General features: G+C 44.7%; 1 protein-coding gene across 1 annotated transcript; it reads right to left on the minus strand.

Annotated features, from left to right (window-relative positions):
* Nucleotides 1-4075: 4075 nt before the first annotated feature.
* On the minus strand, nt 4076-202939 carry EGFR (epidermal growth factor receptor). The gene is made up of 28 exons (XM_039462033.2): nt 202583-202939; nt 72567-72718; nt 71504-71687; nt 68079-68213; nt 63351-63419; nt 62379-62497; nt 60918-61059; nt 58573-58689; nt 57173-57299; nt 57000-57073; nt 56108-56198; nt 53934-54133; nt 52618-52750; nt 50425-50515; nt 48514-48671; nt 40911-40949; nt 38772-38913; nt 37807-37929; nt 37041-37139; nt 30034-30219; nt 18806-18961; nt 17841-17916; nt 11983-12129; nt 10497-10594; nt 9650-9817; nt 8929-8976; nt 8173-8281; nt 4076-6855 (listed from the first exon to the last, which is right to left on the minus strand). Exons 1-28 carry the CDS (start codon nt 202668-202670, stop codon nt 6494-6496), a joined length of 3633 nt encoding a protein of 1210 aa, XP_039317967.1. The 5' UTR covers nt 202671-202939; the 3' UTR covers nt 4076-6493.
* Nucleotides 202940-288358: the final 85419 nt, after the last annotated feature.

Genomic DNA, 288358 nt, shown 5'->3' on the forward strand with positions numbered 1-288358 from the left:
CCATTAAAAAGTTCTCTGCCTCCCAGTGAGTTATGCTGATGGTGGGGGAGGCTGATAGGGGCAGGGGCCTCTCTGTACTTTCTGCTCAGTTTTGCTGTGAACCTAAAACTGCTCTAAAAATAATTCATTAATTTTTAAAAAATTGATCAGGAAAGAACATCTACAATTGGTTAGATATGATTAATAACTAGTACCAACACGGCATTCTTAACAAAGAATACGTTATTATTATTATAAGGTACTCATGAGTAAAGAACAACAAATAATATACATCTAATTTTTAATACTCAATGCACAATCAACATTTCTGATCAACAGTATAAACCATATAAAAGAGAATTCTGCTTTTCCTTTGTACAAATACTGCCTTCACCATTGCAAAACTTTTAAGGTTAAAACGTACCATAGGTTGAAACTCTAAAGCTTATTATGCTTGAACATTTCTAAAACAAAGTTATTGCTGTCTGTCTGTTGTTAATTGGTTACATTGTTACCTCTAATATCAGTCATCAAATCCATAGGATCTCTTAATTTCCAAGAGATTGTATTGTACAGCAAGATTATTTTTGTGGCCAAATCAGGTCATAGGCTTCCTTTTTTTTTTTATTTTTTAAAAAATTTTTTATTTAAATGGAGTCTCGCTGTCGCCCAGGCTGGAGTGCCGTGGTGCTATCTCAGCTCGCTGCAACCTCTGCCTCCTGGGTTCAAGCGATTCTCCTCCCTCAGCTTCCTGAGTAGCTGGGATTACAGGCGCGTGCTACCACGCCTAGCTAATTTTTGTAGTTTTAGTAGAGACGGGGTTTCACCCTGTCGGTCAGGCTGGTCTCAAACTCCTGACCTTGTGATCGCCCCTCCTTGGCCTCCCAAAGTGCTGGGATTGCAGGTGTGAGCCACCGTGCCCAGCCTAGCCTTCCTTCTTTTAAAGATAAGTAAATCCATCCAGAAATGTAGTCACGGATTTAAGTGTTCCCCGTAGTTTTATCTGCTAGGCGATAGCACGGAGCTTCTTGGTGCTTCTGCCGGGAATTCAGACGGGACACACGTGCAGCCTCAGAGGACACGCGGCGGTCGTGCAGACAAGGAAGGAAAATACACGGCCTGCTACAATTTTTATCCCGGGTCTAATTTGTGAAGAATGTATAGCAACTGTTTTTTAAAGCACGAATCCTCTACTTGAATTCTTGTTTTTATGAAAGCCATCCAACCATTTACTGGATCCTCTTGAAATCTGCCTTTTGTGATGTAACTGATAGGTCAATGTTTCCTTTCACTCTGGGAAATAAAGGCTACTTGGTTGCTGTAGGGAGGGCAGCAGTGTCAGCTGCATCAGCAGCAAGAATATTCTATTACTAGTTTGTCCTTAACAGAGCAAGCCTAGGAAATGGGAAAGAGGCGTCTCTTGTATATTTCCTCTCCTTTCCGATCATTGTTTAGATACTCTCCATTCTAGGCCTTGGAGAACCTTCATGGAAACTCTGTTGACGTTCTTGACTCTCAGTGACAGAAGCGGAGGTCTTTGTGTCTTGGTTCTCAAGGCCTGAGAATCACATACACTGGCAGAATTTGCCTCCAAGTCCAAGTTCTTGTAACTAATTCCTAGGCTGGTAGTTCTCAACTTCGGCTGCACATTGGAATGACCTCAGGAGCTTTATAAACTACAAACGCTTGAATTTCAGCCCCAGAGATGTGTGTTGAATTGGTCTGAGGTGCAGCTGGGCTTCAAGCTTTTTAAAAGCTCCCCAGCTGATGTCACTGCTGCCAGGGCTGAATCCCTTCCGTAGGGTGGCTGGGCCCAGGCTCGGTAAGACTGTTGGTGAACTTCATCAATATAGCCAATAATGAAAGAGTGCCGAACATTATTTGGCCTCTCCAGTTACGTCTAGTTTATATTGGTAAAGGCATATCAATTGCAAATATAAAAATAATTTGCACTGAAGTCACATTTATATGTAAACCAACAAAATGCTGTTATTGCTTTTCTTACATGTACAGGGTTACACTGGCAGATGCCAATCCAATGGCACGCAGCTGGATTTTTCTAGTAGTGACAAAAGACAGGGAGCCCTTTCATTAACATTGCCCCAACAGCCTCAACAGAACCTGCCCCAGACCAAGCTAAATGTGCTTTCCATCATCTTTTTAAACCTCCTAAATATAAAAATGATTCTTCTCGTCTTCACCATGGCAATGACCTAGCTTAGCCCTGTAATGAGTTCATGCCTTTCTGCAAGAGACAGCAAGGGCTTCCTTTTGCCTCAACTTAACCCTTTTCAACAAAAGATTTCGGTTTCCAATTTTGATTCTATTGCAGTCTCTCTAAAGTAAACTATGCTTCCTTTAGTAGAAAAATGAGTTTCTAAAAATAGAGTGTACAAAGTTCAGTGCTACATAAAGAGAACAATATCCGCCAAAAGTTACAAAAATAGATTTACATTTATAAAATCCTGTCTGTGTCTTGAATAGTACAAAGCTGTACCCATGATACGGCAGGTGTGGCTGGTAAGAGGCAAGGATTTCTGTTTTGTAAGGTTTTACAGCCCCCAGGCAAGGAAATGCAAACGGATAATTATGTTGCAATAAAAGTGTGTGCTTAGCACAAGAAAGAAATGCAGAGTAGATGTTGAGGGCAATTTCAACACCTGCTGCCTACATGGAACAGTAGCTGGTTCACAAAGGAGGGAAGAGACTGGTTTCTGTGACTTACTTAGAGAATGCAGAGGGTCCCAGGGCTTTTTCAAGGCTCAGGTGGTGGGTATTTGCCCCTTTCCAGCTGATCTGCTGATGACGATGAATTGGAGGGGTTTGGAATGGCCACTAGCAGCCAAGTCTCAGGCTTATCAGTAACTGCAAATGGTTCTCTCCCCTGCACATGGGAACCTCTACCCTACCCAGCTTTTGATTCTACTGACCAGAGGCCCTGGTACAGACCCACAGTCTTGAACTGAAGACTTTCGGGATAAGGGCTTCAACCCTGGTTACCCATCAGAATGATGAGAGTGCCCCTGAGATTTGGGTTGAGTTGGTCTGCAGAGACTCCAGGCCCCTCTTCTGAAGCTCCACTGGTGATTCTCTTGTGCCTGAGGGGAGGTGACGTGTCCCCATCACCCACCAGCCTCAAGCTACACAGGTACAATCAGAGGCCTAGTGAGAGTGGTACTGGGTGGGAGGGAGGACCCCCAGCGAGCGGCTAGCAGACCCCCACCAGCCCCTTCCCTTAGGCCAGTGGTTCTGGAAACTTTGATGAAGGTTGCCATAATCAGGGGGTGCTCTGACAAGGCCCCAGGGCTGGGCTGCACCTGAGAAAATCAAGCCACCATCTTTCTGGTTGGGACCAGGAGATTCCCAAGGGCAGCCGCCCTGGAGAACCAGTGCCTTTTGCGCTAAGCAATCCACAGCTCCCCATGTCTGCAGCTGTGTGGCAGGGGTGGTAAATCACAAAATCAAGAACTTTCAGCAAACAACTAAGCCTGGTTGTCGTCAGCTGGAGTGTAACAGGATGCGTCCACAGCGCTCCTTCTTACAGCCTAGACTCACAGTGAATAGAGTTTAGAAGACTCCTTCCTTCTTTGACCCCTCATGTGGTGACGGGCAGGGTGTCATTACAGCAGCTCCTTGGAGATGATGCAAGTAGACACACAAAGTGAATGGGAGCTCCCAGCTCCTTGCTTTTCCGTGACCTCTGTTTCCAAAGGTCGCATCTGAAGCTGAGGTCGTGGCAAAGGTCTTCCAGGCACAGACTGAGGAAGGAACAGCTGACAGGTTCTCTGCAGTGTACTAAGGCCAGGCTGGCAATCAGGAAGACCTTCCGGGATGGAGTCCCAGCTTTGAGAACTGACCGACCAGGGCTGTTAGGTGAAAATCATGGGACTCTGGGCAGCTCCTTTCCTGACCTGCCCACTGCGGTGGCCAGATCGTTGGAGAGGCTAGTGGCTTTGTGGCTTCTGCCAAGCAGACCGCTGTGCCTCCCTGGACAGATGAAGTGAGAACGATTTTGGGAAGCACAATCTTAAACTTAATAGAATTTAGCCACTAAACTTTACGCTAGAAAATTAAAATATGAAGAAGAAAGCTAGAATAGCTTTTGTTCTTTTATTATGTTAGTGTTTCAAACTACAAAAATACTAGGATTTAATAAAACAATGGGACTCACAACTGACCTGCCTCTCTGATCTTCCGCTCCTTGACACACAAGTGACAGCAGAATGTGGGTCCTTCTGTTTCTCAGTTCTGACTGAAATATTTCTGTATGTCCTGAGGTGAATGAATAATGAAAGTGGTTTACTGACAATGATCTAAAATCTCAGATTCTTAGAAATGTTGCTTAGTCTTCTCACTAAGCACGTGCAGAGATGATAGCTCAAAATTCCCCCACGGGATACAACATTTAAGAAACGTGTGGGATGCTCCAAGTTCATCCCCTAGCTTAGAGCGAGCAGGCTGTTAGGACAACTGACCTCAGCCTTACATGGACTCCAGCAGTGGAGGCCTCTGACAGCCATTTCCTTGGTCGGGGTACCCCCTGCTGTAACTGAACTTCCCACCTCTCCTGTGGCTGAGACCTGGTCATCCTCCTGTGAGGCCTTCCTGATGAACCTTCCAGATCTCTCCTCCTCCAGCGTCCCTGCTCTGTGCTCTCAGTGTCTGGCTGACGGGTCCTGTCTGGCATTTGTCATGTTGTTTTAAGCTTAGCATCTATGAGTCCATTTCCTTTGCCAAATTGTGAATTTCTCAGAATCAGGGACTATGTTTTATTTATGTTTGTATCTTTCGTGCCCATACCAGGCTGGTATAGGCACTTAGGGGTATTTGACAGCATAATGGAGTGGAAATGAGTATAATTTTATTTTCATCGAGACAAAAATCAAATACTCTCTTAACAAAAGCGTAGGGGCCCTGACTGATCTGGGAGTCAAAAAATACTTTAAAAGCAAAAGGAACATTTTGTACGTGTGTGTGACTGAACATAAGTGTAGGCTGAAAATATTTTCTGAACGACTGCTTCCTTGGTAAATTGGATGGGGTGGATATTGCCTAGAGGAGTTTAAAACGCTGCTTGCAAAGGACTTCCGTTAACCAGTCAGGTTACAAGGCACACACAGATTAGGAAAGCTGGGATCCTAACTAGCCGAATCTTCCAACTGTAGAGAAATTATTTTAGAAAGGAAGGTTTTTTTCTTGTAAAACATCTACAAATGTTGTGAAAGCATTATCAGTTTCAAACCCTGGTTTCCTATTTACCACCTGGATTCCACACTACTCATAATGCTACTCCTTTGCACCTGTAAAACACCCTGTTGCGGCCAGAGCAGTAAGTGCTTGAATAGCTGCCTCAGGGCGGGGACACTTTTTGTTTGAACCGGCAAGGATGAGGTCTGGGGAGGGGAAGGAACATCTTTGAGTGAAAAGCTTTTAAAGTGAAGTAAAGGGAGAAAATGATCTTCCATGAGTAACCTAAACTAATTTTGGGGGTTGAGGGTGATGGCTAAAGGAGATTTCAGAGCAGCTTCATTTTTGTAGTCTCCTGATCCATGCCCCAAAGGACCCGATGCATTTCATCTGAGCCTCAAATTAGGAGACGTATTTTTGCGAGAACAGAAGCGGCGCCTTCCTTAGGTATTCTGCGTTCTCAGATGTGGGCTACTGGTCTGAACCCGGATGAATCCAACGTGGGCTGGAATCCGAGTTATTATGGGACGTGCCATCCTCTCTTGCTGACTTCGTGACAGCAAGACAGGGGCAGCATACTGAGTTTCAAAATGATGGAATGGAAGACAGAGAAGTCAGTGTAACGCTCACGACTGGAAAACGCCGGCCAACTAGTGGGGAGTGAGTACCGTGGAGACACATTTATAAAAGTAAGTCTAATGAAGAATTCTATTCCCTCGGTTTCTTCTTTGCCCAGGAAGGGACAGAGTGGCTTATCCTATTGTACCTGCCATGACTCGATACAGTACCGATGCGGCCTGCTGGGGCCATGAAGGGATTCTTGGACCTTTAGTGTTGTGGGGTGGAAGCCGTGAGCGGAACCGCTGGAATCAAGTCGCTGCTGGAGACTTGAGGCCGGTGCGGCTTGCTCACAGCTGGGCCTGGATGAACTGAGTGCAGCAAGTGCTACTGGAAGAGCTTACTGCAGTAACAATCAATAGTGACAATTAAAAACTCCAAGATCCCCAATCAAGAAACATCCTGACACATACTTATTTTTTTTTTTTTTCAAATATACCTCCTTGAAAGATAAACTTCTGCTCCGAACTTCTTGCTGGATGCCTTTCTGTCAAAGCTTCACAGTTTGAAAACAAAGGAACACACCTGCCGCTTGCCAAGTGCGCCCCAAGGGGAAGCACTTCCTGACTGATCAGTGTCAACGCTGGGGAAGCCGGTCTGGTCTGCGGGTCTGACAGCTAACGCGGGCATAGCGGTTGGGATGGAGGTGCTGCGCTTGGTCCTGGGTGCTGAAAGTCTGGATGTTTAGGGCTGGTGCTATTCTCTGTGGTCACGCTCCAATAAATTCACTGCTTTGTGGCGCGACCCTTAGGTATTCTGCATTTTCAGCTGTGGGGCCCTTAAACATGCCGTTGGGTTTGGCTTCCTTGGGAAGGAAGTCCTGCTGGTAGTCAGGGTTGTCCAGGCTGATTTGGTGGATGGCTTTCTGGATCCAGCGGTCAGGGCTGTCCACTGCGCTGCTGACCCAGGTGGGCTGCACAGTGTTGAGATACTCGGGGTTGCCCACTGCGGTGCTGTGGGGGTCCTGGTAGTGTGGGTCCCTGCTGGGCGCGAGGTTCAGGGGCTGATTGTGATAGACAGGATTCTGCACAGAGCCAGCAGGCCTTTTGGGAACACACTGGTTTATGTATTCTGAAAGTGAAAAGAAATCAGAGGTGAAGTAATCAGCAAAGCACCATCCCATGCAGGAGCCCCGGGTTCCCAACCCTGTGAACGTCTTCAACAAGGCGACTTACTACAGGGAGCAGGAGCCTTGGGAGGACCCTCTTGCTGCTGCTAGAAAGGAATGTGGGTTCTTTCCTGTACTTCTCAAGGTAATGGACACGTGTTTTTTGTAAATTTAAGGTTATCAGAGAATAGCCTGCTTGAGAAGTGTGTGTATGTGTGTATGTATATGTCTATACATGTATGTGTGGTGTGTATGTGTGTGGTGTGTGTGTATGGTATGTGTGTCTGGTGTGTGGTATGTGTATGTGCAGTGTGTGTGTATGTGTGTCTGTGTATGTGTGTGGTGTGTGTGTACGTGTGTGGTGTATGTGTATGTGTGTGTGGTGTGTGTGTATATGTGTAGTGTACGTGTCTGTGTGTACGTGTGTGTGTGGTGTGGTTGTATAAGTGTACATATGTATAAGTGGTGTGTGTACATGTGTGTATGTGGTGTATGTGTATGTATGTGTGGTATATGGTGTGTGTGTGTATATATGTGGTGTGTGTATGTGTATGTGTGTGGTGTGTGTGTATGTGGTATGTGTCTGGTGTGCACATGTGTGTGGTATATGTGTGTGGTGTGTGTGGTGTGTCGTATGTATGTGTGTGTGGGGTGTGGGTGTGTATGTGTGCGTACATGTGTATGTGGTGTGTGTGTGGTGCAATGTGTGTATGTGTCATGTGTGTACATGTATGTGTGGTGTGTGTGTTTGTGGGTGTAGGGTGTGAGGTCTGTGTGGGGTGTGTGTATGTGTATATGTGTGTGTATATGTGTTAGCAGGTTGTATCTAGATAAAGCTTAATATTTATTAATATTAACAAATATTTAATTAGTTAAATATATGTTTCACAGGTCAATAATGGAGCCGGCAGAGTGAATAGGGGTCAGATCTGTCTCACACACACACACACACACACACACACACACACACAGATACACACATCATGCACACACTCACAAACACACACGTCTGTGGTTTGCTTCATAATCTAGAAAATTTGCCGATTCATTCTTAGAACAGACCTACAGCAAACAACCCAGACAGGACCAAGAGCTGGTGCGGCTCGGCCACGTGGCTCTCTGCTCCTTATGCCCTTCACTGTGTCTGCAAATCGGCCCTGTTTCTCCCTCCGGAGGTGGTGAGGAAGCACCTGACTTGGGCACTGGGTGGTGGAGGCTGGCTGCTGCTGAGTGGGTTGAGGAGGCTGAGGAGCAGGACTGTTTCTAGACAAGCCACTCACCAGGCACTGGGAGGAAGGAGTCGTCTATGCTGTCCTCAGTCAAGGCTCCGGTGGGGTCTGAGCTGTATCGCTGTAAGAAGCTGTCTTCCTTGATGGGACAGGTCTGCAGCTGCAGGAGGAAACGAGGGAAGGTTACTCCAGTCAGGACGGCTCCGGCTGCAGCGTGTGCAAAAGTCAGCTGAGATCTCTTTGAGATGCAGGTTCTGATCAGTAGGTGGGGCAGGCCTGAGGGTCTGCACCCTAGGGGGTGCCCGTGCCGCTGGGCCTCGGGCTGGGCTGCGGGCGCGGGCCCCAGGGCTGTGCTGGGTGCTGTCCAGCAGAACTTTCCACAGTGAGGGTGGTGTGCTTCAATACGGTCACCACTAGCCACCTGTGGCTACTGGACACTTCACATGTGTGAGAAACTGAATTTTATATTTTATTCAGCTTATTCACATTTCAGTCGAAGTAGCATCCATGTCACCTGGAAGGTGGCTCAAACACAGACGATGGGCGCAACCCCTAGAAGTCCTGATTTGGTCAATCTGGGGCAGTGACCTGAAAACTGTCATTTCTAACAAGCTGCCAGGCGATGCTACTGCTGGTCCAGGAGCCACGCTCCGAATCGCACTGTGCGGCACCACAGCTGCGCAGGGAAAACCCCACCCAAGAAGAAAACTCAAGATTATCTGGGTCAAGATGATTTAGGTTAAGGTGTTTTGTATAACAGAGCCGTAGAGCAGAGCCGTGAATTCTGGCTTGCGTGTTCATACATACCCCGTTTCTATCAATGCAAGCCACAGTGGAATTGTTGCTGTTTGCGCTCTGAAAAACACAACATAAAACAGAGAAGTTGCCCACGGAATGCTTGTACCGTATCTCATCCACTTTTCCTGAATGCAGGAGGTGCGCCTCACGGACGTCGTATCGCGAAATTGTTTAATTTTTGTCTTAATCATTAGTTTTAGAACAACTAGGTTTACTTTTTAATTCTGTTCCAGAGTGGACCTAAAAGGCCCACAATGCAAAAATAATTAATGCCCTTAATTCATTTTCATTTTGATTTTACCATTTGGTTAAAATTGACTTCATCTCCATGCAAGTTTCATTAGATGGTTGTTATTTTCCCTAAAATTTAATTTGTTCAGGCTGGGTGCGGTGGCTCATGCCTGTAATCCCAGCACTTTGGGAGGCCGAGGCAGGTGGATCAAGAGGTCAAGAGATTGAGACCATCCTGGAGAACATGGTAAAGCACGTCTCTACTAAAAATACAAAAATTAGCTGGGCGTGGTGGTGCACGCCTGTGGTCCCAGCTACTCGGGAGGCTGAGGCAGGAGAATCGCTTAAACTCGGGAGGTGGAGGTTGCAGTGAGCTGAGATCGCGCCACTGCACTCTAGCCTGGCGACAGAGCGAGACTCTGTTTCAAACAACAACAACAAACATGTCAATTTGTTCAAATGAGTAGACAAAGCGAGAGGGGGAGGGCGGGTTTCATACCAGAGAGCTGAGGAGGGGAGTCCGCGACGTGGAGGGGCTGCTGAAGAAACCCTGCTGTGGGATGAGGTACTCGTCCGCATCCACCACGTCGTCCATGTCTTCTTCATCCATCAGGGCGCGGTAGAAGTTGGAGTCTGTAGGGCTTGGCAAATGCATTCGTTCATCCCCCTGGTACAGAGATTTTGAGGCTATTAGAATGGCCCATAGAGATGCTATTCCACTTCTTGGCTATAGGAGCAGGGGTCTATTGCCAGCCAGTGGCTGTGTGTTTGCCTATTTTGTTATAATGAAATCCCCCTTCGTTCTCTGAATTACAGTTCCCTTCCCTCATGGGATGTGGGTGTCTTAAAATAAAGCATCAGCCATCATTCGATGCTTGTAAGACCCCACATGAGATGCAAACAGCTTCTGAGGGAAGGGAAACGGGAGAAGCGACAGCATTCGAGTGGGTACCTTGCAGTGAGGTGCTAGGCAGTATATTTTGCAATGTTTTATATTGAATCTTGGAGGCAATCCTGGGAGCTTGCTTTTGGCGTTCCTGTGTTATGGAAGGAGATAGGTGGATTGGCTGCCGAGGTGATGGGGTGAAGTGGAGAGTCCGGCAGGTCCTCTTGGCACCAAAGCGCAATAGACCATGGGAGATGGAGTTGGGTGGGCACCACCCACGGACCCTGCTTAGTTCACAATGCGGCCTGCGTCTTAACTAAGGGTTGCTTTAATGCACTGGAGGGTTTATTGACACAACTGGGGACACAGGGAGGCCAGTTGGCACATGACAGAACACAGTGACATTGGATGCTCATTTCAGGGACTCTTCCCAATGAAAGGACAGACCGAGGTTTTGTACCTGAATGACCAGGTAGCGCTGGGGGTCTCGGGCCATTTTGGAGAATTCAATGATCAACTCACGGAACTTTGGGCGACTATCTGCGTCTATCATCCAGCCTGGGGAAGGAATGAGAAGAAACAGTGCAATGAGAACCCTGGAAGCAATGATAAATATGGCATGGCTTACAGAAGGCATGGGTGATGCAAAACTTCCATCAGATGAGTGATGAAACGCCCAGGCCTTTGCGGTAGACTTCTCTGTCTTGGCCAACTAGTACTGGTTGCTGTTTAAAGAGCATGCTGCCATCGAAGATTTGAGTTAGACTAACAATAATGGCCTGGAGCTTTTCTCTGCCCACTCTTCCTGGGGTCAGCTTCCTGTGCTGTAGCCTGATGGGATACAGCAGTGTGGGTCTGTGCAATTTGCTGACTGCAGGGTGCCCTCACTCACACCCACCCTCAGCATTTCTTCCGGCAGGAAACCAGACGCAATGTAGAAAAACAGGCTTTAAAGAATTTGGGGTTGGGATGGGCCTGTGCCCCAGCGCCTCCAGTACAGCACATACCCAGTGGGCACGCGTGCAAGTGAGAGGGCTGGTTGTGCCAGGAACTTCCACCGGAGGACACACTGTGAAGCGTGCTACTGCATGTGACTACGCAGCAAGCTAAATCCAGATTAAACAAGCTGGAGGTACAGCTACTGCCTGGAAATCCTCATGCCTCTTGAGGGTTCACATTTATTTTCCATCCGCAGGATGTCAAGCTATTTTAGGCCAGACTGCTATGTGACCTTAGACAAATCACGTGACGTCTCTGGATCACGGCTTCCTCAGCCCAAAGCAAGAAAGTTAAAAAAGATTAACTCTGTGGTCCAGAGTTCAGAAAGGCATTAATATTTACATTCCCTTGGCTCTGTCATATACCTTATATAACTTTCTTTTGCAAATGCTTATCACATGTAACGCTACCTTCGGAGCCTACTGCACTTGTGAATCTGGTAGAATAATAGCATCAGTCAAATTACACACTCTTATCTGGATGAAATGTTTAAATGCCGCGCTGCAGAGGATTTCACACAAATCTACTGGTTTGAAAGGTTTAAGTCAAAGCAGAAATGTGGATTCTATTAGTCTCACGTTGTTACTCACTGTCAAGCATTTAAAAACAGTCTCTCTGGTAACAGGCTTCAAAATACAGGGCAACTCGGTATTTCATTGAGTAACTCAGAGAACAGTGTTTTGGTGTAATGGCTTGCGGAAGGCTTTAGTTTTATTTGTTTGCTTGCAAACATGGGCAGATGTCAGGTCACGCTGCCCAATGAGTCAGGAAGTGCCTTTTAGAAGAATGCTTGAAGGGGTATTTACAGATGTTTCTGGAGTTGTGTGCCTGCCTTAAGTAATGTGATGACGTTTCTCCAGGGATGCAAATGCCTCAGCTGTTTGGCTAAGAGCAGTCATCAAGGCCCAGCGAGGCAGTGTGGACAGCCCCACCCACAGGTCACTCACATTTGACCATGATCATGTACACATCAATGGTGCATATGGGTGGCTGGGGGAGGCGCTCTCCTTTCTCCAGGATGGAGGAGATCTCGCTGGCAGGGATTCCATCATATGGCTTGGATCCAAAGGTCATCAACTCCCAAACAGTCACCCCTGAGAAGATGAAGCCAGAAAAGAAGGCAGTGGCATCATGAATGAATGATCACAATGCCTTGCTTAAGTCATCAGTACTGGTTACTGTTTTTTGTTGTTTAGAAACTTCCATTTCTGTAGTCTTGGACAATTTGCTTCAGTGCTGGAAGCCTCAGTTTACCTCTCTATAAAGTGGGATAATAACAGTCTCTGCTTCACAGGATGGCTGTGAAGACCCAAGAAGATAATACAACTGAAATGCTTAGCACAATGACCAACAAATAGTAAGTGACTGATAAATGGTAAACGTATGTAATAAAAATAAAGACAATGGTAACTCTACTAGCATTAAGTGCTATCATGCTCCAGATACAGGTCCCTCAGGGAAGGTGACCGAGGATATACACTCAGTCACCCGCCCTGTATCTGCAGAAGGAGGAAGGTGCAGATTCTGAACAAAGTTTTAAACTTTGCACATTTTCAGATCATAAAAAAAAAACAACTAGAAATAAAAAAAGCTTACGTTCCTTTTGATAAAAATAAAAACCCCAGGAAGAAACTGAATCCCTGAACAGACCAATAATGAGCTCTGAAATTGAATCAGTAGGAGTCCACCAACCAAAACAAAGCCCAAGACTGGATGGATTCACAGCCGAATTCTACAAGATGTACATAAAAGAGTGGTACCATTCCTACTGAAACTATTCCAAAAAAAAATTGAGGAGGAGGAACTTCTCCCTAACTCATCCCATGAGGCCAACATTATCCTGATACCAAACTTGTCAGAGATACAACAAGAAAAACAAAACCTTCAGGTCAGTGTCTCTGATGAACAGAGATGTAAAAATCCTCAGCAAAATACTGGCAAATAGAATCCAGCAGCACATCAAAAGCTTATCCACCAAGATTAAGTCAGCTTTATCCCCGGGATGCAAGGGTGTCTCAACATATGCAAATTAATAAATGTGATTCACCACACAAACAGAACTAAAGACAAAAGCCACATGATCACCTCAATAGATGCAGGAAAGGCTCTCAGTAAAATTCAGCACCCTTTCATGTTAAAAACTCTCAATAAACTAGGTACTGAAGAAACATACCTCAACATAACAGCCATCTATGACAAACCCACAGCCAGCATCATACTGAATGGGCAAAACCTGAAAGCATTCCCTTTGAAAACTGACACAAGAATGCCCTCTCTCAGCACTCCTATTTAACAAAGTATTGGAAGTCCTGGCCAGATAAATCAGGTAAAAGAAAGAAATAATAGACATCCAAATAGAGAGGAAAACAAGCTATTCCTGTTTGCAGATGACATGATCCTATATCTAGAAAACCCCAGAGTCTTGGCCCCAAAACCTCTTGAGCTGATAAACAACTTCAGCAAAGTTTCAGTTGTACAAAATCGATGTACAGAAATCATTAGCGTTCCAATACACCAACAACAGTCAAGCTGAGAGCCAAATCAGGAATCCAATTCAATTCACAATTGCCACAAAAAGAATAAAATACCTAGGAATACAGTCAACCAGGGAGGTAAAGATCTCTACAATGAGAAGTACAAAACATTGCTCAAGGAACTCAGAGATGACACAAAAAACGGAAAAACAGTCGATGCTTACGGATAGAAATAATCAAGATTGTTAAAATGGTTATACTGCCCAAAGTAATTTATAGATTCAGTGCCATTCCTATAAAACTACCAATGAGATTCTTCACAGGACTAGAAAATAAAATTTAAACATTTGTGTGGAACCTAAAAAAAGCCTGAATTGCCAACGCAATCCTAGGCAAAAAGAACAAAGCTGGAGGCATTACGCTACCTGACTTTAAACTACAAGGATACAGTAACCAAAGCAGCATGGTACTGGTACAAAAACAGACATACAGACGAATGAAGCAGAATACTGAGCCCAGAAATAAGACAGCATGCCTACAACCCTGTGATCATTGACAAAGCTGACAGAAACAAGCATGGGGAAAGGGTCCCCTACTCAATAAATGACGACTAGCTAGCCATGCAGAAGACTGAAATTGGATCGTGGTTTTACACCATATACGAAAATCAACTCAACATGGATTAAAGACTTAAATGTAAAACCCTACACTATAAAAACCCCGGAAGACAACCTAGGCGATATCATTCTGGATATAGTAATGGGCTAAGATTTTGTGATCAAGATACCACAAGCAATTGCAACAAAAGAAAAAATTGACAAATGGGATCCAACTGAAGTGAAGATATTCTGCACAGCAAAAGAAACCCTCATTGGAATGAATGACTACCAACAGAATGGGAGAACATTTTTGCAGGCTATGCATTTGACAAGGGTCTAATAACCAGCTTCTATAAGGAACTTAAGCAAATTTACAAGAAAAAAATCCAACAATCCCATTAAAAGTGGGCAAAGGACATGAGCAGACACTTTTCAGAAGACATACATGCAGCCAACAAGCATATACAAACAAGCTCAACATCACTGATCAATAAAGAAATACAAATCAAAACCACAATGAGATACCATCTCACACCAGTCAGATGGCTACTATTGCAGAGTACAAAAAACCCAACAGATGCTAGTAAGGTTGTGGAGAAAAAGGAACGCTTTCTACACTGTTAGTGGGAATGTAAATTGGTTTAACTGTTGTGGAAAAGAGTGTGGCAGTTCCTCAATGAGCTAAAAACGGAACTACCATCTGACCCAGGAATCCGATTACTCAAAGGAATATAAATCATCCTACCATAAAGACATATGCATGTGTATTTTCACTGCAGCACTATCTACAACAGCAAAGACATGAAATTAACCTAAATGCCCATCAGTGACAGACTGGACAAAGGAAATGTGGTACATATACACCATGGAACACTATGCAGCCACAAAAGAGAATGAGATCATGTCCTTTGCAAGAACATGGATGGATCTAGAGGCCATCATCCTTAGCAAACTAATGCAGGAGCAGAAAATCAAATACCGCGTGTTCTAACTTATAAGTGGGAGCTGAGTGACAAGAACACGTGGACACACAGAGGTGAACAACACACACTGGGGCCTATGGGAAGGTGGAGGGTGAGAGGAAGGAGAGGATCAGGAAAAATAACTAATGAGTACTAGGCTTAACCCCGGGGTGGTGAAATCATCTGTACAAAAAACCCCTACGACACAGATTTACCTATGTAACAAACCTGTACATGCACCCCTGCACCTAAAACAAAAGTTAAAAAAATGACAGGTACTCAAATCTCCAAAATACAAAACCACACTAAAAGAACAAGCATAGAATAAGAACCCGATTTTTCCTGCAAAATCGAACGACCATGAATGAGGGTTAAAAGCAAGTGAGAGCAGTGATTATTTTAGAATCAGTGTTTTCTCAGACAACCCCAAGTTCTCATGGGCCTCCCATCTCTGGGTAACGGAGGCCATTCCCAAACAGAACTACCTGAATGGATACACAGAATGCAAGCTTGACAATGGAAGGAAAGCAATGGCTTGGGGGCAAGAAAATAGATTCTTGTGTCGTCCCCTGCCCCCGTCACATAGTCAATATGGACTTGTAAAAGAAAGACGGTCTCATTTCCAGATCTCTGCAGTCAGTGTCACTGCTATTTAACTAGGGTTTTAAACACCCATGATGAATTCTATCAGGTTTTGGAACAAATGACGAGGGGGAGGAGCGTCCGTGCAGCGGGTGTTGGTTGGACAGCGGACTGAAAGGTGTTGTAAATTTTCTCTTTTTAGCTCTTTGGTGCAACACACTAGGTCCCCAATTTATTAAATTGAATAATTTGCCTTGACTAAAGACTAGGGAAAACAGGATATGATTTTCAGACTTAAAATTCAGGCTCATGTCTGGTAGCGGCAGTGGGCTGCCCAGGCCCGTGATGAGACTCCGCCGTGGCAGCTTCAATGATACTGAAAACACACAAGGTTCTCTGTGGGATTCTGCTTTCTGAGAATGGGTGTGACCACCTCAAGGCACCAAGCCACTGGATTTGAGAGGGCTTCCATTTGTGCGTGGAACGTGGGCCGTGCGCTGGCACGTGAGGGGAGGGGGACCGCACAGACGGGAGAGATGCTAGGGCCAGACTCCCGGCGTCCTATCAGTCATGGCCGGGCACTCAGGTTTTATCTGAACATACCTGGAGGACCAAAGAAAGATGTTGAGCAGAGAAGGAAAAGTCTGGGGCCGGGCGCAGTGGCTCACGCTTGTAATCCAAGCACTTTGGAGGCCAAGGCGGGTGGATCACCTGATGTCGGGAGTTCAAGACCAGCCTGACCAACATGGTGAAACCCCGTCTTTTTTTTTTTTTTTTTTTTTTTTAAAAAAAAGAAAAGTCTGATAACGTTAAAAAAAAAAAAAAAAAAAAAAAAACCAAACAAACAGATGTGGCCTCTGTCTGGAGCATAGATGAGGGGGAGGGAGTTGGATGAGGGGACACCAGCAGGAGTGCCTGGGGAGTGAGGGGCCAGCTGCGTGGAGACAAGAGAAATGGCTGGGGCGGGACCCCAGGGTTCCCTCCTGGAGAGGAGATACATGCTGAAAATGGCTGAAAATAACAATTCATCAGCAGACCTTTATTTCCTTATCTGTTCCATTAATCGAGGCAGCTCAGCTCACAGGCGCCTACCAAACTTCTGATTCATGGACACAGATCTCGGCCTTTGTATCATAAGTCTTACATTTTAACAGAAGAGATAAAGACTCCGGAAATTTAAAAATATGTGTGTATTTGGCAAATCAGAAAGTTAATAATGCTATAGGAAAAGGAAAAAATACTAAATAAAAAAGGATGATACCTTGAATAATTTTGCTTTTGTGGTACTGACTAAATTATTCTTGGAAGTTCCCTTCAATAGTGTTCTCCTCGATATACTTTTCTAGAGAGGTGAGGCAACTCCCCCTCACTCCTGTCGCTGTAGATGGCTCAGGGTAACTGACTTGCCTCAATAAAGGGGTAGGTTCGTGGGTTTCAGCCTTTCAGTAAGCTGCTGGCTGAAATTCAGGGTAAGTGCGGAACATGCCTGGCACAGCGGTCAGAGAGCAATGTGCCAGCAACACGTTCTCAACAGGGGAGGTCCCTGCAGGCTCAGGACAGGGCAGGGACCCAGGGCCGGGTGAAAAGAGGGGCCCTGGTGAAGACAGGTGTACAGGCGTGTGCTGGGATTCGGAAGAGGAACAGACCCCCCGGGTCCGGACCAAGTGGTCCTCCCGCGGGAGAGAAGCAAGGGCCAGCTCCCTTCCGTCTTTCTCCCCAATGTGTGTACTCAGCGTGCTTGTCAAGACGGCCTCTCTGACACACAAGGGCCACAGTCCACATGATGTCACAACGGCCACAGGCAGTTTGCCGTAAGCCCCATTCTCTACCAGAGCTATTCCCCACCAAGCTTCTTCCGTCACCTCCCTCTAGTTCACTTCACATTCATGGCAACGGGTCAAGTTTGGGTGGGCGTTGCGGGGAGAGGCGTTCCCTAAGCTCTCTGCCTCCCCTGTCCCCTCCCTGCCAGACCGGCTCATCCCCGTCTCCAGTGACTTTCAGATGGCAGCTGGACTCTTCCTCTGCCGTGCTTTCTCAGTGCAACAGATAGACAGCCACGAGGGCATGACCGTTAGTCATTATCTCAAAAGAAAATACTTGCCTGTCAGAGCATATAATGTAAATTAGCTAATAATAAAAGCCAGCTCGGCCTCAGTGCAGATTCATTAGCACCAGGATGACGACTCACCGTAACTCCAGACATCACTCTGGTGGGTATAAATTCGGTGTAAAATTGATTCCAACGCCATCCACTTGATAGGCACCTTGGGATGGTGAGAGATAAAGCAATAAGAAACGAATAGTTTCCCTCTGTTGGAAAAAGGTAATTCACTCTGGACCCAATTACAAGTGACACACACAGGGGACCCAGGTCACCCTGTGGCCCATCCCCCAGGCCTGGCGCCTCCTCCCTGCAAGAAGGATTTCAGTCTGACGAAGTTCAGGGCTGCTGTGGTAGGTTTCTCAGCACTCTCTGGGACCTGGGGGCTGCTCTGGTGAGCTGGGCACCATGGTTGGGACCAGTGGCCTTGCTCACCCAGGCCCGTGTGTGTTTTCAGGGTCCAGCATCGCAGGCTTGGTGGCTGCTAGGAGATAAGCAGGCCAGAGTGAAACCTCAGAGGGGCATGGCTGTGGGAGGGCATTCCCCAGCCTGATAGGGGACGTGCATCCCTCAGTGATGTGATGGTCCCTGGGAGAAACCCAAGCCAGAGAAGGGAGAGGACTCCATCGCTGCCTGTCCCAGCCAGGAGCCACAGAGAGTGCTGGGAGCTCGGGCCACGTGGGGGCCTTTCCTGCTTCTGAGGTGTCCTCGACAGCAGTGGGCCACCAAGGCAGCTGTGACCTTTCCCAGTTGTGCTTTTGAAGGGGGTTTATGTCCCCCCGGGAGAGGCTGAAACCTAACCTTTGCTAATGATCACCTGAGGAATAATATCCTCACTCACTGTCCCAGCAAGCCCCGTTCCCAAAGCAGCTCGGTCTCACACTGCCAGGACACCCTGGCTGGCCCAAGTTGCCGGCAGCAGCTGCTGTGAGCTCACCCAGAATGTTTGGAGAGCGTCCTCCCCTGCAGGAGTTAGAAATACAGCTAGTGGGTAGGCAGCCTGGTCCCTGATGTCAGGAAAATGCCGGCTGATCTACAAGCCAGCTCCTTACTTTGCCTCCTTCCGCATGATACTCCTTCTCTTCTGCCCCCAGCAGTTTGGCCAGCCCAAAATCTGTGATCTTGACATGCTGCGGCGTCTTCACCAGCACGTTCCTGGCTGCCAGGTCGCGGTGCACCAAGCGACGGTCCTCCAGGTAGTTCATGCCCTGCAACAGGAGACCCTGCTGTGAGAGGCAGGTCATCATGGTAGACGCTCCGCATCTGGGTTCAGGGTCATGGGCACCCCAGGCTCCGAGCCTTTCCATGTTGAGGACTCACGGCTGGTGAATGCTAGTAACTACCGATGGACAGAACAGAAAGGCAGATGAAAGGTGGGGTAACCTGCTGCTGACCATTAACTTCTCTCCATCCAGTTCCTTGAGTTTTAAGCCCAGAGGAGCTCGTAGAAGAGGGCAGAGCAGAGCAGGAGCTCCGCTGCGCAGCTGACACCTGGGCTTGAGCTTGCCCTCAACTTGCCAGGTTGACGTTCCTGCACATGGTTTATCTGCAAAGCGGGAGTCGGGGGCGGGGGGCGGGCGGGTGGTGGCAGGGACCATGCCCTCCTCACCAAGCTGGGGCAAAGCAATGTCTATCAGGGTTTTTAAGCTACACTCTCATTGCGCTTTCTTGGACTCTCTGACATGGTTCCCTGCCTATGAAGATTTTTGGCCTCTTGTACTTTTCACTGGTTTATTATGATTATTACTGAAACCACATGGATACAGAGTATGCTTTTAGAAGACACCACTCCCCCTACCTCCCTGGCTGCTTCCACAATCCCGTTGCAATTGGAATCTCTGTGCTGAGAGTAAGAAACAAAGAACATGTGAGAAGCAGTCAGCACAGCGTCCGACAGAGTGAACTCCTAGGAATGCTACCCTGACCCTCGCTGACCCTGACCCACGGCCCCTGGTGTCCTTGTCACAGGCACCCGGCTCCCTGCCGGCCGCTGGGGTCACTGCTGATCCCTGCTCCTCCTTGCCCGATGGATGCCTGCCTCGCTGAGCCCAGCTGCCCCAGGCTTTGGCATGAGCGTGGCAGCCCGCATTTCTCTGCAAGGGCCAGGCTGGCAGGTGGGAGAGGCTGGGAGGGGTGAAGTTCTGCAGACCTCTTGCACTGTTTCCCCCATACTGTCTCCCCTCTCCAGCCAGAGGGTGGGCCATTTTTCCAGTTCCCTTACGGCTGACACACACTTCTAGCAGAATGGGCACCCCAGAAACGCTCCCTACAGTGCAGCAAACAGAAACCAACACGCGTCCACATCCTGCTCCGCTCCCGTATGGAGGGATCCCACTGTATTGCGGCTGCCGGGAAAAGCTGTAGATGTGGATGGATTCTTAAATTTTCCGGCAAATTGTTTGCCTTTTTTTTTTTTTTGACTGAATATTATGTGAAAATGATTCGTTGATTTGGCATGTCAGAGTAAAATTAAATTTTTTTCTTTCTCAGGCAAAATCAGTCATCCTAAGAACATAGGGTCTCACAAAGATGCTATGCAGAATGAGTCTGGGCACCATTTGTGAGGCCTTTGATGTTTTTCTCTCTTGGAAAAGAGATGCTTGCTTGCCACCCACGGCTCGTGATGGCACAGACTGTCCCCTCTCCCCGCACTGCCGAGAGGGCTCCTACGGGTTCCGATGCTGCTGGACGCTAGTGCTCCCCTGCCTACTTAAGAGGAAAGGAGCAGGCTCTTCTCCGGAACAACGCTTCCAAATCAGGAAGTATTACGTCAGCATGGTGGGTGGAAGGGAGAGGGACGGGCAGAAGCTGACGCAGCACTTCCCAACGGGGGGCTGGCCCGGACTCTCTGCCACTCTGGCAGCCTGGGTCTCCTTCAGAGGCCAGGTCCCTGCCACCATGCCTGCCTCCTCTGGGTCCTGGGATGCTGGCTTGGGTCTGCCTGGTTCTCTGTCTCTTACAGAGCAAGGCCTCCGCTTACTAAATGTCATGAAGTCCTGCCCATTCGAAAGGGAGGCTTAGCTCAGACTCTTGCCAGGCTCCACCCAGTGCCTTCCTTCCGGGCTGTGTGGGCTCTCCCGCTGTCTCCTCTTCTCTCTTCTCTGTCCCGCGATTTCTCACTCACCCTTCCTTTCTCCTTTCCTTCTACACTGTATCTTGTGCTCGTTCTTCACATTTGCTGGAGGCTTCCTCTGCGGTAGCTGTGAGCAGGAGTGGCACAGGCCTACAGTAAAGAGCCCTACGCAGGGGACCGGGAGCCTCTCCCTTTCTCCCTCCCTATTTAAAATGTGTGGTTTCCACACGTTCTTTAAGCCCACAGGAGGCCTTCAGGGTACACTCCCAGCTTCGTTGCACCACCATCACTAACTTCCATTCTGCCTCGTTAAATGCTTCGCGGAGATTCTGGTACACTGGGCACATTTTTAAAATGGCCTGTTGAACAGTGAACAACTGAATGAATGAATGAATGAATGGTGATAGCAGCTGAAGGTGCTGAGCACTGGCGATGTGCCAGCCATTTCAAACACATCCGTGCAGATGCCTGTTCATCCCAGTCCCCACATGAACACCTTATCAGATGACCCAGGGTCCAGAGGCTGAAGCATGAGGCTGCACAGACCAAATCCCTTGAGCCCTAAGACCACTACTGGGACAGTGGCCTTAATTCACCTGCTGGGAAGCATGCCTGTCAAGCCAGAGGCTGCTTGGGGTTCTATCTATCTATCTATCTATCTATCTATCTATCTATCTATATCAATATCTATATCTATATCATCTATCTATCTCTATTCTAGGTATCATCTATCTCCATTCATCTATGCATATTCTATGTATCATCTATCTATGTATCTGTATCTATCATCTATCTCTATGTATCATCTATGTATATCTATTCTTTGTATGTATTATCTATCTGTATCTATCATCTATCTGTATTATCTATCTAATCTATCATTTATTTATCTAATCTATCATGTATCTAATGTATCATCTATCTATCTAATGTATCACCTATCTAATCTGTCTATCTATCTAATCTATCATCTATCTATCTATCTTTATCATCTATCTATCCCCATTTGTCTATGTATATTCTATGTATCATCTATGTATCTATATTATCTTCTACGTATCTGTATCTATCATCTATCTATCTCTATGTATCACCTATCTATATCTATTCTTTGTGTGTATTATCTATCTGTATCTATCATCTATCTGTATTATCTGTCTAATCTATCATTTATCTATCTAATGTATCATCTATCTATCTATCTATCTATCTGATGTATCATCTATCTATCTATCTAATCTATCTAGCTATCTAATCTATCATCTATCTATCTTTATCATCTCTATCTGTCCGTCGGCCGTCCGTCCATCCGTCCGTCCATCCGTCTGTAATATGAGAGAAAGTAGGAGCCAGCGTGAGCACGGACCCTGGCCGGTGCCTCTGAGGAAGTCCACGCCACTCTGGCAATCTAACAAATCCACCTGCGCTCCAGCCCAGCCCTCCCCTGCTCCTCCGGCCGGGGCTTTAAAGACCTGAGCCATTTCCACACAGTGTCTGTTTCCTCAGAACGCCGGTCTTCAACAAAGGCATGGGAAAGGGCAGAGAGAGCACGGGACAGTTCTGGAACTCAGGTAATCCGCGGGAGGGTCTTAGATCGGAGATAATGTTGGGACAGAGAGATGAGCCCATGTGAACTTAGATGAGACTTGACGCCTGCGTCTCTGTCCCACTGCCGGGACCTGTAAAGGGCCAACTCTGTGCCTTTCAAAAGGAGTCATGCTTTAACCAGTCCTCAAAGATAAGAGCTGCCACACGGCCTGTGAGCTCCCAGGGTCCCGGCAGAGATGTCACAGGAAGCAAACTCAGCAAAGCCTCAGTGGGGCCTCTCAGGAAACTCAGTTACTGCTTCTCTGAGACCTTCACTTTAACTGAATTTAACATATTTGGTTTTTGTTAATTACTATAGGAAAGCTGCGATGAATTTTGAAATGCAGCACTGGGGGTAAAAGGGGATTTCAAAAGCCAGAAGGGAACTTCCACTTACAAAAAAGAAGGATTTTTCTGGCAGGTACCCACAGAGTGAGGGGTAGGGGCTATGCCTGACCTTGAAGGGCTGGGTGTTAAAGTCTTGGGAGGAGTTCAGAGTGAGAGGCGGGAGCTGGATCGCCTATGTTCTGTTTTGTAAACCTCCTGTGGAAGACCTTGTGGGGTAGTGACCCAGCGAGGAAGAAGCGGCACAGGGGAGGCCGGGAGGCCGGTGGTTCGGGTGGAACGGAGGTGGTAGCGCGGCTTTCCCATCACCCTGTTTTGTCGTTGCTGCTGTTCAGAGGTATTTACTTAAAGCAAGATTAGAAAGATGCTTAAGGTCCATCATCTTCAAGTTAATCCACCTCTACCAGAACTATGCTGAGACCTAGACTACCATCACGCTTCCCCTGGGGACTAAGGCTCATCCCTCACCCCCACTTGCGGCTGGTCCTGACGCAGGCAAGGCCAGACACTCCCAGCCACAGCTGGGGAGAAGGTGAGAGGCTGTGCATGGCTTTCTCAGGCCTCAGCCCCCAGGATCCCTCTGTATAAATGATGGTGGTCTCCTCTTAACCCTTCAGCCCTAGGGGTGCAGGTGGGGAGAACAGCCCCACCCCAGGGACCCACCCACAGCTGGTGGAGGTAAGGGATGGGGTCCAGGGGGCTCTGAAGCTACAGATCTGATGAAGTTTTTAAGCACAGTGGTCACCAGGAGAAGCTACCACTGCTGTCCTTGGACTTCAGCTCTCAGAGCATCTGAGGTTTTGAGCTCCCCCAAAATGGAAGAGTTTGTTGCTCAGGCCACCTTTCTCCCTTCCCAGGGGGGTATAGCGTAAGCGCTGGACCTCGGAAGAGGCAGAAAAGTGTCAGAATGTCCTATTCCCAGACAGAAGCGGTGCAGCGCGGGCGCCCTGCTGTGCAGGGAGGGAGGGCTGCTGGGACCCCTGTCCTGGGAGTCGTGCTCTAAGCCGGGGCATCTGTGCAGGCTGAGAGGCTGCACCATGGAACCAGGTCACCTGGATCAAATCCTGAGACTTTGCAAGTGACGTAAATGCTGCATGCCTCCGTTTCCCCATATGCGGAATGAGTTAATAGGAGGGTGGAATGAGTTCATGCAGAGACAGCACTTACTTAGATACCACCCATGGAGAGTCCCGTGTAGGTGCTCGTGATTGTCACCATTTTCTCCAAATACCAAATCTATTCTCTCTTCTCCAACCCTTTTGCAACGACCTTGAATTTGGCCACTGTCTTGCCTTTGTGATGAGGCTCCATGTGCCTTGTCCCCTATAAGAGATACTGGGGGCTAGGCGTGGTGGCGCACACCTGTAATCCTGGCACTTTGGGAGGCCGAGGTGGGTGGATCACCTGAGGTCAGGAGTTCAAGATCCGCCTGGCCATCATGGTGAAACCCCATCTTTAAAAAATATATAAATAAAATAAAAAGAGATCCTAGGGAGGGCCCAACACTCCGTCCCCACTGTCCCTTGTCCGGTGGCTTCCCTCCTGTCCTCAGCATCTCCTGCTCAGAGAGCTGGCTCCACTTCCCCACCTGGAGAGCCTTTACTCTCTGTTTGCAGCCAACTCGCACCTGCAGAGGCCTCCAGGACAGCGAAAGGACCCGTCACCCTGTTTGGTCTGCAGGACTCAGGGTTCTGGAAGGTGAGGGTCCATTTGGCTTGTTCACCACTATCTTGCTAGAGCCAGGGTGCTCAGCTGACAGACCCAGTGCATTTGGCCTCAGAGCTCACCCTCCCTGTGCCTTGCACGGCGGCCTCAGGACAGCTGCGCCTCCCGCTGTGACCTGCTTCCCTTTCTGCTCCGTATTCATTGGCAAACTTGGGGAGATAAGAAATCGTGTGCTACTTCTATGCATATTTCATGTGATACTTAACACTAGCAGGTCAAGAAAGAACCAGTCAAAATGTCTAAAGATGACGCACGCCCCTCAACAGCACTATGAGCTTTGGCTTCTTAGTGATATACTAAAGCGATCGTTCAGGTTAAGTTTAGCCGCAACCCTTTGTAGAATATGCAAGAACAAATAAAAAAAAAATAATTCACGTAACTGAAATCGCTGGTCCTTGGACCTAGGGACTCACAGAGCTGTGTGATGTGAACGTGCTGGGTAAGTCATCCTCTCTGGCCCACTGCGGATGGGAGCAGGAGGTGTGGGGCTGAGTCACCACCCTGGGGCCACAGTTAGTCAGCACAGGGGCAGGTGGTGACTGTGTCTGGAGCCCTGACCCCTCGGATCCTCATCTGAGTCTGGGAAAGCCATGAGGGGAGTGTGATGAAGGCCGGAGACCCCTGGGACCTGCCTAAAGGCTGCAATGGGAGCTACATGGAACAAGCCAGGGTCTCTTCTCCATGCCGGCCTGTCTCCACCAACCCACCGTGGCTCCTCCTCAGCGCTCCACCCAGCGTCAATTTCACTGTCTCACAGTCCCGCGCGTGCGCTATGACACACACACAGCATGAGCTGTCAGCGTGGTTTTCGTGACCTGGCGCCCAGGGATAGGCCTGGAGTGTGCAGTCTCCTTCCCTGTCTCCCGGGGTGGATGGGACAGCCAGGCCCACTCAGCCCATCTTCCTGGCAGCTCACAGCCACTGGGGCCTCCTGTCAGGGCGTGAGCCGTGAAAGCACTCAGGGCTTTTTGAAATAAACTTGGACTAGACTAAGTGGCCCATATACTTGACAAAAGGAGCCACTGAAGGTTTTTTTTTTTTTTTTTTTTTTTTTTTTTACATTTATCTGTATTAAATTTATCTCATAGGTGCAACTATGTAGAGTTTGGTGCTGGCAGAGTTGTAGTCAGAGAGTGCCACCCGTAAGCCAGCTTCTTTCTGGGAGCCCTGCCCCAGTGCGGCTCTGCATAGTTCGCCGGGCCTGGGCTCAGGGCTGTAAACTGATACTGTTTGCTGTATTACAGAGCCATACCAGTGTCTGCCTGAACACTCAGTTCTGTGAGACTGTAATCTGCATTAGGTGATGAGAGGCTGTTGTCAAACAGTCTGGAAGAATGTGAGATGAGTCGCAGTCTGAAAGGCCTGACCCTGTAGTCCTGGGCATGGGAGGCTCCCTGGGGAGAGGGTAGCGCAGGGGCACAGCTTTCCAAATGGCAAGGATGACCGGCTCTTTCGATGACTGTGCCTTGTGATTTGTTCTGGGATCTGCTAGCTGGCCTGTGTACCCAGGAAGGGTAGAGGGGCTTTCTTAAGTCTAACGTACTCCTAGGGTGTGAAAGCCACTGTGAGCTCCTGAATCATGAATTTAGGAGACACCTGCTCTTTCTGGCTGGTAAGTAAGCAGGTGATATCTCCGCAAGCTCCTGAGATGATTTTGCACATGGAGAAGAAAAGCCATTTTCCCTGTAGATAGCAAGGAATGTCTCTTACGGTCTACAGGTCTCATCTGGATGCCTCCCAGGACACCTCTGTTTTTTTTTTTCTTTTTCTTTTTCTTTTTCCTTTTGTCTAGTTGATATAACGTTATCTAATCTGTTTAGCAGTTTAGTCCAGACAACGAAACTTCCGTAACAGCAGCCCCCTCTCCTATCAATATTTAGAAGAGAACGTCCCAAGAGAGTTTGTGCCTTTGTGAATCAACACAGGACATTTATAAGCCAATAAATCCCACTTTGAGAATGTCAGGAGTCTAGTTTCTGGTCAGCCACTAAGTATTTCTGGGTAGTTTTACTTCAAACTTTAAAAAAAATTGTTTAACACTCAGATACATTGTAAGTAACCCAAGAGCAAATTTCTAACTTGACGATTTGGGAAACCGTTGTTTTCCTGTCCCTCTGGGACAGCTGCTCCATCATTGCAGCTATTCAAATACAGAGGAATGGGGTTTCTCTTGTGAATTAAAAAGCAAATCTAACGGAGACAAAGCGTTAACTGTCCGTAATGTAAAAGGACGTCAAATCAAAATAAAGCTAATCAGAGTACAACAAACACAAGAATGGGTTTAAATAACAGGTTGAAATTGTAGGTAATATTATACAGAAAACTATCGTGGAAAACTTTCAGGCCCTGGAAACTTAAACTCAGGCCGTCAGTAATTCCTGCTTAACTGAGACCTGCACTAAATGAGTTCTCTGTAACGGACACTGTTATGTTCGGCTTTTTGTTTTTTTCATTGCATGGCAGAAGGCTAATTTTCGGGGTCAAATAAACCTCCACTTATCTAGGCCAGGTGGACTGGAATGTGAGCATGGGAAGGAGAGCCGGAGAGCAGCTCACAAGCAGCTCAGGAGCAGCGGAGGGCGCAGGACGGCGATGCTGCCCCAGGGAATGAGGGTTGGCGCAGACCAGGATTAGGACGATGTTTCCAGATGTATTTTAGTGACTACTCCAACCTAGGTCAGCCAAAGGGGGTCAAAGGAGGAAAGGAACACTCAGTGGGCGTCGGCCGTGTGCTAGGCCCATGGTGAGCGATGCGAAGGGGCTCTCTGCCCTCCCTACCCCCCCAGAGAGACAACTGGCAGAACACTACACAGACGCAGAGAGGCCAGCAACGTGCCCACGCTCACACAGCGAATGCACCAGAATCCAGACCTGAATCCACAGTCCACTGAGGTCCTGAGCCTGTGCTGTATTGGGCAAAACCAGCCAAGACTACGTACCCCTTAAGGAAAAAACAGTCACATCTGCATTCCTCACGGATGGCCAGCCACCTCTCCACCACGTGAGGAGTCACCTTGGTGGAGACGATGGACAGCTGTGGACTGCTGGCCCCCTCTGATGAATGGGGGCAGGGCAGCTCCCATGTGCAGGGCTCGGTTCTGGGGACAGCCAGGGCTCACCTCCCGGTTGGGACAGGTAGACACAAACTCAAGTAAGCCATAAATCAACCAGATCTTCCCGGGGCAACATGTGCTAAGGGGAAAGTGAAACCAGTAATAGCGACTGTCTGGGTAGGGAGGGTAGTGCTCTCCGTTCCCTGCTTCAGACAACCAGGAGGTGAGCCGGGGAAGCAGGTCTCGGTTCCGGGTCAGGGCATGAGTGGACCTTCTGACGTAGCTCCACACCCAGCCACATCCACCCCGGGCTGACCAGCCCCTCCTCAAGACCAGTGCTGCAGTGGCTTGAACAGTGTCCCCATATGGTACGTCTACCCAGAACTGCAGAACGTGCTTATTTGGAAATGGGGTTTTGCAAATCTATTTAGTTAAAAATCTTGAAATAAAATCATCTTGGATTTAGGGTGGGTCCTAAATGCAATGGCCGGGATCTTTTTTTTTTTAATTTTTGAGACAGAGTCTCTTTCTGTTGCCAGGCACCAGGCTGGAGTGCAGTGGTGCAACCTCGGCTCACTGCAATCTCCGCCTCCTGGGTTCAAGCAATTCTCCTGCCTCAGCCTACTGAGTAGCTGGGATTACAGGCACATGCCACCACGCCCAACTAATATTTGTATTTTTAAGTAGAGACCGGGTTTCGTCATGTTGGCTAGGATGGTCTCGATCTCTTGCCCTTGTGATTCTGCCTGCCTCGGTCTCCCAAAGTGCTGGGATTACAGGCATGAGCCACTGTGCCCGGTGAACTGGTATCTTTCCTAATAAATAAATTTATGGAGTTCAATGTTTGTTTTGACATCTATACACGTAGCAGAGTGATCAAATCAAACTAATTAATATATCCATCACTTCACACAGCTATCATTTTTTTTGTGTGTGTGTGCTAAGCACCTTTACAATAGACTCTTTGAGCAATTTTCAAGCCCAATGACTGGTATCTTTATAAGAGAAAGGATAGGGGCCTGTGGTCACAGAGACACAGGAAGAGGCCGTGTCAAACGCAGCCACACACAGAAATAACAAGCACCTCCCAATAAAAACAGGCCCCAGCTGGGCGCAGTGGCTCATGCCTGTAATACAAGCCCTTTGGAGGCCAAGGCGGGCAGAATACCTGAGGTCGGGAGTTCAAGACCAGCCTGACCAACGTGGTGAAACCCCATCTTAAAAAAAAACAAAAACAAACAAAAAAACAGGCCCCAGCATCCGAGGCACACAAGACCCTCTCCCAGGACCATTGACTAGCAATGGTATGGGACTGCTCTACTGTGTGACTGGGTTATGACCGTGAGAATCACAAAAACATTCAGCAATTTTTGTACTCAGAGAAGCATGAGTGTTCCCCACTTCCTGGGCTGCCAGGGGCCATCTGTGGCTGTGGCTGAGAAATCAGTGCCTGAAGGTGCTGGAGTAAAAGGGGCTGTGCAGGGTGTGCTGCCGCCTGGTTATTCTGGGAGGTGGTCCCTTCTTCTGCAATGCGGACCCAGAGCTCCGCGATGGGAGGGAGCGGTCCCAAGCATCGCAGCTCCCAGCAAGAGCCTCTCTGGTGGTGTCAAGGGCACCTGCTGGCAAGAGCACTCCAGATGTGTCTGTTTGTCATCTTGTAGGTCACCGTTTACATCTGCCTGGAGCTGGACGAGCTCCTCAAGAGTGACTCAGCAGGACCAATTGTCACCGCTGACCAAGGGGACGCAAGCAACAAGGACCTGCCCAGGCTGGGTGGGCATCTGTTCCCTCCCCCTGGTCCCTGGCACATCCCTGGACTCCCTGACCTGGGGTTGGAGGGAGATAAGGGGCAACATGGTATTCTTGGAAACAGGGCCTGCCTGCAAATTGTTTAAATTCAACAGAGTGAAATGTACACCCACTGTCAGAAAAAAGTAGGATTTAGCAAGTTGAGTGCAAATCACTGAGGCAAGACTCGGATGGAGATGGGAGAGGCTCGGGCTAAAGCAGAAGTCTTTCTGGGTCCGCGTGAGTTGTGAAATACCTGGCTTGTTGCTCTGTGCCTGTCCCCAGCACCCATGCGGGGCTACCTGGCTCTCTCAGCCCCGCCCTGGCTCTGGAGCCAGCCTGTAGCCAGGGGAACACGAAGCCAAGGCCCCAGCCACGCAGCAGCAGCAGCTGTGCCCTCTGTCAGCTCCTCGCACCTGCTCACCGGGCCTCCGTTGACGCACTCCGCTCCACCACCACCTGGGTCCTCCTGGCCTTGGCCTGGCCTGCTTACCTTACCAAGTCCTGGCTGGGGCAAGTCACACTCTTCCTTCACTACAAACACCACAGTATTCACAAAGAATTCCAGAGAAATAAGAACACAGACATCGGACCATACCGAGCACTCCATAAAGCATGCACACACACAGCCTCGTGGCAAACTCTTGCTACCCCAGGAGTGCGGACCTCATGTGAGCATCCCGGCTCCCTATGTCCCCTCCCCGCATACCTTTGCGATCTGCACACACCAGTTGAGCAGGTACTGGGAGCCGATGTTGTCCTTGTGCTCCCGGACATAGTCCAAGAGGCAGCCGAAGGGCATGAGCTGCGTGATGAGTTGCACAGTGGAGGTGAGGCAGATGCCCAGCAGGCGGCACACATGGGGGTTGTCCACGCTGGCCATCACGTAGGCCTCCTGTAGGGAGGGAGGGAGAGACGCGTCAGTGCGGCTTCGGGGCAGCCAGAGGGAGGGTGCATGGGCCCCTTCCAGGTGAAACCTCATGAAGGCGATTTTGAGTTTCAAGGTATGTACTCATGGAGGAAAAGCCGTGCCTGCAAAGGACAGCACACGGATGCTGATGCAGGGCTGTGAAGTGACAGATGCGGTGGGGGTGGCCCCTCCAGGGTGCATCTGGGGATGCCTCACGACAGGGAGGCCCAGGCAACAGTGGCCGTCAGCAGCACGTTGGATAAAGAAGGAATGGTAGTCATCGGATCTCTGAGTTTGGGAACTGCCAGTGTCTTTGTCATGAAGACCTCTGCCTCAAGGTTAAGGATGCTGTGGTTTAAAATATCACAAGGGCCTGTAGGAATCTGTCTGTGGGGTCCGGAACATCCTGGGTAATGGCTGGCCCGCGCATCAGGAACCGTGGCTGTGGGTGCTGCAGTGGACAGCGGATGGGGAAGGCTTCTGGGCAGCACCGAGCCAGCAGGGAGGAAGGCTTCCCTTCCCCATGAGCCAAGCTTAGCCCTGACTGTGCTCTGGGAAATGGGTGGGCATTTGGGCGGGGGACCCTGCCCACAGCACCTCTGCAAAGAGCAGCGGGATAAGCTCTTTCAATGGACCAGTCTCAGACTTTGAAATGGACACAGCATTCAATCTATAGTGACGAGAGGCTGCCTCGCTGCTGGGGACCTGTTTCTAAAAAGTGGTCTCTCTGTGTGTGCTCCCAGGCTCCCTAAGCTAAAGGCTGCCGGGTTGCTGGGGACGTTTCTAAAGAGAAGTGGTCTCTCTGTGTGCGCCTCCAGGCTCCCCATGGGAAATCCATGCTGCTCTGAGTCAGGCGTCTTTTGCCCTGCTAATTCCGGCTGGCTGCCAAGGCAGAGGCCTTCCTTTGACAGAGCCATAAATACAGAGTTGATTTTAACCCTTCTGCTATTCTTGGGCTGAGGAAGCTAAATTTATTTGCAATCATGCACACAATGGGGTCCTCTTTTCTGTCTGACTGGGAATGAGGGAATCCCCAGTTTCCACCCATAAATTCTCTTTCCCTTTAAAATACAAATGGTCATGACCTTTTATTCAGACATGGAAAAGAATGCTTGGACTGCAGCAGAATGCGCCCAGAAGCTGCTCTTCCCATCTCAGCAATGCCTGTGTTTTGAGTGTGGACTTGGGTGAGTTAGTTTCTCTGCAGAAGTGAACACACTGGGCCAGATGAAGGCTCAGAGATAGGGTGCTGTCGGAGGGTGCTTGGGCAGGTGGGGACGGGAGGGAGACAGAGGCGGGGTGGGGCAGAGAGGGTACAGACAGTCCACCCTTAGCATCTGGGAATCGGTTCCAGGACCTCCCGCAGATACGGAAACGCGAGGATGCTCAAGCCCCTGATATAAAATGGCACAGTATTTGCATGTCACTGACAGGCATGCTCCTGCGTACTTTACAGCATCTCCTGATTACCTATCATGCCTAATACAGTGCAAATGCTATGCAAAGAATTGTTATGCTGTGTTGTTTAGGGAATAATGACAAGAATAAAAAGTCCGCAGGTGGTCAGGACCGATGCAATTCCCCCCACAGTGTTTTCAATCCTGGCTGATTGAATCCATGGATGTGGAACTGCAGACGCAGAGGGCAAACTGTAAATATTTACAAAAGCACAAATATGCTCACACACTTTCCTTGCCTGAAACGCTGCCCCGGCCTGCCCTGCTCTTGGGAAGCCCCAAGGCTACCTGCCTACCTTTCTCCAGCCTCTGGTGCTCCTGCCACCTTCTCCCCAAGGGGACCTTCCCTGGCCCTTGACCACCCGAGGGCCTATGTCCCCAGAAGCCTTCCGCCTCCTCCTTCCTTGGTGGACCCTTTCTCAGAGGAGCCTTCCTTGACTCCTCAATCTAAATGAAACTCTCCTGATATCTTGCAGTTTTTCCGTGAGAAGGCAGCCTTGGCATTGCCTGGAAACCCGTTGGAGGCACACCTTCTTGGGCCCCGCCCCAGGCCAGAAGGGTGACATGCAGGAGATGGGCCCGGCCCTCCGACGAACAAACCCTCTGGATTCTGAAGCTTGATGAAGCTGAAGACACTGTTTTGGGGCATTCATCATCATCTGTAATTAAATATTTGTGTGATCTAAAAAGTGCCCTTCCCACCAAGCCCTTTGGGGAAGGGATGGCATGGCCAGCTCCTAGCACACACCTGGGGTCTGGCTGGCACTCTGCAATGTCGTGTCGCCCAGGACACACTTGCTCCCATGCTGCCTCCAGTCCCCGCTCCTTATCTGTTGGCAAATGCGTGGCCAGTGCTCTGAGGGCCTGGGCCTTCACTTCATCATTCCAGCAGGGTCTAGTGCAGATCTAGGCACGCACCTGCTTCAAAACTGTCAGGGCTGAACTGCACTGAAGCCATGCAAGGTCAAAGACTCAAAGCAGGCCAAAGCCTAGGCCACTTTCATTAAAGACAAACAAGCAAAAAACGGTAGCTTTAAATATTTTCTGCAGAGTGTTTAGGCTCTATCTTCAAGGAGAGTGTGTTTTATTCTCCTTTTATATACGAAACCTAATATCACAATTTTAAAGAACGGAGGAGGTTTTTATTATCTGTAGACTCAGTAGCTATTGAAAACATTCCTTCAACTTGGAAAAGTGCTTGTTTATAAAAAGTCAGAACTGAACAGGGCCAGGAAGCCTATTTTGCCTGAGGTCATTTTAGTCACAAGGTAAGCTGAGGCTGGCGAGGTGAGTGGTCCACCTGAGGCCACCCTGCACAAGGTCAGGTCGGGGCCCACAGCCAGGTTTCCTGACCCCTGGCCTGGCTCCCTCCACGGCCTGCCGCTCGCCCCAGTGGGTCTAAGGCATCCTGGGTCCTCTGTGTGAAGGAAGCATGTGGGGCCTGTTGGGTGCTCCGGTTAACAGGCTTTAGATGTGAGAGACACACACACAGAGCACACGTAGAAATCTGTTTTGTGTTCTCTTTCCATTACCTACCCTAAGTTTAAACTGGAAAGCCTATGGAAAAATTAATAGGCCATGGGATTGCCAGAAAGCACAAATCACATCTCTCCCCCAAGTCTGGGAAGCTGTACAACCATAACACCAAAGAAATCCTCTGGCTGTTCCCATTTTCTCAGGATCTGGTTGAGATTTGGAAACATATTGTATTCATTTGAGAGGGAAGAAAAATCTGCAAACCGGGGCAGTTTGAGCGGCCCATCTGCTTCAGGGCCTTGCGGGGCTGACCTGCGGCTGGGAATGGGGAGCAGAGAGGGAGCGTGGGTGTCGGCCACACAGAGCCTGGAGCCCTGCCAGGCCCCATCCTACTAACATCTGATAAACCCACCGGGCCATCACTTCCTCCCCACCCAGCCGGCACAATGGGAACGCTGTTTAGTCGTGTGTCCCCGTGCGGTGTGCGCAGAAGCTAAAGCGAGCTTTGTTCTCCGCTGTTTGTCTTGGAAGCGGTAAAGGTGCACCGTGACCTACAGCAAGCACGCTTGGTATTCCACAACAATCTCCGCAGAGCCCCAGCGTCCGCACGCAGCCAGGCAGAGCCCCCATGGCTCTGGTCCCAGTCCTACTGCAGGAGTGTCCCTGAGGCTTTGTGACCCTGAAAGCCTGCTACTTTGTTCTAACTGCTGACATGACTTTTGGTTCCTTCCTTCTGGCTCGCCTGCCTCATCTGAACGACCCTACTCTATAAAGTTGGGGCTCCACAAGCATTTGAACTCCTTAAGAAGAGGTGTATGTCTAGCCTTATGAATGAAGGGCAGGTATCCCCTGCATTTTCAGAACTTTACCCATTCACTAAGCCACTGCTGATCGCAAGGAACTGGGGCTGCAGTATGTGTGCTGGTCGCGGGGTCTGGGGTTGGCAGGGGAAACGTGAGCATGGAGTCACTGCCGCCGTGCGGGCATGCATGTGAGTCCTTCTGAGAGCACACACGGCCTGTGAGCTGTCCTGACGCAGGATTAAAGGGCTGTTAAACTCCCTGTTGAAATTGGCTTGGGCATTGCTAGCTTTTGCTTCCTTTACCAGAAAAGACCTCCTCCAGCTTCCCCCCTTTCCATCCCAGCGAGGAGCCCTGCCTGCCAGGATTGCTGGTGAGGCCCGGGCAGCCTGAGCTGCGAGACAAGCCACAGGCTTCAGGCTTCTTGTCTGCTGACCCCAGCAGCGATGACACCCACCACTGGAGAGGAGGGGGCCGTGGCCACAGTGAAGAAACCTGGGGCAAGGAAATACAACGATGGAAGGGGAAGAGGGGACGAGAAACCAGGACGAGCAGGAGGCCAAACCGAGCCCTTCTTTTATTTATTTAATATATTTAGAGAGAGCGAGAGAAATACAAATATTATATATATAACATATATGATATATATCATGATATATATATGATATATAACATGATATAAATATTCCATATATCTACGTATCTATAGAAAGAGTACATAGAGATATCTATATTCAGATATATAGGTATCTATATATAGGTATCTATATAGGTATCTATATATAGATATCTATATTCAGATATATATATATATCTATTAATACCTATATTTATTTATTTATTTTTTTTGAGATAGGGCCTTGCCCTTTGTCACCCAGGCTGGGGTACAGTGGTGAGATTTTAGCTCACTGCAGCTCAGATCTCCTGGGCTCAAGCTATCTTCCTATCTCAGCCTCCTGAGTAGCTGGGACTACAGGCATGTGCCACACCCAGCTAATTTTTTATTTTTTGTAGAGACTGGGTCTCAGTATGTTGCCCAGGCTGGTCTCAAACTCCTAAGCTCAAGGGATCCTCCTGCTTTGGCCTCCCAAAGTGCTGGGATTACAGGCGAGAGCCACCAAGCCAGACCCAAGGGCACTTCAGAAGTTGGGTGCACTTAACTTTTAAGCCCTAACGTTATCTGTCTTCTACCCCGTTTCCACCTCCACAGAAGCAGACTTCCTCCAATTAAAAGGTCCTGGGGGCACTTTTCAGTGAACAACGCTTCCTTCCCAAGGCACGGCTATTGTCTTAAAATACTTCCAAACCCTCCTCACCCTGCATTATAATTACCACTGAAATTCACATTTCAACATCTATTTGTGTAATTTATTAGAACGTCTTGAATGAATAAACAATGGATTAAGGAAGCTAATTCTGCACAAAGATTTTCCTACACAGTGCAGGTGAGGGGCTAGCGATTGTAAGTGAAAGGCTCCACAGATTGCCCATCTTCTTGTATTTCTCAGGGTTATGTTAAAAAGACTTAACATTTATTACTAGGATTTGACTCAATTTGTAAATCGTTAACGTGAAAGCTAATTTTTCTTGATAGGTATATCATCAATTTTACAGATTTTCTATTGTACTGTATCAATACATCATCTTTCATTTAGGAGTGTATCAACATGGGATTTCCTCTACCATAATAAAAGGAAGGAAAGCTGCCCAGAGAAAATTAAACTGTAGAGTTAAATTAAACTGTAGATTTCCTCCAATTAAAAAATCATGTCTTCAGACGCTTTTAAAAAGGCCCATGTTCTCTTCACTTGCTGTGTATTCTGTGCGTTAGACATGAGGTGCGGGATATTACTCTCTGGCTTTGGCTCTTCTTGGCCGTAAAATCAAGTAAACTGAGGTAATAAAGACAGACATTTTTCCCTTTCCTTGATTCTGTTTCCCTAGTCCACTGCCTCAGCCCCTTGACCCCCTCTGTCACTTGCTCTGTGTTAGGACAAGATCAAGGGTGTCTGTGAACTCACAGCCAGCCTGGGCCGGCGTCAAAGAGGGTCTGTCAGACCCCAGCCAGTGTCTTCCCACCACTGGCTGGGGAAGGTCCAGAGAAGGTTGAGAAAGTGCAACAGGGCTGGGTGTGGTGGCTCATACCTGTAATCCCAGCATTTTGGGAGGCCAAGGTGAGCCGATTACCTGAGGTCAGGAGTTCGAGACCAACCTGACCAACATGGTAAAACCCTGTCTCTACTAAAAAGACAAAATCAGCCAGGCATGGTGGTACATGCCTGTAATCCCACCTACTGAGGAGGCTGAGGCAGGAGAATCGCTTGAACCCGAGAGGCAGAGGTTGCGGTGAGCCGAGATTGCACCATTGCACTCCAGCCTGGGCAAGAAGAGTGAAACTCTGTCTCAAAAAAAAAAAAAAAAAAAAAAGAAAAAAAAGTTCAACAGAATTGGAAGTAAGACGGTAAGAGCAATCTTGTGGAATTTTCCAAGAACTTATTCCATAAAGTAACAATCAACAGACACTAGAGAAAAACGTGAATTATTTTGAGAGAAAGTACAGAAGGCGGGCAGCTTGTAGACTGGACACCATCATACTTTAGACACCTTTAAAATAAGCTATTTTAAAGCTGAGATAACTTGGTGGAGTGAACTGAAAGCAGGTTTCAAGAGTCAGAAATAACAAGAGGCTTAAACCCTACCCCAGCCACGGAAGGGTCAGCCCATTTCTTTATGCCTCCATTTCTTCAACCCAAAATGACCAAACACAATAGCCATGCTCCAGGCTCACCAAGAGCACTCGCTCACCACGTGTACCAAGAGACCAGAACTGGGCAGATGCCAGCGACTGCCTGTTTCTAGTCTTTTGGGGTGGATGCCAGCATGGGAAGGCCAGTCTTGTCTCTAAGGGGATGGAATTGTACCGGCTATAGCTAGAAAGGGAACGATATGGAAAGCAAACGTTTAGAATGTGGAGATGGGCAGGGTCTACAGCAGAGCACCTGCCAGACACGAGAAAAGTCGGGCCCTGAGGTTTAGAGCCCACAGCCCCCCACACGGCAAAGCAGAAACTCACATCCAGGATTTCCTTGTTGGCTTTTGGAGACGTTGCTTCTCTTAACTCCTTGATAGCTACGGGAATTTTAACTTTCTCACCTTCTGGGATCCAGAGTCCCTATGACAGAGAGAGAGAGCAGACGTTAACTGGCAATTGTGAGACGGTGCCACACATTGCCTAGCGAGGGGGGTGGATCTTATCAGTGACGCACCCTGACGGTGAGGGAGACTGGGGCTTTGGAGCTGCACCCAAGCCTGACATTGCTGGGGACTGTGAGGTCCCTGCAGCCCTGTGGCTGTCGGGTTCCATGAATCACAGTGATTATTCAGATAAAAGAACCTCAAGCTTGTATAGCCCGTTATAAAATCCATGTGGATAATATCATCCAGCATTTAAAGATGCTGCGTCTAGGCCTAACTGAAATCAGATTTCACGCAAAGAGGATTTAGAAGCAGCAAACGAAGATGAGCCCATTTAGGCTGGGCTGCATTCTGATGCCCTGGAGAGGGGCGGCCTTCCTCCCGCCCCGTGCTGCGCCCCACTGCGAGGTCAATGGCATCCTTCATAAAATTGCCTTTGCTCTGTGTATGGGTCTCACAGGACCACTGCTCACTGTGGTTATAAAGGATATCCTCTCAATAACTTGGAAAAAAACCTGGAGTCTCCCAAACACTCAGTGAAACAGACAGTAAAGTAAATGATAGAAATATACAGCTTTTGAGGACTCCAGGCTTCCCTTAGACCATGAGGGACCCCGCAGCCCCGCCTGTCCCAGGGACCTTACCTTATACACCGTGCCGAATGCGCCAGAGCCCAGCACTTTGATCTTTTTGAATTCAGTTTCCTTCAAGATCCTCAGGAGGGCTTGGTTAGGAGCTTCTCCGCTGGGCGTAAGAGGCTCCACGAGCTGGGGGGGACAAGAACACAGAGACCAGGGGTCCCTCAGCGCTCACCACGCTGGGAAGCAGTGCCAGACGTGGTCCAGCATGGGCGCCGGCAGCCACGGCATGGGCTTGCATAAAAGAACATCAAGCTTGTAAAACTTGCTATAAACTTCCAGGCCCCTCTGGACATGGTACCACATGACACTCGCCAGCTCACTCAAAGGACAAACGCATGCCTTCTCCGCAGAGCTTCACAGAAGTCGGTAGAAACCGGGCTCTGATGCAGGTGTTCTTTCAATGAACAGAAACCTCTCAACAAACACAATTTCTGGTTCCATTTCCACGCCTACCAGCTGGATTGAAAAACTCCGGTAGGGAAGATGTGTATGGCGGTCACTTTGGTGTCTGTCGTGGCATGTCACATCCCCTTATGCCGATGAGCCACTGGGTCTCCCTTTCCAGAGACAGTGGCTTCCAGCACAGGACTGGGCTGAGGCAGAGTCCGTCACGGACAAAGCCACTGTGTGAACAATGGCGTTTTCCAAAGCAGGATCCTCTAGCCTCAGCCACAGAGCCTGCACGGGATCCTGACCTCACTCCTACATATACAGAGGCACCGGGTCCTGAGCAGATGCCATGCAGCTCTGTGGGCGTCGAAAGGCTCAGCCCAGAAACATTTCCATGTCCTCGCATGGATGTACCAACATGTCACTAGCTGGGTATAATTGCACTTTCGAGATTCTTTCTGCATCATAATGTGATTCTGTATCTAACATACACAACTACTAATGGCCCATTCTCGGGGCTGGCCCTGGCTCCCTTCAGGGCGCCAGGGCTCTGGAGCACACCCAGGCCTGGCACTCACCTCCCGCTCCTGCAGCAGCCTCCGCAGCGTGCGCTTTCGGACAATGCGGCGCCTCCGCATGAAGAGGCCGATCCCCAGGGCCACCACCAGCACCAACAGGAGGGCAGCCACAATCCCAGTGGCGATGGACGGGATCTTGGGCCTGGAACGAGGTGGAGGAACAAGGGTGAGGCTGCTGGCAGACTTCCTGGCATTGGCATGCAACATGCCCCTACCCGTTCTGGCGCACTGACATCCTGTAAAATGATCTCGGAAAGTGAGATACCGTGTAGCTTCTAAAGGGAGAACAAACAGTTCCTAGGGCAACGTTTCTAACTTTCTCCAGCTCCCCCCAGTCCCCTACCAGGCCCGCTTTTCCTCATTTTTTAAAACTGAGGTATCATCTGGACCTCTCCATATAATGAGTACTTTTCAACTTATTAACGAAATACAATTAAAAAAATAAGTCAGACTTCCATAATGCTTTTTCATGAATTGGTATTTTGTTCATTCCAAGAGTATTGCCATGCGACTGAAGTGCCACAGTCCATACACACGGGCCAGGCTGGGTGAAGGGACTTTTTGACAACTCAGAGACTCCTCTGGGTCCTCAGCTTTAGACATGAGCACAGGAACTGTGTGAAATACTCTCCGAACAAGCTCGAAGGGGGTTGTACAGGGAGAGGATTCAGATGAGGAACACGTTGTGATGAGTGACATCATCATGGTGCCTCAGCCTGCAGGTGCATTTAATCCTCTCCCCACGGACGTTGTGTCTAGTTCCAGAGAGAGCAAACCAGAAGCCACGTGTGCCAGTTCACAGGGGAAAGGACCATCTGATTGTAATTCTGAATTTGGAGTCGTTAGAAAGTTAATTGTTCTTAAGTATCTATCCCATTTGAGCTGCTGGAAAATGGATTACTATTTTCGGGTAGAAACGTTAATAAATATCAAACGTGAATTAGCAGTGCGATTTGCACATTAGAAACGTGTCAAAGTCTTTACAGATTTCTCTTAAGTGGGCCAAATGTACTTCATGAGAATGACAGGATACAATACTTTCTTTTCAGAGACTGCTGGCATCATCTGTGTTACGACAAACCCCTAGTTAGCACAGCCTGGATTAATGAGTTTTGCTATTTTGAGGGAATCCCGGAAGATATAAGGAATCATTTGCTATGGAGCGCATGTCCATAGGGTAACATACGAGTACGAGTGGGTGAACAGGAGGAGATGAAAAAGACGGAAAAGAGCAGATGTAAGAAGGAATGGCTGTGACTGGCTTTGAGGTGGGAACGTGGCGGAAAGGCCATGATTAACGTCACTGAGACCGCAGCGGGGAGTGGGGAAGTTCTGCTGGGTGTCCTAGCAGCTCACTGAAGAAGACCCTGTCTCTGAGAAGTTGTCTTCGTCCTTGATCATGTTCACCGGTGCTGCAGGGAGAGCTACGGCTGTCAGCTCAGGGGTGGAGGAGCACGCTGGAATGCAGGAAGGGACTTTGTAGGTGTTACCAGAGATGGCAGAGGGGCCTGGAAGCTTGGCTCGTGTTTGGAAATGTCCAAAATGGCAAACAGGTGCTCAGTGTGTAATTCCCTGCTTCCTGGCCAGATGCTGTCGGGCGTAATGCCACTCTGTCCTGGTGAGTTTGAACAAGATTTTTCAACTTTGGTTTTCTCAGGGTTTTGCTCTGGCAAACTGGCCGGAGCTGATGTTGAAGGAAGCCCTTTTGTCTTTGCTAGGCAATGTGTCTAGTAAAGGAATCAAGGAGAGAGACTGCCCCATGCCCGAAGGTGTCATTGAACGGAATGGCCACTCACACACAGGCTTGTGACGGAGCCACTCGGGTGAGGGGGCAGAAAAGAAGAGAAGCTAGAAGCAGAGAAGGACCCCACAAAACCAGTGGAACCAAGAAAGTCAGAGGCAGGCCATGCATCGAGCCACGGCAGGGCGCGCTCTGCCTTCTCTCCACTGATGACCAAGTTGGCACGCGGAGCCACGTGGAACCGCTGGGCAGTCTCTGCAGAAACCCTGGCTGAGGGTAGCCATAGAAATCTGACCAGGACAGAGGACAGTCAGAAGCGCAGGACAGCATTATCTTCACCGACAGCAGTGTGGTCATTCTTGACGAGGTCCATCTGACACACAGCTGAGCACACTTACCCAGGTATTGCACAGCCTTCAAGACCTGGCCCACCGCATCTGCAGAAAGTGAAAGAGAAATACACATTTTTCTCATTCTACTTCTTTGGCATATATCTTGGAGATTTTTTAAGTAAATCATAAGGCGATATATGCTAAACTACTCTTAAACAATTAAAATCACAATGTGTCTGAATCTTGGATCGGTTAATTATTTATTATGCATTTATTCATTGGTTCATTCACTCAGCAAATATTTTTGAGTGTCTACTCTGTGATAGGCATTGTTCTAGCATGGAACAAAGCAGCCAGTTTGTTACTGAAATGTTTTCACATCTGGCTTTTAACACAGATAATTGTCCCACAGCTGGCTCTAGAGTTTCAAATAGACAGAGGGGCAGAAGGAGCCAAGGCTAGAGGCATGGACCGGGGCCACGCTGATTACGGAGAAGACTGGCAGCGTGGAGTCCCTGCAGGTTTCCGACAGTCTGTGTGCGCTCTGAACAACCATCTGGCAGCGAGGAAGAGGTCAGTCCTGGGGGTGACGGTTAGGCTACTAGATGGCATGAGCTGCACTGGCAAAGGGAGTGGAAGGAAGGAAACGGGTAGGAGACTCTTGAGAATCTGGTGGCCCACGTGCAAGGGTGGCAGAAAGTAAATGTGGGAGGAACGGATGGGTGAAGGCACGAGACTCAGGACGGGAGGAACGGATGGGTGAAGGCACGAGGCTTGGGACGGGGGAACAGTCGGGTGAAGGCATGAGACTCAGGACGGGGGAACAGTCGGGTGAAGGCATGAGACTCAGGACGGGAGGAACGGATGGGTGAAGGCACGAGGCTCGGGACGGGGGAACAGTCGGGTGAAGGCATGAGACTCAGGACGGGAGGAATGGATGGGTGAAGGCACGAGGCTCGGGACGGGGGAACAGTCGGATGAAGGCATGAGACTCAGGACGGGGGAACAGATGGGTGAAGGCATGAGACTCAGGACGGGGGAACAGTCGGGTGAAGGCATGAGACTCAGGACGGGAGGAACGGATGGGTGAAGACACGAGACTCAGGACGGGGGAACAGTCGGGTGAAGGCACGAGACTCAGGACGGGGGAACAGTCGGGTGAAGGCATGAGACTCAGGACGGGAGGAACGGATGGGTGAAGGCACGAGGCTCGGGACGGGGGAACAGTCGGGTGAAGGCATGAGACTCAATGGCAGGAGGAGGCCGGGAGGATCACAGATGCAAAAGGCCAGGCATGGGAGTGGCTGCATCCACTCTGACCCAGCTGAAACTCTAACGTGCAGAAGAGATGGGATCCATCCTCAGCATGACTCCTGAGCAACGGGGCTCCCAGTCTGGTGGGACACGCTGCCATTGTTACTTTGACTACAGGATAATGGTTTAAAAAGGCAGAATAATGTGGCTTTGAGACTCCTATTTCCTGGCCTGGGGAAAGATGGACAAGTACATTTCAGTATGTGAGAGGCTTGGGGAGCCCTGGGTTGACACAATCATCTGGTCCTAACAGTTTCTATCTCTGCTTTCCAGGTCTCTGATCTCTTCGCTGCTCTTCTTAATTTGGGGGTCTGGGCGCTCCCTGTTTTCCATGGTGCCGTGTAGTGCCGTCTGACCCCTGCGGTGCCTTTGAGCTTAGCTCATAAACCAAGCACAGAGGCTTCTCAGGCAGTGGAACACACAGGAGGCCTCCTTACTGCCCACCCCACTGCCTCCTACAGACACACAACAGCCTGAGAGAGAAAGCAGTGACTCGTGAACGGACCTTCTGTCTGCAGTCTCTCCCTGCCGGCTGAACGCAACGCAATGGGAACACTCCGCAGAGGGAGCACAGAATGAAATTGCAAATTTTCTACAAGATCCAGAGTCGTATGCAGCCTCTGAAAATGCTTCTGGGCAACCATAGGGATTGCTAACAGGACACTGTGAGAAACAAGCTTGTAAGGGGACATAGACCGGTTGACCCTTGGAGAGAAGCTGGACAAGGACAGTGGTAGGATGGGGCTGCCGGAGAGAAGGGTGCGCGTGTCGGAAGGTGCGGGACTCCTGCTGATACTGATGAGGCCTCCATGACTCTGCAGAGATGACGGTATGAAGTCAAACAGACCGTAGCATGTTATTTCATTCTGTTGGAAAATCATTCTGTGTCCCCCACTTGATTCATTTTTGGGGGGTAAGGAATTTATACATATTTGCAATGATAGCGGTAATTAAACTTCATTACATATATTAATATAGGCAAATTTTCATATTATTTGATTTATCAGGATAAAGATTTCAAAGCAACTTTCCCCTCACTGTGCACTATGAAAACGCGGTTCCATTTAAAAATAGATATTCTGGGCGGTGGCTCACATCTGTAATCCCAGCACTTTAGGAGGCTGAGGTGGGCGGATCATGAGGTCAGGTGTTTGAGACTAGCCTGGCCAATATGGTAAAACAACAATATGGTCTGTACCAAAAATACAGAAATTAGCCAGGCATGGTGTTGCATGCCTGTAGTCCCAGCTACTCGGGAGACTGAGGCAGAAGAATTGCTTGAACCTAGAAGGCAGAGGGTGTAGTGAGCTGAGATCACGTCACTGCACTCCAGCCTAGGCAACGGAGTGAGACTCCATATGAATAAAATAAAATAAAATAAAATAAAATAAAATAAAATAAAATAAAATAATAAAAATAGATATTCCAGCCAGGCTTGGTGGCTCACATCTGTAATCTCAGCACTTTGGGAGGCCGAGGCATGTGGATCACCTGTCAGGAGATCAAAACCAGCCTGGCCAACAAGGCAAAACCCTGTCTCTGCTAAAAATACAAAAATTAGCCAGGCATGGTGGCAGGCACCTGTAATCCCAGCTACTCGGGAGGTTGAGGCAGGGGAATTGCTTGAACCTGGGAGGCGGAGGTTGCAGTGAGCTGAGATCGCACACTGCACTCCAGCCTGGGTGACAGAGTGAGACACTGTCTCCAGAAAAAAAAAAAAAAAAAAAAAAAAGAAAGAAATAGCTGCTCTTCCAGGGTCCCTCCCCGTTCCCCTGGGTGGCTGCGCCTGCTGGTTGGAATGTGCGGCTTTTGGAATCAGCAGCTGCTGATGCTGTAGTCTGGGCTGTGATGCTGCTGTTCGCAACCTGTTAAAGAAACTCCCGTAAGTGTTTCTTTAACAGTAGAAATGGAGAAGGCAGTTCATCCCATCTGAGGAATGAGAGAGACAGTATATTCAGGAATGTTGTGCACATCATAAATACTCAGCGAAACAAATTTTTAAAAATTTCCCTCACTCTTATCAACATCTCACCACATTAAAAAAAATTAAATCCATCTCTACCACGCAATTCCTATATGATTAATGGCTTTGGAAGAAGATACAGGTGGCACTAACAAGACTATATCAAACTATATACGCTTCGAAAAAGGCTCAGATTCAGGAAGGTAATCATATATACTAAAGAAAATATTGACAAAATTCTATATGTCAAATGAACAGCATTAGGACTTTATTTGAAGCAAAGGGAAAAATTGAAATTGTAGAAACGAAATGCAGTTTTAGTGGGAGACTGAAGTCGCACAGTGAAGATTTATTATGACCCAGGAAAAAATAGAAAGACATTGGAACAAATGACCACTAACATTTTTAATTTAAATCTCGAGTAAATCCCCTCTTTCTATATTTGTCAAACGATTTCTCACACAAAGTAAATGTATTGAAAGCGCCAACACCCAATCATTTTCTGGATATCCCCTAAGTCCAGTGACATAGGCTAACTGACGGAGGGACACTGACGCAGAGACACTGACGGAGAGACACTGACGGAGAGACACTGACGCAGAGACACTGACGCAGAGACACTGACGGACAGACACTGAGGCAGAGACACTGAGGCAGAGACACTGACGCGGAGACACTGACGGAGAGACACTGACGGAGAGACACTGACGCGGAGACACGCAGAGACACTGACAGAGAGACACTGACGGAGAGACACTGACGGAGAGACACTGACGGAGAGACACTGACGCGGAGACACTGACGCGGAGACACTGACGGAGAGACACTGACGCGGAGACACTGACGCAGAGACACTGACGCGGAGACACTGACGGAGAGACACTGACGCGGAGACACTGACGGAGAGACACTGACGCGGAGACACTGACGGAGAGACACTGACGCAGAGACACTGAGGCAGAGACACTGACGCGGAGACACTGACGGAGAGACACTGACGCAGAGACACTGAGGCAGAGACACTGACGGAGAGACACTGACAGAGAGACACTGACGGAGAGACACTGACGCAGAGACACTGACGCAGAGACACTGACGGAGAGACACTGACGCGGAGACACTGACGTGGAGACACTGATGCGGAGACACTGACGGAGAGACACTGACGGAGAGACACTGACGCGGAGACACTGACGGAGAGACACTGACGCGGAGACACTGACGCAGAGACACTGACGCGGAGACACTGACGCAGAGACACTGACGGAGAGACACTGACAGAGAGACACTGACGCAGAGACACTGACGGAGAGACACTGACGCAGAGACACTGACGCAGAGACACTGACGGAGAGACACTGACGCAGAGACACTGAGGCAGAGACACTGACGCGGAGACACTGATGGAGAGACACTGACGGAGAGACACTGACGCAGAGACACTGACGGAGAGACACTGATGCAGAGACACTGAGGCAGAGACACTGACGCGGAGACACTGACGGAGAGACACTGACGGAGAGACACTGATGCAGAGACACTGACGCAGAGACACTGACAGAGAGACACTGACGGAGAGACACTGACGGAGAGACACTGACGCAGAGACACTGACGCAGAGACACTGACGGAGAGACACTGACGGAGAGACGCTGACGCAGAGACACTGACGCAGAGACACTGATGGAGAGATACTGACACACATCTATTCCAAATGAGAGACAAAGGGGGAGATAGAACATTTATTCTATACAGATAGTATAATCCTGTTTCAGAAGCTTAGCTCCAAATTTTCTCATAGAAATTAAGTGAAAAGCTAGCAAAGCATCTTTTCTTAATAGCATGCTTCATGAAGCTCACAAAGAGGCCAACAGAGCCGGCATGTTGGTTATACCCAAAGGCAAAAATACGAAGAATCTTACATTGCTCCCAGGGAGATATTTGCTAAAATTCAAAATCAATTTCAGATTTTAAAAAACAGTTTAAAACTAGGTATTAGGTGAGTATTTCCTTAACTAAATAATTAGTATCTCAGACTAATAGCAAATGTTGCTTTTCACGCTGAGACATTAGAACTACTCCCGTCACCTTTAGATGCCAAGTTGCGAAGTCAACTGTCATCATGTCTGCTATTATTCCAGAAACTTGGCCCTTATAGTATGATCTGATACTTTTGGAAAAGAAATTAAGATATCACTGTTAGAGATTACATTATTGTTTTCCTGGAAAGTTCACAAATCATTATCATGTCTCAATCACTGTCATTGCTAGTATTGTTACTCCCACCTCCTCACCACAATCATCACCACCACTGTGACTCCCACCTCCTCACCGTCACCACCATCATCACCATCACCACCACCACTGTGACTCCCACCACATCACCACCACCACCACCACCACCACCACTGTGACTCCCACCTCCTCACCACCACCACCATCACCACCACCACTGTGACTCCCACCACATCACCACCACCACCACTATCACCACCACTGTGACTCCCACCTCCTCACCACCACCACCATCACCACCACCACCACCATCATCACCACCACTTTGACTCCCAACTCCTCACCATCACCACTGTGACTCCCACCTCCTCACCACCACCACCATCACCACGACCACCAGCACGATCAACACCACCACCATGACTCCCACCTCCTCCTCACCACCACCACCATCACCACCGCCACTGTGACTCCCACCTCCTCACCACCACCATCACCACGACCACCAGCACCATCAACACCACCACCGTGACTCCCACCTCCTCACCACCACCACCACCACTGTGACTCCCACCTCCTCAGCACCACCACCATCATCACCTCTGACACCATTGTGACTCCCGTCTCCTCCTCACCATTACCACTATCATCGACAATACTGTCATTGACTCAGTATTCACCATATTTCAGGTACCATTTTAAGTACATGGCATATCTTAACTCATGGTCATAAAAATCCTGTGAGCTCGTATGTTCTCACTCATAGGTGGGTGTTGAACAACGAGAACACATGGACTCAGGAAGACGAACATCACACACTGGGGGCAGTTGGGGAGGTAGGCAGGGGATGAGTGGGGAGGGATAACATGGGGAGAAACGCCAGATATAGTATGCACCTAAAGTAAAATAAACAAATTAAAAAGAAAAGGAATCACTGAGAACTCCACCATATCCCCTGCCTGTAGCTCAATGCCATCCTGAACTCCTTTCACATGGAAAAAGAGCTTCTTGCTATTTCCAACTTCATAGTGAATGAAGCCAAACTGATCCTTCACACATTTCACCATGGTCCTACACAGGGGTGTGATGTTGTAAGGCATAGTTTGTGCATTTTGGCCCAGGACACACACTGGAACTTGATGCTGTCCCCTTTCTGCATGCCATCCAAATCCTGTGAGCTAGGCAGCTTTACAGAAAAGAAAGGGACGCACAGAGAAGGTAAGACCCTTGCCCAAGGCCACACAACTCATACAGACGGATTCAGAGAAAGAATTAGTAACAGTTACAAATAAGGCTGGATTCTGAGAAACAGAAAGAAGTGTGAACTGCGGTATGACAGCTCAGCTTCTCTTTGATTGCTGGGTACGGTCCCGATGGATTGACATCCTTATTATTCCAGTAAATTAGACACACATAGTCATAGCGCTTCTGCTAATTCTAGTCGAAGTAGTTTTTTTGTTTTTGTTTTTGAGATAGTTTCAGTCTTGTCACCCAAGCTGGAGTGCAGTGGCGCAATCTTGGCTCACTGCAACCTCTGCCTCCTGGGTTCAAGCGCTTCTCCTGCCTCAGCCTCCTGAGTAGCTGGCTAATTTTTGTATTTTTAGTAGAGATGGAGTTTCACCATGTTGGCCAGGCTGGTCTCGAACTCCTGACCTCAAGTGATCTGCCTGCTTCAGCCTCCCAGAGTGCTGGGATTACAGGCATGAAGTAGTTTAAACTGAAGCAGCAACAGCTTAACAGCCAACTAGCTTTAAAAAAGTGTCTTAAAGCAACATTCCAGGCAATGTTACCTTTTATTCACGGCAAGACAGTTAATCCTAAACTGACCATGGAAATTTGGAGAGTTATGCAAAAACCTTGGAGAGATGCCGAGGCTGCAGTTGCCGGGACCTGTGCTCTTTCTGCCCCCCGCCCACCTGTTTGGATGTGCAGCATTGCCCAACATGGCCGGCAAGAGACACAGTGCGCGGCAGTCACTCCCATGGCATCGAGGCTGCCCGCGAGCACGCTGCTACCGCCAGGGCCGCGGGGCCAAAACGCCTTCAGTAACTGACTCAAATGCACACCTCTGCAATGTGTTGCCTGGAAGCTTTGGAGACATTTGCAATCTCTGACTCTGCGAGAGAGGAAACGTCCTGTTCTGCCCTTTCCACTCACCCGTAGGTGCAGTTTGAATGGCACAGGTGGCACACGTGGCCGGCGTCCGCGTACTTCCAGACCAGGGTGTTGTTTTCTCCCATGACCCCTGCCGGGCAGGTCTTGACGCAGTGGGGGCCGTCGATGTAGTGGGCACACTGGATGCAGCTGTCCGGCCCCTGCACCGAGGTGGAGAAAAACGTCCATGCATGTCTCTTTCTCTTTCAAAACGGAAGTAACTTTTTACTTAAAATATTGAGTGTGTGTGAGTGGGGAAAGCCAAATAATAGAAAAATTTTTATTTTCTAAATTATTATTATTATTTTTTTGAGACAGAGTCTCGATTGTCGCCAGGCACCAGGCTGGCGTGCAGTAGCGCAATCTTGGCTCACTGCAACCTCCGCCTCCTGGGTTCAAGCAATTCTCCTAGCCTCAGCCTCCCTAGTAACTGGGACTACAGGCACGCGCCATCATGCCCAGCTAATTTTTGTTTTTAGTAGAGATGGGGTTTCACCATGTTGGCCACGATGGTTTCCATCTCTTGACCTTGTGATCCACCCCTCGGCCTCCCAAAGTGCTGGGATTACAGGCGTGAGCCACCGTGCCCGGCCTAGAAAAATTCTTAAGGAGAAAACTAGTTCTTCTGGGATTGCACTTTCTTGATATGGTCACTTTCAATTGCTTAGCAGAAGTTCTCCGTGATTTTCAATGCATGTAATATATACCAGTATAAAAGAAATGATAATCTATATATTACCGCATTCGGCTTAATACATTGTGGGCGTCTTACCAGGGTGAAACAATCTTGATTGGCCCATAGGTGTATTTATGGTCAGATAGTCTTTCTTGCATATTATATTTGAAGTTAAAGGGAAGCTCAGAGGGAGGCAAATTTATGAAAACCTACGTGGTGTCTCTCCAGGGACAGGAAGGTGGCAAGTCTCCGCGCAGTGGCGGCGTATCGAGGGCTGAGTCACAGGCTGCCTTCGATTCTGTTTGCAAAACTTGGAATAACCTCGCAAAACTCAAATAAAAGCATCTGGACTCAAATAAAAGCATGGCTTGGGTTGTGTGCCCCACACTTCAGAGGTAGCTGAAACGAAATCAGCAGGGAAAGGGATTTCCCCTTGGCTAAGTTCTTTAATGTTGGTTTTGTCCACTCAAAGGCTGCGTGTGCCCACAGCCAGCACACCTGGATGACTATGTCAATATCTCCAATTATTTTAATGACAGAAATTTAATCCAACACCGCTTTAACCTACAAATCAAGGCTATACTTTGTAACCAGCCACACTGGCAGCCTACCCCTCAAAACACGGTCCTGTCATCTTCTGCCCAATTTAGAGAATGTCTAAAAAAATGTTTTCAGTTAGTAGATTTAGAATTGGCTGTTGAAGCTCACATAAAAATAGAGCTCCCTATATAATATACTGAGAATTAACAGATCCAGGACATTTGGTGTGAGAGGAGCCTGAATTCTCACTCACATTCTTTACAAGATTGTTTCTGAACATATGGATATGAAACTGTGCAGTTTAAAACATTTTGCTAGGAATTTCTTTAAAAATTCTTCAATTAATTATAAACTGATGTTAAGAATTTCAGGATGTTTAGTGAAAGTGAGAACGCAACACTGACTAGGTCAGGGATGGGGAAACCAGGTGAAAACAGCCACCATTAAATGTGAGGGTTTGATAAGCTTAGATAAGGTTGCGGGTGTCAGCAGAAAGCGTCAATGCTCGTTGCTGGCGGATGTGTGCTAATGTCACCGACACCCCGCCTGGACAGCATGTCAGAGCCTGCCGCCTCCTCTGGGAAGGGGCTCTGATGGCTGTCCTGCCCATACAGGATGCCCTGGGCCATCGTCACAGTTTGGCGTCTGTGAAAGCCCTTCCTGCGAAGTGGGCATGGACAGCAGCGAGGGGCTCTTACCCGTCCCGTGCAGGTGATGTTCATGGCCTGGGGCAGGCATTCCGGGTGGCACTGGATGCACTCAGAGTTCTCCACAAACTCTCTTGGCTCGCTGAGAGGAGGAGAGGAAACCCGTCAGCCCTCCCCTGAGACACTCTGTCGCAGGAACACAAATCACCGCTCCGAAATTCCAAATAACTTGAGGTCAAGGTCAAGGAGTTGGGACTCCAGGACTATACTGTCATATAATCAGCTGACTATGTAAACTGAATCCTGGGTCATCTTCTCTGTGAGTAAACACAGGAGCTTCATTCGTAATCAAGATATCTTTCCTGCATTTTCTATAGGCATAATTTTTGCATATTGGGTGAGCAAGCCAAAGGATGAAAGAAAAGATGGTCCTGAGGAGGCGTTCCCCACCTCTAATACCAGATTCATGGGTTACTGAAAGTAAGCTGGAAAAATGATCATTTTGGATTAAGTGCTAGAAAAAGGAAGGACGGAGAATGAACTTGCTCAATGGTTATGACTAAAAATGATGAGTGTGGAACACAGGTGCGAAAAACCTAGCTTGTAATCCTTCGGACATCCCTCAAGATGTACAGATCGATGGTAAGCAAGAAGCTGATGTTTGACTGAGAAGACAGAGCAGACGTGCCCGCTGTTTGACAGGAAGACTGGACTCTGCCTGGTAGTCAAGCACAGTTCTCCTCTCCAGCAGCAAACAAGGAGTGTTTATTCTCAGAAGTGTGTGCCTTGGTCAGGTACAGTGGCTCATGCCTGTAATCCCGACACTTTGGGAGGCCGAGGTGGGCAGATCACTGGAGGTTAGACGTTCGAGACCAGCCTGGCCAACATGGTCAAACCCTGTCTCTACTAAAAATACAATTAGCTGGGTGTGGTGGTGCAAAGCCTGTAATTCCAGCTACTTGGGAGGCTGAGGCATGAGAATCGCCTGAACCCTAGGGCAGAGGTTGCAGTGAGTTGAGATCACACCATTGCACTCCAGCCTGGGTGACAGAGTGAGACCCTGTCTCCAAAAACAAAAAAGGGTGTGCCTTTCATCCTCTCCTTTGGGCAAATTTGGCACCAATGAAACCAAATATGATATAGGGTTGTGTCTTCCGTGCCTCTTCTCTGGGTCACTGCCCTTGCTGAAGGGGGCTGGGCTTGCAGAGGGAGCAGGTGCCGCTGGACACCAGGTTTCTCTACACTAATGGAAGGACGGGGGGCGCCCCACGTGGGTATTTTCAATACCCTGCCTCTTAAGAAACACTTGAAAACTCAAAACATGAGCGAGTGTCCATTTGTGGCCATAAGGATTGCACCAATATTCCCTACTTGAAGTGGAAGCAGCACTATCGATGATGCGGTCTCTTCTGAGCCTATCAGCTAAAGGATACCTACAAAACTGAACTTTGTCCTCTCATCCTGCTCCTAAATATTTCTGGATCCAAGCTGTGGTCTAAGCACAGAGAGTAAAACAGGAAGACTTCCTACAGCCATCTGTAATTCCTGTGGCTCTCATCAATTTCCCTTTTACTTTACATTTTCTAACACATGACCTCGGCCTCTATTCTTCAGTTTTACTTTCGTATTTATTTTTTGTCCTCAGTTGTCATTCAAAGCTGTCAATATCAACATCCTCGGCGGATCTACAAACTGCACTTTTTATTGATTGCAACTAAATTCAGCAAGCATCGTTAAGAATTATTTCTCTGTCAATGGGTATATTTAAAGTTCTTGGTACTGTTTGATGTTCAATGCATGCCGGAGGTATATAAAACAAATATTAACTGGGCAATATAACTTGTGTTAATTTATTTTCACACACCAGGAATCGGGCCCTGCAAAGAAAAGCCCAAATGGCCACAAAGTTGGCCGGATGAACCATTGATGACTGTCTCATTTGTTTTAGAAACTTTTTGTAGCTTAGAAAAATTTAAGATACTTCCAGGAAAAGAGGTTCTATAAATTATTGGATTGAATTAGGTAATAACACTTGATTATTGCCTATTGTGATTAAATTTGTCAAAATATAAAGTAATCAAACAACTTCCCTTCCCTGCACAGAAAACCCCCAGACCTCCAAAAACCAAAGGCAAAGAATAAAAGGAAAAGAAAACTTAACAGAGTACTCGTAAAGCTATAACAACAACAACCTGGTGTCTTCTTTTAGAGCAAAGCAAGGGAATTAAAGAAATCGTCTCTTACCCCTCCAGAATGTTGCACTTCTCCACGCACTCTCTGCCCCGGCTGACGTTCCGACAGGAGACGCAGTCCCTGGGGTCCGGGCCCCAGCAGCCCTCGGAGGAGCACAAAGAATGGCAGACATGGCCTGTGGCCTCTGCAGAGACAGAGTGGTTAACAGCAGTCAGGGATGGAGCAGGGACCCCATGGGCCAGAGGGGACGGCACCTTCCCGGGAGGGGCCCTGTGTTCCGTGACCTTGGGTGGCACAGACATGCTGGGCATGCCTGAAAGAGGAAGACACAGACGGGGCTTCCCAGAGGCCGCCTGCAGGCCCTGCTGCCGTGACGGGAAGGACGAAGTTGTGCTGGCTGCTGGGAACGCTGGAACACGCCTGACAGTGGAGTACAGGTCTACCTCCTAGTGGTGAACCAGGCATGCGGGCACATGAGAGGGGGTGCTGTGACTCGTCCCCTTTGAAAATGGCATCAATTAAACCAGATGGGACTCAGTGTTTTCTGTGCCTCCCCGGCCACTGCCCCTGTTGAAGGGGCCAGCCGTGCAGAGGGGCCAGGTGCTGCTGGGCAATGGGTGCCTGCTGATGGTACCCAGGGCAGTCTGGAGCAGAGCCGGTGGTGTTCTGATGACAAATCCCACAGCTGACGGGAGCCATCGGGCAGGCTGTGACTGTGTGCCATGTGCAGGCTCCACGGAAGGGTTTTACACAGAATTTCACTGAACTCTCTCAAAGCATGACAGCGTGGGAATCATTCCTATCTCCATTTTATGGATGAGGAAGTCTAAGCCGAAGGAGATTAAGGGAATTGATAAGGGCTTCAAAGCTAGGGAGGCCAGACCAGCATTTGACTCACAGCTGACGCTGCCATGACAAAAGCCCAGCACAGGCCAGGCCCTCGGCAGCTTCAAAAGCTGAGTCAGAACAGGAAGTGTTCATGTAAAGCGCTCATTCCATTTGTGTGTGCGTGTGTGTGTGTGTGTGTGTGTGCGTGTGTGTGTGTGTCTGTAGCTATAATCTTTACAGGCTGAAACGAGCAGAGGGAGGGTGACCTGCAGCTAAAAGGTAATGTAACTAATACTAAATTTACTTACTTAAATTACAAACAACTGGTAGCTTAAACCTCAGGGCAAATTCATCCTATTAAGTAAGAATGATCTGAAAACAGTTTGAATGGAATTCACATGGTAATTTCACAATTAGGACTCTAAAGATTTTAATTTGCTTCTTAAGGAACCGAAAAAAGTAATTTAAATGGGAATAGCCCTTCAAAATTCTAAATAAAAATAAAGGACCCAACTCCATAAACAAAAACGGTGACTTACTGCAGCTGTTTTCACCTCTGTTGTTTATAATTTTGGTTTTCTGGCTGGAGGTCCCAAACAGTTTTTTCCAGTTTATTGTATTTGCATAGCACAAATTTTTGTTTCCTGAAATGATCACATCTCCATCGCTTATCTCCTTGAGGGAGCGTAATCCCAAGGATGTTATGTTCAGGCTGACAACAGCAAGAGAAAACTGACCACTACATTGGAGAGAAGAAAAATCACAGGGTAAAAAATTATGAAAACGATGTATCCCTGAAAACTTTATTTTGTTTTTCCAGACCGCCTTCAATGGACTATGAACTGCTTTCCGAGGATGGTAAATCATGCTGTGAGAGGCACACCCTGCACCTTTTGAAAACTGCAGGTCTTTAAGTTTCTCCAGGAAAAAAGCTAGCTCCTTGTTTATTTAGTATCTTGAACCTCAGTGGCAGACAGGGAGGGAGAATGAATAAAATGCCTTCATGTCATTATATTTTCTCCATTTTCATGTTGCCTGGAAATTGAGACCATATTCTAACCTCTCAAACAGCCCAATAAACTTCAAAGGTTGTGGGTTTGTCCATCTATCCACCACCCAGCCTGTCTGCCTGTCCTTTCACATATTTATTGGACAAGCACTAGAGGTTCTCTGTGTAAAATTCTATGTAGGTTAAATATGTCTCCTCCTCTCAAGGACCTTCCATCTGGTGGTGACACAATCCTTTAAGCAGATCATTTTGAGCCCCTGCGAAGACCACGGTGAGTGCGGGCGGCGTGGAAGCAAAGAGCAGGGTCTTCCAAAGAGATCTGGGAAGGATGCCTGGGAAGGGGAGCTTCCTCCAAAAGGGATGCCTAAGGCTGTGAGGTCCTGCCAGCGGGAACTGTGCTATTTTCTTTGCCATCCAACGTGATGCTGGGACGCTATAGGGTGGTCCAATATGCCTATCAGACGACTGGATGGAAGTCATTCAGACTGAAGGGGGATGTACTGAGCCACCTGGAGGAGCAGGAAGGCCCACGGTGGACGTGAGAATCATAAGCCTCTGCCGGACCGTGATGGGGGTGAGACGCTCTAGCCCCAGCTGGACCATGATGGGTGTGAGACCCTCTAGCCCCAGGTCTGGGGCTTCAGTGAGTCACCCCCTGGAACCTGTGGCCACCCCGCTTCAGTATGAGCTGGAATCACCAGACTTCTCATTAAATGCGAAGAGTAAGTAACCCTTATCTTACGTAAATCCCTACCACTAAGCCAAGTGGCTTATACCAGTCATCCAAGAAAATTGCCTTCAATCTCCTATTTTTGCAAGAATCTTGGGCAAAGGAAGTATTCCAGAGAATTCAGAGTGAAAAGGCCTTTCTGGGAAGCAATGGTAGCCACGTGTTTAGGATCACAGGTGCAGAGCCAAGGGAGTTTATGAAAGGGTGAGATGCGGGTAAGAACCTCTAGCCTCTGCTGGATCGTGATGCGGGTGAGAACCTCCAGCCTCTGCCGGACCATGATGGGGTGAGATGCATATTTCATGCACTCTGATTCTCTTTAATATTGCACAGTTTTACATAGTGCTTTAGGAGTCAAGTAGGGGCAGCAGTTCTCATAACGAGGCTGCTTCCAAGGCAGGTTTCACCAAGAGATTCCCGTCTCCTCCTCCACACCACTAAACTGATGGTTACCACATTAAAAATGCTTGTGTGTGAGCACCTGCATGTCTGTTCCACTGTCGGAGGTGAAAAGGTGGAAATCCTTAAAAAAAACATGGTGCTAAAAAGTCTCTCTGGTCCCTATGTAAGCTGTACATAGCCTCAACTGTGTCCTGAAGAAACACCAGCTGAGCAGAAACGGTTAGACAGTCCGCAAAGTACCTTACCCACACTTTTTATAAGTGTCAAGGCCATCAAAGAGAAGGATAGACACAGGAACTGATTTAGGTTAGGAAGGACTGCAAAGCTTTGACGAGTAAGTGCCATGCGGGATTCGAACCCCTGGCGAACGCGGAGAAGTCTGTGGTTTAGCGGGCAGCGGTGCCAATGGCCGTTCAGTCTTGATCCTTGTACCTGCTCATGTGTGATACCATTCAGGAATGCCGGCGAGAGATACAGGAGCTCTGGGCCCTATCTTAGCAATGCTCCTGTAAGCCTAATTTCCAACTTAAAGGCAACTGTCATCTCCCAGGCTCTGGCTGTGGTCAACTCACTGTTGCTTGGTCCTGCCGCGTATGATTTCCAGGTTCTCAAAAGCATGGAGGTCCGTCCTGTTTTCAGGCCAAGCCTGAATCAGCAAAAACCCTGTGAGGCAGAAGAAAGGCTCAGACACACACCACATAGGAGTGTATTTTTCGTATGAGACATGACTCTAGGACTCTCAGGGACTCTGAATAATATGAACAGTGAGTGGGAAAATCTGATTTGTTTTGATTGTTTTTTATCATCATCTTCTCTGGGTGAACATGCGCATGGGTGGATGCAGGCTGAGCCAGAGTTCACAGCGGCCTCCCGCCTCCCCCAGTGAGTCTGCAGGGCTCCTGCCGCCCCTCCTGCTGTGGCCCTGGGACCTCTCCTGGGCTGCATATCTGATTACTCCAAAGAGGCTCCTGCTGTGATTGATTATCTGACCTTTATGGATTGGTATCAAGTACAAGGAGCTTTACGGATTTTCCTTATTTGATTCCAATCCTAAAACAGCCTTGTTCCATAGGTCTAATCTTCCCATTTGAGAGAGGAAGGAAGTGGAGCTCAGGTGGCAGTCATGGACCCGAGGCCTGCCCGTGGCCCCGCAGGGCTTCGGCGCCCAGTTTCAAAGGGCTGAGGCCCAGGCTGCCCCTGGGGTTGCCTGGTGGCTGGCTGGGGCCGGGCAGGAGGGAGGAAGCATGTTCACTTGTGCAGTGAATGACCCGAGCCTGGGCTCAATGTGTCCCCCCTTTGCTCGCAGGGGAAACTGCACTTTTGAACAGTATCAAAACATCAGCCATCAGTGGTAAAATTTCAGAAGAAAGGTTTTTATGCCAAGGGAGAAGGAACTATGTCAAAAAGTTCTCTCTCTAAAACACTGAATTCCCATTTATATTGATGTGATAATTCAGCTCAAACCTGTGATTTCCTTAACGGTTTTCAGAATATCCAGTTCCTTTGGATCCAGAGGTGGAGTGTGTGTGAAGGAGTCACTGAAACAAAGAGCAGGGCGATTATTGACCACCAACCTCTACCAGTTAAGAAGGCTGATTCTGTTTTTCTCTGTACAAGTAATTGAACGTGTGACTTACCCCCTAAATGCCACCGGCAGGATGTGGAGATCACCGCTGATGGAGGTGCAGTTTTTGAAGTGTTTAATATTTGTAGCATTTATGGAGAGCGTGTCTTTAAATTTACCAATACCTATTCCGTTACACACTGCCGAGACAAGAGAGAGACGTATTCTGTTCACATTTGCTGAATCACAAATCGCTAAGTATCCGCAGGCAGAGGGCAGCAGGAAGGATCTCCAGCCGCAGGAAACTGCTTCATTCACTCAACAAACATTGACAGGGTTGGGGAGGGCGCAGGGTGGTGGGGGTGCACCAGGACCTATGGCACGCTTTGGGGCTACGGTGGTGTAGGAGACGCGATCGCTGTCACCCCACGCCGACCTGGTATTCACCTCATTATTTCCCATGGGCTGTGTCAAGCTGGGCTGCATCTAGCTCTGTCTCTCCTGGCCAGGCCTGGGCACCTGGCGGCCTCATCGGGGTCCCCCACCCTATCACAACTTTCAGTGCCTTCCCCATTGCCTAACCTGGCTTTGCAGTTTATAATCTGTCTTTTTGTTTGTTTGTTTGTTTTTGTTTGTTTGTTTGTTTTTGTTTTTTTTTTTGCTCTTTTTCTTTTTTTTTTTTTTCAAACCCTTGTGTCGAGGGCTGACTTTCAATAGACCGCAGCGAGGGAGCTGCTCTGCTACGTACGAAACCCCGACCCAGAAGCAGGTCGTCTACGAATGGTTTAGCGCCAGGTTCCCCACGAACGTGCGTTGCGTGACGGGCGAGGGGGCGGCCGCCTTTCCGGCCGCACCCCGTTTCCCAGGACGAGGGGCACTCCGCACCGGACCCGGTCCCGGCGCGCGGCGGGACACGCCCCGCGCCGGGCGGAGCGGCCCGCCGGCGGGGACGGCGGGGGACCGGCTATCCGAGGCCAACCGAGGCTCCGCGGCGCTGCCGTATCATTCCGCCTGGGCGGGATTCTGACTATAATCTGTCTTAAAGAAACGATATGCATAGTTGTGTTGTTTTTTTTTTTTTTGAGGAGTCTTGCTGTGTTGCCAGCCTTGAGTACAGTGGTGCGATCTCAGCTCACTGCAACGTTGGCCTCCCAGATTCAAGCAATACTCCTGCCTCAGCCTCCCTAGTAGCTGGGACTATAGGCGCATGCCACCACGCCCAGCTGATTTTTGTATTTTTAGTAGAGATGGGGTTTCACCATGTTGGCCAGGATGGTCTCGATCTCTTGACCTCGTGATCCGCCCGCCTCGGCCCCGCAAAGTGCTGGGATTACAGGCGTGAGCCACCGCGCCCGGCCGATATGCATAGTTGTTTTTTAACGAGAAGAGGAAGATGTGTTCATTCGGAGATGGCTGAGAGCCAGCCTCAGCCGCAGAGAGCAAGCCTGGTCCGCACCCCGGCGGGCCTCCTACCTTTGCGGCAAGGCCCTTCACACTTCTTACACTTGCGCACGCCGTCTTCCTCCACCTCGTAGCTGTCGGCCCCGCAGGCTCGGACGCACGAGCCGTGATCTGTCACCACATAGTTACCTAAGGAAGAGAGCATGAAAGGAAGGTGACGATGGTGGCGCCAGGTGCTCGGGCCTCACACAGACTGCCCGGGTCCGCGAGAGGGTGGGTGGAAAGGCTTCATCCTCCTTTGGCTTTATTTACTTTAAGGACAAAGAATGACAGGTCACAAATGGAAAAGGAATCCCATTCAAGAGTTTAATAACACTCTAGGCCGCAGTGTGGACCATACGGTGTTTCAACACCGCAGGAAACAGGTGTCAGGGAAAAAGCATCACAGGGCTCGCTAAAAGGGTGAGCTCACCTAAAAGGGTGAGCTCATGCTCTTCCTTTTAGGATCTGTCCTCAGGGCTTATGGTTAGAGCTTGAGGGTTCACTAAAAATGTGTAGATCTCTGTAATCCCAGCACTTTGGGAGGCTGAGGTAGGCAGATCACGAGGTCAAGAGCTCGAGACCATCCTGGCCAACATGGTGAAATTCCATCTCTACTAAAAATACAAAAAAAAAAAAAAAAAAAAAAAAAAAAAAAAAAAAATTAGCCTGTCGTGGTGGCACACACCTGTGGTCCGAGCCACTGGGGAGGCTGGAAGAATCGCTTGAACCCAGGAGGCGGAGATTGCAGTGAACAGAGCTTGCGCCACTGCACTCCAGCCTGGTGACAGAGCAAGACTCCATCTCAAAAACAAAAACAAAAACAAAAAATACATAGACCTAAAATGAGCACTCTTCCCTTGAAGCGGCTATAGGTGAGGCTGCATTTTATTCTGGTGGCTGACACCAGCTTTGCTGTCCGTGGCCCTTCCTGACATGGCCCTGGGTCCCTTGTGGGGCCAGCTGTTTTCCACCCCAGCAGCACCTCAGCCCTCTTTTCCACCTGCTCCCACCTTTGAAGTAATTCATTTGTGTTAATAGTGACTTCTATGTTATTTTTAGGAGCTCTGTGTGTCACTTTTTTTCTTTGCTTATTTGTTTCTTTGAGATGGAGTCTTGCTCTGTCACCCAGGCTGGAGTGCAGTGGCGCGATCTTGGCTCACTGCAACCTCCACCTCCTGGTTTCAAGCGATTCTCCTGCCTCAGCCTCCTGAGCAGCTGCGATTACAGGTGCCTGCCACTACGCCTGGCTAATTTTTGTATTTTTAGTAGAGATGGAGTTTCACCCTACTGGCCAAGCTGTTCCTGAACTCCTGATCTCTCAGGCAATCCAACCCCTTCGGTCTTCCAAAGTGCCGGGATTAGAGGTGGGAGCCACCGTGCCTGGCCTGTTCCTGTTTTAAGTTCCCCAAGAAGATCGTCAAAAATATTTATAGGACCTTGGTGATTCTTCTGTGAACCATCTGCTCTTGGTATCTTAGGCTCGAAGTGTTTTCCTATGGATTTTAAAGCTCTGTTAAGCCCTCTCTCAAAGACTGTATCTGTGTTAACACTGCGGCACATTTTTCTTTAGCTTCATTTGTCATTTGCCTTATAATGGCTTCTTATTTTGTGTATTTTTTCCCAGAGTGTAAAATTTTTCATGTACACAAATCTGGCAGGGTAAAATCTCCCCCTCATAAACGTTCTTTCAAATTTTTTTTTCTAGTTAATCTTTCCTTTTAGAGATATAGATTGGCTTCTAAAACTCTTTCATTAGACAAAGTTTTGCTTTCCCTGTTAGAAAGCATTTTATGTCACCACTTCCCTAAACCCTGGAGCCACCAGTACAAATGTAAATACAAACAAGCAAAAGTCAAACCCAAACCATTAAAACAAAACAAAATAAAAATGAAAACAAATCCTGTGCGTTACTTCTCAGAGGCTTCACTTTCACTAGAATTTCGACCACTCAAAAAGACAGGTCTTCTGATAGAGTCTCTGATTTAGGTCAATTACATACCTGTTTGGCACAAGCGCTAAACAGTGACATGCCTCTGCTTTGTGCCCAGCAGACAACTGAATACCGTAGGCTGTGGCTGCTGGGCCAGCGGTGAGGGCGGAACAGCAGGTGTTTCTCCTGTGAGACGACCTTGCCACCAAGATCTGCCCTGTGCACAGAGCAGCCCCCATGGGTGGGCATGGCCACTGCCTGCCCGCTCCGTGGTGCAAGCCAGCTCCTCACCTCTGCACCTGGACGGGCACAGGGTTGCCTCCCCACAGCGAGGCAGACACATCCACCCAAAGACTCTCTAAGACTGAGTACTCCAGGGCTCAGCAGAAGACAGAGAGGGACAAGGATGCCTGACCAGTCAGAGGGCTCACAGGGAAGGACTCACGGGGACACTTCTTCACGCAGGTGGCACCAAAGCTGTATTTGCCCTCAGGGTTCACGTCCATCTGATATGTGGTGGGGTTGTAGAGCATGAGTGGGGGGCAGGTGTCCTTGCATGTGGCTTCGTCTCGGAATTTGCGGCAGACCTGGAGAAGAGAAAGGACACACCGGGCAAGTAAGAAAAGACACGTGGCGGGCGCCACACACAGAGGAAGCACAGCCTGGTGTTGATGCCCATCAAAAAGCTCAAGTTATGGCCCTCATAGCCCAGTGTTCAGCTAGTGTGGGAAAAGCTGGTGGCACCCTCTGCAGAGTCAGAGATCCTTCTTCCAAAAAGCCTGTTTTTTATTAGATGAACTGTCCCACCCATCGTAATTTATGGGTAATGATAAAAATACATCTCTTTACTAACGTACAGATGATGGAGTCTGCACATTCTATAGGTGACTATGGAGTGAAATTAATGTTTAAACTCAGATTACATTGGGCTTCCTTAAAAAGTACAACTGAGTGTACGTTTTCTAATGTATCGCTGCATGGCGGAAAACCTTGCCTAGGTCAATGCCCTGGAAAGGGGCCAGGCCCAATACAGTATGGGCTCTTTCCAGGATCAACCCCACGCCCAGTATTCTCCCTGGGGCTCACATTACAAACAGCCCAGGGGGTCTGGGTCCTGCCTCTGTAATTTAGGAATCTTCCCTGAAACCACAGAGTGCTCTGGATTTAGTCTTAGGGAGGACTTCGTCACACCCAGCGCCCACTGCAGGAATCACATCCACCAGCCTTGGCGTCTCTAGGACTTCCAAGACGCTCCTGACCTACACCCTCTGGGGCTGCCGAGAGCCCGCTGGGGCAGCAAGTCTTCTGCTGGCACTTTCTGCAGTAACAGGGCGAGAGTGAGTGCTTCAGGAGCCCTTGAGGGCAGGGTGCAGCTCAGGAGGTGCCTGAGCAGCGGTGGAGGAGCTGAGGGATCTGTCACGAGGCTAATGCAGCCCCAGCCAGCAAGACCTGTGTGGCTCTCCACGCGTCTCTTAGGGACTTCACGGTGTCAAGTGTCTAGAGGTATAGCGGAAGTCAAACAATAAAGAGAGTGCACTGCTGGCAGAACAAGGCACATTCGTGACAATAATCGCATATAGTAGTTAGTGCTTGTTCTGTGCCCAGGTCGTGGTGACGGCCATCATAGGCATTATGTCCTTTAAGCATTCAGCTGAGAGAGACTTTGTTACACATCATTGTCAGGTGGGGAAACGGAGGCATGGAGGTCCCACGATTTTCCCAAGGTCTCAGTGAGTGGTGGAGGCAGGATACTAAAGATACTTTGTCACCAGGCAGAGGGCAATATCCTGTCTGTTACTACAAATGCTAATTGACAGCTCCTCCACAGGAGGCCTTCTGTCCTGGCATGGGTAGGGAGGGTGCAGCCACAGCCAGCTCCAAGGAAGCTGCTGCAGGGGCGTCTTACCAGGCAGTCACTCTCTCGGGGGCCCGTGCAGCCTGCGGCACACTGGTTGTGGCAGCAGTCGCTGGGGGACTTGCCGCGGCAACGCCCGGAGCACTGCTGGGCACAGATGATTTTGGTCACTGAAAAAGAGCAAAGGTCCCCCATGAGCTGAAGAGTGAGCATAGGGTCATTTCCCAGGGAGGTTGCAGATGTAGACAAAAAAGTGAAGACATGCTGGCTTCCAACGAAACCTCATTCAAGCGGAGTCAAACCATGCCCTTTTCTGATTGGGTCTTTTTTCTCCTGATTCATTTTTCATCACTTAAGAGAACCATCCAATCAAAGTCTAGACTTTGAGACCTGCTAAATAATTAGATACATCTTGGGCAATGCAGGCAGCACAGACAAAGACCAAAAATATCAGCTGGGAAGTAGCGTTTAGAAGGGCCTGACAGCCACCGCACAATTTGTCTTCACGACAGAGGGTCTTTTTTTGACTCTGTCGTTGAGCTCATGGCCCCAGATTTCTTGGCCATGGAGAGGCTGAGCCAGCCAGCCATGCCTGGGTGAGTGGCCCTCTCCATCCTAAGGCAGGGTCCACACGGAAAAGTCCCTATGAGGAACCGTGCTCAGGCTTCTGTGTAGGTGGGTACCAAAGAAAGCCAGGGAGGGAGAGGCATCGAGAAGCCTGGTGACTGCTGTCGACAGGGACAAGACTTCCATTCCGGGGAAATGTGCTGTGTCCAGAAGACAGGGCTGGGCGTACCCTGCTGACGTTCACTTATTTATGACAGGCTGAAGCGCCCAAAATAACCCACCCTGGATTAACCACATGCGGTGAGATTTGCAAGACTGTCATTCACCTATCGGTTCACACCTGGCCATGCGATAAAGTAGCTGGAGTCTTCAAAGGAGAAAACAAATCCAACCACCTAAGTAAGTGAAGGCAGAGGGGGCGGTCACACGTGGGTCTGAGGCTGTTCACTGACTTACGTTTCTGGCAGTTCTCCTCCCCTGCACCCCAGCAGCTCCCATTGGGACAGCTTGGATCACACTTTTGGCCTGAAATGTAAAAGTAATAGATGCATAGCTCAGTGAAAGGGAAGGAATAATGAGAAACGGCTGACACCCTTTCCCAGGCCTGAGTTCAGCACGTTCAACAAATGAAGACAATCTTGGCAACGTATATGGCTGGCTGGTTTGTAGAACCACTTAAGAGACGCTTGATAAGAAAAGAAGATGAACCATGCACTGCTTTTATTTACATGTCAGCTGTGGGAGCTGAGGCGGAGAGTCATTACAAACACCGGCCACATACACGAGAATTTTTCAGGAATTTGAGGTTCCCTGTTTGCAATCTGCTTAGGCTTGGAGCATCCGCCAGCATCTCGCGCCGCAGCTAGAGTGTCCAGTCTGGCCGGAACTTTGGCATGGACTCACTGCTTCCTTGCCACGTCTAGTCTTGAGTGACTGCATGTGTCAGTCGTTCTGGGATTGTTAAGCCATGGCCTGTAAATAAAACCTTCTAGACTCCAAATCAGAGCGAAGCGCGAAAGGCTGCACAGACGGTGAAATGTTAACAGTGCAGACCGCCTTGTTGACTGTGTGAGACCTTCGTTATCTGGTCAATTTTTGCAGTTTTTATAATTGGCCAGTTACAAACTATAGCTGCAAAGGTCGTGTTTTCTTTTTATCAGGATTGAGAAGTCTGAAGGTCGAAGTGCTATATCTATCTACAGACAGTAGGTTAACCACCAAATTTATTAAGGAGTCCAGTCACTAGGATATCTTCTACTGTGAAGACACAGTAAACTAAAGAAGTTCATGGGTCCCGAGGTCTCCTGCAGTCAGGGAGAATTTAGATTTCAAACAGAAGAGCTGACGATCGATCTCTCATGTGATTGTGAAGCCCGGACATCAGCAGGGAGAAGGGCGCTAATGCTGCGTGGGTGCTCCTTAGAGTCATGAAGGCCAGGAAGGCTGGCATCAGGACTGACTGGGGATGAACGTTGTGAGAAAAGGAGGTAGAGAGATGCTGGCAGAGGCCGAGAGAAGGCAAGGCAGGCATGCTAAAAGGATATAGGTCTATAGAGTGCCATCCCATTCTTTCTGTACTTCCATATCATTTTCATGTAAAATTATGTAATTATGTAATTTCATGTAAAATTGTTATTTCATGTAAAATTGTCATGTAAAATAAAGTCTTCAGTTTCATGTGAAATCATTTACATGAAAATTATATGTAAAATTATTTACATGAAAATGATATGTGAGTACAGAAAGAATTTACCATGTACTTATATATAATTTTCAAATTTCTATTATAAGCTTGTAATCATTGTATAAAAAATGTTTAAGACAAAAATACGTCTTCCTCTAACAGGTTAAACATTTGCCAACAAACTAAAGTCTCTTTATGACTCTAGTGTTGACCAACTGTGACAAAAAAGAAATGCAGGCACATCATATAAAATATGGATAATAGAAGGAAGCCAAAAGAAGATATGGGACTCATCCAGAGTTAATCAAGATAGACATATAAGTCTATGTATATACAGGAATTGGAATCCCGCTATACATTGTGTTATAATCTTAAAAACCCTGATAAAACATGATCATTTTTCCATGCTTTTACTGTGAAGACACAGTAAACTAAAGGAGTTCATGGCTTTAAACATGTTTCTGTCTAACATGATTAGCAATAGCATGGCTGCAGCATAATTAATTTAACCAATCTCTTATCTTTAGATACATAATTTGTTCACAAAATTTACCATAAATAAGGCTGCAAGGAATTCTTGTATAAGAATACGTTTCTACATCTCTTATGATTTTCACTTTTATTTCTTTTTCTCTTATTCCTAAATGTGACATTCATGGGTCAGAACTATACATACTAGTTTTAGATACATTTTGCAGGCATATTGCCAAGCTGGGTTTTATTAACTTATATGTCCAAAGGCAGAAACATGAGAGTTTCTGTTTCTCCACACTCCAGCTGACCCAGATGTTTAAAAGCAAAAGGAACCCAGATACTTAACAAAGAAAGATGTGATGCTTTCTTAATTTACTCTGATCTTTATTACCTTAGAAATTACAGTTTACTTTATTTCTTGGTGATCTCTGTGTGTGTGTGTGTGTGTGTGTGTGTGTGTGTGTACCCACGTAAGCGCACATGTGTGTCACAGAAAGAGAGACAGAGAGAGAGAGAGGGGCTGCTCATGTTCTGGGCCAGGTTTTTATTAAGAGATTAATCTTTTTCATAGTTTTTCAAAGACGACTTCAGATAGTGATATATCAAGGATACTAACCCTCTTCATGGCAATCAGACACTGCACAATGTTTTCCTGGTAGCCATTAATATTTTTCATATGAAAGTTTTCTTTTATGGTGCCAAATTTTGGCTTTTCTTCAACTTGATATTACAAAATATTCATCTATATATTTCTTTCTGGCACTTATATATACATTAAATATTTTAAGTATGTAATATGTATTTGGAATTTATATTACATGGAGTGGGTGATGGATTTATTTTAATTTTCTCTCAAGTAAACCCATTCATTCTAACTTCTAATGCCCAACTTCAACAAAAACATAATGCTGGGCACACTGTGAAATTGTTCTGAATCTCAGGCATCTTGTCCGTAAAACACTTAAATCATCTCATGAGATTTGTTTTGGTGAAGACTAAATGAGACCCGTTCTGAGCTGGAACGTGTAGCGATAAAGCACCAGTCAAGAGAGGGGCTTTCTTTCCCACAGGAGCCTGGCAGCGTTCTCAGCTTGCCTCTAGACAGTAAGAAGGAAAATTCAGGTATCAGGTCGATGGTGAATTTGCACTCTGCAATACGACGAACCCAACATACCTAGTTCCTTTATAAAAACCCTTTATATTTCTCTCACTTTGGTATTTTCGCCCCTAATTGTTAAGTCATTCTACACAGTTTATTGAATAATGAATCAGTCCCTTACTGGCCTGAAATGTCCATTCTTTATGGACTTTTGATTTAGCTAGGCTTATTCTTATTGTCTTTCTTTATGTCTATTCTTAAAGCAATACCACATTGGCCTACAATTCAAAGCCCTGTATTTAAATCTTTTTACTGCATGAACCCACTGTTCATTCCCCTTTCCAGCACTTTCTTTGTGGGTCTTTCTGACAGTTGTGGTGCAGAACACGGAGGCTGCCATTGTGGGCTGCCTGACCTGATCCGTGGCAAACACTGGCCCCATCACTGTTCCAGGTTCATCAAAAAAATAAAATGTGCACAATTAGGCTCCCCGGTGTCTACCAGACAGGTGAGGAAATGCCAACCTTGATCTCATAATAGGAAAATCTGCAGTGTAAAATAAAGCTTTCAGTTTCTTGCAAACATAGTAGGTGTCAGGATGGGTATCTGGCGGAATAATTTGTTTATAAAACAAAGAGGCTCAATACCCATGTACACGGCAGCATTATTCAAAGTCAAAAGGTGGAGGCAATCCAAGTGTCCGCCAATGGGTGAACAGACCAGTGAAACGGAGCGTACATGTGCCTTGGGATATTCAACACGTGCCACGTGAATGAACCTTTGGGACACTTTGCTAGGTGAAATAAGCCAGACACAAAAGGACTGATACTGCAGGATTCCACCTATATGACAGCCCCAGAGCAGTCACATTCATAGCGACATCAAGTGGACTGGTGCCTGCCAGGGCCAAAGGCTGGGAAGAAAAGAGAGAGCAGAAGTCACTGTCTAATGGGTAGAGTTTCAGCTCTGCAAGACAAAAGAGTTGTGTGTGTGGATGGCGGTAATGGCCGTATACCAATATGAGTGTATAATGTCATGACATTATAACTTTCAACAGTTAAGACGGAAAAATCTTACGGGCATTTCATCATAATCTATCCATAAAATAAAAATAAAATAAATATATAAAAACCCAAAGCCCTCTAGTTGATGATTCTGAAGATTCATGTCAGCTCCTTTTTTTTTTTTTTTTTTTTTTTGAGGGCAGAAAACAAATAGAGACTGCACAGTCGTGGAGAAACAGAGAGGTGGGAAGTGGTAACCACAGAAAGGCCGGGCCATCAGGAAGGGGCATGGCCCAGGGGAGCTGGGTGGGTGTGAGCTTGCATCTCAGAGTCCCCCATCAGTGCTAGCCTTGGCTGGGGCGCCACCCTGACCTGCGCCTGGTTCCCTGCCAGGCTTCCCTACAGGCAGCCTCGCTGGTGAACAGGACAGGGACCAGGCCACCAACATTCTAGGAAACATGGACAGACTTCCTTCCCATAAGCAGTGCCCAGCTTTGGGTGTGGCTCCATGTGGCAGTGTTCACGCCCTCAGCTGGGGGTAGATTCAGCCCCAGTGTTTCAGGAGGGCCGGGATGCCCCAGCGTGCAGGAGTCTGGCCAGTCTCAGCCGGGCAGGCTGGGAGAGGCCCCGGTGCTGGCCGCCCGTGAACAGCCGCTCTTCTTAGGGCACGAGGGCTCTGGTGTCCCTGCAGGGGACCTGCCTCGGGGGGCCTGCCCTGCCAGCCAGCCAGGCTGCCACCCACCACGAAAAGCCGGTGTCTACATCTGTGGTAAATACATGCTCTTCCAGTGATGAGATATTTTGCTTACTACTTTTTGTTTCTGATTAATGTGACTTAGTAAACACGGCTTCTCTCCCCGCCCCAGCGCTGCAGAGCTCCCCACGTAGGAGCTGGAGGCAGAGCTTGTGTGTGTGACACTTACAGCCAGCCACGTGGTTCTGGAAGTCCATCGACATGTTGCTGAGAAAGTCGTTGCTGACGATGTCCCGCCACTGGATGCTGTCCACGTTGCACAGGGCAGGGTTGTTGCTGAACCGCACAGCGCCATGCAGGATTTCTGCGCGAGAATGGAACCGCAGTGAGCACCCTTTCCGGCTCCTTTAAATTCCCATGAAGGATGTATGCGCTCTTCACATTTACATGCTGCTAGCATTAGTCCTGTGAACTTCCCCGGGGGCGGTCAGATAAAATAATTAATGATAGTGCCATGAAGGAGTCAGGGATTTCTCTGAATTGGGCTTTGAGCAATGATTAGAAATTTAGAAATACGGGGAGGAAGGAAGAGAATGGTTTAAGTCAGTAGTCACAGCACAAATGATGTCCTTGTGGTAAGCTGGGGGTCCCTAGTGGCTGATCAGCTGGACTGGAATGTCCGCATGATGTGGGGGGTAGGCAGCACAGGGAGGCAGGTCTGGAGGGAGCGCTGCAGCCCTAGGTGCTGGGTGAGGGGTCAGCCTCCCCCTCGCATGCCCAGGCGAAGCTTTCCATTAGAGAAAAGGGTATGAGAGTGACATGAGGCAAGAAGATTCTGAATGTGTGATGGAGACACTGGACTCCAGGGATGCACAGGATGGTCAGACTGTACACCTGTTTCCAAGGAAGAGCTAAGAGAATACGGGGTAGTCAGGGATGGAAACACTCAAGCCCGTACAAAGGGTGAGTGTTCCATCGATGACATTAAACATGAACGTTGACAGAATGACTTACATGTACAAAACCCCATGCAAGTGCTGGGGGCTCTGCAAGGATGAATTAGACCTGCAGGCTTCTACCTGGAGCTGACAGGCTTGGGGACAGACATGTCGCACACTCTAACCACCTCATGCCCAGGGAGACCCTGCCACACAGGGAGGCTGGGTACCTCACTAGCTGACTTATAAGCACTGCCTTCATTCATTCTCACGATGGTGCAATGACCGTCTGTGACTCTACTAGAGAGAAAATCGAACTTCAATACATAAAGCAGTGCCCAGTGCCCCAGGCGGGAAATAGGCATGTTGTGTGCACAGAGTACCAACACGGGAAGGTGACCCCCGAAGATCCCAGAGGCTGCTGGGAAAATGAGCTTCCCACAAGGGGACAGGCACACATCTCTTAGAGGAGCATGGAGGTGAGGGCCAAAGGCTTCCTGCAGACAGGACACCCAGTGCAGGGAAACCGCGGAACAGGTGGGACGGCTTCTTTAGTGGCTGTGCAGAAGCAGGGAACTGAGGGAGGACGCCTGCGGTCATGAGGGCTGAATCGTGGTGCTTTCTTTATGAGGTTGGAGATAACAACAGAGCCATCTGTGGAAATGCTCAAAAGGAAGCCAGGCACAGGTGGATGGAACTCAGGAAAGGTCAGGGCTGGAAGCACCAACAGGGCCGTGCAGGCTGCTGGGGCAGCTCGGACAACCCACCCAGGAGCTGAGTGAGAGCAGCGGGCGGACAGAACACAGAGGGAGAGTCAGAGCCAGGCCTTCAGCACACGTGTAGAGTGTGTGACATGTCTGTCCCCAAGCTGTCAGCTCCCAGATAGAAGCCTGCAGGTCTAATTCATCCTTGCAGAGCCCCCGGCACTTGAACAGGGTTTTCATACATGTAAGTCACTCTGTCAACGTTGATGTTTAAGGTCATCGATGGAACACTAACCCTTTGTACAGGCTTGAATGTGTTCAACCCTGGCCACTGCCAGAGGAGGGCCAGCACAGGTGAGGGAGGCTGCAGGGGCCACTTCCCGGTGGCTTAGTGGAGGAGGCGGGCACCCAGGAGTAGCGGAGGCTCACCCCGAGGCAGGTACTAGGTTAGCTATTAACAGGACCACATTAACTCATCTGCAGCTATACAAACCCAGTCTTGGTTCAAAAACCAATCACACCAAGGAAGTGGAAAGAGCTGTGGAGGCCTATTCCTATGGTCCTCGACTTTTCTCCGCCACCTAGGAAGGATGTCACCTTTTTCTAGCAGCTATGCCATCCGCATTTTTGAAGAGGAGGAAACAGAGACACAGAGGGGTTGGAGAACATGCTCCAGAGCCATCTGGCTGCTGAGGGACCGGACCAGGCTGAAACCCAGAGGGTCTGGCTCCAAGGTCCAGGCACCCACATGGGCTGCCTCCCTCCCACACAGTGTGTGGGGCTCAGGGAAGGAACTGGTGTCCCTGGCCATCTCACAGGAGGTGCGCACAGTACCAGCGAGTGTCAAGCACGTGTGTGACTGCTCTGAGCAGCAGGGGGTAGGGGGGTCCACACAGTTGTATAGGTGGTGACCCGAGGAGCCATGCGGCGAGGGGCTGGCCTGGGTCCCAGAGCTGCACCCCTGTTGGGCTCCTGTCACTCCCGCTATGGCTCCCTCTGCTTGGCATGCCTTTCATCACACCACTTTTCTGCCAGCACCACCTCCCTGTCAGAACTGCATGGCACAGGAGGGGCGTTGCGAGCCCTGGGGCAGAGACAGTGGCCATAGCGGGCTTCTCTCTCCATTCACTTGTTGGGGGCCTCGGGGGAGGGACTTGACTGCCATTTATTTTTCTGTAAAACGGCAGAGCACAGCCAGTCCCCAGCTTACCATGGTTTAACATAGGTTTTTGACTTTGCTATGGTGTGAAGGCAATTCACATTCAATCAGCCCTGAAATCCGACCTAATGATGCCTTCACCCTCGGAGGGGTCCAGCCAGATAGTATCCCATCATAAGTCAAGAGGCATCTGCGCGATGCCTACTTTGAAGAAGGGCTGTGGGCGTTAAATGAACTTACCAGTTCACATTCTTGGCCCTAATCCTACTGCACAGTGAGGCACAATTACTGCTGCCTCCAGTTTTTAAAAATCAATTTCCCCTCTGTTTCCTCTTACAGGAGCCTCACACGTCTGGCTCACAAAAATTCAAAGTTCTAGGACACCTCATTCCCTATCCTTAACTTACACACGGCTTTCTGTGTAACAGCGCTACTCTCAAAACTGTCCTCCATGCAGGCTGATTTTTACCGCATGTCTTTTATCCTTGAGGTTCAGGTAATAAGACTGGCAGTTTATTCACTGCCTACACACACAGACTCCTGATTCCTGCCCAGCTTGTCTGGTTACACTCTCCTTTACTCAGAATCTTTACGATTTCTTACTAAATCTCCATGTTTTCTTGTGTCCATGGAAATACTGGTATCCCGCTTAAATCTTGCCATCCCAGTATCTGCCATCTTCTCAGTAACTTCCTCCAGCAGTATCTTACACACACAGCTGGCACTCAGTGCACATGTACGGGATAAAAATAAAAGTCTTCTCCGAGGCATAACGGAGTGACAGGCTCGCTGGTGCCATCGGAACTGCTCTCTGCATTTACAGCCTCCCAGCCTCGGCATCCCAGCCTCTCACCTTGTAAGTTTCTCATGGGCAGCTCCTTCAGTCCCATTTTATTTGCATCATAGTTGGATAAGACTGCTAAGGCATAGGAATTTTCGTAGAACATATTTCCTCTGATGATCTGCAGGTTTTCCAAAGGAATCCGCTCCACTGTGTTGAGGGCGATGAGTACATAACCAGCCACCTCCTGGATGGTCTAAGTGGAGAAAACATAAGTACGTGATTTCACTTTTGGAGAACTCAAGAACTCAAGGTCTAAAATAAGTCCCGGGAGCCCTAGGACACCCAGCTGAAAGCTAATGCACACGAGTGCTCAACGAATGTAAAACAGGTAGATGACTGCAGCCGTGGACACGGGAGGTGGCATGTCCACACGATCTGCCATGATCCCTGCACACTAGCCTTTGATGCCTGTGATAACGAGCAATGACCAGTGTTTTGGAATGCTGTGTTCTCATGCCGCATGGGGTCCAACACTTTCCAGTGAAAGTGGAAACTAAAAAGAATTACTTTATATCTCTCTCGTATTATTTCTTATTTAAAAAGGAAAGGAAAAAGAAAAACAGAAGAAGGCTAAGTAAATCCCATCCAATGTTCAGTGACCACCAAACTCTGATGCCTTCAGAGCTGGCTCGTATGGGCTCATTAGCGTCTACTGTGAAATAAGAATTCTGTGATCAGCTGTGTCAAATTCTTCGTAGCTTGAAATCAGCTATGGTAGTAGTATTCACACTAAGGAAATACGCAAATGGTGCAAAGCAGGGCTTTTAAAAAAAGTTTTTAAGAGCCGGTATGGCAGCACACCATGACCAAGGCAGTAGTCAGGGATAAAGGTCAATGGCTATATTGACAGCAGAACGTCAGACTAGCCTGTGTCTCTTTCATATTCTTTTTCTAGCTATTACTTGACACTAGCTGGTAAAGTGGCTTTCTCATAAAACTCTCACTGGCAGCTCTCTAAGACTTGTCATTGCCATTGCAAAAATAAACACACTTCAAGTGAATTTCTGCCCAGGCCTTTCTCCACTGAGCTTTTCTCCAGTTTTATTTGTGTAGGAAAATCAAAGTCACCAACCTTTAAGAAGGAAAGATCATAATTCCTCTGCACGTAGGTAATTTCCAAATTCCCAAGGACCACCTCACAGTTATTGAACATCCTCTGGAGGCTGAGAAAATGATCTTCAAAAGTGCCCAGCTGTGTGAGCTTGTTGCTCGTGCCTTGGCACACTGAAAGAAAAAGAAAGATATCACATGAAATACTGAGACATGTAGCAAAACTAAAATAAAAGAATCCCTCGAGGTCCAGGTAGTAAGGCTAGCAGTTTATTCTCTCCCTGCACACAGAGACTTCTCCATTCCGGCCAAGCGCATCTGGACACAAAGCTTACTAACTTCGTGAGCTTTAGGGACTGATAATACAAATTCCTACTAAAGGCCACATCAAAGCAAATGTAATAAAAGTTTATACAAGGTGCAATTCATAATAAGAGATATCTTGTCCTTATAATGCATGGCATTGCATAAAAATGCCAAAAGAAAAAAATGAACGGGTGGCTGGTAGATGAACATTCTGTGAAAGTCTCTAAGACAGGATTAATCTGTAAGAGTTCCAGGAGGCGAATAAGTTTCACAAGGCATTTCACTAATGTAACTGCAGGGTGGAGTTAATAACTATATAATGAACTTTTTACGAGGCAAAAATATGTCACATTGTCATGTGTGCAAAGAATGTTTACAAACATAACATACACTGGGTGGTAGTATACACAAAACTGTACACCTAAAATCAGTGACAACAGTGTAAATTAAAAACCTAACTGGCTGGAGATTAAAAATATCATTCAAATGAATGCAGCAAAGAATAAATCAAAGGTCTAACTGTAGAATATTCAGAAAATAACAAACATCAAAATACAATTTTTAAAAGCACCCTCACCTAGTGAGAAACCCACACATCCCTCCGTGGGTCCACACTCCGTGTTGATCTGCCCAGCACAGGGGGAGGCACAGTGACTTCCCTCACCACACGCAAACAACCTTATACGCCCGAGTCCTTAATGTTTCAAGGCATCAAACTTAATCCAAGAAAAAAGTTTAAGGGACAAAGTTAGACCATAGAAAGAGATGTGGTCATCCATTTTTAAAAGCAAAGGAGAGGATTATAATGAAGTTGTATTTACAGATCTAGCTCTTTGAAAGACATGTTTAGGCAGGCAGAACAAAACAGAGTCTTGGGGCTTTTGAGGCAGAGAGCGTGTAAAGGAACTATAATTTGAACCCAAATTATCCAGAGAGTGAGGAAATATGGCCTCTGGCTTTGGATGCTGGATTCTTCCTCGTCGGCAAACGGGCTGGGCTCCTGCAATCACAGTAACCAGGTGGCAGAGCACAAACCATGGCCAAAATCAATACACTGGCACTTTCTCCACGGCTTTTTACATGTGCATTTCCATTTTATAGGCTTCTTTGTTCCTTCCCCATGGGAATGATTCTAAAGAGCATCATCTGACTGTCTGCCCTCGCAGTGAGCCATGGAAGTAAGCACATGTTCAGGCAGCGCATAAGCAACCCAAAGCACTTACATAAACATTAAATATGAAGCAATCCTCACATCCTCTTTAACCCTGCGGGGATTTCCCTGTTCTTCCCTTCTGTGTTCTCATTCAATTTCAGCGGTAGCGAGAACTTACAGCTGGGAACCATGAGAGTTTACAAGATGGGGTCCCTCTCTTGTATCTCCAGGGGCAGAATTATTCCATCATTTTTCCAACCATAACTCTGGATTGACCCAGCGTCTCTGGTCTGCTGTCCCCCAGGAGTATGGGGTAAATGAGGTTGCCCTGAATGCAGCCACAAGTCGGAACAGTTGTATGGTTGTCTGCTACTCTGAGTCCCTAGTTCTAAAGTCCTTAAAGATGTCAGCACTGACGGAGGTACAGGGTCGTGACAGTAACATGTGGCCTTCCGGTTGGTACACCTTGGAATAAAAGCTGTTTTCCCAGCTGACAGACTATGTCTTCTAACTCTCATTCCATCTCATCAGCTGTGGTCCAGGTAGCTGCAAGTGTTGGTTGGGCCCCTATGCCAAACAGGTGAACAGGGTCAACTAGAACCTAGGGCTGAAGCACATCGAAGAAGAGCTGCTTCAGGGTGCAGAAGGATGAAAACAGGCAGCTGCTTTCATTTTTTTTTTTTTTTTTTTTTGAGACGGAGTTTCCCTCTTGTTACCCAGGCTGGAGTGCAATGGCACGATCTCGGCTCACCGCAACCTCCGCCTCCTGGGTCCAGGCAATTCTCCTGCCTCAGCCTCCTGAGTAGCTGGGACCACAGGCACGCGCCACCATGCCCAGCTAATTTTTTTGTATTTTTAGTAGAGACGGGGTTTCGCCATGTTGGCTAGGATGGTCTCGATCTCTTGACCTCGTGATCTACTCGCCTCGGCCTCCCAAAGTGCTGGGATTACAGGCCCCAGCTGCTTTCATTTTAAGTAATCAAGGACATCAGCTAGCAAGTTTCTCTCAGTTGAACCAAATTATTTTTATTACTAAATCAAAGAGTAAGTGACTTTCGTTCATAAAAATAAAGGAAAATATGCCATTTAAGATCAATCTATTATAGAAAACAATATTTTAAAAATACTGTACCTGTGCTTTTATTCATTTATTCAGAAAGTGCTAAAGTAGCCCCAAGTGACACCCTGAAAGCCCCTTCAGGGCTTATTTAGCACTTTTTGAATAAATGAATAAAAGCACAAGCCTGAAAGCACTTCGTTATCAATGAAGATAATAACCCTTGTTGTTTACAATTAGCACGAGTAACTTTTATATTCAGAAAAAGATCCTGTATTCGGGAGACAGTAGCAACATTACCTATTCTTGATGTAAATCTTAATTCACAAAACATTTTAGGAAGCAACTGGACAATCTGTGTAAAGAAATAAATATGCTTCAATTCTACATCATGGATGATTCCACTTTGGAGAACTTCCTTTGAGGAAACAGACCTTATGTAGAATGTTGTTCATTAATTTTGTTAATAATGGCAAAAAATTGCAAAGAAACTTAAATACCCAATTACCCAACATGTCTATTCTTGAGAACGAGAAGGCAGTTGACATACTATTTGATTCAACGTAAGGCAAGTTAATCTTGAATACTATCCTGAGTTAATTACTAAAGTATCGAAAGAGAACATGTAAGATGGTTTCTTCTGCAGTTTTCACCTGTCACATACCCAAAAGGAGACAGTAGCTTTTAAGTGAAATCTACAATGAGGGTCAGAAGGACTTGGTCTAGGTTTTCTGATTAAAACAAGGAATGATCTTGGTTCCATCCTTCTACCGATTATCTCATGTTAGAAATATAAAGCAATGAGAAAATTTAATGTGAGATCACTTATATGAACAAATTATTTAAAAATTACAGTCACAAATTAGGTAGATTTAAGAAAAAATTGCAAAGAGCAAGAGGTTTTTAATTAATCCAGGATAAGGTTTTTGTTTAGCTACTTCCTCATAGTGTGACTTTGAAATACGCCCCCAAGCTCTCTGTGCCATGCTTTGCTCAAATATAAAAATGGTGATAATAACATCGACCTCTGTTGTGGTTTGAATGTGTTTTCCAAGGTGCATTTATTGGAAACGTAATCACCAATGCAACAGTGTTGAGAGGTGGAACGTTTGAGAGGTATTATAATTAGGTCATGAGAGCTGGGTCCTCAGGAACGGATTAATGCCATTATTGTAAGGGTGGATTAGCTGTCCTGGGAGTGGGTCCTTGATAAAAGGATTAGTTGAACCCCCTTTTTCTCTTCCCCACCGCCTCACATGCATGCTCTCTTGACCTTCCACCATAGACTGACGCAGCATGAAGGCCCTCAGCAGCTGCCATGCAGATGCCAATGCAGTACCCTTGGACTTCCCAGTCACCAGAACCATGAGCCAAACACATTTATTTTCTTTATAAATTAACTAGTCTGGGGCTGGGCGAGGTGGCTCATGCCTGTAATCCCAACACATTGGGAGGCCGAGTTGGGCAGATCACTTTAGGTCAGGAGTTCAAGACCAGTCTGGCCAACATGGTGAAATCTATCTCCACTAAAAATACAAAAAAAAAAAAAAAATTAGCTAGGTATGGTGGCACATGCCTGTAATCCCAGCTATTCAGGAGGCTGAGGCAGGAGAATCACTTGAACCCGGGAGATGAAGGTTGCAGTGAGCCAAGGTCGCACCACTGCACACAAGCCTGGGTGACACAGACAGACTCTGTCTCAAAAAAAAAAAAAAAAATTACCCAGTCTGTGATATTGTTATAGTAACATAAAACTAACTAAGACAACCTCCCAGAAATGCTTTGAAGACTGAGTGAATATTAAAATTAACTCCCGAAAATGCGACAGGAACATAACGTGCATGTGGACCCGTGTTAGGGGATGTCAGTCACTCTATATTGTCTAAACTGAGAAGTTTGCATTCTGCATATGGACTTACTCAAATGCTGGCCTTTAAACACAGTTACTTTACAGAATATCAAATCAGAAAAGAAAGAAGAATAAAAGGAAGACATTGTACTTTAAGAATTACATAAAATATGTATTTAAGACTAGGTATCTTCGAAGTTTATTCGAAGAAAGAGTTAATATTAATTTAGTGCTATACATTTGAAAATCAGATAATCAAAGTGTTCGCATCAAGCTCCATAAAAAATGCCACCAGTTTGCTCTATTTCCTGCAAATCTGAAGACAAATTCTACTGCATCAGGAGCGGCAGCCCTATGACCTGGGTCTTCAAAGCACTAACTTTTTGTCCTAAAATTTTATTATGAAGATTTATAAATGTATAGAAAAGCTGAAAGAATTGTACGGCAAACATCTTTATGTTAGCATTTTCCTACGTTCACCTTATCACAAGTCTATCCATCTGTCTGTCAGATGTGGTCTGCTCTGCTTTTGGATGCATTTAAAAGAAAAGTTGAGATATCACGCTACTTCACATTGGCATATCACTAAACAAAGTTCAGTATTAATTTGCAGTCATCATTGTTTTTAAGGTAACATTCACAAACTGTGAAAGGCTTAACCTTAAGTGTAGCATGTGATGAGTTTTAACAAATGCACAACGCTGTGTGATCTGAACTCCGGTCATGATCTAAACTGTAACTTCATCCTTCATGCCCCTCCCAGTCCGTCTCTGCCCTCATACAGCAGAAGCAACCGCTGTCCCCATCCATTTTCAGTAGAGAATAGCTTTGCCTGCTTTAGAACATACCTGGACTCACACAGCACTGCTGTCCTGAGCAAGGGTTATGCCACAGCACAGTAGTTTTGGGGTTCATCTCTGCTGTGCTGCATTTGGCTGTCAGGGGCAGGTTAGGGAAAGTGGATGTAAGAAGTTATCTGTGCATTCTCGTTGGACATCTGGCGTGGGCCCGTGGTCTTGTTATTCTTTTTCTTAAGAAAATCCCCACTTTAACTGAAAATGAAAGCAATTGCCTCCTTTAAGTCTTTAAATGCTCCTGGGTTTGTGGGGTAGGCTCTGTGACCTTCCTCTGCCATTGTTGGGGTGTACACCTCTCTGCCCACAAGCCTGGGCAAATCCATATTACTGATTAAGACACAGCATTAGAACAAGTTCCTCCAGATTTGCCCAGATCCACTTAGACACTTAGAATTGCCTAAGTAAAGCTGTAATTGTTTTAACGTGTTTTCCCAGCTGTGCATTAACAGTTGCTGAGGGAGAAGCTGAGCTCTTGTCAGTGTCTCCCTCTAACCCGCAAGTCTTCTCTGCTTCCATCCCCAGCCCAGACCCTCGCTTCTGCGCTCCCTTTGCATCTCTGAGATACACTCAAAGACCTACCCCCTAAAAAAGATGCTGGACAGGAGGTGGAGAAATAGGAACACTTTTACACTGTTGGTGGGAGTGTAAATTAGTTTAACCATTGTGGAAGACAGTGTGGCGATTCCTCAAGGACCTAGAAATAGAAATCCCATTTGACCCAGCAATCCCATTCCTGGGTATATATCCAAAGGATTGTAAATCATTCTACTATAAGGACACATGCACACGAATGTTCATAGCAGCACTGCTTACAATAGCAAAGACCTGGAAGCAACCCAAATGCCCATCGATGATAGACTGGACAGGGAAAATGTGGCACATATACACCATGGAATACTATGCAGCCATCAAAAACGATGAGTTCGTGTCCCTTGTAGGGGCATGGATGAAGCTGGAAACCATCATTCTCAGCAAACTGACATAGGAACAGAGAATCAAACACCACAGGTTCACATTCAAAGGGGAGTGTTGAACAATGAGAACACATGGACACGGGGAGGGGAGCACTGCACACTGGGGTCTGTGGGGAGGGACTAGGGGAGGGACAGTAGGGGGTAGGCAGTCGGGGAGGGATAACATGGGGAGAAATGCCAGATATAGGTGACGGAGATGGAGGGAGCAAACCATGTTGCCATGCATGTACATGTGTAACAAACCTGCATGATCTTTACATGTACCCCAGAACCTAAAATGCAATAAAAAAATATAATATATATAATATTTATATATATCATATATTTATATATAAATATTTATATAAAAATATATATTATATATTATATAAATATAAATATGTATATTTATATAGAAATATTTATATAAATATATATATTTATATAGAAATATTTATAGAAATATATATAGAAATATTTATAGAAATATATAGAGAGAAATATTTCTATAAATATAACTATATATATTTATATAGACATACTTATATGAATATAATACATATATTTATATAGAAATATGTCTACATAAATATTTCTGTATAAATATATATACAGCTAGTGCTCGACTTATGACCACGGTTGGGACCGCGGAACGGTCGTAACACGATGTGGTCGTAAGTTGAGTAGGCCATATGCACAGTTGAAATGGTGCACACGGAGATGGTAGAGCTGCCGGAAGCTGGTCCTGTCGCACGCCCAGCTGGGCGACGTTTGCGCTGCCAGACACGGAGCAGCTGTGGCTAGTGACTGTGGACGTAAAGTCGAATGGTCGTAAATTGCATAGGTCGTAAGTCGATCAACACCTAAATATATAATAATATATAATATATATAAATATTTATATATATTTTTATATATAAATATATATAATATATAATATATAGATATTTATATTTATATAAATATTTATAATATATAGTATATAGATATTTATATTTATATAAATATTTATATATAATATATTATAATATATATTTTATATAATAATATATTATATATATATAATATATATGTATATTTTTAAAAGCCTGTTCAGCAACTACATTAGCTTAAGTAGCCACCATTAAATTCGGTCACATTGTCCTGCATTCTCTGCTTCCTAGCAGTGATCACTACTCATTATTAAGTAAAATTAACTTAACAATAATCTTGAAATTATTATTTGCCTATGAATTTGTTATCCATCTTGCCCTACCAGAAATACAGATGGTCCTCAACTCACCATGGGGTTATGTCCTGAATAATTTTGTGGACATGACAGTATTTCAAAATACAAAGCATAATATCCCCAAAATGCCGGAGACACAGTGCGCTGTGGCGTGGCGGCTGTTTTGTCTGCTGATTGCACGGCCGATTGGGAGCTGTGGTTCCCAGCCACTCCCCAGCATCGCCAGAAAGTATCGTACCAGACATCAACTAACCCGAGAAAAGATTACAATGCAACAGCAGAAGTATGGTTTCCATTGAATGTGCGTTGCTTTTACACCACTGTAAAGTCAAAAAATCATAATTCAAACCGTGGTTAGCCGAGGCGTGTCTGTACAGATGCGTGTGTGCATACACGTATGTGTATATATAGATAGCTTGTTGGACCTATTGGTATGAAATGGACACACACGTTGCATTTATATTTTTGTTGTGAAAGCAATGGATGGCCATGTGACCAAAGTCTTGGATGACTTATCCTGGGTTTCTCTGCCTTTGTCATTTCCATGGGCCTGAGGGAGACAGAGGAGGAGGCGAGTGTATTGGAAGAGTGGCAGCCCTCGCCACTTTCTGGTTGGTCATTATAAAATATTTCTAACTTAGTCACATATTTAATTAGGCCTTAAAGGCCAGAGGAGGATTTTTCCTGCTTTCTTGCTGAAAGATTTAAGAAAATCTCAAATAAGATGGATGGATAGTTCATTTACAGAATGAACTTAAAAATATATAAGGAAAAGATAGCGAGTTTACCAGAGGTTCCATTGAATCAGGATTGGTGATTTCTTCTGCTTTACTAAAATCTCAAAATAAGCATGTATACACATCTCAATGTGCTAAAATATGTGCAGAAGCCTGACAGGAGGAAGATACGCCATGTGGTTAACAATGACCATTTCTAAATAGTAAATTTCTGGGTGTTTTTCTTATTTACTTTTCATAGTTTTGTGTTTTTTAAATTTTCCATCGTGACCATGTATTACTTTATGCTAAAAACTTACCAAAGAGAAAATTAACAAAAATCTATAAAAAATTTACAACAAACAATGTTAAAGAAGGCTAAAGGCTATCTTAAAAATATATTCCTTAAAAAGAGATATAATCGTGTACATCTATGAAGACACTCAATTCACCCCATAAAAACAACTGTATAAATTGTGACTCTAGTACCAGACTAGTCTACGAAATGTATTTAACCCATACAATAGTTTGTAATAATGGAAACTAGAAAACCTATAGCTGTGAGCCATAATACAATAATTAGATAAACAAAAGTAAATACACCGTTTTATTTAAATTTTCCTTGTGGGTTTAATCAAAACTTCTGTGGAATTACAATTTATTATAATTTTGAAGACAATTTTTATTCATTTAACACATTGCATGTTTTTCTCTCAGCGTTTCCTTATTTTATCCTAGTTTATTTCACAACTAATAAACAGTTGTTAGCTGATATGCGTCTGAACATACCTGTCAAACTGAATTTGATTCTATATTGGAACTTGAAAATGCACACATGATACTCAAAAAGTCCTTTTGAATTTCTGATAACCTGCCACGTACATTATAATATACCTTCCGGACTAAACGTGCCAAGCTGTGGCAGGCCCGACACAGCTGCAAACTAACATAACTCTAATTAATTTAATAAGCAGAAGACCTGAAGATAACATTTTGTTATTTTGAGTTAGGGAACATAATATCAAAACTGGTAGACTTCCAACCCATGATTCTCCTTCTAGCCATTAAAATAATCCCAAGCCGAGCTTTTGTGATGTGTAAAATATACACTAAGTAGAGTGAGAATACCTTTGTAGATTGTCCCACTCTCTTGGGAGTTCACTGATGCTTCTGACCACGGGAAGGCCAGCTCACAAGGGACGGGGGAATAGGCTTCCAGTGACATCAGCAGACTTCTACGGTGTGGAGATTGTCATGGTGCTATTATGGGATGATCTCCAGCAGTTATCTCAACACGCTGGGGCTCAGGGCTCAGAGTGTTCTGGTTAACATGGGATTAGCTCTGTGAATTTCGCAGGGCAGTTGTGAGCAGTCCTGAGATCACGGACGTGAAAGGGCTTCGGAAATCATAGATCTCTCTAAATATGAAGCATGACACTGAAGATTCGCATGGCAGCAACTCGTGCAACCTGTTTCTGCCTATGTGTCTTCAGCGATACCTGTTTTACCTCCACTGATTTTTAAACTAATCATCTTAAACCACATTCCATTTTTTATGGGCAACTGAATGGTGGCTAGTAAATAATAAACGAAATTGACCTGTTATTGCACTATAAGAAACAAAATGGAACTAAAAAAGATTTCAGAAAGCAATACCCATTGATCTGTTATGTATTCAATACAATTAATTCATTTTGAGTCCCTACTATGTGTCCCTTCGCCCTGGCAGGCAGCTTCTCAGAATGTTTCCATTTTAAACAATGACGCACAGAGATCAAGCCTCCTGGACAGAGGAAAGCAGATCTGAAACTGGACCTGCATTGGCTGCGGTGGGCATCGCTGAATCCGAAGAATTGGATGTGGCTGGGGTGGGCCTCACTGAATCCTAAGACCTGGATGTCACCGGGGTGGGCCTTGCTGAGCCCTGACTCCTGAGCGGGGGATACTGGAGAAAGGACAGGATGCTGGCTTGGAGTCAGAATCCCTCTGTGTGAGTGGACAGAGCCGTGAGTGTGCTGGGCCTGGCTTTCCTTCCTAGACGGAGCGTGAGTAAGCGCCTCCTGTCAGACCGGCATTCTCCTTCACTTATCTCTCCTCTGGGACTTTTGCTTACTCATGTTCAGGGGCTCTCTCTTTACACATGGGCATACTTTTGAAGTGAATAATACTACTTCCCCTCCAGAAGTCTGCGGGCCAGGCTGGTGCTTGCACTCTGCGCTTCCCTTGAGTCCGGGGCATCTGCCCTGCTGCCTCAGGGCTGTGTGGCTCCTCCAGCGGTGCCTCATGCCTGCCAGGGAAGGGCAGTGCAGAGTCAGGGCAGCAGGAGCCCCAGCAGGTGTGCAGGCCCCACAGCATGGGCACGAGGCCCTGCAGAGCTGGCCTCCCCTTCCCAGCTCGCTGGGGAGCCAGTGGCACCACGGAACCCAGGGTGAGACAGAACGGGGCAGTGTGGGCATTACTATCACTGAAGGTGAGGTCAGAGTTGTCTGGTAGAAGGAAGGGGAAGATACAGAATTCCTCAACAGGGTTGGCATCAAAGACCACTGCTGGAAAATCGGCTTCCAAACCTGGCCAGCTGACTTCAGGAAGCCAGCACTCAAGACTGCCCTGTGCTACTTCTGTCCCCCTCTGACTTCACTTTCCTCTTTGTTACCGGAGAGCTGGTGAGCACCGGGCAGTAGAAAGGTGCCAAGGGCGGCTGAGGGCCGAAGACACACAGCCCAGCCTCTGACACCCCAGCAGGCTTGCTGGGCAACTGGCTCTTTCTTCCTCAGCTTTGCATGAGACAGCTCAGTGCTGCACGCCAGGGTGTAGCTCTTCTCTTCCTAGACAGACCCTCAGGACGGAAGGCATCCCAGCAAGGCCATGTGCAGGTAAAGAGAGCAGGGCTGCCGGGAGTTCACCTTGCTGGGCGCAGTCCCACCCAGCCCACACACCTTCTCTCCTCTCTCTTCTATCTGGCTCAGACCCGTGACTCACTCCCTGATGACAAAGGCTGAGTAATATTTCCCATATGGAGCTGTTTACTTGCTGGTTGAGCTGTCGCCCCAGAAGTCATGTGAATACCAAGCATGGCTGAGAAGCTCTGTGACCAGGTGGAGTCAGCTGCAGAGGTGGCACGATGACCCTTCCGCCATGCTCACTCCACCCTGCTCTGAGATCCACGCCAGGCACCAGAGGTCGCTCGTTCTTTTGTTCATTCATTCAACTACAAGATATCGAGCAAAGCAGTGCAAAGCCTGTAGCTAAGAGTGAATCAGAAGTACTCACTGCCCTGAAGGAATATCTGAGTCCTTTGGGGAGGCAACTTTACACATGAAACAGTCACAGGACACCTCAGAGCCATGCAGTGTAGAGGTGTCCTAAAGAAACACATGTCAGAAAGAGAAGTCATTGGGCTCAAGAGACCTGGGACAGAAGCACCTATATCCCTCATTATCAAGCAAATGAAAACAATACTTCGCATTCAGACTAGAAGAATACATTGCCTAACAGTGCCAAGTGCCGGGCTTGGTGACTTCACCGTACGTAAAATACACAGTCTCACCATTTACCATTAAAAATAAAGTGTCTTCTATTTCTTCGTTTTGTGCGTTTCTTCCCCATCTCTGGATTGTTGCCCACATTCTAATTGGGGAGCATGAGTGATTCTCCTTCCTGGTTTGTTGATACTTATCTATAAGAATCACATCTTCATTCATTCTTCTTATGGACAAAAATCCTGAAACAGATGTGTAATTTGCAAGGAAATGAAAGGTCTCTGACTCAAAAATTGGGATTGGAAAATTTTTTTTGCAAATGTTTCTCTGTGGAGAGATTTTGTTTGAGTTCCACGGGAGGTGCATATCCACCCCAGCCCAAGATGGCTTAAATGCGCTTCAAAAAGTTTTCTTCGTTTTTCATTCATGTTTTTTAAAAAAATCAATCTGTACTGCAGAATTGTGATTTAAGGCCATCTCTATAAACATACACACATTTACATTGGTTTACTCACGAACATTGGAAAAAAAACCAAAACCAAAAACAAGCACAAAAGTCCCTCTTTCAAAAAAAAAAAAAAAAAAAACCGACAACCAAAAATCTAAAGAAAAGAACAATCACTAAGACACCCCGAGAAGGCCGGTACACCAGTGTGACGTTTTCCGAAAGCAAAGATGCTCCCCGCGCTTGCCCCCTTGACCTCCGCAGCACTGGGCCACAGAATGGCCACGTCTGGCTGCGCCACTGCCACTGTTCCATGACAGCCGTTAGCCCGGGGGGCTGCTGGAAAACTAAGGGGTCAGCAGCAGGGACCTCAGAGCATACTGGGACACCCAAGGGCCATCTGGACTCTTCCGCTGAGGGTCAAACATGCAACTCTCACTCTCAGTACTGACAGAAGCGGGACGGCAGCTACACTGAACTGCTGGGAGGCTGAAGGCGCTGCGTGGCTCTGGGCTCGCTGGGGGAGAAGCGCGTCGGGAGGCTGGAAGGGGGTGTCTGAGGAGCCCAGGCTGCCCGCCTGAGGTTTCCAAGCCGCTCCAAAGGTCTGAGCTGGCAAGCTGCTGCTTCAGGCTGGAGGTGTTCCCTGAGTGGCTGTCATCTTTTCCTCTTTACTGTGGGAAACAGATGAGAAACAGTAAAAGGAAGCAAAATAATCTTCCTAAAAAATGACTGGCTCGGTTTCACCAACGAGCCGTCTACCGTTTGCTTTTTCAAGTCATAGAAACATGTCGTGTCGTCAGCAGAACGATGGAGCCGGTATTTCATGTTCATGTCATCAAGTGTTTGAAGAGTGAAAAAAAAAAGAAGGTGGAAAGCCAGCCTCTCCCCCGGGCAGTTTAGTCCACGGAACCACAAGCAGCTGCCTGTTACTGGCACATGTCCGTGGGCACCGGCCTCAGTGGAGTCCGCGGTTTGGAATCCTGATGCCACCCTTATGAAGCCAACATCTTAACCACGTGGGCCTGTTTTCTTCATTTGTAAATCAAGGATGGACTCCCGTGACTCCTAGGAGGGGAGCGAGAGGGGAGAGTCCCTGGTCAAAGCGCCTGGCCCTTAGTCAGATGTGAGTTTCAGTGAGAACTGGAGGGGTCACACAGGGGGGACTCCTGTCTCCAAGCACTCAGAGGCCGCCGGCCCACCCTCCTGCTCACACGTCGGGACCTCACCACAGATCGGGGCACCTGGTGCTGACCACAGCTGACCGGCCCGCCTGGACACAGGGACGCGCCCATGGCTTGAAAGGAAGGCAGCTGGCCTTGTGTCTAGCAGGGATCCGTGCCGGGCAGTGCAGCTGTGAAAGTCCCTTCAGGGAACCCTGCTCTCAGAACGGTCTCCACCCCTCTTCTTTTTCATGTAGAAAAGGCCCTCACCTGACCCTCTCTGGTGGTTTTATAAGCACGGTTGGATTTGTGTGCTGTGTGTGTTTTCATTTACGCTTGTTTTAAAATGAACTATCTCCTCACTTCCTACTTAACTGAAATCCCCCTTTTAAGTTTTGTTTTAAAGTGGGTGAGGGGATGTAGCAGCGTGAAGACAGACCATGTCCCTGGGGCGGGCGTGACAACTAACCACCCTGTTACCCCAAACTCATTCCTGGGGTCCTTGACGCAACCTGACTCAAAAATCACTAACAACTACCATGTGAACACGGGAGAAGCCGCAGCCCAGTTTCTGCCACAGAAGAATCTTAATTTTGGCTCAAGACGTTCTCGAAATAGGGCCGTACTCCTGTTTCTAGAATATATTAGTCCTTCCACGAGGAGAGCCACCAATGAACAGACCAGTCCCTGCATGTAGGCACTTGATATTAGATGGCTCCTCCACCTGAAAGCATTTGGTCGGGAGTGCCATCCTGAGCTGGCTCTTTACTGCCCCAGGCCTGAGTCTAGAGAAGAGTCAGCCTGAAGCTCTTGCTGTGTCTCAGAGCAGGGCTCAGCAAACCTCTTCTGAACACAGCCAGAGAGTACATGTTGGCAGTGTTACCCATCACACAGTCTCCGTCTCAATTATTAAACTCTGCTGGGATCATGCGCACACAGCTGCAGACCCCAAGCAAATACACGTAGTTCTCGCTTCAATAAAACTTTATTTGCAAAAACAGAAGGCAGGCTGGGCGTGACCCCTGGGTCGTGCTTTGCCAGCCCCTGTTTTAGAGAAAGGCCTAGCAGGAGATCAGGGAGTACGAGATGAGTAGCCCCTTCATCCTGTACTTTCTAGAAGACTGACCTGGTTGGAATGATTCATTTTTCCCCAAGGCCAAAGTCCACAAGGATTTTCTTAGTGCTAAGCTCCTCCTGTTTCATCATTGCCTAAATAAAGGAATTGAAGTAACATAAGAGGTCATGAAACCTGGGAGGGAAATGCAGGATTGGGATTTGATATTTGTGTGTGTCTGTGTGCAGGGAGGTGTTGCAGCTCTGTGCTGGGCATGATTTCTTCTAGATGGGGATGCTCCCCTCTTACCCCTGCCACTCCCACCCAGGACCCCTGCCTTCCCATACTCTACCAGATGGTTGCCCATTCCACTTGGACCATTCTGAGCGACTAGGAGCTTGTGAAGTCTACTCTTGCCATTGACAACTCTTACCACATAATTGCTCCTTATGTTGAGCTGAAACCAGTCCCTTGATAATTGCCTTTAGCTTAAGACAGATGCAACGTATTGCTTCTCTACCTTACAGCTCCGCAGATATTTTAAGACAATAACGGTTTCTCATCACGTTTCTCACCCTACTTTCCTGCAGATCCCTCGCCCCCGCAGCCCTACTGGGAATTCCACGTGTGTGGCCTCCTCGCACAAGCACATCCTCTGCAAAGGCCTCCCTGGCCAGATCTGCTCCTTGGCTTCCATAGTCCCTACCGCTGTCTCTCGTGTATGAGCACTCGCTCACCCTGGAGTGCTGAAAGCATTCTATTATTTCACAGCACATTTTGTCCTTTAAAGAGATAATATGTCATCTGAGAATAGCACAGACATTTTATTTTCTTTAGCTTATTGTTTTGAGAAAGTAGCAAGCAATAAAAAATTTTGTTGAATTACTGCAATGCATGCATGAACATCATATATAGGTTTTCAGCAGTGATTCTCTTCTGTACAGTGTAATAATGAATAAGGTAGTTGAGTAATGAAAACGGAATCTGCATTCCATCTATTAATAGTAGGGCTGACAGTAAATTGCTCTCAGGTTTGGATGAGGAAGTATTTTTCCTCCATTTGGTCTCCCCTAGGCTTCGGTTTCCTATTACATCCGACTAGCTTAATAGAATTATATCTGCTATTGACTACAGATACAGAATCTTGTTATAGAAAACCCTTTTCCGATTAAATATATTTGAGATTTAACCAGACTATTATTTTCCAAAAACACGGAGACTGTTGGAATACTAGACAAGAAAAGAAATCATTGCCTCGCTTTGGTTCATTATTAATTACTATGCAAGAGAATACACACAAATAACTTACATGGGTGAGTCACAGAGCATGCTTCATATATTCTGTAAAAAAGTCCTACTTTCAACTTTTCTTTTAGGTTGTCTTTTGCTTATGGAAAACGTTTTGTGATTCTCTTCTGTCATTAAACAGCTTTCATATTTAAGGGCAAGGACTCAGGTGAAGCTGTTCCTCTGTGACAGTAACTTTAGACCAAAGAATATTTCAATGGATTTCCTTATCTCTCAGTAATAAACCATTTGAATTACTTCTTCTTGCGGACAATTAGAAATGAACTGCAAGGGATACATCAGCGGCATTGATCAACAGAAGTGTCTTTTGATTTTTTTTTTTTTTTTTCTTTTGAGACGGAGTTTCGCTCTTGTTACCCAGGCTGGAGTGCAATGGCGCAATCTCGGCTCACCGCAACCTCCGCCTCCCTGGTTCAGGCAATTCTCCTGCCTCAGCCTCCTGAGTAGCTGGGATTACAGACACGCGCCACCATGCCCAGCTGATTTTTTGTATTTTTAGTAGAGACGGGATTTCACCATGTTGACCAGGATGGTCTCGATCTCTTGACCTCATGATCCACCCGCCTCGGCAGGCATGGCTGGGTGGAATGACCAGGCATTCACCAAGAAGCCCTACAGTGAAGGAGTCCTCACGAGGCTGCTTTTGCCTCGAGGACTCGTGGTCATGAAGCAGAGGAGGAGGGGAGCAGCAGGGCTGGGGCCAAGACCCTGGGTCTGGAAAACCACCTTGAATGAACGCTCTTTGCCCACGTGATAGGTGTAAGCACCATATCCGGGCTCAACCACCCACTCCGAGGATGAGATGCCTTCTTTTTGCTTCCTCTGCCAACTCTGGCTTCCCTGGCCGCCCCAGTCCGTCTGACAGAACACGTTGGTGGAGATAAGGTCATTGCTGGCTCCTGCAAGGCCCCTACTGTGTGAGGTGGTTTCCACTGGCCTTTCCAGGGGCTGTGAGTGGGGCTTGGTGAAATGGACAGCTGAGAAGTCTGTCATCTGTCATCTGAAGCAAGCTTTTGTTTTTAGGTTGACTGCCTGGTTATTGAGGCCGGTAACAGGAGAAGGGAAAAACTGGAAGTGTGTACTTTGTGTCTCAACCGAATTCATCCTGAAGTTGTTTATTCTGGCCCACTGTCAAGTCTTTATTGGGTGGGGGGTGTTGGTGACAAAAGCGTCGGTCCTAAGGGCGATATGAGTGCCTTCCACCCAGCTAACTTCTGTGCTGTTGAACAGCCATTCGCAGCTTATTATTTCTCTTGAAGCCGAGAAAGTTTCTATATACACATTCCTTTGAAGGTGCAATTAACTTTTATAACCATTTGTGCTATCGCTTAAGAACTGCAGATGTTGCGTGGGGTGGTGGCGGGTGAGGGGGCGGGAAGGAGGGGATGAAGGAGTGAGGGTATAGATGCCTCCCCCTTGGAAACTGTGGTAACATTTCCTTTCGTGGAAAAAGCACATCAAGTTTTAGAATTACTAAAACATTTAGATGGTTGGGAAACAACCAAGGAGGCCGCGGTGTTTGCTTTGGGGGAGGCTGCACTGGACCATCTCCCGGCTTCCTCTCTTTCCTAATGAGACCCAGATCTTTGTGACTGGGTTATCTGGAATTGTAATTTTATGCCTGGAGACAGTCCAAAAGTTGGGTAGCGGAGCCCGGCCACTCATCAAATGCTAGCTCAGTTTGCAAAAGAAATACAAAACCCCAAATTTCATGTCACCATTGGGATGTAGGTATTGATGTCCCGGGGTCAGAGGGGTTCTTCTTAACTAGATGGTACATTCGTTTTCACTGGGGAACCTTTTCACCGTTAAAAATACCCTTGCACTGTTCCCCCAAATCTCTTCCTTATTATTTGGTGTTAGTTTGAGGTTAAGTGGGGGCCTTTGGGTTTCGCTGAATGTCCATGGCTGTTTCATAGTATGGTATGATCGTTACTAAACCTTCCACCTCAAATTCCACAACACTCTTTGTATAATGAATATCTCACTCGTCCCCTGACAGACAAAATAACACTTATAAAATGCTTTATCGTTATTGCTAATAATCTGGATTTTCTAATTCGTGACTGCCTGATACACGATGACAGAAACCAACCTAATAAGGAAACTCTTGAGATTCAATCCCACTGGAATTAAGTCCCTTTGTAAATGTGTGACTTCTATGAAAGTCACTCAGAGGCAGTGCAGGAACATTTCTCTCCCGCTCACTGGTGTGTGGGGTGAGGTTTGCAGTGGGGGCGCCTGCATGGTCTTGGAATGAATGGTCCTGGCTTCACACAGCTGCATCTGCACCCAGCTCCGCTGGCACTACTGGGGTCCCCTTGGGCAAATGACTTATTCTTACTAGCTTCCTTGTCCTTGTCTGTTAAACGGGAGTGGAAGAATGCCTCCATCGCGGAGTTGTTGCAGGGATTAAATTGTTAATACCCGCATAACACTCAGAAGTGCGTCCAGCTCATGTCAATGGTTGCTGTTGCCACTGTCCTTTTAGGATTAGCGTGTGTCAACATGAACAGTCCCGGGATATGGCACTGACTGGAAGCAATGCTGTTCCTGCCCTCAGGAAGCCTACCATCCAGTGGGGAGACAGACATTCACGGAATCATCACGGCGTTGCAGATGTGTCATGCTGTGGGGATGTTCTCAGAGTGCAGACACCTGACATGGTCTGAGAGGTTCCTGAGGGGTTCCTTGAGGAAGCTGCTCTTCAGCTGGGCTTATAAAGACAAGCGGAGCGCCACCACATGTGGGGAAGAGTTGGGGGTAGGGGACTTCCCCGGCAGGAGGAGAGGGACTGTAAAAGGCTGCCAGGCTGGACAGAGCCTAGCAGAGATGAAGCCGAGAGTGTGAGGGGAAGTGGGAGGCAGAGAGAGTTTCCTGTTGCAAGGCTTGTAAGGACTTCTGATTTCACTTGAAAGGCACTGAGAAGCCACTGACGGATTGCAAACGAGGAGGGACATGTGCAGATGTGTGTTTTAAAGAATGCCTTCTGCTTTTTGGAGGGGGACCTAGATGGCATCTGGAAGCAGGCGTGTCTGTGACAGCACAGTGCGAGGGGCCCCGTGGCAGCGGACGTGTCTGGACTTCGCCTGGCCAGTGTCTCATCCTGGCCGTGAAGCTGCCTGATGTCCCGTGGGGAAAGCTGGGTTTCTCCGCATCATTTCTTTTTGTTTGTTTGTTTTTGTTTTTTTCTGTTTTGCTTTGAGACGGAGTTTCGCTCTTGTGACCCAGGCTGGAGTGCAATGGCGCGATCTCGGCTCACCGCAGCCTCCGCCTCCTGGATTCAGGCAATTCTCCTGCCTCAGCCTCCTGAGCAGCTGGATTACAGGCACGCGCCACCACAAGAGATCAAGACCACCCTGGTCAACATGGTGAAACCCCACATCATTTCTTATAGCTAGTATGTGTGAATCTATGATTTTCTCAAAACAGTTAGTTTAATTACATCACTTTTTGAGAAGTCCTAATTGTACGACAGAGCCCTTGTAAAGAAATGTCATCTCTAGGTCTGTGTTAGGTGTGTGGGAGGAGCTGGCACCCCAAAGCTGGAGCCCCTGGTGCTGCTGGTAATGAGCCTCACTTCTGGCAATGCCCTGGTGACAGGTGACTCTTCTTCTCTAACTGAGATAAACACAGTTAGCCACAATAGCTTGTAATTTTCAAATACTGTGATTTTCTTCTTATAACAATAGAAGCCATTATTTTTCAAAGCATGTGGTTTCAATGGTGCATACCTGACTTATGACTAAGAATCAGTTTTCTCAATCCCCTGTTGCACCCTCGAAGTATTAAATAATCTCCTTCTCCCAACTTAAAAAACAAAAACAGATGTGACTTCCATGTGGAGAAGGGCCCATTAGTTCTCAAGGGAGCACGGAGAGACCCCTAGGAGGCGACAGCAGAGTTGGGGTCCCACCACTCGGAGTGTCATCTGCAGCACAGCAGCGGGGGCATCCCTGGGAGCCTGCTGGAAAGGCATCCCAGATTTGCTGAATCAACATCTGCACTTTATCAAGGTTTCCAGGGGATGCTCATGTATGCTGAGCTTTGCAAAACACTGCACAGGGAGACGGCAGGGTGAAGGGGCCCAGGGGTTAAAGGGGTGAATTGGCAGCCTTGGCGATGGCTTAGTTATACAAAGATAGAAGAGGGTGGCATCAAGCTGCTGACATCTCCAGGTGATAATTGGGAATGTTCACGTGAGTATGGTAGTAGGAGCATTGGAGGCTCAGGTTTATAAACTGTGAGTTTGGTCTGGAGTGAGGCATGTGGAACAGCCAGATTGAGATAGTGTCTGGTCTTTTAGCTGGGGCTGTAAAGGAAATCAAGGCCCCAATGGACGATCAGAGGGGAACGGATCCTGACTGTTGTCATCTGGGCTGGAATCAGCCAATTGCATGGCCCCCAAGGGATCCATCCTTTGGGTCAGTTATAACCCATCTAACCTTGCAGATGATAATAACGCAGATTTCATAAAAATCCCAAGATCCACGACTATTAGCATAAAGCCCTCTATCATTTATCAGCCATAAGTGGCAATCAAAGAATATCGTACACACCACCATGATTTTAGAGTTTAAATTTGTAATTCTGAAAATCTGAAAAAATTTAAGAACTGCATTAAGCAAGTCTCCAAGCCTTAGCTCATGCTTATTCATTTTCCATGTTGAACAACTTAGTCCATTTCATGGCCAAAATACCTCTACAAAAACCTGGTAGAAATCTGAAATATACTGATATCAACAAAACCTGTTGAAACAAAGGTTTTAGATTTGATTGAAGTATTACAAAATGTCATAGGGACATTTTATGCCAATAGCACTGGGAAATATATCAAGTCTGAACGTTTTAAAACCATGACCGATACGGAGCAAAGTTTTTTCCTATAATTTAAGCTATAGCTTTCTTGTTCATATCCCTATTTCTACATGCACTTTCTCTAACTAGACTCCAGAACTACACATACATTAATACACACACATTCATACACACACCAAGCACACGTGTACGTTCTCACTTCTGTGTGCACACACATGCACCTATGTATACACACATACTTGCAAATATATGCACAAAACACACAGACACGTACATAATACATGTACACAATACATGCCCACACATGTACACACACTTCCTTGCACACACATGCACGCACACAAACATCCATGTACACATATAGGCACACACACAGGCACACACACACACAGAGCTTTATTTCCAGTTTGAGTTCAGAAAAACCTGTGGCTCTGGTGTTTTATTTCTTTCCCCTCCCGTTCGTTCCCTCTAGGTTTCTGCTCCTCCAGGCTTTCCCCGTTTATAAACTGCCTCTGGGATTTAAATTGACATTCATATCCGTGAGATACTGTCGCTCTAAACCTCCTCTTGCAAGGCCTCGTGCAATAGCACGTATAATAAACATGAGATGGAGACCCTCAAGCTGCTGCCCGCAATTACTTATGTGCGCCAAGAGACTCTGAAACCATTTCACAAGGAGGTGCACTGCAGCTAGGAAGAGCTGCATTTCTTACAGATGTTACGCCACAAAGGAAGACCAAAAACAAGAAGAATATATCCTTTCTGGGATATATAATCTGAAGGAGACATATGAAGTATTTTTAGTTTTCTTTATATTTGCTTGCAAAAGGAATGATATATCCATTACTATAAGCCAGTAAAATTGGCAAATTAATTTCTTAATTGATTGCAAAGATATTTGTTTCAAAGAACGACTCTTTTATCACCTGGCTTTGACCATAGCGTCACCACAATTCCTTGAGTTAATCTGTACCTTACTGGTTTGCACCAGGAAAGGTCTATCATCATATATCATAGGACTTTTCCTTTCCCCCGGCCTGACATTTCAGACACTACCTGATAGTAAAGGTAATTAGGTAGATGATTTTCAATATCTTCTAGAGCAAGCCCACAGACAAAAACGGAATCCCCGACCTTGTCTCGTTGATTTTTTTTCTGACTACAGAGTAGACTGGTCATCCTTCTAAAATAACCCACCATGTGAATTATTTTGATGAAATCTTTGCATCGAAGGTTGCACTGTGCTAGTCTAAACCGTTAATTAATTATTCAGTTCATCTATTAATCAGCTATATACTGAATACAAGACATTGCACACTGGCCCCAGCACTGAAAGAACTCATTTGAATGGCAAAAAAGCAAGTCAGCCATTACTCCACATCGTGACAGGTGCTGTGGCGGCAATACTCATGAGACATGCTGGAAAAGAAGTTGAGGCTGCTGCTAATTTTGAGCTAGGAGAAGATGAGGGGCATCTCATCAGACCGGACAACTAAGAAAAGCGTCCCCGAGGATCAGGATCGGATGCTTGAGCCGTCCTGTGAAGGGTGGCTTGGAGGTGGGCAGAGGAGAAGAGGGAACAGAGCATGAGAAGGCACAGAGAGGGGAGGCAGCAGGAGGAGTTAGCATGTCTGTGATGGAGTGAGGATCCCGTGCAGGTGGGAATGGCTCCTGCCAGAAGCGAGCAGAGTTCAAGAAGGGCAGGAATGCGCAGCCACGGCTGCCTCAGGAGGCAGCCCAGCTGGGGCAGCAGGCTGTGCGTGTCTTCGGCAGCACACGGCACGGCTGTGTGGTCCCCCCAGCTGCCCCCAGCCGCCCCCAGCCGCCCAGTGGGGACGCACACTGCGCTGTCGCAGGCATGGACTTTGCAGGTTGGGCAGTAAGAGGGGAGCGAGGGAACACAGATGACGTGAGGCTGCGTCACGCAGGAAGGACAGAAAGAGGGAGTGAAACCAGGCGAGAGCAGCCAGGTGAAAAATCACGTTACTGAAGGCCAAGGATGAGGGAGGACCAGACTGCTCCCTAAGTAAGGCTGAGAGTGCTGGAGAGACAGGAGGCCAAAGAGAAACACAGCCCTGAAGATGAGAGAAATGCAGCCTTCCCGGGTATGGTGGGGGCGCAGGGGCTCCCAGAGAACAGATTTCTTTTTTCTTTCTTTCTTTTTTTTTTTTTTTTTTTGAGATGGAGTTTCGCTCTTGTTACCCAGGCTGGAGTGCAATGGCGCGATCTCGGCTCACCGCAACCTCCATCTCCCGGGTTCAGGCAATTCTCCTGCCTCAGCCTCCTGAGTAGCTGGGATTACAGGCACGTGCCACCATGCCCAGCTAATTTTTTGTATTTTTAGCAGAGACAGGGTTTCACCGTGTTGACCGGGATGGTCTCGATCTCTTGACCTCGTGATCCACCCGCCTCAGCCTCCCAAAGTGCTGGGATTACAGGCGTGAGCCCAGAGAGCAGATTTCTTCAGGGAATTGCCTTGTTGCACAAAGATTACCTAAATAAATTGTTACCACTTCCTTCCAGAAAGTGGGCTCAGGTCTCCCCTTCAAGTCCTTTCTGAATAGTGAAGAATCAGCAAAGAGCCCCTAACGCGGATTAAAGAGAGACATCTGGATACGCTGGACTGAACTGGGCAGGAGGGGGCTGCCTTTGAAGAAGATCAGGCCCCACCTGGGACATCTCCATCCCCAGTCAAGCTCGCCGTTGCACTGAGGCCATATATATCTGTTTAAGTGACTGAATTACTTGTGGCACAAACTTGACTACATCACTTAAATGCTTTTCTATTCTGGTAAGAGGGGAAGAGGAAGTTCTTCTAATGTTAACTTCAACTGAGTGGAAGTTACCCAGGAAAGCTCAGTAATCCAACAAAGAAGACAAAGCCACCATTACCTGGCAGGGTGTCATATGTCTGGTCTGTTTCTTACGGTCGTTCTCTGAATCAGGAGTTCCAGTGCAGAGAAAGCAACCGTGGCGGTGGTGGCTGGACAGAAGGCCGAGAGCGAGACAGAGCTGCTGGCCGCCGGGATAAAGACAGGGAAGGGCAGCACCTCACATTCCTCCCATCACAGAACACGGGAAGGTGCATAGGACCTTCTTCGTCGTCTTTTTTTTGAGACAGAGTCTCACTCTGGTGCCAGGCTCCAGATTGAGTGCAGTGGCACAATCTCAGCTCACTGCAACCTCTACCTCCCGGGTTCAGACAATTCTCCTGCCTCAGCCTCCCGAGTAGCTGGGACTACAAGCGCACACCACCATGCCCCGCTAATTTTTGTATTTTTAGTAGAAACGAGGTTTCACCATGTTGGTCAGGCTGGTCTCAATCTCTTGACCTCATGATCTGCCCTCCTCGGCCTCCCAAAGTGCTGGGATTACAGGCTTGAGGCACCGCGCCCGGCCTAGGACATTCTCCTAACAGTCGAGCTGGTACCTAAGAAGGGCAACACACAATGTCACTGAAATGCCACATGGTACCTGCCGAAGGCGTGGGTTCCCACTGGCTCCTCCTCTGTTGAAATGGATTCTGAAAGAGCAGCGACAATGAGAGAAGAGAGCTGCCTTTTCCTGGCAGTGTCTGCCAAAAACGTTTACCTTCTCTTCCATATTGAAGTCTTATCCCCAAATGTATTTATGGCTGTAAGTAGCGAAGCATTCAGAAGTTTGGATCGTACGGGCTTCCGGAGAGGATGGTGTGAGGATCTGTTTTCATGTTAAACTGGAGACTTCATCCATGCACAGTCTGACACACTGCCCTGTGTCGTAACACTTGGATTTAGTCCCTGGAATCTTCCAGGCTTTCAAAACACATGACCTTTCACTAGAAGACCCACTTATCTCTTTCCCTTGGCCCTATAAACCAGCCCAGCAAAGTCCCAACGTGCACAAACAGGCGATTGACTCTACCAGAACACAGTTATCTAATCTCTCAAAAATGATACCTGACCAGTTTCTAACCATAATGCCTTTGGACTCATTTCTACCAACATGTCTTCCTATGAGTATGAGCAATACTAACAATGCTTTCAAGTCTGTAGGCACTATAGTCAGTGGAGAATATGATAAAATAATAGGAATATGCAGCCCGATGAACGCCCTCCACTCCAAACGAGTGTTGTGAGATGTGTCAACAACATTCCCAGGATAACTAATCTGTTCACCATGCAGCAGGCATTCACTGAGCCCTGGATGTGTGCCAGGCCCTGTGTGTGATGTGGAGATACCAACAGTCTCTGCCCGGATGGAGCTGAGAGTCTAGGAAGGAGGACAGATATTAAATACGCAGGTGAATATTTCTCTCACCACCACCCTTTGGCTGATTTAAAAGGCAAATGCGATTGGCTTTGCAGATGGTTCATTTCCATCTAATCGTCCTCAGGGTTGTAATACACTGCTTTCTCTACTAACATGAGTAACTTTCAAATGAAAAAACAGAGTGATTATTTGGCAAACCAAAGTGATTCCTTATTAATAAAATTGCTCAACATCCCTGCAGTAAGTGAGTTATTCACACAGGGTATTAGGAAGTGGAGATAGTCACACATCAGCCCTCTTGGGCCCTGCATGTGTAGATGGATGGACCGGAACCGTGAGGGTGGGTGGCATCCCTGAGCCTTGGAGAGCAGGCTGGCTAGGGTTCTCTTGGTCATCCTGTCTGCAGGCCTCCTGCCAGGGAGGGCGGTACCGGATCTCAGAGACACGGCAATGCCACAGAAACACTGAAAATGAGTAGCCTGTCATGGTCCACATCGGTGGCCTCAGGTTCATCCAGGTTTGCAAGAAACAGGAAGGTTCTCATGTGTGTCTGGCTACAAAGTCAGCATACTGACCTCGGCAATATTGATATGCCAGGAACTCATGAGATCAGTGCTTCTCAAACTCTCATGGACATAGGAACTACCCAGGACTTTGCTAAAATGCAGATTCTGAGATTCGGGAGGACCTGACCACCTGCATCTAACACACTCCAGGGATGGTTGTGCCTGCGGCCCTGGGGAGGTGACACAGATTCAGAGCGATGATCCCCTACTGCAACAGACTGTGTCCTCTAATAGATCAAGACACTGTTAAGGAGGGGTCAAGGAGAGAGAAGAGCCAGGGCGGAGTGGGGTCACGCAGCCCAGGGAGACAAAAGCAGACGACACTGTTGTTGAATGCTGCAGAGGGGCCAGGCCACACAGGAGCGAGGGGAATCCCATAGCGTAGCTGCAGATGGATCCTTGTGATATCTTTTTTGAAACATTTCCTAGATCAGTTTCAGTGGAGGGGCTGAAACAGAGATACTACATTCTGAACAAATTCAGGCTTTCAATAGGAGAGGATACACAGCGAGATTCTCTTCCCAAAGCATTTGCTAGGGTAACACCTGCTTCAATAGCACTGAACTTGTAGTTTCCGACTAGTTGGTGGTGGTTGGGGAGGTACAGCGTCAGAGGCAACGTGTTTCCCTATGTGTTTCTGAAACCACCGCGAAGGTCGCGTTCGTCTCGGGCACTACGTCACGGCTTCTTGTTTTAAACCAGGAGAGTCTGACATCCGGTTCCAAGGCTGTAATCTCTCTCTGTCCCACCTCTTGGGAAAAGGGTTTGTAGGTCACGAGAGACACTGTGTATGGAGAAAAAGGGACTCCATACCTTAGGAGGGGACTCTCTCAAAAGGCCTGTAGTTATTATTCAAAGATTAATTTTATAGCGTTCACATTCTTATCAGATCGGACATATTAGAAAATTCAGGTCTTACTGATGATGCCTTCTTCTTGCCAGGATAAATCGCATGGCACTTGAACTGTAAAATGAGCAGGGAGGGAGCAGAGTTTTACACATACTTGGTCCACTGTTCACCCCTGTTCTGTTCTCTTTGACTTTGGAGGAAAGGTAAGATTTGTTAATAAAAATGCTTTTAAAATGTATTTTTAAACTCTGGCTTTCTAGTATGAGTTTTTAAAGTAAAGCAATCAATTTTTCCACTAGTTTGCTACTGAGAAATCACTGATGGGGAAGATTTAGGGGAGCATTTCAGGCTGATGAGCCAACTTCTCATCTGCCGCTTCACCCCTCCCTATGCAGCCCTGGGCCCTGCCCGCCCTGGGAGACGCCTCCGTGGACCAGCGAGATCACATCTCCTTTGTCGGTTCCTGGAGCTCTCACCCATGGCTCTGAACAACTGAGTGACTTGTCACGTGCCTGGGGACATGATGTTTCTGGAGGACAGGAATGGTGTCTCTCCAGCTAGCCACAGCCAGTGCCCTTGGTGGCCTGCCACCTGCCACATGGTGGAGAGTTGACCTGTGTTTGTTGAATGACTACTCCAAAGGCGGCAAGCTTACACAGAGCTGGGGGGTGGGGGGAAAACGTGTTCAGAGGCTAGTTCACCTGCTCCTCTTACTCTGGTCTTTGGGATGGTGCCGTCACGTACCAACTGAGCCTATCTTATTCCAGTAATCTCTTCTAAAGCGTTTGAGATTGCCAGTGCTTCTCAAACTCCAATGGACATACGAATAACCCAGGACTTTGCTAAAATGCAGATTCTGAGATTCTAGGAGGGTCTCACCATCGGCATCTGCAACATGCTTCAGGTGAGGGTTGTGCCCATGGCCCAGGGGAGGTGACACAGATTCAGATTGGTGTCACCTATTGCAACAGACTGTGTCCTCCAAAAGGAGTTTCCATTGCACTCACTGGCAAAAGCTCAAAAGGGTCATTCACGAAAAATCAACTCGTGCTAGGTGCTTTAAAAATCACCAAAACGCAAAAGTGCAATTGAAACGCAATTCTAATGTATCGATACACCGAGTCTGAGTGGCGTCAGGCCATACTTTGCTCCGGATTCCCTTCCTTCCCCTTTTCCTGGGGCTCAGTTCTGCACCGGTGCCTGTCTCAAACGAACCCCAGTATTCCCGGCATCAGCACTGAAGTGCTAATCGCAAATTCTCAGCTTTTTTGGCATACGAAATCTAGTCTTTGGACACTTCTGAAGCCTCAAATATACACTTCACCGATGCTTTTGCGCAGCCCTGTCATTCACCATGACCGCAGAAACACATACATGTGCAAAGCCTCGGGAGACTTCGGTCTTCTTTGCTGCTTCGTTGGGGGCACTCGGCCCGGGGCCTGCGGTGCTGAAGGGAATACTGCCGAGAGCTTGCTGGCAGCAGGATGGCCTGGTGGCTGCTTCGGGATGACTTTACATATCAGGCTCTAAGACAGGGCCATGTTCCCGGGAGGTACTCTCCCATCATTTCAGGCGATTTCCTCCAGGGTTGCCCTGGCTTGCTAGTGCCAAATGTCCTCCTACGGCAGGACCCTCGGCCAAGAGCCATTCCTCTTTGACAAGCTGCCTGGTTTTCTGCAGCTTAACTATAACATGCTTAGTGAATGTGCGAGTCACAGAGTGTGGGCTGCCCGCCCCCAACCAGGCCGGGAAATGCCCCTCCTTCTAGACTGCTACATCTTTCATTGGGTGCTATTATTTCTCATCTTTTCTCACATTCATTCAACAAACACTTACTGATCTAAAAAGGTAGCAAGACAACTTTTAGCAACATCCCTATTCCACTTTATAAACTATTTGAATAAAAAGAATAAATAGACTTCCCTCCAAATTTGCTGAGTAGTTAAGTAATTGATGCAGAAGATGTACGTTGCCATCTTTGGGGGTTTATTGTGAGCCATTTGGAAATGTTTTCTATTACTGGTGGAGTACAGTTTGCTAAAACCACTTTGGAAAGTGTTTCAGCAACATCTACCAAAGCTACTACGATGACCAGCACCCTCTGACCCAGCAACACCACTCTGAGATATCCAACGGAAGTGCATGCTAAAGTGCACCAGGGAAAACCGGGACAATATTCGTAAAGTCGTAACTGCAAGAAAAGGAAGGAACCCACATGTTCATGGGCGGTAGAATGGACGGACGCGGTGTGACATTCTCCTGTGATGGAACTGTCCAGCTATGGGATGCAAGAAATACAACTCTGAAACACAGCATGGAAAAATGTCAACACGTCGTGTTGTGTGAAAGAACCCGGCTCAAAGGAGTACCTGCTGGGTGAGTCCACGTAACCAAAATTCAACAGCAGGCAAAGGTGGCCCAGGGTGGTGGCCTCAGGATGGTGGTGGTTCCATCCCAGGAGGCAGCACGGGGCAGTCCTAGGATGCTGGTGGGGTCGGCCGTCCTGATCTGGCTGCCACTTACAAAGGGCTAATTGGTTTGTGACCGAGCGGCCAAACTGCAAACCTTTGACTTGTGTATTCTTTTGAATTTAGTTATACTTGAAAGTGAAAGCTGCTCCCTCTGAGCAAAGCTGCCAGGGCAGCATCGAATTCCTGGTCAGGACCTAATGTTTTCAGAAGGGAGTTGTGTGTGAGGCCCCGAGGAGTACCTAAATGGGACGTATTTTCAAAAAGTGGGGTGCTTGGTGCAACCGCATTTCTTGCAGAGAGCGGCCAGGAGGGGAATGTGCGCATTGTGTGGGGCCAGAGGGATCTCAATATCCAGCCCATGAGCAGAAGCAGAGAAGGCTCAGACTCTTCTGAGCTCGAGGTCAGGGGACCTACCTGCGGAATTAGTTATTTAAACGTGGAAAATGCACGCCCTTCTTGAATCCGTATTGCCAAGTCTTTCTTTGCCTAGGAGAATCTCTCAATTCCCAGCATGGGTAAAGCATGTTTTCAGGTATTGAAACGACTAAGGTTGTAGCAGTAACTATGAACCCACATGTTGTGCCCCACTCTACATCGAGTATTACGGTAACGAACGCGGTGACCCGTGCCTAGGAACACTTGTTTCAAATGTCAGACCCCTCTCAAGTTACACGGGAAGGATGGCTGTGGGTACGCATCTCCCTCTGCATGAATCTGCGGTCACTTAAAGTTAAGGTAATTCACGTTGTCCTGATGATTAGTTTCCTGATGTCATTCCCCATTCCAGTTCTGCAAGCCCAAGGCCAAGCAGTCCAACTACCCAGCAGAAACGCCTGCCTGCTGCTGTAGGATGGCACCCGGCTGAGTGCAAGGAGGGCACATAGGAAGCTCTAGGTGACAGCCACAGCCTCTGTGTGGGTAAATCACTGGGGCCTGAGAGCAGACTGGGATATCCACAGGGAGCTTATGGATGGAAATGTGAAGCCGCATGTTTCACTATACCTTCGGGAAGGCTTCCAGGAAACCCGTGAGATTCAGAGACCTGAGTCACTCTACCATAGTGGCATTGATTACAGAATCTGTTTTGAAGGGATAGAATAGCTAAACTCTTAGATGATGGTAGATATAACTCCTTAAATGCAGTAGAGGACAATAAATATATGTTAAAAGGAACTCATAAAAATAGCAGCCATTGACTGAATATTTGCTTTGTACCAGCGATGTGCTTGGCGTTTTTACAATAATAATCCTGGCAGGTAAAAAAAAAATTAAATAATCCTTACTCATGAGACTATAGTGAGGCTAAGAGATCATGCCTGTAAGGTGCCCAGCATACTTTTCTGATACTATTGTCTGATCAGAGTCTTGATGACACTTGCGGTATTTTTTGAAGTCATACTAAATTCTCATGTGAACTTAAAGAACAATAATAATACAAAAAAATGTTGCAGTGTTTCATTATTTCTACACTTCATCCTTCTCTCAAAAGTTGATATTTATACAGGTGGTAACAATATATTTAGAATTTTTTTGTAATGCCAGAAAAGTAACAAAACATAAACACATTGTTTAGTATTTTAAGTCTATTGGACATGGATGCTATAGAAGAGAAGGAATCCTCCAACCATCTCAAAGCGCACGGTTCCTTGTAATAAAAAGTTAGAAATACAGATTTTTTTTAAAATAGCATTTTTAAAAAAACTGCTAAATGTCTAATATTAAGAAACTGCTAAAAATTATTGCATATAGATATAAAATTACATACTCTAATAATTAAACATCTTGTATTTTTAAATGTTTTCATTTATTATTTATTTTAGAAACGGAGTCTCACCGTGTCACCTAGGCTGGAGTGCAATGGCACAATCAAATTCACTGCAGCCTTGAACTCCTAGGCTCAAGTGATCCTCCAGCCTCAGCCTTCTGAGTAGCTGGGACTACAGGCACGTGGTGCCACACCTGGCTATTTTTAAGCCTCAAGTGATCTTCCTGCCTTGGCCTCCAAAGTGTTGAGATTCTAGGTATGAGGTACTGTGGCCAGTGTGAACATCTTTTAAAATAGTGAATGGCTTAGGAAAGATCTCAGGATATACTAGTAATGAGTAAAAACATATACTAATATATTCAGAATCATTGTTTCTAGATGACATCGTTTTGTGAGCCTTTTGTCTACCATGCTATTCTTTTCCATATTTTTACAGTATTCCAGAATGCCCATGTCTTGCTTTTTACACCGAGGCTGTGAAATTGGAGAATGCAGGGAAGCGCCTGGTTTTGGCATCTCTGTGGAGCAGAGCTTCCCACCCTGGCCACACCTCAGCGTACCTGGCGGCGTCCAAGCTCCCGCCACCGTGGCAGTGCCCATCAGAGTGTCGGGTGGGACCTGGCCTGGCGGCAGTTGCTCAAAACCCCCCGTGGACTCTAGCGCCACTGCAGGAAGGCAGGTCCCTGATTTCTAGAGGTCCTTGGGTTTGGGATAGGACTTGAAACCCAGAGCCCAAACACAGCACCGCCTCTGATCAAATCACCTTGGGGTCTTTGTCAAAGCTAAACATCCGGGGATGTTTAAATCAGAATTAAAGTTCTGTGTACTCATAGAGTCAGAGTGTTGAACAAAAGCTAGACCTCCATGCTTTTGGATCAAATAGTGAATCTGATTGATACTTAATGGTTTTTCCCTTATCAATCCTCTATCGAAGGAGGTACACTGAGCAAACACTGGGAAGGTGAAGAGAACGTGGCTTACGTGGCTGTGGGGGAAGGCATCACACTTGTACACATCAAAGATGGAAAACTGAAACCAAAACCGTGGGAGAAGTTTTGCAATACATGGGAGAGGGGAAGGGCTGTCAGGTATTTTCAACTGTCTATTTCACCTGGGATAAAAAAGAAGGAAATGGCCTGGGAATTTGACTAGGACATTTTTGTGGGATTACCGAGGCAGTAGCATGCTGACTGAACGCAGCTCACACAGTCTCACGCAGTCAGCACGCCCATGAGGCAGAGCTGGCGGGCTTGGCCGCCCTGGGTCATTATGAGAATGTTTAGGGAAGGGAGTTGTTTTCATTCACGGAACTGCCTATTTAACAGAAGGTTAAGGAACAAAAGCTCTATCCAAGGTGACTTCTGACAAACTTTCTGCAGTGAACGGGAGTCACTGCTCCCCCCTGGCAGACAGCCTGTCCGTGCCTGCCGACCAGCGTCTGGTACAGACGTCTCTTCGTTTTCTTTCTCAAAAGTGTCCTTGTGTGGAGGGAAAATGATATGGTCACTCTGAGTCTAAGGGCATAATTTAATCTTCCTTGATGACTATCTCTGGATCGTCAAGATGAGATTGATCGCCGTTATAAAAGACAAGGGCTGGAATCTGGGAATTGGGGGTTGCACCGACACTTGACTGTAAAACTGCATGGGATAAAGAAAGGTCCACAGGCCTGGAAGTCAGGGGTCTGGGATTCCACTCCCTGCTCCACCTGCGTGACCCAGGCCAGTTACAGCAATTCCATAGTCTACAAACGCACGGCCTTGACATCACAGGGCAGTAGGGTTCCCATCCAGCATGTCCTACCTGTGCATTCCATTACTGATCTCCAGAGGCCGACAGGAAGACCCTTCCTCGCTTCATGGAAGGCTGCTGAGGCTTGGCCAGCCACTCCACAGGGCCTTCAAATGTGGCAGCCCCGGCCCTCGGGCCATGCTTCCCGTCTACTGTGAGATCGGCTCCCACACCCCACAACCAGGCCTGATTCTGAGGCCATGTCTAGGCGATGTGGAAACTCCTGATTGAAAGCGACCACTCCAGCTAATCATCTGTTTGTTTTGACCCCAAATTATGTGTTTGAGCAATGTGCCCATCCTGGCAGCTGCCTCGGTCGCCTGGCTGCTGTGTGCTCAAGGTTGGCCTGAGACTTGTCACCCACCATGCAGGGCAGGAACTTTTGGAATTCAAAAGGCCTTGGCAAAGGAATGACCCTGAGATGCAGCATTCATCAAATGATGACGGAACCACCCTTACATCGTGTGGCTATTTTGAGTCACTGTGAGACCTGAAGGGGTGAGACGCTGGCTGCAGAGCCTTCTGCCTAAGCTGGGAATCGGTTTGCACTGGGGGCTTCTCTAGGGGTGTCTTGCTGCCCTGCTGCCGGCAAGCCCCGTGTGTCGCTCAGAGAGGGCGTCGTGGGTGAGGCTGGGTAGCCCAGGTGTCTGCCTCAGTCACGCTAGGAGTTCCACCCCCAGCCCTGGCACCCAACAACCAGAGATCTCAAGTCTGTCAGGCAATTTCATCCTGGGGCCCCACCCCACATCAGCCATCTGTCGAGTGACACCTGGTTAAATGAGATGATACGAACAGTACCCAGCACTCCGTGACGCAGAGCAAGGGGATATGTTTCACCTCCTTCCTGTTTCGGAAAGGTCTCCTTTAATTGGCATCATCATAAGCCCTTCTAAATGTGGGATTTACACATCATTTACCTGGTGAGCTGCTGGCATAGAAGGATGGGTCTTTACAGATGAACTGGCTATCATGGCATAGAAGGATGGGTCTTTACAGACGAGCTGGCTAGCATAATGTCCAAACACTCCTCAGGTGGGTGCTCACCTGTGTGCCATCTCATCTTCACTCACGTAACTGAGCCCACTCACCCCCGAGGCAAAGCCGGCTCGCTACATGTCAAGTCCAGGAATTCATTTCTATAGGATTTTATTCAGTCTAGAGAGTAGCAAGATTTTTAGTGTTTTTTAGACAGTATTTTGGGCAATTTAAAATCTTCTAATATAGTCTCTGCTGCGTTTTATTCAGGAAGCCTGGTGGGTCCCGCTCCAAGCCTGTCTCATCAGTGGCAACAACAGGCTCAGGAAACTGGAATCCAAGCCTAATAAATAAAAGGTGTGAGGCTTAGGAAAATTAAAAAAAAAATAATAATGTCTAGCAAGCGAGATGAAACCTGCCTCGCCAGGCAGCTGCTCTGAAACCGGTTACTGTGGATTGCAAATCATACCCTGGTTGATTGAGCCCGAAACCACAAAATGTCTAAAGAATGAAGCAAAACACTTTAGTTCTAGTGCACTTTGGTGTAAGACGGAGTCCATTAGAGTCAGAGGACTCGGCGGGCCAGGCCGAGGGCACACACACCGCGAGGTACCCGAACCCAGCTGGCAGGGTTTCTTGGGAAGAGTGCAGTCAGCTGTCTGCTAGCATTCAACGATTCCAAATCCAATTTCTATGGTTTCTGAATCAGTTCCTGGGATATAAATGGAAGAGGGAAAAAGCAACAATGATGCTTCCAAGAATAAAAGCAGTTGCAAGTCTGGAAACCCCCCAAAACTCCATTCGCTGGAAGGAAGCTTTTCTGAAGGCACTTGAATCCCCTTCATTTCTGCATAGTGTCAATGGAAAATGAAATCACTCCCATCTTGGCTCTGAAATGCTTCTCCAGCGACTTCACACCTGGGCCCAAGATTTGCCAGGGGCCAGCTGGTCATTGTGCAGAGGCTGGTGGCTAACGGCCAGCGAAAGGCAAGAGAAAGGAGAGCGGGGCTAAAATCGGTCCCAAAGAAAGCATGAAAAGCAATATTTGAAATTCTACTTCCGGATCTGAACAGGAAACAGAACGGAAACCCAGTAAATCACAGACTAGAGAGTTCCTTTGCTCCCTGATTCCCAGTCACACAGTCTCCTATGAACTTCTTGGTTTTGGACACAGGCTAATTGAGCTATAAATAATTTAATGACTGTAAGACATTTAACATGGGAAACAAAGGCCTGTAAATCATCGAGGCTGGTGCCAGTGAAAATCGGGGGCTTTGCCCAGCCTCTGTCTGCCTTTCCCAGTGTGTGGGGTGGGAGGGCTGCCCCTTGTACGAGGACGGCCCGCTGACCAGGCAGGCTTGGCCCACGCGAGCCGGATGCACATTTCTGCTTTACTGTCTCCGCGGGTTAGCAGTGATCAAGTCACAGAGACATCCACGTCTGCAGAAGCCCCCTTTTCTCTCTTTTTGGCTACATTTTTACTGGCACAGAATAAATACATAGGAAAAGAAAATAGATATTTATATTTTCCATTAGGCTGCTTTTCAATCTACTATGTCTAGAATTTTAGAGCATGGGATGCATTACATACACTTTTAAAAATAAGGTAAATTTTCTAAATTTAAAAAAAAGGTCAAAACTTGTTCTCTCTGGAAATTCTCATAAGATTCCTAGGAATCTCCCCACTTCCTCCCTCTCAGCAGAATCTCATCACGTGATGCTCATAACACCATACACTGTGTGTTGATGCTATTATGTCTCACACTTTTCTTTCTGTGCCTTCTCCTGTACTTTCTTACTTGGCTATCTGGATAACCTTCTCAGTGTGGAAAGGTCGCCTGCCGGAGGGAATGCACAGCAAATGCTCCACCAACCAGCAGCGCAGAGCTTCGCCTTCTTCTGAACTCTAGTGGAGAACTGCACTGGACCTCATTCAAAAGCAGACGGGCCTTACAGTTCTGTTTTCATTTGCTGAAATACCAAACAGGCCCTTTCGCCATGGAAATAAATGCAATCCTAGGCCCAAAGGGATGATAGAATTTGTCCTGTGAGTCAGAAGTTGATACCTAAACCAGGAGAGGCTATCCCTTTAAGAGCAAATCGGAATGATGACTTTCTGCAAAGGTAATATTCTGACTAGCAGTGACTCACATGGGAAAGCGGGGAAGGCTTTGAATGACTGCTTCAGAACCTGTCTTGTCTTGCCTTCTGCTTGGTTACTGGCAAAGAGGAGCTGGCCCAGCCAGTAAGCAGCAAGCATTGCAGTCGGCTCTGTGCTTTGTAGCCGGACCTTGATTTCTTTTGGAGGGGACAATGAGGCCACACCTGAAGGGCAAAAATCAGCCTGCAGTCATTATTATCTGGGGACACCCAATTCTTCCATTGCTATCGATATTCCTTAAACGTTTCCAAGAATAGAAGCATCTCAGTTTAACTATAGAAAGACTTGATGCTTGGGAAGAAGATGAGGGTATCCAGACCCCTTTTGTTTCGATTGTATCAATGTATGTGGAAAGAGATTTTAAATGACTTTGCAGAGCACATAATTTAATCCTCCATGCACATTAATCTATTTCCTTTCTAATGTTCAAGGCTTTGGAATTTATTGCCTAAAGAGGCTGCCTCTTCTTCCTAGGGGCCCCGCTCGTTCTATTAAATGCCGTCTCTCCCACCTTCTCCCCTGCAGACCTCTCTAGCATATTACTCTATTGTAGTCTCGCTGAGCAATGACTGTCCTCACAATGTATCCTGCTGATTGATATGTTGACGCACACATTTCCTTTTCCCCACTAAGATGTAAGCTCCAAGAGAAGAGCACCTTGTCCAGCCTGTCGAGGTGCTCAGTTCACGTTTGCGGAGTTCAAATCACTCGAAGCTTAAGGAAGTTGCCCAGGAGGTCAAACTTCGGTCCTGTTTCACTTCCACCCATTCACTGCCTCTTATTTTGCCACCTGGAGTCCCACAGATGAAATCGCGTCCTGGTTTGGTGTGACTGTGCTTTGAGAATTTGCAGATGACCATCCTACCTGCAACTCTCCTCCCCATCTCTCCCGTCATAACTAAATTACGCCAGTTCTTCCAACCAGTGTTCATGAACCCCAGGCATGGCGACTTGCCTTCAGCCTGCCACCGTTTCTCAACTTCTGAAAATGTAGCATGTAAAACGCACAGACCTCTGACCAGAGATATCACTTCCCAAAATCATCCCACGGAGCTTCGCTCAAGTACCTGAACATGTGTGAACAAGGACACTCCTGGCAGCCGTTTATGGAGATAACCCACATATCCGACAACAAGGAAGAGACAGCTGCCCTTGGACTCCTCCGCACACGGGCACCCAGGGCAGCTCTGGCAGAGTGGGGCCGGCCCTGTGCGCGGACATAGACAGTTCTGATGAGTTATAAGCTCTCAGTCATGACCCAGAACATGAGCATCATTCGATTTTTGTTCTAAATTCTGTGGGAATGGTCTATGGCCATTTCTTATCACTCAGGGCTTTTCTAGGCTCTGGCATGACAAATAGACTAACTGGGGATCAAAGATTTCTGCATTTGGAATGAGTCACAGTGCAGCTAAAAATCACCTTTCAGAAGTTCTGGCAACTTAAAACTAGGAGAGTTTTTCTCTCAATTGCGTCTTTCAAACAAAATAACTAAAGAGGAAATATGGATTTTTCTAAGGCATCCAATAAGAGCCAGAAGAAAGATGCTTCTTTCATAAAGCAGTGAAAGTGTTCGTGAGTTTTTCTGTGTTTCTTGACATTTTTATACATAGTATAGTATCATTTACATGGGGTTTAAATATTTTCCTTAGTTTGCAAACCATTTACTTTACAAGTAGGCCTGTCTTTTGAACAGCTTGTGCCAGATAACAGGAAGAAGATAACGCAGAGTGGGCAAACTCTATATAGCACATAGGCACTTGTGGAAAAAATAACCTTCCAATTTCAAATGCAAATACTGTTCCGTCCTCAAATCTGTGGTCTTGAGAATTTGGAAGTCAAATACGCTCTGAACAAGTGGAATTCACTGCCGTGATCTGCAGTGTGCTCTGTCTGGCACGGCGGTGCCTGGGGCATGTAAGATACTGGCAGAAATGAACTCTGTGCAGATGTCTCACGTCCTGCAGCACCCACTCTTCACAAATTTCCTCTCTTTTGAGTTATACTGCCAGGGTTTCACATGAAATTCATTAAACATGAACATCTGAAATAATAAATTTTTTATATTACTTAATTCCACAGGTGTTATGGAAAATAAAAAGCAAAAAAATGGAGAAACAATAGGTCTCTGTCAGCAAATAACAAAACCCAGTGGACATTTTTCTTGATTGAGGGAACAATAGTCTTCTGGTGATCATTTTGCTTATCATGTGGTTTGCCAATGGAAATAGGATAAAAGGATACACCTACTGTCAGAAAGAAAAAAATGAGGAGGAAAAGAAGACAAGGGATAGGAAACAAATACATTAGGGTTATGAGACACACTAGTCTGTATGCACAATAGAATGTTTGAGTTCCAATAAACCAGATCAGATACTGCCAAACTATGATGCTGCTTCTGTTTTATCTGAATGTGTACGTGTATTCACACACACACCACACACACACATACACACATATGCACACACACATAGATTTATTTATGGGCAAAACAGACTGACTTTTATTGCATTTTAATTTTGCTTGGGAAGGCACAAAGCTGGCAATATATAGGTTTCTACTTACATATTTAGCATGTTTATTATGAAAGCCAATTCAGGGATATCTGAATATTTGAACTATAAGAGTTGAAGACAGTTCCACGGGTAATAGGGCAATATCTTGAGAGATTTTTACCAAGATCTCTAAATATCCTTTTAAAAAACTGACTTTAAAATGTACCATTTCTAATGCAGCTTTGGGAATAAACGATAAACCACATTATGGATATATGTTGATAACAGGATACGTCACACTTCCAGAATCAGAGTCAGGACGAGCCTCTCGCATGAAAGAATTAATCTGAAGAGTTTTACTTTAAGTCTCTACGTCAAAGCTAACATCTCCTTCAGGCCTGTGGATCGCGGAGTGCTCAGGCAGTGCAGGCCTGATTTTTGGAGGAATGCGTAAAGGAAATAGAACCGAAGACTGATAAACAACCCCTGGACGTACTGGTGCCCGAGGAAAGCAGTTCCATTTTGCATTGAAGGAGCAGGGCAAAGCTGATGAGGAAATGAAGGCACACTGCCACAGGAGGAAGGGAATAGATGGGCTTGGCCCACTGCAGAGACTCACTAGGCTTCTCAGAAAAGGGACGAAGGTGACAATATTGGTGGCTTCTGACCAGAATGGTTTTTCTGTTTGGGCGAGGGGCCCCACAGACACCTGACACATACCATTCCACATAATGCTGGGGGAGCAGTGAGCACGTATGTACCTGTCACAGCCAACTCCGTTCCAGGGTTGCGGGCACTGGACCATCAGCATTGCCCTGCACTGAGCTGCTGCAGGCTATTTGGAATAGCAGTGGTTGTGAGCTTCCCCCCGGGTCATCCCACATCCAGTCCTTGTCGCTCGGCTCCCAGACCTGGGTCTCTAGGTCTCCTGCGGACTCCGCACTACCTGATACACTTCCTTTACCAATTCTTACATTTTGTTGTTTTCAAATACAAACCCGGAAATCTACATGTGTCAGCCCTTCTCACTTATGCTTAAAACTTTCATTGCATTCTCTACATCTGCATGAGCTCACGTTGTTACGAAAAGCTTATGAAATAGAACATTTTTCTTAAACTATGTCTTATCTACCAAACTGAGATTTAAAAAAAAAATCAAAACAGCTAAATTAAAATAGTAGATGCATTTGAAACAATGGTTAATATGAATAATAATTAGGATAAAATCGGGGTTCTTTTACTCTTTCTGCATAAACTCTAATTAGAATGATATTTTGCGATTCATCCTGGCTATTGTCAAATCCTGTAGTCAGATGTATAGGTGGTCTCAATTTTCACTAAAACTCCCTAAATGCTTCTCCAGTGGTGCCATGGCTAGTTCACAAGGCTATCGTTCGTGTCGGAGCTGCTTTCACGAAGGATAGGAGGGAAACAATTAGTGTCCATGTCAGGATACCGGAGCTGCTACAGCCTGGTTCTCTTTGATCATGAAAGACTCTGTTTCATCAGCAAGTAAAAGAGTAACTCCCTCTCTCTTAACAAAAAAAAACCATTTTAAAATCTTTTTTTTTTATTGCATTTTAGGTTTGGGGGTACATGTGAAGAACATGCAAGATTGTTGCATAGGTACACACAGGGCAGTGTGGTTTGCTGCCTTCCTCCCCTTCACCTGTATCTGGCATTTCTCCCCATGCTATCTCTCCCCAACTCCCCACCCACACCGTCCCTCCCCCGTTTCCCCCCCAACAGACCTCAGTGTGTAGTGCTCCCCTCCCTGTGTCCATGTGTTCTCATTGCTCAACACCCACCTATGAGTGAGAACATGCGGTGTTTGATTTTCTGTTCTTGTGTCAGTTTGCTGAGAATGAGGGTTTCCAGGTTCATCCATGTCCCTACAAAGGACACGAACTCATTTTTTGGATGGCTGCATAGTATTCCATAAAATCTTAGTGCTGACTTTGAGAAGCACTTAGAGCGAGAATAAAAAGTAACAGCAAATAATTTCGTTTCATCTGAAATACTGGAAGTGATGCAGGCATAATCTTTCTGCCATTTCCCACGTGTGCATTCCCCCCTCTTCTCAGCCACAAATCACACCAAAAAGTAGGTGGTATATTTCTGAAGGAGCCACGTGATAATTGAATGTATCATTCTTGCCTGAGCATTTGACATCTGGGGAGATGGCTTAAAAATAAGCAATAAAGGCAGAGTTGTAACAACCGCAAGCTTCTCTAATCATAAATTAGAACATTCATTATATTCCAAATCTAAAATCAAAGCAAACATCCATTGTACAATTACTTTATAAAGGGGCATCACTGCAGTATACAGTGACTATATCAGGCCAAAAGCTTGCTATTTATATTTCTAACCCTGGAATTCTTACCCGGATTTCCCCCTTCAGTTCCTTTTTCTCTTTCACTTGAGTAGTTTTCTGAGTGCAGATGATCTGCATTAGATCGAGCAAAGCCAAGCACAAGCAATACATGATTATCAATCACGGTTCCTGACAGTCTGCCCACTTCTTACTGCACTGTAAACCAACAGAAAAAATGCAGGATCCGTAACATAAATTTTTGGATGGAACGAGTCAATGCCCCTCAGAATAACTGAGGCAGCCCAGTCTCCTATGGTGGGTTGGGAGAGAGGGGACATGGGGCAGTTCCTAAGCACTGGATCAAGTTGGGAAGGGTAGAGCTTTATGACTTCACACGCCGACACATTTCCACTAACAGCACAAATCACTGCTCATCATTTGTCAAACAGTTACTCCATGTGGTAGACAGTGCCATATCCATCCCTGGAACCCTTCAAAAAACCCCCAAAGATAGGCCTTAATTGAGTGATGAGACACACGAGGCTCAAGACAGTCAGCTTGCTAAGGTCATCCAGCCAATAGGCAGCTGGGGCGGGACTGAAGCCTGGCCTGTCTCGGGATCCGTGGAGCTCCACGTCTGCATCCACCAGGCATCACCCAGCACAGTGTGGGAGGCAGAGGCGGAGGCATCGGAGGTTGGAGCCTATGGAGGAGGCTTTCAACCCAGGTTACCAACCTCCTCGCTGCTTGGCCTTAGGGAATTCCATGGCACTTGCTCTCTGTGCTCGGGTCTCCCACTGAATTGCCTGCCATGCCTCTTCCCACACAGACTGTGGATGAGGGGCAAAGCACCAGGCATAGCGCCTTCCAGACAAGATCATTCGAGAAGCCACTGGTATGTCGGCAGCCGCAGACGGTCTGTCCTAGTCAGTGCTGGCCAGGGCTACTGCTAGACAGAACACACACACACCCTTTATAACTCCTGTAAATTGGGCTTTGAGTGGGGCCTCGATTTACATCACTGTTTCTTAATATGAGCACAGGAACGTCTACCCTTCTGGCATGGAAAAATAAAAATTGATATAATGCAAGTAACGTATTCTTAGAAACAACGTCTTTTCAAAACCATTTCACTCTTGTGAATTAAAAGATGTGAGCCTTCTATGCAGCATCCTTTATTCTTAAAACCAGAGATGATGAAATCTGTATGAATGTCATGTCTGGTAGACTTAGGTTCAAGTATACATACGGATGTGAAAAGGAAGAGACAGTTTCCAGAATATTTAAGAGTCTTTGACGGAACATATTTCTACAGACTCCTGTGTTTGAAAGAATGTGGCCCAACATGGACCATCCAATATCTAACCCCCTGCGACATCATTCTTTGGTGAGATTTTTTTTTTTTTTTTTTTTTTTTTTTTTTTTTTTGAGACGGAGTTTTGCTCTTGTTACCCAGGCTGGAGTGCATTGGCGCGATCTCGGCTCACCGCAACCTCTGCCTCCTGGGTTCAAGCAATTCTCCTGCCTCAGCCTCCCGAGTAGTTGGGGCTACAGGCACGCACCACCATGCCCAGCTATTTTTTCTGTATTTTTAGTAGAGACGGGGTTTCACCGTGTTGACCAGGATGGTCTCGATCTCTTGGCCTTGTGATCCGCCCACCTCGGCCTCCCAAAGTGCTGGGATTACAAGTGTGAGCCACCACGCCCGGCCCTCTTTGGTCAGATTTAAACACCACCACCTTCAGGCACACCTTTCCCGCCCTAAGCATTACCCTTCTGCAGCTCTGTCTAGACCAGCTTTCTTCTGTAGCTTGTGCTTTAAATGAAAAACTGTCAGCTTTTCAATCAGTCTCTGAATGTGACGCTGCAGGTTCATAAGTGGCAGATCACGTTCTGCAAGGGTATCTTTACAAAAGCACATTACAGGATGTTAGGAAGGGAGACATATTTGAAGATGTATTACGGTTATGAAGTTCTACAGTGAGGCCATCTGGTTAACGAAACCATCATATCAATTAAGAAATCAGTTTAAAAAGCACCCTCTTCCCCAAATCCCTTTCCAGGTATTGAGCACACAATTCAGATTTGCTCAGAGAGGACGCACGCTGAAGAACTTGCAGAGACTGGCAAGGATCATCAGCTTCATAAATGGGTCATCAGCAGAGGATGCCTCAGAGAAGGGGAGGATGCTGAGAAGCCGCTAACCCTCCTGAGGGATAAAACACTGAAACAGACTAAGAGTTCCGATGCAAAAAGAGCTTCATGACCTAAGAAGTATGTATTTCATGGGTCATGAAGTATCTATTCTTACATCTTTTTCCAGCTTCCCAAACTTCCTGATTGCTTCAAAGGAAGAGAAACTATACAGAAGTATTTTTAAAATCTGCAGAAGTCAAAGCATGTGGCCTTTTTATTATGCTGTCTGAAATGTTCCTCTTTCAAAGACGTTAGGGACTGCAAAATCTGCAGCATTCAATTTTTCCCTCTTCCTCCATGCTTTAAACGAAACCGAATTTTACAGTCTAGCTATGGATATCGACCAATGGCTACATGGTGTGCCCCCTGAGAATGTTTGTCAGGAGTTGTTAAAATAATTTTTAAAATTTCAATTTAAGATATATAAATGAACAGATACTTAGAGAGATAGACATACACATTATATATGTGATATATAAATTTCAGTGCTTAATTCTGACCCTAAAGGGTTGAAAAATGTTTTTTCCAAAAAAAAATTTTAATAGAAACATCAGGGGAAAACCCAATATTTTTCATATATTGTTAATCTTGCTTTGGGTAAACAAAAAGTGCTCAGTTGTTTCGTTGGAATATTATTCTTTTGATGAGCGGAGCCACCAAGCAGCCACACACGCTGCAGTTCAGTGTTCACATCCAAGGCCCGTTCAACCGGGTGGGTGAACAGTATGCACGGAGCAGTGTGTTAGCTGCTTTCAAAGCCAGGCTTGAGCCAGACAGAGCCCTTGACCTGGAGAGTGTGGTTCAGGTAAGATAAGCCAGGCAGCCCAGGTGGCGCGGAGTGGCCTGCTGGAGCGCGAAGGTGGCTCGGGTTGCGGGAGGGAGCAAAGCCATCTGACCGAGAGGCAGGGAGAGGCATTTGGAAATTAATCTTGAGGGGCAGGTGGGAATCCTTCCAGGAGAGCTCTCACAGGTGGGAGCAGGGAGCTGAGGCTGTGGGTGAGGGAACATGGTGATGAGTGGGGGTGGGTCACAGAATTGGACATCTGTGGATCGCAGTGGTCCTGCAGGGCAGAGGCAGGGCAAGCATTCAGAGAGGTTTCTGGGGCCACACAGTGACAGGTTTTAATGACAGCGTGACGAGTTTGTTGGAAACTGAGGGATTTTAATCAAGAGAATGTCATGATCTGAGCTGAGCTTTGGTACCGAGTTTCCTTACATAGCACAGCCTCTCCCCATCATCAGTGACCCCAAGGTTTCCGGCCTGCTTGGCAATGGGATGGGAAGAAAATGAGTCAAAATTGCTGAGCCTCCATTGCTCAACCTTAGAAAATCCTAGAAAACACAGCATGCTGCGGACTGGTGACAGGCAAACTCGTTCTAAGTTTCAAAATGGGAAAGAAGATGGAGACGCTACAAATACCTATCTCAGGAAAAAATATAGACAGTTTACAAAAGTTTCCGTATGTGCATGTAAATGCAGGTCACGTGTGGCTAACACGTTTCATCACTGGGCAGTACCACAAAGCGGACAGGTCAGGGCAGCAGCCTCAGCTGACGCTGTGCCCGGTGCCTGTGGCAAGCTTCTCCTGATTCAACTGCACCTTAAAAGGAAGGGTGCAGGCCAGCGGATAGGATGTCATGCGTTTGTGACACGTTAAACAAAGCACCGTGGTAAGGGGTGGATTTGGTGGATTTCTCAGCAGGTGAGAATTCAAACGGTGCTAAAACACAGAACTCAGCCTCATTCCACATCCTCTTGCTGGTTCAGTAAACAAAACAAAAGAAAGCCCACGGGGAAAGGCTGGCGCAGAACTGTGTCTGTGCCGACGACATGTCCCATATGAGTGGACCTGAGTAAGCTGGAAGTGCTGAGAACAGTATGAACTGCAAAAGGAAGAAAGGACAGGACTTCAAAGCCCAGTGATGCAAGCGCAGAGTCTGGTGGACAGGAGAGGGCAGGCTTCCCCGAGTTTCCAGTCTTCCTGGCCCCTAGTTCATGTCTGGCTGCCCTTGCAATGGTTCTCAGAGGGAGCAGAGTGGTCAGACGGTCCTGGGAGGAGGAGAATCGACTGTCTGCAAGCCCAGGGCCAGCACGCAGAGGAGACTCTTGTATGTTGGAAAAGCACCAGGTAAAGGTGAGGGAGGGGTGCCGACACTGGTATTCACAGCCGCGATTTTTTTATGACGGTTTACAGAAAAATTGTTAAAACTGTCAAACAACGACAAAAAAAAAAAAATGGGGCACATTGCCTCTGGCGGTGGCAAGTTCCCTGTCATCTAAGTGTTCAGCTGACTTCAGGTCCCCGCCAGCCCTCCAAGACTAACAGTGACGTGTGACGTGAGGCTTGGCAGTTCACTCTAGATAGAGCCTCTGGGTGGCTCAGGTGGCCGGCTTCCTGTCCTCATGTCCCAGGAGTGGCCGACCTCAAGGACAGTGTGCAGAGATGACAATGAGCCTTGGCAGGCGTGGGTCTCCAGCACGGTGCTCCACCCAGAGCGGAAGCAGAGGTCCCCTTTGAAAGCCTCGGGACACCACAGCTCGGAGCGAGGTCACTCGGCAGTAAACAGCTGCAGTAGCTCTTAGATAACTTAGAAAACAGACCGCTCTCGGAGGGGAAGAATTTCCTGCAGACGTCTCTCCCTTGAGGGCTTCCCACCCACCTCAGAAGCTGCACCCAAATCCTGAGGATCTGACGAGAACCATGTTTTTGAGATGTAATTAATACAACTGTTTACACACAGCATCTGCTGGGGCAGAGATGGTGGTTGTGTGCAAGCCACAGCTGTGACTGGAGCAATCTGATGACATGAGCTCATGGTGTCCCCAAGGAGGCCTGCGTGAAGTACTTGACATAATTAAAATTGGGAGGCAAACTAGGTCAGACGAGCCGGGGTGGCTTAGGTGAAAGGCCTTCAGAGCTCCCAGCTGTGCAAGTTCCCTGGGCACCGTCAGGCACTGTCCTAGGAAGGGCACTGACATGCAAAGCCACGCAGTCTCCACTGAGGAGCAGCGCCTCCGACATGCTGAGAGATGCTGCTTTTCATTCAGAGTGGCCACCGCTGATGTCTCTGACAAAACTGGCAGTCTGCTGGCTGGGTCTCTTAGAAAGAAAAAAATTGTTAAAGGATTGAAACCGTAAGACGTAGGTCTCCCCTTGTATTATCTGTAAACTCCAGCACATTTGATGCATTTCAACTGGTCTCCAAGGTTTTAAACACAATTCATTAGCCTATCCTTTTCCACTAAAAAGTTTCCACTTACAATGTTGAGAATTGGACTCCTTTGTCTTTGTTTTTAATTGCACATCTGTTCATAGACGTTGGCAAAAGACACTGGAAGTGATTGTGAAATTCACATCGTGATTCCTCAGAAATCAGATCCTGGGAGGGAGTGCCCAGAGCTGTGGTCAGAAGGACACCCTCCCCTACCGTCTCAGGAGTCTGCCCGTGCAGCTCCCAGCCAGGCAAGATGCCCTCAAGGCAGAGTCCCAGGTGGACACAGCTGGGTGCCACTCTGATGATGGCTGCTCTGGTGGTGGACCCCGTCCTGTCTCCACTATGGCTCTCAAGGCTGCAAAATGCCATATACTCTTTCCCGGCCAGCTGAAGAAATCGCCCCTCCATCTGGGACTGCATGTCCTGCTTAGTGATTTCAAGCAAGTATTTTACCTTTTCATAGGCAGGGACATTGTCCTCATCAGGGCTTGCACCGTCACTCTGATTTCCAATGCAGACAGCCAAATGGCGGCTTTTAATTCTTAAAAGAAAGTGGCATTGAAAAGAAAAACTCACCCATCTCATGGTCTAAACAAAGCAAAACAAGTCAGATGGCTCTGCCTAACCCCACACAGCATCTGTTACCTAATCTGAAATTTCTGTGTAATTGAGTGAGATGTGGTTTCTTTGTAGCATTCTGGGCATGGAATCCTGATCCGCTAATTCCAGAGACTGAATCAACAGAGGAACACAGAGAAAGCCACCCTGATGTGTGAGAAGGACAGGTAAGAATGAGCACACAGAGGGGTGTTTTGGAAATTGATTTTCATCTCCTGAGACCCTGGGCAAGGAATGAGAAAGCAGAGGGAAAACACGGACATTTACGAACAGCTGGCAGAAACCACGTTCTCATCACTTTCCAGGGCCCCTCGGGAGAGGCCACCTGAGGCTACCGTCTGACTCCCCACCCTTGGAAACCAGAAGACTCTGGGAGTCAGAATCAAATCACTTAATTATCTCACAGACAACACTGGACACCTTTTATGGTTTAACAGGTTCACATACTATTTCAACTACTTTGTGGAATCTTTTCAAAAAGCAAGTAGAGGAAACTGACATCCTGGATCACAAAAGGCTGGCAGTGTGCAGGGCCCGGTTTGCCTTTTCTTACTATTTGTTTGCTGACAAGACAATTTAATTATTTTGCTTTTATATTGCTAGAGGAAGATAATCTTTGATGCAAAATTAGGATTATAGGTAAGCAAACAGAAAAACACTTAACAATATGCATACAGTACTTGTATTTTTCAGGATTCTTTTTATATATACATAGTAATATAAATAGCTATATTTATTTACGAAAGTGAGATTTTACTGCACATCATTTTTAACGCCTGAGATTTTTTGCTTTCATTTAACAACGTAAAGTTTTGTAAAGCAAATATTTATCCAAAGATGCTTTTTACTGACTGAAGACTATTCCACCCTATGGAGTTGCCGTCCAGTCCCATATCTGAGCAGTCCCTGACTTCGGGAAGGCCACCCCCAGGAGAGAACAGCTCTGCCCAGCTCCCCAAACCCTCCCCTACCACCATCCCCCATGCCCCCTCCCACCTCACCAGTCCCATTCCTGCCAGTCCTGGCTGCCTGAAGGTTGCAAATTAGTTATTCAGAGAAACACAGGCTATTTCAGTTTAAAAAAAATCAATGAGCTTTCAGTTTCTGATGAAGCTACCAACACCCTAATTTTTTCCCTGTCTTCATGGTCTGCAACCAGTGGAGGCTAAGGATAAAGATTCCTTTCTCCAGCAACTATACTGTCAGGCAGAGCAACTCTGGGGTCTGCATTAGAAGAAATACGGATTTTATTTGTGTTAGCAGTAGTTACTGCTGAGAGGCACTTTTTGAGAATTATTTTTTCAAATCTCCTATGATAAAATCATCTACACTTTTCTACGGAAAAATGATGGAATGAGTGTCATGTTTTTAAAAGTTTGGGGAGAGATCAAGATGACAGAAGGCATGGAGCAAAAAAAAAAAAAAAAAAAAAAAAGTTGCCGGGCGCGGTGGCTCAAGCCTGTAATCCCAGCACTTTGGGAGGCCGAGGCGGGTGGATCACGAGGTCGAGAGATCGAGACCATCCTGGTCAACAAGGTGAAACCCCGTCTCTACTAAAAATGCAAAAAATTAGCTGGGCATGGTGGTGTGTGCCTGTAATCCCAGCTACTCAGGAGGCTGAGACAGGAGAATTGCTTGAACCCAGGAGGCGGAGGTTGCGGTGAGCCGAGATCGCGCCATTGCACTCCAGCCTGGGTAACAAGAATGAAACTCCGTCTCCAAAAAAAAAAAAAAAAAAAAAAAAAAAGTTTAGATGCATTTAGGTGATGTCAATAAAGCCCACTTCTTTTTTTGACAAACGGGATCATCCTATAGACATTGTTGGGTGAATTACAGAACCCATCTGGGCTGTCCCTGGCTGGGCACATCACACTTCATCGTTGCTGCTGTGCGGTTCTTCCCTGGGGGGCTGGCTGCAGGGTCAGACACAGGGTCTGTGGGTCCTGGATCTCATACAAATCAGATACAAAGTGACATGTGTATTTAGAAGGAGAAATCATACAAATGAGACAAAATGTTTTCCTTATGCAAATTTCATAATATAACTGATAGACACAGCCAGTACACTGTTAGGACCCCCAGAGCCTTGGAAGGGGCTTCATTAATATTATTAGCTTTACAATAGATCCAGTGCAGATGAATGCACAATGATTTACTTCTCCATTTTCTCTTTGATGGATATTTTGGCTGGTTACAGTTTTATTTTGCAGTTTTATTGTTTCCTATTAAAAAAAAAAAACACAGGGAAATAAGTTTTATCGGGGAGGCTTTGTCAGCTGAGGTTACTATTGGCGATGGCTGTGTGACTTTCCCTTCCCTTCCCCTGTAGATCTGAGAGCATCCAGGCCATCAGGCAAGGAGGGTGGAGGAGCCTGGGATTCTGCATTCCACGCAGTACCGCCTCGAAGCAGTGCGTATCAAAGACACCACGAGAGTCATCTGGGGATGCTTCTGAAAACTGCAGATTCCTGGGCTGTGGAACTGGGGCAGGGCACAGAAACAACGCATTTTGACAAACATCCTCCGTAGCTTCTGCACAAGTTCGAATTCTAGAGTCAGAGACTTGGGCTTCAGAAGGCGCACAGGTATGCGGCCTCGGGCAAGCTGCGATTTCAGTTCAGTCTGCTTACGAGGGAAAGGGAGCCAGGGATACGTATGTGGAGGACGGGTGAGGAGCTGGGGCAAACAACAGACAGCAGGTTCATTCCATGCCAGAGCTGCATTCCCTGAGCACGTGCAGAAGCCTCTGGATTTTAATATAGAACCTAGGCAGCCCTCCCATGACTCCAGGAGGGACCCTGTGCGCTGCCTGGCTCCAGCAAGGACACAGACCACTGTGTGGCCACGTCCCTGCAAGCCGGCCGGAGCTGACGGTACAGTGTGAGGGAACCGGGGGTGGGTGCTTTCTTTTCCATGGGACTAACACGTGTCCACTTCACAAAAGTGGCGTGCGGCGGTTCCCACAGGGGAGCATGGCCGGGAACTCCTGAGCAGTCCCTTTATTTCAGAGTGGAAAGACATTTTGGCTGCTCTGATCCCTGAGTTCCTGATGCTTCCTGTCTTCCTAGAAGTAAAATGGCCATAAACTGAAATTGTCACAGGTGACCTCCGGCATCGTGTTCCCATTGCTGATGTTATTTTTACAAGGGAGCCGAAAAGACGAGCAGGATTTCAAATCTGGCCCTGACCTTGCCCACTGCATGTGGATTAGAAGTCCAGTCCACAGGCTGGCCCGGCGTTAACTCGACAGCAAATCTAAATGCACGGGGCACACATCACAGGATTCTTAATCATGACCAGGCACCTGGTGAATGCAACTGGAGAATTAAAAATCTGAGGCATGTGTATCAGTGTGACGGAGAAGATTGCCCAAAGAAAAGGCTTAGGCAGGGTCTGGGAACAAGGTAGAGAGGGATGGAGTTACAGCCAGAGGGTCAAGGAGCACTTATTTGCTAAACGCACCTCGAACCGCATCTTCACTTTCTCTTCTGGAAAAAGTGAACAGAAACAAAGCTTCTCTTACTCCTCCTGAACTAGCTAATATTACTTTATCTTCATCTCTTTTTCCTCCTGAACTAGCTAATATTACTTTATCTGCATGTGTGTGCCTGTGTGTGTCTGTGTGTCTCTGTGTATGTCTGTGTCTGTGTGAGTCTGTATCTGTGCCTGTGTGTGCCTGTGTGTATCTCTGTGTCTCTGCGTGCTGTGTGTATGTCTATCTCTGTGTGTTGTATGTCTCTGTGTATCTCTGTGTTGTGTATCTGTCTCTGTGTGTATCTCTGTGTGCTGTGTATCTGTCTCTGTGTGTATCTCTGTGTGCTGTGTATCTATCTCTGTATCTCTGTGTGTTGTGTATGTCTCTGTGTGTATCTCTGTGTGTTCTGTATATGTCTCTGTGTGTATGTGTCTGCATGCAATCCTTTGAGTCAATAATTTATTCTCTCATTGCACATATGAGAGAATTGTGTCTCTAGAGGGAAAACTGGCCCACACTCCCAAGCTTCCCTGTGCAAGGAGCTGTCTGTCGAACCAGGACTGTCTTTCCCAAAGGACAGGGCCCATTTCAGGACCCACTGAAGCAGCTTCAATAAAATGACTGTGGCATGCCTGCCTGTGAGAAGGTGAGTAACGACAATGACAGTAAGAGCTGTCAACCTCACTGGGCCACCCTCCTCACTTAATCCTCACAACAGTCCAGTGTTCTCCCCACTGTACAGAAAAGGACCCTGAGTTTTGAGAGGTTAAGTGACTTGAGCTTTTGAACGTCGCATGGTGGAGGGCCAGTGGGACAGCGGAGAAGAGGGCAGGTGACCCGGCCGGCAGGGGCCTGTAGCTTTTCCAGCTTCGCCTGCAGGAGAGGCCTGGGCGTGAGCTGTGCTAGCGTCAGGGAGAATCCACCTCTGTGTCCTTGCTTGCTTTAAAAGACGAACCTTTTTTTTCTCTTTTATTAGGAGAAATAAAAACCAGCGATAACAGAGCTCTGAGATGAGGCTGCAGGCGCCAGGGAGCAACGGGGTTTAGCACCTACCGAGAGCTTATGGTCGCCGCTGCTGCCCTGGGCCCTAACTGCTGCGGTCCAAAATGGTCCAGACTGATTCTGCTAAATTGTTTTGGGTCTAGATTCTAGATTTTAAAAAATATTTGCTTTACCTACCGAAGAGCAGAATGTCTGTACGATAAACACAAGGGAAAACGTAACCTCACATCAATTAAGATGTACAGAAATACACCCAAAGCACTATGGACTTGTTTCCTTTTACCCTGCTTCTCTCAAAACGGATCTGTGATGACCATGTAAAGGCAAAGTCTTGGAGTATCCGTGAAAGGCGACATTAGGAAGCTGTTAGACTGCTCCGTTGTGACTTCCGTTTTCACTGTGGACTCCTAGTAGAAACCCATGACCCAGATGTTCTCAGGCCTTCCTCCGAGGTCACTTGTCGTCTCCAACTCAAGGACTCTCCAGAGACACACGGATCAGCTGCCTACATCTTAGGCCCTTGAAAACATCTGGGCAGCTGGGTCTCCTGACAGGCCAGGCCAGTCTCCCCAGATGACCAGTGAGTGGCAGGAGGCAGCACAATAAGCAACCCCCCAGCCACCAACCCCCCCGTCACCACCACCGGCCTGGCAGCCCACGGCTCAGGAGGAGTTCTCTGCAGACTGCACGAACTTGGCTCCTGCAGCAGGCAGCTGCATGGATGACAGACCAAGAGCTAGCTCTCCCGGGATCAGAAGCTGGACGCTGGGCGATGCCAATTCATTTTCCCCCTCATCAGTCGGTGGAAACTCACGTCCACAGATTGATTTCCAAAGGAATAAATGTTATCACCAGATGTCATCCTGTGTAGCAGCCCCCTTCAGGAAAACTTTTCCTTGGTAATGGGGGAAATTTGACTTCAAGGAGTCAGTACGCAGCTGTGTACGATGGGTTTCATCATTTTACATTAGACACGCTCTGTCGTGAGCTCTCAGTGACTTCACCTCCTGTCTTGTGTGCAGCTTTGCCACCATCGCAACATAACTGATGCTTTATGAGGCCAGTTTCACGGTCGGCTGGCACCTTTACACTCTCTGAGGTACCAGCGACAGTTACAAGAGGACTGGCTGGCCAGGCACCTGTGGCATTCAGGCATCATACAGGCAGCCACACCGCCCGAGAGAAACGTATGGAAGTGAGACCTCGGATCACAGACTAGCTTCATCTCCCTGAATTTATTCCACGCAAAACCAAACCAAAACAAAATGCCATCCACCAGCTAGAAGTTTCCATCAAAATCGGAATGAGTCTAAGTGAGTGTTCACCTCAAAAATGACTTCTTTATGATTGACAGTCCACTGATAGGAACAGAAATGACCATTTTTATGAAAGAAGGTTTTACGATAGGAAAAGACAAGCGAAGTGGAGCGGAGGCGCACCACGGTCGGGAGAAGGTCCTCATTCTGTTCACTGTCACCAAGGACTAAGGTGGGGCGGGCAGTGGGGAGGGAGGGTGTGAATTCGCTCACACGGTTAACGCGAGATTCATTATTCGCTGTATGATACTGAGTTTTGGTTATAAATTGGCCAGGTTAGTGATTCCAAAACAAGGTAACATAAAAATGACCAGCACAATTCCCAAAACGAGAGCAATTCCGTTTTACAAAAGCACAGAAAAACAACTTTCATCATTTCAAACATGGAAAGCGGAACCCAAACAAACCACAGTAACAACCAAAAACCGTGGGAGTCAGTATCTATTCTCACAGGACGTGGCTGACAAGTGCATGAGAAGCTGGGTCCCAGCAGGAGACTTTACAGGCTTATGTGCTGGAAGGAACCCAGTGGACCTCTGAGCTCATATCTTCTTCTGGATGTCAGTTAAGGAAATCAAGACGTACATATGCTGAGTTTTCAAAGCCTCATTTCACTCTGGATTCTTTTGATGAAAATAGAAATGCTCTTGCTTTGAGAATGCGGGCTCTCTAGGAAGAGGCACATAAAGTAGTCAATTACATGAACTCTGTCCATGTGGGTTTCCGACTTTAGAATTAATACTCTAATGGATTATTCTTAGAAATGCTAGCAATAAAAAGCCCTCCAAATTCCTAATGTCTAATCCAATCTTGAAATTGGCAGATCTTAAGTAACGTCATCAGAACCCCGTTTGTTATCTGCAAATTGCTGGAGATACAGTGTCGGTGCGACACTGCCCGCTGGCCCTCCCCGGAGCGGCTGATGGCAGGGCAGGCTGAGCTATCATTAGCTGGGCACAGGGATGATCTGCATCTGCCTGTCATGGTGCTCGGTGACATCTGATACTATGAGCTTGTTTGGATCTGGGGGAGAAGGTATATGAACTTGATTCCATAAGGCTAGTTTGCTAAATCAAACAGCTTTCTTCAAAAACGGTCTTAACAACAATGTAATAAATACAGAAAACTGTTCTAGGGAGTGAAAATCAAAGTCATTTTATTTGCTGCATTTGAGGGGTGGGTAAAATGTAAGAGGGTTGGGCTCTGAGCCTACTTTTGATTTGCAAGAGCCCTACATTATGAAATCACCAGGAAATTAGAGCCTGAAATGTGGCCACTTAACTGCAGGCCTCCAAGTGAGGCAGGGGCTAACACCACTGATGCAAATCTTGCCACAGTAATTAAGGCACGTGTTCAGCCTGATGGGGAGCCACCCAATCGCATCCTCTAGGGCACTCGTGGGGTCCTCAAAGACATTGTAGGATTCAGCATCTAATGGAACTTTCAGACCAAATGGAAAAGGAAGGGACAGGTGGTTTACAAAATGTCACCTGCCAATACTGTGCTATGGGCTCCGTTTTCCCTCCCATTCTGTTCTTAGCAGAGCAGGAGCTACAGGTAGCATGGAAGAACAGAGGCAGCCTGCGTTACACGGTTCTCTGAAAATTACAGACTGCTATCCATTAAGGAGCCGTAAAGTCAAGTTGGTGTGTTGCAATCAGAATTTTTTTTTTTTTTTTTTTTTGGAGATAGAGTAGTCTAGGAAATGCTAGCAGTAGGTTAATCATTAATAAACCTTTAACATTAGAGTATGTCTTGTTTTGCCAGACTTTAGTTCTCTGTCTCTCTCTCTCTCTCTCTCTCTCTCTCTCTCTCTCGTGTGTGTGTGTGTGTTTGTACAGGTTCAGGGTTTGGATAAGTTGCTCTACGAGATCCCCTCTGATTTGAAATCCTCTGAGTGAGAGTCTTCTCAGCTGCACGCAGCTCCTCAGAGGCTGAAGAAGCCTGCCAGCGACACAAGCCTGCCATTGTTTAAGCGCAACTCCTGGGCCCCACTCGCCACCAATCAGGACCAGATTTTAGAACATAGTAGGGACTTGCATTGCCAAGGAATGGAACTCTTTCCACCAACAGCTTCGGCATTTCTCAACTTGTTCAACTCTTCCTGGCTCTACTCTCTGGAAGGAAGCCTTACTGCCTCAGGGAGGCGGGAGGGGTGCGGACGACCACAGGACCCTCCCCCAACTGTGGCCTCGCCTCCCATTCCCTGGCTGATTACACATCTTTGGCTCACACATCTTTCAGTGCATTAGGAACCACTGCCACCAGAACCTTTCAAGATGGTAGTTTTCACCACTTTTTCCCCCATAGTAGATAATTACAAATGAAAGACTTATTTATCATATTCCATCATCAGAGCGCTTTTCCTGACATGACTGATCCTTTTCATTCAGAAGGTCCATTTTGCAGAGTTGAGGGCATCCTCCTTCAGAACATGAAATTGTGCAAAGCCAATACAAAAAAAAAAATTAGAAATCGAGGTCTTTGAATTAGAAATTGGGGTCAAAATACTGCCTCTATCACTTGCCAACTCGGCGATCCTGTACACCGGTACCTCTCAGGGACAGCTGAGAAGTCAGATGAGGTCAGGACAAAGGGCTAAACACAATTCCTGATCCCCTGAGGAGCATCGTATGTCTTGAAAAAGCAAAGTCACACTTTAAAACAGTCTCATATACAAAAGTATATTGCATACATCCTAAAACACCCAAATACAGGTTGGGCCAATCAACAGAGTGCATTTTTCAGTTCTTCAGGGTTGACATGAAGATTTCTTCCACAAATAGGAGCATTTCACCCTCTACTAGCTACACTTCTTAAGCCAAGATGGCTGTCTTTGGAAGAAAGATGTTTTTAAAATGATAAGATATATTTTGAATTTTCAAACAGTTAGTTACATATGGCTTTCTCAACAGACAAGGCCAGTCATTTCTTGGCATTTCGGGCCACATGTCTGCGTTCTGATTTTCAGTCAGGGTTTAGCACGGTGTTTTTTAAGAAATTAGGTGAACCTTTTAGGTTATAAGATTTACGGTTTTAGTAAATCATGTGCTTTCCATCTTTTTAAATGCCTTCACGTTATACTTTATCATCTGTTTTGCTTATATCTGAATCCTAAATAATATGGCCACGTCCAGACAATCTGCATATAGGACCTTGAAGAAAATGTGGGCAGCAAAGGACCCAGGGTCTGGGAAGAGGCCCAAGGTCAGGGGCTTCCTGGCTGTGTGACCTTGACTGGCGTCCCTTTGCACTGCCAACTTTTTTCATCAGCAAACAAGAGCTGTGTATTCTGGAGATCATTTGGAGTTCTTTTAAAAACAGAAAAAAGACATGCTCATCAAAACTAAACATGCATGTACAGCTCCTGAAAATATCCATCACCTAGGTTCACAAAGGTGCATTTGAACTGAATGAATCCTTTGAGCAGCTTGTATTGACAGGAAAGAGGGCATCTTGCATAGCAGGTCAGAGGGAGACCCCGTGAAGCAAACCTTGCATGGGGGCCTCCCAGACTGGCCGTGAAGAAACGTGGGCTCTGGCAGGTCGGGGAAGGGTGAGAGGTGGGCTGACTTTTGGATCAAGTTTCAGACAACCCACAACGGAAGATGCATTTTTGAGCCAACTGGAGATGTGTCAGTAGACTGGCTGTTGGGTGACATATGGCTAATTTTTAAGTCTGATGACAGTTTTGTGATTATGTTTTAAAAAATCATGTTTTCAGAGACGCGTGACGGGAAATGGAGATAGTGTTGTATGAAAGAATGGGGTTTCTTGGATGAGACGTGACTGACCTTAAAATAGTTCAGGCATGGAAGGACAGATGTGGGAGAAAACAATCTTAATGATTTGGGGTTCTGCATGTGCATTCAAACTTATACCTGAAAACTTAAAAATTCTTCTGTTGAAAATCCTATTTGAATGGCACCCACTGCCAGGCCTCCCTAGCAAGCCCTCCTGTGTGTGCACAGAGGAGCACATGTGAACAGTGCCTAATGTGCTGGCTGCAGAGCCCAGAACAAGCTCAGTCCCCTTTTCAGTGACAGTCGTGGAAGATGAGGGAGCCATTACACGCATGGGACCAACTTACACATACTTCAGTTCAGAAAGCTCTCAAAGTGAAATTAAGTTAAAAAAAAAAAAAAAAAGAGCAGGCGGCAAAACAATATGCATGAATGACATAAACTCATTTGTACAAAAATGTAAACAAAACCTCAATGATTGACTTTTATTTGTACAGATATGTACAAATTTGTATGTTAAATACACAGAAAAAATGCTGGATTCTTCCCTAACTCCTCACAGCGGAGTGAAAGCATGGTTCTTCCTCTTTACCCTCTAATTTTCTGAAATCATTGTTCTTTTCACAAAGAGGAGTATTTTTTTCATTATGTAATTAAAATACAGCCAAAGAAATAAGCAAGTAGAGGCAAAAAATGATGGAGGGCGTGGGAGAGGAGGCAGGGAGGCTGGCTGGCCAGTCTCCGGAGCTTGATGTTTTCATCGTCAAAGGGACAGGACTGAGAGAGATAACATTTTAGTTTCATCTGCAAAGGCCTTTCATTCCAGAAAGAAAACAGTGCCAGTATTATAGCCATGAGTTGACACATGGTAAGGTCCCATTAGCAGCACGAAGGAGGCTCCCCTGCTAATCACAGGGAAAGTCCAATGACGGGAAGGGTTGCATGCCCAGAGAAACTCCCCTGTAATTTTTATTGTAATGAATTATTACCTTTAACACAAGCATGTGCCGGCATCTAATTTGCAAGTGCAGATGCCTGGCAGTTGACTTTAAAATCACTCTGGAATTATCCCTGTCTAATCTGAACAACCAGAAGCGTGACCAGGGCTTTACCAAGCGGGAGTTACACAAAAGGGTAAACTGCGGACTGGGAAGTTCGGTGACCATGGAGGCGGCGGAGTCACGTGCACAGTGGCGCTGGATGCTCGCGCGCTCTGCTTCAGGAGGAAGTCCTGCGCACGGTTTCTGCAACCCTTGGACAGACTGGACCGCGCGCTCTTCCTGCGAAGGCGGCCTCCCTGATCTGCTCCTGCCTTCGGCGCAGGGCCAAGTCCAAGTGGAATGCAGCCTCTGAAAACATGGCTGCTCCTAGGCTCCTTGGAGGCAGACCTCCACTCCTTTCTACGGATCTCAGGATTTGCGGGGGCTTTTTATGCAGGTGGGAGAGGAATGGGCATCGGGGCAGGTGTGGTAGACGGCAACAAAGTGGGAGTGTGTGTGTGTGTGTGTGTGTGTGTTTTTGTGTGTGTTTGTTTTTGTGTTTGTGTGTGTGTGTTTGTGTGTTTGTGTGTGTGTTTGTGTGTGTTTGTGTGTTTGTGTGTGTGTTTGTGTGTGTGTTTGTGTGTGTGTTTGTGTGTTTGTGTGTGTGGGTGTGTTTGTGTGTATGTGTGTGTTTGTTTTTGTGTGTGTTTTTGTGTGTGTTTGTATGTGTGTGTGTGGGTGTGTTTGTGTGTATGTGTTTGTGTGTATGTGTGTGTATGTTTTTGTGTTTTTGTGTGTGTGTTTGTGTGTATGTGTGTGTGTTTGTGTGTATGTGTGTGTATGTTTGTTTTTGTGTGTTTTTGTGTGTGTGTTTGTGTGTGTGTGTTTGTGTGTGTGGGTGTGTTTGTGTATATGTTTGTGTGTATGTTTGTTTTTGTGTGTTTTTGTGTGTGTGTTTGTGTTCGTGTTTGTGTTTGTGTGTTTTTGTGTGTGTTTGTGTTTGTGTGTATGTGTGTATGTGTGTGTTTGTGTGTTTGTGTGTTTGTGTGTTTTTGTGTGTTTGTGTGTTTGTGTGTGTGGGTGTTTGTGTGTGTATGTGTTTGTGTGTTTTTGTGTGTTTGTGTGTTTTTTTGTGTGTGTGTATGTGTTTGTGTGTGTGTTTGTGTGTGTGTGTGTGTGTGTGTGTGTTTGTGTGTTGATGCCCTGCATTGTAACAGAATGGGAGAAAGGAAATAGCATGTCCATCTATTACCTCCTCTCTGGGCCCACCTCAATCGGCCACCAACACACATACACACCTTGTGTCCCCTTTGATGGAAGAAATAATTAAGGCGGCCCAAAGTGAGTCATGTCACTTCCTTTCTGTGGCCGGCAACTCCCAAAGGAGAAGCGGAGAGGACCAAGCAGGGCAGGAAGGCTCTTGCTCGCGGTTCGGGGGCCCCCGCCTCGCCTGCTCAGGTGCCTGTAAGCTTTGGCTCTTGGTCAGGCCTTTCCTCATCTTCGAGGAGACTGTGCCTGACAGGGCTGGCTGGAAGCGGGGTGCCTGGGTGTTCATGCTCTAATAAACCCAATCAGGAAGTTTCCAACCTGTCACAACACCACAAAGTGTACAAGAAAATGCCGGCTCTCTTATTTCTCCTTCGAACTTTGATTAATGCGTTTAGGAGGAACCAGAAATCCCTGGTGCCAATAAAACACATTTTGCCATACCTTTTAAACATTTTACACACATCCCATGTTTTACGAAAGCATGGCTCCTAGCCCTTCAGATGCATAGAATAAGACAGCAGGACCAAATGTTTCTGAGACCCGCTCTCTAATATTCTAACTCAACAGGCCTCGTGCGGGGCCAGAGAAAGTGCTTTTTCAGTAAGGGCCACTGCTGATGTTCATCAGTTCTCTAAGAAACTCTGGGTTAGCTGTGGGATTGGAAGCATAGGCTTAGAGTACAGGTTTTTTTTTTTTTCTTTAAATAATTAAGAACCTTCTTTTTTTTTGAGACAGAGTTTCATTCTTGTTGCCCAGGAGTGCGACGGCGCTCTGCCGCTATTCCCTGCCATTGCAACCTCTCGGCTCACTGCAACCTCTGCCTCCTGAGTTCAAGTGATTTTCCTGTCTCAGCCTCCCGAGTAGCTGGGATTACAGGCACATGCCACCATGCCCTGCTAATTTTTGTGTTTTTGGTAGAGATGGCGTTTCATCGTATTGGTCAGACTGGTCTCGAAGAGGGACTTCTTGATGTGAACCTAAAATGTGTGAGCCTGAAGTGCTTGGTGGGCAGCAGACAAGCTCTGCCAGCTTCGGGTTCTCAGGGGAAATGCAGTATCCCAGCCACCCTCTCTTCTCCCCGCTTGTGGTCGGCTCTAAATATCGCACTCACAGTGCTGGGGGAAAATATTTTTCCCTGTTTCAAGTGGGCAGTGGAAGTAGTGAAAGGCTAAGTAAACTCTGACCACTAGATAATGGGCCATTATGACTCTGGATGACTTCCTGAGTGGCCCTAAAAAATGACTTCTCATTTCCTGCCTGTAGAAAAGAGAAATATTAGGATTGGATTGTGAGCGAAGAGATGCAAGCTTGCAACGAGAGATGCAGAGAGTGAACGAGAGAGGGACGGAGGGGGTGGAGAAGGAGGGCAGAGAAACTGAGGTTGACTCACAGCTTTGAAGGGAAAACGAAAGGAGGAAGACCCATGGGTGGTCAGACCCCACGCTTCACACATCTTTCCCACGGGGCTGCCAGCTGCGGCCACATCACAGATGTGCTGCCAACGGAGTGTGTGTCCTCCGCAGTGGGAGCGACTCCGCGTGGCCACCTCTGCCTCTGGAGGGCCTGTGTGCTGGCCAGCAGCGGCCACCCCAGACCGGGGTGACTGGGCAGCACAGTAGCCCGCCTAGGCAAGGCATGAAATTAACGAGGCAAAAAAGCCGCAGAGGGATGAAAGCACAGAAGAAAAAAGTCACCCTGCAGCTCATATTAAAACAGAAAACTCTGCTGCTGTACTTGGTCTTATTCCAAGATGCTGCCAGGAAAGAACTGGCTCGCAGAGAAGCCACAGCTTCGTTTTTTCCCATACTCAAGTGATACGTCTTTCCAGGGCTTTTTTCCTCAAAGGCAGCAAAATAATCTCACTTTTCTGCGTTAGCATAGACTGTCCTTAAAATTTTTTTTACAGCCCGTACTGGCTGGTTGAGATACCAGCGGACAGTGTAGTATGTGAAGACTATGGGGTGCGAGCCCCTGGCTGTCCTGGCCAGCTCTTCAACTCAGGCATGTGATTCAGTCTCTCTGAGCTTCCCTCTCCTCAGCAGTAACATGGAGGTACTCAGTAGAGAAACTGAGGCACTGTAGACACAAGATAATTCACAAAAATTGCACGGCATGCGGGACCTGGCACATAGCATTTGACAAACAGTGGCTCTCATAAAACAGTTCATACTGGTTTCAAATTAGATATCAGGTCTAAGGGAGGAAGAAGGGCTTCTAGGGGGTGGGGACTGCAGGGAATGGTCCAGTACAAATTGTAGCCTTGTCAAAGTTGGAGCCAAATACCCGCACAAGCTTAAATTCTTCTGCCACTGCGTCATTTGGGCCATTTGTGGCTCCTTATTTCCTTATTTTTAGAGAAGCTGATGTGAGAATGAGCTGACTTAATGAGTAAAATACCTGCTGTCGGCAGACAGAAGGCGCCCACTACACGTCAGCTCTGTACTCTGCCCTGATTCTTTGCAAACGCCATTAGCAGAATTCCATCACACACTTCTGACTTTATGGTATGGCTGAAACTAGAATTCTAAATGTTCAAGGAATCTTGTGCAATTACCCTTCAGCAGGAGTTTTCAGAAAGTGCGAGAAATATTATTTATGAAGTAGAACCCATGTGCTTTATTCTTTCTATATTATTAGGTTTTCATGATAATGCTTCAGAGATAAGATGGAAGGGGATCTGCGAGAGAGCGCACGTGGCGGAACGGGGGTCTGAGGCCCTCCCTGCTCTCTGTGCCTGGAGCCCACCAGCATCTTGCTCACCATACTACCTCCCCTGGGAAAAGAGACGTATGCAAATGATGAAGCATACAAGAGCCACGCGGAGGTTTTGTAAAATTAAAAGGATTTGCTGGGCGCGGTGGCTCATGCCTGTGAATCCCAGCACTTTGGGAGGCCGAGGCGGGTGGATCATGAGGTCAAGAGATCGAGACCATCCCGGTCAACATGGTGAAACCTTGTCTCTACTAAAAATACAAAAAATTAGCTGGGCATGGTGGCACGTGCCTGTAATCCCAGCTACTCAGGAGGCTGAGGCAGGAGAATTGCCTGAACCCAGGAGGCAGAGGTTGTGGTGAGCCGAGATCGCGCCATTGCACTCCAGCCTGGGTAACAAGAGCGAAACTCTGTCTCAAAAAAAAAAAAAAAAAAAAAAAAAATTAAAAGGATTTACATGAATGCCTTGGAAAACGGAAAAGTCAGTGTCAACTCTGACACCCCAGGTATGACACCACTGCCGATGTGTCTGCTGGCATTGTTCCCCAACTTGGCAAATAGCCTTCATGTGATTAAACACAACATGCCTGTGACAGTGGGATTTTTTTTTCTCGCCAGGCTGACCGTTGTCCTCAGAGGTACTGTAGGCTTCCAAAGGCTGCGGGGGCCCAGATCTTTAGCTCCTAAATGAGCATCTGAAGCACAAGGACTGGGGAAGGGAAGGAGTCGCTCCCGCATTTGAGTGTGCCCTTCCATAGGCCATTCCAGTGAAACTGTGCCTTCATCCCGGATGACTCTCCACTCAGTGGGTGTGACAACGCGCCTGACCGTGGAAGATCATGGGTGGGGCTGCACTCCTCTGCTACCGAGAAGCTGGACCGAGAGAGCAGGTGTGCCCTGGAGGCTGGAATGAATGCTTAAGGGCATCTCAGGACTCCACTCCTCTGAGGGAAAAATCCAGTGTGCCAAATTCCTCTTCCTGATAAAAACCCTTTAAATATGTGAAGACAGCTATTATAACTCCTCTTAGTTTTCTCCCAGATAAATATTCACATTCATCTTCATCCATCACTTGACTTTCCATCCTCTGACAATTCCAGTTTGTAAACATTCCTCCCACGTGTAGGCTTATAACTCAACACTTCTGATCAACAGAAGCTTGTCCAGCTTTACAATCTTTCTTCATGCAACCTGACCCAAACACATGATAAATATCACTGCTATGGTTAGGTTATATGGCGAACTTAAAGTTTTGCAGATGTCATGAAGATCCCAAGTCAGCTGGTTTTGATTTAATAAAAAGTGAAGTTACCCGGAACGGGACTGACTCAATCAGGTGAAAGCCATGAAGCATGGACGGAGCCCTGCTGGAGGCAAATGCTTTTCCCCGGGCCCTGGAGAAGCAGGTGGCCATGCTGAGAAAGGCTTATGGAGAGGGCGGCTTCTAGGAGCCGGGACTTCAGTCCTACAGCCTCGAGAAATGGAATTCTCCCAAGAATCCATATGAGCTTGGAAGCAGACCTGGAGCTCTGGATGAAAACATACTTTGTGAGTCCCTAAGAACCCTGAGAACCCAAACCCTGACCCCCAGAAACGGAGATAAGAAGTGTGTGTTGTTTTAAGCTATGGCATTTGTGGTTACGTGTGACAACCTCATAGTTTGGGCTTGTATCTTATCATGGTCAGCCAAGCTCTATCTTTCAAAGGGTCATTTGTTAGACCACCTTTCTTCCACCCAGTATCTTTGTTATTGATTTGGCTTTGACCTCGTTATTAATAAATTCCATGAGTTTGTTCCATTTTTGGGGCTCTGTATTTTGGGACCCCCGATCTTGCTAACCTGTACATTCTAATCCCTTCCTCCTGGTTTCTTGTATTCCAAAAACCTGGGGCATTCATTTAAAGTGGCCAATCATTCCTAGGATGTTACTTTTTAACTCATCTAAGTAATTAACAACGACATTGCGTTTCATTTCACCAAAAACTTCTCAGTATTCTTAAATATTGATGAATATCTGCATTACGTCAGTTCACATTTTTTAAAACACAAATTTGACTAATAAGTAGCCATGTTTTTCAGGAAGAAAAAGATTCGCTTTCATCAGTAGATGCACCAATGATCTCCAAGTGGCCTGAAAGTAACTTAAAACCATGACATTAACTGTACACGCATGGACACCTCGTGCCTCACCACGTGCCTGTTTTGGATATACTGCAGACAGAATTTCCTGCTCTTCTAAGAGCGATCTACCATGTGCTTTTCTCATAAGACATTCAGCAAAGATGACATTCGGCAGAGGGGTCTAGACCACTGACGCCAGGCGTCTGTGACAGTCCTGGATAGGGGAAGCCACAGTGGAGTGAGTCAAGAAGAAAATCCCAGGGAAACCCTTTACAGGAGTTCAAGGCTGAGTTATTGTTTAAAGAATACCAAGGAAGTGAACACGATTGTTGAAATACATTCTAGAGCTCATATGCTTCAGGCTGTCAGCAATGCTGGCGTTACTGCCACAGTTAACCCTACTAGGAGGAGTCAGTGTGTACATTACGACGCGTCATCAGTTGATCAATAAGATATGTTCAAGCCCTAGCCTCCAGCACCTGTGAAGTGATCTTATTTGAGAATGGGGTTTTTGAAGATGTAATGGAGTTGAAACGAGGTCGTACTGGTGTAGAGTGGGCACTGATGACGGGTGTCCTCGTAAGAAGATGGAAACACACACACAGAGAGAAATGCAAACGCACAGAGACAGGCGTGCAGGAGAATGCACTTTGAGGATGGAGGTGGCAATGGGAGTTTTGCATCTACAAGGCAAGGAATGCCAAGGGCTCCTGGGAACACCAGAGGCTGGGGAGAGGCCAGGGGTATCCTCCTCGGCTGGTTTCAGAGAGACAGCGGCCCTGCCCACGCCTCGATTTTGGACTTCTGGCCTCCAAAACTGTGAGCAAATAAATCTGCGGCTTCTTAAGCCACGGTGAGGATGGTGATCTGTTAGACAGCCCTGCGGAAGCCACGCGCTACAGCTGCTCTGCACGAGATGCCTAAGGGGGGAGTCTCAGATGAGGTTGCTGCCCGGAGCCGCAGGGACGAGTGGTCTATCGTATGTCTACACTGGAGCTAAAATGAAACCTGAAGTGAGAAAATAAAAACCCTGGATAATAATCCTCGTGAAACAGGAAGAAAAAAGACCTAAGCAGAGTAGGATGCTGTCCTGCTTTCTTCCATGGGTGGTTTTGTGTCTAGGCTGTCTCCTTTTTGACTTGGATGCCACCCGTTGCGTTTAAATACAGCTATTGCTGTGATTCTCCAAAAGGCTACGAAGCCACAGGTAGAAGATGAGGGAAAGAAACAACCAAAACAACAAAGGAACTGTGGACAGGGGTGGGGTGTGGAAGGGAGGAAAGCCAAAGGCGGGCATGTAGGATCCCGCATCCTTTACAGGCACGCGGCGTTCAACGACCACCTTCTTTACGAGGTTATCAGGAATGACCCAAGTTCCTTCACATAGCCGACACTCTAACAGCTTTCTAATCCTGATGCCACTTGGTAAGATCAAATAACATTGGTTTAAGCACTGATCCACCCATGTCCTCAGTTACCTACTTTGTACAGTGAGGAAGGCTGCGGATCGGGATTTCAAAATGTGGGCCACCCCCCAGTCTATACTGTGAAATCACTGGAGTGGGTCATGACCAGCTTACTAAGGAAGAGAAAGAAAAATAAACAGAAAAGAACAGAGAGCATCAGAGTGATATCGTACAGGCAGGATTGGGAAAGTTTAGATATAGCTACATGTGTGCCATGATATTAAAATGCATTTCTTACTTTGGTAAGGTCAAAAATGTTGGAAAGTCACTGAAACAGATGTTATCTGGGCAACTTTCCTGTGCAGGCTTTTTTTTTTTTTTTTTTTTTTTTTTTTGAGCCTATGATTGGCTCTAGAATTCCTTGCAGAATGTTCTAGAACACACTGACAGCATGTTGTGGAGAGAGAGAAAAGCTTGCAAATCAAAAAAAAAAAAAAAAAAAAAAAAGAATGCCACTCTAAAACAATCTCTTCCTGCCACAGGCACTGAGGAACCACAGCGATGGCCCCTCCTCCTCCAGGGTGAGTGGCTGATTGGTAATAGCCTGCTTGTCCTGGGAACACGGAAGGGTGGTTTTGTTTTGCTATGGAGAGACCGAGAGGCAGAATTCAGGGGCTGCTGCCACCTCAGCACAATGGCAGGTGGCTGAGGACAAGTCAGCTCAGGCAGCTTAGGCTCTCCCTCACCCACGCCACACTTTACCACCTGGCCTGTGTCGGGAGTCTGCAACACTCATTGTGAAGAAAGCCAGGTGCAGTCTAAACAAGACAACTTCATGGCAATGGAGTGAACGACCAAGGAGAAGGTGCAGCACCACCCTGCAATAGCACAACCCCCTCCAACCATCCACAGAATCGAGTATCTCAGTTAGGGTGCATGGCCCTGGCCCAGACTGTATACCAAACAATAGCTTGCTTTCTGCTGCCAAAAGTCCACGATTGATAGTTGCCCTGTTAATCATTTCCACTCTGATCTGCAAGGAACCCCGCCAAAAGTAGGTTTCAAAATATGTTCTGTCTAGTTCTATTGCTGCTGTTTTACGTGAGGCCAAATTCTACCTGGGAACATGTTTGACAAAAGTGTGGCAATTAGGTGCGCTTTTGAAGAGCTTGAACTCCAGGATCGAGCTTTCAACCTTGGATGCGCCCCTTCTGCAGGGCATTTCGGAGTATCGTAGTGGCCAAGAGGAAGCTTTATCATCCTGACCGGCACCCAAACCTCCTGATAAACGGCCAGCGTTACTAGATCACCCCTGGGTCCCAGTTCTACAGGGAAGGCTGTCCCACACTTGTCCCCACCTGGCCTTTGTCGAGAGTCACAGGATGTCATTCACCTCTATGATGCAGGGAATGACATTTATTTTATCTTATTTTTAAGTTTGCATAAAGAGACAGTATAGTCTTTAACTTGTGCCTCCCATGTCACTGAGATTCTGTGTCCTTTCACCAACATCTCTCCGAACTCACACCTCCCCAGCTCCTGGTCACCACCATTCCACTCTCTCCGTCTCAGAATACAGTTTTTTAGATTCCACGAAGGAGTGAGATCACGCAGTGTTTGTCTTCTGGTGCCTGGCTTATTTCAGAAGGCCCTCCAGGTTTGCAAACGACAGGATTTCCTTCTTTTTTTAAGGCTGAATAGTATTCCATTGTGTATGTATACCACAAGCAATGACTGGCAGTTACTAAAAACAAAAAGAAACAAAAGCTGCTGATTATTACACTAATAAGTCCCGACATTGGCTATCATGTTTTCGACAAATGGTGCCAGAGCCACTCAACATCATAGGCCAATAAAAGAGCCTTGTCCTCACACCTTGTGCAAACACTAACTCAAAACGGATCACAGCTTTACATCGAAACACAAAACTATGAAACTTATGGCAGATGACCTGAAAGCAAACCACAGGACAGACTTACGTGCAGACTTCTCAAACCTGACACAAAAAGTATGTTCCATAAAAGGAAAAAAAAATTTTAATATATTAGTCTTCCAAATTTAAAACTTATGTTCAGCAAAAGAGCCTGGTAAGAGGTTGGCAAGATAAGCTGTGGACTGGGAATACATGTTTGCAAACTGCAGATCTGACAAAGGCGTCATACCGAGAATACAGAGAATGCTCAGAACGTACAAATGCCCCTCCTGGCAACCGCCTACATGTGTTCGGCTGTGCTGGGGACACCTGGGGTGGGGGGGACCCTGGATTTTCACAGACGACTGGGCATGTTTCCTTCCTTTCTGTCCTCAGGTCTTGAGGTTCCATGGGAATGATGAGAGCTGTGAAGCCAGCAGGGCCGGGCCTAGGGCGGGGCACGTTCTTGGGCACAAAACTTAGGGGGGCAGCAAAGGCCTCTGTCATCACGATAAACAGTGCGGCATAAAAGCAAAACGGAAGCCATAAAATCCATGCTGAACAAAATATCAAAATGTAAATGCGGGCAAGTGAGTGCCTGTCTCAGCCACCACTCCAGTCGTGGCCCTGGAAGGAAAAAAATTCAAAAACACCGATTTGGGAGAAACAAAGTACCATGCGCAATCCTAACAGCGTCCATTTCTTTCGGTAAGTGCTTCTCACCACCCCTTCAGCGCGCACGGAGCACGCCCAGCACCCGCATCTTTAGCAGCAGCCGCAGCTGGGGCCCACCCGCCCCACTCCCCATCTCCAGTGCGCATCCCTGGCTCTGGGCAAGCAGCCGGTCCAGCTCTGCAGGTTCCCACACCCCGTGCCCGGCCGCTCCTCTCCTGACCTCTCCTCCTCCATCTCGAGCCCCCTGGTGGGAAGATTGTCCACCCTCCCCGCGCCCAGCCTTAGCCGGGCCTTTCCACCAGCCTCAGCCTGTGCTTGCCTCCCAGGGCCTCGGAGCACGTGGAGGCTGACCCTACTGCGGGCCCGGCCCAGGAGACAGGAACGCAGGAGAACGCCCTGCACTTGGGTTCTCTTTCCCTTCTGAAGCCAAACAGTATAGACGCACCTGCCTGCTCCCGGAGGCGGGGAAAGCGGTCTGGAGGGTCGGGGCTCCTGGAGTTTCCACCCTAGACGCGCGCCGGTCAAAGACAGGGGCGTGGGGCTGCGTGGGGGGTGGAGGCCCTGAACCTGCTGTCTCAGAACGCTGCCCCACGGAGAAGACGCAGGCACCGAGGACATGCACAGGGGCCGCGGGCTGTCCAAACTGTCTCAGGATGTCCCCTCTGTCCTGAGCACAGCCCCAGGCCGTGGAGTCACCATGGCGTCCACACTCTCACCACAGCGACCGGCCCCTGCGCCTGGGCCCTGCATGGGCAGTGCTCGACCCCACAGACGATCAGTGGTGGTGCACGGGTGGCCCCCACACTGACAAGTGCACGTGGACACGTTCCTGTGCGTGCGGAAGGACGCAGGTCACAGAGGGCAGCAGTTCCCCTCGGGAACCCGCTCAGACGGGAGGACGCGCGTAGACCCTCTGCATCGAGGCACCCCTGGGCTGGTGCAGCCGGCAAACGTGCTTTAGGAGTGACGAACACAAAGTGAAAAAGAACGTCTCTGCGTGGCACAGTACCCCGGGGATGGTGCTGGACCCTCAAGGTGCAGCTGTGCGAGGGGTCTCCTGGCACTGCTGTGGGCTGTGGGGGGTCCCGGGACAGTGCGGACGTGGGACGCTGGGCTCGGGGTGTGTGTGGGGCCAGCGCCTATCCCACGGACGGGGCGGTCTTGCTCCTCCTCCCCTCCTCACACGCCACACACCCAAATACTCCAGGGCAGAAACACCGATGGTGGACGGGAGAAGCCCCGCACAGTGCCCCGAGGGTCTGCAGGAGCTTCGCCCTGCCTCTGACTCGCGCACATTATTCTTTTTTTTTCTTTATTATTTTTTAAAAATGCATTTTAGGTTTGGGGGTACATGTGAAAAACATGTAAGATTGTTGCATAGGTACACACATGGCAGTGTGATTTGCTGCCTTCCTCCCCATCACCTATAACTGGCATTTCTCCCCATGCTATCTCTCCCCAACTCCCTACCCCTCACTGTCCCTCCCCTAGTCCCTCCCCACAGACCCCAGTGGGTGATGCTCCCCTCCCCGTGTCCATGTGTTCTCATTGTTCAACACCCGCCTATGAGTGAGAACATGCGGTGTTTGATTTTCTGTTCTTGTGTCAGTTTGCTGAGAATGATGGTTTCCAGGTTCATCCATGTCCCTACAAAGGACACGAACTCATCGTTTTTGATGGCTGCATAATATTCCATGGTGTATATGTGCCACATTTTCCCTGTCCAGTCTATCATCGATGGGCATTTGGGTTGGTTCCAGGTCTTTGCTATTGTAAACTGTGCTGCAATGAACATGAGGCCAACAAACATGAAAAAATGCTCATCATCACTGGTCATTAGAGAAATGCAAATCCAAACTACATTTAGATACCATCTCACGCCAGTTAGAATGGCTATCATTTAAAAAATCCTGAGACAACAGATGCTGGAGAGGGTGTGGAGAAATAGGAACACTTTTACACTGTTGGTGGGAGTGTAAATTAGTTCAACCATTGTGGAAGACAGTGTGGCGATTCCTCAAGGACCTAGAAATAGAAATTCTATTTGACCCAGCAATCCCGTTACTGGTTATCTAGCCAAAGGATTAGAAATTGTTCTACTATAAGGACACATGCACACGAACGTTATTCTAACCTGTTCCTGGGCGTACTTTACCCTGAGAGCGCCCGCCCCTGTCTCCCCCTCCACACCCAGGCGCCAACAGTGCCTGCAGATAGCGTCTCCCCGTGCAGCATTACACCCTGCAAAGCTCCGCTCACCTAACAAACCACGCTGACAGCCTCCAGTTCCTGCTCAGGGTTCAATGTCCAGCTCTTTGGAACTGCCTCAATTTAAAAGAAAAGACAGGACTCCATCAGGAAACGATCTCTCCCGGGTTTCTTGCGTATTGAGCATTTAACTCACTATTTTTTTCTCGAGCACCAAAGAGTTTCTGCAGCCCTCTAGAAGCCCCCGCTCCCTCCCCACTCTTCCATGATGGCCTGGAGTTCTCGCACCGCCTGTTTCTTAGTTCTCCAGTAGTCTTGGTCATTAGGTGTGAGCGGCTGCCCTACCCTGAGTTACCCGGGCTTAGTTCCACTTCGAAGTAAACATTTCTGTCATTTATCATGATCAAGCTGGAAGGAACTAGACCAGCAAGTGTGAGGCAGGGTGTGCAAAAGGGCACACAACACACACGCACTTTGCAGTGCTAGAGAAAAAATAGAGCACGCATTTTTACTTCCTAAGTAAAATGACGAGACCAAGATCAGAAAATCCAGTGACGAAATCGTACTATGATTTAACATTGTGCTGAATATTTATTCACTATGTTAGAGACACAGGAAGATAATTTTAAAGCCTTAATATGATATTTTTGCTGAAATATTATGTAATGACTATCAAGAAATTTTTCTGTGTGCCTGAAGCCCTGTGCTAGGTACACTGATGCCTCAGCTTAAAAATACCACACCTAGCACAGAATATTAGTCAATAAAACTACCATATTTTCTCCTAGGTTTACGAAGGATGAAGATATGACCCAAATATCATCTTTGGAATCTTTGGGGCCTAAATAATAATCTGTAATTGACCCCGCCAAGACATTGAATGATTTACCAACTCATCCATTAGTACACGGTGTTCAATAGTTGTACTCGCCTATTGGGATTGCCATGGATTTTTGTATGACTTACATTCTGCCTTTGTATATCCTATGACAGCAGTGAACTCAGTTTTCGAATGTTCAAGCAGAAGATGGTTTAGGGGGGCTGGGCGCAGTGGCTCACGCCTGTAATCCCAGCACCTTGGGAGGCCAAGGTGAGTGGATCACGAGGTCAAGAGATTGAGACCATCCTGGTCAACATGGTGAAACACCGTCTCTACTAAAAATACAAAAATTAGCTGGGCATGATGATGCATGCCTGTAGTCCTAGCTACTCGAGAGGCTGAGGCAGGAGAATTGCTTGAACCCAGGAGGCGGAGGTTGCGGTGAGTCAAGGTCGCGCCATTGCACTCCAGCCTGGGTAACAAGAGCGAAACTCCATCTCAAAAAAAAAAAAAAAAAAAAAAAAAAAAAAAAGATGGCTTAGGTCCTTGGCTGCTAGTCAATTTCCCTCATTCTGTCACTGTTTTATTTATTGATTGATAGCCTACATGATAACGGCTAACGATAGAGTGTCAGGCATTATGAAAATAGATAAGGGGGTGGTCAGAGCTCTGATGGAAATTATATTCATATGTATATATTCTCACATACAAAGAACTCTTCACAAGTTAATGAGCCATATGCTCAGCTAATGAAGTTCAAAGGGGAAGAAACCCCAGTGCTCCTCAGTGCGGGTGGGAGCCATCCACAGTAAGTAGGTTTTATTGCAATGATCACGGAGAGTCACTTAGATGAAGGGGTGTGAGTATGTGTGTTTTGTGTGCTTGGCTACTTTTGGTTGGTGTGTGTGGGCACAAATAGGTCTACCAGGTGATGGAATGGAAAAAGGGGTCTTTCTCTGGACATTAGTTGTGTTCCTCAGTCTGTGCCACACAGTGTCCTAAAAATTGTAATCGCTAAAGTTCGTATGCTTAACAGTGCTTATCGGGATTTTTTTTTCCAACCAATGAAACTAAATTTTATGGTGCCCTTGAGTCTTGATAATAAAACTCAAGGACAACAGTCTTGTAGTTGCCTGCATTTCCCATCAGGTTGAAGGAAATTACAAGGCTTTCTTGGGCTTTAAGAATATTTGACCTGCATTATTTCTGTTGATTTATTCATTTGTACTGAGATTCATCTTTTAATTCAGAATTTTAGCAAGGTGTAGCACTTGAAAAACTAATAAAGCCCTTGTGCAGCTTGGATTTAGTATTAATATACCTCAAGCTGGTACAATACTACTTACAGCGTGTTGTAATAAACCATACCAGTATCTCAAAAGAGATGCTTTAATACCAAATGTCTCATTTATAACTAATTACTAATGGACAATTGCTAGGCTGGACAAGTGAACAAGGACAATTAATTGAGGTAAACAGGCTTGGACATTTCCAGTTGAATGGAAATTTCCACGCGATGTGCTTGCTTGTCTCTTTGTAAAGAACTGTGTGCAGAATTCCACTTCTGCACCCCCACCACTTGAAAGCCAGCCCATCTAATTTAATGCTCTTTTTAGCTCAGCAAATTCTGATTTGGAGAGTTGATGTGCATGGATTTTTGTGCAATCCTATTTACAAACCAACTGAAAAAAAAAAAATAAAGAGTTCCAATCCCAGAGTACACTGTGTAGCTCCGAGCGTGCCAGAGAAGGCAGCTGTGGCGCACTTGTGATGGCCTCTGAGGGCCCCGGGCGCTGTCCTCACTACGGCAGTGGGTTCCACTGCCTGAGTGAGTCCATTACAGGAACTTGAGCTTCAGGTGGTCCTTACAACCCAGCTCAAGAGGATGCGTCTCCAAGATCCAGGAGAAGCATAGCTGTGCCTCAGCTGCAGTGTTCCCGTGACCTAATCTGAGGGGAAATTCGGACTGGTAAATTTGTTCCAAAACACATTGTTGCGTTGTTGTGGTGGTGGTTGCTAAGTCCAATCTCCAGTGAATATGTTCTGGAATTAGATATAAACCATCGATATTATAAAAGCCCTAAACCAGGAAATCCCGTTGTGGTGGTCACAGCTCAGTTGATAAAATGACCTCCGTACAAAGAAGGGCTCGGAGTGAATGACAGGTGGCCACAGGTGCGGAGGAACCTGGACGCCTTCACGGACAAGTGAGGCTCAAGCTGTTCCAAGTCGCATCCTCTGGTTGGTGGAACTATTTGAAACATTCTTCTTCTTCTTCTTTTTTTTTTTTTAAGCTCCTGGTTCAACTTTAATTTGCTCTGCCCTTTACAAGAATGCAGACTGCAGCCGCGGCCCCTGGCCTGGCCCTGGCCACCCACTGATGGTCTGAGCTACCTACACACCCTTTGGCCTTCTATTCAGTTACTTCCAAAAGCTCTTTAAAAGTCTTAGAAAGATGACAAAGTGATTTTACTGGGACTGTGAGTTCTTCTGAGTTGCTCTTATACTGATTTTCCATTAATGTGATTGTTTTAATAATAACCTTTGCCAAAGGTTTCTAAAATACCATACAATCTCAACGTTCAAATTCTGGATGAAAAATAATGTTTTGTTGAAATGACCTTCCAAAGAGACCGCTTTGCATGGTAATAAGAGTGACAGGTTCAGCATTATTCTTCAACTACCAGAAGAAAAAATAATCTAGACTTTGTCAGCTAATTGATTTGCTTACTAATTGATTTAAAATGTCCTTTGACTTTAATGAGCCGGTACTTGCAATAGTAGTTTATAAGATTAAAGTACGCGCTCCCAAATATTAATTATTTAATCATGTCATAATCCAGTAGGTGTTTGGGGAATAGGCGACACGATATTTAAAATAATTAAATACTTCTGGAAAGACTTTGGTGGCCTTTCACATTGAATGAGAGAATGTGATGTCACTACTTACACTTTCTGTTTCTTTTTTATGTACACAAACCAGGCCGGGGGGTCGGCTGTAAACCCACATCCTATTTTGATGACATTATCATAACTTTCGTTCTAATCGGAGAAAGCCAGAATTTAAATACAGCAAGAGTATTAATGCTGTTCCACCAAGAGGGAAATACAAATGTGACCTCAGAGTGAACATGTGGTCCTTCTGAATTTCCTCCTGGACCTGGACAGGACTCGTGGTTGAAACAGAGTTCCTGAAACATTTTCACCGTGACTCAGAGTGAGCAGGAAGGGTGGGGCGGCCTCTTTGTTTTCTTGCAAGGTTAATAGCGTGTACCTTAGAATGAGCCAGAGCGCAGCAGGGGTAACAGAACGTGGCTTTGCCATCATGAGGCCGATGTGGTGGACAAGCCGCTGAGAACCACCCCTGACTACGTCAGGCTGTTTGCAGTACGCACGGGCCTTGCCCTCTGCAGACCAGGGGAAGGGTGTGGCAGAGACTTAATCTAAGAAATGATCATTCTTTAAATTCTAAAGGTCAAGAGATATAACTGGCATTTTAATTATAATTTGCCTAAAATGTATTTCTTGTAGAGGATAGGCATCCCTGTGCATATGAAAGTCTTGGAAGAAAAATATATGTTGATAAGGCTTGACGCTTGACTAAGGGACAGAGCAAATAGCACACTGGCTTTTCTGTTTCCCTTAATGCTGATAACATCCGAAGAGGTGTGAATATCTCTATGTAATTAACTGGGTGGCAAAAGAACAGGACCGGGATTCAGGAGACTCCAGAAAGAACTTTAATTTCTGTTCCATGGCATGGGACACATGGGACGAAGTATTAATAGCTATCAATGCCCATAACAACTGAGATTTGATAGTAAATTCAAAATTAAGTTCACGCTTGAACTTTATAAAAAATACACACTTCAGTTCCCTGTGGGCCATATACAAAATGTGAGCTGCAATCAAGTCCTGGCCAGGGAGTTTCTGGTAACGTGTCTGTAATGGGATGTATACACTGAGAACAGCATTGATCACGGCACCTGCAGAAGCCTTTCCAGTGTGTGCCTCCCTGCCACAGACTAAGGGAAAGTCTTTCTGAGAGTCATTCTATTCTCACAAAAAAATTCTCCCAGGAAGGTCCTACACTCACATCTAATTTGCAGATTGAGGAAATGGGCTGAGAGGCTTGACAATCTGTGCGAGGCGGTGTGGCTGGTAAGCATGCACTCTTAACTACTGCACCATGCTGTCTGCAATATCCAACTGCCCTTTCCTTGACTCGGCACATATTTGAATTGGGAGAAGTCCTTCAGTATTTAGCAAAATCACAGATCACCAAATAGCAAAATAGCAGAAACAACGAGAAGTTAGCTTCATTCCCAGGGAAGAGAAATGCCAAAACCGGTCAGGTAGTTGGCTAAAAGCTCAGCCTCCAAGAGCAATCAGATACAGCAAAGCCTGAGAATTCCTTATCTAAAAGTAATGAGACATGAGACGTTAACATGAGAAATTTCAGCCTGATTATAAGGAAATTTTCCAGACAGTGATGTGAACTGAACTCTCACCATATACCTAAAAAGAAATCGTGAAAGTCCTTCATATACGGCATTTTAGAAAGTGATGGGCATGCAGGAAAGATCATGGCGTCACTGACTCCAGACATCTTTCCATCCACACTGTCATCTAAGGGATTACTTTAAGGACTTCAGAAGCAGACAAAACAGCAGACTGTTAAAAGCATCTGCCAATATCTACCTAAACACAACGGCGCAACTGCTTGTGGTACGACCAGCAGTAATAAAACGACGGGGCGACCACTCTTGGTCCTATTAGTTGAAACAATTAATAGAAAAATGGGCCAAGATGAAACTGATGGTGCCTTTGCAGGGGAAAATCACCTCCCTAAAGAACGAAACACCATCCGCACCACCACTCATGAAAGCGATGCTTGACACTTCACATCTACCAGCAAACCCCATCCAGCCCGCAGCCCTCTGAGGGAAACGCTGCTGATGGCTCCACGGTGCCCAGCAGGAAAGGCAGGTGCAGCTGCTTTAGGAGCTTACTCAGGTCCCACAGCCAGTAAGTGGGACAGCTGGCATTCGCACCACATTCCTCTGACCCTGATGAACGTGCTTTTGTCCGTGATATAATACCACAAATAAAGCTCTAAAATCCACCGTGAGTCGGTCGTGTGCACCAAAGTTTGTGCAGAGTACCTTGAAAAAGACAGTCCCATCTTGCCTTGCTAGGAATAGCTACGACGCTTCAACTGATGTTACATACATTTAAAATTAGGTTTGCGTTTGAACTTGATGAAACGTATGCATTTAACTTACTTCCCTGCAGGTCACATACGAAACGAGAGCTGGATCCCAAGGCCGTGGCCGGGGAGTTTCTGGTATTATTGTGGCACATGCTGAAGGCTGCCCTGAACACAGTGAGTGCGGAAGCATCTCAGCTCTGTCTACTCCGTTTTCTCTGCAGTACTCTCTGACCCGATCCAAGAGAAAAATGTGCTGCAATATTGGCCGTCTTCTGTTAGTGTTGCTAAGTTACTGAATATTTTGCCTTGCCTTGCCCAGAAAACTGTGCTAATTGTCTTTAAAGAGATAAACCATGTTCTGGAACGTCTTCATATGTGCCCTAAATGTACCGAGCATTTTTGTAAAATAAATTTTGTTCTTTCCTTTCTCTCTCAAGTACAATTTGGAGAGAACCATGCAATTCTGTACGGATCTGAAGCACAAATCTCTCACATATTATTAGTATTAAAGCAGAAAAGTATCTTTTTTTAGAGTCCTGGGGAGCCGCGCGTGTGCACGCGTAGGCACACACGTGCATCCTGGTAAGGCCGCCTAGAAGGGAAGAGCCTCGCGTTCTGAGAGGGGCGCTGACACTGAACAGAGAACACGATGGATCCCGATTCTGCCGGTGAAGGCAGGGCGGGTGGAGAGGCAGGCGACTGTCTGGTCGCTGTGTTTAACACAACCAGGCCATCTGTTTTAGTCCTCTTTTCAAAACAGAAGATTTCTGAAAGAACTTAATGTATTTCTTGAAGATTCTGAACAATAAAAAGAGAATAGAGAGCACGCAATTTTATATAACGGCGGCGGAAGCGCGCCCAGTGTCAGGGCTGGGCTGTAGGGAGGTCCTGAGACCCTGGGCCCAGGAGGGGTCCACGTTCTGGCTCTGCGGCTGTCCCCACGCTCCTCCTGCTAGCGGCGTTTGGCACAAGGCTTACCCGCTTTGAGCCGCTGAAACATCGGCGGGATGTGTGTACCCATGTTGCCATGGAATAAAGCAAAACTTTACAGAGCTGGGATTCAATACGATTCTCCTAGGATCTGTGGGCTTTATTAATTTCTTTTTCTTTTCCCCACTTCCTTTTTCAAGACTGGCGTGGGGGAAGGAGACAACTTCAATAGCTCAGCAATGGTTCTGCCTATGGATAGAAACAGCAAGAGAGGAGGAAATCCAAGCCCCAGGATGTATGATTTCTTCTTGCACGTGTTTGCATATTTACTTCTACAGTCAGCACTGGCTGTGAATGAGGCATAAACTGGACGACTCAGGACCGTTTGCCAAGAATCACCTGCGCACGCCCCAGCCGTCTAATCTGTGATCGGAAACCGTGGAACTGGACCACTGCAAAGTCCCCTTCCAACTCCAGTGTCCTGCCAATGTTTCACAAGCTGCCGCTGCTATTATACACATAGGTTTGTATGTATGTATACATTTGTTTATATCCCAGAACTAAATAAAAACTAGATAGACAGTCCAACATGCTGGTTCTTTGCCCACTGTAGTTGGGGCAATTCTTCCTAAAATGAATGACCTCACTGTATTTTAGGCAGTAGGTTTTGTTGAGGTGTGAAAGGTCGTGATTTTTGTGAACATTTAACAGAATATGTAAGCTGATGATATCAGGGGACTCAGAACCTATCCTGTCTAACCAGTAAGAAGGGGAAACCCAGACCTTTCACTGCTTGGAAAAGATACATAGCATATTTCCTTTTAGTTTTCTTAGATGCAGCCTGGGATAGGGGAGAAAATGTAACATTCAGAGAAAGGTGGGATACAGCATATAGCATTGTTCTCCTTTTAAAATTAATTGAAGTTTCTTTTCCTAAGCATATCTGTATTCATGTACTTTTCAAGTGTGATGTTCAAAAAAATCATGCAACTTTTTACTAAATCTAAAGATACTTCAGGTAATCTCTCAGTTTTATACATGCTGCATTCCTGAAAACTTTTCTGACAGTAGACTATCTCAAAATTAAGCAACAAGGTTGTGTGTATGTGTGTGTAAGTGTGTATGAGAGAGAGAGACAGAATGATAATTAGCGGGTTACCGCATTTCTATGACTGGTGGAGTCAGCAGTTAGGTAACTTTGGGGGTGCCCTGTAAGAATTCTGCGTTTAACACTAAAGTCTATGCAGGCACCTTCCTGAGCTTGCTCATCTACCGGCCCTGCTGTGGGCGGTCGGCTATCTAAATGACTGCTCCCACCGTCAGAGAGCTGAAGCTGGGAGGCTGGAGAGGAGAGGGTCCTTGCCCATCACAGCCTCATGACCTCGGAGGTCACCAATCCTGGAGAGGAAGACAAAAGCCAAGTTGGAGTCTGGTCTCGGGGATAAAGTATCTGCTGGGTTCTGTGGCCCCCAGGACTGAACAAGAACCACGTCTGATGTGCGTGGTCATCAAGGCCTGTGAGGCCCCACGGTGGAAAGTTGGGATGCAGTGGAACAAGGGGTCTCCTGCGCCACAGGCTGTGGCCAATGCCTACTGTCTTTCTGCCTGAGGCTCTTTATTATTAGCTCAGCGGATACTTGCTGGACGTATCCCACGTGCAGCAGTCACCACCTCAGCTAAAAGGCATCCGTTGCTGAGTTGCTGGAGGGTCATCGATGACACATTTTGCAGCTGAGTACAGACTGTTGGGCACTCAAGGGCCATCTGGATAACATTTTTCTTTTTATGCACAGCAGTTTTGGGAGAATGAATTTTCTTCATTATCTGAATTTTAGAAGAAAATTAACCTGAGAGTCTTTGCTAGGTTTCTTTGCATTTAGTGAATTTCACTTAAAAAATACTACAGTAATGCTTCATACTCATCTCTGTAATCCATCTGGTACTCAAAAGTCTCAAACTGCTTTGTTAAGAAGACTTGAGTCTCATGACTTTTATCTGAAGAAATGGTTGCAAAAAGAAGTGAACACTGTTCCCAGAGTGTCCCTGCAATTCAATAGCAAAGCAAGACTTCGTACTCCAAATACACGACCAGATGCGTTCTCCCTGTGCCCCCCAACTGCTCTGCCCACCACCCCACCCCTGCCCCGACCCTTCTTTCTATACATTCCTAAAGTTGATGTGGAAGAGGCCTTTTCCTGCGAAAAGTCACAGGAGTTTGATAACCCACTAACCATGCATTCCTCTCTCTCTCTCTCTCCCCACTGCTGCCTCGATTTATCCAAGTGTGTTCTTGGATGTGGACAGACTATTGCCTCCTGGTCACCACTGTGTTTTCAATATTTCAGCCATCTGTGGATGATGGGGATAGTAGCAATTGAATTGTGCTAGTTTATAATCGCTTCAGTAAAGGCCGGCGGGAAGATACAGAACAGAAACAACCAGGAGCAGATCCTCACGGAGCCCCCAGCCAGTGATGAGGATCACTGTGCCCTAGAAGCGCAGACACAAGCAATCTTCATGTTGACCTTGTTCTGGGGCTCATTTCTAAGCTATCTCTGAAGAAAACCATTGCCTAATCTGGAGCTGCTGCTATAGAAATAACCAATCAAGGAAAACCTTACACCCAAGTCAACTCCAGGTATCAGGAAATAAGATGAAAAAGTACCGTGGGGCTGCCATTGACTTTTAACGTCTCTTTGTATTCTCTATTTTCAGAAAACAATTTCGAAATTAAGCATGAAGCTTATGATGAATATAGGAAATAGAAGGATGGTGAGGATTGAGGATTTTGTCTATGGGAAATTATGATTGTTCTGATATTTCAAAACAGAAGAGAGAAAACAAAATAACTGTTATTTGGTGATAAGAGAAATTTTTAGTGTCCCCACTACACACACACATACACATAGGCACACACATATATGCTTGTGCACACACATACCCCCTGCACACACATATACACATATAACACGTGCACACACACATGCAGGCACCTGTGCACACACACACGTACACACATACACACATACACAAATACACATACATGCGTGCACACACATGTACACAAATACACATACACGTGCACACACGCACAGGCACACATATACACATCTGTGCACACACAGCTACACACACATACACACATGTACATACACATATGAACACATAAACACAGGCACACCTGTGCACAGAGACACACATATACATACATGCACATATGTACACACATACACACAGGCACACCTGTGCACACAGACACACACACACACATGCACACATACACATATACACATGCACATAGACACACAGGCACTCAGAAATACATGTATACACATACACATATACACACAAGCACACACGTGCACACATACACAAACACACACACACATGCATGCACAAAGAAATGTGTTAATTTCTTTGTGGTAATGAGTATACAATGTACATATATAGGAAATCACATTTTATACCTAGAATATGCATAATTTTTGTCAACTAAATATTAAAATTTAAAAATATGTCCCTCAGAAATAAATTAATAAACAAATGCGAGTAGCAGATTGGTTCCTTAGCAATGTGAATATACTTAACACTACTGAACGGTATACTTATAAATGGATGCGATAGTAAATCTTATGTGTATTTTAACCTAGTTCAAGATTTAAATGTTTTTAAAGTGAAAAAGAGGCAGCAATGGGGTTCTCATTTTAAGTTTCTCACCTCATTTACCAGTAAGTAACCTGTCAGGGCTTTCCCAGGCATTCTGTGTGTCTATGCAGGCAAATTTGCTTGAATGTCCATTTTCCAACAGATGCCTTCCTCTAATATGCGGAACCCTCTGGAACCACGTCCCCATGGGCTCGGCTGTCCCTTCACACCGTGCTCCTGGGCAGTCTTGAAAGCATTTCAGGAGATGGAAGCGCTTTCATGCAGAAGCAACCCTTGGGCTTCTTCTGACCTTTGCTCCTGAAATCGCAGCTGTGCTCACACAGGTCCAGCCTGGATGGTTTTCTGAAACCGCACCCTACCTCCCTCATCCTGACACCAGGCTACAAGAGAGATGTCACCGCCCCCCTGGACAGGTGGGGACCCGAGGATGCAGGAGCGGCCCAGATCACCTGGCCACCACTGTGTGGTGGGGCTGAGGCATGAACCAATGGCAAGGACGCCTGCCTCCCAAGTGACCAGGTCAGCATCCAGTTCTGTAATTCCATGTTTCTGTGAATGCATGATTTACTTTTTATGTTTTGGAATGTCTATATGAAATCATGGGGTTTTATGTGGTGGTATCATTTTTCAAGCTTCGGAAATGCATGCATCATCGTCTTTGTTCCTGTCTGTCTCAGAGGAGGAGAGGCTAGGCAGCTGACCTCAGGGAGCAGCCAGAGGCTTGACCTGAGAAGCATCTCGCTTCCTTGTGAATCCACAGCACCCCTGGTGACAAAAGAGGATCTGTGGGAGCCCCACCCCAGCACCAGCGCGGTGGGAGAAATTCAGCTGACTGTCCCAGTAGCAACCTAAGAACCAAAGCTTTGAACTGCCCTTTCTGTAACCAAGCAAACCAGACTCCACAGTGAAGAGATGCCGTGGTGATGGGCAAAAGAGAATTCATGACGGCGAGTTATAAACTGACGTGCTTGTGGGAATCTTGGCTTTGCATTTTATTTACTTGTATGCTGCACCCCCGCCAGGAGGAATTGGAGGCTCCACCCCCAGCTCCCTCGCCCTGTTGCCTCGGCTTGCACCAACTCCTGGGGAACATTTCACACCAAAGATTTCTTTGTATTTAAAAAACGACTGTAAAAGCCTGAAAATAATAGGCAGCATGACGATGTCTCATTAGCTATCGAACGCCACGCTCTTATGACCACAGTATTAATTTTTTAGTTTTCACTTACTGGATTTTTAAAAAATGTAGGCTGTGATTTTCAGAAATGTCACCTACCAGAATACCCTCTGCTGACAGGGACAGCCTTTCCAAACTCGGGAGGAAAGCAGGCAAGAGAGGAGTGCGGCCATCCCGCGCAGGGGACTCTGTCACACGCCACAAGTGCCTTCGATGACGCCTCCTCTGCATGGCCCTGTCATCACATCATCACTGTGAGGAAAAACTGTGCTAGAAGCAGCATGCAGCTTTTTAGAAACGTTTAATTTTGTCAGGGCACAGAATAGGGCCAGGCTTTGGGAGGCCCTCTCCAGGGTTCTAAAGGCAGGCAAGAGCGAAAGGAATGCAGCCGGAGAGAATAGTTAAGAGAATAGTTTTGAAATGACAGAGGCCAGATGACTCAGCTTCACTTGACAAAAAAAAAAAAAAAAAAAAAAAAAAAAAAAAAAAAAAATGCCGCTCAGTCACTTACTGCGTTGTCCCCTTCCCCTGCCTTCAGCTCTGCGATGCACATCAAAAGCATACGGGTGAACAGGGAAAGCAAAACGCTCCCTATTCTCTGGGAAACACAGCCATGTCCCTAATTCCCCCAACACCTTCTGGGGACGCTTGAGCTCATCGCTGGTCAATTTCACAGCCAGAGCTAACGTGTTTACAATATGATTCACTGGGTCATGATCTCGAGCCATTTCTTATTCCTTCTGCAACCAGAACGTTTTAATAAATACTCTTGAAAATGGGAAATGGGCTGTCAGTTTTCAGTGACTTTCCAGCTCTTGCTTTATACTTTTAATCTTAACATAAAACTGATTTTTTTTAAGGACACAAATGTGTTAGCAGCCACCCAGATACTTCTAGTGAGTAAATGACTCTTCCGGAATAACAAATTAGAGGCTTTTGAAAGTGCATTAACCCTTTAGACTCACCCTGCATGGCTCACTTGTGCAGGGAGTTTCCACACGGCGCGTGAGTCACCAGCAAAGCTTATTCCTCGTCCACCCCTCTCCTCCCTAGGGAGTAATTTCCTCAGGACATCTCAGTGTTTATGCATTAAAGACCCAGAATGCAGCAAGAATCTCCAGCAAGACGAAGAAATTCCAGAGTTGCCCTTCTGAGGAAGTAGGGGGAATCTTCATCTGGCTATCCCAGTATCAAGCGAGCAATCATCAAAACGCGTCCCTTCTCAGGTAACTCAGCTTGACTTCTGGAAGCTTCGAGAATGCTTTTCGAGATGCTTTTCAATACATGCCTCAAAAAATTCACTACAATGTGCCATCTGATTTTCTAATATTTGGTTTGTGGCATGGTGCGTGGTAGACCTCTTCCAGGAGGATGTGGCGTGGTCACCTTAATCAGGCAATGCAGGTACACGGCCATCTATCTCTTGGGCTGTGGGTATGTGTGGTAGTTTACTTGCTAAAACAGAAATAGCAAAGCCAGTAGGTTTCTGTCCAATTGCCATTCCTATATTTCCTGACTTGACGTTTGTTTTAGACTTGGAAATGACAATTCTAAAATTCAGAAGGCTAAGATCAGTGAGAAAATCGTCTATCGTTGTATTGTTAAGAAGGCTTTATCTTGCTGCATAATTGTTTCCCTCTTTTCTCAGGACTGTCATAATCCTCTGCGGACACACAAGAGCTTCTGGTTTCTAATTAGGCTTAAACTATATCTAAATTAAGAGTTAAGGGGCACTGATGGACAGTTTGAAACCCAAAGAGAAAACATAAGTGCATAAATGTCAGTGGAATCACTTTACAATCTCTGTCTGGTTTGCGTGAATGGGTGTTTGTGTGTGTACTTCGAAAGTGGGGAAAATGAGCTCTGAAACAGTGAAGGACCCTTTCTGGATGTCTGGATACTAACATATTCTCCTTAACAAGGCAACACAGGCTGCTCTGACAGCAACAGCGAATTCTGGATAAGTGAAATTGCAATGAGTACTCCATTAAGTTATTTTCCACGTGTGAATGGAGAAGCTCGCATAATTGGTTTCTGGCGGGGAAGAACATGACACGATTATTAGGAATTAAAATTACCTCTATTTGACCTGTGGATACTACATACAATCTATTTTTAAGAATTAATCTCTAACTTTGCATATAAACTGCAGGCATTTTAAAATTAAAATTCTAGTATCAAGATCATAGTTTGAGGAAATATGTTATTTTATCTATCAAAAATTGAGATTCCCTTAGGTTTACAAGTTTTCTTTTCGTCCATGGAAGACCTCATGTGCTTTTAAAAATTCTCTTACTATGTTAAGGCTAATAAATCTACAAGACTACATAATTTTTTCTATTAGATTTTCACCATCTAAGGGTTTTGTGTGGAGGTGAGAAGCCAAGAAGAAACACACGCAGTTTCAAGTGAGTAACCCTAAGCATTACTGTCCTCATTTCACTGGACTTTCTCATTTCAGAAGCGAGCAGCTGGCATTTGCCCTCCAGGACGGTCCTCGAGCTGTGGGGTGCACAGGTGGTCTTCCTTTCTCTACTGCCTCCTTTCTAAACAACGTACCTTCACCCGCCGCTCTGCCCTCTTGCTCGGCCTCTCTCGATGTGCAGACACAGTGTTGACACCAGTATTTATGTCCGTGCCCACGATGCCCTTTCTGTTAGTCTGGCTGATGCTGTGTGTTGTCTGCTGGATTCAAGACGGCCCCATCTCAGAAGACTGAGAATCACTTCTGCGTGTGCTGATGGTAAAATGCTTTGAGAGCACCTCAAGGGGAGAGAACTTTTTCCATGAGTGCAGGTTCAGGATTCACTTAACACACTATTTTTTGTTCATTATATCTCCTCCCCCACACCTGGTCTTTTCATCTTAAACACACACACTAACCCCTCCACAATTCTATCTCTGTCCAGAGAATTCCACACCGTTTGAATCACATCAGCACATGTGGTTCCATCTAAATTATGGACCAAAGTAAAAAAAAGAGCCTGAACCTAAATGACTTCACCAGGGAAGAGGATTCAAATGAGTTCAAGCAGGAAACGTGGGGGAGAGAAAAGTTGGCCCAAACGCAGAAAAAGATGTGAGAGGAGGTGAATGGAGCCGATTTAATGAGGCTAGACGTTCTTGCTTCCGGGCACATATTTCTTAATTTCTCTGATTTTCTGAAACTTGACTCTCAAACGTTCTTTCCGTTTGACCCTCAGTGAAGAGAATGGAGATGCAGCCTGAGTGCGGGCTTTGGAAGCTGACGGCCTTGGGCTTTCATTCGGGGTCTGTGAGATTGCGGAGAAAGACTCCCCATCTGTGATCCTCTGGTGTTTCTTCTCCTGTGAAAAGGGAACCATGGTGCCTCTCTCGAAGGCCAATTTCAAGCATGAAAATAAACCGATGGGCTTACGGCACAGTGCCTGGCATGAGACGGGCATCCACCACATGGCAGGATTCATCTCATATGGGCAGCAAGGGCTCCACAAACTTTGTGTTAAAAGCCCATTTTCAAGTTCAGAGCACAGCAGTACATTTTAAGTAGCTTTTCAAAGATGCCACAAGTCATTTTTTGATATTTTCAAAGAACTGGGGAGGGGAAAAACGGCAACTGAGAATTCAGAACAGCCCCCAGCACTGCCTTCATGGAAAATAGAAATGGGAACGTTCAGTAACACGGGACTCTTTGGTTGCTTATCAGATATGATGCAAATGGCACAAATATAATGGAAGCAAGCACCATGGAATTATATTCAGAAACCCATGCATACTTTTCCATGCAGATGAGCAGCAGTGAAAGAGAAAACATGCTCACAGAAGCACTAAGGTCGAAATGATCAATGATTACTTTGTAAGTTATTTCTAGGGCTCTGATCTTAATTAAAGGGTTAAGAAAGGGATACATGGGGGTGGGGAGCCCTCCACATCACTGCTGTTTAACGCTTTGAGTGTTCATATATTACTCCAATTTATTTATTTTTTCCAGTGTCTTAAAATGATTTAATTTCAGCCACTAAAATCCCCAGATCAAGCCTGCTTGTCTTAATGTACATAGTTATTTTCTTTTATACATATACACACACAAACATATATATATACACACACACACACATATATATATATATATATATATATATATATATATATATATATATAATTGCACTTTATGTTCTGGGGCACATGTGAAGAACATGCAGGATTGTTGCATAGGTACATACATGGCCATGTGGTTTGCTGCCTCCATCCCCATCACCTATATCTGGCATTTCTCCCCACCCCTCACTGTCCCTCAACTAGTTTCCCTCACTCCACAGACCCCAGCGTGTAGTGCTCCCCTCCCTGTGTCCATGTGTCCTCATTGTTCAACACCCGCCTATGAGTGAGAACATGCAGTATTTGATTTTCTGCTCTCGTGTCAGTTTGCTGAGAATGATGGTTTCCAGGTTCATCCATGTCCCTAAAAAGGACATAAACTCATCGTTTTTGATGGCTGTGTAATATTCCATGGTGTATATGTGCCATATTTTCCCTGTCCAGTCTATCATCGATGGGCATTAGGGTTGGTTCCAGGTCTTTGCTATTGTAAACAGTGCTGCAATGAACATTCGTGTGCACGTGTCCTTGTAGTAGAATGATTTATAATCCTTTGGATATATACCCAGTAATGGGATTGCTGGGTCAAATGGGATTTCTATTTCTAGGTCCTTGAGGAATCGCCACACTGTCTTCCACAATGGTTGAACTAATTTACACTCCCACCAACAGTGTAAAAGTGTTCCTATTTCTCCACATCCTCTCCAGCATCTGTTGTCTCCAGATTTTTTAATGATCACCATTCTAACTGGCGTGAGGTGGTATCTCAATGTGGTTGTGATTTGCATTTCTCTAATGACCAGTGATGATAAGCACTTTTCATATGTTTGTTGGCCTCATATATGTCTTCTTTTGAAAAGTGTCTGTTCATATCCTCTGCCCACTTTTGAATGGGTTGGTTGGTTGGTTTGTTTATAAATTTGTTTTAGTTCTTTGTAGATTTTGGATATAAGTCCTTTGTCAGATGGGTAGATTGCAAAAATTTTTTTCCCATTCTGTTGATTGCCGGTTCACTCTAATGACTGTTTCTTTTGCTGTGCTCCAATTTTAAAGTCTATGCCTCCAAAACCAACACTCCTGCCTCCAACACAGTGGCCTATGGTCACAAGAGAGGGTGTGCCGAGATCCCTGCCATGTCGTTGAAGACTAATTTTAATTCATAAATGAAGTTTCCTTCTCTAGAAAGCCTTGAGAGCTGCTGGTGCCGGGACCGAGACCCAGTTACAGAACCGTCCCACCCTCCTTTCCCATCTTTCTAGCCTTGGGGCTCTCCTTTCTAAAGACAGACTCCTTACTCCTCACTTGTCTCCCCTGGATCCAATTCTCCCGGTTCATTGGAGTCCTGGTTTCTGCTCCAGGGTCCCAAATTTCCCTGAAACTGACAGTAGAGTCCCATGGCCTTGCTTGGCTAGATGGCCCTCCCCAGTGACGAGCGCACATCAGGCACTTGGTCCTTCGATGAGCAATCAGCCCAAGCTTCTCACCTCCAACAATGCTGCCCACTTAGGGGCTGAGCCTCTGCAGGGCTGAAACAGGCTTGTTTTCAGGTGCTGCATAAATTAGGCCATCGTGTTATTAACTGCCTGATAGGTTAAGTAGATTAGGTCAGAGTTGGTCTACCTTTTCCCATCTTTTAGCTGAGTTCCATTTGTCTCAGTTCCAAAAATTCACATATGGAAAATGAAGTTTCACACAGATATCTTTACAGCAGTCTCTCTCTCTCTCTCTCTCTCTCTCTGTCTGTCTCTCTGTTTTTCACACACACACACACACACACACACACACACACACACACACACACCATCCCTGGAGACCCTCATCTGTGGGAGGGAAAACTTTGCCTTTCACACAGCAAATGTGGCTTATAAAATGCTTGTTTAATCAGAGCAAAGAAATGCATGCAGGCCAAGAGGTGTGAGACAGAGGAGAGCTGAATGAAAGCACATCATCTGTCCCCTTTCCCTCTGTGGCTTCAAATTCACATTGACATGGGAGAATTGTACTGATACAGACACAAACTGGGATTATGCATACGGGGCTAATTGGAAGCAGCTGAGAACAGTGGGAAGGAAAGCTACCCACGTTTGGACAACTGCTTTCCTTCTCGTGGGTGGGCCAGTTTGTGAAGGCCCTGGAGCCTCCCTGGGGCTGGGACCTGAAAGCTGAATTGCAACACACATCTGACATAAAAGGCAGAATCCTCATCCACACAAGAGACCTATACGTCTATTACTGAGTGGCCAATTACATACAAGGAATGAAATCCACTGAATTCCCCTTAAGTAGTTCCCACTGGGGCGTGTGATTCGCCAACACAAAGATTGCTGGTAGAGATACAGTCGTGAAGAGCAGGCGCAGGGGCATGGAGCAAACGCAGGAGATGAGGGGCATCTCCCAGCACGTGGTTCACCTTCTGTGGCATCACTTTCGGACGAATAGGTAGCCGAACACAGAGTGTGGTCAGCTTGGCCATGTCCAAGTAACAATTAAAAGTAATAATTTGTTGAGCTCCCACTCTGTGTTAACCAGAGCGTGTCCATGATTTTTGATGTTCACATGGTTACACGGTTGGAAACAGGCAGAGGTTTCACAGAGTCCTTGTCTCTTCAGGCCACACGGCATCCAGAGTCCCCAAAATCTACTCCTACCCTTTCCCAGGGAACTGCATCGCTATACTAGGAGCAAGCCCAAACGACCATCTACATGCTGGGTCTATCCAGAGCGAGCATCCTGCTTGGAACCATCTATGGCTCCCAAAACACAAGATGAAAAGTCATTTCTTGAAGTGGAGATAAAATAACGAGAAACCCACTGTGGCCATACTTAAGAAGGATATTGATTAGATCGTGGGTTCATGAAATAGCCTGGTATTCTATAAGGTGGAAGGAAGAGATACTAAGAAAAAATCAACTTAAGATGTTTGCTGCTTGTTTTGCCATATTATACTTTCTTAGAATGTGAGTCTTTGAATAAAATCAGCATAATACTGTGAAATTCAAAAATTTACTGTGAGATCCCAGTGATTTCACTTCTTGAACTAGATGTGAAGTAAATAATCCAGAAGGAAAACATAATTAATTATGTATGAAACTACTGAGGCACTACTAAAAGCAAAAATATCAGGAAACCCCATGAATTCACCCAATAAGAATAGCTGAACAAATTAGAATACATTAATGAAATATAATCATATAACCCCCATGACAATTAGGCAGGTAAAAACATATAAAACTGTACACTTGGGGAAAGTCAGAAAATGCAGAATGGCAGAAATAAATTAGAATTCCATTGTTCTTTCGGGGGCAGAGGGTGTCGCTGTGAGCCTTTCTCAGGGTTGCCTGGAGGTTTTCCCCACATGGCATAACACACATCAGCCCTGTGACCCCCTGCGGCAGCCCGCGGAGGCCCAGTCCACACTGAGAGGACCTCTCTGCCTTCGGTTCTTCCGAGGCTCCACGGTCCTGGCAGCGAGCACTGGCTGCTATGTCTCCAGCAGGACTCGCACTCAGCCCTCAGCTGGGTCAGAACATGTCCGGTGTCCACTTGGCGCACCTTGGTGAGAATGACTGCTTTCTTATAAGGACAATGTATTATAGAAGAAATCCTGAAAGACTGATTGATCGATCCTGCATCTGTGTGAATATTTATGGAAGCCTAGTATAGGTTATTCATTGTATATTATTAAAATATGGTGTACATACAGTAAGGCAGAAGGATAAATCCATTCAGTCCAAGGTTCAGTGGTTGCGAGTAGTTTGGGGAGGGTGGGAAGGAGGAATGAGCAGGTGAGGAAGGAGGGGAGCTGTAGACCCGGGAGACGACTCTGCATGACACAGTAATGCTGAGTGCATGTCACTTGAAGAATGTACACCACCAAGAGCAACTCCTAATGCAGCCTGTGAGCTTTAGTGAATGATGTATCAAGATTGGCTCATTAACTGTAACAAAGATGCCATGCTCATGGCGGATATTAACAACAGGAGAAACCTGCAAGGGACCATGAGGAAGAAACAGGGGCCGCACGGAAACTCCCTGAACCTGCCACTCAATTTTTCTGTAAGCCTAATACAGCTCAGACTACAAAGTTTCTTGAGTCATAAAAAAGAAGGTTCTTTTGCTCTTCACTTCGACGCTAGCTAGCATTGAGGATGGATACTGCCTGGCGCCAAGGGGATACAGACCACGGACCTGGGAGCTGCTTCCTGGTGTGTTTTGACTTGGAAATCTGAGTCACACATTCTGTGGCCGGAAGTCTTGTTGCCCAGAATTTTACAGGTGACATATTTAATCCTCTGTTCAGTTCGGTCTTTTGTGCTGAAGCTCGCAGGAGGCCCACACTCACCCACAAGTGTGAGATCTCAACACCAAGTCCAACGGAAAAAGGATTAATTCAGATTTTCCCTGTTTACCTCAGCCTTCCCATCGCTGAGAAACTTATTGTATATTTTTTGCTAGAGCCCTCAGACACGTATTTTTAGAACATTAAATGAACATTTACCTAGTTAAATTCTTAACTCAGAATTTTATTGCTTAGCGTCTTTTATAAAGATTTTCAGGTTCAGATGCAGGTTTGTTACACAGGTAAACTTGCGTCATGGTGGTGTGTTGTACAGATTATTTTGTCACCAGGCACTAATCCTAGTAGCCAATAGTTATTTTTTCTGCTCATCTCACTCCAACCCTCGACCCTCAAGTAGACATCCGTGTGGGTTTTTCCCTTCCATGTGTCCATGTGTTCTTATCATTTACCTCCCACTTATAAGTGAGAACATGTGGCATTTTGTTTTCTGTTCCTGCATTAGTTTGCTAAGCACAGTGGCCTTCAGTTCCATCCATGACCTTGCAAAAAACATAATCTTGTTCTTTTTTATGGCTGCATAGTATTCCATGGTATATATGTATCACATTTTCTTTATCCAGTCTATTATCGCTGGGCATTTAGGTTGATTCCATGTCTTTGCTATTGTGAATAGTGTTGCAATGAACATATGCATGCATGTGTTTTTATAATAGAATGATTTCTATTCCTTTGGGTATATATCCAGTAATGAGATTGGTAGGTCAAATAGTATTCTGAATAACATCTTAATTGAAATGTAATTTTTAAATATAGTACATTTATCAGCTCTTGATTTGGCTAATAACAAAACTAATATTTTCTTTTGAAAGTACCTTTGATAACCATTTAAAAAGAGCACATTGCTTTTGCGAAATGAACTTAGTGCTTTAGTGTCACAGATCTCACAGTCTAGCATTTCCCTGAAAACAGGCTATCTTGAGTCCTGAGAGGCCTCTGCTTCCACTAATCTCACTTAAATGTGAGAACAACCCTACCCTGATAATGAGCTGTCAGAATGCAGAAGACAGACCATGGGAACTTCAAAATTTCCCTCTCAATCCCATTTTATGTTAGAAAGTCAAGTGCTGAGAATGTTAAGTTAAATTATGTGGCCAACACAAGGAACGAGGCTGGTGAAATTGCATTTTGCACAAAGGTGTTGATTCAACATGGAGTCAAATACCATGTTCTAATGAAACAGCACCTCTCACACGGATCTTTTCTCTCAAGCTTCAGTGTTACTCCTGCCAAAAGCCTTCGGCTTCTTGAAGAGTTTGTGGAACAGTAGATGGAGTTTTATTTAACATAATTATCAAGAAATCCGAGCCGCAGACCGGTGCGTAAATAAAGTGACTTCTTAGAAGTGCTGAGCTTTGATCACTTGCGAGATGCTTATTTAAGAAACGCTCGGTGTCAGGGAAGCCCACGTTTCTGGTGATTTCGGGAATACACTGGAAAGATTACTCACAACTGCCTGGCCCAACTTTGCTTAAGCAGTTGCAGGGCGAGGCATTTGCAGCTTTATAGGAGTAAATTCCATTTTAGGATTGCTCTAGCTGTTTATAAAATTCTTTTTAAAGTTGATCCAAAAGCGGCCTGCCTGTAAACTTCTGACGGTTTGTCTGAGTTCTGTACTCTGGAGCCGGGAGAGTCAATCTATTTCCTTCTCTCCACGATAGCACCTTCAGCAGACGAGGATAGCAGTCACGCCACCTAGGAGTCTGTGCCTTCAACCCCTCTGCATGATTCTGACTCTCTGCTCCGTTGGCTACACTCAGCTCTAAAGCTGCAGCTCCCCGTGGGCGCCTGAAATGTGCCCTGGGTTACACAGTGCTGTACACACTGTCTGACCTGCACAGGGCATGGGCAGAGCGTTACCTCCTGAATTCAGGCCACTGTTCTTATTAATGTGCTCCAGCCTTCACACCACACTGTTGTTGGCTCATGAAGAATTTGGATCCAATGAAAACACCCAGATCTTTTTCACACTTACGCAACTGGCGTTTTTCATTCCGTCAGTCACTCAGCAAATATTGCCTTCAAGAAAATTTTTTCCATACCAAGAGCTGACAATTTTCCATGAGATGACTGAGAGACAAACAGACTAACAAAACACATGGACTGCTGACCTACGGTTGAACCTGAACTTATGTTTTCCCACAAATTTGAAAGCTAACTACATCATTTATCAGTTAGCGGTTAAAGGGCAAAGCTACCGTGCCCCTTTGACGATGGAATTCTAACGTTACGTGAAGCGGGAACCACAGCCGGCAAATGAGTAAAATTCTATCATGTTTCCAAATGAGTTTGTCGAGAAGAGCAGAAAAGAAATTTCTAAGGAAAAAGATCAGACCAAACACTATTTTGAAAATCAGCAGAAACAAAATCTTCAGTTTCTGTAAATCCTATGACTAGTTCTGGCTAGCTGCTTTCCTGACTAGAAGACATCAGACGGGTTCCTTCGTGTTCCAGATGCCGGCCTACACATACACAGAGGCTCACAATCCATTTTACTTAAATACCAGAAACACTGATGAGTTTTCCATAAAGTTCTTAAACCACCAGAATGGCTACAGAATCATAAGAAGCTTTTCATTCAATCTTCCCTCACCCATCTGGTGGTTCAGATTTTGAGGCACATCTTCTGGGAACTAAGAATGCTCACCATCTCTACCCTTTCTTTACTTGGTGAAGTGTTGCGGAATCAGTGAATCATGGTGCAAATTCATGCTCAGCGCTGGAAGGAAACCTGATGGACCCTCCAACTCAATGCTTTATTACCCAGCTGGGGAGACGGAGGCTCCACGGAGTCACCGTCCATGCATTCAGACAGGTTGAGCACTGTGGTGAGCACGGCAGATGGAAGATACTCAAGGCACCGACCTCAAGCAGGTGAACATCTCATCGAGAAGAGAAAGTGCGGGTGCACAAAGGAGCGACGACTCCCACTCGAAGGAGTTCAAGACGAAGGTCAGGGTGGATGGCATCCGTCCTGGTGTCTGCGTGTGTGTGTGCACAAGGAGTACTGCTGCAGAGAAAGAGGCTAGACCTCGGGAGAGGACGTTGGATGATCGGTATGCGTGAGTTTACAGAAGGACTCACATCTCATGCGTGTGGAAGAAAATAATAACATAGGCCATTATGCATACGACGTGTTACATACACCTGCAGAAAATGGTTTACAAGTCTTTCCGGTGGGGTGAATGTGTCAATGCTCAGCTCAAAATGTGAACAATGAATCCGGACATGCTCAGCGTTGAGTTTTAGATAAAGCGAAAGCAAGCCACCCAAAAGGCTGGTAACATGACCAGATCTGCACATTAGAACCACGATTCTCAACTCTAGCTACCCATTACCAACTGGAGAGCTTTTAAAAAACGCCTACAGGGCCCTAACCCAGACCAACTGTAATAGAATTCTTGGATCCAGTGTTAAGGGTTTTTCTTTTCTTTTTTTAAGGCTCCCAGGCGATTCCCAAGGGGCGCCGAGGCGGGGGGTCGGGGGACGGCAGTTACAGCCCTTCTCACAGGGGCTGGCAAGGGCCAACCCATGCCAGTCAGTATGAGGACCCAAAGAACAGGATGGATGAAGTCGGGAAACCTCCAGTTGGGGAAATCAGGCAGTCCAGGACGGCTCCAGATGTGCGACTCGGGTGCCGCTGGGAACAAGAGGGCAGCTGCCCAGTACAGGGCAGGGGGCTGCATCTCGCCACGCCGAGCGTGGACCGGCCCTAGGGCCTGCGAGTGCACACGTGCGTGCGTGCCGAGGCTTGCGCTGCTGGTGAGTGATCTGCCTCTGCAGGTCAGAGGGGCCTTGAACCACAAACACGGGGAAGAGCATCTAGAGAGACGGATGAGACCGAGGGAGAAACAGCCATGCCAGGAGGAAGCAGAGGCACAGTCGTGTCAGGGGTGTGAACGGTGCCGCCCACTGCCCAGCACCGTGGGAAGCCTGCGCACTTGGGGCCCGGGTTCAGAGAGAGTGTCCCGCTTTTGAACGCAAAAGACACCGTCCGTGTTGAATGAACATCCTCAGTTCCACATTTGCCGACCTGTCTGGAGCAACTGTTGAGAGACGAGGGATCGCTCCGCTCTTTCTGAGCTCCAGGCCCCACAGGCGCGCCAGGAAAAGGAGGCATTAAAGGAGCTGCTGCCACGGAGTAGCTAAGTTACAGCCGCGCTCTGCCCAGGCCCACTCCACTCCTGTCTGAACAAACAGCTTTTCCCACTGTGTTAAAAGCGGCTTTCAAGCCTCAAGCGGTGTTTTCCAGGCAAGCTTAACTTAGTGCTGCACACCCCAAAGGGAGCGCAACTTAGACGAGGAATTCTGAGAAACTCGCTCAAGGTCATGCAAGGTCAAGTTAGAGATGGAATGATAGGCTGGGGCACTGGGCAGGATGGTCAGGGGATCAGAGGGAGACAAGCCTGCGGTGCCAGGTGTAACAGGAGCCTTTAGACCTTCCAGAAAGGAGGCGGGTGGGGAGCCCAGGGCAGGGAGTGAACAAGAACGGGCAGCCCATTAGGCAAGACTTTCCTCTTTGAGGATTGACGGAAATTTCTGGCATCTACCACGCTCAGCCGTGCTCAGCCATTGTTAACACACATGGGAAATATTCCACAGAGAGGGAGGGAGGGACCTGACCGTTTTGGCAAGTTGGGGAAAACGAAAAACTTCCTCAGAGATTGAAGAAATCATCACTATCTCCTGAGAATCAAGTTTGTCTGCTTCAAGCAAAACTGGTTCGCCATAAAGCAGATTGGCTAACAGCTTCAGAAATCAAAGAGAAAAGAATGTGAGCTCAGGTGATTCACTGAAGGGAAAGGCTGGGAATCGAATGTCCTCCTAGGAAACCTGCCTTGCTGAGGTTCCCGAGATGAAGCCGCGGCTGGGTTGGGGAGCAGAGTACCGCAGGCCTGGCCGGCCAGGGCTGGAAGCTTCAGTTCACCAGCCTTCACTTTGTGTGGAAATGGCCCTGGGAGCTGTGTGTCCTCCTGGTCTGCTGTGTTGTTTCCAAGCAGAAGACGTAGCACATCCAGCTCTCGTAAAACAGGCATTGCTCTGCAGACTCTTGGAGGACCTCTGGGAACATGGACACAGGAGGGAGGGCAGCTCCACTGACCAGTTAACTTAGAAAATCTAAGAGAAGGAGACACCAAGGTCACAGAGTGGTCTTCACAAGTCGCCACAGGAAAATGATTTCCCACAGGACCAGCTTAGACCAGGTCCCATCCTTCGGACCTGAGATCACGCATGTTTATGCAGACAGCGTCAGCACCATCCTTAGCTTTATTTCTAGAGATGCGCCCTCCTTTCCAGCGGTGAGGACATCTCCCCGCCCCCTGGATTGAACTGGCTGTGGGTTAGAATACTGAAGCATGTCAAGAAACCACAGGGGTTTTCCTTAGCTAAGCAAAACACACATTAAACTAGTAATAATTAAAAGAGTCTGTCCTGAAGAATGTGCAGTGCGCAGCATTTTCCACCTGACCTGAGAGACAAATCTCTCCTAAGAATCTGAAAGCCAAAATAACATCTCTTTCATCAAATATAGATCTCTGAAACATTTGAAGGGCCAGGCGCGGTGGCTCAAGCCTGTAATCCCAGCACTTTGGGAGGCCGAGGCGGGTGGATCACAAGGTCAAGAGATCGAGACCATCCTGGTCAACATGGTGAAACCCCGCCTCTACCAAAAATACAAAAAAGTTAGCTGGCCATGGTGGCACGTGCCTGTAATCCCAGCTACTCAGGAGGCTGAGGCAGGAGAATTGCCTGAACCCAGGAGGCGGAGGTTGCGGTGAGCCGAGATCGCACCATTGCACTCCAGCCTGGGTGACAAGAGCGAAACTCCGTCTCAAAAGAAAACAAAAAACATTTGAAGGGTGCTATTTTCCGGGACTCCGAGGGGTGGGGAGTCCCCCAGTGCTGGGAATCAAGGTCTTCTCTTCTGTGCTCCTCTCCCACTCATGACTGCACTCTGCCTGAGACCATGAGAGAGCAGACCTGCTTGGGTGAAGCAGGATCAAGAAGTCAAGATGAGTCAGGAGTCGTGCGAGCTCCCACCTCCTGCTCTTCCAGAACGGCTCCTTCACCTTTCTCAGTCACATTACAGTGCCCCAGAAGCCAGCATCAGCTTCCAGCTCCATTCCCATCAGGAGCCCCTGACTCAGAGTCCTCACTCTTGTGACTCTGTTAACCACTGGGAGCAAAGGCCTGGCTAGCTCTTCACGGTTGTAGATGTCCATGACGGCAGGAGAGCTTCTCTACTGGGATGCAGCCCTTCCTTGTTCCACCAGGCACCCATGCACCTGAGCTTGGCAAGTTTCCTGAGGCTTCTAGGGAGGGCAGCACTCAGTGTGCCTTCAGCAGGATGCAGTCAGTGTGGGACAGGGGCTCACTCGTTATTATCACTGTTCATTGATTGATTGATTGATTACTAAAACTATTGAAAGAAAACTCTGGTTTCTGAAGAACAAAAGAGCTCTAAAGTGGGAGACTCAGGCGGGGACATCAAAGACAGAGGCATACAATCAATACTGTGGATGCCTCACCTCCTGAGAACCCACTTCTCAGTAGGTATTTAACTCATGAATAACCGTGCATGAAGAAGGGAAGGTGTGTCTATGCAAGGCAGGAAGCAGACCCTTCCTTGTCACAGGTGTGCTGCACTGACTCAATGCCTTCCCCTTTTATGTGAGTCTCCCAGAACAGCCAAGAAAGGGGAACTTTTCTTATATTTTACAGAAGAGAAAACTAAAGCACAGGAAGAATAAAGGACTTGACCCAAATCACAAAGCTGAAGTAAGAGGCCGTGAGGCTGGGATCCAGGATCCTCTCATCCTTTACCCTGTGGACTTTGTCAATCAAATTGCTATACAGTTCTGGGCTCAGTGGGCACATGGGTGAAGGAAGCAGAGAAGACTTCTGCCCTCCTGGAGTTGATAGTCTAGCTGGAAAGACATGTGAAGAGCAAACTAATAATCCCGCAAGACGAGAAGGAACCTACAACTAAAGATTTGAGGGGGAAGTTTTCCAGGCAAAGAAAAGGTTGTGCAAAAGCCCCGAGGAGGAAAGGAAACAACTTCAGTTTAAAAAGCTAAGCAGCGGTCAGAATCTGCATGAGCCAGTGGGGTGGCATGATGCCGGAGAGTAGCTGAGGGCCAGATCCCATTGTGTCTGCTCTTGAAGTTTCCTTTAACCTTGCACTGGCAGTCTTTAAAGGCTGGGACCATAACCTGATGAAAGAAGATTGTCTTAGTCCATTTTCTGTTTCTATAACAGAATACCACCAGCTGGGTCATTTATAAAGAAAAGAGATTTGTCTGGCTTGTGGTTCTGAAGGCTGGGAAGTCCCAGCGGATGGTGCTGGCATCTGGCGAGGATCTTCTTGCTGTGTCATCCCATGGCAGAAGGCAGAAAAGCAGGAAGGCATAGTAGCCAGCAAGCAAGAGGGGGCAGCACTCAATTTTCTAATGAGCCCACTCACAATAACTAAGCCACTGCCTCACTAGCCATGTTAATCCATCCATGAGGGCGGAATCTTAGGACCTAATCACCTATAATTAGACCCCACTTCCCAACACTATTGCATTTGGGATTAAGTTTCCAACACATGACCTTGAGGCACATATTCAAACTATAGCCCCAAAGATTCAACCTCTTCTTGGTGGAAAAGCTTCCTTGGGCCATGCCTGCCAGACAGGTCACTTCACTGGTGGCCAGAAGAAACTTGTGCAAAGAGCAATGCCCCCAGCAGCAACTGGAATCTGCAAAAGTACACCTTACCAATGGTTCTCCCATGGGTCAGCCCCAAAGGCCCTCACTCAGAGAAGAGCATGGTGCTGACCAGGATTCCCAGAATGAATGGATGCTGTGCCCAGCCTCCAGGAGCTCAGGTCCCAGAGAAGACACACTCACACACACAGCCCACCCCGGGACAGCCTTGTGGGTCTGAGGAGTGATTCTGCTTATGGAGGAGGGGCTGTGGAGGGGGTGTGCGCTGAAGACTATGCAGGCACCAGAACACTGGGAAGCTCTTTTTTTTTGCTTTTTGATTTTTTGAAAGAAGAAATAAGAGTTCACTGGGTAGAGACGATGGAAGGCTCATGTTTCAAGATGACAGAGTGCAAACAAAGAGAGAGGGCTACGGCAATGCAAAACCTCACCAGAGATGACGAGCAAGAAGACCAAGCAGAGCTGGAGGGACAGACCCACAGGGAACACTGGATTTTATCCCCCTGCTGTGGAGCATTGGAAGGGTTTAAGCTGGGGAGTGATTTGGTCAGATTTCAGCTTTAAAAAACAAAGGCACACATCTATGTTCATAGCAGTATTACAACCCACGTGCCCTCCCGTGGATAAATGGATAAATGAAACATGGTCCACATCACTACTCAGCCCGGAAACAGACGTTCTGCCACGTGCTGCAGTGTGAATGAACCTTGAAGAGATCACACTAAGTGAAACAAGCCAGGCACAAAAAGACAGATACACTGTGTGATCCACTTGTAAGAGGTGCTTAGAGTAGTCAAACTCACAGACACAGAAAACTGAGGTTGATGGCCAGGGGCTGGGAGAACAGGGAAATGAGTCATTGTTTAATGGGGACAGACTTTCAGCTTTGCAAGATGGAAGGAGCTCTGGAGGTGAATTGTGTTTATGGCTATAGAACGACATGAATGTACTTAATGCCACTGAACTCTACTTTTATACATGATTAAGATGGTCAATTTCATGCTATGCACATTTTGCCACAATTAAAAATACATTCAAAAAGAGAGAAAAAGGGAAGAACTGAGGAGAGAAGGCTTGGCAGAAGAGCCAAGAGGCAGCCATGACTACTTACTCGCGGGGAGATGAGGCTCTGAGGGTGGGGGCGAAGGTGCTGCCAGATGCCGTATGAGTTTTGGAAGGCGATGTGGAAGGCCACAGATGTGAGGTCATGAGTGGAAATTCTGAACTTACAGATGGTTCTCAGGCTAGATTCTAGATCAGGGACTAGTTTTAAAGAAGGTGCCCCCATGCAACCCATAAGCAAGGGATTTGTGCTCTTCTGATCTTGGAAACACATAGTCTAGATTTGGCTTGAGTTTATAATGTTATAAATAAAAGAGCACAGCCAGCCCCCATTGACTGTTCCTGTGATGGGCTGTCCTTGGGTTGAAGGAGCATGAGCAGTCATCAGAGCGCTGGGGAGGGGAGGGGAGGGGAGGGGAGGGGAGGGGAGGGACTGCAGGCAAAGGAGGAGGAGAATAGAAAGCAAGGTCCTACGGATACAGAGCGCCTAATCCCTAACTGTCAAACATGAATTACCAAAGAAGGGTCCCATTTCCTTCCCCAGAGATGCTTAAGGACTGATACAAGCACTGTCTGCCTGGAAAGCCAAGGCCTAAGCCTTTCACTGCAGAATGGGGTGGGAGAGACCCGGGCAGCTGAGTTCTCTATGGATGTATGCTTCAGGAGAAGTAATGAAGAAAGAGGCAGTTTGGTAACGAAATACACTGGGGCAGGAGATTACAGTCATTTCAAGTTACAGTCAAATTCTCTTCTTTTTATGTCTCCTGCAGGAACTTATAAACTGGGGGTGGAGCTTTCTGTGGAGATACCTACCAGTGGTCATTATTCCTATGTCTAATTTAGATGATATTGTAATTTATCATTTGGATAATACAGAATTTTACTAATTTGAGTATAAAAAGTCCTATAAAACTGTATTGTGTCAGTGAAATTGAAGTGCTTCAAGTGTCATACACATACTAAAAGTAAAGTGCATTTCTATTTATTTTAAGGGATCGAAAGTTGTTTAGAGTACTGTCTTCGATGTTGCTGTTGGGCCTCTGTGCTTCCGGTTTTTAAAGCACACCCAGTCCATTGAGTCTGCGCCACGTGACCATCTTCGTGCTGAGCGCTGAGCTAGTTGGGCTCTGTTACCTTTGTATAGCCATCAACACTCACATGCTGTTTGAATTCTTAGAGTCATTCAAGGAAGAAAGCTTTTCTAAGTTACTCGTTTTCTTTTACTCCTCAGCTGAAATTTGAATCAGTGGCTACCGTATTGTACCTAGCAGTGCTACAGACAGTACCATACAAGAGCCATGAACACCTGGACTAAGCTGCCAGCACTCTTTCATTCAATGTTCCTGGCAGCCATAGTAGGGGAAGGCTCTGTCCTCATTTTGAAGTTGAGTAATTTGACACTTGGATCGTACCCAAGGTCACACAGCCAGGGAGAGACACAACCTTAGTTTGAATCCAGTCTGTCTCTAAAGAGATGTCTTTAACCACTATATTCAGTTGATTACCATGAAAGTCTATTAACTGAAAAACAGACAAAAACACTCTGAAAGCATCATGGAAGGCCCTACCAGGCTAACGAAGAGGCATGTATGAATCTCTCAAGATAAAGTTTAGTCACGTCCAAGGTCACCCAGAGGCCAGGGGGCAGTTCTAGTTGTGTTTACCTAAACCTCACCAAACTCAGCAGCACTTGGAAATCTGTAAGAACCAGTAAGGCCCACATTCTAAGTAGGGTCATGGAAATGCTGAGAGTCTGTACACACAACACACACATGTCAACCATACGGATCCTCCTCCCAGAGCAAGGCATGTGTCATTTAAAAATATTCTTTTAAATACCCCTCAGGATTCACTGAAAACTAGACCGGGGGGGGTTCTAAATATTTTTTATCATCCCTCTATTAGCAAAAAGCACAAGCACATCCTCCTAAAAATGATGAGTTATTTACCTGTAATGTACTAATATATTTGAGCATTATAAAATAGTCACAAAAGAAGTAGCAAGTCGTAAAATAATCATTATTTCATATTATTTATATCTATTTTTCACATATATATTTATATGTGAAACTGAATTCACATTTGCTTAGAGATAGAGGTTATAGTATTACTTTTCTGCTCACTTCTCAATGAAATACTTTCCTAGTTTTGAACATGTTGGAAATTTTAATTTGCGTGTTTCTTCTCTAGCCGTGTCATGAAATGTGATTAGGTGATACAGCACACAGATTTCTTTGGCCCCAGTTTTTTTTTTTTTTTTTTTTTGAGATGGAGTTTTACTCGTTGCCCAGGTCAGAGTGCAATGATGCTGTCTCAGCTCACTGCAACCTCCGTCTCCCAGGTTCAAGTGATTCTATTGCCTTGGCCTCCCAAGTAGCTGGGATTACGGGCAGACGCCACCACATCCGGCTAACTTTGTGCAGTTTTAGTAGAGATGGGGTTTCACCATGTTGGTCAGGCTGGTCTTGAACCTGAGGTGATCCATCCGCCTCAGCCTCCCACAGTGCTGGGATTATAGGTATGAGACACTGCGCCTGGCCCCAGTTTCAATCTTTTAAAAGCAGCAGGCCAGATCAAATACACACAGTGTATTTTCCATTTAAAAACATTTTGATTGAATGCATTAGGCTACTCTCTTTTCAGGGCATTTTTAGAAAGAAGTTTTTCGACATCACAATACTCCAGTAATACATCATCCTCTAAATTGAAATTTGTGCACTAGGTGTTCTGGGTGATACCCCAGGGCTGGCCTTGTGTCACCACAACTTGAGGCAGCAAACGGCCTGGAATCATGACCACAGACTGGCAGAGGCCTTGCCTGCAGCCGTGAGGCTCAGAGCTGGTTCCTGGGCCACATGTTCTCCCAGAGCGATCTCCTCTCCTTTATGACTGTTACCACCACTTTCACACTGGTCACTTTCATAAGATGTCTCAACAATTTTCCGGAAATAGCCTAGTTATAAATAAATCTAAATCTAAGGCCTACATTTTGTGATTTTTCTGTTACTTATCTAAACAAGGCACATTATGTTTTACTATCACTGGACACACCAAGAGTAAGAGCTGCATTATCAGTTAGAGGTGGACATAATTTCCCCTGCTGCGGTTTGAATGTCGCTTCCAAAACTCATGTGGAAACCAAACTGCCATTGTGACAGCAGTGGCGGGGGCGGGGGGCTCTGAAGCGGTGACCTGAATTTAAATAAACTCAAATCTATTTAAATGTGAGCAATTGTGGGTTGTGGCAATGTTAGACAGGGCTCTGTATTACAGGACTTTCCAAAATCTTGAATATGAAATGTCCACGAGAAGCGTAGTGCAGATTGCTAGCTTTCTGAGCACTCTTGACCTCAGACTGCTGTTTGATTTTTTTTTTTTTTTTTCAAGAACATCTATTAACACTAATACGTGTCTAAAGAACAGAGCCGAGGAACACGGGCTTAGGACGTACCAGGCCAAGTGCTGCCTTTTATAATGACTCCCAGTGACTCTTCCGCAGTGCGCTCTCTGAAGTGTAAGGAATCATGCCTCACTTCATGATTTTGGAAGTAGGTTTATGCCTCAATAGCATCCTTTTGTCGAAAGCAGAATGTCAGAAAGAAACTGAATTCGCATTTGCCTAGATGCTTATTCTTTTCAAACTACTAATGCAAATCCTTCAGAGACACGCGGTCTCAAAAGTAAAAAGATCGAGGCCCAAGAGCCAAGGCTGGAAGTGGAGAATAGCAGGATTACTCTCAAGTTCTCAAAGGGCATGCGGCAGGTTTCTGAGAACCTCCCAAACAGATCGCCCCGAGTGCTGTCTAGAGCGCAGCTGGCCAAGAGCCATGTGATATGAGATGTGTACATAACGTCACATTTTCCAGTAGCCACGCTCATAAGAAACGGAGGAAATTAATTTCCTGCCTTACATAACTCAATATATCTCAAATATTTTCATTTTGACGTGTAATTAATTTAAAAATTATCAATGAGACTTTTGTAAGGTTGTTTTCCTTATCCTAAGTCTTCACAATCCAGTGTGTATTTTAGACTCACAACACATCTTAGTTTGGACTAACCACCTGTGAAACACCCAACAGCCAACAACTGTGGCCCCTCTACCCTATTAGAAGGCCATGTTCTAGAAATCACATCGATAATAGCAGCAGCAATAAAATACTGTTATGCTGAGTACTTCTTAGATGCCAGGCACGTTTTACACATTACCTTCCCGAAGCCTCAACAGCTGTAGGTGCCATCATGTTGACACCTGACAGGGGAGGAAACTGAGGCACAACAAGGTTGAGGTGTCTCCACTCAATCACATACCCACTTAAGTGATGAAGCTGACTCTGAGGTCCCAGTAATCCACCGTGAGTATAGTCTACAAGCCTCCCTTCAGGCCGCTTCTCTTAGAGATGGAGGAAACCTTAGCTATCATGAAGTCTAACCCATTCTTTTTACAAGTGAGAAAACTGGGGTCTTTTATTAAGGACCAAAACCTATCCTAGACACTCAAGTGAAGTTTAGTCAAATTATTTAGCTGGCTTTAGTCAAATCAAACTTGATTAAAATATACATAATTTATTTTAAAATTCTCGTTTCTCTAAAACTTACTAATTTATACAGAGAGGAACTCCTGCATCACAGGCATACAGAGGCAGCAATAACCCATAATATATGATTAATAAACTTTGGTAAATCTTAATGAATGAAGTCAAACTTTTGAAAGTGTCAATTTCATTATTTTAAAACTAGTAGTTAAGCTGGGGTCTCCATAACTTACTTATTCTCTTGAGTTTCTCAACTGGAGGTGATGCATTTTTGTGCAGTCAAAGCTTAAGCAATTTTGGAAGCTCTTTTAAAGAAAGCTGGATGCAGGATCATGCCAGCTGGATGGCTTGTCTGCGTGCCTTTCTAGATGGCCGGAGTGTCTGCATCAGGACGTTCACAGAGCCAAGAGAATCACAGGGCCACGTAAATAACAAGGCCATGAACACAGCCTTCTTTCTTTCGTTCTTTCTTTCTTTTTTAAGATGGGGTTTCACCATGATGTCCAGGCTGGTCTTGAACTCTTGACCTCAGGTGATCCACCCACCTCGGCCTCCCAAAGTACCTGGCAGGGGAGATACCATGATCACAGCCTTCTTTCTCATACAATCGTTGAACCTCTGTGGACCTTGTGAAATGAGAGGGTTGAACTAAGATCCCATCTAGTTCTGAAAGAATTCATTCACTCAACATATATTGGGCCCCTGTTGTATGCATAAATGACTGAAGTTCAAGAAATTATTGTGTTTTAAGACACAAACGAGTTCTGGGGGAAAAAGCGTTACTGGACTCGAGCTCACAACCAGATTTGCTTTTCAAATTAGACTTCAATTCCAACAAGACCCTTGGTCACCTGCCCTGCTCAAATGCCAAGGGGACACCCCACAGGTGTGCTGCTCTGTCCCAGGACTCTGGAAACTCGCTCAAAGCACCACAAATGCATGGTGACTTCTCAGCCCTCTGGGGATCCGGGCAGCTGGCGAGCCAGGTGCCCACAGTGACCTCTGCCTGTCAGAAGGCTTCCTTTTCATTTTTTTTTCTAGGTCGTTAGGTGTAGCAATCTAAAACCTTGGCACAAACAACGTTATTTCCAAGTCCCACAAAGCAGAAACAGGCATACATTTACTGTTCGCTTGTGTAATTCAAACTATTAAACACACTTTCACCCTTGGGCAGGCTGCTAGCAAAAGAATAGTTCAGAATGGAGCAGCTGCCTTTTCTCCATGACAAAGCTGGGCTAGAACAAGCTGGTTTCTCTTCTGGCTCTGCAGGATTAGTGTGGTGAAGGATTTCTTTACCTAATGGAGCCCTTGCATTGCCAAGACAGGAAAAAGTAAGAAGAAAAAAAGCAAAGCACGTGTTTTATGCTAAATGTATGTTGTTTCTTTATCAGTGAAGGGGCAAGTTTCTAATGCCAGGGCCTCACTGATTCCTTTCTGAGCAAGCATATGGGTGCGCGCATGTAACTAAGGCGTCTTCATGTAGCTCTTGCTTTCACTTGGTAGGTTTTCAGGTTGAACGAGCTGGGGCAGGTGAGGTTGGAATGCTGGCCCAAGTGCAACTGGTCAGGAATGCCAAGCTGCCTGCTGGCTGTTGCACTTCTGGGCACTTAGAAAATCCAGGCAAAGGATCATTAACTGCAAAGCAAGAGGAATGAAGAACAGGACCACATTCTTATGCAATATTAAAGAAGAGAGATAAGTTGCCTTGGCTTAACCTTGGGTTTCTCAACCTTAGGACTATTGACATTCTGGGCTGGGGATTCCACTTTGTGGTAGGGGCTCTCCTATGCATTAAAGAATGTTAGCCTGGGTGTGGTGGCTCACACCTGTCATCCTGGGATATTGGGAAGCCAAGGGTGAGGGTGGATCTCTTGAGGCCAGGAGTTCGAGACCAGCCTGGCCAGCATGGCCAAACCCCATCTCGACTAAAAATACAAAAATTAGCTGAGTGTGATGTTGCACACCTGTAATCCCAGCTACTACTCAGGAGGCTGAGGCATGAGAATTGCTTGAACCTGGGAAGCAGAGGTTGCAGTGAGCCGAGATGTACTACACCCCAGCCTGGATGACAGAGTGAGACTCTGTCTCAAAAAACAAAAAAAAAATGTTTATCACCATCCCTGACCTGTACTCACTGGATGCCCCAGTGTGACAACCAAAAGCTTCTCCAAACGTTGCCAGATGTCTTCCGGGGTGAGGTGAGGACAGGACTGCCTCAGTTAAGAGTTACTGGTTTACATCTTCGCATTCCCCAAATCTATTTATTAACTTGATTCACAACTCAGCTTCCAGGCCATATTTCAGGTACTAACATTGAATCTACAGCCACACCACCTTGAAGGCGCCCAATCTCGTCAAGTGCTAACATTGAGAGCAGTGCCTTGTATGTAGCAGTCATTAAACAGCAGTTTGAAGGATGGGTATCTGATCTGAAGGAGGTGGAAGGCATATACTCATAGAGGGCTGAGCTTTATATTTTCAAGAGATACCAATTTACAATATGACACATCTAGATGTGAGATTCTATCATAACCACAACAAAAGGAAACTCACAGATTGCTTCTATCTCCTCATGAAGTCACTTGCAGTGCTAAGGTCCATTTCCAGAGGTAAACTGAGAAAGAATCATTTGTTAAACTTATACATGCAAAGTCAAGACAATACTCATCCCCAGCGTCATGTAGGACAGCAAAGTTTGACCTGTTATCATTATTTTATTCAGATATTTCTTTTGATTCCCCTACATGTTATGTCTTCCAGTTGGATAATTCAAAAAAGCACCTGGTTGGTGAATTCTTATTTTTGAGCTTTAGAAGGACCTCGTGCACATGTGTAGAGTGACCTGCATTAACCTCCTCTGCAGAGGAGACTCTTGCCCACATCCATGCCACGCGAAACTGTAAGTGGAAAACAGGAAATCTTGCAACCGTGTACCAAGTGCCAAAAAGCATAGTATACATAAGACATGAGTCACAGAAACAAATGGACATCGCTTTTCTAGTCCTTGAAATTCCATTTTATTTCCTTAAGTAGCTCCTCATTTAGCACCTATGGTCCTGCCAGCCTTGTGCCAGCTCTGAGAAGCTTCAATCAGACAGCAAGGATGCGACTTCTACCTCTTGTCATTACTGGACAACCACCAGTGATTTGACCTTTATAACACATATGTGGAGCAAACTCACTCTCCATGGTGCTTCTTGAGGTTACCAGTGAATAGCTGTTTCCAAGGTAAATGGAAGTCAAACTTACTTTTCTTTGATGAAATCTTTAATGGTTGTCATGGTTATAACTTTTTATCAGGCACTTAAAATCACTTTATCATATTTCATGCAAAAATAATCATTTCTTTTAATTACTAGGGGAACTCAGAAGATCATATATTACTCTGACCTGCCTGTCAGTTTATACTAACTTGAATTTAAAATATATATAGAGAGAAAGAAATGTATGTCTCTGAGCTTTTGGGTACTGGTGAATTCTGCAGAAAATTCCTAGACCCTTCTATATGAAGAGGTTTAATTGTGCTTACATGAAGCGAAGGTACACTTTTCCTTAACAATGATTCAAGTTTGAATCCACCTACGATTTCCTTAAAAGTACTTTTAAGCTAATGTACTTTAAAGATGAATTACCTGAAAAGTAAAATAAGTAAGAAAACACTTGTCATGCCCACCTGCTTTCAGATAAGGCCTATTCACTCCTTTGGACTTAACTGTTTTTCTAGGTATTACAATTCAAATGTAAAAAGACCAATGAGAAAATTTTTGAACTGCGATTATCATGATCTAATCACTCACTAGTTTAATTTATGTCTTTTCTTGTTTGTTTTTAAATACATTGATGCTTGTTAGCAAATAAAGATGTGTTAGGACTTCAGGTGTCTATTTGAATGCAAATGTGCCTAAGGATTCGTGGCACGCGATCACTGTATTTCTCCAGCGTCCACTCCGCATACGGTATGACACGCATGCGCTAGATGAATAGAGCCCTGGACTCCTTCCATGGTTTTATGGAGAACTTCTTCTTTTTCCTTTTTTTTTTCTTTGAGATGGAGTCTTGCTCTATTGCCCAGGCTAGAGTGCAATGGCGTGATCACGGCTTACTGCAACCTCCATCTCAGCCTCCCGAGTAGCTGGGATTACAGGCATGTGCCACCACATCCACCTACCACCTAATTTTTTTTTTTTTTTTTTAGTAGAGATAGGGTTTTGCCATGTTGGCCAGGCTGGTCTCAAACTCCTAACCTCAGGTGATTCACCTGCCTCAGCCTCCCAAAGTGCTGGGATTACAGGTGTGAGCCACCACGCCTGGACTTTATGTAGAACATAAAGGAGACACATAGATTGAATTTGCAGAGTCCTCTACTGCTGTGATCCAGAGTGAGATATATATATATATATATATATATATATATTTGAGATGGAGTCTTGCTCTGTCACCAGGCTGGAGTGCAGTGGTGCAATTTCGGCTCACTGCAGCCTCCGCCTCCTGGGTTAAAGCAATTCTCCTGCCTCAGCCTCCTGAGTAGCTGGGATTACAGGCACGCGCCACCATGCCCAGCTAATTTTTTGTATTTTTAGCAGAGACAGGGTTTCACCGTGTTGACCAGGATGGTCTCAATCTCTTGACCTCGTGATCCACCCGTCTCGGCCTCCCAAAGTGCTGGGATTACAGGCGTGAGCCACTGTGCCTTGCCCAGAGTGATATTTTTAACTGATGGAAAAATTATAACATTGTCAGGGTGTCTGTCACTGAGTGAAGAGATTTCCACACAGGACTGCACATACTATTTCTTGCATAGCTAATTTTATTCCTAAATAAATTACAAACATCTTCTGACGTAGATGCAGTAGGCTTCACCTGATAATTGTTGAAATGTACAGTGGAATTCTCAATGTTTCAGTGACCTCTTACCTAGTTAATTGAGTAAAGTATACACAAGGTTAAAATTTTCTCGTGCTTCTATAAACAAGATCAGATAAACATCCAGTGACTATTTAATGTTAACCTGAGATTTTCTGGGAAAGAGGCATGTTGTCACAAAAACAGTAGTTCAAAAAACATTTTTATAAGTGGACACCGAGAAATAAATGCAAGGAAAGTCTTTCTCCAGTTATTTTATAACCTAGTGATAAAATGCAGAGTAAAGAGATAAGCACTTTAAAACACTACTTTGTAATATTTACAGCCAGCTCTGAAAAAATACAGCAATGAGTAAAATGAATTGCCTAAGTCTAACCTGTCCATTTTATATTAACCAAGGCTTCTTGCTAATGGAAAGAATTTTCCAAGTTATATCAGAGGACTACAATCACACAGACCTTCCAACCTCACTTTCTCCTATATCCCTGGATTCTACTTGACTTTCACTGAGGGTCTCAGGATGAATACTGCTTTGGAAAAATGTAGGCTATGAATACAGTAATTCTGGAGAAAGTTTATAGGCAATATAGCTACAGAGAGGTAAGCCACTTTTCCTGTTGCTCTTGAGGGTGGGGAATCCTCTAAGCAGAGCCCACTTACAAGCCTGATGCAGAAGACTCAGGGTTCCCTGCAGCAAAACTTTTCAACAAGCAACTTTTCCTGTTGGAACAAGACTCAGTGCATACAGTGCTGATCCTAATTCACAGCAAAGAGCAACTGCTTTCACGCCGGGACACGTGCCGGGAATTCTGAATTTCTGCTTCACCATCAGTGTACAGTAAAAGAACAGTCGGTGGAGGGAACAGTAAGAGAACTATGACTGTCAGTGTATAGCTAGAGAACTATCCTATGTCAGTGCTTAATTCGCTGTTTTAACAAAGAGAAAGGTCTCCGCATTGAAGAAACGCAAAGAGGACCCCACTTCTCTCCCCAGCGCTCCCTCATTTCCAACAGCTGAGAAGCCATTCCTGGTGTGCTTGCCTGTCTGGGATCACAGTTCAGTTCACAAACTGCTTTCTTTGCAGCCAGTGCGACAGCCCAGGAGAATTTGGAAAGAAATGGGATGTACACAATATATTTCTTAATTACCAATATACTCAAGTACCCACAGATCTTCTCTTCTTACTCCCTTTATAAATGATCCTCACCCTAATCACAAACCCACAAGTGACTTCCTGGTCTCTGAACGCCTCCAGCCACGGAGGAGCCCTCCCTCACCCAAGCACATTCCTCTTTGGATTTGGGAGCTGACATGCTCTGTGCGTCCTGGTGCCTTTACCACCTTTTCTCATCACAAACCCTCTTCTCTCTGCAGCCTTGAGTGGCAGATACGGGCAGTAAAGGTCCTGGTCTTCCTCTGGGTGTCCTCAGGTGCTCAGCTGTCCTGCAGGCTTCCACCATTCTGGTGATCTCCGCACTCCTCTACCTCCGTCTGAGGCTCCTCTTACAGCATCACAGGACAGAGCTTAGAATCCTTAGTTTATCTTTGCTCCCCAAATGTCAACCAAGCATTGAAGGAGCAGGCCATAGAAAGCCTTACTGATGCCCTTAGTAAAACACATTGAGCAAGGCAATCAACCGATTGCTCTTCTGAGCTCCCACCGTATCCACGCCTACATTCACTTATCAAGTGATGGATCTCCGATTTCACAACATGTGGGCCCTTTTCACAGAAAAGTCATTTCCATGGGTCCCAATGTGAGTAGCATTAACTGCGGAACTAAGGTTCCGTGTTGTACAGATTGCATTCACAGACTTCTACCTCTGGCCATTACTAGCTGGCACCAGGTATACTCTCCTCTGACACTCTAAACAAGCAGAAAACTGAGCAAAATATTGGAGGCAAGCGTTTTCAGGCAAGGAACAACAGGCAGTTCACAACGGGAGCACCTTCCAGCTGGGGAACATGAGGCAAGCACGTGAATACATACGAACAGCAGCTTTTCTTCTGTCCTCTTAATTCCTTTAAGATGCAGTGACTATTTAAAGTAATAATACTGTAAGGTGAGTTCTCTCTCTCTCTCTCTCTCTCTCTCTGTCTCTCTCTCTGTCACACACACACACACACACACGCACACACACAGAGATTTATTGCTATTCTGAAATCTATACATAAGTTCAAAAGAATTTAGATTCTCCTCAATGTGAATAAACAAAAATTTAAAAATCTTATAAAATTCTCAGTCTTTTTCAGATGGGTATATTTGTCACTTCCAGTTTGAGAAAATGACTTTAGAGCAGTTTCATAACTGTTCCAACCCTACCTATTAACCTGAGGGCAGGGACCACATGCGTGTATGCATCCCACAAGCACATAGTAGGTGCTCAATGAAACAAGGGAGCCTCTGGTGAGACAAGCTTCATCCAGCCGCAGTCACCATGAGTGGCTTCTCACCAGTCCACATCTGCTCTCTTTGGAAGGCTGCACTGTTGGGGGGGCCACGTGCTCCAGGCAGAGTGGAACCCCTCCAAAGTTTCCTCCATGCATCATTTGCACACTACCCCCTCGCTGGTTTCCTTGGAATCAAGTTAGCAGCCTTCAAACCGGGGTGAGTGTGTCTCTGTGGGTTCACAAGCACTCGGCACGAAGTATGGCCACCACAGATCAGTTTCCAGGCTTTCACTTCCCATTTGGACTACTTCCAAAAACTGACTCACCTGAACGTACTGTGGCTTCATCCTCGCCTTCACTACGTCCATTCTGTGGCTTCTCAAAATCAAGGTTTTGAAAGTTCTGCCCCCATCTGCAATCGTGTTTCAGGACTCCAGTATACGGACAGCCCGCAGTACACAGCAACTAACTGGGAGCTGAACACCGGGAGAGCAGAGGGGCCCCAGTAACTGGAAACACTGGGTGCAATCACGGCACACGAGTACTCCTCTTCTCAGCCCCGTAGCAACAGACCCAGTTTAGAATCGGCATTCAGAACTGAGATAGATCTCCTGATTAATTTTTTTTTGAGATGGAGTCTCACTCTGTCGCCCAGGCTTAAATGCAATGGTGTGCTCTCAGCTCACCGCAACCTCCACCTCCCGGGTTCAAGCAATTCTCCTGCCTCAGCCTCCCAAGTAGCTGGGACTACAGGTGTGCCCCACCATGCCTGGCTAATTTTTGTATTTTTAAGTAGAGACCAGGTTTCACCATGTTGGTCAGGCTGGTCTCGAACCCCTGACCTCATGATCCACCCGCCTCAGTCTCCCAAAGTTCTGGGATTACAGGTGTGAGCCACCACGCCCGGCTTCCTAATTTTTTAATTAGAAAGAAAAGAAGTCAGAATCTATTATCTGGGAGAAAGTAAATCTGAGCTGACTAATTGCTTTGACCATGAAGGTCGGCTTTACCAAACAAATGAAATTGCATTTCTCCAACTATTTGGCTTTTAGAGTAACCGAGTTTTGATGGCAACTTAGAAATGTGAAGAGACCATACAGATTTTCAAGGCGAATCTGGTCTTCTGGAAGCACGGAAGTGTGAGGCTTGCTGCCTATGGCATCGCTGCATGAAGAGCTCACTGAGGGGAAGGAGGCCATCCCCACACAAGTACTCAGACGAGACTCCACGTGTGGAAGGCTCTGAGGAAGCCGTGAAGCGTGCTGCAAAGCTACATTACGCTTAATCATATAACACACATTTTAGCAAGCCCATTCTGGCTTCTCACGACCGCCTTTTCAGTTCTTAAGTTCTCGCAAACCACAGGAGGTGAATTTTTTTTTTTTTTTTTTTTTTTTTGAGATGGAGTTTCACTCTTATTACCCAGGCTGGAGTGCAATGGCACGATCTCGGCTCACCACAACCTCCGCCTCCTGGGTTCAGGCAATTCTCCTGCCTTAGCCTCCTGAGTAGCTGGGATTACAGGCACGCGCCACCATGCCCAGCTAATTTTTTGTATTTTTAGTAGAGACAAGGTTTCACCATGTTGACCGGGATGGTCTCGATCTCTTGACCTCGTGATCCACCCGCCTCGGCCTCCCAAAGTGCTGGGATTACAGGCGTGAGCCACCGCGCCCGGCAGGAGGTGAATTCTTGCTTGGGGGAACGGGGTGCGAAGAATGGGGATCTGGATGACAGGCTCCTTAGGAGCAGAGGCTGCATCTTGTGTTCATGTCACTGTGTACACAGCAGCTTTTCAGCGTGCAGTCTGCAGAAGACGTTTGACTCATGCCTACTGAGTGGAACTGAGGTGAAAATCGAAGATGAAACATGCAGATAAGATTCCACCAAGTTATGCCAATCTATTAAAGTAAACTGTCCCTGCTGGTACAGCAAACATCGTTTAGGGTTGCATCATACAATCGGTGTAAGGATCAGGGCTCAGAATGCTCGCCGAGCTGGGAGCACCCACAAACAAGAGTCCCTGTGTTTGCTCTGTGAATTGGGAGCTTTCCTTCACCATGGGGTTGATTGTCTCTTCCAGTTCCCTATGCTGCTCTGAATATGGTCCACAGAAGCCTGATGCTGGGAGGGACCAGACAAGGAAGGGAGCTGTCGTCACCCCCAGACGGCCCTGTCCTTCTGCAGTTGGTTGATGCCTGTGAAGAAAGGAGGCTTTCCTTTGACGTTTTATATATGTCATGGAGCAGGGGTATATTACTTTGTTGCTATGTTATTTCAAACCCTCTTTTTATATAATTAGCCATTAACTAAGAGTAAACTGCAGTCACAGTCAGAGGAGTGCCACTTTAAATTTAAGAGATCTTCCAGCCAATTCTATCAAAAGAAAGAATAGATGCATTGCCTTGACTGTAAGTCCACTACCTCCTTTGAGAAGCTGAATTTTCTAATAAAATCCTAGCCTCCTCTGTAGGTTTTCTGTCTTCTCTACCAAATGGCTGGGAGTACAGGAGCACCATGGTATTATATACACATAGAGAAACGTACAGAATTGTGCAGCTCCCTGACTTTTTCAAGTAATGAATACATCTGAGCACAGAGCACCTGAAATGGGTCACATGGCCTCACCAGCTTTCCAAAGACCCTCCTTTAGGACACCCACCCCAAAAGTAAAGGAGGCAGAAGAGAGCAAATATGGGAAAATAAATATAGGATAGGTAGAGTGGTGCACACACACTCACACACACACTTGATCCCTTGTGATCTGAACAGAATATAAACTTAGCTCATGTAAGTTAATCCAGAAGCTATCAGGAAGTATCTGGTTTGTTCAGCGAATCAATGGATTTCCCCTTCTCTGTTCATCTACCTCAGCTCTCTCTCTCGCTCCCTTCTCCCGTTTCTCCTCATGCCTTCATGGCCTCTAAAATTTGAAGACCAAAATCATTTCACTGAAAAAAATTAACTTCCAAATAATATTGTGAAAGGCTATGAGTTCTATAACACTGTATCACTAGGTATTTAAAATAGTGGGCTTCTGGCTTAGCTTAATATTAGATAATGATGTCAAACTTAGATAACGATACCAAAATAAATATACGAAACTTTGTTACTAAGATGTTACCACTGGAGGAGGCAGGGTGAAGGGTACACAGGACCTCCCAGCAGATTTCTTGCAACTTCCTGTGAATGTGTAATTCTTCAAATATAAAAACAAGAAAGAACTTGCTATCACAGCAGACCACTATTTGTATTTATATAAGATAGTCAGCATTCTGTTTTGTTTTTAGTATAATTTCTTCTTCTTTTTCTTTTTTTTTTTTTTTTTTTTTGAGACAATCTTGCTCTGTTGCCCAGGCTGGAATGCAGTGGCACAATCTCCGCTCACTGCAACCTCTGCTTCCAGGGTTCAAGCGATTCTTGTGTCTCAGCTTCCCTAGTAGCTGCTGTTACAGGCACCTGCCACCATGAGTGGCTAGGTTTTTGTTTTTGGTTGTTTGTTTTTAATTGTTTTAGTGGAGATGGGTTTTGCCATGCTGGCCAGGCTGGTCTTGAACTCCTGACCTCAAGTGATCCACCCACCTCAGCCTCCCACAGTGCTGGGATTGCAGGCATGAGCCACCACGCCCGTCTATTTTTAGTATGATTTCTAAGTAATACAACTATAAAAAATTCATCCTGTTAAATTTTTTTTAAAAATGAAAAAAATAAAATCAAAATATTAAGTTCAAATAAATAAAATGTCTTTTGAAAGTGAATAACAATGTTTAAAGACATTACCTAGGGAATGTACAATAGTTAACTTTCTTCTTTCTTCCTTCCTAACCGAACATTTTCCCTGTTACTAACATTTACAAAAAAAGCTTATCATAAAGTGAATATTTAAAAAGAATGAAAGGTGTTGCCTCCCAAGGCGGATATGTTAGGCTCGATGGCTACTTCCCTTCATAGCTTCCAGGTTGCCAAGCAGAACAGGCTCTCTCAGTGTGTCACATGTCACTGCTGTGCTGTACAACCTCTGGGATCTCGTGGAAGGCGAACACGGGCAAAGGCTAGACCACCCTTCATCCCACTTGCAAATAAAATATCTAAAAAATTCTCTCACTGTTTAAAGCAACTAGGCCACTAGCGATGTCCATAAGATGAATTATCAACTTTGAACCATTAGCTTTTCCATTTTTGGTGTTTCTTCCAGCAAAGCAATTTATTTTTACTCACAGATATAAAACCACTTTAAAAATAACTTTTACATGCTGCTGGTAGAAAACAGCGAGTCTCCAGCGTGGATTAATTTATGATCAGTCTGTTAACTTGCCAATTACAGAACAATGATAAATAATCAGATAAAGAGGAAGGACAGATAGTTGGCACATTTTTTACAGTTCCATATAACAAATGCAGGCCTTATTACACACGAGCTGAAGAGACGGGAGACCTAAGGAATTTCTGAGGATGGACTCCAGATGAAACCCACAGGCCCTGGGTGTGGGCGTGGACTGGCTCAACACCGGTCACCAGTGGACCAAGCAATTCCTCAACTAGCTCAATTCATTCCAGATCAAGTACTAACGGGCACTTGGCCAAAATGGTGAAAACCCATCTCTACAAAACATATAAAAACTAGCTGGGCTTGGTGGCAGGCACCTGTAGTCCCACCGCTCGGGTGGAGCTGAGACAGGAAAATCACTTGAACCCAGGAGGCGGAGGTTGCAGTGAGCTGAGATCACGCCACAGCACTCCAGCCTGGGAAGCAAAGTGAGACGCTGTCTGAAAACAAAACAAACAAGCAAAAACCAAAACAATAATGGATGTGGGGAATACAAATCCATTCTTTCTCACTTGAGGAAGCCAAAACGTTGCCAGAAGGGCCAAGGGCTCCAGGCAAGGAATGTTTGCCTTTGTCTTCCCAGGATTGTCCAGGCATCTGGGGAACCGTGAGGGTCTACAGCTGGACCCTTGGAAAGTGGGCATGGCCATCACTGTCACGTCTGCTTAGTGATGATGGGACAGGAAGTGGAGCAAGAGAAAAACAAGGAATGGCCCCTTCACAGTTGTCATAGTAAAAGTCCTAAGGTAAAGAGAGCACAGGCAGAAAGCAGCAGGGTTTCTGAAATGAAATGAAGAGGATTTTCAAAACTGGCCCGGGACTATACAGGAAACACACAAGCAACGCTCCTGAGGGAAAGTGAGACCCACCGGGGTCGTGATCTGAGAGTTCCGCCATGGAGGCAAGGGATGGTCACCAAAGAGGCCAGCCAAGTGGAGCCTTCCTTCTCTCTGGCTCTCGGCGACTCCCATCCAGGCCATCGGAAATGTGTCTGGGGCAGAGTCATGTAGCCATGGGGAACACAGGCTCTCTGGTGAGGGTCCAGGCCCGCCTCCCCTAGTCAGAGGGCCATCCCGCACCCACGTTCCAGCCTCTACACCAGCCTGTCACTCAATCCCTCCGTGACCCTGTGAGATGAGCACCAGGCCTACCCTCATTCTACAGATGAGGAAACTGATACCCACAGGCATTGCTCAGCATAGCCAGCAATCCCTGCAGCCCCTGCAGGGGGCCTGAGCGCAAGGCCAGGACATGTGGCAGAGTCCGCCCTGTGCATATCACGTCTCCTCCCTGCGCTTCAAGGGGAGCAAGAGGCGAACGAGTCACTTTAATTAAAAACAAACAAACAAAACCACCACAAGGCAGGTCTTAAGATATTTTTGGTACATTTGCTTCATGTATTCACATGTTAGTCCCATGTCTACGTTTGTTTTTTTTCTACTTACAAAGAATTTACCGTCAAAATAGAGTAAACAGAAAGTTGCTGCTTTTTCTAGAAGGAAAAGTTCATGTATTTGATGTTAGAGATTAGTCCTAGAATTGCTGACCTACTGCATTCTTTAGCCTGCTATAAAACTTTTGAGATTGAGAGGACCATTCATAGATGTGACAGTTGTGACATACTTAGAAACAGTGGAACTTTTCAAGCACTGGAGACTTTAAGAGAATTCTGACTCTAAGGGTTCTGAACACTTGTCACTGGTGGCTTATTTTTGACTTTCACCATGGTGAATCCCCTTTACACAAAGGTGGTAAATTCCTTACTGAAAAAGTGCCCTGAGTATCCCTTTTCCGTCTCTGGGTCAATAAAATCCTGCACATTTTCTCCTTTCTTAATAAATGACATATCTATTCTACCTTCCGGCCAGAAAAAAAATACAGCCTGTAATCCCAGCACTTTGGGAGGCCGAGGCGGGTGGATCACAAGATCAAGACCATCCTGGTCAACATGGTGAAACCCCGTCTTTACTAGAAATACAAAAAACTAGCTGGGCATAGTGGCTCGTGCCTGTAATCCCAGCTACTCAGGAGGCTGAGGCAGGAGAATTGCCTGAGCCCAGGAGGCGGAGGTTGCGGTGAGCTGAGATCGCGCCATTGCACTCCAGACTGGGTAACAAGAGCAAAACTCCGTCTCAAAAAAAAAAAAAAAAAAAAAAAATGCAAAGGAACGTGAATTTGTTAGGAGATTCAAGTCTACGCCATCCAGGATGCATACATGATTGACAAAAAAGTAGAAATATCTGCTGCAAAATAATAATAATAACAGGAAGCATGAGACAGAGAACCAGGCAAAGAGGGAATCCTCAGCTTAACCAGCCAGTGGAGCGAGCGGTCCCTGATTTGGGAGGCAGAAGTGTCAAACTGTGAACACATCCTGGTCACCTGTGTCCTCATTCAGTTACCCAGGATGCTGGCACCGACCTGACTCTTGCCAGGCTGCCACTTGCCACACAGAGGCCCAGGAAAAGCGTGCGCTGGTGCCATGCCACAGAGAGAGTGAAACGTCACTGGAGCAAACACTTTTTGAAATAAAATGCATCTTCTGACATCATTTTTCCCTTAGGGCCCATTTAGCCTCTCTGCTGCTGTGTTAAGCTGCTTCCACAGACAGATGTGGGCTGCATGATTGAATCATTCTCTGTCTGCTTTCAAGGATGATACTACCAAGTTGGTGTGTTTGATGTCTACAGTTCCAAGTCACTGGGTATTAATTATTTGTTATCTGATATTTTGAGACTTCTCTTGAACTTAGCTGGGGACTTTTTGGCTTGGTGGAACACCTTGTGAATGGGACATAGGGCAGTTGTGAGATCAGTACTGTTGCTATCACATTACGGGGTACCTATAGGTTCTCTTAACTGGAAATCGACCTTGAAAACAGTGTTCAGAAGTCAGCAAGCCTGTAAAATCTTCTACTAGGTGACCAACGTGCATTCAGCATGGCTGTGCTCACCACAGTCCCTCTCACCTGTGACCGCCACCTCATGCTACCTCGACAAAAGAACACAGCCTGGGAGGAAAAACAGATGCTGGAGAGGATGTGGAGAAACAGGAACACTCTTACACTGCTGATGGGAGTGTCAATTAGTTTAACCATTGCGGAAGACAGTGTGGCGATTCCTCAAGGACCTAGAAATAGAAATGCCATTTGACTCAGCAATCCCATTACTGGGTATATATCCAAAGGATTATAAATCGTTCTACTATAAGGACACATGCACACGAATGTTCACTGCAGCACTGTTTACAATAGCAAAGACCTGGAATCGACCCAAATGCCCATCGGTGATAGACTGGACAGGGAAAATGTGGTGCATATACACAATGGAATATTACACACCCATCAAAAACGATGAGTTCGTGTCCTTTGTAGGGACATGGATGAACCTGGAAACCATCATTCTCAGCAAACTGACACAAGAGCAGAAAATCAAACACTGCATGTTCTCACTTATAGGCGGGTGTTGAACAATAACACATGGACACAGGGAGGGGAGCACTACACACTGGGGTCCTTCGGCGGAAATGGGGGAGGGATGGGGGGTGGGGAGGTGGGGAGAGACAGCATGGGGAGAAATGACAGATACAGGTGAGGGGACGGAAGGCAGCAAACCACACTGCCATGTGTGTACCTAGGCAACAATCTTGCATGTTCTTCACATGTACCCCAAAACCTAAAATGCAATTTTAAATTTTTTTTAAAAAAGTGCCTAACGCCTTCCCAATTTGAAGTCAGGGAATGCTAGTATTTTCCTTCTCCAAAATGGGAAGAAAAACACAAAATCCCAAAGAATATTCTATTGACAACTCTCCTCGCCTTAGCACCCAATTCTCATTGGCTCCATTCATGACTACTTATTTCCCTGGCCATCGTCTGAATGTCTTGTTTTTGCAACTGAGCAACATTATGAATATTTAGTAGCTATCGCCCAGCAAATCTAAAAGCCTCGCATTCCCAGCCAAGACTTGAAGAACTGTGTCACACCAAGAGGAAAGATGGACTCAGATAACCACCCAAGTCTTCCACCCATCTGGGACCTTTCTCATCCAACTGTCTCTCCCCGACACAAGCATGCCCCTACTCTGCATCCAAACAAGAATCTAGAAAGGTGGAAAGTGAAGAGAAAACGCGGGCAGCTCGTCTAACTGATTCTTCATGTTGTCCCACTTCGCCAACTCGCTGGACTTTCTGTTCTGCCTTGCCTAGGTAGATTTTTGTTGACTGAAGGTAAAATAATGAAGCTTTTGCCCAAGTAACCTTTGCAAAACTTGGAGGCTCAGTGACTAAAGCCACCCTGAAATCAATAAACTCACTGTCTGTTTACTGGAAGGGTTTACTTACTCAACAAGAGATACGTCATCTCAGGCCTGAAAAATTGAGAAATCTGTCATCTCAGGCCTGAAACATCGATGTGTTTTCCTGGCAATACTCTCTAGACCTGTGGTACCTAGATAACAACTGGAGATCCATTGCTGAGCTGGAGTGCGGGACTTTTTCCTCTGCCACTTTATAATCATGAAATAGAAAACTGCTTTTGGGAAATTTCTGCCAGAGTACTGAAAAGTTTCCACTATGTCAGAAATAAACAATAACAAACCGGGTGCGGTGGCTCACGCCTGTAATCCCAGCACTTTGGGAGGCCGAGACGGGTGGATCACGAGGTCAAGAGATCGAGACCATCGTGGTCAACATGGAGAAACCCCATCTCTACTAATAAAAATACAACAAATTAGCTGGGCATAGTTGGCGTGCACCTGTAATCCCAGCTACTCAGGAGGCTGAGACAGGAGAATTGCTTGAACCCAGGAGGCAGAGGTTGCGGTGAGCCGAGATCGCGCCATTGCACTCCAGCCTGGGTAACAAGAGTGAAACTCCATCTCAAAAAAAGAAAAAGAAAGAAAGAAAGAAAGAAACAATAACAAAATAGTTCCTTCCTTTTTTGTGGAGGAAAATGAACACTGCATTTTGAAATTTCTTCTGGGAGAGATGCATCATGGTCACTGAGAGATCTACTCACTGCCGTATTCTACGTATTCTTTCAACCTAGAAAGTACTGCCAAGTGAATAATTTGATGTGCAAAACCATCTCTTCTTAAAAGCCAAGGCTTGCAAGTAAATCCCAGCCAGAATGGCTTATTATGAATAGTATGATATAGAAAAGGAACACTCCTGGAGGGCCACGCTGTTTCCTAAGTTAGTCTCTTTTTGTCAAAGCTGTTTCACACCCTAATAAGGTTAAGTGCATGCCTTCATTTAAATCGTAGAAATGAGTCTTACAGAGCTATGTAAGGGAATCACTACATTTTGCCATAGGCATTGTTAACTGACCCAACTGCTAAGTCAAGTGGCCTTCTCCTTTCATTTTTTTCTGCAAGTATTTATAGGTCTGGAAAATTTATGAAAATTTATGACACAACATTGAAAAGTCATACTTCTCGTTTCTAAAGTAAATATTTTCAAGGCTCCCAAATTCACTGTCCTGTGTCTTATGGAATAGGCAGTTATAACACATACAGAAGAGACTTGAGTCTAAAAAATAGTTCATAATAAAACGAAAACTGGGAATGGAACCAAAATGGAGCAGAAATATACAGAAATATAGAGAAATCCACAGAAATATACAGAAATAACTGTGAGAGGCATTGAGCATTAGTAATAGAAGTATTTTGAGAAATTCTTTTCCCTTTGATTCACAAATAGAACTAAAAATGATAGGGGCATCAATAGCTAAAAAACCCAATGATGTCTCGAAGGAGGAATAAGGAAGCTTGGCCTGCATGCTGAGAGACCGCGCTGTGTAGCAGAAGGGTAGCCAGAGCCCAGCGTTCACCAGCCTGGTGGCTACAAACAAACGCAGAATTGCTCTGAGCCTGGGCTCCTCAGCTCGCAACGTGGAAAGCTATCCCAATCCTGTGGGCTTGTGGGAGGCTCAGAGAGAAGGATGTCAAGGCATGTGTAAACTATGAAGTGCTGTACAAATGCGAGGTGTTGTTATTATGACATCAGTGTTTTAGCATCTAAATTATAGGGACAGCACACTTATTACCAGCATGTTTAAATACATATCTTGCATATATTTAGATTTGTTTTTAATTTCACAGATGTTTTCCGCTGGAAGCAGTCTGAAGATTGTCTAGTTTAGCTATTTTATGGAAGGTGAAACTGACAGGGGAGACTCTAACCTGTTTTCTCACCCATTTATAATAACAAATTACAGGAAAAAATATGGTAAGCCATGTACTAAGAAAGATTCCCTTAGCAACACCACTTTTCAGGGAACAATACATGTGTATTTAGGCTTGTATAGCTACGAATACTGAGTGTGTTTGATAGTTTTTAAACTTCAAAAATTATATAGTATATTTTCAGTCATCTGACAAGGTTTTCCTCTGCAGTTCTTTGTAAGGTTTCATTTCCAGTCATTTGTCAACATTTTTCTTTCTCTGTGAAGGCTAACTGATAACAGCTTGCAAAAAAAGAAGCAGAGAGAAAGAAAAAGAAGGAAGGGAAGAAGAAAGAAAGAAAAGAAAGAAGAAGAAAAGGGAGTAAAGAAAGAAAACAGGGCAATACGCTATTCTCACTCACAAATGTCACCAGCCATAAAAAAATCAAGAAGTATCTATAAGGATAAGGTTTCTGATTCTCTGTAAACATTATAGCAAATTGAAGCCAAGAAAAAGTTCTCTAATGCATTCTATTTAAAAGCCCGTCAAAATCAGTACCTTACAAACCAACAGGTGATACAGTAATTCTCCCATGACCACCTATTTTTTTATTTTTTATTTTTTATTTTTTTAGAGGAAGTCTTGCTCTGTCATCCAGGCTAGAGTGCAGTGGTGTGATCTCAGCTCACTGCAACCTCCGCCTTCTAGGTTCAAGTGATTCTCCTGCCTCAGCCTCCCAAGTAGCTGGGACTACAGGCATGTGCCACCACGCCCAGCTAATTATTTTTATTTATTTATTTTTTTGTATTTTCAGCAGAGGCGGGGTTTCACCATGTTGGCCAGGCAGTTCTCGAACTCCTGACCTTGTGATCCTTCTGTCTAGGTCTCTGAAAATTCTGGGATTACAGGCATGAGCCGCCGCACCCGGCTGACCACCTTTTGTTTCTCTGTCATACATTTGGACTTATTTAAAAGTGGATGACATGGGGGTTCCGAGGTTTTTGTTACCTATAAACAGATAATTGTTTAACTTTCTAATAATGTATTTTAATAGATTTATTTTAAAAATCTAGTTGGAGTCATTAGATCTTGCAAGTCAGCACTAGAGCAAACCTCAAATAGTTTGTCCAATTTATCTTGTTAAGCACAATTCGCAGCATATACAACAGATTACAGTGTATGAGAATGAACTAAGAGATAATTTTGTAAATGAAGAGAAACCATTGTAATAAAATCTCCTGAAAGCTTTCAGGTAGTCAGTGTTTGCTGGTAAATAAACAAATCTAGGTTTTTGACATTAAAAAATTTTTTTTTGAAAAGCTTTTTAAATTTGGTATACCATGATCAGAAAACCTCAGGGCGTCTTTGACTGTCCTTAAGGACCTGCATAAATACACCAAGTAGTTTATTTTTATTCCAGGCACTAAAATAATGGATATTTTGAGTATCAGCAGAGACAGTAAAACATGCACAGTTTTTCACATACAAATGTCAGTTTGTCTTATCAGAGAGACTGTGTGCAATGCATCAATTTTATCCAAAACCTGGAGTAAAAGAAACACATTTTAGCCAAGGGTCATAGTGACATCATAAGTCAGACAGAAGGACTGCTAAAACCATCATAACGTCATCCGCTGTGTGCCCGCGAGTCCACAGTGGTGAAATTGTCAGGCATCACATTTCTGCTTATAAAATAAAATCTTTCATGAAAGCTCTTAAAACAGTTGCAAAGCAAGCAGTGATCTTTATTTCCGTATATATGTATGTATACACATACACATATATTCATATATATTTATAAATTATATGTATATATATATATATATATATATATATATATATATTTCTTTAACACAAAGACATGAATACACAAGGTAACACCAGCAGCTGCGTTCTCCCCTTTATTGGTTACAAATGTACCTATTTGTTTCCAAATGATCTCTGCAACTAGATAACATTGTACTCCTTTCAACAGAGAATCAGAAAATAGATGTTTCTTCTAAATCACAAGTACCAATGGTTTAATTAGGTGAAGGAACACTTTTCTGAGTTGTGTCATTTCACATGTATTTCTCATGTCTAGAACTGTGCAAACTTTTCTTTCATTTTTCTCTGATTTCTGTGGGAAGAGTTAGAGGATGTGCAGTAGTAGTCATTTTGCTTATTCATAACACATTTTAGGGAAAATCGTGCTGCTGGGGAGAAAGTTAAAGCTCTCAAATGTAATCTAGACCCTTGTCCAATTTTTCACATCTGGTTACTACTTTAAAAAAGGATCACTTTAGTTTTTAAACGTAGAATGGGTTGCACTTTACCCTTGACATTGCAAGTTTCTTCACGGTCATTTAGCAAAATAAAGCAGGAAATTCTAAACGCCTTAGCATCCACTTTAATAAGATGTTTGCATTTACAAAAATATCAAGAAACTGAGGGTTTGCGGAAGGAACACAGGGCCTACAAGTATATCCTCATTCCTGTCCCTTTGCCTGGAGGCGAAGCTAAGCATTATCCTTCTGAGAAACTGCCCCCTATCGCAGAAGTAGAATTAGTCAGTCCCTCTTCTGGGCTCCCACTGAAGTCCCAAATCACATCTGTTATAAAACATTGCATTAGAGGGAGTGATCACGTATCTCTCTCTCTCGGCCTTTCCAAAAGGCAAGTCCCTGGAGGACACATGCAGTTATTTCACTCCCTTGGTGTACTAGATCCCAGCATGGGATGTTTCTGGTGTTTATCAGCAGTTCTCAAACTGCGGCGTGCATCAGTCAGAATCTCCCTGAGGACTTGTGTGCACAGACCGGGGCCTGCCCCTCAGTAGGCCAGAGAGGGATCGGAGAGTGTGCACCCCCAGCTGGTTCCCAGGTGCTGCTGCCGTGCTGGGGCCCAGTGAGAGCCACTGCAGGAAACTCTTTTTTTTTTTTTTTTTTTTTTTGGCAGTTAAAGACAGGTTTTCTTTAGTTAAAACCTGAGAGGCTCTTCTGGCTAGCACATATCTAGTTGGGGAGGAATTTGGAAAGTTTCTGGTTGGAGATGTTATCTGTGGTTTATGGTTGTGCTGACCTTAGCCATTAGGCTGATGCCCTTTGGATTTAGGCAGTGTTTTATTAAGGTGAACTTTAGAATGAGGGGCTTATCCAAGATGGCCACGCTCCTGCCCTGTCAAGCCAGACCTTATAGTTGCAAAAAGGAAGAGGGACAGCGTGTTCTTTCTGGCTACTTCCTCACAGCAGGAAACCTTTAATGGACTAACTTATGAAATAAAATGTGACTCTGGAATCAGTTTACTAATGGAATACGCAAATGCCGCTGGATCTCAAAGGAGCTCATGAGACGAGTGAGAAATGGGGGTCTGAGAGCAAGGACAAGATATCTTCTGTTACAAGCTACATACAACACATAATCTGCTCCTCAGGATTGCCCAGAGGGCTTTAAGAAATGTGTGTGCGCCAGGCTCCATTCCCCAGAAATACTGATTGCCCTGGTCTGGGGCACAGTAAGGCACCCTCTTTTTCAAAAGCCCCTCAGCTGGTTACAAGGCATCATCAAGGTTCAAAAGTTACTGCTTTGAGAAAAAAATCATCTCCTACTTTTTCTGGTTCAGCCACTAATGTGCAAAACCAAGTAATATGATGCTGTCTTAAACAGGAAACGAAATCCCCATTCTGAGGACTGGCAGCAATATACACATATGATTAACGATACACTTACATGTACAATATACTATATTATCAGTTGCTGATAACTGCAACTAATCAGCTGCCTCACCTAGAGAGACGCTAGTATCCAGCAGCCCTGGTGTGGCTCAGTTTTGTTGCTGAAGGTGGGCGTGAGACAGGTGGAGCCAGGAGACTGTGAAGGAAAAAGACGTCATGTGACCTAAGACAAGGAACTGCCGTGGAAATATCTGAGCACATGACAATGCTAGCCACATTGCTCACCTGGGCTCTGGGCCAGCGTATTCTCTGCCTCCTAAACTTTTCTATCTGAGCACTTCGAGCTCAACACATCTACAAGCTGAATATTCATATTGGACTATCCTACCCTTCCCCTCCCTGCCCTTCCCTTCTCTGCAGTCCCATTGACTTCCCAGCCTTTGTGATTGCATTCTGTATCCATCCAGGCTTCCAAGTGAGAAGCCTGGGTGCCACTCTGGGATTCTCTCTTTCTTATGCTGCTACGTATACTTATCAACCAGTTCTGCCTCCTGATCAGCCCCGGAGTCCCCTGTCCTGAATCTTCCTGCCCCTGCCTCATCCACTGTGTTTGGCAATGGTCAGGAACCTTCCTATTTCCACTGCCGCCCCTGCAGCCCATCCCCCAGACCTCTGCTGCAACCATCTTTCTACAACACCAAGCTCAGCATGTCAGTTCACAGTCACTTGTCTTTCACACGGGACAAAATCCAAAGCCGCAGTGAGGATGGAGCTCCCTGTGAACTGCAGGTAGCTTCACCGTTTATTCCTTCTCTTCCTGCCATTTGAATTATTAGCCCTCTCAAGAACTTTGCTCCTATTGGCTCGGCTTGTGTAATGTCCTTCACATCCTATTCTCTGGGGGAATAACCGTATAACCAAATAGCTCAAATGAGTAATCCCTTCCATTTGTGGCTAAACCTTCGCTCCTCTCCGTGTAGAATTAAAGGCAAATACTGAACTCGAAAGTCATCCTTTGCCTGGGAAGATTTTTGTCATTGCTTCTGTGACATTGTTTCACACTTATTATCTCTAGCTCCCTCTTCCCTCAGTTGACTTCCAGACAACTTAAGGACAAGTACCAAGTCTGATTTATTCTTAAATCTCAACATGTGGATGGAACAGTGCAAATCACTCATCATGGCTCAAACATAAAGAAAAAAATGCAAATACGAGCCTATGTTGTAATAGGTACCAATACTCGCCCTTCTCCTCAAAGGGCAAACAGTCGGGGTTGACTTACGTAATTATTTAAACTAAGTCAGGGTCATGTGTGCCACCCTGCTAGTACTGGTATAACCGCAGGTGTACTTGTGGCTGTCTGCAAACCATTCTCATCCAGTGCCTCGTCCCCTACATTACAACTCAAGTCTCTTGTTAACGCGAAGTTCCAGATAGATTCAGAAAGGATGCTTGGACTCTGGGTTTCTCCCTGAGAACCCACCAGAATGAGATAAAATTTGGATCAGAGAGAGAAATTCCACTCCCCCGTGCTAGTGTCTCCATACTGCTTGCTAAAGCAAGCTGCTGAAACTGGTAGGAGTAAAATTTATTCTAAGCATATGTAATTCACAGATGCGCAGTCCACTGGGCTAGTCATCTGATACTGCACTTCAGGGCCGTCAGGGATTGAGTCAAATCCAGCACTTACTTTCTAGGGGCTCAGTAAACACGCCCCCGATATTCCTGGCCCGAACTACCCCTCCTACTCCCATCTGGCTCAGGGAACTCTCTAGACAAACGGATTGAGTGTATCTATCTAAATGTGTAGCAAGGAAGCTTTACCAGATGACTCTGAAAAAGTGAAAATTACAGGCAAACTAGTTATTTGAATACGTTCCAATGCCTGGATTCTTGCCCAAGTTCAAACTAGCCAGCTTGTGCCTATGAGCCCAACGGAGGGCAATCTAGAGATGTCGTCCAAAGAGCTAACTGCTGGAATTTTCTCAAAAAATTCAGCCCTGTAGGAGAAAATGTAAGAGAAGGAATGAGAAGACACTATGACATTTAATGGGGACGGCCTACAGGAACAAGCTAAGATTTACACTCGATTTTCTATGGGTTAGCGGTTCAAGAATAAACCAGTAATAATTAAACAGAGACTGAAAATGTTTCTTACCATAATTTCAAGTAGCCATAGGTGACAAAAGAAAATGAAAGGGAATGGATCTGAGGAACAGAATCTGGTTTTAAAAATTTTATGTACAGGGAAGCAACGTGTGGGTGAACCATATTCTAAAACTTTGAAATTCTGTCAAAACATACCCCTGTCAGTCAAACCTAACATTAAATAAGCTCACAGAGTACTTACAAAGTCAAGATTGAACACACGCACACAGATACACACACACACACACACACAGATACACACATGCAGACACACACACCACTTTCACAGCCAGTCACATGGCAAAGACCACACTGTGTGGCAGGTGGGTTCTACAACAGGTAAAACGTCCTCAACATTGTGACCCATCCCTAATTTGGGGCAACAGTCTGAGGTTACCTTCCCTTCAGTGCCCATAATCATCAATTGCCTTTAATTTTAGGGTTGGTTTGTCACTCTCTTCAAAAAAGTTTCAGATGCTAGCTGCTGGTCTTGGGGCTTAGATCAAAGTAAAAACAAAGACTATTTTCTTTCCAACAGAGAGGAATCCTTCATCTTTACTGAGACATCTAAAAACATTTCAGAACATGTTAGTGCTGTCACGTGGACCAAGTGTAATTATGCAGCACAATGGACTTTTTGGCAATTGGTGTCTTCAAACCAGAAGAAGTTTTTGAAAAATTATGAATTATGAAACTAACTATGTGAAGCCAGAAATTACTGTTAAAAGCCTGTTGGAGATCTTAGCCAGTTTCTTGTAGTCTGTGCTATGCCATGGTCAGCCTAACACACAGACTTTCCGGATTTGAAAAGCAATCTGGAAGCAAGAACAGAAACCCTTAAAACTCAACCCCCTTCACCCTTTAACCCAGAAAATCTAGCATATTCTATGCACTCAGTAAATAGTCACTGAATTCAGAAACAACAGGTCAGAAGGCTGAAGGGTCAAAGTGACTTGTCCACCCTCACCCTGGGCTGGAGTGAGAAGAAAGACCCCCAGTTGACAGGCCCGGCTTGGGCTTTCTGAATCTGACCTCCTTCAAAGAGGGAGGGTTGTCAATCACACTTTGTCTACTATTAATATCCCCACTTTCAATACGATTAACATTCACACTTTGCATACTCTTTAAGATAGCTCGGACCTACTGAGTGGGAATGTCTCCAGAAGTGGGGCTGGGCAGGTTTATTTCCACAAAGCTCCCTCAGTAGGGAATTCTGACTTTCCTTGGAATACTTCCCAGGGTCCCTTCAGGGGAGCACCATGTCCGCCTGTAAGAGTCAGGGGTTTGCTCAGCATCCCTCAAGCAGGTTCTACTCCACGCTCACTGACCTGGGGACTGAGCAGCCTCCATGGAAAGTCACCAGACAGAGGGCTGAAGAACTCGGCAGGAACACAGATTGCTGGACAGCCCACGCTTGTTCAAGCTTCAGACAGGGACCCATCTTCATGAGCTGGCTTTCTGGGCCCTTTCCCCTTGCTCGCTCTGACTTTAAACATTCACACACACCTGATCTGGATCTCCTGAAACCAGAACTCGGACCGGGCAGTGGTGTTTGGCAGTTGAGAGACGTATCTGGAGTCAGAAGGCCTGCGTGTGAATTTCACGTCTGCCTCCTACCAGCTGCGAGAAAGTCACGTTAATCCTTTGTACCTCAGTTTCCCCCGTAGGAGGGGAGTGCACACCTCTTATGCTTCATGTGAAGACGGAAAGGACACATGAAACCGTGTGTGGCAGTCATTTGCTCTAAGAGCAGCAAGCCCAGAAGTTAGCATGTCCCAGAACCAAAGTGCACCTTGAACAAAACCGACTGCACTTGATAGACACAGGCCTTCAACAAACTTCTGCTGAAAGAGCTCATCTCCTATTTTAATAATTGCCCCTGAGCATTCAGTCTTTTATGTTACCATAATGGAACAGCGTCTGTTCACGTACTCTCTAGGTCGTCTTCAGGAGCATTCTGTCTTGAGTGAATATGGGACAAACAGGCAAATTAAGTGGTATTTACATTTTTCTCAGGAACAAATCTCCAACCACTAATAGTGATGTCCAAGCGAGTAACATCAAAAAACAAGAACGCTACTGGAGGGAGGAAAGTGATGCTTTGGAGGGGCTCTGCATGTTTAGTTTAAAATGAAGAGAAGAGTCTTTGCTCTTCCGCAGAGACAGGGCTGGCACCTGACTAACAGGGCCGCGCAGGCTCAACAGAGGAGGAATCTTTCCACGAGTTCCTTCAGTGAGAAGAGAAATCCTTTACTATTGGAATCACACCCTACCTTTTCCCTCTTTCCTATATTTGGCAAGATTGTTAAAACTCCAGATGTCCTCAAAGAGCTCTTTGCATTGGCAAGTAATCTCTCGGGAGACTTTAACAATCCTTCTTCCGTCCAGTGATCCCCAAATCTGGCTGCCCAACAGATCACATGAAGAGCATTAAAAAAAAATACCCCATGTCCAGGTCTTGCCCCATGTCAATTAAATCAGAATGTCTGGGGGTGGGAGCCAGACACTGGTTTCTGTTTTGGTTTTAAAAAAATTCCAGGTAATTCTAAACTGCAGCAAGGTCTGGGAAGCACTGTTCTATGCCTTGTCCCTCCCCCAACGACTGCGCTGGGCACCAAACCCCAACGCCTCATGCCAGTGACATCAACAGCAAGTACGGGCCTGGCTCCTGGAACCCGCGAAGCTCAAGGCTGGAATTGTGCAATTAAACCTGAGGCATGTTTCCCAGGTCCAATGGGTTTATGGGGGTAGTCGCGAAGCCAGACTCGCTCATGTTCTGTCTGGAGACTTGGCACACATGAACCGGGGACATCAATCCAGTGTGTGTGTGTGTGTGTGTGTGTGTGTGTGTGTGTGTGTGTGTATGACAGGTTTAATATTTTGGTTGGCCCAATGTCAAATTCTTCAAACAGCAAAGAGAAACATCCAAGAAAGAAACTCCCCGGGTTTTGAGAAGGAAAGTTTGCTGTGAGCCCCATTTTGAAACACCGTGGTGTGGCCAGGACGGGCTCTGCTCCCAGAGCTTCCGCGCAAGAGTCCCGCGGTCCCCCCTGGAGTGGCCGGATGGCTGCGTCCCGTTCTACCGCGAAGCCCAGGCGCGACCGAAGGGCTGCAGGCGTGGAAGACCCGGACATCCCCGAGAGATGGCCAGCGAACCAGAGCCTGGGCTTTCGCGGGGCGAGGGTGGGGGGGTGCGCCCCGGAGGGAGGTCGGGTCCCCAGAGGGACACACCTGGACCGGCCGGACTAGGGCGCGCCGGGCGGGGCGAGCGGCCGGCCGGGGTCTGCGCCCAAGAGGCGGGTGGGACCCCACCTGCCTTTTGCCAAGGAGGAAACTAACCGCCGTCAGCACCACCCCTTCCCGGGAGCCGCAGGTGGTGGCGGACGAGTTCTCCCAGCTGCCAGGTGGAGGCTGCGACTGCACACCCGGGAACGAGGCTCGCGGGGACCGGGAGAGGCGCCGGGGCCAGGCTGACCCACGCCGGCTTCAGCGTGAGACTCGCGCGAGGGCGGAGGCGGGGAGGTCAGCTCAGGAAGCCGCCTGTCCCGCGGGGTCCGAGGCGAGGCTGCATTCTCGGGGTCCTTTCGCAGCTTCCCTAAACCGCGCGGCCCCTGCGGGTGGGCAGCGCTGGCCCCTCGGGTGCGCATTCCGATCCCGCCGCGCCCTGGGAGGACAACGCGGGGCGCCATGCGGGACCCCGGCCCCCCGGCCCCCGGCGCCTACCGGCCCACGGACGCAGATCCCGCGCAGCGAGGCGGGAAAGTGAGGGAGAAAAGTTGGGAGCGGTCCGGGCCGCAGGAGGTGCCGGCAGCCGTTCTCCGCCCCGCCCGCAGCCCGATGCCCTCCCCGTCTCCTCCTCCGCCCGCCACGGACTCTCCCGGCCCAGGGACGAAACGTCCCGTTCCTCCCGCGGTCCCCGCCGGCAGCGCAGCTGATCTCAAGGAAACAGGAAAGGACTGGCGGGGGCGCGGGCACCGAGTCGGTGCGCCAGTGCGCGGCTGGGCTGGCTGCGGGGTCCGGGGCGCGCTCCGGGGGCGGCGCGGGAGCCGGCGGGACACGCCCTTACCTTTCTTTTCCTCCAGAGCCAGACTCGCTGGGCAGAGCGCAGCCAGCAGAGCCAGGAGCGCGGCGCCGGCCGTCCCGGAGGGTCGCATCGCAGCTCCCCGAAGAGCTTGCTCCGGCGCTCCCGGATCAGTCCCGGACGGAGTCAGGCGGCCGTGCGCGGTGGCTGTGGCGGCGGCGAGGCGGGGACTCGGGCGGACGCCGCCGAGGTGGCCTGTCGACCCGGCTGGGCTGCGGCAGCCCCCGGGGCTCGCTCGGGACTCCGGCCGCCTTGGCCGCGGCGGGCGCTCACACCGTGCGGGGGGCGGAGGCTGCTGCTGCCGCGCGGCGCGGGGGCTGCCCGGACGTCTAGCTCGCGCGGGCCGGGGCGTGGGGAAGGCTGGGCGGGAGGAGGAGGGACCAGGCGGCGGAGGAGGGATCGGGAGGAGCAGAGGAGGAGGAGAATGCGAGGAGGAGGGACGAGAACCAGCAGCGGGGACCCAAGGCCAGCGGCCGCCGGAGGCGGTGGACAACAGTGGCCCCCGCGGGACCCGGGCTCCGGCAGGAAAGGGGCGGCGCGCGGGAGGGGAGCGGGTGCCCTGAGGAGTTAATTTCCGAGGGGGGCGTTCCCAGCACTGCCCCTCTGGACGCAGTTTCCACGGACTTGCAGGCCCAGCTTATGCCGAGGTCGAGCCAAATCTGTGCCAGCGTCCCCTTCCCCCTTTCCCTTCTTTTGTTTTACAAAGCAAACTTGCACCAGCTTTGGACAGATTGGCCAAGCCCTAGAGCCAGCGTCGGATAATGGCACCGACGGGGAAGCTGCTCCTTTATTCTGGTCCCCACCTCCCCTGCAGCACCCCGGGACCCTCCCAGGGCTCAGAGGCTGGCCTGGCAGCGGAGGCGGTCGCCGTGCCTGCGCGGTAGGGGTGCCAGGCGTCCGAAGTGCTGATCCAAAGTCCGAGGGTCCTTCAGATCCCGTTAAGCACCCTCGAAATTGAATGAAATGAGGGCACCCAGCTCCGAGCGCAGATACAGGCCTCCTCGATGTTTACTGCAACCGGCCGTGGGTACTTTGAAACCAATGTGTGAGGCACAGTACTTTGCAAAAGGGAAGCTCTTGGAATAAAGCTTAACACAAACAGCCGTGGAGATACTTTCAGAGAGGCTAAGTGCCCCACTGCCCTGGTAGCTGCCACAGGAGAAACGCCAGGGAAATTCTCGGAGGCTTTGGCCAGAAGAAACTGAGCTGCTTTGGGCTGCAGGAACTTGACCTACATTCCTTCTGCAAGTCCACCCTAACCCCACTGTTTTTTCTCCTACAGGAAAAGTGTCCTCTAGGTCCATGTTAGAGACCCCTCCTCTCCACAAGGTTCAGTAGGACTTTCAGGCCTGATTCAACAACCCCAATCTCCCGGCTCTGTCAGGAACCACAATCCTGATTAAGTGGAGCCACAGACCTGCCCTTTGCTGTCTCTGGAGGGGAGAAACCTTGCTTCTTTCCTTCCCATCCAGCAAAGTGTCTGTGCCTGAGTTTCACACCCTGCAGCCTGAACGGTGGGGTTTTCAGCAGGGCAAGCGCAGACACGGGGCTCCTCATAGCCAGCGCAACCTGGAACTTCCCCTGTGAATCAGGAGGAGTAATTTGTTCCTTTGTTTTAATGAATCAGGACAGCCACTGCGGGCTGAAGTCAGCCCCTGGATGCGGAGGCTGTGAAGGCCTCCACATCCAGGGGCCGCCTCCACACATGCACACCTGGGCTGAGAGCAGTCCATATAGAAACACAGCAAAAACAAAACCAGGGAATGGCATGGCAAACGGGAAGCACAACAGTGGAACATAAAATGAAGACAGGAGTGAGTCTTACAATAAAAGACATGAGTACAGTGAAGTCCTGTGCATTAAGTTAACAAGGACCACTGTATTTTCTGTCAAGGGAATGTGACTTGTGTGCACAAGTCATAACACAAATCAATTGATGTTGAGAAATGTTGAGCTTATGATAAAAATATATTGTTTGCTAAGAAGAACGACAGCAAGGAAAATCTCACCGTCCCCCTCACCCCCTACCAAGTGGAAAACTGCCTGGGGCATTCTAAAGAAGCAAGGCAGAATAAGTAAATCATACACTGACTAAAACAATTCTTTAAGCACAGTATATATGACCATGTCCCGGTGGTTCCCTCGTAGAGAATCCTTTCTAGTCTGTCCTTGATCAGTGGTAAGCAGGCACCAGCTGCTTGCCTAGTTTATCTTGGTTCTATGAGAAAACACAGAACACAGACTGGTTAATAATAATCACCTGTTCAGAGAGAATAACTACGTGGGTCAGAGTCTGCTGGAGGTCCTCATCCTGGAATGCTCTCAGCCCCTGAGGCTCTCAGCTCGGAAGGCTGCTAGCCCCCGGATAGTCCCACTTTGCTGTTGTATCTGGATGTCAGCTTCTTAATGTCTTCAGCGCTGCCTGGGTGGTGGTCTCTATGGCTGAGCTGGACTTGGTAAATTTAAGCTATACCTGAATTTTAAGACTGCATTGGAATTTCTTGAAACAGTGTGTAGGAACATTAGTTCTCACTGCTTTAGGACTTTATGAGAAAACAGCCTTCATAGGGCAGCTTGTATATTCTTCAATGTGATCCGATGGCATCACAAGAAATGGAGCTTTTGGCAAAGAATTACTAGAGATACACAGCACACTACTGGGATGGATTCCAGTGAACGGAGAGGAATGGGTTTGCTGGACATCCTCCTGTGACATCTATGTAAAGTTTGCTTTTCTTCTTTGAGCTTTTGATATAAAAGCTGACATTCAGGTTGACTTTGTAGTCTTTGGCCAGTACCTGGAGTGTGCTGATAACTGTGTTACTTGGTAAGTGAAAACTGTGGCCAAGCAGGGAGTAGTGTCTTCTTGAGAGGGCTAAGGAACCTGGCACGGGGGGTCCTGAACATCAGGGCTCCAGCTGACAGTGTCGGCAGAGCATGGTCACAGACCATCACTGGGAAAGAGGCTGGGTGCCATGTGCCACCACCACAGGATGACAATAGTGGCCCAGGTGCTGTGCTAAGCATTGGTCAGACTAAGCTTATCTGACAACCTATGAGCTGGTTAATACTTGTATCTGCCTTTTATAGCAATGTGATGCTTTGGCCAGGAGAAGTGGCCAGGATCCCAAAGCGTACTTGCTAGCATGAGAGGCAACTTTGAACCCAAAGCAGAGCCATGTTCTATCCCTCTTGCTTATAAACCTGAGACAAATCATAACATCAGGACCTAAAATTCTACTTCAAAATAGAATTTTAGACTAGAGTAATACCAAAATCTCTGCTTGGCCAAAACAATTCTAGATAAAGCCTTTATGTATGCTGTATTAGCAAGTATGTACTAAGACTCCAGTATTTCCCTTAATAAATCTCATTTTAATACCATAGATGGTTTTGTCCTTTTGCCAGCTGTACATGAGAAACTTTCTTTTTTCCTCTGATGAGTGGTTATCCTCTTAGAAGAAGTTTCTGAGTATGTTGAATAAGAGTTTAGTCTTGTCTGTAGGGAACGTGGCTCTGAATTTCCTAAAACCAAATGCTTTGTGGAACGGTAGGAGGAACAGGTTATTTGGCAGGGTGAAGACATGAAGGCTTGAAATATTCTAAGTTCCATCTTAGGCAAAAGGCATTTGACCACCTGTTTTCTCTGGCTTAGAGGTCAAAGCAAAGATTGATTAGGGAAAAAAAAAAAAAAAAAAAAAAAAAAAAAACGTAGGGGCAGATTTTAGACTTTCAAAAGCTAGGTTTTGTAAACTAGTAGAGCTATATAAAAGTAGAATAAGCTAGTTCAGAGTGGAAGGGGCTTTTTATCTTTAGAAAGCTTTTTGTGCAAGAGCTATGAATTAAGGACTGTCACACAGAATCCTTCCAACCCTAAAGTTCTTTAAGAAAATGCACTTCTAAAATAGGTTTTCATTTAAACACATGTTCACTTGACAGCTCTTCTAAGAATATATGTTAAGGACACTTAAGAATCTGGTAACAGCTTTGCCTCTAGGGAGGAGAATTAGGTAGATGGGAGTCAGGGGTTTGGAGGGAGACTTGTGTTTCAGTTGCCTGTCCATCTCTACTGCTGAGATTTTGTACTAGGAGCATGCAGCACCTATTTCTGCAAGGTAACTGTGGCCCCTGCTGAGGTGCAAGGGCACTCCTGGGGACAGGCTCTCATGGTTTCTGAGACTGTTTATTCCTTCTCCTCAAGGGAAGTCATTTGCCTTGAACTCTGAGTTGAGACTCATCTCTAGCTGAATGTGGAAAAGCAGCTTTTTCAAGGAATAATGTGCAGAGGGAAAGCTGCTGAACCGTTTCTCCTTTGCATGCGTAATCATCTCTGGAGTTGAGGGTTACATGTCACTGTAAGAGGCACAATTGGCACTCCATTCCAGCAACAAGTAGAAAGCTGAGCAAGCTGAAAAATTAACACCTCTTCTTAGATCGTTTGGAGAATTAACGGCCATAGGGCAAACCACTGTCCCCCAAATTGGAGAGAGAAGCAGACACAAAACCACAACCTCCAGGAACAGAAACCTCTAAGGACCTAGTGCCAGATGGGAAAGTTTGCCCTGTAATTGAGAAATTGCAGGAGTCTCAGTGTGGGCAGTTCTATGAGTTAAGAACTCCAGCGGAACTCAGTCAGGGGGCATGGTGGTATGAGTGACACTTGAGAGGTAACACTTGAGAGTGTTACCTCCTGGAGCTCTGCCAGATCCTTACAATGAATATTAGGGGGAAAATCTCATCATGCTTCCAGCAGTGGGAGAAGAAGAGGAACCATTTTGAAATAGGTCGGCCCAATCCAGAATGCAGTGGCATGATCTCAGCTCACTGCAATCTCAACCTCCTGGGCTCAGGTGATCCGCGATCTCAGACTCCTGAGTAGCTCTGACTATAGGCACGCACCACCACATCTAGCTAATTTTTTTGTAGAGATAGAGTTTCGCTGTGTTGCCCAGGCTAGTCTTGAATTCCTGAGAGATGGAAGTTTTAAGAAATACCTTAAAAATTCTAGAGATCAAAAGCACTGTAAAAGAAATGTAGAATGCTTTTGAAGTACACATTAGTGGGATGAACATGCTTGAGGAAAGAATTTCTGAGCTTGAAGATATGTAACAAAAACTGCCAAAATTGAGAAGCAGAAAGAAAAATGACAAAAAGAACAAAACAAAATTTCCGGAACTGTGGGATAATTACATGTATTGGGAATACTGTAAGTAGATGAAAGAGAGAAAGGAGCAGAAACAATATTTAAAGCAATAATACTGAAAATACCTTCAAATTAATGTCAGACAACAAATCACAGATTCAGGAAGCTCAGATAACATCAAGAAGATATACGCCAAGAAAACTCAAACAAACAAATCATACTTAGGCATATTATATTCAAACTTCAGAAAATCAAAGATTAAAGAAAAATTCTTAGATGTAGCTAAAGGTAAAAAACACAGAGGAGCCATAAGAAAATACCTATAGAGAAAATTAGAGTTATATTCAACGTATCCTCAAAATCATGCAAGCAAGAAGAGAATGGAGTGAACTGGTGTATGTCTTATTCTGCTTGGGCTTCTGTGGCAAAATACCATGAGACGGTTTACTTGTAAACAACAGAAATTTATTTCCCACAGTTGTGGAAGCTAGGAAATCCAAGATCAAGGTATGTGCAGATTTGGTGCCTGATAAGGGCCTACTTCCTCATAGATGGCCATAATTTCACAGTACCCTCACATGGCAGAAGGAACAAGGCAGCTCTCTGAGGTCTCTTATGGCACTAACCCCATTTGGCTCCACCCTCATCACAGAATCTTCTCCCAAAGATACTCCCTCCTAATAACATCATTTTGTGAGTTTAAATTTCATCATGTGCATTTGGGGGGTACACAAACATTCAGTCCATTGTGGTATATTTAAACCACTGACATTTAAGGTAATTATTGACATAGTTGGATTAATATCTACCATAGTTATCTATATCTATATCTATAGCTATAGATAGATATACATATATTATAACACTTTAGGTTCTGGCGTGCATGTGCAGAAAATGCAGGATTGTTGCATAGGCATATACATGGCAATGTGGCTTGTTGCCTCCATCCTCCTGTCACCTATATCTGGCATTTCTCCCCATGTTATCCCTCCCCAGCTCCCTACCCCCTGCTGTCCCTCCCCTGGTTCCCCCAACCGACCCCGGTGTGTGATGCTCCCCTCCCTGTGTCCATGTGTTCTCATTGTTCAACACCCGCCTATGAGTGAGAACATGTGGTGTTTGATTTTCTGTTCTTGTGTCAGTTTGCTGAGAATGATAGTCTCCAGATTAATCCATGCCCCTACAAAGGACACAAACTCATCAATTTTTATGGCTTCATAGTATTCCATGGTATATATGTGCTATATTTTCCTTGTCCAGTCTATCATTGATAGACATTTGGGCTAATTCCAGGTTTTTGCTATTGTAAACAGTACCACAATGAATAGACATGTGCATGTGTCTTTATAATAGAATGATTTATAACCCTTTGGATCTATACCCAGTAACGGGATTGCTGGGTCAATTGGAATTCCTGTTTCTAGGTCCTTGAGGAATCGCCACACTGTCTTCCACAATGGTTGAACTAATTTACACTCCCACCAACAGTGTAAAAGTGTTCCTATTTCTCCACATCCTCTCCAGCATCTGTTGTCTCCAGATTTTTTAATGATCACTATTCTAACTGGCATGAGGTGGCATCTCAATGTGGTTTTGATTTGCATTTCTCCAGTGATCAGTGATGATGAGCATTTTTTCATGTTTCTTGGCTTCATATATGTCTTCTTTTGAAAAGTGCCTGTTCATGTCCTTTGCCCACTTACCATAGTTATTACTATTTTCTATTTGCTGCCCTTGCTCTTCTTTTCTTCTTTTATTTTTTTGTTTATTATTTATTTATTTTAGAGGTAGGGTCTAACAGCCTTATATGCAGGAGTGAAATGATATGATCACAGCCCACTGTAGCCTCAAACTTATAGGCTCAAGTGATCCTCTCATTTCAGCCTCCTGAGTAGCTGGGACTACAGGCACATACCACCATTCCTGGACTTTATTTTTTTTATTATGTTTTGTAGAGATGGGGCCTTGCTATGTTACCCAGGCTGGCCTCAAACTCCTGGTTTGAAGTGATCCACCCTCCTTGGCCTCCCAAAATGTTGGAAGGAAAAATCTAGGGCCACTGACTTAAAAAAGTTATAAAAGGATATAATTGCTATGCTAAGAAAAGAGAGTCAATTGAATTATACAAAATGCTATGTAAAACCTAACAATTGAATATGACAATTGAATTATACAAAATGCTATGTTCAACATTTGAGAGAATCAATTAATGTAGTCCATCACATCAACAGATCATATCAATAGATTCAGAAAAATTACATGATTGTATCAATATATACAGAAGAAAACATTAGACAAAATCCTATACTCATTCATGATAAAAATTCTCAGCAAACTAGGAATAGACGGGAATTCCTTCAACTTAATAAGGAAGAGCTACAAAAACCTACAGCTAAAACAGGAACAAGGCAAGGATGTTGGCTTTCACCAGTGCTTTTCAGCTTTGTATTAGAAATCCTAGCTAATGCAATAACACATGAAAAATAAATAAAATGAATAGTGATTGATGGGGAAGAAATAAATCTGTGTTTATTCACTGATAACATAATTATCTCTTAGAAAATCCAAAGAACCAATAAAAAAGCTCTTAGAACTAATAAGCAGTTATAGCAAGTTTGCAGGATACAAGGTTAATATACAAAAGCCAATCACTTTCTTATAAACCAGCAAAGAACTAAGGGAATTTGAAATTAAAAACACATTACCATTAACTTTAACACCCTCAAATGGAATACTGAGGTATGAATATAAGAAAGTATGTATAAGATCTATAAGAAAAAACCAACAAAACTCTGGTGAAATATATCAAATAACTAAATAAATGGAGGGATAGTTTGTGTTCATGGTCAGGGAGACTTCACATTGTGAAAACGTCACTTATACCCAACTTGATCTGTAGATTAATCCCAGTGAAAATCCCAGGAGGTCATTTTGTAAATATTGACTAAATGATTCTAAACTTTATATGGGCAAGCAAAAGACCCAGAATAGCCATCTCAATATTGGAGAAGAACAAAATTGGAGGATTGACACTACCTGACTTCAAGACATATACAACTAGAGTAGACTGGACTATGTGGTATTGGTGAAAGAATAGATAAATACATCAATAGAACAGAGAGAACAGAAATTGACTCATATAAATTTAGTCAAATGATATTTGACAAAAGAGAAAAACAATACAATAGAGAAATATAGTCTTTTAAACAAATATTGCTAGAACAAATGGACATCTGCATGCAAAAAATAAATGTAGATACAAACCTTACCCACTTCATAAAAATTAACTCAAAACTGATTGTACATACAAATGTTAAGTGCAAAACTATAAAACGCCTAGGAGATAATGCAGGAGAAAACCTAGATGACCTTAGGTATGACAGTGACTTTTTCAGTGCAAAACCAAAGGCACAATCCATGAAATAAATAATTTATAAGCTAGAGTTTATTAAAACTAAAAACTTCAGCTCTCAGAAGGACAAAGTCAGAGAAGACAAGCCATATACTGGAGAAAAGTTTACAAAATAAACATTTGATAAAGGATTGTTATCAAAAATATACAAAGAACTAAACTCTTAAAACTAAATAATAAGAGAATAATAAGCTGGTTTTTAAATGGGCCAAAGCCCTACACATAAACGTCATCAAGGAAGATACACTAATGTCAGAAAAGCATATAAAAAGATGTTTAACATCATATGTTATTTGGAAATTGCAAATTAAAACAACAGTGAGATACCACTACACATCTATTAGAATGGAAAACATTTGGGTCAATAAGAACATCAAATTCTGATGAGGACGTGAAGCAATAGGAAGTCTCGTTCGTTGCTGATGGGAAGACACAATGGTACAGCCACTTAGGAAGGCAACTTAGCAGTTTCCTATAAAAGTGTACATACTCTTACCATATGATCCAGTGATTTCTCTCCTTGGTACTTACCCAAATGAGTTGAATACTGTTGTCCACATAAATCTTCTCATGAATATTTAGAGCAGCTTTATTGATATTTTCCCTAACTCAGAATCAGCTAAGATGCCCTTGTGTGGATGAGTGGATAAATAAACTATGCAGACAATGGATTGTCAATCTGTGCTGAGAAGAAATATGCTATCGAGCCATGAAGAGAGATGGAGGATGCTTAAGTGCATGTTGCTAGGTGAAAGAAGCCAATCTGAAAAGCCTAAATACTTTGTGACTCCAGCTGGTCATGTGCCACATAATGACATTTCAGTAAACGATGGAACCCATATACAATAGTGGCTTCATAAGATTATAATACCATCTTTTTACTATACTTTTTCTATGTTTGGATATAACCATATTTACCATTATGTTACAATTGCCTACGGCATTCAGCACAGTAACATGCCAGATAGGTCTGTAGCCTAGGAATTTAATTAATGATAACATTTAAAAATCAGAAGATTTTACATTTCAAGTGTAGATTTTGTGTTTTTCTTGAAAAATCGGAATTGTTGGCCAACTGTGCCTGCTTTCATGGAAGATGGCAGGTGCCTAAATGGTAACCATCCCCCTTAGAGGTACGTTTGATCTCTAGTTCACACTGGAGCTGCCATCCTTATTCTCTTGTTCACAGATCTGTGAGGTCACTGCAGGCCTTAGCGTTTACAGCTCTCGTCCCTCCTGGTTAAGTCATGGTAGGGCCACTTCTTTATAAGCATGCCTCCTAACTCTGCTTTCCCTTCTCCTTATCTCATCTTATCTCTATCTCCTTATCTCTTTAACTCTTCTTTCTCTCTCATCTCATATGAGCGTACATGTTTTTGTTGACAGATTTTTGTCCAGAGGCCATAATACATTATACATCATGATATCTCTTTTTAAATCGCATATTTCCAATATGGAGTAATATTCAAGCACAAATATTTATCACAGCTCATGATTATCCTTATAGGAAGACTTTCTAAAAACCAATTAAAATTCCGGGGGCAAATTCAGTCCTATTGCGGAACAAAGGACCCACCCATTAATTTACAGTACATGTGAAATGTCCATGTTCCATGAGCTGACCATGCTCTGGCTTTGCAGGTAATCAGGGGTAGGGGATGGAGGTTTAGGAAGGTGGCTGGAGTCAACTTCACTGCCAACCTTACAAAGCACCAAGTTTTATCGGGCTAATTTGCCTATAAACTGTAATAAGTGAGAATGAGTGCCTACTAGGACACAACTAAAGTGACATTCTGAAGCGTTTTAGCTGTGTCTGCCTTCATTATTTTAATTATTGTAATTATGTCTTGCCTTATGTAATAAAGATTCTGGAGCAAAGACATATTCTCAAGCTTATATTCTTCTAAGGAGAAACTCAAGACAGGTCACCAACTGAGAAAATTTTGTCACTAATTTTTTTTTTCACAAGAAATATAAATGGAGAGAATGAAGCTTTCACCTATACTTCCATTGCCTTTGAGAGGAGGCCTTCAGAAGTCACAGTCCAAGTGGCATTTTTAGATGGCAGAAGATCTGGGGGCTCTGCAAGGTCAAAAATATTGCAGGTTAAAAATGACACGGCTAGAGGAATCCAGAGCAAATTGGTGTTCTGTTTCTGCAATTGAATGGAAAAATTAGAGTTTCTAGGGTCCCGCCAAAACCTCAGCAGAAATTCTTGCAGTTGTGACTTTGGAAGAGCTGAGCTCACAAAGACTGAGTCATTGAAACAGAGCTGGGAGGGACCACACAGGTAGTTCTTTGCTATTTTTTTTAGATGGCAAGGTAAGTACCTTGTCCAAATCAATTGTTTCAGAAAGAGACAAAGGATTGATAAAAAAAATATTTTATTAATAAAATAAAACACATAGGCTTTTTGAGGGTTGTTGGCTATTTTATTAAAATTGAGAATTAGAGTAAATGATATTTACTTAACATTCATTTATCAAGAGCCGGAGGTGGCAGGGGATACAGGGTCACTCCTCAGTTCCTGTCCTTGTAGAACTTAAAGTCATCCTACAAAAGTCACCTAAGCTGACCAAGTATGTGTGTGTGTGTGTGTGTGTGTGTGTGTGTGTGTGTGTGTAAGACTAGAAATCTTTCTACCCTTCCATAATCATCAATTTCACTGGTTTCTCAACACCATAAAAAGGATATTTGTTATCCACTGTTAAAGTAAACGTCAAACTTAACTAGTTAGTGGTGACACAAGCATTAGAAGAGTCAGTGCCTGCATTTAGGGAAATTGCTGTGTCATTGGAGATTAGGGAGGTGTCCTGACATCATGGCATTTCATTTTGTCATCTGCTAAGATCATGTGGCAAGTGTGCACGGCCTTTCCTTCTTAGTAATCTCTCTGAGACCAGTTAATGGTAGCCTAAAGGAGCAGTGCAGACCATTTCTGTGATTAGAAGCATCTGGTTTTTCTCCCCATTGCTGGACGGTTCTTGGCGGTCCTTGGAAGTTAGCTGTAGGCTTGCATAACCTGCTGATGGAAGGACTGCCGATACTCTGGGACAGAGGCTCCCGGAACCTGGTCATGCCTCCCAGGTCACTTCCCCCTCCCTCTTCTTGGCCAGCGACCTCCTTTTCAGCCTGGGCCCAGAGGGAGGGGAGCAGCTCCTTGGGCTGGACTCCTAGGTTGCATTTTGAGGATGAGTGTGTGGGGAGAGAAACACCCCCTCATTAGGCTCAAGGGAGGTGCGGGTTGCTAGTCATCATATCACAGCAGGCCTTAAAATGTATACAAAAAGTAGTCAACCCCTTGTTAAATATTTAAACGATATATTTTATATATGCTTAATGAAATTATTTTATGTTTAATATGTAAATATCCATACATTATATATTTCTATAGCATGTACGTTGTCCACACACTCATCGTATCTACTAGCGGCTGAGAGTGAGAACATGGAGTAACCAAATGAACAGGGGCCCGAAAATGCCAGGGCCATTTGCCCTTAACTGTGGCTTTAAGCACATGATATTTTCTCAGTCTCTCCAAGCAGCAGGCTCGCATGATCCTCTGCGGACTGGGATGCATGTTTGCACACAGCATTGCTGTGGCTTGAAGTAATGCAAGGAAAGCAGCCGGGACACGATGGGCCCTTGAGAGAACCATTGTGCGCAGGCGATTTTTCCAGCTGGAGCGTTGCCTATATAAACTCTATATTTTTATTTTTATTTTTGAGACGGAGTTTCGCTCTTGTTACCCAGGCTGGAGTGCAATGGCACGATCTCGGCTCACCGGAACCTCCGCCTCCTGGGTTCAGACAATTCTCCTGCCTCAGCCTCCTGAGTAGCTGGGATTACAGGCACGTGCCACCATCTATTTTTAGTAGAGACGGGGTTTCACCATGTTGACCGGGATGGTCTCGATCTCTTGACCTCGTGATCCACCCGCGTCGGCCTCCCAAAGTGCTGGGATTACAGGCGTGAGCCACTGCGCCCGGCCTATATAAACTCTTAAAGGTTTGCTCTTCTTTCCTTTTCCTGGAAGTTGTATGAACAACTCTGTATATGCAGATAGAGAGAAAAAAAAAAGCCTGGAGTCCAGCCCATTAGATTTCTCCTTCAGTTAGTCGTCATATGAACAATCGAAACATAGAATTTGTTATTATTATTATTTTTTTAAGAAGAATCCTTCAGCCTCAATGGCGCAGCTTAGCAGCTATGACTTTTCTCCGAGATTTCTCACTAAGAACTTTGAGGACCACACTGTTCCTTCCTTCAGAAGAACTGCTATTTTCTGCAGCAGCGGAGAGGGAAAAAGAGCTGCGCGCGTCCCGGTGCCGCGGATGAACTGGCCTGTCCCGCCAGGGCCGGGGGGCCTCGGGGCCAGCGTCCCTGCGCAACAGCTCCCGGCTGCGTTTTTCAGGGTCACTGTAGATCCCGTGTCCCTTCACGTGGGGTGGGGTGTGGGTGGGGGCATCTGATCCCGGGCTGACCCTGGGGTTTCAGAGCAGGTGGAGGTGACCGCGAGCTGCGAGCTTGCGCGCGGCCTCCGGGCCTGGCCGGGAAGAGTTCCAGCGCTGGGAGGGCTTTGCCCAGGCTGCGGGCGGATCTCGGGCACTGGGCCCGGACCAGGGGCATTTTACAGGGCTCTGCTGGAGCCCGCAGGACGCGGCCCGCCTTCCACGCCTCTCAGCCTCCTAGGCCGTGCTCGGGGAGGCCGTGAGTTCCGCTGTGGCCAGAGTTCACTGCGTGGCTCTTCACCCTGCCTTTGCTTCGCTGTCTCATTGCTTTGTTTCCCAGTTTGGTTCTCCCCCGACCCCACGCCAAGGAACTTCTTTCTTTCTTTTCAGTCTATTTTAATTGAGGACTTGGAGGCCACATTGGCCAGGGAGGGGTGTCTCCCCTGATTTCCGCAGGGTGGGGGTGTGCTCTGGGGGGCAGGTATTGGATGCTTTGCTTCCTTTCCTTTTCTGAATTTGGGGATGTTCCTCGAATTTGTTTTCCAAATTATTAGGTGGTCTGCAGTGGCTTTGCCCAGCACCTGCCACAGAAGTGAGAGGTTGCACAAGTCGCCCGGGGAATCTGGCTGGGGTCCCCCACTCTGCGGGCGGCAGGGAACCAGCAGGTGCTTTGGCCCCCAGTGCTGGACGTAACAGCGGCTTCAGCGCCCAGCCCCACCATCAGGGCCAGGTCCTGAGCCGGGACTCTGCAGCCCAGCCCTGAGATCACCCTCCCCTCCTCTCTAATGGGTGTTTCTGCGTTGGGATTTCCGCAGACTGCGTGAGGGGTACCCGGCCAGCCTGCCGGGTCGCAGCGGTCCCTCCCGTGGAGTCCGAGCCTCCGTGCTGGCCTCAGCCAAGCCCGCCCTGCTCCCCACGGCCTCAGCGGACTCCGACCCCCTGCTCAGGGCTCACAGGAGTGTATGGGAGAAATGCCAGCTTTGGGTTCGCAGGAGGGGACACACCAGCATCCCTCCAGGCCACCAAATGTAACTCACTCTCCAAGAAGTGGGAATCAGCAGACCTGGCCCTTTGATGCAGTGCTAAGAGGTTCTCAGAGAAGGGCCCCACAGGAGCCCGGACACCCAGCTCCACAGCCCATCTGACCCGAGGGTGACCTCATGGAGGCCGAGTGTTCCTGGGGAGCTCCCATCTTCCAGAGGAAACACTCACCCCGAGCTGCAGAGCCGGGAAGGGAAGCTGCCTTCACCCACCCTGGTGGCTCCACACTGCAGGGCCAAGGAGCTCAGGTGGCTGCGTTCACTCAGGAGAGGCTCTGCTTGGCTTTGGGAGACCCAAAGACCCCAAGCTCTAGGTCAACATGAAGATAAATTCTGTGTCATGGGACAGTTTCAACGAGGAGCGCTGGTCAGGGCCAGATCTTGCGTGGGACCAAAGGCTGCTCAGGGGATGGGACAGCAGGGAGCCTGTTCTAGAGACACAGGGCCTCTGCATGGTGGTGAAGCCAGCCAGCCGAATCCCCTGCGGAGGCTCCTGCCTAGTCATCTCCAAGCCTGGGGTTCTGGTGCTGACATATTGCCTGACACAGAGCACAGCAGTTGTACCTCTGCCTTGAGCAGATGGCTAGCTTGATCCAGGAGCCACCCCAGGAGGCTGTGTCCTCCAGGATGATCATTCACAGAAGCTACTAAGTCCTTTGCATCTCCAGAGGTAACCTGGATGCTCTTCTGGTCCAACTCAAGATGGCCAGGAATGTTCATCAAAGTGTCACCTCTCACAGGAGCTGTGGGGCATGGACGTGTGCAGAACAGACCTTTGCCTTGTTTCCAGACCTTCTTTGGGTTTAGAGAGAAAAGTGAGCAGGAGATGGCCTTGAGCTCATTCCAGTTGAAGGTGAAGATGTTTAGTGTGTGTAATGAACGCCTCAGTCACATGTGCTTATGTGCACTTGGTCGTGAGACTTTGGCATTGCTTGCTGTCCAATCCCCAAATTGTTAAAATAGTGCCCAGCACATATTTCAGTGGGTAAAAAAGTGCCAGTGAACAGCCAGTAATCATAGATATTATGGAATTGGTGTTATGCAGAAAAATGAAGAAAGGGTCACAGAGACGGAAGCCTCCTAAATCAGATGCTCAGGGAGGGGCTAACTGAGAATGCTGGTGTGTCTGGGAGGAGTAGCCTTCCCAAGATGCAGGACTCTGCCTTATTCACCTAGAGAGCTGCAGGGAGGCCAGTGTGGCTCAGTGAAGGGGAGCGTGGGAGAGGGGAAGGGGATTGTATCAGGGAGGGATCTTGCAGGGCTTTGGCAGACTCTTGTAATGTTTTCAGCTTCTGTTAAAAAATAGATGGGGGCTGGGCACAGTGGTTTACACTTGTAATCCCAGCACTTTGGGAAGCTGAGGCTGGAGGATCACTTGAGCCCAGGAATTTGAGACCTGCCTGGGTAACACAGTGAGACCCTGTTTCTATAAAAAATAAAAAAAAAATAATAATCCAGGTGTGATGACACATTCCTGAAGTCCCAGTTACTCTGGGAGCTAAGGCAGGAGGATCACTTTAACCCCAAAGCCAGGGTTATGGGGAGACATGATCGTGCCATGGCACTCCAGCCTGGGTGACAGAGCTGAGACCCTGTCTCAAAAAACAAACAAAGAAAAAATGGATGAGAAAAAACTGGAAGACTGTAACAGACAAAGGTCATGCATCGTCACCTGGGTCTTAGTGGGATCCTTCTCCCAGCCGTGTACAAAAGGAAAGTAAGGCAGATAAGAGAGGGCTGTAATAGTTCAGGTGAGATGCAGGGCTGGCTTGCAGCTGCGTAGCTGGTGGAGCGGTGTGATTCGATTCTGCTTGTATTTTGGAGGAAGAGCTGACATGAATTCTTGACAGATCACATCTGGGGCATGAGAGACAGACAAGCCAAGGGTGACCCCAAGGTTTTGATCCGCAGCTTGGTGAGGAGACTTGACTGAGATAAAAACAGGGAGGCAGGAGAGGTTTGGAAGGAGAAAACCCAAGAGTCTCCTGTGTTTGAGGTAGTTTTTAGACTTTCAAGTGGAGGTATTGAGCAAATAATTGGATACGGAGCTTGAGCTTCAGGAGAGAGATCCAGGCAAGAGGCAAACACTGGGGTCATCAATATACAGTTGCTATTTAAAGTCTTGAGATTAAGCCAGGTCATGAAGAGATTAGAAGAGAATAGAAATGGTGAGGAGAAGAGAATTGAGTCTTGAGCCCTGGGGCCCTACAAAGGGAGAGACCCAGGAGATAAGGAAGGAGCAGAGGCACCAAAAGGGAGGGATATGGTTATCCTAGATCAAAGGGAAGAGAAGCCATTAATCAGCCTTATCCAAAGCTGCAGATAACTCAGTGAATTCCAGCAAATGAAATGCCCTTGGTATCCTTATCAAGAAAAAGATTCTTGGGAGTGATAAGGCAAAACTCTGATTTGAGTGGGGTTTTACTTGAAATTTTATTAAATCTATTGGAATATTTGGGAAGTATTGATATCTTTACAATATTTCCTGTGCCCCCTTATAATATTAAATCTTCACATTGTCTTCCATTGATGTCTTTTTTATTTTCATATATTTCGTAGGCAGACATCAAGTGAAAAGTTTGCGTGCCAGGGATCTGAAAGGTGTCTGTGGAAGGAGGATGGCAGGATCGTGCTTATCCTTCAGGCAATTGCAGTGGGGAGTGAGGGCACTGAAGGGGTGGGCATCAAAGCAGAGTGTTTAAGGGTGCCAGGAAAGAGGAGGAAGGGAACAGGGTGGCTGGCAGGCATCAATCACTACCAAGGCTTGCCTTGGAGCCAGTGAACGAGATCAACCCTTGACAAAAGTCACCTGCTTCTGTGTTTTATTAATTTAACTTCATTTAAATTTTGAATGCTGAATTCACTTGGCTCAAAATTAGTTTTAAAACTGTACAGTGAAAATCCCCATCCCATCTCCAGCCATCACTGAAGATGATCACGCTCATCAGCTTCTTGGGGGTTTTAGTTTACTTTCTGTTGCTTACAACAGAATACCTGAAACTGAGTAACTTATAAAGGAAAGGAATTTATTTCTTACATTTATGGAGGCTGGGAGGTACAGGACTGGGGGACTGCATCTGCTGGGCACCTTCTTACTGGTGGGGCCCTCTGCAGAGTCCTGAGGTGGCACAGGGCATCTCATGGTAAGGGAGATGAGCATGCTACATAGCATACTAGCTCAGATTCCTCTTCTTCTAAAGCCACCAGCCTCACTCTCTTTATAACACATCGATTCATTAATCTAATCCATTAACTTCTTAATAATGCCACCTTGGAAATTAAGTTTCAGCATGAGCTTTGAAGAGGACATTTATATCATAGATGAGTTCTTCCAGAGATCGTCTCTATATATAGTGTTCTTTCTGTACTTAAAAAAAATATGTAATAATATATCCTGGAGGTCATTCCATATCAATACTCAAGTGTTACTCAATGTTTGTTGCCTGGTATATTATTTCTCTCCCTTCCTTCCTTCCTTTTCTTTCTTCTTTCTTTCTTTTTCTTTCTTTCTTTCTTCTTCTTTCTCTTTCTTTCTTATTCTTTCTTTCATTCTTATTTTCCTTCTTTCATCTTTCTTTTACTTCTCTCTCTCTTTCTCTCTCTCTTTCTCCCTCTCTCTCTCTTTCTCTCTCTCTCCTCTCTCTCTCATACACACACATTCTCTTTCTGCCTGCCTATCTATCTATCTATCTATCTATCTATCTATCTATCTATCTATCTATGACACTCTAAATAGATCCAGCTTATTGTATGTAACTATACCTCTATTAACTTGAAGTTATTTACCTGGCTTCCTACTGAAGGACACTTACAGTATTTCCATACAGTGCTAACTGAATAATCTGTAATACTATTTCACACATTTGCAGGCAGAATTTTTGAGTGTTTTGTTTCTAATTTAAAGAACAATTTTATTTACCTTCTTTTAAAAGATCTACACTTTTAAAATTCAGATAAATTTCTATGCAATACAATTCAGGCATGAAGTGGTTTTATCTTGTTTTTGCCTTTCTTTATTGTCTAATGGCATCAAGCTTTGTTAATGTACTTTTTAGCCATTTATCTTCAACTTAATGGAGAGATAGTTCACAAGCAAAAGGACGCACTATTTAGAGTGTCCGTTCAAAGTGCTGTGGCACTATGAGCACCACCACAATCGAGGCTCAGGTTGTTTCCATCTCCCCTGAGAGGTTTCCATGCTACTTTGCAGAACTCTCTGCCTCTGCCCGTGGCCTCACACAACTACTGACCTATCTGATGTCACTATAGCATAGTTGGTATTTTTTTATAATTTCAAAAAGAATCATTTAGTGTGAAGCATTTTGTGTTTGCCTTTTGTCACTCAAATCAAAAATTTCCATCCGTGTTTCTGCATTTATCGGTAGTTTGTTTCTTTTCAGGGCTGCATAGTACTCCATTGTGTGGCTCTACCACCTTTTGTTTACCCATTCACCATTAGTTAAAAAAGGAGGTGGCACATTTCTCTAAACACTGTTGCATCTCATCAGACTCCAAAAACTTAGCACAGTGATGCTTTTCATCAGTGTTTTGGGTCTCGACTGGCTTCCCTTTGGGTAAGATCTAGAAGTAGGTTTGGAGGGATAACTGTGGGCACCTCAGGAGGGTGTGTGCCCTGCTGTCTCCTTGCCGTGTCTAAAACCTGCATGAAATGAAACACAGAAAGTTAGTTCCCAGTGAATATCACTTTGTAGTCAAATGTATTTGACTGATAAAGAATACAAGTCACCTAGAATTTACGAGAAGTGTGTATCTCTTGCCTACACCCTATTTAAGATGGAAATCATGGCATTAATTAGTAAATTAAAATTGAATATTTATTTTTCTTCTTGGGTAAGGGTGGGAGCACTTTTTCAGACTTCTTGGAAAACCATGGGAGACGAAATGCTGATGAAATTGCACAGCCTATTTCTCATAAAAATACTAAATAAATCACTTAAAATGTTTAGCTGTAGATGTAATAAAACTCACAAAGCTGTCAGAATTTACAATTAAACTAACAGAGGTGAGGAAAAGCGCACACATAATACAACGTTAATTACCAACTCAACAGGAGCCTTAATATTTTTGATTAGTTAGGTATATAAATCACAGTAATCTATTGGAAAGGGCTTAAAGTCAATGTGGTATTAAAAAGATACTTTATACCTATCTAAGATAAAAATATAAAAGGAAATGGAATATACTCCATATATTTTATTTTATTTTATTTTGTTATTTATTTATTTATTTATAGACAGAGTCTCTTTCTGTCACCTGGCTGGAGTGCAGTGGAGTGATTTTGACTCACTGAGACCTCTGCCTCCCAGGTTCAAGTGATTCTCCTGCCTCACCCTTCCAAGAAGCTGGGAATACAGGCACCCATCACCACATCCAGCTAATTTTTGTATTTTTAGTAGAAATGGGGCTTCACCAGGTTGGCCAGGATGGTCTTGATCTCTTGACCTCGTGATGTGCCCACCTTGGCCTCCCGAAGTGCTGGGATTACAGGCATGAGCCACCGCACCTGGCCAAATAATCCATATATTTTTAAAAGTTGTGATGGGAAAAGATAACAGAGAATGATAACTAGAGAGTAATTTAAACCAAATTATAAATGGCAGAGAAGAGTGAAGCAAAAGACCTCAAAATAAATGGGCACTAGGCTGGGCATGGGGGCTCATGCCTGGAATGCCAGCACTTTGGGAGGCTGAGGCAGATGGATTGCCTGAGCTCAGGACTTCAAGACCAGCCTGGGCAACACAGTGAAACCAAAAAATACAAAAATAAATTAGCTGGGCACGGTGGTGGGTGCCTGTGTCACAGATACTTGGGAGGCTGACATGGGAGGATGGATAATTTGAGGCTGGGATGTAGAAATGGCAATGAGCTGAGTTTATGCCACTGTACTCCAACCTGGGTGACAGAGTGAGACCCTGTCTCAAAATATAATAATAATAATAAACGGACATAAAATGTGTATGTTAAATAGGAATAAAACAAATAGAGATAAAAATATTTTTCTTTCTTAGGAATCAGAGAAGAGGAAGCTTAAATTACTTTTTAGTAATATATATAAATAAATATGTAAATATATTATATATATAAAATGTATGTTTATATAATGCCGGTGAGGTGAAGGTGAAAGTGGACATTTTCCTTGCTGGTAACTTTCTAAATTTCTGAGACCGATATAGCAAAAACTTCAGGATCCACAAAAATGTATCCTTGAGCTCCCTGAGTCTACTATTAAAGTTCTTTATGATATAGGAGTAGTCCAAATACCAAAGGCCATGCTCTGCTAACTTTTCAGCACATGACCTAAATCTCCTTTCATCATCAGTCTGCACATCTTAATCCACTTCAGGGTGTGCATTGTGAAAGCAGAAATAAATTTTCTCTTCTCAAAAGTAATTGTGTGTTTCAATATGGTAGAGTGTATTAATTATTGGCATAGAGATTAATTTATCAGAATTATTTGTTCATTTTCCTTTGTTGCTATTTTAAATTGAAATATGAGTTTTAAAAATATCCAAACCAGCCTAATGATCAAAAAGAGGTAATGGACAGAAAGAAAGAGAAATGGAGAGTTGACGCAGACAACTTGAATGTGGGTAGATGGATGAAAGTATTGTTGAGACACTTTTAACCACGTATTCTGCATTGGTGATAAACTCCACCTATGGCAATGACAAAAATATTACTGGTAAAGTCTAATATATTTTCCAGTTATGGGCGATCAACCTGAGAGTGTGAAACCCCAAAATTACATTTTAAAATTAATTCTTTTTCTCAAATTCTAGGCTTTTAAGTGAGTAAATTTATAACGAACTGTGTTGGTGTTTCTACGTATGAATTGTTCATATTAGCGTTGAAACATGCATTCAGTCCCAGCTTCATCACAGTTTACCAGCTAGGTTTATTATCCAACTCTTTTTAAATCTTAGCAAATGAGAAAAGAGTTGCTTAAGCATTCATTTCTATTAGTTTGTTTGTTTGTTTTTTAGATTTCCTAGCTGTTTAAGCAAAGAGAGAAACTAAATCCCAGATACTAAACATTAGAAGTACAGGACTCTTTCACTTTCAAGTGACAGAAAAATAAAATACCCAGAATTGAATTAAGCCAGAGAGAGAGGGAGAGAGAGAGAGAGAGAGAGAGAGAGAGAGAGAAAGAGAGAGACAGAGAGAGAGAGAGAGAGAGAGAGAGAGAGACAGAGAGAGAGAGAAAGAGAATGTTCAGGCTTCATCTCTAAAAGCTCAGAGTGAGTGGCAGGTGCAGCTTGTGACAGCCTGCGAGCAAAATCTGGCCTCTGCCTGCTGGAGGTCAGGCCAGTGAAGGATGGTTCCTACAGCTCTTAAATGGTTGGGGAGAAATCAACAGAAGAACCATCTTTCAGAGCGTGTGGAAATTCACGTGTCCGTGTCCATAAACACAGGTTTATTGGACATAGCCACGCCCTTTTGTTTACACACTGTGCTGCTTTCTTGATAGAAGGACAGAGTTGAGGAGTCACTACAGAGACTGCGTGGCCCACAAGGTTTAGAAGATTGACTAGTTGGCCCTTTACAGAGAAAGTCTGTGGTCCTGCCCTGTAAGCGCCATGGTGCCAGCACTGAGCAACGTCCACTGGCATCGTTCTGCCTGCCCCTACTGCCTTCCTGTGTGTGGCCTCCGCTTTCAGACTGTGTGGGCAAGAGGGCGGCAGCATCACACGTGAGCTTCCTGCCCACTCAGCTGAGGAAAGGGGAAGGAGAAATTCTCTTTCCTACTCAGAGCCAAGGACTGGGATCAAGTCCCACTGACCTGGCTTGGACGTGGCATCTGTCTCCATGGCAGAGACACTGGCCAGGAGGTCCCTCTGTGCTCTGATGGTCCAGGCATGGGGCACTTGCCAACCCTGGAGCTGGGGCCCCACCTGTCACTCCCCAGTCTCATAGATTGAGCAGGGGTCAAGGCAGAAGTCAATCATGCAGGGACATGTGGACCATCTTAAAACTTGAAGTTTTATTCTATATTTAGTGAGATCATGTACTCAGATTTATATTTTAAAAAGATGTCTCTCATGGCAACATAGATAATGAATTGGAGGGGCCCAAGAGTAGAGGTGGAGAGGCTAGTCGGGGTGATTCTGCTAAAACAAACAAAGAAACAAACAAATAACAAAAATAAAAAACAGTTTCTCTAACCAGGATGGTGGGTAGAGAGAAAGAGATACGGGCAAACTCTAGAGATGCTTAGAAGTTTTAAGCGGGTACGTTCACATCTGAGGATTGAGGGAGAGGGAGATAATGAGACTGCGTACAGTGTTTCCGGCTGGCTCAAGTGGGTAGATGGGTTCATTCTCAAGTTGGGATTATGAAGCAATTGAGGATCAAGATGATAGTTTGTACTGGAAATCATTAAATTTGAGCTTCCCTTGAAATCTGCAAGTAGCAATGCCAGGTAGGCAGTTGGAAAATAAAGTCTGAAGCTCAGAGGTGTGGTATAGAATGTGAAACAAAATTTTAAAGAGGCATCGATCTGTCAGTAATATTTAAAGTCATGGGAATAAAAGAGTTTATAGGGAAGGGGGATGGACGCAGGGGGAGAAGAGAGAGACAGAGAGAAAGAGAAAGAGGAAGTCTCAGATTGATCTTAGAAAAACCCCACATTTATGACTGAGGTGGAGGAGGATGAAGTGACAAATGAGACTGAGATGAAGCAGACAGATAGGTAAGAGGAAGACAGGGAAGCCAAAGGTAAACAGTGACTCACAAAGGAGGAAGTGTTCGGAAAGCCAGTGCTGCTGATAAGGCAAGCAAGAGAAAGACACAGTCTTACCCCTTGAATCTGATGATGTTGAAGTCACTGATGACCTTAGTGAGTGCTGTTTTGGGAAAGTTTGGGGGTGGAAGACAGATTGAAGTGGGCTGAAGAGTGACTCAGTTCCTGTTTTCATGGGACTGTTGTCTTTTGATTCTATCATTTTATGATTCTACGTCTGCCCTTTGAACCTGGTCTCTGTGTTTTGATGCTCAGATTTGACTCAGCCCCATTCTACAAGGTTTTGTTCCAATCCCAACTATTCCCCTTGGGACCCAATTCTTGGGTTTGGCCCATTGAGCACCCCTGACAACACATGAGCTACCCTTTAAGTGAGGGTAATTAAAGCTTTACCCATCCAAGTCAGGGCATGTGGAACACAGGCTCCTACTCAGCTTACCACTAATTGCATAAAACTGGAAAGTTACTCAACCACAGTTTCTTTGTCAGTGAAGTGAAGTCTAATCACCCCTACTTTACTATATCGTTGTGAGGATTAAAGCTCCCGGTACATGACGGTTGCCCAATCAATATTGGTTACCTTCTTCCACCTTACCTGTTCCTCTGAGAAATGAATGTCCTTGTATCTTCCTTTTCTTGGAGCATTTGGAGATTGAAAGGAGTATTTCTAAAGTGATGTCTTGTAATCAAGGAATGGAAATGCTTCCCTGGTGACATACCTTTATTCATCCAACATGTATTTATCAAGCACCTTCCATGTGACAAGCACAGAGCTAGGATGGGCAGCCAGCCATGAACAAGAAGGACACAGCTGCATGCCACGTGCATGGGAGGTAGGCAGGTGTGGAACACAGGAGACGCACTAGAAACACGGCTGTCCATGTGGTAGGTGCTGGGAAGGAAATAGTGGTGCCTGTAGAACAGAATGAGGGCCTGGGGATGCTTCGAGTGAAGTTACCAAAGAAGGTTTTTCTGAGAATTGGACGTATAAGCTGCCATGTAAAGGGCATGATGGAGCCAAGGACAGTCATCCTTCTTGGCATTCATTGATAGATGGGGCTATCTGTGAAGAACCCCGAGAAGCTACTGAGGTGCTGGTGTATTCATCTCTACATTGAGTCTACGTCTGAGTGGCGATGGCTTCATTAACTTTTGATGCGTTTCTTTCTTTTTCATCATCTGCCAGATGAGCAAGTCAATCATCACCTTTTAAACACTTGGGGTTTCTAATCTACTTGTGGCTAAGAAATCTAAGTTATGCTGGATAGAATCACATAAAGATGGCACTGGCCTTGAGTGAGGTCCCTCTTGTGAGTGTGGTACCCACACTTCAGAGCCTGAGCCGTGCACTAGCTCATTAAACTTCTCAGGGACCCGTTTTGTTCCTGAGTTCTTGGCTAAGTTCTGGACAAGTGAGGTTCTGGGTAACTGGTCTCTGGGCAAGAGAGGTGCTTCTGTGCAATCCTAAGCAACTGTGACACAAGTTAGCTTTGTAAATCATGCGGCCGGTTGAATCTGTAGTGCCCTAGTGTGCCTACTGTGGACCTGGGAGAACCCTGGGCAAACATACCTACCAGCTGTCTATCTGATGTGGCTTTCTGTCCGTCCACTGGCGACTGCCACTTCTCTCATGTAATAAGGTGTTTCTCCCTCGCCACCGCAAATGAGGATCTCTAGCTTTGCATTCTCCTGGACAGACAGCCCAGCGTAGGAGAATCGTGTTTGATATAAAAGGAAATGGGGTGGAAAAATCCACAAGTGTCTCACCTCTGCAGTCAAGCGCCGGGCTGCTGGTGAGTGCTGATTTAGAAACTTGGGGCTCTTTTGTGTATATTTGAACTTCAGCTTGGCTAGGCACACAGGAGAAGAAACAGAAGAAGAGTGTTTTTATAGTAACTTACCTTCTAGGGACAGCACGATTTCTGCTGAAATTAACTTCCCCCTCCCACAGTAGAGTTTGATGGTGAATAAAATGGAAGCGAGTTCTAGAATGATTTTGTCTCTAAGGAGAATCGAGAGTGATTGTGTTACTTGCCTCTCTGTGGCAGTATCTCTAACACAGGGGCCCTTTTTTTATCATTATAGGTTATGTCCTCTACCCCAAGAATGCCAATCCGCTTCAGATCTCTCCATGCCAGGGTCCACTGGAGGGACAGAGGGACACAGGAGAGATTCGAGTTTGACATGATTTTGCTCTTGCTATCCAAATGCTCTTCTCAGTTGTGTGGTCAAATCACAGACTATGTCTTTCTCTTCAGAATGACTTCAGCCCCAAAGAGGGCCCAAGAGAGCTTCAGGAGCAATTTGCATCTCTCTGGCAGGAACTATGTATGAATTCAAGACCGAAAAGGAGTATTTACATAATGTATACTGTATTTCTGTTATAGCTTTCCAGAGAACTCCTTAGCAAGAACTGGGAAGAGGTGTGAGGGGCAGGAAAGCGCCAAGCAGCCTCTCCTACTGAAAGCTAATTTCAGTGGTGCTGAATGAAAGGTGGTGGACGTTGTAGAAGGCTCTGGAGAGCAATCAACAGGCTCAGGGCAGAGGCTGACCCCAAGACCTTGAGTCACTGTGTGGCTTTGAGCAAATTGCATAACCTATTTTGACCCTAATTCCCTTATTTAAAAATTGAGATTGCATGCCAGCAACTGTTGGGGACTCTTTCAGCTTGGAGGTGCTGTGTTCGTGGATAAATAAAGCACTTTGAAGGCCGGTCTAAATTTATAGGTGAACCTGTGAAGGCCCTAAAAATAATACTTACGTATTTCACATAGGGCTACTGTAGTCACTTACAATGAGAAAGAATTTCACCTCCTGCATTGGACCGGGTGGATTAGAGTTGCTGCACGTAAGGCAGCTATGACGTGAAAATATTCCATAGACAGTAGTTGTTGTTATTGCTATTTCTTTTTTTTTTTTTCTTTTCTTTTTTTTTTAAGTTTTGCTCTTGCCGCCCAGGCTGTAATGCAATGGTGAAATCTCGGCTCACTGCAACCTCCACCTCCCGGGTTCAAGTGATCCTCCTGCCTCAGCCTCCCAAGTAGCTGGGATTACCAGCGCCCACCACCACACCTACCTAATTTTTGCATTTTTAGTAGAGACTACTAGCTGCGGCGAGTGGGCGTGTCCCTAGAAGGTAAGTTGCTATAAAAACACTCTTCTTCTGTTCCTTCTCCTGTGTGCCTAGCCAAGCTGAAGTTCAAATATACACAAAAGAACCCCAAGTTTCTAAATCAGCGCTCACCAGCAGCCCGGCGCTTGACTGCAGAGGTGAGACACTTGTGGATTTTTCCACCCCATTTCCTTTTACGTCATTTAGTAGGGTTTCACCACATTGGCCAGGCTAGTCTCGAACTCCTGATCTTAGGTGATCCACCTTCCTGGGCTTCCCAAAGTGCTAGGATTACAGGCATGAGCACCACGCCCAGCCATGTTATTGCTGTTGTGATATTTATAATTGAGATGACATTCTGTATAAAGTCATCACACAAAGTGTACATGGAGTTGATAACAACTTTGAAAACAAGACCCGTTTACAGATAGAGAAAGGCTGAGAGGAAACGGACTTTTAAAAACATGGTTGCATTTGGATAATGGCACTAAGAAGTGATTGTTTTCTTTTTACTTCTCTGAATTTTTATTGTTTTCTTTAAAGAGTATTTACTACTTTATGATCAATAAACACTAGTTTATTTTGAAATATTTTGTATTTAAGCACAAGGTGAATTTCTTCATAGAGCCAACAATCACAGTAGCAAAATATTAGTGAATTTTAAGAAAAGCTTCACATCTGTTTCTAAAAATTTGTATTAGATATTTAATTTTGATGCCAAAACTTGTTTTCAGTTAAAAAAAAATCTGAGGCACAAGGAATACTCAGTTTCATAGTCTTCTCTGAAATATTGTAATCTTGGTGACTTGTTTGAATTTCACAGGCCACAGGTGCCACAGAGGGAGAAAACAGGAAAATTTAGAAAATATTAGCTTTTACAAAAGAAATACTCCTTACCTGGAAAAATCAGCAGTTGAAATGGTTTGCTGGAATTTCAGCATCAGGCATTCCACATATTAGTTCCTTTCCATGGTGAGAAACTGAAAAAACTCAGTTCTTTCCAGCAGCGAAAGAATCATTAAACCCTCATTTTGTCTGAAATTCCTCCTTTTTTGGTATTTGTACTGGGTTTTACTAAATACTCCTCGCACTAGATTCCACATGACATCAGCTCTTGTTATTCTGTTTTGAGTGTCTACCCCTCTCCCTGTCCCTTGCCCTCTACCAACATGGTGAAGATCGGGTTTCCAGTCACTGGCTGGAAGCCTCACGGAGAGATTCCTGCTCTGTGGCTTTCTGGTGGGAAAATGGTCTCCTCTCTCTTCGAGAAGAACATATTGAAAACAATCTCTGCCCTGCCCACTGGGATAGCAGAGAGGGTGGCGTGTGGGAGGGAGAGGGTCATGGTTTTCTGGTAGAGATGGCAGCCCCGGCTGGCCTGTCTGATGCCTCCCGATGGGTGGATGCCCTTCTGATTTGAGCTGGCAGCAGGAAGCCTGTCATCACCTTCTGCCCAGCGGCCCTTGCAATTGCAGCCGTTCTGAACCAGCATCACTTGTGCATCTGCCGTGGGTGGTTCCCTTGGCTCCTAGCAGCGGCCACTGCCTGGTGTGTCTCAGCTCTCCGATGCTCTCCTGAGAAAGACTAGTGGCTGCCGTTATTTGGAACTTGGTTGTGCATTTCTTGAGGCACTCTTTCCTCTTACGTTACTTGCTACACTCATGATGCCAGGAGAACTCAATGCCATTCTCAAGGGCAACCCTCAGCTCAATTCATGAAAGTCCTTATGGCAATCCTTGCTACTGTATGCTTTTGAAGACTAGAATTTGTTTATTTATTTTCCAGTCACTCATTCATTCAGCAATTGTTCATTGAACATCAGTTACGGGCCAGACACTCCACAATGGGCAAGGATTTCCTAAGGAATTTAAACATTAGGTGGACCTCTGAGGAGCAGACGAGTACAGAAGATCCAAATTAAAACAAAACAAGGCAAAACTATGAACTTGATTTGGCAATAGCAGAATGCGTTCAGACAAACCATGGGGTACAGAGGACTCGAAGATGAACTCCGCTGCACAGATCCTCCTAGTCTTCATGGAGGAAGCTTGTTTCCAATCACGCTGGAATGGAGTTGGAGAGAGAGCAAGATTACATGCACCAGGCAGAGAGGTATGAAGCTGCCTGCAGGCCGTTCCCTGCTGTCAGAACGTGAGTTTCTAGGAACAAGGAATTGGTTGGGGATGAGGCTGGAGAGGAAGACAAGGACCACATTGCACCGGGCATTATACAGCCCTTGCTAAGGGCTTTCTGTATGTTCTTTGGGTACTGCCACTATAAGAAGGAAAGATAAATATTTACTCTAGCTCCAAAAAGTGACTCTAAAAGATAATTTGCTGGCAGTGTGGAGAGTGGCAGGCAGGAGATGCTTTACATGCTTGAGTATTTAATGGCTGGGGTTATTGCAAAAGTTTTGCAGCTTTGGAAGTCCTGGGAAATGTGCCATGGGTAGGGCACATTCTCTCAGAGGAGCAGGGACTCAGCACTTGCAGAGCCGGGGAGACCCAGGGAGATGGAGGAGTGAGGGGAGATCCAGGAAGCAACAGCAGGGGCGCCAGGCCACGGAGATGTGGACATCTAGGTGACATGGGCTCGTTATGGAGTGTGCATTGGACCTGGAGCCTCTGTGAGTTTCTTAGGCAGGGATGAGCAGCGGTGTGTATGCTGAGAGTCCACGCAAGATCAGAGCCTGTTAGAATCTGATTTTAAATTCTATCTGCTGGTTGTTAGACATTTGGGGGATGGCTGCATTTTTGTTCTGAGGCTTAGACACAGAAAGTAAAACTCGGAGAGACAGAGTAATTTTCTCAATATCACAGAGCAGTACACCTCACTTCTTGACTAAGAAGAGCATCTCAGCATCTTGGCTTAATTTCCAATTCTCCACCTCTCCATGGCAGGTTGTTATCAAATGTCTACTGAGAACCAGTAGTTGCTTGTGATGATGAAATTCAAATATTGTTCTTTAATGCACAAACATGGCAATTTTCTATCATAATATTTGTACAAAAATGTGGTTTTACAACTAGTCACTACAGGGCGAGACAGGTCCCAGTTTTCTTCCTCACCCTGTTCTACTCATTTAGAAGCACATAAGTTCCAAAACCCATACAAACACATTTACATATACAATTAGGAAGTACAACATGAGGTTTTAATAAACATTACTCAGCCACATGACATGTACTCTGAGTTAAATACTCCACAAATGCCATCACATCTGGTTTTCAAAAATGATATTTCTGTCATGCAGTATGTGGACGATTTTGCAATTATATGTTGCTTGTGGATTATTAACTTGTGAAAACCATATTTTCATTGTTATAAAAGACAGCATTAAGTGCCCACACGTGTGATGTGTTGTTGCAGACACTGGGGAGCTACTGTGAAACCCAAGCTGACATTGCCCATGCTACAGTTCACAAGCTGTGGCTGTGTCTAGCTGACATTCCACTATGCAATTCAATGAAAAAAGGAAAATGAATGGAATTAGCAACATTGATAGCATCACGATACATTGATGTATTCTTCTCACTCTCCTCCTGCAGAACTCATACTCCGCCCTGGGTATTCCTTGTGCAACCACCAGCTCCCTAGAGGCTGGCGAATTCTTAAAATTTCTCACTCTTTTTTTTTTTTTTTTTTTTTTTTAACTAAAACACAGAGACAAGTGTGCAGGCAGGTGTTGATGGCTGTGTGGCAAACGGAAGGTCCACAAATTCCTGATGCGGAAGTTCTTGGGGCAACAGCAGTAAAAAAACAAGAACTGTTTCATGTTTGCTGGTGGTGGCGGTGGCAGTATTTCCTAGATTCTATCATTCATTCAGCACCCGTGCAAAGAACTCTCACCACCCCATTCTTCTTTCACGTGACTGAGAAGGTTATCACCATTTGCAATCTACACAGCCTTCCTGAACACAAACTGTGATAGTATAAAATTCACAAGGTATGCAAGATCACTTTCACCAGTTTATTTCTGTAGATTGTGAAGAACTGGTTTACTAAAACTACTGCTTACTCGGGAGCTGAGTGAGCATGTGTCAGGAGAGCTAGGACTGTGGGTGAGATTGGACTGACGCATGTCCACCTCCATGATTTTATGATGGCCAATTACCTTATTACATGTTAGGCCTTGTAAATAGATGAGGATGTGCTCGGTCAACTGTACAAATATTAGACATAGATTCAGTGAAAGATTTAGATTATGTCTTCCTGTGACTACAAGAGCTTTCAGTGTGGCGTCAAGTCCCAAGGAAAAATATGTGAATTGTAGATTCAGAGGTTAAGAAGATGAAGGGGCAGATTAATACCTGTTATTTAATGATTAGAAAAATTGCCAACTAATTATGAAAATTAATCATCTGTAAGCTCTTTTATTGTATGTATAAGTGAAAACAGTAGGTTACTAGTATACTGCAGTGTTCGGCCTTAATAGCATCTTTATAAAGATAAAAAGAAATGATGGTTGAAATAACGGAAGTGAATTTTCTAAAAGGGTCTTATTCAGGTAAAGCTCTGCTATAAAAACTACTTTTTATTAGAACAAAAGCACACATTCTGGCCTTCAAATTCATGCTTTCTGCTTACAGCTTTTACCTTTTACAAAGTTGTGTCAATAAATTATCAAAACTAGCCAAAGCGGATTTTACAGTGGAAAGTCTGACTTGGAACTATTTTTACCATGCTGTGATTTTCCAGCCAGACCTGTAAAATTACCAAGAGTGAGTGTTTTGAAAAACAATCTTGTAAATGCTTCATCACCCCTGGGCAGCCTTCTTTACCTCCTGACTTCAGGCAGCTTGAGCTTCTTCCTTCTCTGTGTGTTTGTAAGACTTTGACCTGCCTTGTAAATCTTTGTTTACATGATTGTCATCATTCTGAACAATGATCTCCTCAGGGTCAGAGGCTGCTTTTTTATTGGTGGTTTGTTTCTTGGTTGTTGCTTATTTAGGATGAAACATAACACATACTCATGGTAAAAATCAAATATTAAAAAATATAATAAGGAAAGCTAAACATTTTAGATCAAATCCCATTAACGAGAAGTGATCATTCATGGCATTGGGTGTACAATTTTCTAAATCAAGTATCTATGTGTAGTTGCAGATATCAAGAAAGAAAAAAGGGCAGAAATAATTGTGGAAAAACAAAATCAAATTACATTTGTTATTTTGAAATGAATTACATTACATTTAATTTTATTCAAACTTAAAAAAAACTAAAGTGAAATTAGAAGAACAACTGAAATTTATTTTTTTCTTAATTCTAAATTATCTCTTTAAATTTAAGGAAAGGTTGTAAAAACCTTAAAAACCAACGTGATAATTTTGATTAACTAAGCATTTCAACATTAAGCTTTAGTTATTTATTCTTCTATAATCCCCAATTTTTCTTATTATATTATTATTTAATGTGAAAACTTTTATTTTGAGATAATTATAGATTCCATCTACAAAGAAATATATGAAATAATACAGACAGAGATTCTGTCTACCCTTCATCCAGTTTCATTCAAAGATAACATCTTGCATATATACATTATATAGTACAAAATCACAACCAGGAAACCAACTTGATGCAATCCACTGACCTTATTCAGATTTCACGAGCCTCATATGTACTTGGTATGTGTATGTGTTTCATTCTATGCAATTATACCACATGTGTAGATTTGTATGACCACCACAAACCGAGATGCGGAATAATTCTCTCACAAGAATTCTTCAAGCCTTGGCACCGAGAATCTGTTCTCCGTCCCTGCAATTCTGTCATTTCAAGATACATGGATTCAGACATCATGTAACCTTTTGATACTGGCTTTTTTTGCTCTGCCTAATCTTCTGAGACCCATCCATGTTTTTGCATGTATCAATATTTCATTCCTTTTTCTTGCTGAATAGTATTCTGTGGCATGAATGTGTCACCGTTTGTTTACCCAGTCACCTGATGAAGAATATTTAGGTTGTTTCCAGCTTTAAGCTACTGCCAGTATGCATCTATGCACCTTCTCATCAGGTTTTTCAGGGGTTTTCAGGGACCCCCACCCAGAATAGACATGTGAGTGCAGCGTCTGGGTTGTGTGGTGTGCACAGATTTAGTCTTGTAAAGAAATGGCCCCACTCCAGAAACGCCATGCTATTTTACATTTCCACCTGCAGCATCAGCCATCCCGTTTCTTTGTATCTTACAAATGTCTGGTATTATATTATCTTAAGTGCTCATGGTAATAACCTTTATAGCATTTCTATAATCACTATTCACCACAATTATTTATTTCCATAGTTACATATGTAAATGGATTGAATACTCAGTAGCATGAATGCTGTGTTCTGATTGGCGTAGGAATCTCATGAAGCACTTTTATTATGCTTTGTGTTTAAAAATCTTATTAAAAAAACTGTTGATGCAATAATCTCTCTAGATTTTTATGTGTTTGAGAATATCTGTGACCTTTCTACTTGAAGAACAAATTGGCTAACAATTCTGGTAGGCATAGTTTCATTTATCTTCTGGCATTTCTGGCTACTATAGGGAACCAAACGTCTTCCCCAAAATGTAACTTGCTTTTTTTTTTTCCCCTGAATACTTACACAATTCTTCATCCTGGAGATACGGTTATTTCACTGGCTGTGCCTTGCTCTGGGCTCTCCAGAATGTGTTTATTCTGCATTAATCTGCATTGAGAACGATTTCCTTATTCCAGAAAAGCCTTCTTGTAGCTTTGAATAATTTCTGCTTGCTTTCTCCTGTTCCCTTCATAAGAAATAACAATTCATTTAGCCTCCGGCAGACCCTCTTGGCTGGGAGGCCATAGGAACAGCATTGGACTCAGCTCTCCCCAGCATCCCATGGTACTGACATGGTCTTCAGGGGACATTCACCATCCCCAAGACCTCACTGCATCTTGCAGCTCAACCTGTGGCTGATGTCTCCTGACTGGGCTTTTGGATGGAATCCTCTGTCTGGCTCAGCCACACTTGAGTCTTGGCTGTAGCCAGGCAGAGGCTGACAGGGGACCGTCCCTGCTTGTCACATGGTTTTGTACATTTCTTTGAGTTGTTTATGAAAGTCTCAAAAGGGGAGGATAAAGAAAAATGACAAGGTCCATCTGCCTGGCAAGAGCCCAGCCCTCTTCACCTCGCTGTCCTCATGCTCTGGGCAGTGTTGACACAGAGCTGGATAATTCTTATGGAATGTTTGGACAAATGAGCAGATGCGCAAGTGATATTCTGCACCGAGCAGAGTCATCGAAGATGAGAGTGGCTGCAATAAGCGAAAAGAAATCACCTAGACTCGCTCTGACAACCGTGACTGAGTGAGTCATGAAGAACTCATTTAACGTTTCTGACCATTTCCTGAATGGCCCACATACAAACCCAGTAAATGATTCATTGTTATTCATTCCCATTGTGAAAATTGCTGAAATGAAATGATCATTATGGTCCAGTCATGTTGGTTGCAGCACTATTCACAACAGCAAAAATATGGAATCGACCTAAGTGTCCATGAACAGATGAAAGGATAGGACAAATGTGGTATATACTCAATGGAATATTATTCAGCCACGAAAAGGAATGAAATCCTATCATGTGCGGCAACGTGGATCCTGTTATTTGCAGTAACTGGATGTTAAGTGAAAGAAATCAGGCACAGAAAGACAAATATCCTATGTTCTTACTCATATGTGCAGATGAAAAAGTGGATTACGTGAAGATAGAGAGTAGACTGGTGGTTATCAGAGGCTGGGAAGGGTCCGTGGAGAGGGAGAAATGAGAGAGAGAAAAAGAATCTGAATATAGTTATTACCACGCAACTGTACTCTTAAAAATGGTAAAGAGGGAATCCCTTCTAATTAAAACGCTTCTGCACAGCAGGGGAGACAATCAAAAAGTGAAGGGACGCCTCACAAAATGGGAAAATATTGGCAAACTACCCATCTGACAAGGAATTAATAACCGGAATGTATAAGGAGCTCCAACAACTCTATAGGAAAAAGTCTAATAATCACATGAAAAAAGTGGGTAAAAGATCTGACATTCCTCAAAAGAAGACCTACAGACCAGGCACAGTGGCTCATGCCTGTAATCCCAGCACTTTGGGAGGCTGAGGTGGGCGGATCACGAGGTCAGGAGATCGAGACCATCCTGGCCAACATGGTGAAACCCCGTCTCTACCAAAAATACAAAAAAATTAGCTGGGCGTGGTGGCACGCTCCTGTAGTACCAGCTATTGGGGAGGCTGAGGCAGGAGGCAGAGGTTGCAATGAGCTGAGATTGCACCACTACACTCCAGCCTGGAGATAGAGCAAGACTCTGTCACACATATGCATGCGCGCGCGCGCACACACACACACACACACTCACACACAAAATACAAAAGGCAAACAGGGATATGAAAAGCTGCCCAACATCACTGATTATCAGAGAAATGCTAATCAAAACTGCAGTAAAATATCATCTCACTCCAGTTAAAGTGGCTTTTATCTAAAAGACAGGCAATAGCAAATGCTGGCGTGGATGTGGGGAAAAGGGAACCCTTGTGCGCTGTTGGTGGGAATGTAAATTAGGGCAATCACCACAGAGAACAGTTTGGAGGTTCCTAAAAGAAGTAAAAATAGAACTGTCATATGACCCGGCAATCCCACTGCTGGGTATATACCCAATAGAGAGGAAATTGGTGTATCAGGGTGATATCTGCACTACTGTGGTTATTGCAGCACTGTTCACCATGGCCAAGATTCTGATGCCACCTACGTGTTTGTCAATAGATGAACAGATAAAGAAAGTGTGGTAAGTATACACAGCGGGGTACTATTCAGATCCTGTCATTTGCAACAACATGGATAGAACCGAGGTCATTATGTTGCATGAAATAAGCCAGGCACAGAAAGACAAACTTCACATGTTCATATGCGTTTGTGGAAGCTGAAAATGCCAACAATTGACATCATAAAAATAGAGAATAGAAGAATGATTACCAGAGGCAAGGAAAGATGGTTACCAGAGGCGAGGGAAGTTGGAGAAGTGGGGATGGTTAATGGGTAAAATTATGTAATTAGAGGAGATAAATAAGATCTAGCATTTGGTACCAGAATCAGGGGACTACAGTCAACAAGAATTTATTGTACTTTTTTTTAATGACTAGTAGATTATAATTGCCTTGTTTGTAACACAAGGACATGAGAAATGCTTATGGTGATGAATGCCCTATTTGCCTTGATGTGATTATTGCACATTGTATGCCTGTGTCAAAATGTCCCATGTACCTCATGAATATATACACCCACTATGTACCCATAAAATTAAAAATAAATATGAAATAGTAAAGATGGTCAATGAACTGTATTTCTTATTAAAAAATAGTAATTTGCTATTAAAAAATAGTAAAGATGGTCAATTTTACATGTATACTTTACCTCGATAAAAAATAAAAATTAAATTTACTATTTAAAAATTAAAAGTTAAATTTACTATTTAAAAAAATAAAAATTAAATTCATTGCTTAAAAATAGTAAAGATGGTCAATTTTACACGTGTACTTAACCTCAATAAAAAAAATAAAATCAAAACAGCAGCAACAAAGAAAGAATGTAGCTATAAAGAATATAGCTCTCTTCATTAAGCATCTGGAGTCTACCAGATTTTAGCTGTAATAATTACTATTGGAATTGCATAGGTAAGAAGAAGTAAATGAATTTCTAGGTGGCAAGTATTCTATGGCCACAATAGCGTCTCATTCTGTAAGTTTTCTGATAGACCCTCTGCTTAGTGCTCAACATGGCTAGGACATCAGGACTCTGATTTTCTGAAGATACTGACAAAGTCATGGTAAATAACTGTAAGATTTAGAATCCTGAAATTCTTTTGTTTTAGTTGTCAATACTCAGTTAAGTCTTTATTAAATGTAACAAGTACTGAATTAAAAGATTAAAAAAATGAACAGGGAACCTCTGGACATTGCTGGTAGATTCAAGAGGTACAAGCATTGGAAATGGAAACTACCAGTTAAAATTAAAAATGTATTTCCTGCAAACAGGTAGTTTAACTTCCAGACATCGAACAAACGAATTCAAGCCCACATGTGCCAAAAGACATACACAAATAATTATAGCTGCATTGTTTGTAATAATTTCAAATTAGAATCATTCTAAATTACATAGATCAATCTCACAAATGCAATTTTCAGTGAAAGAGGTCAGGATCAGATGAATGAATGATGCATTTATTCCTTTGACAGAAAGTTCGAAGCCAGGCAGGATGGACTCCTGGCATCAGAAGCTGGCATGGTGCTTCTCTTGGGTTGCGGCAGGGGGCACGGAGCTGCTGAGTGCCGGCTGCATTTTACTTCCTGGTGGGTGAAAGTGATGTGAGCACGTTCACCACGGATCATCAAGTTGTTCATTTTTGATTTGTGCATTTTACTGTTCAGTAAAAAGTGAGAAAAAAATGTAAAAACAAACCAAGAGAACAGATTTTAAAACTGGAGTTTGGAAAAAGAAGAGGAAATAGCAGCGGAAAACAAAGCTGGCAATCGGGATGTGTGTGTGTGTATCTGTGTGTGTGTGTGTGTGGGTGTGTGTGTGAGTGTGCATGAAAATTGGCAAGACTAAACATCTTAGGAGGAAGAAATGAGGACTTTCGGAACAGAGACACGTGTGAAGGGAATCCTAACAAATAACCAACGTATTAGCAAGGCGTTGGACTTGCCGCGGGAGGTGCAGAGAGAGCGGTGTGTGAACAAGTTTTAAAGATCACCATGGGATGAGAGACTTAAGGGGTGGATCTGTTTTAGAGGCATCCTCTTGTATGATGAAACAGTCTTCTTGTGATGACACAATGAATTTCATGGAGGGAAAATAGTGGGTCCCTTGCTTTAAAAAATAGTCTCATCAAATGTATCTATCTCTGAGAGCAGGGAAAAGGAAAATTACAGTTAATGAAATGGAAAAGTATAGAGGACGTTCAAAATAATCGTGGACAATTACGACAAACATAAAAAAATGTCAAAAACAAAAGAGACAACAGTATAAAATAAGCCATAAATAACATACCTGTTATGACTGGATAATATCATGTGCATTCGTCACCATGCCAAGTGGGGTGGTGGCTGCCATCCCTACCTCCTGGCCAGCCCACCTGTGTGTAATCCCCTCCCCTGCGTGTGGGCTGGGCCAATGACTGGTTTCTAAAAGTGGGACACTTTTGGAAGTGGTGGCTGTCACCGCTGACGTAAGGACATGAACACTGTGGTTTCGGCCTTAGGGTGCTGTCTCTGCTCTGAGGGGAGCCAGCTGCCATATCCTGAGCTGTCCTCTGGAGAGGGTCACGTGTCAAGGAACTGATGGCTCTCACTGTGGAAATAAACGAAGGCCACCCAAATAACAGCTAAATAACAGGCAAAGGCTGTTTATTCAGAGCTGCTGTAGCAAGGGCGTCCATGACCATCACTTGTGTCCTGATTCACAGGCAGGTGAGGAGTGGGGAGGCTTCATGGTGGAAAAGAGGAGGCTTCGGGTGCCTGGCGGAGGCTGTGGGCCTGGAGAAGCCGGAGACGGCTGGTGAGACACGGGCATCCCATGGGATCGGCTAGGGGACATCCTGGCCTTTCTCTGGTTGGTCCTAGATTGGAAGCAGGAATGAAAACCAGGGAACTGTCAGTTACTAGTCAAGTCTTGAACATTTGGGTCAGATTGTTACAGAATGTAATGTTTAATTTCCCATATTATTTCTAGAAAAAGCAATCTGAATTCCTACGAGCCTGGCATGGAGTAGGCGGGCCTCCCGGGCTGGTTCCTGTAGATGGTGGCTTGGCCTCCTAGCTGGTTGCTGCAGCGGGTGGGTGGGAGTTCTGTTCTTATAGATGCTCCGGCCATTGTCCATTTGTGTCGTCAGCCTCTCACCACTGAGAGCCAGCAGGGACCCACTGGTAGCAACACAGCAAGGGATCTTGGTTGTAGGGTCCTCCCAGTGAGCATAGAAATGGCCATATACCAGATTTAATTACAAAATAAAATCCAGCTATTGTCTGTTTGAAAGAAATATTTAAAATATGATGAAGAAAGGTGGAGAAAACAGATGAAAGGTCCAGGAAATGGTTGGGGAAGAGGAAAACATACACATGAAACTGTAAAAATATTTGACTTTTCTGGCTACAAAGTAAAATACTAGAAAGTAAAAGTTATTAATTCTCATTTCTTACATGATGGGTGAATGTTATTCTCTTTTTCATAATTTTTTGCTTTCTGATTTTCTTATGCTGAACATCAAGTTTCTGATCAGAAAATAGAAGGAAATAAAGTTCTCCTCCGTTCTTCCTACGTCCTTCCTGCTCACACCTCTCTCTCTTCCTGTCTAGGCTTGGGGTCCCGGCACCGCCTCTGAGGGTTTCTTTTCTCAGCTCCTCTTCTTGGTGCCTGTTCCTTCCTGCTTGCCGCCTTTGGAAGCCGCTGTTCTTCTGCCCCTGTGTGTGATCCACCCCCCCCACCGTGCTGGTGGATATTGCTTGCCTCTGTCTTCCTGGCCACTGGGGTGGCTTTGCCTTCCCAGCATCTCCAGTTCTCTCCCATGGCACCGGAGGGCTTCCTGGGGGAAGAGGCTTCCTGGGGATGGGCCTGTGTTGTCACTGCTTCCTCCCTGACACACCCTGGATCCTTGAATGCAAACTGTGTGCATAGATAGGCTAAAACGCTTTCGAAAACTAATAGTTTTGAGTTAACTAGAAGTCTCAGAATAATGTTCGTTCAACAAAACTAAATGATTATCCTGTTTATTCAAATATAAGACTGTCGGAAACTATTCTGGAAAGTTCCGATATATGTTTGGTAACCAAAACATATGCAAACATAACATATGACCACAGTAATTAAAATGTAGTCATCCTGGCATGCTCCTAGACAGTTAAATCAATAGAACCAATAGGGTTTATAATTATAATTGTAGACCAATGACATATTAGAGTTTAATAATTATTCTGGCTGGGCGCCGTGGCTCATGACTATAATCCCAGCACTTTGGGATGCCAAGGCGGGCAGGTCACCTGAGGCCAGGAGATGGAGATCAGCCTGGCCAACATGGTGAAACCTCGTGTCTACCAAAAAATACAAGAATTAGCCGGGTGTGGTGTTGCATGCCTGTAATCATAGCTACTTGGGAGGCTGAAGTGGGAGAATCGCTTAAACTCAGGAGGCAGAGGTTGCAGCAAGCTGACGTGGTAGTGTACCACTGCACTCCAGCCTCGGCAACAGAGACCCTGTCGCAAAAAAACCTTTTTTTTTTTTTGATTATTCAAGGTGATTTAAAACACCTTGAAAAAATAAATAAGTTCAAGATTAGAGAAATTGACTAGCAAATTATTCATTCAATTACTGATGTAGCTATTAACAGCAAACGTGTGTTAAATACTTCCTGCCAGTCTGTTTCAAGCTCTATGGTAGGGATATGACATTGAACAATAGATACCAAATCTCTGCTCTCACAGAGTTTATATTCTGAAGTGAGAAAAAAACTTAAAAAATTGTAATTTATTTAATATTTGAGTAGAAAATGAAATAATTGAAAAACTATCAGAAAAATGCGATATTTAGTTTCGATCATTTACTACTCCAATAAGTTTGAAGAAAAAACAGATTTCATTATATACAATATTATTTTCTTATTTAAAACTTGTCACTTTCTCTGATTATAAAAATAGTGTTTGTTTATTATAAAAATGATGAAGTGAGATTTCAAATTACTAGCCAGATGACGGTGGAACGTAAAATAATTGGTTTAAAATATAGACATCACATATAAAATAAATTCTGCTGGAATAGTATACAAAAATTCTTTTAAAAAAAATAAAAAAACATTAAAATGGTAAGAAATAAATAAGAGGTTGTTCCTAGGATTTGAGGGAGAAAGCCTTCCTACAAAGGGAGAGAAATGGCAGTTTTAGTTACAGAAAAATACGCCAATTCTATGCCATCGCATAAAGAAGTCAAACTAAAGATGTGGACTCCGATGAGAACACCAAGGGTAGGTATATTCGCAAGAGGGAAGGACTGGTTGTTTGAGCTATGCTAATGTTCATTGATTGTCTAGGTGAGGATGATTCTGCGAAGAAGACAAAGAATCTCTTGCAGAGGTAAGAACAAGACAGTGTGGCTCATGGAAGCTAAGAAACGTGTTTTCAGAAGGCGGAGAGAACTGAAAAACAACTGTTTGACTTGGCCACCCTACAGCCAATGGTGGCCCCAGGGCATAATGCTCTTCCTGAAGCCACTGGGTTCAAGGTGGGTTGCAGTGCATTGAGGCATGGGCAGGAGCGAGAGACAGCAAATAGAGAACGCCAGGTAAATTTCTAAGGGAGAGGAGAGGGTCTTTCACAGCAGGACGGGCGCACTGACAGAGGTCGATTTGCTGTTTTTGAATGAATCCTCTCTGAGCTGATGAGAAGGATCCCACCGTAAGGCTGACTTGCGGGGCTCCTGGACTCACAAGGCCCTGCCTTTGCGAGTTAAGGCTCTGCTGCTGCCAGCTTGAAATCCTTTATAACTTTTGAGCCAGCTGTCGTGGATTTTCATTTTGCATTGGGACCCACAAATCACATAGCTGGTTCTGCACTATTGAGAGGGAAAAGCTTAATATATCAATGTGACAAAGGCTTCTGTAATTATCAGTGTGGTGAAGGGGCTCCAAACCCTGGGTGCACAGATTGGAGAATTGGCAGTTTCTTGTCTAATAGGAAGGAAGTGTAAGGGATGTGTGAGTTCATAGGTTAGTTTTATCAGTTTCTTGTCCAGATGATAAAGGCGTATTTTATTTTTAAAGTAAAAAGTGTAAGCATTTGTTGTAAGTGCTGGGGATGAGAGTGGCGTTGTAAGCTGGGTAACAGTGATACAGATTTGAAACAGTGAAGACTGAGGTTGGAGGAGCCAGAATGACTAAGAGCCCTTGAAGACTGCTCAGCCAGAGTTTATGTCAGAACCTCGGATTTTTTTCTATACGTGTTGGTTGAGCAAAGGTTTTTTTTTTTTTTTTTTTTTTTTTTTTTTTTTTTTTTTAGGTGGGTAGAATATAAGGAAAGACAGTTTAAGGTACTAACAGGAGTGCCAGTGACGTGACAGACTGAGGAATCTAACCGGGATAATGAAAGAAGTTAAGAAGGGTTATTTGGAAGGTTGGCATATCCCTATATGCATTGGGATATAGAGATATAGATACAGATATATGTATATATTTTTAGCGTGATTTATATCAGTGACATACATATTAGGGATTATATATGTAGTTGTTTATTGAGCTGTACATAAATGTTATAGTATATACTGTGTGTCATCTTTTGAAAACTGATTTTCATTTTCAACTTTATATTTTTAAGACTCATCAATATCATTTCCTGTGTCTATAGTTTATTCATTTTCACTGATGCAAAATATTCATTATACAAATATACTGATATTTATTTAACTGTTCTTCTGTCTAAAAACATTTGTGCTGTACTGTATAAGCATGTACCCTGAGAAACATGCTCAAATGTTTCTCTAGGTATACAGCTAAGAATGGAATTATTGTATTATAGAGTATGTGAGAGTTTGGACTTTTTTTTTTTGAAAGTTTGGACTTTTTAAAATTTATTTTTTGTATAAATTTATGGGGTACAAGTATAATTCTGCTACCTGGGTAGATTGCATGATGGTGAAGCCGGGGCTTTTACTGCATCCATCACCTGAATAATTGTACCCATGAAGTAATTGCTCATCATCCACTCTCCTCCTGCACACCCACCCTTCCGTGTCTCCACTATCATTCACACTCTATGTCCATGTGAACACATGTTAGCTCCCACTTATAAATGAGAACGTGAGGCATTTGTTTCTGTGTCTAAGTTGTTTCACTTAGATGATGGCCTCCAGTTTCATCCATGTAAAGACATGATTTCATTCTTTTAATGGCTGCATATCATGTATATGTACCACATTTTCTTTATCCAGTCACCTGTTAATGGACACTTCGGTTGATTCTGTATCTTTGCGATTGTAAATAGTGCTGCAGTAAACATATGAGTGCAGGTGCCATTGTGATATAATGATCTCTTTTCCTTAGTAAAGGAATCTCAGCAGTTCCTCAGCTAAATAGAGGGATTGCTGGGTAAAATGGTAGTTTTGTGTTTAGCTTTTTGAGAAATCGTCATACGATTTTCATAGGAATTTACATTCCTACCAACAGTGTATGAGTACTCCCTTTTTTCTGCATTCTTTGCCAACATTTGTTATTTTTCGTCATCCTGATAATAGCCATTCTGACTGGTGTAAAATTCTATCTCCTTGTGGTTTTAATTTGTACCTCTCTCAGGATTAGTGATGTTGCACAGTTTTTCATATGCTTTTGGTCCATTTGTACATCTTCTTTTGAAAAATGCCTATTCGTGTCTTTTGCCTACTGTTTAAGGGGATTGAATTTTTGTTGCTGAGTTGTTTCTTGTTGAGTTGAAATTCTCCTGGAATTTCCCAAGGAAGTCCCCTGTTGGATACATAGTTTGCCAATATTTTCTCCCATTCTTCAGTTTCGTGTTCACTTTTTTTATTATCTCTTTTGCTGTGTAGAAGGTTTTCGTTCAATCAAGTTCCACTTTTCTGTTTTTTGTTTTTTGTTGCCTGTGCTTTTGAGGTTTTAGTCGCAAATTCTTTGCCTAGGCCAATGTCCAGAAGAGTTTTCCCTAGGTTTTCTTCGGCTATTTCTGTATTCCGTCTTTAACCACTCTTGAATTGGTTTTTGTATATGATGAGAGAGAGAGATCCAGCTTCATTCTTCTGCATAAAGCAATCCAATTTCCCCAGTCCCACTTACTGAAAAGGGCATCCTCTCTCCAGTGTATGGTCTTGTCAACTTTCTCATAATCAGTTGACTGTAAATATGTGGTTTCATTTCTGGGTTCCCTATTCTGTTCCATCGATCTCTGTGTCTTTTCATACCAGTATCATGCTGTTTTGGTTAATACCAGTTATTCCTCAAAAAAATGATTGTACCAATTCACATACCCATTGTAAAATTATAAATTCTTGTTGAATCAACACTCTTTCTAGCACATGGTATATTGGACTTGAAAATTTTTACAACTTTTGAGTCAGTGTAGAATGTTATTATTTTCTCATTTTGACAAAATGTCTTATTGTGTCCTTATTTTGAAAATAAAATAAAACATCTTTAATTACTAATAAGGTTGAGAAAGGTTTCTTTTCTCCTTCTCTCCTTTCTTCTTGGCTTCCTTCCTTCCTTTCTTTCTTTCTTTCTTTTGTTTCTTTTATCCCATTAGCCTTCCATCTATTTATGTCTCTGGCCCATTTTTCCCTTTTGGTCTTTTTTTTTTTTTGTAGATTTATAAAGTTATTCATATATGTAATTTTTGAATTCTTTGTGGAGTGCCTTGAATTTGTTTCTTTTCTTTTCCTTTTCTTGTAAGATCTAGTTGAACATGTGTTTCTCCCTAAACTTTTAAAAACGTGTATGTAATCACGGGGTACAGTGCAATTTTATCACATTGATAGATTTCATTGTGGTGGAGTCATGGCCTTCAATAAGGCATTCATCACTGGAGCAATGCACATTGGACCCGCCAAGCAACTTTTCATCATTTTTCAATTTCTTTATGAGATCTACATCCTAAAGCTGAAATTTTTGCCTTTCGTGTTTTATTTCTCAATATGTGAAAATTTTCGGTGTAAAGTAGGGATAAAGTTTGATTTTTTCCAAATTGATAACCATTTTTCCCAGTTTCATTAATTCTTTTTCTTTGATTGTCTACACTTCCATCTCTTTCATATATAATGCTTCCATATATTCATTGGTCTGTTTCAGGGATCTCTATTCTGTCCTGCTGGTACATGTTTCTGTTCCTGTACCTATACCACACTGTCTTAATTAACAGAGAAACCTTATGAAAAATCTTGAAATCTGTGGCCGTCACTACTTTTCCACCTTTCCTTCTTTCTCTTTCTCATCCTCTTCCTTCAGGAGTGTATCAACTGGTTTATTTTCACCTTTTTTTCCCACGTAAAACTATTTTAATTTTGAGAGAAATAAAATGTTGACAATATTGAGTTTTTTTAATGCAACATACAGTAATTACTTATGTCTTCTTTAATGTCTTAAATTAAGTTTTGTAAATTTTCTTACAGAAATCTAACACGATTTATATTAGACTTTTTGCGGTAACAAATATTTTATTATTTGTATTATAATTATATATATAAGACTAAGTGTATATGTATATAGCTCTCTATATATGTAACATATACATATAGCATACATGTACATATATACATATACATATATGCATAATAAATATGACATATATGTTATCTATATAGGCATTGTATTTTTTAAGCAATACATTTTCTGATTGTTGATGATATAGATAATCCATTTACTGGCTAGCCTCTTAGTAAACACTCTTGTTATCTTAATAATTTTTTCATGCATTCTTTTGGATTTCATATGTAGAAAGTTATATGCAAATAATGATGGCTTTGTTTTTTCTAATTGTTATGGTTTTATTTCTACATTTTACATTACCGCTCTGTAGAAGATCTACAGTGCAAGATTGAATGAGATTATGATAATTAATACTTTATCTTGCTATTGATTTTTTTTTTTTTTAAGGCAGAGTCTCACTTTGTCACCCAGGCTAGAGTGCAATGGCATGATCTTGGCTCACTGAAACCTGCATCTCCTGGGTTTAAGCGGTTTTCCTGCCTTAGTACTGTGATTACAGGTGTGTGCCATGACACCTGGCTACTTTTTTTGTATTTTTTTAGTAGAGATGGGGTTTCACTGTGTTGGCCAGGTTGGTCTCCAACTCCTGACCTCAGGTGATCCACCTACCTCGGCCTCCCAAATTGCTGGGATTACAGGAGTAAGCCAGTGTGACTGGCACATTGATTTTAAAGAGATTGTTTCAAAGATATCACCATCAAGACTGATGTTTTATATATAATCGTTTTATAAATAACTCTTCATCAAGCTAAAAAAGTTTCTTTGTATTCTGGGTTTGCTAAAAAACTTTAAAAACAATCCCGAAGAGAGATGAATTATCAAAATTTGTTCTGTACCTATTGGTGGTCATAAAGTATTTCTTTTTTAAGTATTTAACATCCTGAATGGTATTTATAGTTTTTTTTTTAAATGTGAAAGTCCTGGCATTTGCAATTTGCTAATGATATATTATCATTGTTATATATTATTGTATTAAGCTAATATTTTAATTAATAATTATACATTTTAGTTATAATTTACTTTATGTATGTTTGTAAAGAAAAATTAATTTGGATTTTTTTTATTTTTATACTGTTCATCTCTAGTTTTGTTATAAAGTTATATTGGCTTCATATGAATTATAGAGTTACGGAATATTTTCCTTTTTTCTCTAATTTCTGGAAAAAGTTTTGTTAGTTTGAAATAATCTGCTTCTAAAAACTTTGTTTAATTTGTCTGCAAGACAGTTTGGGCCTAAAATTTTTGAAACATTATTTTAATTTCTTTATAATTATAGGAATAATAAGGATTTTAAAATTTCATCTTGAACTCTGTTTTGGTTAGCTATATTTTTCTAGAAGTTTGTTTATTTTATTTGTTTTCAGATGTATTGGTATAAGGTAATTTTTAGTCTCTTTTCTAATGTAGTTATGTCTCCTTATTCAATTCTATCATATACTTGAGTCTGTTTTCTTGGCAATCTCAGCGGAGGTTTACCTTTTTTATTAAATAGAATTTTCCAAGATCTTGCATTTTTTGTTGTACTTATCTTCTCTATGTTATCTTTGTTTTTTATTTAGCTGATTTCTGCTTTCAAATTTGTTTGTATTTCTTTTTGATTGTAAGCATTTAGAAATACGCATTCTGGTAGTATGTGCTTGACAAAATTTTCAGTTCTTTTAGTTTCAGTTCTTCTGTGTTCTCATGGTTTAGGTAAGTCTTTTGCAAGCCACATAGAAATAGATTCATTTTATTCTTATTTTTAAGCCAGCCTGACACTCTCTATGTTTTAGTGGGAGAATTTAGATCATTTATATTTATTGTGGTCACAGATATATTTGAATCTGTTTCTCTCATTTGATGTTTTTTGTTCTTCATTTATTCTACTTTGCTGTTTCTTTTTTCCTTGTTTAAATTCTGTTTAGTCTTCAGTATGTTTGGAAGTTTAAAATTCTATTTCTACTTTTCTGGAGGCTAAATGTTAAAATGTTACCATGTATAATTGAACTAAGTCTGAAGTTAGTGTCTCAACCCCTCTACCCACTGCTGTGGTATACTTGCAACATTTTAGCTTTGAATGCTCTTTTTTTCTTGACATTTATTGTTACCCAAAATTTAAGTTTGTTTTACTTTTAATTCTCAAATTAGACATTATTTTTATTATGTCTTAAGGTTTTGCTTGTTTAGATTTATACATGTTTGCCAATTTCTTTTCCTGCCATTCTTTTGTATCTGATAATATCTTTTAGAGTTTATTTTCTACATCCTTAAGAACATTCTTTAGAAGTTTCTGTAACGTAGGTGTATTGGTGGTAAGCTTTCCAGTTTCTATTTATCTAGAAAAATTTTTTTAAATTTCACTCTGGCTCTTAAAATATTATTTTGCTGGTGACATAGTTCTAGATTAATAGTTGTTTTCTTTCAGTCCTTTAAAGTATTTTTCTATTGTTTTAATTCTCTTATTGTTGAGAAATCTGCTATCAGTCTTACAATAATTTCTTTTTAAGTGTTTCCTTCTTTCTCTCTGAATAGTTTAAAGACTTTCTATTATATGTGGTATTTTGTGGTTATTCTCCAACATATGTGGAGATGGATTTTTTAAAATTAGCTCTAATTCCCCCCAGAAATCAGAGCCTAACTGACACACAGTCTTGAAGGCAGGTAGTTTATTTTGGGGAAATTGTAGCCAGGGAAAGGAAAAATGGGAATGGAAAAATGGAATGAGGATGTAGGGAGATCCAGTGCAAGGGTACATTATTGATCTAGTCATTTTTGTGGAAACTTGGGGCTCAAGCCCTCTGGGACATTCTGAGTGCTTTTTAGACTGTGCCTCAGAATTGGCCATGTGGACGTGCACCACGGGAGGGAGCATTTACCCACCTGTTTCTGTTCCCCAGTGGTCAAGGATTATTCTATGGAGTGCTAACCTTGACTTTTCAGGATTGGTATATGTGTGGGTGTCTGTCAGGTTCCCATACACATCAGGGAAGTTCTGGGACAAAAAGCAAGGGATAAGAGTTGGCAGCTGAGGCATGACCCTGCCAGCCGACCCCGCAGAAAGATGGTTGATGCAGCAATTATTATAGTAAACAGTGTTTATTTTTATTTATTTATTTTTATTGTAATTTAGGTTCTGGGGTATATGTGCAGTTCATGCAGGATTGTTGCATAGGTACATACATGACAAGGTGGTTTGCTGCCTTCATCACCCTGTCACCTATATTTGGTATTTCTCCCCTCATTATCCCTCCCCACCCTCCCCACCTCGTCTGTCCCTCCCCTAGCCCCCCACTTCTGACTGCAGTATGCAATGTTCCCCTCCCTGTGTCCACGTGTTCTAATTGTTCAACACTCGCCTATGAGTGAGAACATGTGGTACTTGATTTTCTGTTTTTGTGTCAGTTTGCTGAGAATGATGGTTTCCAGATTCATCCATGTCCCTATGAAGGACATGAATTCCTTGTTTTTTTATGGCTGCATAGTATTCCATGGTGTCTATGTGCCATATTTTCTTTATTTTTATTTTTCAGTTTAATATATATTTTGCAACATGAATCTGTATACTTTTTCATAATTTCTGAAAAATTTCACCCATTATCTTTTCAAATATTGACTCTCCTTCATATTCATTTCTCTCTCTCTCTCTCTCTCTCTCTCTCTGTGTGTGTGTGTGTGTGTGTGTGTGTGTGTGTGTGTGTGTGTCTTTGATCTCTCTAATATCTTCATGCTCATTTCTGATCATCTATGCCCGCTTCTTGCAGGGTGAGAGTCTGCTGTCTCTGCCTGCTGTTGTGCCTCACTCATGATGTCTCGTCTCCTCAGGCTTTGCTGGTGTTGGTTGTGGGCTTGCTGCTTGGTCTTCATGTGTGTGAATCCCGCAGGCTTCTGTGGAAGACGTTTTTGTCCAGAGAGGTTGTGCATCTGTCTGGATCAGGCCCTGGGAGTATCGCAGATGAAGGGACTATGGGAGGTTGAATAATGTCCCCCTCCAAATATTTTCCACACCCTGATCTCCAGTACCTATGAATGTGTTAACTTGACATTTTAAAAGGGACTTTGCCCCCATGATTGACTTACAGATGCTGAAAATATTTGTATAATGTAGGTGGGCCCCATGTAATCACAAGGACCTAGAGAAGTGGACAGGAGATTCAGAAAGGTGCAGAGACAGCAGCACGAGGAAGACAGCCTGACACGGCTGACTAGAAGAAGGGGCCTTGAGCCAGGGTGTGACGGTGGCTTTCCTCCAGAAGCTGGCAGAGATGAGACAGTGGACCCTTCCCCAGAGCCTCCAGAATGAGTGCGGCCCTGCTGGCGCCTTGATTTCAGCCCAGAGAGACTTGTTTGGAATGGACATGTGCTGTTTTGAGGCCCTAATTTGTAGTTAGCATAGCAGCACAGGAAATTAGTTCAGGGACTCTGACACCCACCTGGAGAGCCTGACTCTGTCCGGAGCCCACTCCTCTGCCTCTGTCGCCCTGCACTCAGTGTCCTGATTGCCCCGAAACTGGGCGCCCACCCTCAGGGCAGTCCCTCCCATCTCTTTTGATCTCCATCTGCCTCCTGCTCCTTCCCCAGCACACCACAGGCGGTCCCTCCTGCTGAGGACCCTCAAGAGGAGCAGCGCTGCTCAGAGCGTGAGTGTGAAACAGAACATCTGGCTCTCCATAGCAGTGGCGCTGTGTATATTGCAGCTTCTTCGTCAGTATTACCTAATGTATCATCGATGTCTTACATCTTTCAATGATATGTAGAATAAACCTCAGAAAATATTTAAAAGTTTTCTTCTGTAATTTGTAGTAAATCTATTTAAGGAAAAAGCATTTACTCTTTCCAACACAGTTGGCCTCTCTTGCTCTTCAGGGATGTTTAGTTATAGAATACATTACATGTTTCTCAGAATGATGGCTCTGTTGCAGGATATCTTTGATGCTTTCATTTTTAGTTAAAAAATGTATTCGGTCTTTTCACATGCATCTTCAGCATCAGTAGCTTCTTCACTACCACAGGGAAGAAGACCTTTCCACGTCTTCCAATGTCATGCTCAAGGGTGTGCCAGATTCATGTAGCATCTACAATACATGGTTCACATGACGCCTACTTTTCACACCATGCTGAGTGAGGACCGAAAACCTTCTGATGGAGATTGGCTTGGAGGGGAAATTGACATTCACGGAATGTACACAACCAAGTCAATGATCTCTCAGTTGAAAAATCTAATTAGAAAAAAGTCTAAAACAACCTTTTATACAAATGTTGCCTCTAGTACACACTTGAGATTCACACCTCACCCTACCCTCAGCGGCTGATTGGAGGACTCTGCCCCTGAGCCCATCCTCCTAAGTGACAAGCACAGGAATGGGAAGGGTGAGCCCTAGAAGCCCCTCGTGTCCCCTCCTCCCACACGGGACCCCAGCAGTCCTGGCAGTGCTGCTACCCTGCTGGCTCCCCTTGGTGACTGTTACGAGCCTGTCCTTCTTCGTGTAATCTTCTTTCAGTCTTATTTCACCAATATTCCTCAAATGATTCATCATATTTGTCATTTGTCATGAGTTTTTTTTTCTCTTAGTGGTTTCTTTTATACTGTTTTTTTAATTGACAAATAAAAATTGTATATACTTATTACACATAACATGTTTTGAAACGTGTGTACATTGTGGAATGGTGAAATCAAACGAATTAACGTATGAATTACCTCACAAATGTGTCATTTGTGTGGTGAGAATGCTTGAAACTTACTCTGGTAGCAATATGCAGGAATATAATACATTGTTGGGAGCTATAGTCGTCAAGCTGTACAATGGATCTCCTGACCTGATTACCCGTGCCTGACTGAAATTTCTATCTTTTGACCAACACCTCCCCCGATTCTCCCTGCAGCCTCTGGTCAGCCCCTTTCTGCTCTCCACTCACATGAGTCCACCCTTTCCACATCCCGTGTGCAAGTGAGATGACTCTGTCATTAGTTTTAGGAGTATGTCAAGTGCAGAACGTGGGAGCCGCGAGAGGTGAGATCTCCCACTGACTCCCAATCACGAGACCATCCAAATCGTTAAACATATAAGAAAAATACCTATCAAAAGGAAAAGCAGATAACTTGGGAACTATTTTAGCTTATATAGAGAAATCTATCTGTTATTCAAACTAATGAGAATTGAATGAGATCTTCCAGTTTAGGTATAGAAAATTTGCATGGTAGGAAATATTTTTAATATGCAAACATCAAACGATGATTAACATTGTGATGTATGAATGAAACGATATTTAAAAGACCGATAAGATACCTTTTATGATTAATGGGGTGTCAGCAGTGAAGGAGTTGCCCCCGCCTGTGGTATGCCTGACGTGAATGTGAATGAATGCAGTGTTACTGAAGCCAGACTTGCAGAATTTGTCATGTGAAAAATGACAGACAAACATACTGACAAACAAAAATACCTTTGAATGGAACCCTACTACTATGACTTTAAAGACTATGTCTAAAAGTAAAACGATGATCATTGTAGCATTTATATATAATAGTAAAATATTGGCATCAACCTCAATATTCTACCATAAGATAGAAATGGAAATAAATTTTAGAATGCAAAAATTAATAATTGTAAAGTTTATGCAACATAAAATATATTCAACTTTTCTCGATGTCAAGTTTATAACTGTAGGGGTGATATTCTTTTTTCGGCAACAGGAAAGTGGAAATAGTTTGGCATTTGGGGATAGCAGCGTCAATAAGCAAATATTAATTTTAAAGTGTACCATTGTTATTCACTGTTGCAAAATTAACATGGCAATACTTTCAGTCCTTATGATTAGTCACGGTGGTATTTCAAGGTTTTGCAAGCATAGATACCTGTGTCTCAACCCCAACCCCAAACGGCCACCGGCAGTTTCAGCTCTTTTGAGCCTGCAATAGATTCACCTGTGCCGCACCGACAGCTCCCAGAGTGAAATGAAGGCTGCACGTGGTCTCTGCCACAGGCCTGGGAACCAAGCGGGGCAGTGCTGGTAGGAATGCTGGGCCGGCTTCCTCTCTCCCCACCACCACGTGTGGCCAGGTCATGTGACTGGCCTGCCAGGTGCCAGGTCTTGCTTTACATTTGCAGTCCTCTCCGTGTAGAAGCTTCTGCTATCTTCTTCTGTGTTTCAAATCGTGCATTATTCCTCAGAGGGTTCAGATGAGCCTCCCTTTTTTGGGCTGGAAATGCCCACAGGATATCAGGAACCACTGCTCCTTCTTCTACTTGGGAGCAAATTCCTTGGCTACCAAGACCTTGGCGGTCTGGCATGTCACATCTCTTGGATGTATTTAGACTTTGGGAAATCATGGACCCAGTCATGAGTAGACCCAGTTATCGCTCTATCCACTATCTCTTAAAAAAAAAAAAAAAAAAAAAAAAAAAAAACCCTGAACTAGATAACCATGGCTTCTCCTGGGTCATTTATTTATTTACTTGTTAGCCTTCAGTCTTAATAATCCTTACTTACGGATGTTCAACATGTGACCTGAGGTGGAGGATGGTGGCCTGAGAGCACGAGGTGGCCCAACATGTCCAAGCAATGGGATCGGGGTTGTTATGTTCTTGTTTGCTGTGATACGTGTGGGGAGCTCTGGATACATAGCTGGAATAGTTGGCATCCCTACAAGATGGAATATTTGTGGCTCACACATTCCAAAGACATGCTCAGGTGTGCAATTACCCTGGCTGCTGCAAGACAGAGTAATGGGATGGTTCAGCTTGAGTCAGAATAATCCCAAACAAGGCAAAGTACAAACTTCTCATAAACTTGAATGCTTCTCTAGGCTCCTCAGGTAGCTATCAACAGCAAAACACTCTTTCCCCAAAAACAAATGGACTAAATCAAGGTTATAGAAAAATGAGCATAAAAGCACTTTATAATAGGGCTATATTGGAATGTCACCTGGGATTCAGGTACCTGTCTGAAACTTGGCATCTTAGAATTGGAAGGGAAAGACAGTGAAAGGAATATTCAATTTGCCCCATTTCAAAACTGGACGTCCAAATGCTATTTAAAGAAACAGTTTTGATAATCTGTAAACTTGACACTTTAAACAGTCTTGTTCATCAAACCCCTTCTCTTGTCAGCCATGTTTATTCATCTCAAAAGTGGCACATAAACACTTCACTTATTGACAATTATTTGTTGATCTATTTCGTTTTAATTTGATACTTTTAATATAACAACTGCAGTTGAGGTTCAGACACCAAGCTGAGCAATTTACGAGGTTTACCTTATTTAATTCTCATGACAGCTCTATGACATAGTTACTATTTCTGTGTGCATTATTCAGAATAGAGACTCCCACAGGTTTGTCAACTTGCCTTTGTAAGTAAAAGCTTTAGTAAATATTAAGACTTAACATATTCCATGGCTCTCATATAAATCTAGATGGCTTTCAGACTCCACCTACGTACTTAACACCACGCTATGTGGTGTGTGCCCAACACAAAGAAAACTAAAGTCAAACAGATGTCAACACATCCTAGCATGATAGTTTAAATGCTTTTGTCACCAGGGTGACACTAGGGTCTTGATTCCAATCTGTCCCCTGACCCAGCTCTCATAGCTATGTCCCCTGAACTAGCTCTCATAGTTATGTTTCCTTTTTCACCTGCCTTGGGTAGTGAAGGTGTTAACTAAAGGAGGGCATGTGTGTATATCAGTGGCTCAGTGACATTGCTGAGATGTCACAAGCTTATTTCCCTGAACACATCTCACCATGTTTTGTATCTATCTCAATGGGTGGAATATAACTGTTGTGCCAAAAAAGCTCTTTATGGAACAGAGGATGTAGTAAATACCATGGTTCTGAATGCTCTAAAGCAGGCGTCCCCAAACTTTTTACACAGGGGGCCAGTTCACTGTCCCTCAGACCATTGGAGGGCCACCACATACTGTGCTCCTCTCATTGACCACCAATGAAAGAGGTGCCCCTTCCTGAAGTGTGGCGGGAGGCCGGATAAATGGCCACAGGGGGCCGCATGTGGCCTGTAGGCCATAGTTTGGGGACGCCTGTTCTAAAGACAGGTACACTTAGCTTCAGAACAGTTAAGATCATTAAACCATGGTCAGGGATCAATTGTCATTCTTCCTTTCCCAAGACAAGTATCCTGTCATTAAATTTACATATAAGAAAGGGCTTTAACTAAATTATTGCTGACTATATCTTATCTCCAATGAGATAATGAAAGAAAATGAAAACCTTTATTGTTTAAAATCAGTAATGGATTGATGGGTACAGAGTTTCTGCTTGGCGTATGGCAAGAGTATTGGAATGAGACAATAAGACATAATTAATGCCACTGAATTTTACACTTAAAATAGTTAAAATGGCAAATGTTATGTTATATATATTTTACCATAAAGCTGTTTGGTTACTTCATGGTGATTATAATCTTTCTTCAGTACTTGTGGGGTATTGGTTTCAGTATCCTCGGCAGATATCAACATCCACAGATGCTCAAGTTTCTGATATAAAATGGCATAGTATTTGCATATAACCTACACACATACATCTTTCTCTCCCATATACTTTAAATCATCTCTAGGTTATTTATAATACCAAATACTATGTAAGTGCTATGTAAATAGTTGTTATGCTGTGTGTTTTATTTGTATTATTTTATCTGTTGTTATACTGTACATTTTATTGTTGTATTGTTATTCATTTTGAATATTTTCAATGTGGACTTGATGAAATCCATGGATGAGGAACCCACAGATATAGAGGGCTGACTATAATCTAAGAAAGGGAAAGAGGAGAAAATCACAGTGTCTTTAATAACCTAGTCTCTGAAGTTGGACATCATCACAGTGTTTCATTCTATTACCTACAAGGGAGTCAGTAAGTCCAGCTCACACTCAAGGGCAGGGGAATTGCGTTCTTCCACAGTATTGAAGGGGGAGTATTAAAACCTTTGTGGGCATATTTGAATTTTGCCACATGTGATGAATTACAATAAATATCTTTCAAGTATTAAGCTACTATTAACATCCTAGGATAAATTTACTTGGTAATAATGTATTTTTTGTATATTGTCATATTTGATTGCTGATTTTTATTTAAGAGTTTTGCATGTGTGTAGTTTGTAAGATGCTTGTGAAGTTTTGGTGTCTAAGTTATTCTGGCTTCATAAAATACCTAAGATTCTTTATTTCTTTTCCTATTACTTTTGGTATTTTTTCAAAGAATTTGTTTGTTTCATCTAAATCATCAAATTCAGAGTTGTAAAGTTGTTCACATTACACTCTTGTTACCTGTTTAATGTCTGTAGAATACACAGTCACGTTTCTCTTTTCATTCCTGATATTGCTAATCTGTGTTTTCTCTTTTCCTTGATGTGTCTTGCGAAACTTTATTGGTTTGACTAATTTGTTGAAAGAAACAATTTTTAGCTTTCTTTTTCTTTTTCACAGCTTTACTGAGATACAATTAATATACTCACCCATTGTAAGCCTACTACTTGTCTCAGCCTCTTGGGCTGCTGTAACAAACATTCCGTAAACTGGCTGGCTGATAAAGAACAGAAACGTATTCCTTATAGTTCTATGGGCTGGGAAGTTCCAGATGCAGACTCCAGCATATTCTGTGTCTTGTGAGAATAGATGGCCCTCTTGCTGCAGCCTCCCATGTGGGAGGGGCATGCATGCTCCCCTGGGCTCTTCTGTAAGGGCACTAGCCTTATTCATGAGTGCTGCACCCTGATGGCCTGATCACCCCCACCCCCCACCCCCAAGTACGCACATCTTATTACTAGCACATTGGGGATTAGGTTTCTACATAAGAATTTAAAGAGTACACAAACGTTCAGACCATAGCACCATTTAATAATTTTTTAGTACATTTTAACCAACCTCACAACCCACTTTGGGACATTAATCCAATGTTCATCATTGCCAAATATCCTGAGTGATTTTCAATCAAAACAACTAAGCTAAGCCACTCCGAAACTCTCAAACCGAAGAAATTATGAGATGATGAGTGTTAATTGTTTTGTGTCTAAATACAGGAATAATTTTTATGCAACAATAGGCAAAGAATATAGATCACCACTGCTTTCTAACTCTTCTATTTATGCGTACAAATAAACGTCCGTATCCTTTCATTGCTCCCCACCCAAAATGTCAGTTACTTTAAGTCGATTTTCTCTAGAGTATTGATGTATTAGACAGTGTTATCCAGGGAAACAGGATATGTATTTATTTACTTATTATAAGGAATTGGCACATATGATTGTGGAGGCCAAGAAGTTCCAAGATCTGTGGTTGGCAAAGTGGACACCCAGGAACCCAAAAGCCTGTCAACCAGGAGAGCTAATGTACTAAGTTCTAGACCAATTCTGACTCTGAAGACAAGTGAAGACCAAGACCACAAATCCTCTCTGACTCAGACTTTTTGTTCTATTTAGGCCTTTGATGGATTGGATGAGGTCCACCCACAGTGGGCAGGGCAAAGTACTTTGTTTGTCCTGCCAATTCAAATGCTAATCTCATCCAGAAACACTCCCGTGGACACACTTAAAATAATGCTTGACCAAATATCTGGGCATCCCGTGGCTCAGTCAAGTTGAAGCATGAAATTAATCATCACATATGATAAGAACACGAGCTTTGTAAACAAAGTGAAATTCCTGCTCTGTCATTTATCAGCTGTAAGGCCGTAATAGTTAATTTATTTACCTCACAGAAAATGTCTTATTAAAAACAAACTTTAACTAGATTCATATTGTGATGGACTCTACCTCCCAAACTGACATATTAATTATTGGTGTTCCTGTTACCCTTGGAACCCTGTCGTCCTCAGAATTCTGTCAAAGTCTATGATCTTTGGCAGAAATGTGTTCCCTCTTTGGAAACACCAGGTCCCAACACTTTGGAAACTCTTCCTGCTTACCCTTGACTTACTTCCTGATAAGGACATGGGAATCATTTCCAGATCAGTGCATGGCTTCCGAAGACAACATGAACACTTTGCCAGAATTGCTACCCAATGCCTTTGAAGGTCGCTTTTCAGTTTGAGATTATTTTTTTATGCAGCAACCGACAACCGACATAGGTCACCACTCTTTACTAACGCTTCTATGTATGCTTACAGATAAACTTTAGAATCATTTAATTATTCCCCACCCAAAATATCATTGTTACTTTAAATCAAGAATTCACGGCAGAGTATTGATGTATCAGTCAGGCATTCTCCAAAGAAACAGAACCAATAGGATATGGATTAGCAGGATATGCATTAGGACCCTGCTGCTAATTAGGGTGTGGATAAGCTATAGAAAAGAGAATAAAATTATTTTTTTTTCCTTCTTCCCTTTTGCAATGAGTCTCCCTTCTTAGAGCTTGAGGCTGGTAAGGATTATTTTTTCACACCTCACTTTCAAGCTGGTGGAAATGTGACCATGGCCCGGATATTTGCCAAAACGTGGGTGGTTTGCATGTGTTGTCACCGCAACTCTCAGCCCAGGACAAAGAGCAGCACCATGGTTAGAGCCCAAGTGCCCACTTCCCAGGCATTGTCTGGCTATATGGCCTCAGGGCTGCAAAGCTTTCAAAAGTTCTATAGCTTAGAGTTGTTGCTTATACTTTTTTTTTTCTTCTGAGATGGAGTCTCACTCTGTAGCCCAGGCTGGAGTGTAGTGGTGTGTTCTGGGCTTACTGCAACCTCTGCTTCCCAGGTTCAAGTGATTCCCCTGCCTCAGCATCCAAAGAGCTGGGATTACAGGCACCTGCCACCTCACCCGGCTAATTTTTGTACTTTTAGTAGAGACTAAAAATACAAAATTTTTAGTCTCTCTGTGCTGGCCAGCCTGGTCTCAAACTCCTGACCTCACGTGATCCACCCACATCTGCCTCCCAAAGTGCTGGGATTACAGGCATGAGCCACCGCACCCAGCCTACTTACAATTTTTAAATAAAGCTATTTTCCTATTTATATTCAAGTGCCACAAATGATTTATAATGATGATTAAATGACTCATCAGAGATGACAATGATCATGAAATGAGCATCACAAAAATGAAGGGGCTGAATTCGAGGCTTCCGTGTTATTAACTGACGTGGACTGGTCTCTAAGGGCAGGAATGCCTCTGAACAGAAGGAAAGAATGAAAGATCAGTAGCTTTCTTTATAGGAAAGACAGGTTTAACTCCTTGTTACTATTAGTAGAAGAAACTAAAAATTAGCAAACATTGGGCTTTCAAAATTATTGTTTTCCAAATTTTAGAGGTGTGTGTGGGGGGGCAGGAGAATGTGTAATGTATAAACATCAAGACCTGAACTTGCGTATAAGGAATTGTAACTTTCTTGTTTTCTTTTCTTCCTTCTCTTCCTCCCTCCATCCTTTCTTTTTATTTTAAACTCTAACTCAATTTCCTTTTGACCTCCAGACTGCGAGTTGTCAGAAACCTAATTTGGATTTTTGTCTCGCTTCCATTTCTGGTGTTTTGCAGGCAGTCGGGGGCTTGCATGGAAGAGACACAGATCACGGTTGTTGTGATGCTGGGTGAGCCAGGGGTTCGTCTGTGCAGGCAGGCCCTTGACTTTACCCAGCCACGCTGACAGTGGCTGAAAATCCTTGGGCCTAAGCTCCTGAGGGTGGCTTGCTGCTGAGTCACACGTTGTTTCAGTATTTTAGGGTCAAGGAGGGTATCTTCGTGCTTTGGGGGGCCATTCTCAGGCCCCTGGAGTCAGTTGCTTCCTGGACCATGGAGCAACGGGAGCTCTGTGTGGCTATTACAGCCATCTGACTAGTCACATCCGTGTATACTGTTCGGCTGGTTCTTGCTACCTCCTTTGGCTCCACCTACTTAAGAGGCATAATTCCCCCTTGCAATTGGACACCTTCAGACAACGTGACACACCTCCCCAAAAACTGCCTGAGGCATCATTTTCTCAGGAGTCCACCGAAGGTGCCTGCATTTTCTTCATTTCCTTTCCAACTCTGTGCCATCCCCCTGAAGAGGAAAGCCTTTCTTGGGTTGGCCAATGAGAAAACTGCTATTTCTCATCACAGTTTCTAAATGGGTTGCTACTATGTTTTATGAGACTTTCCTTTTACTTAGAGATTAGACTTAAAAAAAAATGACAAGGACAGCCTGTCACTTTCCCCCCAATCGAGTATCACCTGCTTCTTCACGCAGATCAGTCTAGATTGTCCTGACTGCTCCCCACAGGCAAAGGAAAGCGTGTGAGAAAGGGAATGCCAGGGAAAGTCACGCCTCCAGGGTGGAAGTCAGCTTTGGAGGCTGGAGGTGTCATATCAGGCACTAAATCAAGGTGAATCACCTTTCATTCTTTCAAATACAATGATGGGAATTATGGACAAGGAGCTGCCATTTCCGCGTGGTTCTCCTGCTTTATCTCCCTGCTATGCCAGGGTGCCAGCACGCCAGGTACCGTGGCCCTCCCCATTGCTTACGGCACTCTTCCACCTGGGCTTCACTGATGGCATTCTGCCCTCTGGCGGGACCTTCCCTTTCCAGGCTGCTTTCAACATCCCCTCCTCCTTTCTCCTGAAGTGCTGATGGTCCCCAGGTCTTACCCGGTACCGTCTTCCCAAATATTCTCATCCCGGCCTGGCACCGCTGTTTTGTGACTCATAATGACCTCTTTCAGCGAGTAAACAATAAGGAAGGATTGATAGAGTTGACTGTTGGCATCTTTTCACATCTCATGAAAGAACAGGTTGGGCCCTGATCACCAGTGTCTGTTAATGTCAGAAAGGTGAGGCCAGCAGGCTTCTGAGCCTAGCGCTGGACATGCTGGCATTGCTGTGGGCAAGCATCCCTGAGCATCTGCAGTCACTGCTTTCAGGGGCCCCATTGGTGCCCAAGTCCACAGATGCCCAAGCCCCTGATAAAAAATGGGTTAGTATTAGATGTAGCCTACATACATTCTCCCATATACTTTAAATCACCTCTGTATTACTTCTGATATCTAATACAATATAAATTCTACATAAGTTATAATATTGTATTATTTAAGAAATAATGACAAGAAAAAAGAAGTCTATACATGTTCAGTACAGACACTTTTTTTTTTTTTTTTTTGAGATGGAGTTTCACTCTTGTTACCCAGGCTGGAGTGCAATGGTGCGATCTCGGCTCACCGCAACCTCCGCCTCCTGCGTTCAGGCAATTCTCCTGCCTCAGCCTCCTGAGTAGCTGGGATTACAGACACGTGCCACCATGCTCAGCTAATTTTTTGTATTTTTAGTAGAGACGGGGTTTCACCATGTTGAGCAGGATGGTCTCGATCTCTTGACCTCGTGGTCCACCCGCCTTGGACTCCCAAAGTGCTGGGATTACAGGCTTGAGCCACCGCGCCTGGCCTCAGACACCATTTTTTTAAAAAATATTTCTATCTGCAGTTGTTTGAATCTGTGCATGCAGGACCCACAGATATGGGGACTGGTTGTATTTTATTGCTAAAACTTTGAACTTGGATGTGATAAAATATCCAGATTGAATTACCAGTTAACAGGAAATATAGGAGACAGTGCATCTTTGGGATACAATCAGCAAAATGTAGAATATATAACATTCTACTAACACACTTCTCACTGTCTTCAACAAATAAATTGAGAAAGAGTAAGGAAAGAAGGAGGTTAAAAAAAGAGGGAGAGAGGAAGAAAGATGGCAGGAGAGAGAAACAGACAGTGAGAGAAGGATTTTAGAGTGTGCAAAAACCTTAAGAGACATCCTGGTTTGAATTCTGATTCAAATTTTCAAAACACACATTAGTCAATGGGAGAAATGTGTACATAACTGGATATTTGATAGTATTAAGAAATTATTGTTAACATTTTGGTGAGATAGAGATATTGTGTAAAAAAAAAATACGCCAGTCTTCACTCTTGAGACATTTATGGATGAAAAGATGTGTGATGTCTGCTATTTACTTCAAAATAATTCAGGTTGGGCGTAGGTGAGGGCATGGGTAAAACTAAATTGGCAATGGAATGATCGTCTTTGAAGCCGGGTGATAGATGCATATAGGGTATTTTCCTACTCTCGGCATATGTTTAAATTGTTTAGAATCAATCAGTTAATAATAAAGTTAAATGTCACCCGTATCTGAGCTACAGACTCATCTAACCATACACTAGGTCGTCACAGAGACGTCACTTCTATTACCCACAGGCACCTCTAGGTCATGGATTCTAGCTGCCCTTTCCTCTGCCCAGTGCTCCGTCTCTGTTTCTTCTGCTAATGGCACTGCTATTCCTGCAGCCATCCAGGCAACATCCCGGGGCTTCGTCTGAGCTGCTTCCCTCTTCCAGCCCCCAGGACATCCCGTCACTGTCCACCTCCTCAGATTCCATCCCTCCCCTCATTTTTTTCTTGAGACAGAATCTCACTCTGTTACCCAGGCTGGAGTAGGGTGGCACAATCTCGGCTCACTGGAACCTCCGCCTCCTGGGTCCAAGCGATTCTCCTCTCTCAGCCTCCTGAGTAGCTGAGATTACAGGCACCCGCCACTATGTCCAGCTAATTTTTGTATTTTTAATAGAGACAGGGTTTCAACATGTTTGCCAAGCTGGTCTCGAACCCCTGACCTCAGGTGACCCGCCTGCCTCGGTCTCCTTAAGTGTTGGGATTACAGGCGTGAGCCACAGCGCCCAGTGATTCCATCCCCTTAATACCTCTCGTATCTTGTCCTCCTCACTCCATGGCCGTTGCCTTAGCTCAGCCACTCGCTCTTTCTCACTTGAGGTCCTGCAGAACCTCTAAACATTCCATACTTTCTCTTCAAAACTCAGTTTTCAGGGTCATCTCCTCTAGGAACCCCTGCTGACCTCACCTTTAAGGGAGCTTCGCTCTGTGCCTGCTCGGGATCCTGCAGGTCTGTTTCAGTGGCTTCAATCCCCAGACTTGCTGTGTTCTCATTCTTTATAGCAGGAAAGAAAAGCAGAACTGACAAGCAGGGAGGAACATGCTTCCTCTGCCTGCAAGCACTTCCCTCCACCCCGTCTCCCAGGACAGCCCCAGTCTCTGCTGCAAGACCCAGCCTGGCCTGCCGGTTACCCCTTCGGAAGCTCTCCCCATCCCGTCGGGCCGGGTTCGGCCGGTGCCTTCCGTGCCCCACCGCACGTTGCCCATCCCCGCAGCACGACACAGGGGCGTAGGCTTGCTGGTGCCAGTTAGTGTATAAATCATCAACACAGGAAGTGAGCATTTTGAAAAGTGCTTTGGGGTCCACCGCTCAGTCCCTGCTCATTTTTGTTCATGCTCCTATGCTGCAGGAAACTGAGGAAAGAGCAGTGAACAAAACTGCTCCTTAGGGAGCTTGCGTTTTACTGCATGGAGGCACGTGCTGACCCCATGCAAGAGCTGATTCTGAAGCGTGCTGAAATGTCATGAGCGCTTCAGAGAACATGAGCAGGGGAGAGGGAGGATGAAGAGGTGTGGCGACTTTTCAACTGTCAGACAAGGCGACACCTAACAGACTCCAGTGAGCTGATCCCTGTGCACTTGTGAGGGAAGACAGCTGCAGGCAGGGGGCTCCAGGGAGGTGAGGCCCCAACTTGGGGCCCGTTGGGGAGGGAGATGTCCAAAGGACAGCAAAGAAGTGCCACCCGGGTGCCAGCCGGGTGCCAGCCAGGTGCCAGTGCGGCAAGAGCCGGAAATGAGCTCAGGGGGCTGACGGCGACCTCGATCCTGTGAGGCCTGTGGACCACGGGAGAGATTCAGGTCTTACTTCTCATCTGTTTGGGAGCCTTGCGGGATTTTGAGCAAGGACCTCTCCTCGTTGACTAACATTTTATGAGAAGCATTGTTGGATGCTGCGTGGGGAACACACAGCCTAGGTAAAGCATAGAACTGGGGCCGGGCACGGCGGCTCACGCCTGTAATCCTAGCACTTTGGGAGGCCAAAGTGGGCAGATCACGAGGTCAGGAGTTCGAGACCAGCCTGACCAACATGGTGAAAACCGGTCTCTACCATAAACACAAAAATTAACCGGGTGTGGCGGCAGGGGCCTGTAATCCCAGCTACTCTGGAGGCTGACGCAGGAGAATGGCTTGAACTCGGGAGGTGGAGGTTGCAGAGAGTGGAGATTGTACCATTGCACTCCAGCCTGGGCAACAGAGTGAGATTCTGTCTGAAAGAAAAAGAAAAAGAAAAAGGAAAGAATAGAACTAGGCACCCCACTTAGCAGAAGCACTGATGGCTCCAGGCAAGTTGGAGGCAATCCTAAGAAGGGTTGGATCCTAAATATACAGGGAAAATGGGGCAGGATTTGCAACAGGTAGGATGTGGGTGGGACACAAAACCGGGAGTTGAGGTCGAGACAATCTCCCATAAGATGGGCACACAGTAGGTGCACACATGTATGCATTGAGTGAGCCAGCATGCATCTCATCCTGAGAGATTCTTCATCTCTGAACTGAAATATCCTTGACGGCTGGGATCATGTTTCACCTGACTTAACACCACCAGCGCCTTGTGTAGACCTCCCACACATGAGGACCCACCCCATATCTCCTCCATAAGCGAATGCTCATGGCTTCCAGGATGCAGGGTGAGAGGGGAGGATTCACTCCTGCTCTGAGCTACCATCACCGTCCCCACACCCACTCAGTGATGAGGGCCACACATCTCAGCTGTGAAGCTCACAGAACGCGCTCAGAGCCACAGGTCTATTTCGAATGCATTTGGAGTGTTGATGTGTGCAATCTGAGCAGTGAGTGCAGTGGGAAGTGAACACACAGAAGCAGATGTCCTGCTCTTTGTGGGTTGCCAAGAGTTCAACTGAGAGGGAAGGGAGCACGGCGATTGTCTCTTGAGGAACAAAGATGAATCTTGCCCAAAATGAAGAATAGGCAGAGCTCTGATTCTTAAGGTCTCATTCAAGCAGACCCTTGTGTGTGGTGGGTACAGATGAAGTGCCGAGTGGGAATGGCCAGGATTCCAACCTGACAACTAAAACTGGTCTGGGATGCCAGCTGCCAGGGTTGACTGGAGTCCAAAGTGCTGGACCCAGAGAAAAGGAAATCCCAGGGGCCAGCACTGGCCTTTTAATTTTTTCTTTTTCTTTTTTTTCTTTTTTTTCTTTTTTTTATTTCTGCATCCCAGAATGGCAGAACCCACACTGGCAAGATTTGCAATTTCTCTGCTGCTTCTTGTTCTCTGCACTGTGACAAACGCAGCTTCCTTCAAACTTTCTGTTAATTGACTTTATAAAGTTACTCCAGAGTTAGAAGGTAAAACTGGTGTGGCTGCTTTCAGAACTTGAGAAATAAAAACCATTTTCTTCTAGCCATACCAAATAAATCAACAGACAGTCTAAATATTATTCGTAAAAGGGCTAAATTTGGTGGCATGACTGGGAAGGAGGGATAAAAGTAGTTCATGTATTACGTGCCAACTATGTGATTGCACATGACCACAGCAGATAGCAAACACAAACCAAAACGTACTTATGGAATCTCTCTCTTTCTCTGTCATATCGATGTATATAATATAGACATAAGATTGCGTGCATGTGCGCACACACACACACACACACACACAACCTTTTATTGTAATCTTGCACAGAATTTGAAGCTGTTTTTAGTGTATTTAGTTTAGTTACATGAATAAACATCTAGAACTGTGAATAACAAGTCACCAGTGAAAAAATTAAACTGATTCAGTAGTTCCAGGGTTTAATAATTTGGCTTGGATACAGTAAGTACTTGGGAATTTTATTTCTCTTTGCTAAAGCTTATCTAGTATTCAGGAAATACATGAAAACAATCCTGGCACACGCTGACCTCTGTTACAAAGTACAACAAATAAACTCTAGGGCATAAGAATGCATATCAAGTCAATTTCCTGTCCTATCTTATTCAAAAATCTTCGTAGATCATTTTATTTGATTGGTTGCTCTTCATTTTGACACATGGAAGTCTAAAAGCCAAGAGATTTGTTGACTAATATGCAGTAATACCCTCTAAAATGTGGATTAACCATAAGCACAAAGTCCCAAATAAAAGCATTCCTGAAATAAAATGGGTCCCAAAGTTTCTCGTATAGGTGCCTACTTCATACAAACTTCTGATATCTAGGGCCTCAGCTCTAAGGAGATGAGGCTTTATCGAAGCTCAGTGTGATACTCAACAGATTTCAGTATCTTGAAGCCCAGGGCTACACTCCTTTATTCATTTTGACTCCTTTTCACTTATAAGAGAGAAACTGTAGGAAGAGAGAAATGCTTCTCAAATGGCTCTTAGCTACTTCAGTAGCCTGCACGGGTGGCTTGTCCATGCTAAGGATGGAGAGGGACGGTCTCTTGTGCTGGGGCTGTAACTGGACATCTGGGGTCTCACTGTTTCACGTGGACCTTTAATCCCTCCCTTCCTTCAGCCGTATTCCCAGCCCAGCCTTTCGAGCCAGCTGTGGTGCTTTTAGAGATTCCATTGGCCTAGACTGGACAGTTCTTTCTGGTGCCTTTCCCTTCCTGCCCTGCTGCAGAGTGGCCTCTGTTCTCTCCCTCCTCAGCCTGTCCACACGCCTCCGGCGTCTTCACGCTGCTGTCACCTCTCACCCGCCTCCTTCCCTCTCTCATTTCCATTTTCCTTTCGGAGAGATTCAGATAGAGACATCAGTTTTTAAATTTCTTGACAAATGTCTTGGGATTTCAGGAAGGCCTGGAGATAAATGTAAAGTTTCAGTCTGCTGCGCCTCACCAGGGTGTGTGTTGGAAGTTTGTCCTCAGGTCGCACTCTGGTTTCCTTTCTGCAAGTCCAGTCAGTCAGGCTCAGGGGCTGATTAAATTCATGTGCAAAGGAGAGATCTGGCCCCCTCCTCCTCATCCAAGGGGATATGCTTTTGCCTTGGGTAATCTCAGGAAGTGACACAAATAGTAGGAGACACAGGATATAGAGTAGGGAAGGCTGCGTTGGATAGCTCACCATCGATTTCATTTATTTCAGATTGTAGCATTTCTCCATAGAACAGTGCTGTTCATTTAGTCCTTACAGTATTATAGGACTGGACAAATTTAGTTTCATAAATATCACAATGACACAAAATTAGACATCCTTACAAATCTTCGTGAGATATTTCATTTGTAGCTGGAGTAGAAAGTTTAAACCTTGGTTGCATCATTTATAGCTGCTTGATTTTACTTTCAGCTAATATTTTATTGGTACTTTTTAAGCTACGTATTCCTTTGAAATTTTTATTCTCAATCATTTCTATCAGAAAACAGTTTTCCTGATTACCGAAAATGTACGTGTTGACAGTTGACATTTTTAGAAACAGAAACAGTATAAATATATAAGAAAAGGAATCCATAATTCACGAACTAGGACCAATTATTATCTGTGTATTTCCTTCTGACCGTAAAGGTTTTTCTGTACGTGTGCACATACCTTCTCCCTTATAGTGTATATCATGTTGTAAATACAAAATTATACCCTATGATTAACATTATGTCCACGTATGTTTATTTTGTATTAAAATGAGATTTTCTGCACATACTGCATTGCAACATGCTCTTTTACTTTGCAAAGTACAAAGATCACCTTGTCTCCCCAAGTGTCTTATTATTAAAATTATTTCCTGGGATGGATACCCCAATTTCCATGATGTGATGATTATACATTTGCATGCCTATATCAAAATATCTCATGTACCCCCAAAATATATACACCTATTATACCAGCAAAAATTACAAAAAATAAAAATGCAAAAAAAATTTTTTTTGGTGAAATACATTTATTGTTAACCAAAAATTTTTAAGCTAGTGATTAACTGAAAAGGACTCCCATATTTAAAATGGTTTAATTTTTTTAAAAAACTTTTTTTTGTTGTACTTTAAGTTCTGGGATACATGTGCAAAATGTGCAGGTTTGTTACATAGGTATACACGTGCCATGGTGGTTTGCTGCACCCATCAACCCGGCATCATCTACACTGGGTATTTCTCTTAATGCTATTCCTCCTCCCTTAGCCCCCCACCCCTCAACAGTCCCCACTGTGTGATGTTCCCCTCCCTGTGTCCATGTGCTCTCATTGTTCAACTACCACTTGTGAGTTTTTCTGTTTCAGTTTTCTGTTTCTGTGTTAGTTTGCTGAGAATGATGGCTTACAGCTTCATCCATGTCCCTGAAAAGGACATGAACTCATTCATTTTATGGCTGCATGATATTCCGTGATGTATATCTGGCCCATTTTCTTTATCCAGTCTATCATTGATGGGCATTTGGGTTGGTTCCAAGTCTTTGCTCTTGTAAACAGTGCTGCAATAAACATATGTGTGCATGTGTCCTTATAGTAGAATGATTTATAATACTTTGGGTATATACCCATTAATGGAATTGCTTGGTCAAATGGTATTTCTGGTTCTAGATTCTTGGAGAATCTCCATACTCTCTTCCACAATGGCTGCACTAATTTACACTTCCACCAATAGTGTAAAAGCATTCATATTTCTCCACATCCTCTCCAGTATCTGTTGCTTCCGAACATTTTAATGATCACCATTCTAACTGGCATGAGATGATATTTCACTGTGGTTTTGATTCACATTTTTCTAATGACCAGTGATGATGAGCTTTTTATCATATGTTTTTTGGCTGCATAGATGTCTTCTTTTGAGAAGTGTCTGTTCATAACCTTCACCCATTTTTGATGGAGTTATTTGTTTTTTCTTGCAAATTTGTTTAAGCTCTTTGTAGATTTGGGATATTAGCCCTTTGTCAGATGGACAGATTGTGAAAATTTTCTACTATTCTATAGGTTGCCTGTTCACTCTGATGATAGTTTCTACTGTTGTGCAGAAGCTCTTTAGTTTAATTAGATCCTATTTGTCAATTTTGCCTTTTGTTGTCATTGCTTTTGGTGTTTTAGTCATGAAGTCTTTGCCCATGCCTATGTCCTGGTATTGCCTAGGTTTTCTTCTAGGGTTTTTATGGTTTTAGGTCTCATGTTTAAGTCTTTAATCCATCTTGAGTTAATTTTTGTATAAAGTGGGGTTCAGTTTCAATTTTCTGCACATGACTAGCCAGTCTTCCCAACACTATTTATTAAATAGGAAATGATTTCCCCATTGCTTGTTTTTGTCAGGTTTATCAAAGATCAGATGGTTGCAGATGTCTGGCGTTATTTCTGAGACCTCTGCTCTGTTCCATTGGTCTATATATCTGTTTCAGTACCAGTACCATGCTGTTTTGGTTACTGTAGCCTTGTAGTATAGTTTGAAGTCAGGTAGCATGATGACTCTAGCTTTGTTATTTTTGCTTAGGATTCTCTTGGCTACACAAGCTCTTTTTTAGTTCCATATGAAATTTAAAGCAGTTATTTCTATTTCTGTGAAGAAAGTCAATGGTAATAGCATTATTAGTCAATGGGATAGCATTAAATCTATAAATTACTTTGGATAGTATGGCCATTTTTATGATATTGATTCTTCCTATCCATGAGCATGGAATGTTTTTATATTTGTTTGTGTCCTCTCTTATTTCTTTGAGCAGTGGTGTGTAGTTCTCCTTGAAGAGGTCCTTCACATCCCTTGTAAGTTATATTCCTAGGTATTTTATTATCTTTGTAGCAATTGTGAATGGGAGTTCACTCATGATTTGGCTCTCTGTCTACTATTGGTGTATAGAAGTGTTTGTGATTTTTGCACACTGATTTTGTATCCTGAGAATTTACTGAAGTTATTTATCAGCTTAAGGAGATTTGGGGCTGAGATGATGGGGTTTTCTAAATATACAGTCACATCATCTGCAAACAGAGACAATTTGACTTCCTCTCTTCCTATTTGAATGCCCTTTATTTCTTTCTCTTGCCTAACTGCCCTGGCCAGAACTTCCAATACTATGTTAAATAGGAGTGATGAGAGAGGGCATCCTTGTCTTGTGCCAGTTTTCAAAGAGAATGCTTCTAGCTTTTGCCCACTAAGTATGATATTGACTCTGGGTTTGTCATACATAGCTCTTATTATTTTGAGCTACGTTCCATCAGTGACTAGTTTATTGGGAGTTTTTTGCATGAAGGGGTGTTGAATTTTATCAAATGCCTTTTCTGCATCTATTGAGATACTCATGTGGCCTTTGTCATTGGTTCTGTTTATGTGATGGATTATGTTGATTGATTCGCATATATTGAGCCAGCCTTGCATCCCAGGGATAAAGCCAACTTGATCATGGTGGGTAAGCTTTTTAATGTGCTGCTGGATTTGGTTTGCCAGTATTTTATTGAGGCTTTTCACATCGGTGTTCATCGGAAATATTGGCCTGAAAGTTTCTTCTTTTGTTGTGTCTCTACCAGGTTTTGGTATTAAGATGATGCTGCCCTCATGAAGTGATTTAAGGAAGAGTCCCTCTTTTTCTATTGTTTGGAATAGTTTCAGAAGGAATGGTACCAGCTCGTTTTTGTACCTGTGGTAGAATTCAGCTGTAAATCTGTCTGGTCCTGGGCTCTTTTCGCTGGTAGGCTATTAATTACTGCCTCAATTTCAGAACCTGTTGTTGGTCTACTCAGGGATTTGACTTCTTCCTTGTTTAGTCTTGGGAGGGTCTATGTGTCCAGTGATATATCCATTTCTTCTAGATTTTCTAGTCTATTTGCATAGTGGTGTTTATAATATTCTCTGATGGTAGTTTCTATTTCTGTGGGATAAGTGGTGATATCCTTTTATCATTTTTTATTGTGTCTATTTGATTCTTCTCTCTTTTCTTCTTCATTAGTCTGGCTAGTGGTCTATATATTTTGTTAATCTTTTCAAAAAACCAGCTCTTGGATTCATTGATTTTTTTTAAGGGTACAGTTCTGCTTTGATCTTATTTATTTCTTGTCTTCTGCCAGCTTTTGAATTTGTTTGCTCTTCAGTTCTTTTAATTGTGATGTTAGGGTGTTGATTTTAGACTTGTTCCTGCTTTCTCCTGTGGGCGTTTAGTGCTCTAAATTTCTAGCTAAACATTGCTGTAGCTGTGTCCTAGAGATTCTGGCATGTTGTGTCTTTGTTCTCATTGGTTTCAAAGTACTTATTTATTTCTGCCTTAATTTCGTTATTTACCCAGTAACCATTCAGGGGCAGGTTGTACAGTTTCCATGCAGTTATGCGGAAAAACCCTGATTTTTATCAGCTGCTTATCATATCATCTTGGATTTGCACACCTTGGATTTTGCTAATCTATGTGGGGAGTTTGCAGTTTTGTCTGTTTTATGCCACAATAAATATCCATGATAAAGATTTACTTACATCTCTGAAAAAAAGTTGTTTCCTAATTTAATAATAAAATCATGGTATTTATTCTTATTTTTATTTGCATTTGTGTGTTTATTATTAGGATGACATTTCAAAAAGTATTCATCATTCTTTTCTTTCCTGTTTTAATTGCCTGCCTCTGGTATTGTGATGATTAATACTGAGTGTCAACTCGATTGGATTGAGGGATACACAGTATTGATCCTGGGTGTGTCTGTGAGGGTGTTGCCAAAGGAGATTAACATTTGAGTCAGTGGGCTGGAGAAGGCAGATCCACCCTCAATCTGGTGGGCACCATCTAATCAGCTTCCAGCAAATATAAAGCAGGCAGAAAAAAAATGAAAAAAAGACAGGCCCAGCCTCCCAGCCTACATCTCTCCATGCTGGATGTTTCTTTCCCTTGAACATTGGACTCTAAGTTTTTCAGTTTTGGAACTCAGATCGGCTCCCCTTGCTCTTCAGCTTGCAGGTGGCCTGTTGTGGGACCTTGTAATTGTGTAAGTTAATACCTAATAAACTCTTCTTTATATATATATATATATATATGTGTGTGTGTGTGTGTGTGTGTGTGTGTGTGTGCGTGTATGTGTATCTCCTATTAATTCTGTCCCTCTAAGGAATTCTAACTAATACAGGTGTCTTTTGCCCAGTTTTTAATTGGTGTAGTTGTCTTTATTTTATTTTTAATTCATTCTTATACATTAAGATTAGTAACTATATTTAAAATGTATTCCTGTTTTATATTTTTCCTTTTCTAATGCAGAGAAGTTTTAAATCATTCAACAGCAAAACTCTTACTGTTCCCTCTGAGCTTTTTGGTTTTGTGTCATCCTTTGTCTACATTCGTCTGTTGACATTTGCTCCTAGGGTTAGCTCAATATTCACTCAGGCTCTGGTTTTGTATCACATCTGTAAGGCCATCTATCGCCCCAGTTTATGATGCTACTTAGGACTTATTCCCACACCCTAGGCTGTGTAAGCAATTGCTTCTTTGACATCCACTTTTGGAGGTCAAAATAGTCGTTTCATACGTAGCCCGTGCAAACTGTGCTTCCCATCCGCCCTCTAAGCTGGCTCCACCTGAGACGCAGCTCCCCCTCTCAGCTGATGAGAGTTCAATCTTTCCAGTGGTTCAGGCCAAGATGCTTGGATCATCACTTACTCATCTTTTCCCCTTACGCCGCCCCATCTAATCTCTTTGGAAATCTCCCCGGGTCTCTCTTCAGGTTTGCCTGGAGTTTGCCCGCTCTTCACCATCTTCCTGCGGTGATGCTCCTGATCTTCTCTCACCTGGGCCTCCTACCTTGGCTCCCCTCTTTCACCCCACTCTCTTCCTCCTCAGGGTCTATTTGCAATACAGTGGCCGGAGGGATCTTTTCTGATCTGCTTAAAGCAAATCCCATTTGCTCAGAGTAAAAGCCAAAGTCCCCAAGTGCCCTGTAGAGCCCTATCATCTGTGCTCCTTTGCCTCTCTGTTCCTACTTTCTAACGTCTTCTTCCCTTCTCATTCCCTTTTGTCAACCCGGGCCTCTTATTTTATTTTTTCTCTTCTTAAGCACAGCAGAAACATTTTTGCTTCAGGGACTTTGCTCTGGTGGGTTTCTCTGTCTTGAAGGATGCTTTCCTACATTTGCCCAAAGCTGACCTTCACCTTGATTTTCTCCAATGCTTTTCTCTGGTCAATTGCATTCATTTCCATTGTAATATTGATTGTTTGCTTCCTTCTGCTTGCTTTAGGCTTATTTTGCTTTTCTTCTACAGTATTTTAAGGTGAAAGATTGGTTATTGAGACCCTTCTTCCTTTTTAATATAGACATGTAAAGCTATAAATTTTCCTCTAGACAGTGTATTAGCTGCAGCCCTTAAGTTTTTGTATGCTGTGTCTTTATTTGAGATGTGTTCATCTTGGAGTATTTTTTAAATTTGTTTTTTGATTTCTGTCTTTGGTTTTTGAAAGTTTGATTATGATGTATGTAAGTGTGGATATCTTTGAATTTATTTTAGTTAAGGCTTGTTGAGCTTCTTGGATGTATATATTATTTTTTAAAAATCAAATTTGAGAAGGTTTTGGCTATTACTTTTTCAAATATTCTTTTTGCCTCTTTCTCTTTTCTTTTTCTGGAATTCATTTTATGTGTATGCCAGTATGCTGAATGATCTCTCTCGGTTCTTTGGGGATCTGTTAATTTTTCTTTATTCTTTTTTCTTTCTGTCCTCGGACTGGTCAATTTCATGTGATATGTGATAGATGTGTATGTTTGTACATACATACACGTACATACATACATATACATAGTTATATATGTATATCAATTTATTTGTATTAATATATACAAAACAGGTTATGTAGGCTGTATAGTTATAAATTCTGCCTGATTCAATCTGCTGCTGAGCCTGTTAGTTAATTTTTTTTTTTTGTTTTTTTGAGACAGAGTCTCAGCGTTGCCCAGGCTGGAGTGCAGTGTTGTGGTCTCAGCTCAGTGCAACCTCTGCCTCCTGGGTTCAAGCAATTTTCCTGCCTCAGCCTCCCGAGTAGCTCGGATTACAGGCATAGGCTACCAGGAAATGAAGATCGCCTTGTGAGTAGAGAACTACTAGGCAGATCAAACAGTGTTGGTAATATTGAAAATGGACTTTGAAGGAGGTCCAAGTCTGTTCTTCTTATTTGATGGCTGCCAGAATGGTGGAATGCATCATGACGCCAGGCTACATGTTGTTAAGTCTGCTGCAGCTCTGGGGAAGAGGAATGGGAAGAGGGCATATTAACGTACTTCACAGCCTGCTGTTCTTATTGAGAGTCAGAATTGGTCTTTAGTAACTGTTCTCTAAATTGCTGAGAAACTTTGGTCAATTTCCAAAGTCCCGAAAATGTTAATTCTGGCCGTTTTTGATAATGACTAGAACATTGCTCTTTCGAAGAAGAGAATTTTTGGATTTCCTTTTGCTAGCATTTTCACTGATATCTCCTAATAAACTCAGTTTTTATTATAATATATATATATTTAATTACAAATCTTCAATGTCATAGATTGCTGAATCATTAGACTGTCACACCATTTTAGGAACTCTGTTCATAAAGTTTAGCCATGGAAACATTGCAATAACACAATAGGTGGTAATTCTGGGCACAGTTTATGTAGCTAGTTAAAATGCTTGGTCAAAATCAATCAACTATCGAATTGCATACCACATACTCTCAACTATCTAACCATCTTTAAGCGGTCCTCCTTTAATCTCTCTGGAATGGTAGCATTGCAAAGGCCCAGGGCTAGGTGGCAGTGGAAAGGCTGGTAACATGCCCCTATAAGCATAGAGAACCATGAGTAACCACAGAAGGACAAGATTCTCCTGAGACTTGGTCTCTGCCCCCAACTATTATGCAAACAAGGACAAAACAGATATTCTTAACATTTTGTTGCTTTGTTTATACATTTTAAAAAGCACAGATAGAGATTTTTTTTTTTTTTAAAAAGAATAACCAATAGATACAAGCAGGAAAATAGGAAATATAATTTCTTCTAAGTTCAAAGACAGAACCTATTTTTTAATAATGGCTGTCAAATCATTTTGACTTGTTCAAAGAAAGGGATTAACTACCTGGATACAGAAAATCAAATAGCATGCACCATTTTTCTTCAGTTTCCCACCCTGCCCCCAACCTCAGGCACACCCAGAGATTAAATATAACAACATTTTTTCCATTCGATCTTCTGTAGGCAACCTCACTGAGAAATCAGGGAAAGCAAGCTTACCACATAGTGAGTGAAATCTTTCTTTTTTTATTGGATTTGGCTTAAACTCAAGATTTTTAGCAGCAAATTTGACAGGGGTTCAGGAAAAATCTCTGCCTGGACTCATCCTGGAACACGGGGCCACACCTCATTCAGAGTCGTACAGCCCAGGTATGCACAAGGTGTGGCACGCAGAAGAGAGCTTAGTTAAATCATGAATTCTGTATTCCTAGCTGCTTCTTTGCTGCAGTATTTTCTTCTTACTGGAACTTCTCTACCACCTAGCATTTCTCTCCTTTCTTTTTATTCAAATTTACTATCAGAAAAAATCTTCAATAGATTTATCGGCTCAAGAAAACAGATGAAGGATCAGCTTAGGTGAATACTCCTTTCAAGAACATTTTTAATTTTAACAGAAAACAAAACCTTAAGGTAAAGGTCTTCTAATAGAGTTGGTGTCCAAGTATGACAGGCTAGTGAAATGTGGTTTAGGGTAGTGGTAGTGTGTTCTTCCTGTTACCATAACACCCAGATATCTTTTTTTTTTTTTGAGGTGGAGTTTCGCTCTTGTTACCCAGGCTGGAGTGCAATGGCCTGATCTCGGCTCACCGCAACCTCCGCCTCCTGAGTTCAGGCAATTCTCCTGCCTCAGCCTCCTGAGAAGCTGGGATTACAGGCCACGCCACCATGCCCAGCTGATTTTTTTGTATTTTTAGTAGAGACGGGGTTTCACCATGTTGACCGGGATGTTCTCGATCTCTTGACCTCTTGATCCACCCGCCTCGGCCTCCCAAAGTGCTGGGATTACAGGCGTGAGCCACCGCGCCGGGCCAACACCCAGGTACCTTTTAAGGCAAACATGAGAGCTTCTATATCTCATGCCTTGGTAAGGGCCTCCAACCATGCCGTCCTCCCAAAAGAGCAACATGTGACTGAATTTATGACATTCCCTGTCAACCAGTCAACAGAAAGATCGTCAAAATTCCTTGAAGGTTTCTGTACTTGTGTCTACCCCAAAACGGGGTACACGCACACATACACACCTTTCTTTTATAAGCTCCATGATATCCTTACTTTAATTCAGTCTCATTTCAATTCTGATTAAATCACCTGCATGCAGGACCTTAAATCATGCATGCATGATTTAGATCTTCTTCTGAAGTGTTGTGCCCTCTCTGACAGTCATCTCTCCTGCTGTCATTCCCCAAATCTTCTCAAATCAACTTTGCCATTTTTATAATCTCTAGAAACTTGATAGCTTTCTATTATTCAATTATGTCATTTCTGTCTCGAGATCTGTCTCTGTAGCTTGGTTTAACTAACACCCTAATTATTATTATTATTACTTTTTGGTTATTGGCTAACCTGGTATCATACTAGCCTCCTTAAAACTACAATGGCAAAAGTCATGGAATATGTTAGCTTTTTCCACTAGTAATTAATACATTTAACATAGTTTGGATCTTCAAAACCATCATACACACACACACACACACACAGACACACACACACACACACGCATGCACACACGTATTAGCTTTGTCCTATAATTTGCTTCCAAGTTCTTGCATCATTTTATTTCTCTTAATTTGTACTGACTTTTTCTGATTTTCCCATGAAACTTCTCATACTCAACAAGGCCATGTGACATGAAATCTTTTACTATTTCTTAGCTGCAGGTACTTTTTTTTTTTTTTTTTTTTTTTTTTGCATTACCATCCATTCTATCTCATTTCCTTCCAATTTAGAAAGATGCTTCTCATTTCAGTGTCGCCATCACACCTTGACTCAGTGTGTTCCTATTTCCCGTAGGATCTTCATCCCTCTCTTCATTATTACATGCATCAACTTCCTTGAATTCCATGATATTAATTTTATTCTTCTTTGCTTTTTATTATTTGTATGCTTTCCTTTAAAAACCTTATGTAATAGTTGTTTTCAAGTCCTTTTCTGTCAATTGCATTATCTCTGTCATTTCTGGGTCTATTTTTATTCATTGATTTTCTTCTGGTTGTGAGTCCTACTTTCCTGCTTCTTCACACATGACTGTTTTCTTCTTTTTTTTTAAACCACTTTACAATGTGAATGTCACATTACTGAGGTCAGGATTTTTTTTTTAAAGAGCACTGAGTTTTGTTTTAACAGGCAGTTAAGTTTCTTTTGGATCAGATGGATTCTTTACATGCTTTTGAAAAAAAAAAAAGCATTTTAAAGCATTATTTTAAGCATTTTTTTTTTTAAAAAAGCATTCTGTCAGGGCAGGTTTAGAGTTCCCTATGCTAGATAGTTTAGCCCTACTGTTAATCCTTGACCTTTCCAAGCACTCTTTTGAATGACTTTGGTGTTTAACGAGGTTTCTATATTCTGCCTGATCAGATGCCGTTTATTCCTCTGCCCTGGCAAACTCTAGTGCGTGTTCGTTTTAGTTTCCTGGTAGCTGTTCTTTCCCCTGTAGTTTTGTGTCGAGTCTCATGGATCCATACTCTAACCATGCATAGCTTGGTATTCAGCCAAAGACTCCAGTGAACACCATGGTGCTCTTTCTCTGCCTTGCTCACCTTTTTCCAATGCATTTTGCAATTCCAGTGACTTTAGACTCACTGAACTCTAATCATTGTTTCTTCAACTCAGTTAAGCTATTGTTTTTTGGATTCTCTTTTCTCATACTCTGCATACATATATTTAACTTTTGTAAAGTTTGTGGATAACTTTATTCACAAACAAGATATATTCCTCCACTTTCTAAGTTCTATTTCGTGTCTTCAATAAAGGTTTATAATTTATGTAAACTCCAAAAAGTTTGTGTATTTCCCTCCTTAGACTTATTCATTGGACCTCATGTAGTTATTATATATTGTATTTTTTCAGTTTTTTTAAAATTCAAACTTATGGAAAACTTCAAAATTACAGAAAAGTTGCAAAAATATTAAAAATAACTCCCATACAATCTGGAATGGACAATTTAAAACATGGTCATGTTTATTTTATCATCTTTATCCATATCTAGATAGAGACACAATGGCAAAATTTCACAGAACCATTCTACAGCAAATTGCGCATATTATGAACCTTTATGCCATAAAATTTCAAAATGTATTTTTTTTTTTTTGGAGACAGAATTTCACTTTGTCTGTCTCCCAGACTGGAGTGTAGTGGTACAATCTCGGCTCACTGCCACCTCCCTGTCCTGGGCTCAAGTGATTCTCCCACCTCAGACTCCCAAGTAGCTGGGAGCTGGGACTGCAGACATGCGCCACCATGCCAAGCTAATTTTTGTATTTTTTTTTCGTAGAGACAGGGTTTTGCCATGTTGGCTAGGCTAGTCTCAAACTTCAGGGCTCAAGTGTTTCCTCTGTCTTGGCCTCCCGAAGCGCTGGGATCACAGGCATAAGTCACCACAACTGGCCTCAATGTGTATTTCTTAAGAGCAATGATATACTTTTAAATATTTACAGTTCAGTTATAAAATGCAGGAAATTGAATATTTATTTTACACTTTTAATTAAACTATAGTTTATATTTCAGTTTTGTCTCTTACATCAATAATTTTTCCTTTACGGCAGTGGTTTTTCCAGTATAGAATCCAGTTCAAAAATCACACAAGGTGTCTATGGAAATTGTTTGTTGTTCATGCCATTGACATGTTTGCAGAACACAAGACAGGTATTTTACAGAGTATGACTCAATTTGAGTTTGTCTGATGTTTTCTTACAATTCGATTTAGATTTTAGATTTTTTTTCCCTAGAATGTTGCATAAGTGATGTATGTACACTTCTTAAAGATACATGTGATAATCATTTGTCCCTCAGCGATGTTTCTTTTGATGACATGTGTAAGGTTTTGTCTGACTTCTCCACTGCTTACTATTTTTTTGTAATTAATAAGTATTTATAGATTATTAATCTTGCAACAAATTAAATCATTTCTTCCTTCTAATCTTTCTCTTCCGTATTTGTATCCTGTATTCTTTTTGCCATCTTACTGCACTGAATCCACAGTAGCAATACGAAGAATCAGCATTCTTGTTCTCTTCCAGTTTTTGATCCCTTTCTTCCTTCCTCCTTCTTCTTCCTGCATTTTTACTTTGTATTTTTATAAATCTATTTAATTTTTTGAGTCTATATTATGAAATATATTTTTCTGAAAAACTGAATTTGACCTAAGTTTTCATTTTTGTAAAATGGGACTATACTATTTCCTTCCATTGCAATTCTGCATAGATACCTAGGTACGTTTCCATTTTATTGCTATCACGATTTCTTTTTTTTTTTTTTTTCTTTCTCTTCTTGGTCAATCATGCAATAAGTTTAAGAATTTTATTAGTCTTTTTCAAGAACTTAGTTTTAGGTTAATCTATCTTTTCTATTGTATTCATTTCCCTCCCTACTTTTTCATATGCTTTCTCTTTTCTTAAGTATGTTGTGGTCTAATTGACAAATAAAAATTATGTATATTTAAGGTATGCAATGTGATGTTCTGATAGACATATATATTATGAAATGACAACCACAACTAAGGTAATTAGCATATCCATCACCTCACCTAGTCACTTGTTCTGTTGTTGTTATGTGGTGAGAATAGTCAAGATCTATTCCCTTAGCAAATTTCAAGTGCATGATACGTTACTATGAAGTGTAGCTACCATGCCGTACGTTACGTTTTCAGACCTTATTCACCTCAGAGATGCGAGGGTATATATACCCTTTAACCATCTTCTGATCTCTCCCAACCCTTCAGCCCCTCCTAACAACCGTTCAGCGTTCAGCTCTCTGCTTCTATGAATTTGATCCTTTTAGATTCCACAGATTCTTTTTTCTCCAGTTTCTTTAAGAACGCTCCGCTGCTGCTCATTTTGTCAATCGTGAAGTAGATTTTTGAGCTTTTGCAAATAAGTATTTAAGAGTATAAATTTCCCTTGTAATACTTTGACTATATCCCATACATTTTGATATGCTGTATTTATGTTTTGTTCACATCTAGGTATTTTAAAATATTTATTATGTGCAATATATGATCCACAAGTTACTGAGAAATGCATTTGTAAATGCCCAGCTGTATAAATTTCATGTTATTCTTCACTGATTTCTAACTCAATTTCACTCTTCATAAAATATGCCAGTGTGATGCTTGTTGAGATTTGACTCCTTCCTTTCCTCCTCCTCACCGGTCCGCGCAATCGCCTGCAGCCACTGAGTGACTTTCTCTCTCTCCAGTCTTTACCTTTTGGTCTTACTTGATCAAAGACCTAGGTCTGCCACTAGATCACCCTCTAAATCAACACATTCTAAAAATACTCTCCTATTTGCTGTTTCTTGGACATGTCCCTTTAAAGCCCTTAGAAGTTTCTGTTTCTCTGAAATATTCCTCCCCTAGAAATGCAGGTATCTGTCCTTCGTTCTTCACCTCCCTTCAATGTTGCTCAAAAACTACATTTCCAGGGAGGCTTTTCCTAAACACTCTTCAGCAAGGCCAACACCCTCCCTAAGTTCCTCTTTTGTCTTCTATTTTTCCATAGTACTCATCCCCTTAGAATACCATATACATGTTACTAGAGTATAAGCTCCGTGAGGGCAGGCATTTTTGTAAGAATTCATTTTGTTTTTATAGCATCTCCTGCGAATCAAAGAGTGCCTGGCATGTAAGAAGGGACCTGTGACTATTTGTTCAAATATTTTTCTCTTTAATCTCTCATGTGCTGTTAGATTTCTCAATCTACCTTTATGATTGTGTATGTTTTTTTACGTATATTTTTGAGACTGTGTATTAGTTTTATAAAGATTAAAACTGTTGTGTGTCATTGGTTAATGTTTTATGATTATAATCTTACACTCCTTTTACCTGAAATTTAATCTCTCTGACATTCTTAGCTCTGAACCAGATTTCTTTTGATTTGTATTTAGTGAGTTTATCTTTTCTCCGTTCTTTTACTTTCAACCTTTCTGTGTAGTAATTTCAAGTGTTTCTTTCAAGAATCGTTTAGTTAGACTTTATCAAATCTAATCCTACAAACTGTTTTACTGTGTCTATCTCGTTTACATTCATTGTGATTAATGGGATATTTGCATTACATCTGCCATTTTATTTTACAGTTTCTAATTGCCCTGCTCTTTATTTGTTTTCTTGTTTATTACTTTGACTTAATGGATTTAAACTGATTTAATTGTACTTGTTGGGAGCTTATATATTCTACCCCTATTGTTACAAGCTGCTCTTACTTGTTATGTTAAGCTACTCTTAAACATAAGATACATACTTAGCACAAAATCTAAAGTTACTTTATATTTACTTCCGCCTTCCTTGCAAACAATTATTACTAAGATTTTATAATACTAATACACTTTTAGATTTACCAGTCTGCTTTCTTTTTTAAAATATTAAAAATTAAAATTTTTTTTGTAGGTCCATAGTAGATGTATACGTTTATGGGGTACTTGAGATACTTTGACAGACATGTAATAAGCAATAATGACATCATGGAAAATGGGGTATCCATCCCCTTCAGCATTTATTCTTTAAATTGCAAACAATCCAATTATACTCTGAGTTATTTTTAAATGTACAATCAAAGGATTATTGCCTAGAGTCACCCTATTGAGCTATCAAATACTGTCTTATTCATTCTATTTGTGTACACACAGCCACCCACCTACCCACCCACACACACGTATGTATATGTATGTTTTGTACTTGTTAACCATCTCTACTTTCCTCTTTCGGCCCCCACTACCCTTCCTAGCCTCTGGTAATCATCCTTCTACTCTCTCTCTCCATGAGTTCAACTGTTTTGATATTTAGCACCCACAAATAAGTGAGAACAAGTGAAGCCTGTCTTTCCAAGTCTGACTTATTTCACTAGTATGATGACCTCCAGTTCCACCTACACTGTTGTAAATAACAAGATCTCATTCTTTTTATGTCTGCATAGTACTCCACTGTGTATATGCACCACATTTTCTTTATCCATTTGTCTGCTGATGAACATGTAGGTTGCTTTCAACTCTTAGCTATTGTGAACAGTGCTGCAATGAACACAGAATGCAGATATCTCGTTCATACACTTATCTCCTTTCTTTTGGGCATATACCAAGCAGTTAGATTGCTGGTTCATATGGTAGCTCTATTTTGAGTATTTTGAGGACCCTCCAAACTGTTCTCCGTAGTGACTATAGTAATTTACAATCTCATCAAAAGTGTATGAGGGTTCTCTATTTTCCACATCCTCCTCAGCATTTGTTAGTGCCTGCCTTTTGGATAAAAGCCACTTTAACTGTGGTAAGATGATACCTCATTGTAGTTCTGATTTGCATTTCTCTGATAATCAATGATATTGATCTTCTTTTCATATGCCTGCTTGCCATTTATATGTCTTCTTTTAAGGAGTGCCTGTTCAGATCTTTTGCCTATTTTTAAATCTGATGATTATATTTTTCCTATAGAGTTGTTTGAGCTCCTTATATATTCTGGTTATACATCCCTTGTCAGATAGGTAGTTTGGAAATATTTCCTCCCATTCTGCGGGTTGTCTCTTTGCTTTGTTGACATTTCCTTTGCTGCGCAGGAGCTTTTAAATTTGATGTGATCCCATTTGTTTGTTTTTGCTTTAGTTGTCTGTGTTTGTAGGGTATTACTCAAGAAATTTTTGCCCCGGCTAATATCCTGCAGAGTTTCTTCAATGTTTTCTTGAAATAGTTTCATAGTTTGACATCTTAGATTTCAGTCTTTCATCCATTTTGATTTAATTTTTTGTATATGGTGAGAGATAGAAGTCAAGTTTCATTCTTCTGCCTACGGAAATCCAGTTTTCCTAGCATGGTGTATTAAAGTGACTGTCCTTTCCCCACTGTATGTTCTTGGCAACTTTGTCAAAAAGGAGTTCACTGTAGATGTGTGGATTTGTTTCTGGGTGATCCGTTTTGTTCCATTGATTTATGCTTCTATTTTTATTCCAATACCACGTCGTTTTGGTTGCTGTACTGTGTGGTATTATTTGAAGTCAGGTAATGTGATTCCTCCAGTTTTATTCTTCTTGCTTTGGCTAGTCTGGATCTTTTGTGGTTCTATATAAATTTTAAGATTGCTGTGTTTCTGTGAAGAATGTCATTGGTATTTTGATAGAAATAGCATTGGATTTGTAGATTGCTTTGAGTAGTGTAGACATTTGAAAAATATTGAATCTTCCAATCCATGAACATGAAATATCTTTACATTGTTTTCTGTTCTCTTCAATGTCTCTCTTCAGGGTTTTGTAGTTTCATTGTAGAGATCTTTCACTTCTTTTTGATTCCTAGGTATTTAATTTTATTTGTGGTTATTGTAAATGGAATTACTTCTTTTATTTCTTTTCCTGAATGTTCGCTGTTGGAATACAGAAATGTTACTGGTTTTTATGTGTGGATTTTGTATGCTGATTTCTATGGTATCAGTTCTAATGTCTTTTTTTCCCCAACTCTGCAACTTTTCTAAAACTGTTTATCAGTTCTACACTTTTTTTTTTTTTTTGGAGTCTTTGGGTTTTTCCAAATAAATGTAAGCTCATATCATCTGCAAACTAGGAAAATTGGACTTCTTCCTTTCCGATTTGGATGCCCCTTATGTCCTTCCCTTGGCTGATTGCTCTAGTTAGGACTTCCAGTACTATGTTGGGTAACAGTGGTGAAAGTTGGCATCATCGTCACGTTCCAGATCTTAGAGGAAAGGGTTTCACTTTTTCCCCATTCAGTATGATACTAGCTGTGGGTCTGTCATATATGTCTTTTGCTATGTTAAGGTATGTTCCTTCTATGCCTGTTTCTTTTTGAGGATTTTTATCATGGAGGGGTGTTGAATTTTGTCAATATCAGCATCAATTAAAATGATCACATGGTTTTTGTCCTTCATTCTATTGATATGATTTATGACATTGATTGATTTGCTTATGTTAAAGTATTCTTATGTCCCTGGGATAAATCCCATTTAGTCATGATGAATGTTCCTTCTCAGGTATTGTTTAATTCAGTTTGCTAGTATTTTGTTAAGGCTTTTTGCATGAATAGTTAGCAGAGATATTGTCCTGTAGTTTTGTGTGTGTGTGTGTGTGTGTGTGTGTGTGTGTGTGTGTTTGTCTGGTTTTGTCCTCATAAAAGGAGTTTGGAAATATTTCCTCCTCCTCTACTTTTTAGAATGGTTTGAGCAGGACTGGTATTAGTTCTTTAAATGTTTGGTAGAATTTTGCTGTGAAGCCATCGGGTTCCAGGTTTTTCTTTATGGAGAGACTTTTTATTACAGCATTGATCTCATTACTTGTTAATGGTCTATTCAGGTTTTGGATTTCTTTATGGTTTAATCTTGGTAGGTTGTATATGTCCAGGAATTTGCCCATTTTCTCTAGGTTTTCCAATTCATTGGAATAAAGTTGCCCATACTAGTGACTAATGATCCTTTGAATTTCTGTGGTATCAGTTCTAATGTCTTTTTTTTTCTTTCAACTCTTATTTTATTTATTTGCCTCTGGTCTCTTTTTTTTCATTGTCAATTTTATTTATTGTTTCAAAAAACTAACTTTTCATTTTGTTGATCTCTTGTATTGCTTTCTTAATTTCAAATTCATTTGTTTTTGTGTTGATCTTTATTTTTTCCTACTAATTTTGTGTTTGGTTTGCTCTTGTCTTTTTGTTAAGATCCATTCTTAAATTATTTATTTGAAGTTTTCTTTCTTTCTTGATGCAGGCTCTCATAGCTATAAATTTCCCTGTTTTCATTATATTTCATAGGTTTTGGCATGTTGTGTTTCCTTAACATTTGTTTCAAGAAAAATTTCAATTTCCTTCTGATTTCTTCATTGAATCACTGATCATTTTGGGCCATAGTGTTTAATTTCCATGTGTCTGTATAATTTCCAAAATTCCTCTAGTTATTGATTTCTAGTTTTATTCAATTGTGGCCAGAGAAGATGCTTGATAGTATTTCAGTTTTTTGGAATGTTTTAAGACTTGTTTTGTAACCTAACTTATGTTCTATTCTTGAGAATGATTCATGTGTTGAGGGGAAAAATGTCTATTCTGTGGTCATTGGTTGAAATGTTCTGTAAATATATATTAAGTCCATTTGTCCTATAGCACAGATTAAGTCTGATGTTTCTTTGTTGATTTTCTGTCCGGAATATCTGTCCAATGCTGAAAGTGAAGTGTGGAGGTCCGCAGCTTTTATCGAATATACCCATTATGGGTATTCTCTATCATTGTACCCATTAACCCATTAGGCTTGGGTTCTTCAGTGTTGGGTGCATATATATTTATAATTGTTATATTCTCTTTCTGGATTGAGTCATTTACCATTCATTATACAATAACCTTCTTTGTCTCTTACTACAGTTTTTGTCTTGTAATCTATTTTGTCTGACATAAGTATAGCTACTTTTTTCTTTTTCTTGCTTTCACTGTCATGCAGTATCTTTATTCATCCTTTTAGTTTTGGTCTATGTGTATATTTATAGAAGAGGTGTGTTTCTTATAAGCAACAGTCATGGGTCTTGCTTTTGTATCCATTTAGCCACTCTATGTCTTTTGAATGGAAAATTTACTCCTTTTATGTTTAATATTATTATTAATATGTAAGGACTTACTTTTGCTGTTTTGTTGTTTCTGGTTGTTTTGTGGTCTTCTTTTCCATTTTTCTCTGTCCTGTCTTCCTTTTACTGGAGGCAATTTTTATTGGTGATAGGATTTAATTTCTTGCTTTTTATATTTTGTGTATTCATTATGTGTTTTTCAATTTGAGGTTACCATGAAGCTTGCAAAACTGTTTTATAAGCCATTATTTTAAGCTGATGACAACACTAATTGAACAAACAAATAAACAAGCAAAAATAAAATGAATAAAACCTCTACACGTCAACTTCATCCTTCCACTTTTTAACTTTTTGTGGTTTGTCTTTATGCCTCATTGTACTGTCCACATCTTGAAAATTTGTTGTAATTATTATTTTTGATTGGTTCATCATTGAGTCTTTCTATTTAAGATAAGAGTATTTTACACACCACAGTTACAGTGTTATTATAGTCTGTGTTTTTATGTGCTATTACCAGTAAGTTTTGTACCTTCAGATGATTTTTATTGCTCGTTAATGTCGTTTTCTGATTGAAGAACTCCCTTTAGCAATTCTCTTAGGACAAGTGTGATGTTAATAAAATTTCTCAGCTTTTTTTGGTCTGGAAAGGTCTTTATTTCTCCTTCATGCTTGAAGGATTTTTTTTTTTTTTTTTTTTTTGCCAGATACTATTCTAGGGTAAAAGTGTGTTTCCTCAGCATGTTAAATATGTTATGCCATTCTCTCCTGGCCTGTAAAATTTCTGCTAGAAATTCTGCTGCTAGGCAAGCATGAAGGTTCATGCCTGTAATCCCAACACTTAGGGAGGCCGAGGTGGGAGGATCACCTGAGGTTGGGAGTTTGAGACCAGCCTGACCAACATGAAAAAACCTTGTCTCTACTAAAAATACAAAATTAGCCAGATGTAGTGGCACAAGCCTGTAGTCCCAGCTACTCGGGTGGCTGAGGCTGGAGAATCGCTTAAACCTGGGAGGCAGAGGTGGCAGTGAGCCGAGATCACATCATTGCACTCTAGTCTGGGAAACATGAGCCAAACTCGATTTCAAAAAAAAAAAAAAAAAAAAGAAAGAAAGAAAAAGAAAGGTCTACTGCCAGAAGTGTTGAACTTCCATGGCACATTATTTGTTTCTTTTCTCTTGCTACTTTTAAGATCTGGGAAGTTCTATATCATTATCCATTTGAATAAACTTTCTTCCCCATCTCTCTTTTTCTATCTCCTCTCTTTCTATCTCCTCTAATAACTCTTAGATTTGCCCTTTTGAGTCTATTTTTTAGATCTTGTAACCATGCTTCATTTTTTTTTAATTCTCTTTACTCTTTTGTCTTCTCTAACTCTATTTTAAAATGGCCTGTCTTCAAGCTCATTAATTCTTTCTTCTGCTTGATCAATTCTGCTATTAAGAGACTCTGATGCATTCCGCAGTATGTCAGTTATATTTTTAAATTCCAAAATTTCTGCTCAATTTTTAAAAATAACTTTAATCTCTTTGTCAAATTTATCTGATAGAATTCTGAATTTATTTTCTATGTTATCTTGAATTTTTTTTTTTGTTTCCTTATCAGAGCTATTTTGAATTATCTGTCTGAAAGGTCGCATATCTCTGTTTATTCAGCATTAATCCCCAGCCCTTTGTTTAGTTAATTTCATAGGTCTTTTTTTTTTTTTTTCCTGAATGGTCTCGATGCTTGTAGATGTTAGTTGGTGCCTGGGCATTTAAGAGTTAAGCATTTATTGCAGTCTTCATAGTCTAGGCTTGTTTATTTATACCCATTCTTCTTGGAAAGGCTTTCTAGGTATTCAAAGCCCCTAAACCCAATGACGTTGTGGTTCTTGCAGACTCAGAGAGCTACCACCTTGGTGGTACCTGAAGGTCAAAATCTAATTCTAACAGGCCGAGACTCTTATTCTTTTCCCTTTCTTTCTCCCAAATAGAGTCTCTTTCTCTCTTTGCCAAGCCTCCTGGAACTGGGGGTGGGGGGAAACAAGCACCCCTGTGGTCACCACCACTAGAACTGTGCTGTTTTAGACCTGAACAGTCAAGCACAGCCTTGGGTCTCACCAAAGGCCCACTG

This window comes from Saimiri boliviensis, chromosome 10 (assembly GCF_048565385.1).
Source record: "Saimiri boliviensis isolate mSaiBol1 chromosome 10, mSaiBol1.pri, whole genome shotgun sequence".
Taxonomy (NCBI): domain Eukaryota; kingdom Metazoa; phylum Chordata; class Mammalia; order Primates; family Cebidae; genus Saimiri; species Saimiri boliviensis.

Bases quoted from the DNA above. Each gene is read 5' to 3' on its own strand.
- EGFR (XM_039462033.2), bottom strand. From the start codon at position 202,670: ATGCGACCCTCCGGGACGGCCGGCGCCGCGCTCCTGGCTCTGCTGGCT. The intron at 72,719-202,582 runs GTAAGGGCGTGT...TTTTTCTTTCAG, and splicing joins GGCTCTGGAGGAAAAGAAAG to TGTGCCAAGGCACGAGCAAC. The intron at 57,300-58,572 runs GTAGGAGGCCCG...TTGTCTCGGCAG, and splicing joins TGAAGGGCCTTGCCGCAAAG to TGTGTAACGGAATAGGTATT.